We start from the raw sequence: 263,858 nt of genomic DNA, 5'->3' as shown, positions 1-263,858 counted from the left end.
GGGGCCGAGAGAGAGCAGGAAGGGGTGAGGAGCAAACACAGCAGCACTGTGCAGGCCCATGGTGTCGACACCATCCTCTCTGATCCCTTCCCTGCGCTCTCACTGTGGCATCCTCGCCGCCATAAACCACTGCACTCACAAGAGAAAAGCCTCCCCTCCCACTGACTGGAAGGGTTATAAGCCTTCCCTGCTCTCAATGCTTTCCCTGTGCTCAGGCCTCAGTGCTCTGCCCAGCCTGGCAGCAGGAGTGGTCACACAGAGCACACCCAGCAGCAGAACCCACCCTCCAGCTCCACATCCCTCTGGGAGCAGCACAGCTCCACGCCAGCACAGAATGAAATGAAGGCTGATCAATCCTGTCCCTCACGTTGACAGAAAGATAATTTGCTGCCCTTATCTCTCTGCGCTGTCTTAGAGCAGGCGTGGGTTTGTTTACCCTCCAACCAAATGGGTGTAAATTGACATTTGTGGACTGGCACTTCACCTTGCCGCAGCTCGGGTATGCAGGAGGCATAAGGTGTTAAACAGAACTAAAAATGCCTATTTGCCTACTTCCCACAGATAAACAGCAAGACAAGTGGAGAGCCAGTACAGAGGGCTCTGCAGCTGTAATCTCCACCACCTCACAGAAGCGCTAGTGAAGTCACCTCTTGTTTCCTTGCACTTCACATCTCATCCCTCCTCAGGCATCTCTGCAGCTGCTGCAATAGCCTACATGGCACTAGTGCTGTAAAGAGAATCCCAGCTCCTTGCACTAAAGCAGAGGCGCTTTGCCTTGCCTCAAGGCAGGCACAACTCCCCCAGGATCCCTACAAAGATGCACCACCCTACACAGTGCTCAGCACACCTCTCCCTCCTGCTACACAAACACACTGTTGCACGTGCAGCAGGTTCTCTCTGCTCATTAAGGTACCTGGAAGCGTGGTCAGGAGAGGTGATATGACCCAAAGATGGATGCTGTAGCAGTACGCAGCAGGCTGTGTGCTGACGGGGCTTTATTTGGATGTCTGTTAACAAGTGAACGTGGTGGGATGATGCAGGGATCAGGCACAGACAGTTTGAGAGAGGTTCGGGTGGGTTTAGGTGTTTGTTTGCCCAAGGGTTTGGATTCAAGTCCTCTTCTTTTTCCAGGAGCTCACCCACCATGTAACGTCGAGATGAAAAGCACATTATCCTGGTCCTGGAGTTTATAATCCAGCTCACCCTGCAGGCCAAGAAAAAAAATGAGAAATGGTTTAAATGTCACTTCCAAATAGTAGCTGCAAAGAGAAAACAGCTCATAAAAAGATGGTGAGTGTTAAGGGAGAGCTGAGAGGGATGGAGCAATGTTTCCATCTTAAAGGAAGCAAAGGTGAGAGAGATCAGAGGAGGAACTGACATTCATTATCCCAGGAACACGCCGCTTTCTGGACCACAGAAACAGGTGGTTGCCTGAGGCAGGAAAATAGTTAGGGGCTGTTTGTTGTCTGAGACAGCGGGCTGAAAGGGAGAAGTGTTAACCAGCTCCTTTTTGGGGAGGGATGTCTCCAGGGCTGCCTTCACCTGCTGAGAACTGACTCACAGTCTGGAGACTGCTGGGGGCTGCAAAACCGCCTGGTGCTCTCTGGGCTGCAACCCCACATATGGGCCAGAGACCACGGAGCAGCTCTCTTCAGACCTGTGCTGGCCGATGAGACTCAGCAGGCTGGATTGAGGCTGCAGGCTTCCCAACAGCCACAGTGGTACAACACAGAGTAAGATCCCTGTTTGCCCCCATTCCCTCTCAAATATGAGATGCTTCGCTTGGGGCAAGAATCAGAAATAGCCTCTCTGAGAGCAACCACGTAACAGACAGCAATGTTTTCAATGAAGAAAGTCAAAGAGAGGGAGTACAGACCATTAGTTCCCAGTCCGCGTCGTTGATGAGCACCAAAATTCCCGGCCTCCTGCAGAACACAGAAATAATTAGGATACAGGGCTGCTAAAAGCTTCACAAATAGTTAAGAATGAGGGATGCTAAAGCATAGATCACACACTGACTGCCTGTAAAGCCAAAGAGAAAAAGGAATCCTAGCATGGGGGTAGAAACAGGTACAGTCTGTGCCCTTTCTAGATCAAATAAAGGGGAGGCAGGAGTAATCCCAGTGCTCATTTGAATCAAAATGCACCATTCCTGAGGATGCTCCAGGATGACTCCATTTCCGAGTGAGGTAGAAAAGCCAGGTAATTAAACCCACGCAAAGAGCAGAGCGCAGAGAGCTCAATGCAAAAGCAGGGAAAGCTATTCTGGTGTCACTATCCAAGGCAAGTAAACACCTGAGATCCACTCAGAGCCCCTGATTACAGTCAAAGGGATTCCCCCTCTTTGATCTTCAGTGTCCTGCAATTGTCTCTCCTGTTACCAGGGGACCTGGCACACGCTTCAGCTCACAAAGATCCATGACGAATGTTAAGCACCCCCAGCGCCACCCGGCCGTCAGGGCTGGCTCTTGCATGGCTCACTCTGCTCCATTTCTCTGGACTTCTTTTCTTCCCCCCCTCCACGAGGCTGGCCCCATTTTGACAATAAAAATACATTTCCCAGCAGAAATATTTGTTGGCGCTTCTCCGAGTGACTGCTTCGGTCCCAGCAATGTCAGCAGGGAACGGACAGACCTGCTAACATGCCTGGAATTGAGGATACAAGAGCTATGCTGCTCCAGGTGACAACACAGAGGAATTATAGGTGGTCCTGCTTTATGTTTAAGGCTTAAGGATTCGGGGGTGAGGGCTGTAAAGGAAAGACATGCTCTGCAGGGAGCAGTGGGACGTACAGTTTGGAGCTGCTTCCAAACCAAGGGGATTCCCTCCCAGTATCACATTCGCATGCCCCATGTTTTCATGGATGTTTTAACTTCATGAAACCAACAGGAAAAACGTATTCCAAATGGTAGGCATCAACAGGGAGACAGACACGAGGAGGAGTCACACAGCTGTACTTACACAGATTCCCCTTGCATAAATAATTCCGGCTTCTCTTTCAGCAGATTCTGTTTGATCCACTTTAGCAGGTTTCTGATATCCCCTGAAAGGGAAAAGGACAGTGATTTACAGCTGGCTCCCAGGCAGTGCCGCAACAAAGTGAACGTTTATCCACAAAAGAGAAGGGGGGGGGGAACACACAGGAGCTGCACACCTCCAACCACAGGAGGAGGTAACAGAGCTGCCCCTTACCAGCACGTAGCACACAACCCTCACCCAGGCAGCTCATGTGTGCCCAACAAATTGATACTTAACCATGTGTGGGTTTAATGAGATTATAAAACTCCAAAGAAATACACCTAAGCAGCTAAAAGCTCAGGGCAGACACTACAGGTACCAGCACCAGCAGAACGTGAGTCTGGGGCGTGAGCACACATCCAGCCCTGTGTTACACACACACTGACCATGACTACTGTGGTTTGGAGACCTGTCCTGCTGCCCAGCACTGCCCTGCTGTCACACCGTGCTCCCTGTGCCATCCCTTGCCCTCCCCAGCAGCTCCTTCCCCTCTTATGGCTTCCTTATTAAAGCTCAGCCTTTATCTTTCCATTTCAGTAGGTGACAGGGAGGATTTGTCTTCATGTAAGAGGAGGAGGAGACACTGCTGGCGGGTTTTTATAGTATCAATTTTACTTTGTGAGGCAAAAACAATTTCTTTAGCGATAGCATCAGTTAATTTCCTATTGGAGAGGTAAGAAGTGATGGTGGGGGGGCACAATCCGTTACAGGGTTTACAGAAGCTGACAAATTGCAACGTGGAGTTCTCTCCTGCATTCTCCTCTGTATTCCACCATTCCATAAACCACTCCATCATTCTGAATCCACAACCAGTTATTCTCCTGGGATCTCCTTTAAGCAGCCCTTGGAAAGCCCCAGAAGAGCTCTGTTTGTTTTAGAGGTGTGAGGAAGCCCTCTGAAGGCACAATGCCCCAGTGAGGGCTGCAGCTGCTGTGGGCAGCATGGGTCCCCACATCTCCCTGCTGTGTGTCCCCCACCTTCAGCAAAAACAAACACTCGTAGCAGCTCGACTCAGTCTGTGACATGCAATGGGATCTGATGGCACTGTGGGTACTTTGCAGAGCTGGGGTTCTTCCAAATAACGTTACCCCTGCAGCAGATGGAGACCTTTATTCCCAGAGAAAAAGGGAGATGGATCCTCCATGTCCCGCTCCATCCCCCCATCTCGGGTCCCCACTTCATACACTGGTCCCAGTGAGGGGCTGAGGGGAGCAATGGGGATTGCTGTTGTGCACAACTGCAGCAGAAAGAGTTGTGTGGGACTGGATTGCCCCGTAATGATACGCAGCTAGGAGCACAAAATAGACCATTTTCTGCTGCTTTGATATCTCCAGACACTGGAGACAGGAGCGCACTCAAAGACACACTGTGCCAGTCAGAATGAGAGCTAACCGTGTCTCTCGTGCCCTGAAAAATGCTGCTGCAACACCAAGCCCTCAGGATCCCACACCCAGCCGGTCCTGCTCTCCATCACTGAGCTTTGAAAGCTGGAGCAGAAGGAAGATGGAGAGGAGCCTTCAGGAGGAGGGGGGGGGGGGGGGGCACAAAGGGAACACCGGTCCCTCCATCGCACTGCCTGCAAGCTGATTCATATTTATGCACTTGCAGCAGGTCACACAACAATGAGCTGTGCCATGCACCATTCTCTCCTTGCATGGAATAAGCAGCCCTTTCCTCTGGGACCTTTTGGGAGAGATCGTTTAAACAGAAGCACGCTGCACCAGCTGGATAAAAGGCAGCCACCTCGGAGCAGCCTGGGCGGAGGGGCTGATTTATGGGGGGCTGCACTGGAAGGCTCCCTCACCCCTTCTCCTTCCATAATAAACGTTATTTTCAGCCCCACCTGAGCCTATGTTCATTTACTCCTCCCCAGCAGTCACGTACATGCAGACTGGAGGGAAAAACACACACCCTGGCCATGCATGGAGCTTCCCTGCTCCAGGCAGCAATGGAAATTAAGGCCCCTTCTCTACAGCCAACCTTAAGACATAATACTTTCAGCTGCTTTCTCAGCACTGATTTCAGCCCCCCCCCCCCTCCACCTTCACGTCTTTATATTCTGTGCACTGATATTACTTGAACAAATCAATTATCGAGGATGAAAAATGACCACAGCCACACCAGAACCATCTCCCACAAGTCAGATATTGAAAAGGAACAAAATTGCTTCCATTGCAAGTGGGCCAGGGAGGAGCCATCTCACAGCTCAATGCCTTGAATAGAAGTCTTGATCAGCAGCACAGGATCCTACACGGTATCATGATGGAAATAATAAGAGGTAAATTACAGCACAACTGCTTCTCTCTTTCATGTGACGTATGCAGCGTTCCTAAGACATTTTCTTTCCATACTGGTCCAGCCCTGGCTCCCAGCTTGTTGGGCTGAGGATCTGCTATGCAAACAGCACGTCCTGCACAAAGGATGTAGAAGGAGTTAAAAAAGAAATTACCCTGACCTGGGTAAGCAGCACATCAGTCAACATTTATACTCCTGCTGGGGCTGCAAGTGCCCCCTCCACAGCACAGAGGCACTGGCTATTTGCAGAAGCACAGCTGCACTGTGTGTGCTGCCACGTGGCTGCAGATGCAACCACATTTGAGGCTGAGAGAGGCTCAGGTGAGAGCTGTGAGGACACAGCATTCTGCTCCTGACCCACCAGTTCAAGCCCAGCTCATCATGGCAATGATGGATACCTTGTTATTACCGCTGCATTGTCAATGAAATCCTTTTGGCTGCCTGCTCTGTTCCATTCACACCAAAACCACACTCAAGTTACCATGAACTGTCCTTGCCATTGGCAGAGTGGGAGGTTGAAATACTCCCAAACTGCAAAGGAGGGACTGAAGCACACGGTGGGAAATCCCTCCCTCATTTGTATCCTGAGACAGCTCCGCACTGTGCTCGCACTACATCAAACCTCTCCAAATTCTCAGGGAAAATCATCTAAAGTTAATTTAAAAAAAAAGGAGAAAGAAAGAAAAACTGACAAACATTTGAGAAAATTGCTCAGTTCAAGTGCACGGATGGGAGCTCAAAGCCACAACACGTGCATAAAACAAATCACCCAGCGAAACACACAGCTCAGGAAAATCAAGAGTGTGTGTGCAGTGACACAAAGTCATTGGCTCCTCACACAGGGTGCAGGGACTGCAGTGAGCCTGCAGGCACGGACCCATCACGGCGGCTCACCAGCAGCCCAGCTGCATTACAAACACTGCTGGTTGTGGTAGAGAAGCTCACAGCCTGCCCCGTCCTCCTGCATGTCCCTCTGAGGCCCCTCTGCGTTATCCCAGCTGTTCACTGACAACGAATGTGCTGAGCTTCTTCTGCAAGAGGAACGCGTTTGGGACTCCATTTTAGTGCTGCGTGAAACAAGAGCACAGCTTTACTTGCACCCTCAAAAACAGGGCTGAAATCCACAGATCTCCCAGGGCTCTATAAAACCTCCTTGGCCTGATGGGTGAGATCTCAGCAGAGAGAGCACCCACCGTGTGCAGAGAAAACAGGTGACTGGAATAAGGAACGCTGAGCTGGTGTTATGCTATGGGAACCTCACTCTGAACACACGAATACACAGAAACACAGAAGGATTCTGCACAGCTGGTATTAGTTGACACAAACAGATTCACTCACACACACACACAGTGCTCAGACACTTCCATGTCCCCCTGCTTTATAACCCACATCCAAACCAGCACACAGCAGCACCTGAAGGGCATCCAGAGGGTGTGACCGTCCCTGTGTCTGGCCCTGCTAACAGAGCTGGGAGCTTATTTCAGAGACAGAGGAACCACTAATGGGTGAACCATGGAAAATTCCCTTCTGGTCTGTAATAAAGAAGATATATGCGGCACTGGTCACTAAGGGGTCAGTGCTGCAGGAGCACGGCGCTTTCCTGGGCTGCCTCATGGACACCTCCCCATGGGGTACCGTTTCTTTGACCCAGAATAAGATCATTTATCATACTGACCATGGCTGAGCTCCAATTTGCTGAGGTCACTAACTCGGGATGAGCGCCGCTCCACCCACATTCTCCGCCACTGGCCTGTAACCATGACAAAGCCCCTTCCCTGCCGCTCCTCTGCCATTATTCCCCCTGCCTGCACAGAAATGGATGGAAAGACAAGCTGCATTCCCCTTCCCCTGCCCAAGCAGTTTGCTTCCTCAACAGCCACCCTGCTCCCCACTCACACCCTTCAGGTGAATGCCTTCCATGTGCTTTTGAATCTTACAGCACTTTAAGGGAGATGCTACAAAACCTCACCTGAGGGATCCTCCAGCCTCCCATCTGAAATGCAAATCGCCCACTGAAGCAGATGATGGCGTGCCATAAGCTGCAGAAGACCTGGAACAGCTTAAGAGAAATGGAGTCACAGCAAAAGGGCTGCTCACTGTGCAGAGCAAGGAGAGCAACATCCATTTTCTCTGATAAGCTCAGATCCTGCCATGTAGTGATTTAAGTACTATGGAAAAAATGAGGGGGTAACTACAGCCAGACACAGGAGAATCCCAATTGTTCCTCTCATCTGTCCTCATCTGCTACCAGAAACATCAAGCTCTTGCTTCTCTAATTGTGCTGCAATGTCCTTTTCTCACTTCTCAGATAGGAGAGAAACCCCCAGCAGAGGTCTTCTCCACCCTGGAGTGTCCAGACAACAGGCAGGGATCACAGGGCTCTTCCTCTGCCCTGTTGCTAGCACAGGACTCGGATCTCACCATCCTTGTGCAGCTCTCAGCACTCTGGTTGTATCACAACTCCCACAAGCTGCAGAGCTGCTTGGGATCTTCTGCTCCCAGCGGGCTGCTGGGAAGAGAACACAAATTCATGGGATCCCCAGCCCAGCATTCTTCCCCATCCATCAGCTCCCAGCACCAGAAAGCAGCTCCGAGCTGATCCTCAGGGTAAACCTAATCCCTCCACATTTCCAAAGTCAGAGTATCTAATCCCGTAACACCCCATGCTATTGTCATTTCAGACTCCCAAATAAATGCCAGCGCACCAAACTGTCTCTTTTCATTAGGATCACAGATCACAAGTGCTGGTCCACAGTCTTGCCTCTCGTGCAGAATTGTCAAAGGAAGGAAGCAGGAAAGCCTGAGACTGCTGCATGGGCAGCAAAGAGCGAGATTAGGAAACACAGGCATTAAAAACAGCAGGTTAACAGCTCCTGTGATTTCATCCCTCTACCAGTGCAGAATTATTGGTCACAAAAGGCCACCTCGAGCTTTGCCCACTCTGATTTTGAGACACTTGAGCAGTGCAGTCCTGCTACCAAACCCCATGGAGACTGTGCCACGGTCCAACAGCTCCTGCAGTCAGAAACCTTCCTGCTGCACCAAACTGCCATTGCTTCACCCCTATCGATCCGTGCTGGTTGATACTGCATCACCCTGGCGATAATCTGTCCATCCCTATAATAAAGGACATACCCCACCTCATCGCTTTTCTGTTCATTTATCCTGCTTAACCTTGAATGTTGCTGGTTAATATTTTTTTTTTAGAGTTGCCCTGGAAGACAATTCAGAGGATGCATTGCTAACTGCAGGCACAACGCTCAGCCGGAACCCATCAAACTGAAATCTCTCCTCCCTCACATTTTCCTGCCTTGTGGGTTTTGAGTACGTGCAAAGAAGGAAAACCCTCTCAGTACCACCCGAGGCTACAGGAGCTCATGTGAGACCCCAGGAGGAGGCCCTGCAGGAGCTGCAGAGGGATTCCCCACAGCCTGGCAGAGGGAATCCCCAGGGCTGGGCTCTCCTGGCACTGCCAGCTGGAGAGGAAGGCTCCTGGAAGCAGCTCCTTATTCCCTTCCAGCCTTGCTGGTGGTTACTGGACACTACGTTGGATGAGTCAGTGTCACAGCTCAGTGACCGCCGTGATTTTATTCCTCTGCATACAGAAATTAAGCAGAGTACCAGCTTTTGCCTCTCACTTTCAGGCTCAAAACCCGCTCGGCTATTATCACTTTCATACAGGGCAAGCACCATTAAACCGATTCCTGCCCACCCAGCCCAGCCACCCCCACAGATACTCCAAGCCTCACAGTCTTACTTGAAAGGGGAAAAGAAAGGGCCAGTGAGATGATCAGGGTGGAAGAGAGGGGGGGTAAGATTTACAAGTGAATGGAGGTAAGAATGGAGCAGTTTGTGGGATAAAGGGGCTGCAGAGGGAGCTTTACAGATGTGCAGAGGGACGGCGGCTCATTGTTTAATTAAGCAGAAAGTGGCTCTTTTGAAAAGCAATTTTGCACAGGAGCTCTGAGCTCAGCAAACAACTCCTGCGAGTGAGGGCAGGAGGAGAAAGGAACAGCTGGCCCAGAGCCGTGTGAACCGCATGCTAAGCGGTTTAAAGGGCCCGGATCCTCCTCCCAGCCCTGCTCCGCTGCCACCCTGTGAACAGTGCTGTCAGCACCGCAAATCCCACCGAGAGAAAAGAGGGAGCAGAGGAGGGGGGGGGCTGGCACAGAAAGGTTATCCTACTAGGTGCCTGCACTGCAATACAGCGGCTGGGAAGGAGGGTAGAAAAGCCAGGCTTTGTTATCACAGGGATTTGGTCACACACAAGAGCTGGTTTCTTGGTGCCTGGGAAGCTCCTTCCACAATGAGCCCTGGGATGAGCTGATCCTGCAGCGTGGCCTCCTGGGAGAGCAATGGAGCTGCTCCTGCATGGCTGCCATCACCCCCCTTCCCTGCCCCAGGGACAGCCACCTGAAGCCCCAGCAAGGAGCAGCAGGCAGAGATGCTTCATCTCACTGGGCTCCTGGCACTCTGTCTGCTGGAAAGAGCAGCCAGGCTCCAAGCTGAGTCAGTGCAGGCTGAGATCCCAGCCACCAGCTCACCTTCTCCCTGTCCCAGTGGATAATTACCTGTCTAAGAATGGCAAGCAAGGAGGGGAACAACCCCACACCTGGTGAGACCTGCAAGTAGTACAGCGAGGTTAGAAAGGAGCTGGCTGCAGGAGATCGATGGATTTCCATCACCCTGCATTACCAAAACCACTTTTACAGCGTATTTCGAACAAGACTTAAAACATTGGGAATGAAAACCGGAGCAATAAATGCATCCCAGAGTTAGTATAACCCTAACTAACTCTACACACTACCCAGTAACAGTGCCGGGCAATACAGACAACTGACACCAACCCCCCCCTCCTGATTTCACAACCTTTTGGCATAGCACCCACCAACTCTGAGCACACGCCGTATGTTTAAGCCTGTAACACAGGTCTGATCTCTCGGGATCCCTGGGCTCTTTCTGAGCAGATGAATGCTTCCAGCTTCCCAGCAGCACTCCACGCTGTGCAGAACAAGGCCCCTGGAAAGCAAAGCTCTTGAGGAGCAAATCATGCTATGGGGATTTTAACATAAGCAGCACTTGGCAGATTATTTTAATTTTCTCTCTAAAAAAAAAATAAAAAAAATAAAAAAAGATCTGATTAGCAACAAGCATTTTTTCCCCTGGGGTTTTGGTAAGGGGAAACCACAAACAATTACCAAAACACGCTGATTAAAAATCTATCCTTCCAGACTTGTACGTGCCAAAACACAGTGAACTCTGGATTAGCCCAGAAGAGGCAAGTGATCACAGCTGAACCAGGTACCACTACCCCCAAAACACGAGTCCTGGCACCAAAACCACAGGAGAACTCAGAACTGGGAGGCTGGGAACCTGCAGCACAACAGAGACATTGCAAACAATCCCAAGCCCCAGCACAGGGCACAGCAGAAAGCTTTTGTAAGCTCTGTTCATCAGCGTGACACTGCGGATCTAAACCTGAAATCACTACAAGGGTTAAGTGATGCCAGCTACTTCCTACCCTCCCAACAGCATCCACGCAGTTCGCATGGCCACAGACAAACCCACCACTGTGAGTCCCAGTGAGATGGAGGAAGGAGCTCCGACATCGCTCGCAGAGCAGTCATACAATGATCTATTTGATTACTGAAGCACTTGGTTAAATTACTGTGGCCTGTTTCAGGAGGGAGCTGCCAAATACATTTTCAGATTTTAATTTAGGGTTTCTCTCTTTTATGCTCCATTGTCTCTAATAGCCTCTTAGATGCTTGAAAATAAAGTTGATTTCCCTGCCAATTTAATACTCTCTCCATGTGACAAATACCGTTATTCCCCCAGCTGCTTTCTCCCCCACACACTGTTTTTATACAGAATAAGCCAACAGGGCACTAATGTCTTTAGATCCTTTAACAGCATTATCAATGAGATCATCAGAATAGCCAGCAACATGGGACAAGATTCCTGTTTAACTTGAGGTCCTCTCTGCAGCAGCTCCAAAAGATTACACAGCCCTGCATTAAGCGTGGCTGATGGAAATCTGTCCTCCCATACAGATAAAACACACCTTTTTCAGTTCCTGCTTGGCAGCAACTTCAACATGCAGGCCAAGGCAGCTCCGCTTTGGAAATAAAGAACTGCTGTTTTACTGACGTTGTAAGGATACAAAAAGCCCCTTGGATAATAAAAATAGGTCCTGCCACATGGCTAGACCCCTGGTGGCTTGCTCTTGTCCCACTTGCAGCTTTCTTCCTCCTGCCTTTCCTAATCCCTCCAGGAGCCCATCTTCAGGCATCAGAAAAGGACAAACAAAGAGTTAACTGGCTTTGAAACCCACCTATTTGCCAGGAGAAAGGAAACGACCACATCATCATTTGTTGAAGTAATTATTATTATCATTAATAGAATGCTGCCCGTGTCAACTACAGAGCATTTCCCTCCCCCCACATAAATACTGGCAGAAATTTCTTTATACAGTTTTCCACCTCTCCTCGTCTATGGGATATATATAAAGATGCCTAAACAAATTAAAACACGTCCCAGAGAGAGCTGCTCTGCATAAAAGGAGGGCAAAGGCAAAAATAACTCAGAAGGAAAGAAAGAGTGGGATAGAAAGGGCAAAATGGCCAAAAATAAGCCTGGCAGCTAATGAAATCAGTTCAAATGGGGCTTTGAGTGCAGGTCTTCAAGCAGTATTCATACTACAACCCTTTCCCCAGAGTAATAAGTGATGAACACAAAAGGAAAGGTAAGCAATAGGACACAGCATAGTGCTGAGCTGTTTCTCTAACCATTATAAATGTGGCTGCACAAGGGCAGCAGGGAACACACTATATATATCTTTATTTACACAGAGACAGTTGAATTAAACTTTCTTTCTGTGAATGAGGAAAACAAACGGTGCTAGGAACAGTACACAACTGCAAGAATTGACCAAATTCCCCATTCAATTCTGCTGATTTCTCACTTTTACAAGATAATTCTCATCCAGAGTATTATGATAGGTGTCTTCAGTGACCCCTTACTGTCAGGCTTTAAACCCACATTTGCATCCTCATGCTAAGTGTAAATACTGCAACAGCATAAGCTTCACAATTCAGTGTCTGCTCCTGAGCTGCTGCAATGCACAACCAGACTCACAACTGAAACCACCTTGCCATCTAATACACATGAAAACAGCAAACTACAAGCACTACCACATGGGCCCACCGTCCATTCTGCCTCCTGTTACAGGGACAGCAGCATCTGGAAAACAAGGCAGCGTGAAAAGCCAGAAGCTAAAACATCTTAGATGAATCTGGAATGAATCACTGAAGATCGTGAGTTTGAATCATGAGACCGAGCCAGATCTTCAGGGAAAGTTTAATCCCAAAGGATAAATCCAGCTCTTAGTGAAGACTGTAGAAGCTTTCCCAGCAGCTTCAAGTGGGAGTGGATTAGGCCACACACAACTATACCGCTGACAGCCATCGAGCTGGAAGAATTGCTTCCTTGGTATCAATTTCCCCCTTCCCCTGGCAGGAATAAACACCCCACGTAATAACCCCTTCTTCTTGAGTGTCTGATCACCATCTGAATACCTCTGACACAGTTGATGTCAGTGGGTATCCTAAAATTACACAACAGTGAAGAAAACAATACTCTAGCCCCCATGTTTATAAACCAACCAAGGGAGTGTTCTGGCAGCTCTCTACCACCTTCTGTTTAAGGAACTTAACAGTGCTGGAACTTAATGCTGAACTCTCTTGTGATACAAGAAATTGTCACTACTCCTTCAGTAGCAACAGGGGAAAGTTAAGCGACATGACTAAACTCACAGTACCAATCAGCATCAGATCACGTTCCTGGATTCACAGTCCCTGTCACTACCCACAAGATAGCACACTATCAGTGCTCCATTACATCTGAATTACACATATTTATGTCCAAGTACTTCCACGGATTTGCAATTACAGGAATAGCAAGAAAATGTCAGGCCTGAATGTTCACAGTACACAGACAGTGGTATTATGCATTCACGAGATATTAACAATTAACATTCCCTCATGCTTTATATCTATTCAGTTTACAATCCCACCCTCAAATGGCATAAAGCATTGCTATCTAGCTGAAAATATTCTAAGCAAACCTGCAGGAATTTATGTTGTGACTGCAGTAAGCACACACATAAGGAGAAATACTTAGAGGACATAGAAAATGTTCAGATCACTTCTGTTGGAGGACTAGACACCATCTACCAAGCCATCCAACCAACAGCATGGCTGAAAGTGCTCTCAAAACACATTGGTACTTGTAAACTAACAGAACTGTCATAAAACCAGCTTTGTTTTGCAAATGATTTTCAATTGTTGTCATTCTTTCAAGATTCAGATACTCACAAGGCTCTGGCTGAGAAGGCAAGGTCACCTGATGCTTTTTCACACCATCGAACAAGAGTTCTGCACCACCTCTGAAATAAAAAGAACGAATGACTGAGTTTCTGTTCTACTGTCAAAAGGAAGACAGCACAAAAAGGGAATTTTAAGTAAATGCCACGATACAGAAAACAAATCACAGAATCATAAATGACAGAAACTGATTTAGTATAGGATTCTCTTTGCCTTTTTTCCACTCACAAACCACAAGTCACCATCTCCTACTGTCATCACACACAAGAGATGCAGTCACAGGCCAGGACCCCATGGTGCACCAGCACAGCAGGACAGGATGGCTGCCACCCCACAGAGCTCAGAACGTTGTGCAGTGCCTAACAATGCCTTGCCCATCAACTATCAGCACTGCTCCAATTCAAACAGTACTAGAGATGCCACACGACACCACTCTTCTCTACCACCTTTCAGCCAGAAGCCTCACAGGGTTTCACAGAATGTGAAAAATAGTAATAATCTCATGGAATAAATATCTCCCTGGTTTCCATTTGTAAGCAGAGAGAGGAAGTGACTCATACGAGGTTACACAGCAAGTGAGACAGGGCCAGGAATCCTCCAGCCCCAGCAACCCCTGCCTGACACAGCCACAGCACAGAGCCCTCTCCTGAGGGCCTTAACTGGGAGAAACAAGCAGCAATGGTTACATGTGAATGTAGAAATCTTCCTCCACTGAACAACACAACCCCCTTATCTGACACATGGAGCTTACTGGCAGCCCTACAGAACAAAGCAAAGGTCTCTGCAGCCACAGCTTTTTAAGAGTGATGAACTGTGAACAAAACACTGTAAGATAAGGAGATGGGCAAGTATAGGAGCTGCCCTCACACCTGAAAAAGTGGGATTTAAATTCAGTGCAGACACCCATCTCATTCTACTCTTAAAAAAGATTTTGGATGTGCAATGTAATGAGCCTCAGCACGTTCCTCGTCAATGTCCACTCTGTGGGGAAAGAAAAAGGAACAACTCTGAATGCCCTGAGCTTTATAAATATAAATAGGTTTTGAGGCAGCAGGCCAAACTCGAGTCTTAGAAATTATAAACCATTATGTGAGCAGAAACATGAGGAAACTGGGGTGCTACTGTGCAAAATGTGACACAGAAACCAACAGCATCAGCTCTTGATTCCAGACTGAACAGGGTGGCCAAAGTATGGGCTGTTCAGAAATTACATCTCAAAGCTCATCTGCTACAGGAGAACGGTCAACCCGTTCAGAAAGAACATCACAAAACACTAATCTCACTGTGGCTTTTCTTTTCTCTTATGAGATTACACTCTGGAAACCTTTCAAGGTGCCTCACATCTTCTGAAAGCTGCCTCAATAAAGGGAAATACCTTGAACAAGTAACCCACACCTGAATATCAACAAAGCTACATCCCCGTGTTACAGAGTTCCTTTAAATCCAATATCTAAAAATGCCACGCTAGGTTTTCTTGGCTCTGCCATAGAGGAGCACAACAGAACCCTTGTTGTGCCCTCAGCAGCATCACTTATATGCAGAAACCCTCCTAAAGAGCACTCTGTTGGTGTTCTCCCACCAGCTCACAAAAAATAGTTATCTGAAATTTGAAGCAGCGATTATGAACATGAGCTGAGACTCGCGCAGAAGAACAAGTCACAGTAATGATATGAAAAACATTTTTTCATGTCACGAAAACAAGGTCACGCTTTGTTACAGCGGGAAAATGTAGATTGCAAGATAAGGTCCTTCTGTAATGCGCTCGCTGGAAGAGAACTCAGCTGCAATTCGTACATAGAGAGCTCATTTATGCATTTCCAAGGGAAGCAAAAACGCATCTCACTCTTCTGGGAAAATTAGGAGAGTTGCTGCAGCTGGAAGCGGGAAAGACTGAGGAAAGGATTCTTAAGGAGGGAGGCATTGAAAGGGTTACGACATGTCTGTGTTTGTGAGAGGGTGGGAAAAGCCCCATAAATAGCGGCCTTGTAGGTTTGCTAAAAGAAGGCTTTAACGAATAGCAAAGTATCCTCACAAACGCTCACACTGTGCCCCACTGCACTCCAAGCTCCGGGCACAGCGTTGGCATCACACAGACCATGAGAGGAGGAGGGTGCTGTGCTGAGCCTGGAGCCAAGGGCTGGGGCGGAGCACACAGCACAAACACACACACACAAAGAACAGCTGGAAAGCAAGCGGAAAGCTTTATTAATGTATTTAATAACCACCAACTGTATCGTCTAAGGGAGGAGGAAACAGCCCGGCCCTGTGTCTCACACCGCGGCCTGCTCCCTGCCGGCACGGCGAGCAGCGGCACCGGGCTGCCACGAGCCTGCAATGGGGCTCGGTCACAGCTCCCACAAGGCCTCAGGTTCAGCCGCAGCCTCACACCGCGGCCTGCTCTCGGTGCAGGAGCCCGGCCCGGCCCTGCCCTCCGCCCAGCCCTGTCCCGAGCTCCCGCCGCCGCCCTCGCTCACCCAAACTCCACCTGCAGCGACACGGGGGCCGCCATCTTGGCGGCGGCGGGAAGGGAAGGCGCGCCCAGGCCGCGCCGGAAGTACCGCAGAGAGCTTCCGGCCGCGCCGCGTTACCGTGACAACGGCTGGGCCGGGCCTGCGGCCTAGTGGCCATCAGCCTGCGAGACAGCCTGAACTACCGGGATCTCCAGTATAAGCTTTATAAAAACACCCAGAACGAAACCCAAAACACACATTGTGCATTAAATTCACGTCTTGCCATTCACAGAGTTGTTCTTTGAAAGTGCTTTAGCAACGAGCTGCATCAGCAGCTTCTCAATAGCAAAGTCAGCCTGGCCTTCACCTCCTGCCCTGCAGCTGATGGGTGTTGCTGTGGGGATGCAGACATGGCTGGTCAGGCTGACACTGCTCTGACACCACTCACACACTGCTGTGTATCAGCAAGAAGCTGCTCAGCGTCCCCTCATTGCACCGCAGCATTAATAGCACGGTGCACATCTGTCACTCGTTTGTTCCTTCCTCCCATCCCCAGAGGGATAAAGCAGCCTGTGCACAGGCAGACATAGTGGTGGTGACAGCTGGGCTGTGCTGCAGCACCGGCTCATCACAGAATCACAGAATGACCCGGGTTGGAAGGGACCTCAAGAATCATGTAGTTCCAACCCCCTGCCTGGCAGGGCCACCAAACATACACCTTTACTACATCAGGTTGCCCAGGGCCCCGTCCAACCTGGCCTTGAACACCTCCAAGGACGGGGCATCCACAACCTCCCTGGGCAGCCTGTTCCAGGGCCTAACCACTCTCCTAGTGAAGAACTTCCCCCTAACATCCAACCTAAATCTTCCCTCTTTTAACTTAAAACCATTTCCCCGTGTCCTGCTATTGTCAGCCCTTTCCAAGAGTTTACTCCCCTCCTGGGAGTAAGTTCCCTTCAGGTATTGAAAGGCTGCAATGAGGTCACCCCGCAACCTTCTCTTCTCCAGGCTGAACAAGCCCAACTCCCTCAGCCTGTCCTCATAGGGGAGGTGCTCCAGCCCCCTGATCATCTTCCTGTCCCTCCTCTGGACCCTTAACAAAATCTCCATGTCTTTTTTGTACTGAGGGCTCCACACCTGGACACAGTACTCCAGATGGGGCCTCACAAGAGCCGAGTAGAGAGGGACGATCACCTCCCTATCCCTGCTGACCACCCCTCTCCTGATGGAGCCCAGGATCCCATTTGCTTTCCAGGCTGCCAGAGCGCACTGCTGGCTCATGTTGAGTCTTTCAACATTGCTCCTTCCTCTGCAGCGTGGAGCACACGAAGCACTGGGTGGAATTGCAGCCCCTTCACCCTCCCTCCTCCAACCCTCCTCTCAGCGGAAGGTTCGGCTTTAAAATATACATGTGCACGCGCACACAGAAAGAAATGTCATATAGATGCATATACATTATGCATTATATGTAACGGGCGTAAATTGCCGCAGACAGATTGCTCTACGTTTATGCTAACAGGGGTCAAGGCACGCCTAACCCTGAGAGCAGAAGGTGGTGGTGTTTGGAGCTGCCTTTTGTTCTGGGAGATGAGCTGGGCCCCAGCAAAGACTCTGCAGTTCCCAGCACGACGGGTGCTGCTGCCATGGCTGGGGGTTACGCTATGGCAGAGGCCTGTGGTCTCCCTCCAATTCCAATTGGATTTTAGATATCTCTAAACTAAATCCCGAGGCCTCCAAGTATCTCAGAGATACGGCTCAGGATGTTGAACTGATTGTATGGGAAACAGGCAGAGGAAAGAGACGGCTTAGACAGAATTTGTATACCCTTCAGAAGTGACTGAAGCACTGTTTACAAAAGATCTGGTAATCTGGGCTCCAGATCAGTGTTTGTAGTTCGGGTTTTCTATGAGCTATTCTTCCTGCTTCCAGGAATAATTTGCGAGGGCAAATAATAGCAGAAGTGGCTCCTGGAAACCTTGATTCCTGAGCAATAAAACACAACAAAACATTACAGATTTAGTGTTAGTGCTTCCTCATAAAGGCAAAAGAAATTAAAAGAGGGAGAAAGAGATAGAGAGAGAGTGAAGAGTAATCATAAATAGCAATTTAGCTTGTTCAAGCATTGGAAGCTGGTTACTGTTAACAGTTACCCTGGAAGTACAGTCAGCAAGCACATGAGCTATTGGGGACATCTTTATGGACGATGTGTGCTTGGGAAGAGGAGCAATTCCCATCTCTGTGCCAGTGCTGAGATCAGAGCATCACAAATTTACTGGCATATGCTCAGGGAGGTGAGAAGAAAGCGTGTAATCTCCTTGAGAAAACGTAATGCTGATGTTGTTAGTTCTGAAGTGCTGTAAGCATTGATGGGATTTGATAATCGAGTACATAAAGAAGGAACAAATAAAGTCAAGGTCCCTGCCTTGCGTTCAGTTTGCTGTAACACACCGTCCTCTTGTTGGATGTGTCACAGACTTAAGTGAAACCTGTTTTTCACTCAGTATTTCACACCCGGTCACTGCGATGCTTCCCCAGCAGTGCAGGGCTCAGAGTTACCCCTTTAACTACACCCAACAAAAGGACAGGCTGGAAATTCAGCCTCACATTAAAGATGGTTTGATGTCTCTTGTCCCAGCCCTTGGTTTATTGGTTTGCTTGCTTGTTTTCTCCCTCCAGTGCAGAAGGGGCATCCCTCCATTGAAGCAGGAAACGGTTTAGGTTGCCAACACGTTTTACATGGAAACATACGTTATGAATAGGGCAGGGCCCGGTGCTACGAGGAAACATTTTATCAGCCAGCCCCAAACTGACGATTCAATTATTTTTCAATAAAACATCAGGGGAATGCACCAACAGCTGCTCGCATCCTTCCACACAGCAAGTCAAACTGCAAGGGGAACAATGGATGGTGAAACGGGAGCCATCTCCGAGGCGGTAACAATGGGTTTCCCCGCTTAGGGCTTTGTTTGATTTCCAGTCTCAGTTTTGAACTCCCTCCGTGCGGGGGTAGGATGGGGCGAGGGGGAAGCGGGCAGAGGGGAAGGAGGGTCAGGGGGAGTTAAAGCCTTTTGCAGCCTTTCTCTACCATTCATGTGGTAATTGGGTGTCAAGCAGAGATCAGTAAGATGGAGCCCGGCCTCTGTGCCCGGGTTAAACTGCAGTAGAAAGAAAGCGGGAGCTGAACCGATGGAGGCCTGAATGTCATTAGGGCGGAGGAAGCGGCTCTCCCCCAGGAGCCCTTCTGCCGGGTGCGGGCCGCGGGGCCGCTTCCCTTTCAGGGCGCCCCTGAGAGCGGGCAGACAAAGCGGGAGGGCGGCCGAACAATGGCGCACCCCCGTCTCCACCTTCAATAGGGAGCTCTAAACAGGCGTTTAACCTTCAGAATAGCTGAAAGCGATACTCCAAGCTGAGAACACGGCTCGCCCGCCGCCGTTAGCCTCTTCCTGCGGCCGGGGGCGAGGAGGGAGGCTCACATCACCATTGCCTGTGTCGGTGTGGCACCCATGGTGCTCATCCCAGCACCACAGGGAGACACGAGGATGGAGCAGGACAGATCCTGCTTCACAAGACAAGGATCTGGGCAGTGGTGCCAATGCACAAAGGGGAAGACCCCCATCTTCACAGTCCCCCTTATCTGCTGTGCCTGGTGCCACCAGGTCCGTGCTGACAGACCCGAACTGTCCCAGCACTTGGCCTTGCACCATTTGTGCCCATAGCAGATGCTTTCCACTGTCTGAGGAAAGGAGGGGTCAAGCCCCGGGTTATTTTGGAAACCCCAGTGAAATGAGACAGAGAGAAGCACCTGTGCCTTCCGCACTCCTCACACTGTGTGCCATGGGCAATTGGTTCCTCAGCAGCTACCAGGCTCCCTGTGAGCCCTTCCTGCACAAGGCAGGGACATGGTCGGCCACTCCGTGCCCCCAGACACAGCACTGAGCTCCCTGCAGGCCACCATTCCCTTGGGCTGCCCGTGACACGGAGGAGGCAAAGGCACTGCCAGCCTCAGGCCTGCTCACACACTGGAACTACTCAGGGGATTCACATATTTACATTTCTAAAGGGTGTACACCACAGGATAGGTCCAGAATGTTTCTTAAAGGCAAAGCTGTGCGGCTGGTGCTGGAAGGAGCAGGCAGCGTTGTCTGTAAGGGCTTCAGCACATGAAGAGCGGTAGAGGAGGCTGGGAGCATTGCAGCTTTAAAGCTGCTCACAGGCTGCAAGCAGCAGAAAGTAACTGGAGGCGGAATGGTCCTGAGCAGCTTGCAGAGCCTCCACACAGACCCTGAGCTGGACTGAGAACTGGAAAGAGATGCTGATCAAAATTACAGCCATGTTTTTCTTAATATTGCCCCTGTCTGGAGTGACAGATGTGCAAGAGTTGGTCATCTCCATGGTGAAAAGCACATTTGGTTTGTAAAGCTCTTTGGCTTTGCTTAAATTAATTGGCTAATAAGAACCCAGGGAGGGATTTTAATGCTTTTCCTCACCTCATGGAAACAGCTTTTTAATATTATTTTTTAAAAATAAAAGATAATAATACCTCATACTTCCTACGTAGTACTTTTATCTACATGCAGCTGTTGAGGCAGACTTAGCTCATTGATTGAGACAAGTCTCACAGGCTGCCTCTAATCATAGAGGATTCAATTAGCTCCTTCCTTAAAGAAGGCAAAAAGAAATTTAGAACAACCAATCAATCAATCAATCAGACTCAGATGAGGCACTGGCTGTCCCTTCCTCTCCAAGCTCTGCTGGAAGCATTTTGTCCCAGCACTGATCCAGGACTCAGTAGAGCACATGGAGTGGCAGCTCCAGTGGAACTCATCTCGGTTTCATTTCTCCTCCCTGCTCCAGCCAGCCTCCAATCCTTCTGCCAATACAGACTAACTTTTACTTGTGAATACCTGCCATAATTCTATCAGCTTCCAGTGTTGTTTGCACCTGCACTGAACATACAGTTTCTCTGAATGCAGTTGGCTTGTTTGAATCATAACTTGCTCTCAGAGACAGAGAAATGCAGCACTGCAACTTCCCCATGCCTTTTCTGGGAGCAGCTTGGCATGCACAGCAGCACGGCTGTTTCTTCCAGGGAGAAAAGTGCTTCCCATCTCTTCCCATACCACTTCAAACCATCTATTTCCAGACAACAGCCCCCAGGACTGCCTTCAGGGAGGCCAGACTCTCACTTGATCTCTGTAACAGAGCGCCCATCACACCAGGCTGCTGTTCAGCAGTGGTCCAGAGACTTGTGGTAGCCTTGGAGCAGCTGCAGTTTCCTCCAGGCAGAGCCTGGGGCACCGTGGATACCTACTGGATTCACGTCCAACACAATCATAGCTATCCAAAGCTTCTTTTCCATGCCAAGCAAAATCAGATCAGTCCCCACTTTGGTTAACTCATCCTCAGTGCCAGTGCCCTCCCCCTCCCAGTGGCTGCAAGCCCCAGGCTGAGCAGCCCCCTGACACGAGGTGTTTGCTGTTCCCAGCCTGCCCTCCACTGGCAGACTGAGAGAGGAACAGCGTCCAAAAATGAGACCTGAGCACATGCTGAGCAGATGGGCATCATCCCACTCCTGTCCCATACAACAGCCACCAACAGACCCTTCAATATTACCTCTCCCCCCAGAGCAGGATGGAGAAGGTCCAAGGATGGTTCTGGCAGCAAATGAAGGGAGATTACTAGAAAAAAAACCCGCAAGCTGAGATGGGAGATTAAGCATGGCAAAAGTTAAGGAGAAAAGCAGAGAGAGGGGAGGAGGATGGACATTTTAGGGTAAACAAGAAAAGATCCAGGACAAGCTGGGATGCCAATACAGAATAGATGGCTGGGAGAAAAGGGGATCAGGTAGAGAGGGATGGGGAGGGTCTTACCAACTGGTGGTATTCATACAAGCATCCACACAGCTGCAAAGGGCCCAGTGCTCCCTGCCCCGAGATGAGGTGAAGCACACACAGAGAGGTTGTGCTCTGCAGTGGCAGCTCCCAGTTCCCAAACCATCACCGTTCCCTCTTCCCAAACACTGCAGGACCACACAAGCAAGAAGTAGGAAACTCCAGCATAGCCCGTACTCGTATTTAATTGTGAGGACAGGACAGACCGGGGCAGGCAGGTATGGTGGTGTGGAAGCACAGCTAGAAGAGCAGACACACCCTGCCTTCACAAGAGACAGAAGTCATTTGAAGGATTAACCCTGCTGAAAGCATAAAAACAAACCATTAAAAAAAAAAAAAAGAAGAAGAATTAATCCCAAACCAGAGTTTTCTCTGGAACAGATGTTTCTGCTTGGTCTCCAAAGACTGGAATCAGACATTGCTGCTAAGGCTGCTTCACATCAGACACAATGCAGAGGATTCACATAGCGCAAGTCAAGTGTTTAACATGGACGTTTCAGTTCGGAGGCCCAGCTCCTGCAGCAGAGATGGGGAGGGCTCTTTTGCAGGAAGGGGCACAGAGCACATGAGATCAGGCTGTCACGGAGACAACTCTCTGCAGGATTTTCTCCCTTCCAGGCAAGTTGCCTCCCATATTCAGGACACAGACATCACAGCAGGAAAGTTCCTAGAGTTGCTCTGTGATCCCAAGGTGCTGAGTATGCTTAAGCAAAAGCAAACCAAGCCCTTCATTGCCACTTTCCCACCTATTTTATACAGGAAAGAAGGTGCACAAAACAAGGCTGCATCCATGAAAGGTGGAAGTAAGAGACCCAGAAAATCGTCCACAAGATAGCAGGGTTCACTCCTGTCCTTCACCATGGAGCAAGGCCACAAGGACATACGTGGCTGCACCCGTGTTGGAAGAGGAGAATCAGTCCCAGACGGTCATCTCATCTCCCTGTGAGAGAAAAGGGCTCTCCAAGAGAGGACAGGTCTAGGATATCCCCCCACCTACTGCACAAACCCGGGACACATTCAAAAGTACAGACAATAAATTAAGATTGGGGAAGGAAAAAAAAAAAAAAGTCAGCGTGTATAATATATGTATATATATGTATATAATGTGCGTGTGATTGTGAAAAATAGAAACGTCAACTTCAGGAGAGAGCAAGGCATAGTAGAATCACATCCCTATCCCTCTCCTGAGCCCAGCTCTACCCTGCTTCCCTGATTCACAGCCCAAACATGACACCAATGGGCCACGCAGGGGTAGGGGCTGCACCTGGCACCCAGCTTCCCTCTGCCAGTGCCAGGAAGGAGCTGGCTGCGTGGTGGAGGAGTGGGGAAAAGAGCCCAGCAATGGTCCCTTCATGGGCTTCAAAACAAAGGATTGCTGAGGGCAGGAAAAGGGAGGGAAAGACAGGAAAAGCAAAATGGAATGGTAGGGGCACCCCACCCCTCCCAAACTGGCCAGGGCCCTGCCCCTCATGTGGCATGGGACCATCACCACTGTACCAAGTAAAAAATAAAGCCATAATGAGTTTATGCTTTGGTATGTAACCATCTCCCTCCCCTGATCCCCGCTGCATTCCCCCAACCCATGATCTGTAAAACTTGTCAAACAAAAATCTTTAGTGTGCCTTTATACCACTCCTCGAACCCTTCCTTCCCCAGTGCCTGCCCTGCCCTTCTTCCCCCAGCATGATGTGGGGAGCTGCCTTGCTGGAGCCCCACTGTTACAGCTTCTGCTGTCCTGACTGGATCCTGTCAAACGCCTCCTGGTCCAAGGGCAGGTAGCGGCCTTGCCTGCAGTCCAAGAAGTACAACTTGTCCTTCACCAGCGTGGGGTCAAAGCCCTGCTTACGCAGCTCCATCTTCTGGAATTTGTAGGTGCCTGGCACATGGGGAAAGAAAAGGGAGCAAGGGGCTGTTGGCTGCATGCACTTCACCTCCGCCCTGCTGTGTGGCAACATGTTTTGTTGCCAAACCATGGGGCTCCGCGCAGTGCAGAGAGGCATCTCAGCATCAGCTGCCATCCTGAGCCTTGCACTCCCATGTCTCCAAACCACCAGAGGAGCTGGTAGGACCAAGGGCTCATGGGGCAGACGTACTCAATCCCAACACTGACCCCACTGCAGATCAGCCCCTGTACCCACACACACCCTGTGCAGCAGGGAGCACAGTGCCCTTCCCCACAACTCCCCCAGCTCCATCCCCTGTGACAGCACAGATGGTGGCTCACTTGTCTTGGAGACCTCGTGCAGGAACCGCAGGAAGACAGGCTGTGCATACAGCGGCAGGGCCTTTTTCAGCTGGCTGGCAAAGCTCTCCAGGTCACAGGAGTTCTCTGGGTCGGCGATGGCTGCCATTCCTGCCTTTCCTTCAATGCCTGAGAGGTAGAAAAGAAGGGAGAGTCCTTGGGCACGCTGTCCTTGCAGCACCACTTCTGTTTGCCCCACATCACTGAAACCTATGGCACATTCCTGCTTTGTACAGAACACCAAATGCCCAGCTGTGTCACTGCCTGTGTCACCACCCTGCAGCCACAGCTACCAGTGACCCCCTACGGTCACGGCCATCTCCTCCCAGAGGAGGCACTTGCAGCCTATCCCAGGACTCAGGGTCCTTCCAAACCAGCCAGAACCAGGCCAAACCTCTGCCCAAGGAAGGGAACCCTTTGGCTCCTGCTAGTCACACCCCCAGTCTCTTCCCAGCTCAAAAGGAGCCTCTGTCCAGCCTCCTGTGAAAGGACGCCATCTGGACAAGCAAGAAATACCACCAAGTACCACAGCCTGTCACTGTCCTCCCCTCCCTTCTCTGTTACCTGGGATCTCCACCCCATACACAACCACGTCTGTCAGGTTGAGGATGCGGCTCAGTGTCCCCTCCACCTCAGTAGTGGAGACATTCTCTCCCTTCCAGCGGAACGTGTCTCCGGTGCGGTCCCGAAAGTACATGTAGCCGTATTTGTCCATCACCAGGACGTCCCCTACAGGAATGTGACAGATTTGCAAAAACAATGAGGTGTGAGATGAGCTAAGTGCTTCCCCACAGCATCTCAGGACAGTGCCACCAGCCTAGGACATCCCTGAGCCCACATAAGTACCCCTCTCCTCTCAGCAGAGGAAAAGGCCCTGCTCACCTACCTGTGAGATAGGCAGCATCCCCTTTTGCAAGCACATCCCTGGCGATCTTCTTGCTCGTGGCTGACTGATTCAGGTAGCCATCGAAGTGCTGCAGGGGGTTGCTCCTGACAATGCGGCCCACCAGCTGCCCCGGCTCCCCTGCAGGGAGAGGAGAAGGAGTGAATGGAGAGAAGTGACCACTCATACCCAAGAAAAAAGAGTGTTTAACAGGGTTGGTTTGGTTTAACAAAGCAAGAGCTCAAACCTAACTAAATCACCATGAAGTGCATGACAAAAGATGCACACAAGGCTGAGGAGATGCATCCCTGTGGTTGCCCTCACCTGGTTTGCAGCGGATGCAGACACCATCTGGCCCCCGGATCAGCTCCATGGTGTCTTCATCCACCTTCACCAAGCCAATGGGGTACACCCCTGGCAAGATCCTGCTGTTGAAGCCACAGGACCCAACCTAGGATAGAAGGCACTCAGAGCCACGTGTAGCAGGAACATCTCTCCTGCCCCAAGCTGGCACCACAAAAGCACAGTCAAAACCCTGCAGATGGATCTTAAAGCATGCCAAGCTTCTTGGAACGAGGAACCTGCAGCAAATGGCCCTGCTGGGTTTCAACCCCTGCCAGGCCAGCAGGCACCCCCTGGGGCATGGGGAGGGTGGCAGAGCCTTACGTTATTGTCGAAGTTCCCCAGGCTGCAGTTGCACTCAGTGGCCCCGTAGAATTCAGCCACCTGGGCGATGCCAAAGCGGGCCATGAACTCTCTCCAGATGGAAGCCCGCAGCCCATTGCCCAGCGCCATGCGCACCCGGTGCTGCCGCTCCACCTCCTGGTAGGGCTGGTTCAGCAGGTAGCGGCAGATCTCCCCGATGTACTGCACAATCTAGCAGGGGCAAAGAGAAAGGACACGTTAGGACCCTCCACCACAGCCTGGGATATTTAAGGTGCTCTTTGGGGCGGGCAGAAATGGAACAACGTGCATGGAGTCCCCTAAAGAGGACGTGGTATTATCCAGGGGTCCCATGCCCACCCATCTCTGGCAAACTCACTCCTCAGTTTATAAAACCTATCTAAGATGTGGCTAATGATGGAGCATGGGAAACACGGAATGACGGCTGGAGGTGGGAAGGATACAGCTCCACCACTTTGGAAGATATTTCGGGACAGACAGGCAGAACGAGTCCATGTCTTTCCTTCTTGCAGCAGCCGGGATCACCCTAATCAACACATGGGCATGTGGCCTCACCGTACAGTTGTACTTCACGCAGTCCTCCCAGAAGTGCGAGGCTGAGAACTTCTTGCGGATGACGACAGTCATGCCCTGCAGCAAGCACTGCCCGATCCCCACGATGTTCCCTGCAGAGGCAGCCAGGAAAATCCTCAGTACCCAGAGATCCCACCTGGCCAGAATGAGGCGGGGGCCACACACTGCACTCAGCAGGTGGGTGTTCATCTGGTCAAAGCCCCCAAGGCCCCATGGCAATGTGACAGAGGCATGTGGGGCAGTGCACTGCACCTAGACATCCCACCACGCCTCAATCAGCAGGGTGGGCACTGCTTCCACTTCCTCAGCCCTATTCTCATGAGGCAGCAATACAATGCAGCTATTCCAAAGCCAGACCAAAGGCCGGGATAGTCCTCCCCACACACAGTCCCCACTCCAGAAGTCAGCCAGATCAATTCCTGGTTCCCAGATAAAGAGGTCACACGCTGCCAGCAGCAGCCAGCTCCTCTTTGACACAAAGATCACTGCTGCACCAACCCCCAGCCTGAGCTCTGGGCTTGGCAGAGAGGAAGCAAAGTCCAGGCAAGCAAAGTCCCAAGGGCACACGTTACCTGCAGCATGGTAAAGTGGAAGGCAGTCGTACACAACATCGTCGGGTCTCATGCGAAAACCGTAAAAGACCAAGCTGGCCATGCGGAAATACCTTGGGTGGGGGAACCAAGGGCATGTCAGAAGCAGGGCCAGGGGCTTAGTGCCCTCTTCCTCCCCCAGAGCTCCTGCCCAATGCCTTACCTGCAGTTCACCACAATAGCAGCCTTGGGCATTCCCGTAGTACCAGAGGTATAGATATAGAAGAGTTTATCTGGGGAGGAATGAGGAGACAAGGTCACATTGCACCTGATTCAGGACAGCTGGCTGAAGCAGAAGGTGGGGACAAGTCAAAGTGAACTCTGCTCATGTCAAAACAAATTTTGTTATATGATCAAAACATGCTGGGTTCACCCCATGCCTGTTTGAACACATAGAGGGTACATGGCACTGCACCACATGCAGCCAGGCTTCAGCCCCTCTTCAAACACTCCAGGCTCTGCTGCTGAAGTCTGCCCTGAGCATCCTGAGCAGACATTCTTGTCAGTGTTATGACCAGATAATCCACAGAACCACCAGCATGAGTTTGGCTCCCAAAAGCTGAGCACATACCGAGAAAGCCCTTGTCAGGGGGATCTGGCTGGTGTCGAGGAGCTGTCTGCAGGAGGGGATCCAGGTGCTTTGCACCAGAAAGTGCAGACTCAAGGTTTCCTTCTCCTGACCAGAAGAGATGGACAGACTTCTCCATGGAGGACTGCACCTCCTTCATAGCTGAGAAAGTAAAGAGTAGAGGTGGAGAAAGAGCACCAGGTGAGCACAGCACAGTGATTCCCTATCTTTGAGGCAGCCTCAGGAAGACAATGCCCCAGGTAGCTGTACCCTCACTGTGCTCAGTGGAATCCCAAAAGGCCTGACAACCCTCCCAGGCAGATGTTGCTGCTATGTCAAACAGCTGGGACTACAGCCCAGGCCTCATCAGAGACTTGAAGATCCTGTTCTCCACTTCTTCCCAGCCAAAACCTTGTGGTGCTGAGAGGTCTTTCGACATCATCAGCCACAGGGGCGTAGGCTGAAATATGAAGTCAGGTGCTGCAATATTGTGGTAAACAGTGTGGAGAGCAAGGGAGGCTTGTGCCTCCCATCAGGGCAGGCCTGGCACAGCACAGGGCTTGTAGTGCACAGACATGAGAGGAACCTCTAGCACAAGGAAGGATCCTCATATCCACGTGGTCCTCACAGAGAGCACTGAACCCACCCACCTCTGCCTACTAACAGAAAGAAACCCAGATCCAGTTCCTCAATAATTCATCTGCACACACTCTTTGAGACCCTGCTCTATTCCCTGCAGGAAAGGAACACTGAATCCACAGACCCCCCCCTTTGCTCAGAGCCTAAAAGCCCCCTGAAACATCGGCCTGCGCCTCACCTTCCATCATTTCCACTCCAAAAACCACAGCCTTGGAGTTGGAGATGGTGATGCAGTGCAGCAAAGCCTCCATGCGTAGGTTGGAATTCACCAGGGCCGTCTCCACCCCGATCTTGGCCAAACCGAGCCACAGCCCCACGTACTGATTACGGGACTCCATGAACAGAGCCACCACGTCACCGGAGCGGAAGCCTTGGCCATGGAAGAAATTGGCCACTTGGTTGGAGTACTCATCCAGCTGCCGGAAGGTCCAGCTCTCTCCTGTGCCTTGGAAGATCAGTGCTGTTTTCTCTGGATACTTGCTCGCAGTTCTCTGGAAGATCTTGGCGATTGTGTTCTTCTCTCTCACGTGCCTCCACACCTGCCACTTCACCCGCAGCAGGACCAGCCCCGTGCTGCCAAAACAAAGGGAACAAGAGGCAAGCTGCTCAGTGACCCCTGCAAAACCATTTCCTCCAGCAAAGACAGCACGGCACAGAGACCTTGCAAGGAACTGAAATAGCCCAGTGCTGCTCCAGGTGTTACTTTAGATGAGCAGCAGCTCTGGGTGCTTCCCTGAAAAGCATGGATATAGGCAGAGCCCTCCTGCAAAGGTACTTATGGCCACGAGGGCAGGGAGAGATGTTTTGGAAGGCTGCAGACGGGGATGTCCTCACTTTAAAGGAGCACCCTGAAGCCTCAGGTGCTCTCCAACACCACATACACTGTCCCACATGCAGATCTTTGCCAGGAGCTGGCACAGCCTGGTACCAGCTCACAGACACCCCTACCCAGGCAGCTGGTGCTACGCCAGCAGTTTTAGGGACAGAATAAAGTACAAGGACAATCAGAAGACTTCAGAGCTCAGCTGAAATCTATATTTCCTGGGAAAACTTTGCCCCAGAGTTTGGAGCCTTCAGGGCACAGCAGAAGATGATCTTCTTCCAGCTGGGCCAGCTGCCAGCAGAGGGCTGTGCTCACACACCCCAGTGCATAGTTGAGCCACCCCAAACAGGACACCTACGTGACATCCCTTCGTATCGTCTTGATGAATATGAGGAAGAAATCCCATCCCCCTGATCCCAGGTAGAAGATGAAGAGAGCAGGGATGGCCTGGACCCAGGACAGCTCCAGGCTGACCCTGAAGAACAGCAGCAGGGCTGCGAAGGCAGCCAGACGCAGCATCTTGGCCTGTGGAGAGAGAGAAAGCACAAACATCAACCTACGCACACTGAGCAATAAGAGACACATGAGCAGGGGATGCATTAGCAGCTCCCAGTTCCATGGATGAAGCCCAGAGTCACCTCCTGGCAGCGAGGACGTAACCCAGCAGGCTGATGTTAACACACCCTGCCCATGGGCTCCAGTTAAGCCACTGGCACAGCCTGGCACTGCACAGAGCCCACCCAAAGCCTGGCTGTTCCTCTCTGCAGATCCATGGCCAGCCAGGGACATGGACACATCCCTTTAGGGTTAGATGTAGGATGAGATCACCTCACACCCATAGCACCAACGTGTGTCCAGGACAGATGTTGGGCTGCAGAGCTCAGCCTGACACTGCTCCAATGGGAAGAGGAAACTCCATTTTCTGAGCTTTGCCTGTGTTTGTAACCCCGTGTCAGAGAGCAGCTTCCTGGCCTGGTGCACGGCCGGGCGGGTGATGGCCATGAGGCACAACAAGGGCCGTCCCAGCTGCTGGGTGCATTCAGTCCCCAAACCCTGTGATGGGCTTTGTGATTTCTGACTCGAATGCTCCCAGCTGCAGCTCCAGGACTCACAGGTCACCATGATTTAGCAAAGGCTTTTCTCAAGCAGAGGATAGACAGTGCCATGACCTCAGCACAGAGCCGGCTCCTGGATAACACCGGTCCTTCCTGGCATGGCCTCAGAGGAATGACACGTTGGCACAATTCCCCCTTTCCCTTTTGCAGATGATTCCCTGCTCTGAGACTGGTAGTGCTGGGAGCCACACTGCCAGACACAGCGCTGCCCACGTCAGATGGCACCAAGCACATCACCCAGCGCCCTGCACCCAGGGTATGGCCCAGGATACCAGGATGGCCCCATGTCCACAACACGGGATGTCCCACCGCTCTGACCCACACATCCCACTCCTGCCTCCTCCCGAGCAGCTCAGCGTCTCCCAGCACAGCCCCAGTGTCTCCCAGCAGGGCAGGACCCCTGTGTATTTATCCCCCCGAGAACCTCTGTGCAGCTTACAAAGGGAAACCATCCAACCTCGGACCTCAGTTACACCTCCAGCACCGGACAGAAGCGATGGGGCGGATGGGGGGGACACTCCGCGTGGGCAGCGGGACGTTCCACCGCCCGCAGCGATGCAGGCAGGTCCGGGCAGGCGTCCGCCATCCGCTGCCATCTCCGGGCTGACAGCACAGCCGGGGCCGGGGCTGAACCCGGAGGGCACGGTACCACCGGGCCGCCGCCCAACCGAGCGCTGCCCCACGGCCGCCCCACGCGGCACGGAGCCGGGCTCACGCCGGGCGGCTCCTCGCGGGGGCGGCCGGGCGGCACAGCGCTGTGCAGTGCAGGCCGCACGGCGGGCACGCGATCGGCGGGGGGGGGGCACCGCGCATCCGCCGCCCAGCACGGAGCTCCAGCCCGGAGCCCCGCGGCTCCACCCGGCTCCGGGACCGTCCTGCCCGCCGCCTCCTCCCGCTGCCGCAGTCCGCGCCTCGCCCTGCCCGTAACCGGCCCCGCCGCTCCGTGTGCCGGAGCCGCGCCGCCTCCACGGGGCGCATCGGGAAGCGGCCAAACCCCCCGCCGAGCCCCGCACCCGCCCCGGGAGCCCCCCGAGCCGCATGGGGAGGCCGCGCAGAGGGGCCGCGCGTCGCTCTTACCGGGCTCCAGCGCGTTGCAGTGCGGCCCGACCACCTGCACCGCCACCGGGAGCGGGGCCGGCAGCTCAGAGCGGGGAGCTGGGCCCGCCCGCCGCTGCGGCACGGGGCGGGGCGGGGCGGGGCGGGGCGGAGCGCGACGTGCGGCCCGTCGGGAGCTGTAGTACCACACGGCGCCGCCTCCGCGCCCCGAGGCTCCAGCAGCGCTGCGGGGCGGGAGCTCCGAGGAACCGCGGCCGCTGCTCCGCTCCACGATCCGCTCCACGATCCGCTCCCAGCCCCGCTCCCAACTCCGCTCCCGGTGCGCGGGGCGGGGCGATGAGCGACGGGAAGAGGCGGCGAAGGCGCCGGGGCTGTCCGACGGCTCTGTGGCGCAATGGATAGCGCATTGGACTTCTAGCGCGGTGTGACGGGAGTCATTCAAAGGTTGTGGGTTCGAGTCCCACCAGAGTCGCATTTTGCCCGAGGGCGCGGAGCGGCCGCCGGTTCCCGCAGGGCGCACGGAGCGGAACCGGCACCGCACGGCGGGGGAACGAGACCGCAATAGCGGGGAGATCCGTGTTTTGAGGGCGGGCGGAACGGAGCGGGGATGGGCCGGAACGGCACGGAGCGGGGGGGGGGAGGGAGGGAGGGGGAGGAGAGCATCTCCTGTTTTGGAACGCCATAATCTCCTCCTGGTCCCGATGCGGCCCCGCAGCACGGCGGCATTTCTGGCATAGAAACGGCCCATCGTCACCCTCTGAAATAACCCAGCCCGCAGTGATGTGGCAGCTGCCCGACCTCCCGCATCCGGACACGGACACGTCACGTCCCGTGGGCCGGAACCATCCCCGCACGGTGACACAGCTCCGTGTCCCCGCTCGGGGCGGCTCAGCACAGCGATGGGGCGGCACAACGTGACGGCTCGTGGAATCACGGACACGAAAAGCTCCGAGTTCTCACGTCACATCTCCCCACCAGACGGGGAGGGAGGAGGGAGAACGAGCCGCAGCTCCAACGCAGGTTTTATTGAGCAAGAAGGAATTTCAACAGCGAACCGCCCCGCACGCAACCACCTGCCTCGTGGCTCCGCCCCGGTTCTGCAAGCAGAACCTTCAACCCACACTGCGAGCAGCGCCCGGTGCGGGGCAGCCTCCAGCCCTGATCCCATCACTGTCAGAGGGAGACGGCTCCTATCGCAAACCTCACAAGGATATTTTGGACTGTGAGGACCTCAGGGCAGCCTGGGATCTTCAGACTGAGCAGCCGGCCCTGGGCACGGCAGCAGGGCAGTCCATCCCCCTGCATGCCGTGAGTCTGCTGTGTCTGCTCAACCCAGCTCAACCCAGCTGCAAAAGCACGGCAGGACTTGGCCACGTCTCCACCCGCTGGCACGCAGCAGCAGGGGTCACACTGTCAGGGCACGGGGGGGTCTCTCCCAACAGGGGGCTGCCAGTTCTTGACAGGGGAAAACAGCACCAGGTCGGTACCAGCAGAGCCACATTGTGCTCCTGCAGCACGAGGAGATGGAGCAGGGCAGGGAACGGCTGCCAACGGGGGATGCCCCCATTCCTCGCTCACACACGGACAGCAGGAGGAGGGAAGATGCCAATCTCCTCCCGCAGGGATTCCACGCTCTGCTCCCAGCGCTGCTCATAATACACACACAGGACACAGCTGGCGTTGCTCCCGCTCCGGATGGCCCATGGAAGCAGCTCAGTGACCAGAACCTGCAGCTTTCTGCAACAAAGGGCACAGAAAACAATGGTTTTCATTTCCACATTTGGTTTTCTATTTCTTCCTGCAAGTCCCTGTTCTGGGCAGATGCAAACCCTACACCCCTGCACCCTTCCAGCACTCCTGCTTATCTCACAGGGAAAACTGAGGCATAGGACGGGACTCTGTGTGGGAAGGTTACACCCAAGAGCAGAGCTCAGGCCAACATGGATCTTTATCAGCCAGCACGTGTGCCTACCTTGCATTGAGACGAACGGGGCCAAACGCTGCTCCCAGCACACACATGGGCAGCCCCGTCTGGACAGCTTCGAACCATTTCACCACGACCTCACCTGGCAGCAAGCAGAGCACAGTGAGCAAGCACAGGGCACGGCCCCACATCGGGACAGGAGCCCTGTGTTATCCCCCAGAAAGGCTGCGCTCCTGGAGATCTTTAGTGATGCAACTGCTAAATGAGGATTTCCCTGGGTATCTTTCCCCATCTCCCAGCATGGAAAAGCCCATTTTCAGCCACATCTGAGCCAGAACCTTCCAAGGGACCAGAAATGCTGCTTCCTGCTGGCTCACCAGGAAGGCTCAGCTTGTGACTTGGAGTCAGATATAAAATGAGGGGAAAGGACACAGGGAGGCACACATAAGGAACAACCAGGAAACCCTTGACAGAGCTTGTGTAACACCACATTGTGATCTAACCCAGCAGACAATGAACACACACAGATGACAGAGGACAGTGGTGCAGGGACAGGGATGCTGCCAGCCTCCCCATGCACCTCTCTGGGCTGGGGATCAGGGATTCTAATGGGCCAAAAACCATCCCTGGGCAGCATGAAACGTGGCAGCTCACCCAGCATGTTGGTGGGCATGCCCAGCAGGGTGTGCATCAGGTCGTGCACTTCTCGGTACCGCTGGATCACATACGCCAGTTCTTCATCATCCACAAACTTGGCTGGCATGCGGGTGTCCGGAGAAACCTTCTGCAAGGGCAGAGAGCTGCAGGTCAGCCAGAACTCAAAGCTTCTGATCTCAATCTTTAACACACAGCAATGCAGAGCTCACCATCAGTGTATCTCTCAGCCCCTAATGCTGTGGGTATCATTTACACACATCAAACACACGGGCTGCACAGCACCAAGGACGCATAACCCACACCCAGCATCACATCCCAACCTCTCAGCTCCCACCAACTCCTTTCATTTCCTCCAGGTGCCCTATGGGCTTCTCCACAGCCACAACCTCCCTCTAAATCTCATCTGTGCTCCTGGCACAGACACCAACCCCAGTGAGATCCCAGGCTCACATTGTCCTCCAAGAAGCGGACGTATTCACGGCCCAATGTGCCATCTGGCAGCCCCCGCAGCCGGGCCATGTCCAGTGTGGAAAGGTGGATGCGAGGCCGCTCCCTGGAACAGAAAGCACTGAGCATCATGTGGGACCCACACACTGGGGGTGCTGGGCAGATGGAGACCTGGACAGCCCTCCCTGCCCTTCCCAGCGCAGCCCCTACATGACACAGAAGACACAGAAGCAAAAGCCATCAAGTCTTATCTCACAGCGCAGGGAGATGCTGTGGGTGGTGGAATGAAAACCTGGAGGTGCCTATGGAGAAGACAAAGCAGTGGGGGTGGAGTCCCCAAGGGAGGAGATGCTGCAAGGGATGAAACAGAAAACACAGCATCTACATGAAGAGAGACAGCACCTGCCAGTGGCAGCAGAGCAGAACAGACTGTGATGCTGAAACAGCCCAGGGGCTCCGTGCTGCTGCCCTGGGACCTGCTGCAGGGCTCTGCTGTGAGCTGAGTACAGAGCAAAACCCACAGCTGGGAGGCTCAGAGCTGACAGATCCTGAGCTCCTCACAGGGCAGCAGTGTGGGGGTCTCCTTTACAGGGCTCAGGGAATACACCCGGATCAATGGGGTGGATGGATGGGGTCTGACAGAGGGGCAGAGGTGGAGGGCTGGGGCTGGGTATGGGGAACGCACTGGAGGATGCGGTAACCTTCGGGGTCATTCCTCATCCTGTCTCGCAGCTTGGGCAGGGCAAGGCAGCCCGTGGTCTCACCGAGGACTGCCACCATGTCTGAAAGAGAGACTGCACAGTGATACAGCAGCACCATCCCTGCACTCCTGCATTTGTGATGCCTGGACACATTTTGTTGATGGGAGGAGAGGGGACCCCGAGTGCTGCAGGGGGTCACAGAACCATCCAGGTTGGAACAGCCCTCTCAGACCCCCAGGTCCAAGCCCGGCCCACCTGCCATGCCCACCCACAGCCCCACCATTCCTAACAGCTCCATGGATGGTGACCCCAGCTGTGCAGCACCGCTCCTTCTGAGCAGCAATGCTCCCTTATATCCAACCTGAGCCCCCGCAGCACAACACGGGGCCGTCACCTCTCATCCCACCGCTGTTCCCCATGAGCAGAGCCCGACCCCAGCTCACCGCAGCTCCTTGCATGGACTGCAGGGAGCGGTGAGGTCTCGGATCCATCCCACCTCCCCTATCCCCACGCACCGTGCCTATAGGGATCCCACAGCGCGGCGCACGCCGAGCCGGCCGCCAGCAGCGCTTTCTGCATCGTGCTGGTGGGGATGTGCCCGGGGTACAGCGGGACGCGTCCCACCGGCTGCTCTTCCTCCTCCTCCTCCTCATCCTCAGCGCGGGGCACAGCGCGGCCCAGCCCGGCTCTGCCTGCGGGGAGCGGCGGTGGCAGAGCTCAGAGTCACGGCGCTCGGGACGAGTGGGTTCCCATAGCGGGGTTCCCTTACCCGGGTTCCCTTACCCGGGTTCCATTACCGAGGTTCCCTTACCCGCAGCGCCCCGCACCGCCCGCAGCAGCGCAGCCCGCCCCGCCGCCCCCCGCAGCATGGCGCAGCCCCGGAAGCGGCGTGGCGGGGCCGTGCGGGGCGGGGCGGGATGGCGGCGGTTCCTGCGGGGCTGTTCGCCGTGTACAAAGCGCCGGGGGTGGCGTGGAACAGCGTGCGGGATGCGGTGGAGACGCGGCTGCTGCGCGGTGAGCGGAGCTCAGGACCCCCCCAATGCCCCATACACACACACGGCTCGGTCTCGGTCTGTGCTTATTCTCCCGTTCCTTGCAGAGCTCAACGCGGCCCCAGCGCGGCCCCCGCGGAGCCGCATCCGTTTCCTGCCCGCTGCGAGCGCGGGGCCGCCGGGGCTGGTGGCCGTGAAGGTGCCGGTGTTGGCCGAGCACCGCCTGGGTGAGTGAGCACCGGGGGGTGCGGGAGAACAGGGAGAACCGGGAGGGTCCGTGCTAATCTCCGTGTCTGTCCGCAGTTCGAGGGCCCCGCTTCACGCAGCTGAAGATCGGAGCCGGGCACCGGCTGGACGTGAAGGCATCGGGGGTGTTCGGTGCGAGCGGGGCGTTGGGTGGGATGGGCCTTAACGCGGCCCCGCCGTACCGGCAACACGCGGCTCCCGGCTGCGGAGCATCGTGACCGGCACGGCTCTAAGGGCCGCCCCGCATCCTGCATTGCAGTGCTCGGCGTTGGACATGGGAACAAGCTGCTCAGCCACCTGCACAACTGCCACCTGAGCAAGGTACGTGCCACGGGAACCCAGAGCGACCTGGGACGGGATCTGAGTGTCGGTGCCACCCCGGGGCTGGTCCGGAGGGTCGGGTCGGCGGTGGGCCGGGCTGATGGCTGGACTCAGTTGTTCTGAGCCTCCCTTTGATGGATGACACCCTCTGCTTCTCTTGGAGGTTTACACGGTGAGGGGGCAGTTTGGTAAAGCCACCGAGGACTTCTCAGACACTGGGAAGCTGATAGAGAAGACAACGTTTGGTAAGAAACGGAATCGATGTGTTTAAGGGGGAAATAAACCCTCAACAGAGCACTAAGCAAACAGTGCTCCAGCTGAACAGCAAGGCCAGGTGAAATGCACAACCAAAGGCAATGCTCCAAATGCTTCCTGGCCTCTCTTTATGCACGTACCACATTAAGGTGCCTTGATCCCTAGCCCTAACCACTGCTGACACCAATGGCACCACTCAGGCTGCTGTCCTCCCAGTCTCCAGATGGATTTTGAGGCTTTGTTTCTACCTTGTGATATTTGCAGATCATATCACGAGGGAGAAGCTGGAACGGATCCTCGCCGTCATCCAAGGAACAAACCACAAGGCCTTGCTGATGTACGTATGTACGTGGCTGTGTTTGCCATTACAGCTTGTAAAGGTTTGAGCACTACCCCAGAGCAGACAGAAGTCACTTGGAGTGCTGTGTGTGCCAGTGACACTGTGCAGTGTCCTTATGTATCCTGACACCTCCAGCTCCAATAGGACCTGCTGAACCAACACTGATACCTTATGGATGTGGCCAAGCATCTCCTTCCCCACCTGCTACACTGCTGCAAACAGCACAGCATTCAGATGTGTGCAGAAACTTAATGCACGGGCAGTTCTGAGAGTAACAAATGCAGCTCTGCTTTAGTTGGGACTGTATTTTAAATCCCATTGGAGAGAAGCACTCAGTGTCTGCTCTGCTCCTTGTCTCCTTTTTCAGGCATTCTAACATCGATATGAAGACACAGGAGGCCTATGAGCTGGCTGTGAAGGGGTTGATTCGGCCCATGGGAAAAAGCCCCCCAATAATCACTGCAATCCGGTGTCTTCAGTTTGCACTGCCTGAATTCCAGCTGGGTAGGACTGGGGCAGAACGGACTGGGGGGGGTCTGCTATATGTATAATAAGTTGGTAACATTCATTTCCCTGTTAGCCTGGTCTGGTGGTTGGTGACCCTGCACACAGCAGCGGGTCGGAACCAGATGGTCATTGTGGTCCTTTTCAACCCAGTCCATTCTGTGATTCAGCTGAACTGCTTCTTTCAGCATTAACATGATGGATACAAAGTCTGAGCCGTCCCATTGCTTTGCCCGTTCTAAAGGGATCTCTCTGACCTTCCAGAAATCCACTGCTTGCACGAGACCCAGCAGTACCTCCGCAAAGTGGTCCACGAGATTGGGCTGGAGCTGAAATCATCTGCAGTGTGCACACAGGTGCGGAGAACACGCGACGGCGTCTTCACGTTGGATGATGCTCTCCTGAGGACGCAGTGGAACCTGCGGAGCATCCAGAATGCGATTCTGAGCTGTCAGCTGAGAGTGAAAACTGAGTTAGAGAAAACAATGGGCCATTGGGATGGGAGCGTTCTGCAGGAGATGGATGCTGAGATGGCTCACACTGCTGACAGCTGATGTGTGCTCCAGGGGGAACATCACAGCCCATCTCTGCACTGTAACACCGCCCTGTGCTGACAGAATGATGGGCAGCAGAAGGAACGAGGTTAATTGCAGCTCACCTCCACCGTTTCTTCGAGACGACTTTAATCAGAGAGGCGATTTTTCATTGACAGGCTGTATCTTTCTGGTTTTTTAAAGCATTTTAAGGAGTTCATTAACAGGAGTTAGCTGGGCCAAAATCCCTGCTGGCTTCAGGATCCTCAGGTTGCAATGGGATGCAGAAACCCCATCCCAAATTGTTCAGCAGCAGGAAACACAAGCAGCATCCTACAAAGCTGTGTTCCCTTCATTACATGGGTCTACTTGCTCCTTGCAACCAGCAGCACATCTCCCCTGCTGCACAGGTTTTTATTTTCCCTGTTCCCCTAACAAGAATAGGGCCTTTGCTTTAACTCTGCTTTCAGAGCCAGGAATGAGACTAAAAGAGGGCTGCAAGGAGGGAAAGGCAGCAGGGAAATGGCTGTCAGAGTGGAAAGAGGGACTGACAGAAAGATGCTAACAACACAAGGAATAAAACTGAGCGACCTGAAGGGAAAGACAAGTACACCAGCCCTTTAATTAAGAAAAAGCTTTGTTTTTGCTGAAGGATCAGGGGTGCTCACATGGGCTGTGTATCCTGCCCTCTGGTATTGCCTCTCTGTGGAGGTTTCTGTTCTGTAACTCCACTTGTTACCCATCAGATCATTGTATGCGGATTAGACTTAACAGAAATAAGCTTCCTAAATTTAAATTAAAAATGGTGCTGTTGTAACACGCAATGTTTTCCTGCTATATACCCAGCCTGAGACTTGTTTAATTCTAGATATTCATATACTCTAGAAAGCAACAGTAATTAATGGTTCTGTTCTTCTTGGGCAAGGACAAGCACAGTTTATTTTCCAGTCTGCCCTTAAAGTACAAGGAGTGCAGACAGCAGCCAAGGCAGCAGTGGGGCACAGCAGCCACCACACAGCACTGCTCTGTGCCCACTGCAGAGCCTCACCAGGGGCACTTTGCTGTCGGCTGCCTGGTTTGTGTGCATCCATCCTTTGTGGACAACATGAGATGAGGACACCATCCCCAACAGCTGCCTTGTGCTAAGTGAAGCAGAAACCAGCACTGGTTTAAGCAGGCTGAAGGTCTGTGTGACTGCATTAATGCCAGTGCTTCTACAAGGAGGGGTGGGGGGAAGGAAACACAAACCTCTCAGTCCTTAAACAACCTTCTATAATAACCTTCTATAACATGGGCAGTGGGTTGTGCTTCATCCCACGTGCCCTACAGCTTGTACACAGTGCTGGAATTTCTGTACGTGCTTCCCAATGAAAAACATTCCCAGTCACCTTGTCACTGTGTTCTCAGCAATGGCTTTTCTGAGCACTTTCTGATAGCCAGGCACTGTGAAGAGAGGTTAATTTCTTCCAAATTTAGAAATACGATGGATAGACTGTAATACAGGCCTGACTGAAAGCAAAGGGGGAAAAACTGCTTGGTAGGAAGGTCTGGTAAGTGGAAACGGACAAGGCACGGAGCTTGAGTGAAGCAGGAACAACAGATGTGGTCAGAGCACTTTATCAGTTGGCACAAAGCAGCCAAACTCGGGTTGTACAGCCAACCTCAGTCCGGAGAGGTGACATGGAAACACTCCTGCTCTCATTGTAACTCTGTGCTTAGGACTCTGCATTTACAATCAGGTAAATGTAATCCAGTGCTGCCACGCTGTCCCCATTAAGAGTCCTCAGCAAACACCTGGAAGTTGTCTCAGAATGGAACATAGTTGAAGGATTTGTTCCCAAGTTCACTTTGTGAGTCAGACGCTCTCGAGGTGAATTACTGAGGGATGCAATGGCTGCTTTAATTCAGGTCAGACAGTTCAACACAATGCTCCGATTACTAAAGAAACAATACAAACCCTCTGGATGTTAAAGCAGTTAAGTACAAAATGGCTCAAACTCCTCCAGATCCAATCAGAACCAAACCACCATCACAACTTCAGCCTTCAGTCCTCTCTTCTCCTGATGGCTTTCCTGAGACAGCAGCTGTCCCATTGCTATTGTATACAGGTGTGCCCTGATTTCCTCCATCCACTCAGAGGCTGCTCCACCTGCAGGTTAACATACCCAGATTGAGCCTGGATGCTGCAGGGAAGCAAAGGCTCATTGGGAAGAGCTTTAGCATCAACCTTGGTTTACAGCCGTTCCAATTACAAAACAACAATTACAAATAGGGTTTCTGAGGTAGCAGAGCAAACTGAAAGCACCCCAAGTCCACAGCCCCAACATCCCCCTCCCACAAACAGGAATGAGCTGATATCATCCACAACTTGCACATCCCAAAACTGCTGAGAAACGTGGCTGCTAATGAAACCTCTTGAAATTCAGCATAGAAGCCATTTCTGTTGGCTCTAAATGGGCACGACACCCAAACACAACAGCCCTGCAGCAGTCAGGTCTGCAGGTCACAGCAGTCTATGGGTCCCATGTTAATCATTGAGCTCCAGGTCGTACTCAGGGTACAGCTGCTTCGTAGTAACCCCTCGGATAACAGCTAGAAAAGAAAGAAATTCCATTGCTTTCATTAAGAAGAGAACAAATAGGTCAGGAAAGACTTGTGCCTTCCTCCCAGTAGACTGTATGTATCCCACAGAACCACCCACAGCCAAGGAACCAAAGATTTCCAGCTGTGCCCCCACTTGGTTTTGTTAAGGAAGCTGAACACTGAGGATTCTTTGAAACAAGCTTTGCCTTTAAGGCATCAATATCTCTTTATATAACAAGATTTGCTTCACCAAGAGCTTCTTCAATAGTTTTCTTACCCAGTTTGCCCAGCAGCATCTGCCCAGCATCTTTAATTTCATTATACTCATGGAGCAGAGAGATGTGCTTCTCCAATTCCTCCACATTGTACCCTCTGTAACAAAGCCACACAACAAAACCACTGCGGAACAAAGCAATATCTGAGGTGTGCAGAGCCAGCCTGGTCAAACCCATCATTGTTTAGAGCAATGATTTTGGGTTGGATAGCAGGAAAAACGCCTTTCTCAGAGTGGTGGGGCATTGTACAGCACAGGGATGGAGGAGCCCCTATCACTGCAGGTGTTCTAGAGCCATGGGGACGTGGAACAGAGGGACGTGGAATAGAGGGATGTGGAATAGAGGGACGTGGAATAGAGGGACGTGGAATAGAGGGACGTGGAATAGAGGGACGTGGAATAGAGGGACGTGGAATAGAGGGACGTGGAATAGAGGGACGTGGCAGTGGGCACAGGGTGGGGATCAGAGCTCTTTATCAGCCTTCATGTCTCTATGATTAACCCCCACCACCTCATTCAAACCAAGTGTCCATGGCCTCACACAGACCAAGGGAAACGCTCATCCAGGCAGCTGGGCAGCGGCCTCAGCTTGAGATCTCAGCTTATATACATCAGCAGCTCTGTTAGCACAACGTGTGCTGCCATCAGCTATAGAAACACACCCGTTACTTCCCAATGTACATCAGCAGGGGAGCTCAGAGCCTGACCAACACAGCACTGGGGAAACAACGGGGAAGGAGCTCCCTGCTGCCGTGCATGGATCCCATAACCCTTAGGATGGCCGCGGTACCGGGGCTGTACCGGGACAATAACGGGGCCGTAACGGGGCTGTAACGGGGCCGTACTCGGACAGCAGCTCCGCGATCTCCCGGTCCAGAGCTCGCTCCTTCTCTTTCAGTTCTTCGATACTATCGCACGATGCTCCGCCCGTTGTGCGGGATGGGGCCGGGCGCTGCGGGGACACGGCGCGTCATGGCGGTTATTGAACGGCACCGAGAGGAGCCGGGGGAACGGGACGGGATGGGACGGGATGGGCGGCTCACCGGGGATCTGAAACCGGCACCACCGCTCCGCCGGGAACCGCCGAGAGCCCTGAAACAGCGCGGGGAGCCCCGAGTCAGCACATAGAACCGAACCGAACAGAACCGACCCGTTCCGCTCCTACCTGCGCTGCGGGGGCGGCGCGTTGCGCCCCGAACCGGGACCGCTCTGCTCCGCCAGGGCCGCGGCCTGCACCGGCAGCACGGCACGATGGGAACCGGAACGCGGGGCTGCGATCATCCGCCGTGGGCGGGCACTGAGCGGGGCGGGACCGGCCGCCATTCACGGCCCAGACCGGGCGGAGGGGCCCGGCCGAGCCCAGGCCGCGGGGTGGGGCGGGTGTCGGGGCGGAGCTCTGCCCGAGCACAGCGCCGCTCCACCCGGCGGCTGACGTGGCCCGGGAGCGGGGCGGACATGGCGGACGGCAGCAGGCAGAGCAAGTTGGCGGCGGCCAAGAAGAAGGTGAGGGCGGGGGGTTGTGCTGGGCCGTGTTGTGCTGTGTGGGGCCGTGCTGTGCTATGTGGGGCCGTGTTGTGCTGTGTGGGGCCGTGTTGTGCTATGTGGGGCCGTGTTGTGCTGTGTGGGGCCGTGTTGTGCTGTGTGGGGCCGTGTTGTGCTGTGTGGGGCCGTGTTGTGCTGTGTGGGGCCGTGTTGTGCTGTGTGGGGCCGTGTTGTGCTGTGTGGGGCCGTGTTGTGCTATGTGGGGCCGTGTTGTGCTATGTGGGGCCGTGTTGTGCTATGTGGGGCCGTGTTGTGCTGTGTGGGGCCGTGTTGTGCTATGTGGGGCCGTGTTGTGCCGTGTTGTGCCGTGCCCGTAGCGTTGCGGTGAGGCCCGGCCCGGTCCCGCAGCTCCTTGTCGCCCCGGTGGGGCCGGGCCTGTGTTGCTGCACTGCTGCGTTCTGTGTGTGCCGCTCTTTCCCGTTCGGGTTTCCTCTCCATCTCCCTCTTTTCTTCTCCTTTTTCCCTCCTTTCTTTTCCCCTTTCTCTTCCCTTTTTACCTTCTCACAGCTCGGCCCGCTCCGTCCCATCGCGATGCCCTCCCGTGTCAAAGTCAAACGAATGGGAAAGTGCCCCGGAGCAGCTCGGGCTCCATTTTGAAATCCTGCCGAGGATCCTTTTCGTTCCGGTGCTTTTCACCTTGACGTTTAAGCTCAGCCCCGCGTTCCATGGGCGCTCACAGCCCCGAGCTGCGGCCATTTGTGCTGCTCTGAGCTTCTCCTGGGCACAACGGCCTCCAATTGAGCATCCATCGCAGTGTGCTCATCCCCGCAGTGCTGGCAGTTTAGGGGGAAGTTCTTCACTAGGAGAGTGGTGAGGCCCTGGAACAGGCTGCCCAGGGAGGTTGTGGATGCCCCGTCCTTGGAGGTGTTCAAGGCCAGGTTGGACGGGGCCCTGGGCAACCTGATCTAGTAAATGTGTATGTTTGGTGGCCCTGCCAGGCAGGGGGTTGGAACTACATGATCCTTGAGGTCCCTTCCAACCCGGGTCATTCTGTGATTCTGTGCCTGTATCAGTGTGTTACCTGCAGGGCTGTCGTTCTCCTAAAGCTCTTTCAACATTCTTGTTCCATCTTATTATCAGACTCCACTTTTCCAGTTTGCATCCCATGTTATCGTTCTTTTTCCCTCGTTGCTGTTGGTTACAGATTTACAAACGTTGCTTCTTGCAGCATCAAGTTGTTTCCTGGGCACTTCCTTAGTTGGACAGCACTGACAGCTCTCGGTCTGTCACAAACCCATCACTCTCATTCTCCCTTTTGGAGCCTTTGAACTATTTTTAACGTATATCCATCTTTAAGGCCGGTTTCTCTTGTCCTTACAGCTCAGCTGACTCCTTACCCACTGGTTATGTTGTCATTTTCTTGTTGCCATTCCCTTCACAGAGGACATCTTCCATTTGGACTTCACATTAATCTTTTCTTTCCCCGCAGCTGAAGGAGTATCAGCAGAAGAACAGCCCTGGAGCGACTGCGGGAGCCAAGAAGAAACGAAAGAGTAAAGAAGGAAGTCGGCCTGAGACTCCCACAAACGACGGCCGACAGTCTCCAGAGAACGTGAGCGTCCCCCCCTTCCTCCCACGTATCCCCTCTGCCTCCAGCTTTGGTTTCCCAAACAGCACAACTGCAGCTGGGGGAGGGTTAAACAGTGTAATGTGAGCGGCTGAGGAGCCCCTGTTAGCAGCCTGTGAGTCAGGGTGTGTGCTGGAGCAGTGCTGGAGCGTTCAGAGCTGTAACGCAACCCTGGATGCACCCCGAGCTGCCTCTCCTCGGGGGCTGGGCGATGCCCGTTTCTTTGGCTGCCTTTGATGGACGTTTTTCTCTCTGTCCTTTTCTGAGCCGTTTCTCTTTTCCACTTCTCTTTCGCCTCCTTTAGATTCAGAACATTCTGAAGGTGCTGGTGTCAGACCTTAACCGCTCCAATGGGGTAGCCATACCCTCATTGGACAGAAGGAAGGTGAGGCAGTGCTCCGTGTCCCTCTCACTGACTCGCTGTCCCCTCTGCATGCTTAACTTATGTTTTACACTGTGAATTCAGATGGAGCCTTGTTCTGGCATGTCTGCTGTTTTTATTAACACGGGGCTGTTTGTTAACATGCGTTTCCATCGCTTGTAAGTGCTTGTTTCCTCCTGTTTTCTGTCAAAAAATGCAAATATGTCACCCATGTCCAGTGCACGTCCCTCAGACAGCCGAGCTGGAAGGCAGAAAGGAGCAAACAGAGTTTGGGGTGAGGCAGTAAACCAAGTTAACTGCTGAGAGACGCTGTGTTAGGGAGGAGTAGTGCTTTATTCATGTGTATTTCTCCTGGTCTGTGTTGTTTTATTCACTTCAGTGCTGTGCTCCTGAAGGGCGAGTTTCTGCTCATGCCTGCCCTGAGCAAGCCTTTAGTTATTCCAGCCGCCCCATTTTATGACAGGTGATGAAACCTGCACAGGTGATGTACAGTCTGGCAAGTACCACAGTTCTAAATGTGCTTAGGCAGGAAGTCGGGTATTTCAAGTACTGCATTTACAGGCTTGAGTGTCTTCCCTCACTCCTGGGGGAGGAAGGGCAGGAAGGAGTCTGCTGAGCAATGGAAGTGTGTTCAGGTGCTAACTGTGCTGACAGGAGGACTCCTGTGAGCTCTTCATTATTTCATATATATTTATTATAAACAAACCTTATTTCATTACTTACTTCAAAACTGTTCACTGTGGAGGCAGAAGGAAGGCATCCTTCTGGTCGTCTCATTGACTTTTGCATCTTGAAGTGTTAAGTGAAAAGAATGTTCCAATCAGAACAAATGCAGGCCGTGTTTTTGAGATGTCCATGCGATGTTCCAAGTTTATGAGAGCTTGGACAAACAGAGGCCAAGTAACCTGTACGTGAAAGAAGCAAGGGAGTTCCTGACTTTCCTTGGAGCCCCTAAAATGTGTCATTCCTTGAGAGCACACATGTCTGTCCTCCAGAAAAACAATGGAGGCAGTTCCATTCGTTCCCCTCTGCAGTTTTCCAGCTCATTACTCTCATTAAATCCATCTTCTCTACTGCTGTAACCCCGTGGCTGCTTGATTCATGAATGAAGTAAAGCAGGTAAATAGGGAATGCCCAGAGAGTTCTTATTTCACGCAGACTGCCAAGAATGAAGTGACTGAAATAAAAGGGAGCTCTTTCAGATGGGTTTGCAGAGAGCTGCAGTGCATTGCTGGGGTGCTGGCTGCAGGAGGACTATTGTTTGCTTTGTAATGTCATGAAATGATGGTTTATCAGAGGTATAAAACTACTTGCCATAAACCAGCAGAACGCTGCTCTGGGTTTGTATGGCTCACTGCATTGCTGGACAGGATGGCTGGAATTGTCCATTTCAGCATGGCTTGGTGGAGGTGTTGTCAGCTGTTACTTATCCTCCCACGAATGCCGGATGAGAGCCTTCATCACTGTCCAGGAATAGTTTTTAGCCCTTTTCTATTTGGATTCCTGTAGCTGTGGGATTCCTGGCTTTGCCAGGGCTGTGGGCACCTGTTTCCAGCCGGGCTCATTTTGGCCTGTTCCCAAATGTCCTGTTCATAAACATCTGGTTCATAGCTTGCTGTTGGAGTTTGACTAACCTGGTTGTCGAGCAATCATTCGCCTGTTCTTCCCCACCTTAATTTGCACCCCAGTGATCAGTGTTTTCCCCAGCCATGCGAAGGGCAGTGCTGTACACAGCAGTGATGCCATCTGCCTTTGCCCCTTGCTCACTTCTTGACAAATCCTTTGTAGAAAATCCACAGTGTGAGCTTAGAATAGGGAGATGCTGTCACCTCTCATTAGAGAAATGATTGTGATGATAGGACGGTTCTTCAGACTGGATCTAGCAGGACATAGGGCTGGGATGACTCTTGGCTATGGGTTCATGCAGTCACCCGTTTGCTCTGGGGAGGACATAGATTCACTTCCACGTGTTTCTCCATTTGTTCACCTGTTTCTCGCAGGCCTGTCGCAAGGTGATGTGTCCGTGTGTGTTTCCTTCGTTTTGCACGTAGGCTGTAATTCCTGTGGTGTGTTTTGTGACAGGCGTACTTTGACAGTGATGTTGCCACTCGTAATGCTGACCAGCTTGCTGCCGATGTCCCCGTGCTATCTAACAGCAACAGCCTGCCTAGCTGTGCTTCTGTCCTGCCTGCTCCTGGGAGCACGCAGCTGACACAGGTTTGTGAGTCATCATCAATATCTCCACACTGATTAGCCATCTTTGTCTGAGAAGGGCAATCCCCATAACTAGCTCACATTGTCTCCTGTTAAATATACCACGTTCTCCACTCTCCATCTAATCGTCATCTGTTTGAGAGTGGAGGATGCTAGCATGCCCTGCTGCTTCTAAAGCTCCGATTCTCTTTCCCTTCTCCCCTATTTAATTAGCAGAAAGCACCCTTAATAATACAGAAGGTCTGCAGCTAGCTGGAGCAATCTGCAATTCCTTTCACTGCTTAAAGATTCCATTGAAGTTTTTCCAGCAATGCACAGCTGATTATGCTGATAAATGGTAGCAGCAAATACAAAGCCAGTAACATTTAAGCCTCTTAATCCCAAGAAACCTGGGCACTCGGTGCTCAGAAATTATGGGCAAGCTGGGAAATGAGCTGGTTTCTGAAGTAGATCTCTCTTTGGGAAGCAGTAATTACAGGTGCTGTGGAACCCGAGCCCAGATGCAGTCAGGCCTTAGGACACATTCACAAACATGATTCCCAGCTTTTCTTACAGGCTTGTAAACTTTTGTTTTAATCTGCAGATTCATGAAGCTGAGGATCGTAAAAACGCTTTGGATGAGAACAGGTGAGTGTTTGAGTTTGCAGCAGGAGCCCAAAGTGTCCAACAAATAAAAGCTTCAGTGCTCCCCGCTGCTTTACTGACTGGATCAGTTCTCTTGGAGGAATGTTCACTGTGAGGTCTGTCTTTGTTCCCAGGTCTCTGTCATCAACAGAAAGCCTCCGCCAGCTGTCTGAGCAACTCAATGGCCTGGTTTCTCAGGTACAGCCTCATTTTGGTCCATCTGTCTTAATAATTTTTGGGGGGGTCTGATGAGGATCTTTAAGCAGCCAGCTTAAGAAAACACTCTTCGGTGTCAGAGATGCCTGTGGTCATCCTATTAAACAATGAGACATTGAAGCATTGAGAAGCTGAACTCCCAGCTTTAGGAATGTTAAAATTCCAGCAGTAGGAAGAAGAGCAGAGTGGGTGAACGAACAGCATGTATTCATGGCAAGATGTACTCTTCATTTAGTGGCAAAGAATCTGAAGTCAATCTGCATAATTCAGCTTGCCACAGGGGCAGCCTGCATCTATCCTTAGCCAGGGAAGTGTTTTTTCTGTGGCTGTCTGAGGTACTTGGAAGTGAAATGTGCTATAAGAAGCATTCTGATAGTTCTTACTTGATAGTGATTTATTGCCTGGGGGAATAAAACTGACTGACTTGACTATTTTTCTTCTAGTCTACGTCGTATGTGAATGGGGAAAGTGGTGTTTCTTCCACTAATATTAAGGAAATGGAAGTAAGTTGTCCTGAGCCTACGATTTTCTTATTTTCCAGTCTAAGTCATTCGTTGGGACTGTGCTAATGAGACCTGACTGAACACACAGTTCACGTACACTGTTGTCCACTGTTGCCTTCTGCTGCACTCAGGTAGTTGTGATCAGCAGGAGCGGGTATTTCCAATATAGCTGAGCTATTTCTGGGGGGCTGGGGATCGTTTGGCCTCAGTGCAGCTCTTAGTTTTGATTCACTTTGATGTCAAAAAATGCCACAGCAGAAAGTACAAAGAAGTTAATGTCCCAGCTGCTCTTGTTGGATCTGTAGATTGATTTGGGAAATCTGATTTAATTAAAGTGTGATAATGATTTATTTTTCTGTCCTTTTTAATTATTGCTTTTTTTTTCCTCCCCTCCTCCTTTTCTACCCCTTCCTTCTTCTCCTGCCTGCATGTGCCCATCAGACACGTTACCAGGAGCTGGCAGTAGCCCTAGATTCCAGCAATCTAACTAACAAACAGCTCATTACAAAGATAGAGGAATTGGTAAGAAACGATCCAACCAACCAGTTTGATATTGTCTCTGCTGCTCCTCCATGCTCTCTGGGTGTCTGCAAGGTTACGGGTTCACTTATACCACAAGGAAGGCTGCTTTCATGGCACTCTGAGTGGAACAAAATGGGCTGTATGGGACATTTGTTAGGAAGATCAAAGTCTCAGGTCACTGATGGATGCATTGGCTCATCTGAGAACAAGAAGCACAGTTCTGCTGTTTCTCCTTAAATGTGCTCTGTCTCTCTCATTGTGTTTTCTCTGGATGATCAGCATCCTGATAAAGCAACTATTTCTGGGCCTGCTCTGAATCTCTGAAATACAGAATTCTGGCAGCAGTGTGAAAACCTATTTGTGCAGGTGGTGATGCTGTCCTAAATGTATTAGCACAGTGGGAGCAGTAGGTCTGAGAGAGAGCCCAGGGCTGTTTTCTGATCGTACCCTCAGCTTCTCTTGGCACTATGAATGAACTGCTTTGTCCTGTGGCTTGCATGGATTCCCGCTGCTGCTTTTCAGCCTTCAGCTTTAACACTGCAAGAAACGTAGCTAAGTGGACTCGTTTTGGTCTGAAAAGAGCCTTTCTTGGTTTGAAATCCTTTTCCCCATTTTGTTCCTCTCACACCACTCTTTTTTCCAAAGTCCACCATTTCCCAATGCACCCCACAACCCCTTCTGTGTTATTTTTGGTTCTGAGTTCTTTGGGTTCCGTTCTGTTCCTGGTTGTCTTTTAACTGGGTAGCTGGTAGTGGGGGCAGTGCCTGCCCAGGACTCCTTGCTTGCCTGCTTTCTGACAGGCACATGAAATGCTGTCTGGAATTACACAGGGCCTTTGCTGCATTTGCAGTCTTGTTTTCTTTGTTCTGGTTGTATTCTGTGCTGGCGTTTGTTAGACTCAAAACCTCAAATTCATCAGCTTCCCAGCTGCAGTCGTGTTTCAAAACGAGCTTGAAACTGAAGTAGTAAAAATGGGCTAATGTCCATCCTTTGGAAAGGGGGAATACGCCATCCATGTAGCTTAGATGTGGGGCATCTGTGAGAAATTGCCACGAGGACAACAGCACCAAGTAGCAGATGCTCCACTGCACCCACATCTTCACACAGTTTGTGTGTCAGCCCAGTGCACAGCTGACAGTTCTGGTCTATTTCTCCCACTACGTTAATGTGCGCTGTGTGCAGTCAGTACTTCAAAATACTTCACCCACAAGACTGAAATTGACCAGGACTGGATGGTGCCCTTTCTCTACATTTGGCTTCAGCTCTTTCATAGCAGCTTTTGCAGGAGCCTGCCAGCATAAGTGAACTTCTGCATGATTTAAAAGCCAGTTGCCACATAGGATATCAGTTGAAGGTCTCAGCTGAAGCACAACACTGCTGCTGTGGCATTGGGTTTTTAAAATGCATTTTTGGTCATTATCTCAATGCATCAGGGCTCTGATTAACGTCATAGATGTGGGGTGAAAGCATAAGTGAAGTTGGTGGATGCTCAGATAGATACAGGGGTTTTTTAGTGGTGTTTGTGAATAACTGCAGTCAGGTACTGAGCAATGGAAATCACGTCTGGCATATTCATGAAGGAAGCCCCAAATCTATTATTCTAATAGATAAGGCAGTCTCCCTAGTCTCTTACATAAAAAGATAATGGGAGCTGTTTGCATTAATTGGGCGTATATCCTACTTCAGTGAAGTGAAAATATGCTTCAGCACAGTGAGAATATATCCTTCTAATACCGATGCATCCATTTTCTTCTGTAGAAGCAGCAGAACCAAGAAGCAGTGAATCAGCTGGAGAAGGTAAAGTGTGTCCTATTTTTGGATAGAGATAGAAATAGCTATGTTCTTCTGGAGAAAGCACAGCGGGCTGTGGCACCAGCCCATGTGATGTTGTCTTATAGAACTGTGGGATCATTTAGGTTGGGAAAGACTGTTAAAATCATCAAGTAAAGTCCTACCATCTGCTCAGCACTGCCAAGCCCACCACTAAACAATGCCCTTAAGCATCACATCCACATATCTAATACATCAGTCCAGGATGGTGACTGCATCACTTCCCTGGAGATCATCCTAGATTCGGTTCTGTTTGTAGCATAGGGTTGAGTATTTTGACTTCATGGGCAAGACCTGGCAGATAACTTGCTTGTTTTGATGAAAGCTAAGATTTCAATGTTCAGGTATTGGAAGGTTTCAGTGGAAGCAGCTGATTACAGCTCATGGCCTTGTCAGTAGTTTGCATTCCAAACACTGCCAGCACAAGGAACCTACTGTTGCCCATTCTAGGAGGGATAACCAATGAAGTAGTTAAAGAAATGGAAGACTGAATAGACTAAAAAGGCTGTTTAAAATGATGATATTGGTTACATGCTGGAAGTATTACCAAGGAATCACTGCTTTTGTTTGTTGACATAAAACACGAGGGGTTACCATTTTGTGCTGAACAGGCATCATTTGTTTCTACAGGAAAAGAAGGAGTTTGAACAGAAGTTTTCTAAAGAGCAAGCAGCACTGAGAGAACAGCTACAGGTAAGGCAGAGCTTTCACTACACCAATAGGACGTGGCTGCTGTCCTTTTCTGGATCCCTGAGCACTCTGTCTTTATCTTGGAAGCCAACATCCTTTCAGGAGAACAAGGAGAGCCAGTTAGCGAGATTGTACTTAAATGCAAGAGCTCTTTGTCTCCCTGAATTATCCCCTTGTGGCAGCAGGGATGTTGTGGCGAGCAAAGATTTCCTGCACTGAGCTCCTTTTCCTTTCTGCAAGGTTCATATCCAGACGATTGGAATCCTGGTTTCTGAGAAATCCGAGTTGCAGACAGCCCTTGGACATACACAACAAGCTGCACGGCAGAAATCAGGTAATTGAATTGCAGCACACCAGCTTGAGCTGTTGGTTTAACCATGGGTTTCAAGTCAGAGGCATGATGGCTGCTGGCTGCCAGCTCACAGCACTCATTGGTTCCTTAATGAGCAATACTTGGCATCGTCACCACTTCTGTCATCGTAGCTGCCCCTAGATTGGAGCATGGTAATCCCATGGTAGTTGAGGTTCTTTTGTGCATCACTGAAGCCCTGTCAGCCCTGCTTGGGCCTGGTGACTACCCCAGACTGTTCTTTTCTCACTTTCTTCAGATTCTTTTAAAACTTAGTTCCCTTTCATCGCCTTTCCTCCCACGCAGCTGTCACATTAACGTAGGTTTTACCCAGGCCTTTCATTCTCAACTAAATTTGAGCAATTTGCCCTCCTAGAAAAGCAAAAATGAACGTAGTGCCTATTGCTCTGCAAAGGACATTTCATCATCTCCCTCTAAAACCAAGAAAGGTAGTTGCTGACAGAGAGCTTTGCTGTCCAGGGTTGCTGGTGAATCACCCATTATGCCAGGAGTGGAAGCAGGTCTACCAATTTACAGAGCTCTGTGCTGTTTTAAGAGCTTGTTGATGAAGCAGAAAGTGCTGTTTAGCCTGTTCCAATAATCCCTTTGTGGTTTAGTCTCAACTGACTCTGCTCTGACTCGCTTAGGAGAAGCTGAAGACCTTGCTGCTCGTTTACAGTCATCTCGCCAGAGGGTATCAGAGCTAGAACGCACTTTGTCCTCCATCTCTATGCAGCAAAAACAGTCAGAGAAGGTAAGAGCCACCTCTATGCTTAATGAGCAGCTTTGCTTTTGGCTAGTTGCTTGTCACTATGCTACTGTGAAGTCTGTAGTCCCTGCTTAGAGAAGAGGCTGAAATTAACCTTGTTAATTGTTAATTAACCTGGTAAAGCCCTGTATTCTCATCAAGGCAAACTTTTCATTCAGATTTCTGTGACCACTAATCATATGGCCCAAGCTGTCTTCAGATTTGGCACCTTTCTTTATGAGTCTTGCCAGCATCTCTGACACCTCCTCCCAGGAGGGTCTCCATCAAACAGGCATTTTGCTATTGACACTCATCCAGAAGTTTGCAGAAATGACCTCACCATCAGTTAGTAGCATCATGTTCAGAAAGACTGAGCAGGTGAATTCCTGGCAAAGCCATCCTTGGTCTGATGGTGTAATGAGCTGCAGCACCAGCCAAATGTAGTGACAGGTGAGGTTCTAAACAAACCTTTTCTGGGGGTTTTGCTCAAGTTGTGACCTATTCTGCATTAGCTGATCTGTTAAAGGTAAAATTAAGTAATCTTTGAACATTTTATTTGTATGGCTGAAGTCTGTAATTGAATCAAACATTTGTTTTTTTTCTCCAGCATAATAAAGAGCTGGTGAAGGAGCGGGACAACCTGAAACTAGAACTGTACAAACAGAGGTAAGCCTGTTTTGTGTATTACTACAGAGTAATGCTGTACTTCTCAGTAGAACCACAAAGCTTAAGAACGGGCTTTGACCATGGTTAGTGAGGCCAGATATTCAATGTAAAAATAATAATTAAATCAAAACAAACAAAAGATGAGGTGTGTAATACAGCAGTGGAACACAGTACCCAGGGAGGCTGCGGGGCCTCCATCCTTGGAGTGTTCACAACAGCTGCACAGAGCTGTGGGTAACAAGGTCTGGTGGTAGCATAGTCCCACTTGAGAGGGAGGCTGGACAAGACCTGCAGAGGTTTCTTCCAGTCAACATTTCCGTGACTCCAGCTGCTGTGTTTGTTTCAGCAAAGGTAGTGAGGAAATAAAGCAGCAGAACTCAGAGCTGTCAGAGAAACTCCGCTCCCTGGTTTCTGAGAACTCGGCCATGAAGTTGGATGTGGAAGATTTACATAAGAAACTGGAAATGGCTGAACTGATGATTCAGCAGGTAATCACACCAGTGGGATGTGGGAGTAGATCACCCTGATCATATTAAGATTTGTTGCCTGAGCACTGGGGGCAAGACTGTATTATTGGCCTTAAAGGCAGGCGCAACATCCCATCCTCTTAGGAAAAGGTTTACCTTGTGGTCTCTGAGGAGCAGAAAGGCTGTGATCTTAAGGACTTGGAGGAGATTGAAAGGCATTGTGATATCAGTCTGCTAAAGGGATGTTACACAGTTTGAGAAGGTGGCTGAACATACAGGGGTGCAAACACACAGTGACTTCTCTTGACTATTGTGGTTACCCAGCTGTTGTTCAGTGTCACTGAGAAACAAGTCGAGGAGAGGTGCTTGCACCCATCCTATCAAAAGGTGAACTGGACAATGACAATTTGAAGGGTAAAGTTAAACCAAGAACTGCAGACTCTTGAAATGCAAAGTTTCTGAACCAAATGATTTGACTAAAGCCCATTTTCTTAATTAAAAACCAGTAAACATAAAATGGAAGCAAGGGGCTGCCCAGTTCAGCTTGTTTTACAGGGCTAAAAGCTAAGCTTTTTGATTTTAGATGCCACTTTTCTTTCAATCAACTTTACAATGAGTCGAAGCATTTTAAAGAACTGTGGATGGTTATAACATGGATCAAATGGCAGGTTGAAATCAGGGAGAGGTTAGGCAGGAATGGAATATTAACATCTTGCCAAAACCTTTTGATTTCTGTGGGCAGTTCTCAAATCAGTCGGGGAATGTGGATGCAAACCAGCAGTTACAGATGGCCCTGGAAGAGAGGGCGAGCCTGGAAACCCAGATTGCTCAGGTAAGTTGTTAATACGTTAAGTGCATTGATGATCCAAATCTGTAAAGAAACTCATGTGGCAGAAGAATACAGCCTGAGCTTTCCCAGGCTTTATCCCTTAAGTAGTCAGCCATCCTTTAATTGATTCAGTTGGTGCAGTTTTCCTTGTTTTGTTTTTACCAGCTTTCAGAGTCACTTCAACAGCTCCAGGCAGAACGAGATCAGTATGTAGAGAAGCTGAAGGAAGAGGGGAGCATTTGGCAGCAGCGAGTCCAGCAGCTCTCTGAGCAGGTAACCTCATAGGCAGTGCCACAGCTACTTCCAATGAACACAGGCCTAAGTGCACCATGAGCATTGCTTTAATTGAGCTTGTATGGCCTTGCAGGTCCGCACAATGGCAGAGGAGAAGGAGAAGCATGTGGCCCAAATTCAAGAGCTGGAAAGCAACATTACAGAGCTGCTGAGCAAATCAGGTAGGACTTCCAAAGTGGGGCTTCATACTGCAGAGTATGACAGGTTAACTGTCTTCCACTGTGCAAGTACTTGGATGTGTACAAGTAGGTCTGATGCTCTCAAATCATAAAGAGCTGAAGGACTGGTAGCCCTATGAAACCTTTAGTTCTAGCAGACAGCAGGAGAGCTACTTCCAGTAATTGACCAGCAAATGGTCAATGTCTTTAGTTATCTGCCTGGCTGTACTGTTAGGCCCATGAGATTGGGCAGGCAGGATTCTTGCTGGGGCTGAGAGATGGAGTCAGCAGCATGCAGCAGGACACTGTGTGGTTTTGGGGTGGTTTGCTCCTTTGCTCCTCTCAATGCCCCATTCCTCTGGATACTGCAGCTGCTGATACTTTCTGGGTCACCGAGTCCTGCAGGTTGGGGTATGTTCTGCATAGCTCTGTGCGCTACCCAAGTGATTCAGCCCTCTGACTGATCTGCTTTTGATTCCCTTTCCTCAGCAGTGAAACCCATGGATGTTGAGCCATCTTTACCAGCAGGACCTACAGCAGCTGAGCTGAGTCTGCAGGAAGAGATCCAGCGGCTACAGCACGAGAAGGAGGAACTGCATGGACAATACCAGGCCCAGGTCCGTGACAACGAGCAGCTGAGCCGCCTCAACCAGGAGCAGGAGGAGCGGCTGCTGGAGCTTGAGAAGACAGTACAGCGCTACAATGAAGAGTCTGTGGACAGACAGCAGATCCTGGAGAGCATGCAGAGTGACAAGGCCACCATCAGCAGGGCACTGAGCCAGAATCGGGAGCTGAAGGAGCAGCTGGCTGAGCTGCAGAATGGGTTTGTCAAATTGGTACGTCTCTTTGATGGATCTGAAATTCCTGAAGCTGAATTCTTACTCTTGCTTCTTTCAATGTACCAGTTTCCCCTTTGGGGTCCTGGCACATAACACACGATCTGGTCACTGGGTTGTTTTTTTTTTTCTCAGGTCTTTCTGAACTTGTCTTCTTGGTTTTGAAGATCTGTTGCTTTATTTGGGGTGTTCATGTCACCCATCTGCTTTGGATCTGACAGGCTGTGTGATGTGCCAGGCCTCTTCTTGGCACTGTCCCAGCACTGATCCCCCCCACTGCTCTTCTCCCATCTCCTCAGCCTTTTAAAAAGTCAATTACTGCCCTTATTTACAGCTCAGAACAACACAAGGGATGGTATCCCACTGTATCAGGAATTAATGTGGTTTACTGATTTAGCTTATGTGAGCAAATACTTATGGTGATTGGGGCAGTTTCCTTCTATGATGCTTTTGATTCTTGCAGACAAATGAAAACATGGAGGTTACAAGTGCCCTGCAGTCAGAGCAACACGTAAAGAAGGAGCTGGCTAAGAAGATTGGGCAGCTGCAGGAGAACCTGGGGGAGCTCAAAGAGACGGTAAGCAACAGCAGAGGGACAGCAGGGCAGGTGTGCAACAGTTTGTGCACAGGAGAGCTGGCAACTTACCAAACTTTGATGGAAAGATGGAAATTGGTATTGTTAATGATCAAGCTGGGAGCCCTCCCGTGTCACCTGCTGTCTGATGCGGGGGACCAGCATGTGGGGACAGATGGTGGCTGCCGGCCTCGGTGGTGGCTTTGGGGCAGCATTGACAGTTTGGATGGTGCCACACGAGTTGTCATCTTTTTCTGGCAGAAATGATTTGATCTGATGGTTGTTTCATGTGTTGTATCATGTGTTGTTAGCTGGAACTGAAAACACAGGAGGCTCGGGCTCTGCAGGAGCAGCGGGATCAGTTCTATGGCCACTTACAGCAGTACACTGTGGCATACCAGCAACTGGCTGCTGAGAAGGAGGAGCTGCAAAAGCAATACTTGCTTCAGACACAGCTAATGGACAGGCTGCAGCATGAGGAAGTTCAGGGGAAGGTGACAGTGGAAATGCACCTGAAGGAACTGCAGCAGACGAAGGTAATAAAAGAGGGGCAAGTGGAAAGACTGGAGGCAAAATGCTTAATTGCACCACATCCTGTGCAATAGAGGTGAATTAGAGACAAGTGATAATTGTGGCTATTTGTGTGCTTGTTTCTGTGGTGCTGTTGCTAGTGACTGTTTTCAGTTTGGTTTGTGCGGGTTTCGGTGAGGAGCTTTTCTCACTGACGTTCTGCTTCTGACTTGCAGGAAAGTCTGGAAGTTGTAGCAAAAGAAAACAAAGAGCTGCAGGCCCAGATCAGTCAGTTAGCAGCAGAGCTGGATGGCAGGATGCTGCACAGACTAGAAGGTGCGTAGCTGCAGCTGCCCTCCAGGGACGGGAGGTGGAACTGGGCTCTGAGGGGTATTTTCACCTCATTGTTCACCTCCCTTCCTTTCCAGGAGATGGAATTGAAAGTGAAGTGATGGCTGAAGAAGTGAAAAACCCTTCGTTTGTGATCCCAGAGAAGTTTGAAAGCCATGAAGAAATGGTGGGTCTCAATGGGTAGAAAAGCCTTTGTTCTCAGTTGTGAACAAATGTCTAGGAGAGGAGGCAGATTGAATTGCAGAGGTTCTGCAGTGTGTATTAAGTTGTTTACCAGCTGTGCTCCCCGCAGTTGAGGCACAGAGAACTGCTACAGTCCCCTTCACACAGCAGCAAAAGAACCAAGAGGATTTCTACAGTATGGTTGAAAAACAAGCTGGAAGTCCAGCAATGGTTAATTACAAAGACAAGCCAGCTGGCAGAGTGGCTCTAACTATTGTGATGATTGATGTTCTCCTCACTTTGGAAGGCAATTAGGAAGTGGTGTTGAACGTCACTAATTTGTTTTTGTAAGCGGAAAATACTGTGATCAAACAGTGGGAATTCAGGTTTCACCTGCAGAGAAGAAACGGTTTGTGCTACTTGACAAGACACGCAGTAGTTGCTGCCTGGGTTGGTCTGACGGGTTTCCTATCCATAAGTAAAATGGGGTTAATTTCTGTTATTCCCCTTACCATGAGATGCACAATTGATCACACTTCACACAGGACAATCACTAACGTGAGTCCTTTGCAATTCACTTCAGGTGACTTTCTTGACGTCTGCCATGTCCCAAGTGGAGAAGGAACGAGAAGAGATGAGGCAACAGTTGGCTGCTCAGAAGCAGCAGTGCAGAAACCTCCTGCAGCAAATAGCAGCTCTTCGGCAGGAGCAGCAGCGTAACATCACACTGAGTGAAGGTAAATCTTGGGTACAGTGTGAGTATGGAGATGTGCCCCAACCTGGCCCTGACCTCTGTGAAACAGTCCTATGGGTTTTGTGAACGAATCATGCTTAAGCAGGCACTGTCAACTACAAATGTCCTTTCCAGATTCCACTATGGGTAGTGTTCCAGTAGAGGTTCATGAGGCTTTAAAAACTGCCATGGAGAAACTACAGGTAAGCAAAGGGTCTCCTCTTTCTGCCCCTCTGCCTCACTTAGCTCAATTTGCACCCAGTGCCAGACTCTTGAATCACACACGTGTTGCAGGGGAATAAGTAGCAGCTGTTCCATGATAATAACCTAATTCCTAAGAAGTGGCTTTCCTCATGACTTGTCTCATCATAGCTGAGCTTCCCCTGCCCTGCCCAAAGACTGTAAGGGCCTAATGCCCATTCCTGGTCTCTTCCTAAAGAAGTAGATGAAAAATAGACAGACTTCACCGTGCTGAGACGAAGCAGATCTCTCCAAGATCTGCAGACTAAGTGTGACCACAGTTGTGCTGGCCCAGCAATGAGAAGGCACTTTGTTCCCTCAGTCCTTCTGCTTCCCAATATGCAGAGATGCTTTGCTCTGCCTTCTGTAGCTCTGTTCCTTTTTACTGCCAAATCAGAGTAGTTGTAAAGGCAGCACAATTTGTTCCCTGGGCTCAGACAGCTGTGAATGGAGGGTGCTGTCTTTAACACGGGTATTCCCATATGTGAGCAGCTGAGGTGACTCACACCAATTTTTGTGTCCAGGCCCGTTTCACAGATCTGATACAGGAGAAAGCTGATCTGAAGGAACGGCTGGAAGAGCTGGAACATCGCTGCATACAGCTGTCTGGGGAAACAGACACCATTGGTACGTTTATACAACACAACACAAACCTGGGCTTTGGGATCTGAGTCTGCCACATGCCGAATGGTTCAAGTCTTGCTACCTAGCTATGCTAGGCTTCCAATCCACAGCTGGATCTTCAGGCAGCATAGGTTTATGCTCACAGTATGGCTTGTACATCAATCTCACTTATTCCTTATGCTTCTCTTGTGTTCCAGGGGAATATATAGCATTATACCAGAGTCAAAGGGCTATCCTTAAACAGCGGCACCAGGAGAAAGAGGAGTACATCAGCAGGCTGGCTCAGGATAAGGAGGAGATGAAGGCAAGGAATCTCTTCTGTAGTACTACAGACACAGCATACACTTATAGGCAGGCCTGGGGGATACCTGCACAATGTAAACCTTCCTTTGTTGTTCTTGAGCTGGCTTTAATTTTGAAGTTTTAACAGTGGCAAAACAGCAAGCTGGATATGCACGCTGCTTAAGTTTTCCTTTGCTTTGGTGCAGGTAAAATTACTGGAACTGCAGGATTTAGTGATGCGTCTGGTCAAGGAAAGAAATGAATGGTACAGCAAGTATGTAGCAGCTGCTCAAAACCCAGAGCTGTTAGCAAGCCAGAATGAAAACGCACTGCCAGTGGAGAGGCGCATTGAACTGAACGCTACAGATGGAGAAGGTAAGCTGGAGGCAGAACAAGTTATATCAAATGGAATAACCCAAAGTCTCTGTGTGTGGATGGGAGGAGTTACCTGCCTGTCTTCTGTGTTCCTCACAGGGTTACGAGAAGTGAATTTAGCAGACGAAGCAGAGCAAGACGCTGCTGCTCTTCATCAATCCAGTTTCTACCCTATTGACACTAAAGCTGCTCAGCCAAGCCAAGAGGACCCTACAGCAAAGCAAATAATGCAGCTCCTCAGAGAAATCCAGAACCCTCAGGAGAGGTCGGGCTCCTTGCTGGAAAACCCCTGCATTCCATTCTTCTATCGTGCTGATGAGAATGACGAGGTCAAAATCATGGTGGTTTAAGTAGCACCAATTCTTATTTACGGAGATTTTCTATGAGCCTGCAAGGACTAAACTGACTTGTACGTGCCCATACTGCTGCTCAGCACCCTTGGTCAGAACAGTGATCTGCTGTAAAGATGGCAGGAAAGAGGGATTGCATCAGATGGAACTCAGCATCATTCCTGCTCTTCCCTCTGTTACTTGGTGTGCTTGGAGCACAGCTGAGTGGTGTTGGCTCTTCAGCTGGGCCTGGTGCAGGTTGGGGGGAAGGGACTCTGTGACTTATGGCAAATTCCTCGAGCCCTTGTCCTGTACCCCCGACCCCTCATCCATCAGTCACGACTGTAACCTGCCAACTTCCTTCTGAGGCTCCCAAAGTCACTAACTTAACTCTGGTAACAAACTCTTGGGATGGTTGGTTTTGTTTCGCACCGCGCATCTTAAAACTTCCTACTTTCTTCCTCTTGCAAACCAGCCTTGAACAGCCACAAGGTGCAGGCTTCTGGTTAGTTATGCAGCACACAGAGCTTCATTCAGCGCTAGGGGCCGGGCTGAGGGCTGCCTTCAGAGTCTTCTTGGTTACTTGACAAAGCTTTATGTGATTAGCAGGAGCTGGGGGTGGAAACGTAACTGCACTTTGAAGGATGATGTGTTTCACTTGTGTGTGTCCGAAGGTTTTATTTATTTAAGAAAATGGGAGAAATAAGTAAAAGGAAACCACTTAATAAACGTGCTTTGTTTTGAATTCCTGAACTCCAGGTTATCTATTGCTTAAATGCCTTCTCCCATTTTGGTAAGAAACACATTAAACGGGTGGAATCCAGCATCCTTTTCTCCCTGCTCATACTGCTGGCACACAGCAACAGAACAGGACCCAACAAAGCCTCCAAGCTGGGAGCCTCGCTAAGGAGAAAACGTGTGCAGAGCTCCTGAAGTGGCTGCATTGTGGCTCCCTTCGGTGTACAGACTTCAGGTGATACCCACAGCTAAAGGCTCAGGCACAAAATGCCTCTTGTAAATACAGCTGCAGCCTCAGCACAGAGCTCTGGGCAGAACCAGCTCTGAGTGCAGCAGCCATGCAATCCATGCAATCCCACAGCACAACCCTGGGCTCAGGGTGGTGGAAGCTGAGAGCTGCAACTGCATGAATGCAGAATCTATTCTTGCATTTATCAACCACAACAAAGGAAAAAGAAACCAAACCAAACCTAGGAAAAAAACCCTATTTCTCAGTGTCCAGGTGGCTGAGCTTTAGAGCAATACTTTCTATTTTAATGCCAAAAGTAGACTGAAGCTTTTAAAATGGTTCGTTTTGTTCTCCCCATCCCCAAAAAGAAAAGCGCGTATGGAACCATTAGTGCTTCCCTGTGAACCCACCCGAGGAATGTGGAGTTGCTTTTCTTTGAACTCTTCATCTGAATGTCTCCTGTGCTGTCTGTGAATGGCACAACACGAGCGCTGTACATACGGGACCTGTATAAAATGCTGTACATTGCTGGAGGGAAGGCTGGCCTGCAGGCTGGAGCTGCTGTAATCTGTATCATACCTAGAAGGGGCGGGGTGCGACTTAAATAGATGGTTATAAGAGGAATAAATATTTATTGGGTGCTCTGCTCTGTGAAGGAGACCATTGAACAGCTCTGCGGGCTGGTGCAGAGGCGACTTAATGCTGTTACAAATACGCTTCCTGAATAAACTCATTCAGATGGGGACGGGCTGGATGTGTTCTGTTCACATCTCCTTCAAATCTGGCAAAGAAACACAACCAAACTCTTCCCTATTCAAAACAAACAACAAACAGGCACAGCTCTACAAACTGCTGCCCTTTCCACATCGCTTTCATGAATGTTTCCTTGTAGCCACAGCTCTGCCAGGCCTGAGATTTCTCTCCAGGCTTTTAGCTTCAACCATCAACATGTTCAATGGGCTGCAGGCAGTGGGGTCTGCCTTCCTGCCTGGCCCAGGGAGCTGCTGTTCCCACTGTAACATCAACCAGCAGATAACAGGGTTCTGCTGTGCAGTGCAAGTAACTCTGCTTACCTTAACTACAGTTTCAGCGGACAATGTTCTTAAAGAACAAGCCTGTGTGTCACACCAGGGGTAGAGAGAAGCAATAGGACAGAGCAGGGCAAAGACAGGAACAGGAGCACCAGGATGTGGGCTGCTCCCCCAACCCCCACCACAATTAGGAGCTCAGGGGAGACGTGGCTCCAAGCCTTAGCAGGGAGCTCCCACCCACCCCACGGCAGCAGCAGTGGGCTGCATTCACAGCCAGGCCCAAAGCACAGCTCCTGCCAGGGAAACCACAGCTCTTTGGCCATTTGCTGCATCCCACAGACAGGCCTATGTGCAAACACCACTGTAAGGACCGAGGACGTGGTGTGCAGGACTCCCACCTTCTGTGTTGTCACCGATGCACCTCACTGCACATTCCTTTGCCTTCACCTCTGCACCCGCCGAGCTGCCACCAACGCCTGGCTGCTGCTGCACATCCATGCCTCTGTTCCTACCATGCATGCAGAGCTTTCTAAGCTTTATAGGACAAAAAGACTTGGTTATAATCAAAGAGGTTGGAAATCACCCAGAGAAAGAGCAAGAAAAAGAGCAAGAGAAAGAGAGATGGTTTTATTCTAGTTGTAGAGTCCGTTATACAGAAACGATAGTTTATTTCATCCAGTTAAACAAGAGAGACAATAGATCACGGACTGCAGCACAGCTACCACCAGCACCGAGACGTTCACCCACAGCTCTGGGGTAACACAGGAACCCAACTGCACACAGCAGAACACTGAACAGTCGGCTCAAGAACTCAACACTGGGGTTCAATTCACTTCTCGGGGTGTGTGTATACATATACGTACGTAGATCGATATTCTTTCCCTACTTAAGCGTTTCCTAATATCCACATGGAAGCACAAAACGGCTTTAAACACCTGGACATATATAGATTTTCCATCTTTATATATATATATATTTATAGATATTTATAACAGTAAAGATATGTTTCTCGTTACTACAATTTAAACTCCTCGAAGCAGCTGGGAATCAAAAAACAGCTTCACTACAGTCACAGCCCATAGGTGAGTGTGTGTGTCACAAATACAAACAGAGCAAACCACGGGTGAGAGCTGAGTCAGAACACTCCGGGACAGAACAGCTATAGAGCAGGCAAAGAGTCTCGGAGGGAGCAGCACTACATGTCAAATGGTGGCTTGGGGCTCTCCGGGCGGGAGGGACTGGCCTTACCCGGCCGGCTGGAAATAAAACAGGAAAAGGGGAAAGGAAAGGAGAAGGAGGGAGGGGGGAGAAGCAGTAAAACAGTGGTTAAAATACAGAAAGGAAACGGCATCAGAACAATAAGAGGAGCCACAAGTGAAAGACAACCCGCACTGCAAAAGGAGAATCTCAATGGCAATCAGCTGCTGGCGGAGACACGACAGCCCAGATGCACGGGGTGGGATATTTTTAATGCTCAAGTCTCTTATTTTTCTTTGTAGGATTTTTAACAGACGTAACATGAAGAGCAGAAATGGAGCCTTAAGGGATGAGGTGTGATAAGCAACGGTTACAAGTTCCCCAAACACGTACCATCCACATGCAAGAAAAGGCTACGGAAGAAGTCACCACAAGTGCCCGAAACACACAGAAAAGATGTGCTTATCCAAAGCAGAAATAGCTTCAACAGAACGTCACGCAGCAAACTCCCTGAAAACGTTGGGTTGTCCATTTGCACGGAGGGGAGCAGCAGCAGCAGCAGCCATTCCCCGTCCTCGCTGGGTTGGGGTTGAGCCCAACATGATGGAGCACAGTACAACAGGAGCAGGGCTGCACCCACAGCATCCCCTGTGCCCCCCATCGAGCTCCCCCTCCTCAGCTCCCTGCCTTGCCTTGATAGAAGGTAGATTGCACTGTTCCCAACATGAGTTTTTGCACCTTGGAAGTCAAACTAACACACAGGACATTGAATCTGTTCCTAAGAGGGTCACGTTTTGACAGCGTTTTTGCTTCTAAGTCACACTTGTATCTTCTTAACTACAAGGAGGTGGCTACGGCTCAGTCCTAGGTGGTGCTACAGCTAGTGATGCAGGCAGGACACTGATCCAGGCCAGACAGGTGGATGAGAACAGGACGGACAGCCAACGTGTGGGCTTAGGGACGTCCCTGTGGCTGATCTCTCCAAGCAGCCTGTGTTTCTGGGATCCGTGCCACTGAATGAAGGCTGCGCTACGCTCACAAAGCAATACGGGGACGCACGAGTGGAGACGAAGAGCTGGATCGCTAGGCTAGTGCTGTACCACACACCGGGAGGGGGTGAGGGGAGGCAGGTGTGGGATGGATGAGGAGTGACTGTGGCTGTGGAAGGGAGGTGGGATGGGGAAGCCGCCAGCACGGCGCTCGTCGCCAGCTGTCTGCAGCCTCGAGTTATAAATCTAAGAGGGACGGTTCAGCCGGTCGGATTATGGTGGGTCGAGTAGGTGAGGCAGGGCCCCTTCTGCTGGGAGAAAGCAGAAAACAAAGAAAAAAACAAACAAACAAGAGAACACACACCGTGGTTAGCACAGCAATCGCAGTCACAATCAAACATGCTTCTCCACCCTGCCTGAGCCAGCAAGAGCAAAAAGCCGAGGCACAAAGCACCAGAAGGGCACAGCTCCATCAGGAGATGTGAGTCTGCACAGGGCCCGGCCCTGGTTTCTGCACAGCATGGATCAGCACTGGGCAATGTGCTGGACAAACAGCTTTGCTGTCTTTGTTCATCAAATGCAGACTGTGCCAGCGGGGATGCTGCCTCTGGAATGAGAGTTGAGAAGCATGGCCAACAGAGAGCTCCTGTACCAAGCACATGACATCACACAGCATGGATGGGCCCTGAGATGTGCTGCCAAAGGGCTGGACCACCACCCCCTGCCCCTGGGGATATGACAGCCTGAGCCCCCCGCTGCCATACAGGACACTGAGCTGCTTTCCTTCTTGGGTGCAGCAAATGCAACTGCATTAAGGCTTCAGCCACTGCTATTGCTCCAGCTAATTGCTGATACTTTAGTCAGGTCTATGGGCAGCAATTTAAGCACTGAGAGGACAAGTTCATGTTCAAGGATCTCCTTCATGTCAGGGACTGGGGGGACAATGGGGAGCAGCACAAAGTACAGGGCAACCCCTCTGCTCTCACCATCCACTTCAGTGCTCCCTGCAGTGCCAGTGTGGTGATGATGTAACATTGATAATTAAATTGTTCAGTACCAACCCAGAGTGGTTTTAAGATCCAAACTGCCTGGAATGCAGAGAGCAAACCAAACAGGATGGGGGAAAATAAAGAGGAAACATCTGCACTGATCAAACAGAACCAGGTGTCACTAAATTAATGCCTGAACACTTCCACACTGACAAGCTTTAATTTAGATTACAGGGAATCAATTGAGCGCTGGAAATGTTGGTGCTCCCAATACAGGAGGAGCTCGGGAGAGAGGCAGAGGAGGAGATCTGCACTGCTCTGCTGACGTAGTGGAGATGTGCTGACAGCAAACCTATAATCACACTGGTACCAGAAGAGCCACCATCCTATGAACTGGGGCATGCTGCCTCACCCCTGCGAATGAATCAGAGCAATGCTATGGCCCTGTTTAATAAACCTCACCAGTTCATTGCTCTGTACGGATTCAGCCTAGATCTCAAAACAATTAAAATCTCCTAATTTTTTTCACTTTCTGAAATACCTGCAGGGTGTTTTGCACACAAGGAGTTTGGTCCGGTTGCTCTGACCTCTGTGGGTTCATTAAAAAGGACCCTTGAAGCCATGGGACACAGTGTGCTGCCAAGGGAAGCCACCAGACCCCATGAAAACAAACAGGGCTGAAAGGAGCATCAGCATTACTCAGGTAGACACACTGTCTTCTATGATCCTATCTGCCTTGTAAAGAGAGGTTGAGAACTATTTCCTAGGACAGAACAGTTTTCTCTCTGTAACCAACGCTCTTTCAGTTGGTCTCTATGTTGCTAGTCAAGCCCTCTTACAACATTAAAGAGCCAATCTCTTCGGCTCCACTCCTCTCACAGACCTTTCACTTCTATCACAGAGAAAGGGGGAAGGAGCCCCAAACAGCCACTCCTGCCCAGTTCTTCCCCTTTGGCTCCTTGCTAGTTGGGGCTAGTGGTTTGTAGGGGGAAAAAATGACAGAATTTGCTAGATCTCCCTCTTCAAACTCCAAATTGCACCACTGAGGGGACAAGGAAGAACCGGCCCTTGAATGTAGGGCAGCACAATGGACATGAGCCTGGCCCAAGAGCCTGCTACGTTACTGAGCAAGTACAATGCTGCAAAATGCAGGGAGAGACAGGAGAGGGAAGCAGGCAGGAACCCAGGCAGAGTTCTGGGGAGAATACAAGTCACAAAACCCTTCCTCTTGCAAGGGCACAGGAGGAAAGGCGGAATGAACAGAGGTAGAAGAGTAACAAGAGGTAGAGGGTCAAGTGCAGAACGAACAAAGGGAGTCTGCTACTAATTGTGATCATGGGACAGGAGGATAACGGGGAACATTCAGTGTCAGTTATCCTATGCCCAGACAGGGAAGTCCTGCTGTTAATGACCCAAACACCTCCTGTCTTCCAAAAGCACACTGAGGAAGGGAGCACTTCTCCAGTGAGACATTAAAACGTAAGCAGAGGAGTCTGAACTGACAGCTCCCCAGGTTCTGCACCTCTATCCTGACAGAGCTGACAAACAGGATCAAAACAGAATTCATTCGGTTCATCTCCCACTCAGCGTGGATTTAAGCCAAATGAAAGACACACCGTTTAGACCATGTTGCCAGAGCTCATTCCCACATCCCATCTCCTCTACCCGAGGACAGAGAAAGGATCCTCCAGTAACCACAAGTCAGGTACCGGGGCCTTCCCAGCTCCGCAGCTCAAGCAGCCGCTCCATCTCTGATCAGCCAGCTCCTCTGTTCTAGACTCCTCCCTTCATGAGATCCTGGCAGACGTGATTCACTGGACAAGGGACTCTGACTAACACAAGGACGAGGCAGCAGAGGTAAACTGCAGAGCAAAGTGATGGAGGATGGGGACACAGTGACTCATGCATCGCAGGGAGAGTGCAAAACGTACCGTGGCTGCCAGTCCTCAGGGGTCACTGATAGTGATTCTGAAAGACAACATGAAATCAACATGGCAGTTCAGACAGTTCAAGGCAGAGGCCAAACAGACTGTCAGGAAGGTGGAACAGACAGACATGCGCTTGCACAGAGCCACATTCGCATGCCCCCCCCTCCCAGAACACCACACGAGTGTGCACTGCTGGGTAGGGCTGCACTCGGCCATGCAGGAGCTCACATCCACTCACAGCCTCATCTTCACACACACCCCAAACCCTGCCGTGCACAGGGCTGTGTGCAGAGCCATTCATCTGCCCACACACCACCAGCTGCTGCTCATCCTCCCACCCAGCTGGATACACAGAAATCTACTGGCACATTCAGACTGAGACCCCCAGGCACACTCACACCTGCTCAGCCAGGTCCCAGCACCAGCTGCCTGGGCACAGGTGGGGTGACCTGGCTCTCACTGAGGGCTCATATCTCCTGACCATCTCCTGACCGTGTATTAAGTGTCAGAGCTGAACAGAGAGCTCAGGAGAGCTGGAGGTGTCATGGTGCACTGAGCACTGCCCAGAAAACAAAGACATTTAAAAGGTCACTAATCATGAGATCATTGCTTCGATCTCCTGAATAACACATGTCTAAAAACACAGAAGTTATGCTTGAAGTGATGCTCATTGCTTGCATCATTTCTCCTTAGGCTTACCAAAAAGCAGAGAACCCATCACTGCTTTCAACACGTATTTCTCCCTTGATCTTGCCTAAACTCTTTCACCTACAGTTTTTGTCAAACTGTTTTAAACTGAAGAAGCTCAGTACCCAGAAGAGCATCTGGACAGTTTCCTTTTCCAGACACACTCATCCTAAACAACCCCAGTGGGCATCCAGCCCAAATGCAGCCCTTCACTGCACAGACAGGACCTGGCATTACCTGCAGCTCCCAATGGTATGTGTTTGGTATCGTGGACTTCTGCAACAGACTGAATAAATGCATGTACAGAGGCATGGTGGAAAATCAGCCTTAATTGTACTTAATTACATGCAGAAGAACCTTCCTATGAAAGAAAATAGACCACGTGGTGTTTGTATGTGAAAGCACGTGTCTATGCAATTACATACACAAGAAAAGTATAGCAACGTTTGCCTTTAAGTTCATCATCCACAACATCAGATGTGCCCACAGAGGTACAAGCACACAGCTCAACTTCCATATAGGTACCACATGCACATAGCATACACACAGCCACCACCACGCACCTCCAGCTCTCCCAGAGCACAGCACACTCATGCCACCTACACGAGCTCTTTTCACACACACCAAGTAGTGGAGCCCAGTTAGCAAGGAAAAAGATGGGTATTAAAAAAGCAGCAGTGGAGATGGCATTCGTTCACCCATGGCAGAAGGACCCGAGTCCAAGTGCTAGCAGGGAACATTCTTATTCTATATACAGGAGAAGAAGAGAAAGAGTCCCTTGTCATTGGAAATTCTCCGTTCATCAGTGAACTCAAATGACAAGCTGGTATCAGGATCCGGAGGAGTCTATGAACGACTGGAAGAATCAGAGAGGGGGGATCAGAGAATGAGCATGAGAACTTCTTCACAACGTCAGGAACTAACTTCCTCAACTCCAGATCGGGGCAGTCTGTAGCATGCAACCCAGCCCTCCTTCTACACCAAGGGGTTGCTAAGCATGAAACACTTTCTTCTGCCACTCCTGTGCAGTTCCCCACGTTCCCCTCAACCCTTTCTATTTCACACATGAGGCAGAAAAGCCATTAGAGGTAAGCTATGATAGATTTCATTAAAAAAAAAGAGGCCAATTCATTCCAGCCATTTGGGGGATCCTATCATGACCGGGTATATAGAATAGTTTTCATGAGTGAAGAAATGAAATTGTGAAAGTAGAAAGATGGAGACGGAACAAAACATAAATATACTACAAACAAACCCACAAACCAGAAGTACATGGAGAAGCAGGGTCACAAAGAAGCAAGAGCTAAAAGTACACAGCAAAAAGCATGCGGACATCTACAGGTGCCACCTGCAGGACCACAGTCCCTGGGGCAGTATTGAGGCATGAGTGAGCAGGTTATGGAGGGCATGTGCTGTAAACTGGGGCTGAGGCATCAAGAAAGTAAAACTATTTGCACACACCCTTGTCAGGAACAGATTTATCTCTTTGGATTCATCCACTTCTGGGCTGGATGCAGCCTGAGGATATCACCCCTCCAAACAGGCAGTGCCAAGTAAGAGCTGGGGCACTGCCACCCAAGGGAAATGTACCCACAGGGGTATCACTGAGAGGGCTTATCTTCATTCTTTATGCTGCAACTGTTTTCTCTTCCTCACAGGGAGATCAAGTATCAGCCACACACATTCTTGGTCCCAAATTGCTTCCCTAGTCTTGTTCAGGACCAAGCGCATTGCCACCTAAGGGATGACCCTGATCACTACATGGAAGGGTGTATGAAGTGACTGAACAGGACAGGAGTTACATTTCCTAATGGGAAAGCAAAGCTGCGTCATCTGAGCCCTTCAGGCTGGAAAACATTCAAGTTGACTGCAGAAACAACAAAAACATCTACAAAAAGTGCTTCCCTGCCAGTGCTATCGCAATATTCACCTCACAAAAAAGCATCTCAGTGTCCTTGATGAAGGTCCTCTCTAGCTTCACCTTGAAAAAAAACTCTGCCAGGAGAAGAGCAACTACAGGCTTTGGGCAATTCTATAGAGGGGAACTGCCTTCAAAGGTATGCTGTCAGCCTAGCCCTGTGATTTTCTGGTGACCACCTACTACTTGCAAGCAGAAGAATTATGATTGCTTTATTAAAGCTCTTGGGTACCAGGTCCTCTTCCCCCAGTCTGTGCATGGAGTTGGGTTCAGAGAGGAGGCCACTGTACCATCTGTATGGTACCTGGGTGGCCAATGATGCTCCTGCCTACGGATCAAATTCAGACAGCCCAAGGCTGAACCCAAACCAAGCATTCCACCTGCCTGGATCTGCACTTCAGGACTTACCTGGGGACACCAGGAGGAGCACGATTAGGTCGAGAAGGAACCTGAGGTGGGGGCCCAAAGGGATCAGGAGAGGCACCCGGCCTGGAGGGCACAGGGGGGGCACCACCCAGCGCCGACCCACCAGCAGGAGGTGGCCCAGGAGCTGGACCTCGAGAGCCAGGCCTGGCGGGGGGCACAGCGGGAGCTCTCCTTTGCGGCGTGGGGCTGGACGTAGGAGACCTGACAAACAAACAGAGACATTCAACTGCAACGACAGGCCTGGGATTCCTCCCCATCACTACTGATGGCACCATATGCTGCCTTTAGTGTTCCTTCTTTAGTTCCGTATCACTCTAAGCACAACTCTTGGCTTTCAAGAGCTGCGTCAGGTTTCAGGTTATCCTCAAAGCTACTTCAGGCCCCATCTAACCTAAGAATATCTAAGAGTCTGCTTCCACACCTTCTGTAAAGATGCAGCTTTCAAGGCAGAGAAGCCTCCCCACACAAATACCCACAACTCTCCATCCACAGGCAGAAGAGGGGCAGAGAATCCCCTCTGTCTCAGTGGGAGGCCCCAGCTAGCCCCAAGAGGCATCGGGCAGGTCTGCGGGGCTCTCCCCCTGAGCCTCTGGTACCTGCGTCCAGACGGTACGCTCTGCACCTGCAGCCAAGAGTCGTCCACCGGTGGGGGCATTGGGGTGCTGATAGTGCTGGTGTTGATGTCCCCGATGATGTTGAGGGCCTCTTTCAGGGCATGGTACATGCGCAGCATTTCATCACGCCGCTGAGCCTGCTCTGCTGATTCCTCCATCAGCGTATTCTGGTCGCCGCAGGAGTACAGGTTTGCCAGCAGCTCTGAATGAATGAAGTCCTTTGTCTACCAAAGAGAAGAACAGAGGGAATCAGCTGCCAGCATCTGCTAGAACGCTCCATCCCACCCCAAACCTCCTTTCAAGCTGCCTTCAGGTTTCTGCCCCCTCCCTGTTTCTCCCCATCTCTACCAGTCAGGGTGATAAGTACATTGTTTATCATGAGGTGCATGATTGTCTTCGGCATGAGGTCTCTGATGGTTTTGTTGACAATTGCCATGTAGGAATCCACCAGATTCCTGATCGTTTCCACTTGTCTCTCCAGCTGAGGATCCATGGAGTGCATGAAACTGTCTGATCCATTCTCCTCCGCTTCACTGGCCTGCAGGGAAAGGCAGAAGCAGAACAGTTCTTCAAACACCATACAAAATTACCTCTTCCATAACAGTTCAGTAAAGAAAAGGGGGAGAACATGCAGGAAGAGCATGCAAGGAAACTGTTTTTTGAGCTGTGACCGTCGATGCACAGCACAGCTTGTAAACCTTTCTCTAGAGCTGAAAAACTTTAACACTAAAGATGCTCGTTTAGTAGGAATCAGCCCCATGGAAGGTGAAAGGCATCAACTCCCAACCAATGTCCACAGGCCACGACTCCAGTGAATACCCAAAGCTGTATTTTTGACTTCTAGCATTCACAGCCTCATGGGAGGTTCTTCATTTGAGCTGTGCTTCGCACACCCAGATTCATTTCAGACCTGAGAATCACTCACCATAAATTAAGGCTCTCCTACACACTCTATCCTTATCATTATACAAACAAGAAAACAGATACGGGGAGGTGAGATGACTGCAAGCAGGAAGAATAACCTAGAAAACCTTCCAGAACATCAACTGAAAATCCTCTTCTCCTGCACAAAGCAGGAGATACTTGTCCCGTCTGCCAGGAGCAGGTTTGTCTGACAGCAGGCAATTGCCAATGCTCAGCCATTGGAGATCAATCTCAAAGCAACAGGCCAATGTTTATTACAAAGAAACCTGATTTTAAGGAAAAAGCTTTTCTTTAAACCATCCCAGTGACAGATTTGCAGTATTGCAGGAAATTGCTGATCTGCTTTTGCTTTGGGGAACAAAAGATACCAGAAAGAGCAAATTCCTTTGTCTATCTGAGCTTTCCCAAGGAAGATCTCGCATAATGAAGTAATGGAAGGCCTTAGTGAGAAACATAAGCTAAAGGAAGTGGAAATGAAGCAGGACAACTCAAAAAAAGAAGTGTCAAAAGAACAAAAATAGATTTCCAACAAGATCCAGAAATCATATTAAAAAAGGATAAATAAAAAGGGGAAAAAAATTAGGAAAACTCAGATCAAGAACAGAAACAAACAGCAGCATCCAACAGGAGGTAGAAAGAGGGGAGAAACAAATGTCTCCTGGAAAACAGTGACCAAAGGAAAAAAGAGCTAAAATACAGTGGGAGCCCCAGGAGGCAACACAGGGAGGGTCAGACTTACTTTGTCCTTGTCCTGGCAGGTCAGTTTGAGCACACGTGAAAAAAAATCAAAACAAAAAAAGGGACAAAAATGAAAAAAGATTTTTAGCTGGTCTTAGAATTGGGAGAAGATGTTAAAATAGCACCGAGCAGACAGAAAACCAATCCCACTAACAGTGTATTAATACCTAAGTGACTCTGGAAGAGTAACCATGTTATTGCTTAGCTAAACTAGAAACCAGAATGGGATGCTCTGCAAAGGAAACTGTGTTATGAGCAATAAAGGGCAATTAACACTTACCTACAGTGGTTACTCATTACCCCCTACATTAGGTTTTGAGACAGTAAAACTAGAGACCAGTGCTCCTTTGTCACGCCACTCCAATTGCACACCAATAGGTGGCACATGTCCTTTATGAATATATGTCCTAGAGCCCCAGCCTGGTTCAGAGCCAATCTGAAGTGGCTCAAATACCACATCAGATTGTCAGGAAGCACATTTTGACAGAAACACAGCCTACCTTCAAGTGTAACAGGAAAGATGGATGCAAGACGTTTATTAGGAGCAGCAGATACAAACAGATAAGCAATTATCACATTTTAAATGGGAGAACTATTTATAGCCGCTTCCTCTCACACAGTAACAGGAAAACAGGAAAAACTTGGAACAGGAACTTATAGAACAGTTCTCTAAAACACTTATAAAGCAGAGTAGAATGCTGACGAGGTTAAGGGAAGAGGAACAGGGAAGCTGGGAAGCTCCTTACAATACTGTACAGTAAATGATACCAAGCAGCAATGGTGCCTGGGCACAGCAGACACACCACATAGCAGTCATGCAGTCAAAGACCCTTAATACTGGGGATTTATTGCCCACAGAACATAAGAGCTGAGAGGGTTTGTCAAGGCAGCCTTTGCCTGCTTCACCTCCCTTCGAGGATGCCACTTATATCCCCCAAGCTTCCTTCAAAGAAGCACCAGAACAGCAAAAAACCCCTTAGATTTGCTCCCGATGTGGCTGTAACTTACCCCAACACGTTCTGGGTAGACGCCTGCACGAAGGAAGGAAGCCTTCCAGCTATCCACCTCCTCCTGGGTCTCACAGGCCAGCTCCAGCTGTCGGTAGTCCTTGTAAACATTCCTGAGCAGACAAACATTTCACTCATACCCATTGCAAAACAGCCAGCTGCACATATCTGACAAATATATCAAATGACCGGGGGATCTTCTCATCACTCTAAGGCAGATACACTTCGCTCCCTGCTCACACCCTCACGATGTCTTTGCAGGAGGAGAAAGTAAACCCTTTTATGAGCAGGTTTGAGTCCCCATCAGTTGCACCTTCAAGCCTCCAGCTCTACACTAACAGCTGGGATGGCAACAGGGACTGAAAGATTACCTCCTTAATTCTGCTTACTGTTGGACTTCTCCAGTCAACCTGTGTCCCCCTTTCTGCTATGAATGTCCCTATTCACGCACCAAGAACTACCATGTTTGATAATAAATTTGTACTCCACCTTCTCTTTAAGAGTTCTCCATCCCTCCCAACAATTATCCTTATAGGACAGCTATCTGAGGCAGATGCAGACCTCTCAAAGCACTCATCTCTAATCCTCTTCACTAAGATTGTATAAATCCCACCCCTAGCTTCAACAGCTTGGTGCACTGAAGTGTGAACATACCTCTGTTCAGTGTTGAAGAGAGCAAAGATGTGCTTGCTGGACATGAACCCCTTCTCAACGTCTCGCAGTTTCAGGTTGTCCACTGGCAGCATGTACTTCTTCTCCTTCTCCTGAAAAGCAAACCGACAACAAGTCAGTCACTGCTCCAGTAAAGGCTCTGCTCAGTTAGGATGGAGGAGTCTGTCAGCAATGCAGCCCTCATGGCAACAGAGGCACTGGTAGGCACTCCCAACCCAGGCTGGGCACAGCACTTGAGCCTTCCTGCTCCATAGACTTCAATTCACCTCTTTAAGCTGATTTTCATTTCATTTTGTCATTCTAAAAGGATTCACAGTAACCAATAGTATTTTATTTAAGGACAACATGCATCAAAAGATCAAGAGCAGGTTTGGTTACAATGCAGGATACTGTAGGACTACTTGAACACATCCTAGGTTGAAAAGAAGTCAAATAATTGTACTCAATGAAAATTGCATGCTCTAAATAATCAGAAGCTCAAATAGTATATGGGCACTTTGCTACTTGGTGACTGTCAGAAGCCACAGCCTAAAGTTCCAGTGACCCCATTAACACCACCTGCAACCTCGCAAGCACTGTTCCTATGAGGTATTTCCAGCTAAAAGCAGAACAAGGCAACCACCAAACAAACCCAACAGCTTTGGTGCCAGGTACCATTCTTTTAAGAAAGAAACTCAATCTTAGCTTCTGAACTAAGCATCAAAGCTAAGTTAGAAAATATTATCCCTGCTTAGTTTCAAATCTGGTTCTACAGCAAATCAGCAGATGTGAATTTGGTTTAAGGTCCCCATTTTGAACCTTTTCCAGTTGGATATTATACACCAAAATAACAAGAGAGGGAGCCATCACACTGGTCTCCAAGAGGCAGAACGCAGCTATTAGAAGACCAGACAAAAAGAGGATGCTTGCATATGCAAGAATCCAAGTGTGACTGCTTTCCTGTGAGCATCTGTGTCAGCAGACCTTCATTAACTAGAAAAAAAAATTACTTTTATGCAAAACGAGAGCAAAAAGCAAGAAGGTCAGTGAGCAGAGATCCCAGACATCTACACAGAGGAGAGGGGCAGGGCAGAGCAGCAGATTAGGATGACAGAGCTGCTGAGCTCAATCACTCATGGGAGAGCAAGACCAGCCCAATGTTTCAGTTAAATCAGCTCAAGTTTAAGGACACCAGGCATTACACAGCTTAACGAAGTCCCAGGGATCAAACTACATCAGCTAACTGCTAGATTTATACAACAGCAATATCCTTAGAAGAAGTGGCACCCAGAAAATAGAAGCTTGAGAAGCTGCCCAACCCTGCAGTTTGATACGGGGCTTTAAAGCAAGAAAGCTCTCCCAAGCAAGTCCCCCTGGAATACAGAACGTCGCCAGGCTAGACTGTAGATAGGCAAGCATTTCTGTGATGAGACGTGTCAACCAGGCGCTGCTCTCAGCCACACAGACCACTCTGAGCTCTGTAAGCCACAAACAGCTTCCAGCTTTCTTGCTGCTTTCAGTTACGACTGCACTGGGTCAGGCTGAACCAGTAACCCAGAAGTGAGGTACACTAACTCCCCAGGCAAGGCAGCCCATCCATATATCACTAGAGAGCCCCAGAGGGAGTAAAATCCTAATGTGAAAGTTGTCTGAGAAAAATCATTCTGTGGTGTCAGAACTGCAGCGTTCCATGGAAATTCAGCAATAAGGTCATTCTTTGAGGATGAAAGTCAGTAAGGGAATCCCATGTCCCAGATATGGAAACACGTGCTCTCTCAGCCAGAGTTTCTACTTTCACCTCTTCTATGCTCTTGTATAAATGCTGCCAAGTGATCAAGACTGTACTATCTCTGCGTGCTGCTCTTTCCATACAGCAAAGACCCACATATAACTGCCTGCCAGCAGAAAATCACAGCCCTCAGGCTCCAAGACAGAAAAAAACCCAATCAAACTGGAGGTCACTGCTGCAAGGCAGCAACCCCCCAACCCACATATGCTGCACACAGTAACGAGCCCCTGCTGCTCTCCATCTCCCCACACCTCCCCTAAGTTCCCCCCTTAAGCCTTTCCAGCTTCTCAGTTTTCAGCCCAGCCTGTTTTATATCAACACTCTGACTTCATTTCCTGAATGTAGAGACAGGAAAGTGTGGAACGAGCTGCCAAAGGCTGAGCCTCTCAAAACTTTGGCTGAGCCCTTTGCCCATATGTTAGTAATCCAGCAGTATGTGCTACGGCTGAATAGCATCCTGGCCAAGAGGGGAAAAGGGCTTCTCTCTCACTTTCAAGAACTGCAGAGGGGGAGAGAAAAAGCCAGAGCATATTGAAGTGGGAAAGGCAGTTTGAGAAACACAGCGTTGGAAGCCCCCAGTTTGATCCCAGGAGGATCGTAAGATCTTCCCTCATCTGTAGGGAAAAAAAGGATCAAACTCCCTTTCAGCAGCATAACATCAGTTCTGTAAGAAGTGCCCGTGGTCTGCAAATGAGCCTGTAGAGCCATGAGGCCAAGGAGAGGTAGTGAAGGGGCAGGAGCACTCAGACTGACCACACAAGAAGGACTGAGGATGCTCTGTGTTGGCTACGGAATGCTGCAGACATGGAGCTGAACTTCCCCTAACCTGTCTGCTGTGCCTAATCAAGTTACACCATTTGCAGGGAGATAACAGCAAACTACTTACAGTGGCAAAGAACACGGCTCAGGATTACCCCCTCACCCCCAGCATGGAGCAGATACAGCCACACACAGACGCAGCTCTGCACTTCACATCTACCAACACAGAAGTGCACACTGTTAGGAGGCAGTTCAGAGGACATCTGCCATTCCCACTTGTGGGCACAAGCCACAGCAACGGGCTGGGAGAGGAACGCTGCAGTTGCAACCTGATGATCTCACACAACTCCCTATTGCAGCCCACTTCAGTTTTAGCCAGAGGCAGAGATGGTTTATACAATCATCTGAGTATCTGTTGCTATCCTGTCGGTTATAACCTCCAAGAAATCCACAGAACTCAGCGGGCAGCAAGCCAGCCTGACTCAAAGCACTTCCTCCATTCAGCTGCGCTGTCCCAGCAGCAAGTTACGTTCTCCTGCTCTTAAATACATGTGAAGTAATGCTGGCAGATGCATGTGTGGGCTCCCCTAAGGTTGGAAATTGGCACTCGCAGTCCAAGAAAATAATTGGCAGAATTATGAGGTCTCTGAGTTTACGTTCAGAGTGCAAGAAGTAATTAAAGGTTTCCCTGTAGCTGTTACAACAAGCACCTCCTCTTGCAGGGAGATGAGGGTCCGTGGGGATGGGGAAGGAGCACTGCTGTGCTTTGATTTGTGGCCATGTGTGAGGAGGAGCAATTCATCTTCCTCAAACCTCTTAATCTCCCTTCTCATAAAAGGCAAAGCTTCATATTGGGTAAACAAAAGACGGAGTAAACAAAGCTGGCTGGGATTGCACTGAAATCCTTTGTAACGCTTTGGGATCTCCTCAGTAATTCTCAAATGGAAAAACACATCAGAACTGAGAGTAAACCTCCTGCATGGATACCTGCACAGTGTGCAACTGTGAGGAAGGAGCCTGTGAAAACCAGACTGGATTCTTTGAAAGCAAGTTGAGTGTTTCAAACCAAACCCCTTCTCCAGGTGAGATGCTGCCAAGTACTCACATCTCATTTTCACAACGAAAAGCTGCAGCTCCTCCAGGAAGCCCCAGTGACCCCTTACACACATCTCCATCATTTCTGGAGAGCAAAGCCCACCTGCATCACTCTTTGACCCTCAGAGCTTAATTTTTACTAACATAAATTACTGGACACTGATGACCACTCCAAGCTTGAAGCAGCTGTAATGGCTTGTTTACAGAGAAAAGCTACATTGGTTTAACTTAAACAACACATCCTAAGATTTTAAGCTGATTTAGTTCAAAAGCTCTGCAGACGCCGGGGCCTGGACTCATGTGATTAATCACCATCATTACTGCTGGCTTAGTAAGCACAGCAATGGCAATCAGCTGCACACCCGTTTCTCACCTGCTCACAAGTACAGTAAGATCACAGCTGAGCTCACATGCAGATTTAAGCATGCAGCTTAATGCATGGTGCACCCTTAGGAAGCCATAATTGCTTGCGTTAGAAAACATACCCATAGTGAGCAGCTTAAGAACCAGTGGGGTTGTAACACCCCAAAACCCCACTGTGACCAAGTCACAGCAGTGCTGTCAGCCTCTCTAAGGGTGAGCATGGAGTTCTGAGCACCGGGCAGAGCTGGACCATCCTCGGTGTTGAGTTGGTTGGATCAGGCAGAGCACGACACATGCGCAAAGCATCGCACACCTCCAGGAAAAGGAGAGGCTTGGCTACATGCTTAGGGCCAAAGTGAGAGCTGTGGGTATTCGTATTTATAGCCGCAAATCATAAGCGTCCATCAGCGTGCACAAGAAGAGAAGGCGACGCTGGAAGGGAGACACGCGGCAAAAACAAAGACCTCTTTATGCCTGCGGCACCGGGGAGAGAGGGAGCAAACCACATGGGTTAGGGAACATCTGGAATCACTACATGGGAGCCAAGCGGCGCAGAAAGCAACGGCATTCCTCAAGTTTCCATGCGAGGTAGGGAACCTTCCTTTCCCCCGCGCAACCCTACGCTCCAGCCCGCTCACTTCCTGCCAACCTCCGGCCTTCCCAGCAGCCAGCAAGCTCCTCCCTCGAGTCTAGTTAGCTCTCCACTGCCACGTCAATTGAGGCAGAAGGACAGAAGGGAAGCAAGAAGGGAGGGAGCAAAAACCAGAAGAGGGAGGGAGGCTCTGCAATGCCAGAGATGGTGGGGGGAGAAAGAGACGGGATGTGGATTGCTCCTGCAGTAGCCGGAGGCGAGCTCACAGGCAACTGGCCAAGGTGGGTCAAAGGACCCTTTGGAGGACTTGGAAGCAAAGGAAGGGTTGAGCTCTACTCCACACTGCAGGCAAAGGGCCGATCTACGGACAAGCTGGGCAGGAGGAGCTGAGGGTGCTTGGGGCCTGGGAAGCCTCCCACCCAGCTCCACCAGCTGTTGTGCCAGAGCTATCAAGGCGATGAGGGCTTGAATGAAGCAACAAGTTCTGCACACCCAGGCGACAGCCAAAACTTCACATTTCCTCTTCGAACTGCAGTAATTGATGTATATTTTTTTCTCTTCTCTATAGGAAGGTGCAGCATGTCCCAGGTGGAAACCAGGTACCAGCCTTCAGACACCAGCACAGGAAGGAGCTTGGAGACACAATCCAAACTGGAAGCATGCAGGGAACGAGGCTGCCAAAAGGAGGATGTCTCTTCCATCAGGACTTGGACCTTCCTTCACCCCATCTCTGCCCCCAAAACCCCATCCCAAAGGCAGGGAGGGGAAGGACTAATGAGCTGCTGAGAGCCGGAGAGCAGATCACAGAGGCTCCACTCCGTCTGCCCAGTGTTCAGACTACCTGTTCAGGACTACGAGATTGTACAGTAGTCTGCACATTGGTTAGGCTGTGCTGGGATACACCACACACTGCCAGTGCTGCACAGGGACGGCAACACCTGCACGGCAGAGGGACATGCTTGGTGAGGGTGGGCTGCGGGGGCAGCTGCATGCAGAGCTCACCCATCCCTCAGCCTGGGAGGATAACAACACCCTTTGAAGCCACGCTCGATTACTTTCACCTGCCTGCTTACCAGCCTGCTCACATGCTTCTTACTCTTTCTCCACTTCTCTCTTCGTCTCCTTCTCAGCCATCCATCCTTTCTTTCAGCTTTGCGTATTTGTCCCAGGGATGGCTGTGCTGATGATGGCTTGTTTCACGTGCTAAGCTTTGCCATAAAGTGCAGAGAGAAACAGAAGGGCCTGGTGGAGCTACAGCTGTACTGCACTTTGCTACCTGACAAGGCATGATGGTGCACAGAAGGGTGAATGGAGAGAGGGGAATTCATATCTTAAAGAATGCTGATCATTGAAAAACAAAGAAAAAAAACCCAAAGGATTGAAAGGTGGAGGTTTGAATGCTCTGGAAGTTGTGTTTGCTTTGATATTTGTCTGGAAAATAAAAGAGAAACAGTGAGTGAAAGTATAAATGAGGACTGAGTAAGAGAAAAGTGTTTATCCAGGAGAAAACTCTTCTTTTGAAGACAATAAGTGAATGAAAGAGCTCCACAGATGATGTAAAGATGTTTCACAGAGCAGCTGAGAGCGCTGTGAAAGCAGCGGAGGAAAAAAAACCTCCAAGCAGATCTGCTTGTTAAACAAAATGGTTGCAAACACCAGGATGCAGCTGGACCAGAGGCACCACCTCAGCACCAGTTTGTGGGGATGGGAGCAAAGAAAAGATCCCTACCAGGTTAACCAGGGCATCAAGGACACAGACTGGTGGGGCAGAGGTGGGGGCTGCATGCGTGTGTTGCAGGGGAACAACTTCACTATTGATCAATGTATTTATTATTATTTTTAAGTGAAATTGGATACAAGACACTAAAAAGTGCAGGATAAGCAGCCAATGATGGTCATAAAGGTCATTTTCTTCCCAGAACAGGAGAGTACCTTTGTACTCCAACCAACAGAAAGGCACCGAGAGCCCAAGCACAAGTGATGCAGGAGGAACCAACACTATGCATAAAGAATCTGAAGCATCCTCATACATGTACCTGAAGCCACCAGGAACTCTGCACCCACCCCTCCTGTAACACAGGAATCAAAAGGCAGTGGCAGTGCATGCACACAGCAAGTAAGGCCACGTTCCTCCCGTGAGGTCACCTATGATGCAGATCCCACACTCTCAGTGGGTGATTTACCTGAGGACAGAAGGTCCATTTGAATCACACATACACACAAATTGACAGTGGAATGGCAGATCTCTCTGTCTACACATGCACACCTGTGGATGCTGACAGGGCAGGGAGTGCAGGGGTCCCTCCAGCAGGCAGCAAGCTTTACCAACAGCAACGCAGGGCTCAGTGCATCCTGCCTGCCAGCTCCCCAGCACCACGTGCTCTGGTCCAGCCCACAGTCCCTTCTGCATCCAGAGGGAAAGATGTGCAGAGAAACAGACACTAAGGATTTCACAGAAGATTCAAGCAGTGCTATTTGAATCAAGTCCCTGTTGCACGTCTGCTACAACACTTACTGAGCAGCCAGACAGCACGCTGCAGCACTGCTCCAGCTCTGGAGACTCTGGGGCTTCCCTGAGCAGAGAAATGATGCTCTATATTGCCAGCAGCCAGGGCAGGCTCCTCCCTGCCTCTCCTTCCCACGCTGGCCTGCAGCCCCCAGCCTGCAGGAGGTGCAGGTAACCCTGGGGGTCACTGGATCTGGGGGAGGCCAGCTGTCTGTGGGCATCTGCCTTCCTGAGAGGAGACAGGAAGAAAAACAGAGAGCTCAGGAGCGCGCACACACACACACAAATGCTTTGGCAGTATGGCAGAGTGGGGAGCCAACTTTCCACCCCCGCCTGGCCCCTCTCTCCTTCCCCTCCCATTCCCCAACACACTCCTTCAAGGCCCCTCCAAAGCATCAGCAGCCATCTCCCCGCTAACACGCAACGCTGGGCCCTTTAAGACATTTTAAGTTTCAATTCCTTTCTTCAGAGGCAGAGGAAAAACAAACCAGCTTTGCGGAAAGACTGGTATTTCACTAATGGGGTCCAGATGTCTCCATTCCTCAGACTCCAGTCCTGGCTCACAAAATAGGGCAGGGAGAGGCCACGTCCCCACTCCCCCCAGCTCCCTGCTAGCCAGACCTTCCCCCTGACCCCACCATACCATGTCACCCCTCGCCTTCCCAGTCCACCTCCCACAGCTCCTCCACCAGCAGGACAGAGCCAGTTCCCTCCTGGTTTCCTCCAGCCAGCAGAGCACAGGGGAACAGGGACCACAGGGCTGGGCAAAACCTCCCCCCTCCTCCCAGAGCTGAAGAAAGATCACTGTGTGCAGCCTCTAAAAGCACATGATGGTATTTTAGGAACCACAGAGGACATGAGTCCTCAATCTGTATGGGAGGAGAGATCCGGGATGGGCACACAGAGAGCACTGCAGCCAGCCCTGCAGGACTGAGGTTTGGGGTGGGATTTCCCATGCTTGGGGTGCTCTGAGCTGCCCCCAGAATACACCAACTCACAGTTCCACTCAGCTGTGGAGCCAGGTGGACGTTGCTTCACATCTCCCCCTCAGCCGGAGATCAAGGAGCTGAACCTGGGGAGGAATCAAAAGCATGCTTCCCCTTCCCCTCTGCTCCCACTCAGAGCACAAAGGCTCCTTTCTCAGGAGCTGCTCAGATCTCGTCAGCACTGGCTCTCCTGTGTTTATAAAGGGACCCAGGCTGGCAGGGAATTGCTTTAATTAGGCGGCCCTACATCTTACCATGGGGAAGGGAAACGGTTCAGACCTCCAGTTGCTACTGACCCCCAAGGCTGCACTCCCCCAGGAGGGGGAGAGGTCCAACCCCCATCCCATGCAACTGGAATCCATTAACAGTTTATGCTGCAGTCCTCCCTCCCACTCCCCAGGGGAAAAAACAAGGAGTTCTGGTCATCTCCACAATGCAGATGGAGCAGCTGGCTTTGATTAAACTTCTTGATGTTTATAACCACTCCATCAGCGTATGTAACCTGGAGGAAAGCAAAGCCTCCCCAAGCAGCTCTGAATATAAAGGTCAGGGGTCTCAAAGCAGAGATGCATTGATTTAGCAAAGACATTTAAATGCCTGATTCTTCAAGTATGAAATCGCTGCCTGCTCACGCACAGCAGTGCTAGCGCAGTCTCCATGCAGTAGGTGATATTTAGAGGCTGATTCATCACTGCATTTGTCATCATTTTCACCTGCTGAGAATGAAACGAACCCACTGATATAAACTAGAAAAGAACAAAGCTACAGCTCCCAGGCACATTACTACATGCCCCAAAACACCTGAGTGACAAAGAGAACCACAGCAAAGGACAGAGCAGTTTTGGGGATCAGGAGTCCTGATCACCTCAATGCATAACAGCAGCAAATGGGGCACTTCTCATCCCCCAGCACATTGACTGGGGCTGTCCCTTGGGATCACATCCTCACCAAAACCAACCAGTTAGTTTTCCTCTCTCCAAAGTAATAACCAGAGAACACAACAGTTATCTTGGATTTGCATGAGAAGAAACACACTTAATGATATTTTCACCTGGGACAATTCTGTCTGCTGACACCAGTTTCTACTGAAGTGGAAAGACATCAATACCATAGCACCACAACTCTGAAGGCCCAAGTGCATTTTATCCACAGTCAGAAGGAGGCAGAATCTGAGCTGCCCCTCAGCTGCAATACTCAGAGTCACAGCGTTTTCAAGTTGCAGAGTTGATGTAGCTACTCACCTCGTCGTCCTTATACCAGGAGAGGTTCTCTGCTGTCAGGACAAACCAGTACTCCTTGGAGCCACCCTTCATGATCCCGATGTTGTTGATGGTAAGCCAGCCCTTTCGGATGACCTATGAGGTTGGAAGCAGGAAGTGTTAACAAGGGTCCTGAAGGTTTTAGGTGACAGAGGATAAAGCAGAGGGTACCCCTACACACAGAATCACATGGAAAGGCAAGGAACACCGTGCTCTCTGCTGCTGCCAGAAGAGCCCCCCATTCAACTAGCCAGTGAAAACCTTAGCCTCAAAGGGGCTAGGAATAAAAAGGATGCAGGAAGGAACCTGGCAGTGCCTTATACACTCTGTCAAGAGGAAAGAGACACAGGAAGAACTGCATAGAGTGCCTTGTGAGAGGGCACAGCCTACAGAAGCATCAGGTCACAGCAACACACCCAGAAAAATACATGCCCAGAGAAAAACCAAGAGAGCAGCACACCTTTGGGCACACCACAGGTGGGGAGTGCTTCACCCAGCACAGGGGTGGGGGAAACAGTTCAAGAGAAAGAGATGGGCAAGCAACTCTGATATAACTGAGCTTTGTGACAAGGAGACATTAAGTATGTGAGAACAAAATGGTGCATCTGGAATTAGTACCCTGGACTTCAGCATACCCGTGGATTTGAGTAATCATATTAACAGAGTAATACAAGTTCCTATAGGTTCGCTTGTAGAGCAGCCAGGCAGTTACTCTCTATGGAACTCCAATTCATCATCTGCTGTTTTAGAGCCTTACACACCAATAAGCAAATGCAAGTATGCATCAGCTTAAAGGCATTAACTTCTGTGCCTTGTTGGACCCTTAACAGCCAGATACATCTGTGTGCAATGTGTGTTTACCTCAATGAACAGTTTGCTTGTTGAATGTGACCCAGCAATGAAAAAAAAAAAGCATGCAGCTGCACTGTATCAGCTGCACTGTGTGCACAGCCCACCACAGAGCTGTGCAATCCTTCAACCTGCATCTCTAAAGGTGAATGTGAGAGTACTGGATCTTCACCTCACTGCCGCTGTTAGAACTGGAGATGGTCCTATTCTCTCAACGGACGGGAGAGGGCAGTGAAACAGAACCCCTGGATGGCGGCTTTTCATCTCCACCCACTTGCAGATGTACCAGCAGCTCCAAGATTTTCCTTAGCACACTGCACCTTTATACCTCGTTTCTGCTTTACCTGGGCCTACTGCCAGCTGCACTCCTCTCCCCTTTCAGCAGCAGAGGAAATAATTTTCCTATACACTGTTCTCACCTTCCCAGATGCAACATTGATGTTCATTAGCACACCCTACTGAGCGGCCTTCTACTCACCAGGATCTCATCCTGCAAAGGGGAACCATAGCAACAGCAGCAGAGCAGAGAGCAGGAGAGGAGCAAAGAGAGGAGAAATTATTACTAGGAAAGCTGGAGCAGGAGAAGAGAGGCTCAAAAAATGAAAATAAATCGGAACCTGCTGCCAAAACTCATATCCCAGGCAAAAAGAAAAGCAATCCCCATCCCAAAACAAAGCCTGCCAAAAGGAAAAGCCCAGGGATTTCACAGGTTGGTGCAGAGCTCGCCCTCTGTGCTCTGGTACAGTCAGCTCTCCAGCAAGGTGCACTGCAGAGCATCAGGCTCGGTACAGCAGCACTCAGATCCCACAAAGCAGATGTTGGCCAGTCCATCCTGCCTGCCAGCAGCACTGAAACAGCCTGCATGTATGTGTGCAGGAAAAGGTGATCAAACACATTTGAAGGAAGTGGATATTAGGAGTGAAGGTTTTTTAAAAGACAACCAAATGAAAGCTTTTGTTTCTCCCTGTGATGCTACCTCTATAGCATCTTCTAGTCTAGAGAGCCTTGTCATTACCCCAGGCAAAAGTAGAAGTTGTCATTAGCTTCCCCACATGGAATCCCTACAGCTCCTGAAGGAATAAGTGGACTCCACTCCTCCCTTGTGCTTTCTCCCAGTGAGCACATTCTCACACAGCCAGTGCAGCTATAGCTATACATCACCCTGTCTCCCAGTGCAAAGGGCTGAAGTATTTCCACTGAAGGTTTCCACAAGAGAGAACATGAACTCTCTTGAAATACCTTTGCAGAAAGTAATGGCCACTGATGGGAAAGATAACTAGGATTCACAAGTCTGTCTTGTAGCAGACCTAGAAATAATTGGACTGGAAATGGAAGTTCAGCTTATTAAGTTGCTCTAATATGAACTCATCCACAGGACCCCAAGCTTTTGTATGCCCTGACGTCAGCAGAAGAGCTGGCACAGCTCGTGGAGGGGCTGAAAACTCAGGGAGGTATTCAACACTGATAGTGATTTCTGTCAGAAAATCAACACCAGCCAGCAGGCAGTGAGCTTACTTAGTACTGTACCCCTTCTGACTGTATGAGACTAGATGTTGATTATCAAATACCCATTTACCTCTAAGACACTTCCCCTCTGTTGTTGCTACACACTTGGCTCTTTACAACTGTACCGAGCCTCAAAATTCTCCTCCAGATGTAAACAGAACTTGGTAAGGATAAAAGAAAAACAAAAAGCCACAACTTAGTGAACTGCTGCATCCAGCCCAGCATTGTCCACCTGGTAGCATCCAGGTAACAAACATGTCCTTCTTGCAGCAGTGAAGGAGATGGAAACTTGGCCTACCTGGTTGCCAGCTGCCTTCTTCTTGCTCATCTGGCTGCTCCTCTGCTGAGCACTGCAAACAACAGTGGAGACATTCAAAACTCCTCATGCTCTTCTGGATCACCTGCAGTCTGCTCCCACCACACAGCTGTTACAGAGAGTTCACCACAGGCTTCCAAGCCTTAATAACCCAATCCATCTCCACCTGCTCACTCAGCCTTGATCTACTCCTCAATCCCACCTGAACCACATTTGGGCCACTAACCCTGCACAGCTTGACACAACCTTAATTCCCTAACTCACCCTTCTACTTCACAAGCAACCCTAATTATCCTCCCCAGACATGGGATATGGAGTCGTTGAAAAGGGAAGCAATACTGAGAGTCAAGCCATACTTCATGACCACAACATCTGCACCAGGGTCTCTGCAACCATTTACTGGAACAGCTACAGGACAAAGCCACAGGAAGCACATTAAGAGAAGAAAAGACAATAGGGTAATAGTGCTTACTTGGCAAAGCCAATGAAATCCTCATGGTTTGTGTTCATGTAAGCCAGCTCAATGTCTATTAGAAGCATAACCTGCCAAACAGAGGCACAGACAGAGCAAGACATTAGTGACTGATACCACTAGTAACCAGGAGCAGACAGAGCCTTGGGCACAGCTCATCCCATCAGCCCCGTGCTGCCAGTTGCCCATGGCTCAGAGCCCTCTAACCCAGGATGTCCCCCACCCCATGTCATCATCTTCCCTCTTACACGCTCCTGGTCACCCACCTGATCTTTGGTCCTGCCTTCCCTCTCACGGATGTGAGTTGTCACAATCCTCTCCATCTCCTCACGCAGATGAGGGTACTGGCTGAGCTGCAGGAGAGAGAAAACACGTGCACAAGGGAAAGGGAGGTATAAAGGCAGCGGGGGGCACAGCCCCCTGCACGTAGGCATGCACACATACACCCTGCAATCAGTTTGTTCTATTGTTTAAAGGGGAGTTCTGAAAAGCTGGACTTGCAGACAGATTTTCCAAGTTTCTGAAGGTCTGCTGAAGGCAAATTTAATTAATGGAATAAATCCTCCTCTCTCCTACAGCAACTTCTAAGTGAGACCTACACCAAAGCTACCATATCTGACTCTTTTCAGATGTGAACACACCAGTTCACATTTGTAGATACTTTTCTCATTAAGCAAATTAAAACAATTGTTTTGGGTGTTCAGCGTCTCATTGCCTACAGAGGTGAAAGGCCTGCTGCTACAAACAGCTAAATTCTATGGGATGTCTCCCCGGGGACAGAACTGGATCTCAGTGCCCATTTGCTGGGGTATTAAATGAAAGCACTTCTCCATCAGCATCTGCAAGTAGAGACAGAAGGTCTGGCAGACTGCAAGGAAGGCTGTGCTCTGCTCTGGGCATCCAGGTGCTGCTCTCCACCTTTGCTGGGCAGGACTCAGGTCTATAATCACATCATACCCACAACATTCTATTTCTTTCTACATTACTGAGAAGGGAATTAATTCCTGAGTACACTTTACTGACTGCATTTAGAGAGAAGCATCCAAAGACCACACATGAGAAACCCTCCACAATGAACACCCTTAAAGCACCCAGTACCTGCATTTCTAACAACCAGCCACAAAGTCTCAAAACCTTTCAGCACCCTTGCAAACCAAGTGAGCTGCAATAGCTTGGAATTGGATTTGAGAACTAGCTTTGAGAACTAGCTTTGAGACTGCCTATTGCCAAGCGTGGAGCTTGTTTTGAACACCAACAGCTCTGCAGAGGCAGGAAAAAAAAGCAAGAGGCAGCGTTAGTTCCCCAGCACCACTTTGTCTTGAAAGTGCAAACTGGGTGTTCTCCATGGTCTTTATGGTTCAGGCAGCTGGTTGCTTCATAGATACACACAAGCAAAGCTTCCTGTTTCCTTGGGGGAAAGGAGGGTTGGCAAAGGATAAATAGGAAAGTTATGTCAAACAGAAAAACAGGAAGTTGGAAAATCTCTAAGCAAGTCTCAGCTTTTTTGCTTCAAATAAAGAAAAAAAAAAATAGTCAAACAAAACACACATGGACCCTCTCCCTGCCACCCCCACCCCCCACCATTCCAAAGGCAGACAAAGAAAACACATTATGGTTTATTCAGAACCCAGGTCATCCAACAACATTAATGTGCAAAAAGAAATTGAGAGCCATTAGTCCCCATGCAGCAGCAGATTCTACTCCCAAGCATGCGTAGGAAAAGCAAAGGCAGGCAAAGAAAAGAGACACGGACAAGCCACGAGATATCACAGCCACCAGGGAACATGCAGTAGGGCATAGAGGGACAAGGAGTTATCAGCAGTATGAACAGCACCCAGAAATGCCATGACTCTGAAAGACAGGAGAGCAGGGACCCTTTGAGGGGCTAAGTCTGTCAGCCTGGGATCACATCACAGTTCAAGCAGGTTTTCAATTCTGTTTCAGCTGGATTTTCCTGTCCGATTAAATACAAACTCACAGCCCTCTTTGAAAACCATTTTGTCCCAATATTTCTTAGCTCCTCTCTCTGCACGTTCCAGCAGTCCATGCCAGCACACTGAAGATCGACCTTCAGGCCTTCCCTGCATCTGTAAGATGCTGCGGTGCAGTCTGGCACAGAAGTTCCTGCTTTTGGAACAACACTGGCTAGGGATGCTGCCCTCTCAAAACTAAGGCTCTGTGTGCTTGTACTGTACCAGCTTTCTTTTGATTTTGGAGCTGCTCTCCGTTTAGCCAACTAGAAGCAGCTCAGGATCAGATCAGGTAGAGAATGCCTGTTAATGGCAACCTGTGCTTCAGCCCTCAGCTCTAATAACCCACTGGCTGCAAATCTCTCTTCAGACAGGAAAGCTGTGCTTCCATCGCACTCAAGGAACAGATGGGTTTGCCTACGTTCGTTAGTACTCTCGTATTATTCCATCTATGCAGCCTTATTAACCACACACAAAGATTTCTTCACCGTCTGGGGTGAAACGAAATAATTGCGACAGCACACAAACAACAGCACACAATAGTTCAGAACAGCAACAAACCAAGGCTACAGGACCGCTCAGCTAATTCAAAAGGTGTTAGCCCAAGCTGCCTTCCTTCCACGAAGCCTTGCAGGGCTTGGTTCAAAGGTTTGGCCTTGACGTCTGAAAGGCAGCAGCAATCCACACCGCAGTGGGCTGAGTGTTACCTTACAATTAGCATCAGTCCTGAAGTAGCCTTTTCCAGATGCCTCCCCTAATAGGGCATGCTCTCATCCAGGTGAAGCAGCTAGGGCTATAACATGCAAGATAAACACTGCGAATCAGTTAATGCCCCTGGGCAGTTACTAGCCTTTGTGTGAAGCCATCAGAATGCACCTGACACTGATTGCTAACCACTAGGGTCTATGGCAGTTTCAGAGAACTAGCTTTCTACCCTCTTTCAGAGTGAGCAGTGGGCAAGATAGAGGCAAGACAGCCTTCTTACCAGATGTAGACATCTGTATTTACATATTAGCAAAGCCTTCCTTTTGTGTCATCCCCCCCCCCAATATTACTATCACTAGATATAGTAACTCAAGCAGTTATTTCTCTTAGAGTCACTCATCCCTAACATTCACCTCTCTGGCCTCTCAGGCTAAATTCCATCACAGCCCTTAGCATCCTACAACACTAATGATACGACCCAACAACACAGCTGGGATTCTACAGGTGGTGTTCTCATGATTCTTCTCCCTGCAGCACCTACAGGAGCCATCTTCTGTCAGATACAGATAATAGTGCCAAACAAATCAAAGCCTTCAAATAAAACCCATAAGGAAAACAGGCTGGAATGGAGCTGCTCTGCCTGGTCACAGCTGTTTGGCAACAGCAGCAGCCTTCAAGAAATACAGCGGGCAGAGCTCAGGGCACAAAGGTGTCTCCTTAATGGAGATGAGCTCCATATTCCTAAGCACAACCAGGCCTCATCAGCTTAGCTCCCGCACCAAAAGAGCTCATATCACTTATCTTCCCTTCCTTCCCAATTCGAGGCTGTATGGTTGGAGAGTCTGCAAGAAAAGGTCTGCAATTTTCAAGGCTTAAAATAACCAGCAAAACAGCCCTTGCAACTCAGTTCCCAGAATATGCTACTGCTGTGCCAGACATGTTTCTGGCCCCTCGCTCGTAAATTTCACACAAATTAATTGCCACATCTGTCCTGATTTTCAGGAGGCACGTGGTGCCCCCTCCTGGACAAAGCTGGCCTGGGAAGCAGACCCACTGCTGCCCCAGCCCTATGCAACCTGCACCTGACACCTATGGCAGCTCCAAACTGCCCCTTAAGGCCTCACCTCTAATGCTCTGCAGTGCAGAAGTGTCCACACTATCTCAACTGAGCACAGTCCATGGAGTGAGGTACCAGCAGGAGGAATGCTGTAATGGGAGCCATGCATGGAAAAGCTTTTCTCCACCAAGTCTCTTGGGTCAGTATCCTGTTTACTCTGTGCATCTCATGGAGATTCAAGCTTTAATCGACTGCTGCTTTGTACACAGTGCTCTGTAGGCAAGGTGAGGCCTAATGAAACTCATGCTGTGGGGGACATAAGTTCATTCCCTCTGGTTTCTTTCCCTTCTGCGTGGAATTATTAGGGAGGGGGTTCTAGCAAAAACAAGTAAGGAGTTCCAGATACGCAGGGACTGGCACAGTAAAGGGCTTGCTCCACACTGAGCTGAACACCACTGAAACACAGAGAGGAAAAGGGCACAGAACAGAGTAACCACCTGGGTCCCAGCCCACGTCTCAGCCAAAGAGCCCATCAGCTAAAGCCCACTGCTCCTGATCCACTGCTTCAAACCTGCACTGACGCCTGCAGATAGCTGCTCTCCTTCAGAGCATCTTCACACCCCTTCTCTCTCCCTGGGTTTGCCAATGGTCCCGTGTTGTGTGCAGAGAAACTGGCACAAATGTGTGCGGGAAGGGGGTGGGCATTGACCTTTCTTGGCATATTTTTTGTGTTTCTTTACCTTTTCGCTACACTTTCTGATGGTGGATGTGAGCTCACTCACTACCATATCCACACACTTCAGACTCGGCTCCTTCAACTTCTGCACCTGCTTTTTCACTATGGCTTCAAAAGCGAGGTCAGGCGTGAAGAGACCCGTTCTGCATGGCAGGGGCAGGGTGGGAGGAAGCAACGAGGAAGAAGAGAGCGAAGCAGAGAAAGAGCAGAGGAGGAAGGAAAGAGAAGGAAGGAAAAGGGAAAAGAGAGAAAACAAGGCAAAATGAGAAGTGAGATTTTGGTTCACTCCATTAGCTTACTGAACCAGGTGAGCATTGCTATGGGGCCTGTTCACTGCCAAGTATCAGGAGAGTCTACAGGCAAATGGATGTGTCAGAGGGAAGGAGGTGGAGCAGCTGGGCTGGTGAAATGGTGAGCTGTGAAGAGCAAGATGAACACATGGCAACCCCTGGGGATCAATGATCTCTTCCTGAAGAAAAGCTTATTCAGATTTTAAGGCATGGCTGCTTGCCACAATGAGCCACTGACTCTTTCCTACAGGCTCACCGTGCTTCATTTCCCCTCGTCTCAGGCATTCCCCTCTACCTCACATTGTGATTATCCCTTCCATGCTTTTCTTATTCCAGGCCAGCACCGGAGCTAAGCTAAGACTCAAAGGTTTGTCACTTGCATCTTGTGCTGGCAGGAGGACTGAATGGAATGGATATGTCTCAGATTCAGATACAACACTCCATTTACAGAGCACCTTTTGCCTTACTCGCCTTTGGGACAACCAATAACTCCTCAGAAAGACCAGATGTAGCCAATGCTTAGGAAATACAAACAAGCTACAGGGCATCCACAGCTGTACAAAGCATGTCCTGCACCAGCCAACCTGTGGCACCAGGCCCAGTGCAGGCTGAGCTTTATATGGAGGTATTCCATTCCTCTGAAGTGCTCTGTATCCTCAGGGGCTCCACTGTGGCAGAGCAGAAAGACCACAGAAACTGCAGTTACAAAAAGACAGGTTTATCTTGAAACTGTTACTAAGATGTTTTTCCAATGCATCTTTAACCTTTATAGCTCCTACCAGGGTGCTCCCTGTGACACAGTCTCAGCTGGTTTTAGCACAGCATAACAGAGCTCTGAGTGCTTTCAGGGGGATGAGGTGCCTTTGACACAGGAATGGGATCCTGCTATGCCAAAGGTGCAGTTCCTAGTCAAACCTGGGGTGCTTACAGCTGACAATTCAGAGCTGATTATAAACACTACTCCACTTAAAATCAGTTATGTACCTCTTTGTAGTCCTATAGATAACACCTGCAAAACCCCGAGCAGCACCACTCTATGATAATGCATTTCAACACCCTATAGGGCCAACAGTAATCTGCCCTTTAAGCAACAAAGAGGTTTAAAGTACACCACAGGACTCAGCTTCACCCCGCAGCCTCTCAAGGTGCCATAGCAGCTCATTTAGAGCAAAGCAAAGGTTCTCCTGGAGCTCCATTCACACCCTTAGACCTAGCAGCACTGCTAACCCAGCACTGTGTGCACTGCTCTGCAGGCCAGGCTCATGGGTCCTCACACAAACAAAAACCCACACAATCAAAAGAACATATCAGCGCCTTCACATACCTATGTACCACCTGAACAATGATATTGCTTCCCAAAACAGAAAGCTGTAACCATGACTACTAGCACACACAGCAACCAGCATTGCAGTCAGCCAAATTCTTAGCTGAAGATGCTGAAGTGGAACACTGACCCTCAGCCTTTGCCATTCCCCCTTCACATCCCTGTGGTCTCTTCATCTCCCACCCTGCTGTACCCAACACTGGATGACTGGAGGAACCTACTGCTGTCAGAACAGGTATTCCCTTCACTACTGGCATCATTAGTAAAGAGGAAACAAAGATGATGAAGAAAAGTGGGAAATGTATGAGAAGGGGCAAACACAGACAATGAGTGGGAGATTTTGAACAGTAACTGATGGATGAGGAACAAACCAAGAGAAGTTTCAGAGGGCACCAAAAAGGAGAGCCCTTCTGATCCAGTTAGCAGGCAACTCTGGATACTTGGCAGCCTGAGGGCCTGTGCTTACCTGTCACCAGGCTCTAATGGCAATTTTCTGGGTGCTCCCCACAGTCACACACCCCAAGAAAGAACAGCAGGACAGAAAAAGAAAGCTCCTCCAGCACACTAGAAACCTGAGCAAACTCCCTGCAATCTGCTTTGCTCTTCCAGGCTGTCCTGGGGGGGCAAAGAGCGTGTCTGCATGCCTAAGCCCTTCTACAGGGGCTCCGCATCTCTGCAAGTGATGGCATCTATCACTACTTGGGCACCTCACCCCACCCTTGCAGGGACAAGGTGGCTCCAGACATCCTGCAATGCCCATTTACCTGCACCTGAACAGCCCGTGGCGATTCCAGTCTCCAGTGCCCATGCTCCCATCCTAACTCGGGTGTTTTTTGACCAGCACCCAGCCCTGGCTGAAGCAGCAAGCCATGGCTGAGAGGAATGGCATGTATCTTCCAGTCTTGCTGCTTTTCAACCCCAGCCTCATAAACAAAAGCTTATGCATCCACAGAGCAGAATTAAGGCAGGCTCCTCCCCAAAGGTTCAATGAATACCAATATGAATCCCAAATGATGAAGCCTGGAGCTCCCTTGAAGAGCCCAAAGGTAGATTGGCTTTTCTAACTTAATCCTTCTCAGCCATGTGCTGCTCTTCCAGAACAGGATATGGACCAAGCCAACCAAAAACCAAGCCAAACACCACAGGAACACTTCCCTGTAACCACTGTACCCTCTGAAGTTCAGCCCCACACACCCAGCCAGGAGCACTCTGCCCTGATACTAAAGGCTCATTAGGGATTAACCCTCCTACTTCTAAGAGAGCAGAGAGAACAAAATTTAAATCCCAGTCTCCAGCTTGGAAAAGAAACTCAGTCTAAATTTAAGTCCAAAGTGGCCCCATAAGGAGAAATACCCACGGCTTAAGAAGGAATCAAGAGTCAAGCTAGAGACTGGAGGCACAGAGGGGGCATCCCCAGTATCCCTCTGCTCTAAAGCATTCCAAGGACCAGCCCACCTCCCATGTTTCACAGTGCTTCCCTTTCTGTTTGGCTTGTTGGCTGGATCGTCCCAGGCTGGTACTGCTCAGGTCTAGTCATGCTGAGGAGGTGGTTAGAAACACTGAGTGCCACTGCAGGCAAATCCCTGCCCCGGTCACAATGCTGTGCCGCAGCCAGAGAGAGGGGTGGAAGGTGCCAGCTCCATGCTGCCTCCGGTTACCTTCTTGGTGCACTGTCTAACGGTATTGATTAACTCCGAAATAACCATGTCCACGCATTTCAGGCAAGGCTCTTTAATCTTCTTCACCTGCTTTTTCACAATGGTCTCAAAGGCCATGTCGGGTGTGAAGAGACCGGTTCTAAACACCCAGGGTAGGGGACAAGACAAGGCAGGAAGGGGGGGGAGAAGGGGCAAGGAGAATGTCACGTTACACACGCATCTCAGTGTAGGCACCACCACCACTGAAACCCCGCACACAGGGCTGGGAGCATCACAACCCTCAGACCAGTCCTGGAATCCAGAATAAAAAGGGATGCTTGGCACCTCCCCAGAGGCACATGTAAGGGTAAAATGGATCCCAGTTGGACAACAGGCACCAGTCTCTGGTCACCTTCCCAGGAACGGCACCACTCAGTGACCCCGGACTGTGCTTTCTGGCAGTTAACCTTCACTTAGTGGGGATGAAACTGTATTTGCTGACTGTGCCCTAGGACTCAACCCCTGGGGCTGCTGGAATCCTGGTGATGGGAACCCTAAAGCTCCCTCTGATCTCCAGGGAAGGTGCTCAGGATCAGCAGCTGTTTTGAATGTTGGTAAAAATGGAAGCATAATGTGAAAACCAACGTTTAAAACTCAATTAAGTAGCAGTACAGGCCTGCATCCCTCAGTCCTTTCTTATGTAGAAACAAGGAGGGAGAAAACTAGTAACCACAGCTGCATTACCTTTTAGGCTTCAGCAGTTTTCATATGGGAACAGAAAGCAGCTACTTCATCCCTACTCCCAGATTCAAACCACCAGGGTGTCCAAGGAAGTCCTCTCCCTTATGGCTGACCTACCGTACCTCTGAAGTCTTCAACTCCATTGGGAAGGTCTAGAGGTATTTACAAGACTACGCAGCCAGTGGTCTGCCTAGTGCATGATACGTGCCTGATACCATGGATGTTCTTGATGGCGTAGCTGATCTCCCGTCTCAGCTCCTTCTCATCAAACTCCATCTGCACCAAGAGAGAGTTTTTATCAGAAACAGGCTGATGTTTGCACAACCCCAGCACACCTAACAGCACGCTCTACACAATAGGAGGTCCCATGCCAGTATTATGTGACAGGTGAATGTTAGCCTAGATGTCGGATGTAGAGTCCAGCCATAAAGCTTGTATTGCCAAAGCAGACATCCTGGACAAAAATGAACAGATAAGAATAGCTAAGGGCTTGCATTTACAGGTGCCAACCCTCCCAGCAGCTCCCAAGGAGCTACTTAAAGCAATAAGATTGAAGCACTAGATTGCTTTCCAAAACAAACTGCTTTGTCTCCTGAGGCTTAATGTGAGGTCTTGGCAGCTGTCTGCCAGAAAACACCTCCAAGAGATTTAAAATTCACATACAGAATTACATCATCTAATACAAGGCAGGCTCTTGTATTACACTAACAAGGAATTGTCATATTTAAATGAAAAAGGAAACAGCAAAATGCAGAAGATAGAGAAGAATGTTTTGGTTCTTAATGTTTTCAAACAGGCAATAGAAAGCAAAAGAAATATTAACCAGGGGGGAAAAAAAAAAAAGCAAAGTTATCTCACAAGGACAGGAATTAAGAGAGGAGAGTATTATGGGAAGGTTCCAACAACAGGAAGTAAAAATAAGGTGACAGCATCAAATGTTAAAAGGGAAAATAGATGGTGAAACATGTAAAAAGTAACAAGAAAACAGGTAGGAAAAGGTGAAAGCATACAGAGAAACAGTACCTTCACCAGCTCAAAGGGGAAACGTTCATGGAAGATGCGGTTAATCCTGGCTCCTCCTGACAACTCATAGGTATCAATTTGGTCTCCAGAGCCTTCAATGCGTTTCTCAAAGTCCACAGCAAACTGCTGGACCATCCTAAATGAAGACAGAAAGCAGGAAGTAGCAGACATAGCCAGGCAGGCTTTTCCAGGGAGGGACACGCAGTGAAGGGCACTCACTGAAGCAGAGCTTTGGTCTTGCGAGCTGGGTCGTCAGGGCGAAAGTTCTTATACTCCTCCACCTCCTTCTCAATGGAGAGCAGCTGGCTCTGCAGCTTGTTGCGCAGCCCTGGCAGGGTGTCACGGATGTGGTTGGTCAATTGCTGTGCAGGAAGAAGGTTTAGGATGAAATTGGGAGAAATTTGCTATGACGCTATCCCAGAATAAAGGGCACAGTGGGCAGCAGTTCTCAATTGGTGGTGGTACCTGGTTCAATACTTTCTGCAGGTAGGGGGTTCCCATACGATCAGCCATGTGTCTGTAGGCTGGGTGGGAGAGAAAGAACTTTCTCTCTGCAGCCAGAGCTGCCTGAATGTCCTTCTTGCCATCAATGTCCTTCTGACTTCTATTGACTACACCAATGTAACCTGCAGGGATGGCATTAAAGATCAGGCAGTTACAAGGATGAAAATGTAAGTGGGGCTCAGGTTGAGAAGGAAACTACCCAGGAAACAACACTGCAAATGGGAAATCTTAAGGACAACACATCTGGGACCAAGCAGAAGAGTTTAAAACTGGAATTCCCTGGTATACAGGACAGAAATGCCACTATGCAACTGAGAATTAGCTTTTTGATCACTGCTCCCCCAGTCACTAAGAACACCCTATTTCCATTCAGGACTTCTCTGTTCATGTCCTTAGGACAGGTATTCCACTATGGTTATGTACAGCACATAGCACAGCACAGGAAATGTGATTTCACCTGAAGCACTACAGTAATCCCATCAAATAAGAGACTTGGGGTGCGGGGGGAGAATAGTACAGGAATCCCATTTTTGCAGCTTGCCTATTAAATATAATGAAGAAAGTAAAGATAAGAGCACGGGGTTATGCTCCTTCTAGCACTACCTATCAAGATACAAATACCTAAAAATTACTTTTCCTTAAGCATGACTCATGCCCATTCCCCAGCTTCTCAATTCTGACTTGGAACAGAGCTGGCTTAAGAACACACCATAACAGATGTTCCAGGAACCCTGAAGAAAAGGAATGAGGCAAAGATACCAAATATAGGGAAAATGAAGGAAGATCATGCACAGAGCGTGAGGAAACGTACCTCTGCGAAGAGGAAGTAATTTATTTTCTAATACATCCCTAGCATCAGTTCCTTCATCCATAAGATCCAGCTTAGTGATGACTCCAATAGTACGTTGCCCTTAATAAAAGAACAAGTAAAATATGATCAAGTAAAACAGCTGTGTAATACCTTCCTTTGTTCAGAAAGCTTACAAACTGCCCAGCTTGGCTACAAGGGCTCTTGGGCACAAATGTCACAGTTCCCATAATAGCCAAGAGGTCACAACAGCACCAGGTAACAGAGGTCAGTTCCCAGCTATACCCTGTTCAGACACTCCTGTTTTTTACCACAGAGATGGATTCTAGGGAAGATTTTCCTACTCTTCTCCAGGCAAAACAAAGATGACCAAAGTGAAGGGAGGGAAGCCCTCAACCTCTTCAGAAATAGGGCTCAAATAAAGAAATGTGGAATAATACAATTTCTATTACAGTAGCTATTAATGCCCAAAGCCACCTCTCAGAAGGGCAGATGCTGGTGAAGATACCACTTAAGACAACAGACAGGAGACTAAAACTGCTGAGCTAATCACAGCCTGGAGACTCAGGCTGCTGGTTAGTAATGAAACACACTGAAACAAGAGATTTACCTTGAGGATCCACCTCCTTCGCAACCTTCAGAGCATCAGAATTGGCCAAATCAGAGTTGGCTGGGGATACTGCCAGGATGAGGCAATTCTCTTTGGTGACAAACTGCATAAGCATATCTCGGATCTGGAACTCTATGTCAGGGGGCTGATCCCCCACCGGGACTTTGGTCATGCCTGGTAGATCCACCAGCGTCAGGTTCAGGACTATATACAGGAAACAGGAGACATAAGAAGTGTGCATTAAGGTTGGAATGTTCTGGTCTATATGGAACATTCATAGCTTTAGTGTCTTCAGTGCATTATAGGCATAACAGAAGCATGTAACTCAGAAGCAAATAAAAGTTTTCAATTCCTTTTTGTTAAAGTTGAGCAATAACTAACCGTTATTAGTTGTATTGCCAATGATTCATTTATTTCCCCAGAAAACAGGGAGAGGCTGCAGGTCTTTACAGGAAGGTCCACACTGATGCAATAAAGTCTTTATAGGAAGAAGTTTCTGCACAGACATCAGTCGTTTCTGAGACTAGTTCTGCTTGCAGCCAGATACTTCAAGTGGCAGACAAAGCCCCTCCAGAAATATGGCAAAGACATGCAGTGTGTTCCACCATAACCCAGACATGGGGGGATTCCATTTCATCTTTGTTCTGTATTCATGTTATGGCAGAACAGCAATCTGCCTCATCTATCCCAACTTCAGAGACTGCATTAAGACTCACCATGAGGAGAATAGACTCTGAGGTTAATGGGCACTGGGGAAATCCCTTTGTTGGAGCCAGTAACACGATCCGTTTCAGCTTCAATCTCCAAACGGATCTCCTCAAAATCTGTGAACTTCTTTCCTTTGCAGTGCAGGAACTCTCCATACTCTGTTTACACAGAAGCAGAGAGTCAGAAACAGTCACACAAGTGAGAAAAACTCACAGCCAGAAGTTTAATAAAGTGTCCTGGATTGAAAAGAAACACAGGTTTTTCTCTCTAGATCCTACATGGTTGGCAAAGAAATTACTGCAGCCACAGTTGCAGCAACATCTGAGAGAATCTATAAGACCAAGACCTTCCCAATCCAGCTCTGGTCGCAGAGCCTGCATCCTCACTCATGTTCATTCAAGAAATATAACCCAAGACTTTCCCTGTTGATATTAAGCAAGCTTAACACACACCTGCAACCTCCATAGATGGTCTGGGAAGTACCTTTGTATTCATGAAAACTTGGGGCAGCTCTGTATTAAAGCAGTGGGGTAAATAGCAGTTGCATGACATGATGAGAACAGGTTCAAGTGAGTCTCAAAGTAGCACAAAACCATTCTGACATGGTTTTGAACTGCTTGGTGGGTTTTTGTGTTTGTTTTGGTGGTTTTGAGTATGATAACCAGTTCAAGAACCCTCCATTTCAAGTGAAAAATCCTCACAAGTCAAGTTGCTTCTTTATGGTAGACCAGAGGACTGTTGTAAACAGGTCAGGTCCACCTGACAAGAGAGGAATACTCTAAAACAGTCATTTGCCAGCTCCTCAATGAGATCTCATGTTTGAAGGGAACAGTAATGAAAGTACTCTGTAAGCAGCAGCCAAAGCAGTGAATAGTCCACAACTCCAGTCACAAAACTCTGCAGGGATTCCATTCCACATCCCAGCATTCCCATACTTGATTTTAAGTGCACTAGAACCATCCCAACCACTTATTTCAGGAGACTGTAAGCAGGTTCCTTTAGTTTTTGGGTTATACCCACTCATAAGAGTCACAGCTGCACAGACAAAGGAAAATCATGATGAGCATATGTATGAAACACTGCTTAACTCAGACAAAATTAGATGCTGAGCAGCGCCACTGATGAAATAAGACCTGTCAGGTCTAGGGTAGGAAGCCAGCAGCACACTGTGGACATGGATTACATACCTGTGCTGGCATTCACCAGCTGCAGGACCAGTGGACGCCTGGTCACAATGCCAGAACCACGAGGCAGAAAGTCCCTGAAATGAAAGAGGAAATTTCAGATGAATGAGCAATCATTTCCTTCCCTATCCACGGCTTTGCTGTTTCTATGAGCACTCGTGGGTCCCAGCAGGGCACTCCAGCCATGGCACTGATAGAATTTAAGGCACAGGAGACCAAGTGTCCTTCCCCAAGGAGGACAGACCATTCTTAGGAAGCCCATGCTCACAGCACACTCCCACTAGTCCTGTCACTTGCAGTTAAATCTTCAGATGAAGTTCCAGGCTCACTACATCTGCTGCTGACCTTACCAGTTTGTGGCTTGGTTTCCAAGCACTCGGCTGTTCACGTGCCTCTTCAGAAGTCACTGTAAACACAATCCATTTGCTTCCCTACCTACTGGAGAAGCACCGCTTCAGAATGTGCTGCCTATGGCATGAATGTATCACCTCTGTTAGAAGCTCTGCCTGTATTGCTTGCACTTTGGTACAATTCTCCCCTTCTGATAGGTGTGACAGTGCAGAATTCGCCAACTCAGTTATAACCATAGTAAAAGAAATCCACCCCCCTTGATGTTCTGACCATGGCCTTGTCCTGAATGGCCTTAATACTGACAATGGAAATGCAGATGAGGAATGAGCTTTTGTGTTTTAACACATCAGCAAGCGGACCTGATTTCAGCTCCTGGTTTCATCATTGATTGCTTATGTAAACCTGCAAGGAAATAGGAAAACGTGTGCATTTCCCTTTTCTTCAGCTCTAAACTGAGAGCTATAAAAGGATGCAGAGTGGTCTCAAGAGAAAGGAGAGCAAAGAGCTTCCTACAACATCTAATGTCTCACAAACATCTCCTGCAGGTTACTAAGCTTACTGCAAAGCAACCTCTGATAAAACTCTACTGCATACTGTAACCCAGCCCCGTTATTTTAGACTTCAGAAACATAAGGAGTTAACTGGGAACTTTCATTTGTTTTTCAAATAAATACAGCTCTATTTTTTCTCCATTCCAGTGGGATTAACCCTGGAATCGTTGAGGTATTGCATCACTCAGGCAGTTTTCTGCTGCCTCAGCTCCATTCCTATGGATGTCTGCGGTCAATATGTGACAAAGTCCTACTCTTGCATCAGTTCTTTTAGCATAAGAACAAATCCAAGCTGCGCTGATTTTATTGTTACTTTACTGTAGGTAACAGAAAGGTACAGTTTATAGTATAACTCACTTTCTAGTGCAATAAGGCACTACCCCAGCTACTGACCTCCAGCTTGCAGCATTACATTCAACCTCACTGTAGGAAAAGCATTTATAAGAATGAGTCCTTTTGGAATTAAGATCCCCCAGTGATGTGCTCCACATCTTCCCAAAACTTTCTGCTTTGGTCCCAATTTCTCTGTGGTCTTTGTCACAGCTCAAAGCAAAGGTGGATGTGAAAACCTCTGCAGCATCCAGATGAGACTGAAACCACTTAATTATGTCAATTGAGCAGCTTCCAGGGTATTGCAAGGAAAAAAAACAAACCAACAAAGTCCTCACAAAAGACACAGCACTAAATATATATATATATATACACATATATAAAGAGGATTACTTACAAGTAATGACTCAATTACAAGTTTGAGTCATTTTTCAATAAGCTTTCCTCTGAACAGTAGGAGAGATACCAGGAGACCCTCCAATAGGACAGTGACCATTAAGCCAACACATTTCTGCTTGTTATTAACCCCATCCTTTGGGATACCAACTGACCATGTTTTTAACTACACATTTTCATTTCATCCCAGAACTGCACGTTGTTTAAGTTCAACCTTTACATAACAATATTATCAATTATCAATGGAGTTTTCTCCCTCAGTTTCTCACCAGGCAGAATTCCATACCACTCAGTTTAGGGAACCTGAGCTTACTTACCTGCAGCATTATACCACTGTAGCCATGTTAATGTTAAAGTAAGTCTGTAAAACCACAGCACCTGGTTGGGTGCCAGGGGAGCACACTGTACAGCAGCCTCGCTTGCCCTCTTGCAGCAGGCATAATAAATTGCTTCTGTAAAGAAACTATAACAGAGCATACGCAGCACAGACAGAGCACCCAGCTCAGGTTTTGAGCCCTTTCAGCAGCCAGGGAAATGGATTTCTCCTGGAAGAGCAGCTCCAAGTGATGAAATGAAGCCAGACTCAGGAGAGGGACACATGGGATAAAGACATGCCAGCTGACAAGAGCTGAAGGGTTAGATAAACTGCCTTGTTCCATTCCAGGAAGGAGACACACAGCAGCAAGGCTTGGGGTGAGGAGGGGAAAGATGGAACACTTCTTGGGAGATAATACACTGCAGAACTGGAATGATGAGGGCAGCAGGGACTTCCCTACCAGAATAAGGCAGCCTCCATCACAACACCAAGAGCAGCCCTGCTACATACACCACTATACAAGATGCTGTGCCGGGAACAGGATGCTCATTAGGCTGCCAGTACCAACTGCTCGTCATTTACTTTGTTTCTTAAGAAGGAAAACTTGCTTTGTTTTCCTGTTTTGTTCTTAACACGCAGGGAAGATGTGACAGCATTTTATTTCATGTGCCTTTAAGCAAGGACATCATCCTGTGCCACTTACCAGTGCTAAGATCCCCCCAGAACGAATAATAGAGCAGCAACCAAAACTGAGGCAGAGATGCTGCATTTAGGAAATAAACACTTAATCTGCTTATCTTCCACTTAGGCACTGGCTCAAAATTCCTCCTTAAGATATTGAGGTATCATTTTAGCTGAGCTCAACAAGCTCCATTCCCCAAACTGACACTTAATGGAAGTCTTCAGACTATTAGTAGCTGTCAGACCAGAAGTTAGCAATACATCTCCTCTCTACACTAGGGCACAAAAAGAAATAGAGATGCAAATCCTGATGGGTCTCAGGCTGAAGAGGTTCAGCCAGACCTGAAAAGGTACTAACTGTTATGTTATGCACTGCTCGTTTCTGAAGCACACACCGTGTATGTTCTCAACTAGCTGCAGAGCTACCCCAGGGCAAACCCAATCACATCATCCCTTACAGTCTTATTTCTATTTTAGTACACAGAGCTGCATTAAAGTACAGATTTGGGCTGAAAACTGCATTAGTAATACAGTAGTCAAAAACTATCTGAGGGACAGAAAGCAATTGAGCAGTTACTTTACAGCAATGCTTGAACCAAATCCAAACACAGAGCTTCTCAAACATGAAGGCAATCTGAATGTCATGTAATAAATATTATGGAGGCAACAAGGTCTGAGGCTTGTGTTTTTTTATCATATAGATCGCCTGGCTTTAATTTAACCCTCCATGAATGAGGTATCTCGGCATCCCACAGAACAAAAAGGTGCTATTAATGACAGGACAAGCAGATATTTACTGACAAGCTCCGAGGTTCATTAGATCACTCACATGGTACAGAGCATCAGAAGTTACAGGTAACACAGATCAAAGATATTGATAAGACACAGGAGAAAAACAAATTGCTTGTGGCATTAAATATAGATTGGGATCAAAGAGAATGGATAAATGATAGATAACAGATGGCAACAACAGAAGTAGTAGTCAATAAAGGAAGCAAGTCCACATTACTGTCCTTTCTTTTACATGGAAGAGGGACCCAATGCTTCTACCACCACTTGCTTTGCCCTCCTGTGGGGAAGCTGGGAAGTAGTGGGCTCAAATACCAACCTAATCCTGATCTAGATACACCAATACAGCACCCGTGCAGTTTGTCTGTCAGTCCTTTGAGATTTGTGGATTAGAACGCACTAGAGAAGGTAAAGCTCCAATTAAGACAAAAACAACCAACAAAGCAGCAGCTTATGAAGACATAACGGGAGCCCAAATAACAAGAGAATGATCAGCATCTGATCATTTAATTTCCATTTGTTTTCTTACTAAACATCTGCAGACAAGGTTATTAAAGGATGCGATTAATCTCCAGTTCGGATTATTAGTTTCAGACAATTAAGACTCACACAGTATCCACATTTTCACATGGCTGTTCCTGGCTTTTAAATCCAGTATTTGTTATTTCCTGTGTTACGGTGGCACTGGGGGATAACAATTCAATCAGAACCTCATTGTACAAAGCACTATGCCAACTCACAGCATGAAATACAGTTCCTATCCCTATGGGTTTCGCTGTCTGGCTACACAAATCACAGACACTTCTGTTCAGGCCCAGCACCAGCTTCATTTCATCCATCAGGTCTTAGAGTTGATCACTTATTCACTGTAATCACACATTAGATCCCATCCTTTTTGGTAAGGTTTGCACTTTCAGGCTCAGAGGTTTAAGCCAGGGATGTGTTCTTTATCTGCCCATCTCTGCAGCACTATTGAAAGTCTAGCCTTAACCTTTAGTGAAAGAAACCAAATCTACAGGCAGTGGATGTAATGCAAATATTCCTTAAGAGCATCACTGATGTTCATCACACAATGGGTACGTATAGAAATAAAGATCTATTGTAAACACACCACATTCTATCATACTGGCGACATTACTATACACAATAATTCATTATTCAAGAAGACAATTGTGAAAAATAAAGGTCATGCAATAGTTCATGTGTCATCACAATACATATATCAGCAGAAGAGAAGGCTTCCCACTGCCTTGCACCTAGAGATACAGCAGTGCAATGGGAGGTTAACACCATTGTGCTGACTTACAGGACTTACAATTGCTTTGAGCAATCCTGGCTTTCCAGCAGCATCCCCACCAATGAGCCACTTCTCCCCACGCAGCAACCCAGGCCAGCAGCCAGGAAGGGCTGAGCAGACCTCTCCATGTTTTGCTGTACACAAGGTGTGCTCCAAGGGACTGTGTGGTCAGCTGGGTAAAACCTGACATACAGCAAGTCAAATCCCTGCCCTCACAGACAAACATAATGGTGGGTTTCGTCTCCCTCCCATCAGGGACTAAGTGACATAAAGACAGAAGATAGGTGGGCTTCCATCTCATCATGGGACACAACTGCCCAGCCATTGATTTAGATATGCAAAGACAACAATCCCCTGTTCAGTGCCATGTTATCACCTTGAGCAGAAGCGTCCCAAAGAACCCACAAACCCAAAACACACCTTCCCTACAGAACAAAGCCACAGGTACTGAAATAGACTGTGCCACTTGGGGGCCTCCGGGAGAACACACGTGCCTTGAGCAGAAGCACCAATTAGGAATGGGTTTCAGCCCTCAGAAGGCATTTATTGAGCCAAACGTGGGCTGAGGGAGCTCAGACAACAAAACAGGAGACAGGCTCTGAACAAATGCTCCCCTGTGTCACTGATATTTCAGCGCTAGTAGCTGGGTTCAGACCTCAGTCTCCTCAAGCAAAAAGAGAAGCACACTGTAATCGTTACAAGAACATTTGCTTTGAAGAGGCTCTCTCCCTTATCACCTCCTGCCCCCCTCCATCCCTCTTCCAAAGGACATCAAACTTTGCTGCTCTGGCTTATCTCTGACTGCACAGAGCAGTTCCCAAGAGTCCACTGCAATTACTGCCTTTTTCATTCATTGCTTTCCACATCTCCTTCCCCTGCATTTCACTCAGCCCCCCTCCAGCCCGACTCCCCTCAGGTCTCCAAAAGCAGCGGGATAAGAATGTTTTTCTGTTGTTGATTTTCATGTGAATCCTTCAGGCTCGTTTCTGTTTTGCTTCATTAGCTTTAGAGAACATCAAGATTTGGAAAGCAGCTGAATGCATTATGTCGAGTCATGGCTGCACCACATCCCCCATACACGAGCTGTGCTCACATCAAGCTACAGAGGAGCATCATGGCAGTACTCCCACAAAGCAGCAGATACCCACAGAAGTCAGTATTCCTACAGCCCAGTTACTCCACTTCCCTTTGATACCCTATGAGCCCACTGAGTGGGCAGCACAGCCGATCCCTGGGCAGTCTGTTGTGTGGCTGAAGTGATCCCAAGGAAACCCACATATGTAGTTTTATGCTGGGGGGGGTCAACTGCAGGTTCCAGCCCTACTTTTCAGATGGGGCTGCGTACTTTAAGATGACCTGGAGCAAAGGTAGAGATGTTGCAACATTCCTCTGATGCATCCATGCAAAAACAAGAGTTAATACATTTGATCAGCTCCCTAGTTCTGCTACAATGGAGTCACCAAGGATTTCTAACACTATAGCCATAGCTCAGCTTATGTAATATATAAGTCCCCATGCATTGGGAGGGGAGACAGAAGCTGAGCAGACAGTGTTTCTGTTGCAGAAGGTCAAGTTGCTTCTTCATTCTACCTGTAGGAGGGGAGAAAGAACACAAAGAAGGGAACACCTTGGGAGGAGATTCAAATACAGACAGACATCACCATGTTGCCAGTTTTCCACTGAGCACCTTCTTCCTACCTAGAAATCTAAGCTTTCCCTCTCACGAGCCATTGCTGGGCAATGCATAGATGGGCAAATACTTTCAGAAGATGGGATTTCAAGCAGCACTTGAAGCCTCTGTCAGAAAGATCAACTTCTCCTTGCAGACACCACAAATAGCTTCCAGCTTTTGCTAGAAATGCACACCTAGACAGTGCAGTAAAGCACAAGCACAGCCCAGCACCTTTGCCATCTTAATTGGAAGAAAATCTGCACAGGATATGCAGTCACAGCTGTGTGTGCTGTAATGCAGGCTTCCTTTCCAGCTATTAGTGACCAAGGTTAGTTCTTTACTACCAAGTGCCACGGAGGGCTGTGACCCGGGGAGTCCTGGCATGCAACTGCAGAGCCTTGTGTTATTCCTGCAGAGGAAGCCCGCAGCGGGAGCAGATTGGATCCACGTGCTTCTGCCTGCTTGTGATCCCAGACTAGATAGATAATCCCTTCATGGGCTGCTGCTCTACAATTGCAGTACAGCGGCCAATCCAATCCGAGAGACAAAACCAGGCCCATGGGGATAATTCCCCTCCTACTTCCCAACAACATGGTGAAATCTACTTGTTTCCATAGAAACAAATCAGTTTTTATGTCCACACGGCTCCCTCCCTGCCATGCATCAGCCCCGAGCTGCTGAGGCTGACAGATTTCATACAAGGGTCTGCAGCCATAGGTCAAGAGCTTGCAGGAGAAACAAGGGGTATTCCTACAGCACACAAAACCCATCTCACCCACATCATCATTTGCCTCAGTTCCTCTCCGCTGGGAGAGAATTAATGAGTAATATCCTTCCCCTCCTCCATTTCAAGGGCTGACTTATCTGCCAGATCCCTCCCTGCCACGCTCCCACAGATGGGTTAGTCCAGAGCATGAGAGGGAACAAAGCACAGATGGGAAAAGGAAGACAGGACACTGCAACACCTCAGGTGCTCTTGTGAACCAATTTCCTCTTTGTATTCCTTACAGGTAGCAGCCGTAAAGGGATTTTCTTGTTCGGAGGCCCTGCTGTTTTACTGAGGATTATTTAGAGAGTGGTACAGCCTATGGTGCAATGACTGGTCTCAAAAAGTCAGTGCCCATTATAGCAAATGCCGCAGTGACTGTCAGCTGCAGCAGACAGAGGGGAAGAGTCCTGAGAGGCTGCAGAACCACAGCACTGCTGCTGTGCAGCTTCCCCTGGGATCCTTTGGGTAATAGAAAATGAAGCCCTGGATCTTGTGTTCCGCCTTGGGATATTCAAGGTGAAGAATAAAGCAGCACTGATTCTACGTGACAGTATCAGGAACTCAAGGGAAAAAGCAGCCCAGCGCATCCGGAGTGGATGTGGCAGCAAGGATTACGCATTCGTGGAAAACCACAGCTTAGATTTCAAGGATGAGAATCCCAGCAGGAAGAAAACAAAGCTCATTTCACCACACGGCTCTGCTTCTTCAGCTCATTTGAAGAGCAAGAAGCCAACCCAGCACCAGCATCCAGGGGAACAGCACCCACTGCGCTGCCTGGGTGCAGAGGACTCCATGGACACAGACGTGCTGTGCTCTCCATCCCAGCAGCTCTAAAGCAGACTTTGTGTGCCTTGATGATTTTTCTCAATCATCATATGGAAGCAAGTTTATCTTTTACTCCCACTGAAGCATACAGATACTGGAAAGAAGTCACAGACAAAATATGCAGCTTCACCTGCAGGGCATCATCTCCAATATCAGCCCTGCAAGTTTCAGACAGCAGCCTTCACAAGGACAGTTCTAGGCATCAAAACCCTATAAATATCAATTCAGCTCAGTCCCAGATGTAGAAAAGAAATCCAGTTTTTCTAGCCACAAAAGGTAAGCCCATGACCCAGCATCTTTGCTTGCCTCCTCAAGCTGCACTGATCTGTCACAATTCTGTAGCAGTGTTGTTTGTGCTAAAGCAGAGCAAATCTACTGACAAATCCTGGCTTTGCCATAGGAGGACAGTGGCAGCCCTTTAAAACATGGCCTGTACAGCTCCTGCAACTTGAGCAGAGAGGAAACAAAGGACAAGCTATACAATAAAACCTCTGGAATAGGAATGATGGACTGATGGGGAAGCACAAACACTACAACACACTAGTGTTAACATGCTCAAACTGATGAGCAACACATTCACCTTCCTATTTCTCCACCACCAGTGTCTTAATCTGTCCCAGCTCTCCAGAGTCCTACAGCAAAGGCTCTCCTGTGCTGGGGAACTCCAACAGTCCATGCAGAAGTAACCAATATTGATACGATATGGAGATTCCTGATATAAAGGGGCTTATCCTCCTTTTTGCCTTTCTCTCCTTTACAAAAGGAAACTGGTGCAATGACAGATCCAAAGACACCACAGGTTCATAGTTAAGTGTCATCTTAGATGTCTTGTCAAAACTCTTTCACCTCTGGCGTCCTGGTATTTGCTGCAAGGAGAACAAATATAGCTCAAGGCACATTCCGTCACTGCAGCATGACACCTCCTCCACTCCCAGACAGTCTCCTCAGAGCCTGAATGCCACAAAAGGTACAGAGAACTGAAAAGGTTCATTGGAAGAGGCAGAAACACTTGGAGCCCACTATTAAGAACCCACAGAAGCTATATGAGGAAGGGGGTGGCATTTCAAGCCCTGCTGTGCCACCATTGTCCAGGTATAGGTGGTAGGTGTTTACAATTGGATTCATGTACCCTGAAGATTTACCTTGCATAGGTAAGAGTATTGTGAGCAGGAAGGCAGGCTGGTTCCCTGCTGGTGGCTGAGGCAGGGAGGGCAGTTCTGCAGGGTAACTGCATCATTCAGCCCCAGCGCATCCTGGCCACGGTGCACAGCCACCCTGCAGGGGGAATTTAAGATGCCAACATATACCTCTGCTGTGTGGTGAAGTACACAGGAACACTGCCAAGCTCCTTGCTACGCACTGCACCTCTGCAGTTTCAGTTATAATTAGGATCACCCTGGCTGGAAACACAGCGCAGAGATGCTGTTTCTTAAGCCCTTGAAGAAAAACAAGCAGACTGTTACCACCGCCAGTACGGAAGCATTAATTTCTACTTTAAAAACCACTGAAGACATCTCCATTTCCAAGCTACACCAAAAACAAAAGTGGGATCGATAGCCCCAAGAAGAAGGAAGCTTTTTGCCTCCTGCCCAGGGGTATCTGCTAGAGACAGCCAGAGGCACAGCATCCCACGGCCCAGGGATTACTGCTTCTCTGGTAAACATCAGACAGTGACTATAAGTGACAAAAAAAAGGGCAGGTTTATATACAGGTACACATCCATGCAGTTTCTAAAGGAGGCTATGTCTTCATGAAGAGCTTTGGAGCAGAAGAGTGCCAAAATTGGTACTGCACTTAAACGGGCACCCTGAACCTATAGTAAAACTAAGGAGTGATGACCTGGACAAACCACCCAGCATCTTCTGATCTTCCCACTCCTTCCCCTCTTCTCCACACAGAAAGGATAAATTGACCTAAGATGAACGTGGAGTGCCAGGAAGTTCACAGGCCTTGCATGACAAATATATTATGTATGAACAGGCACAAATAGAGTAATCCCTAGGAACCCAAATACCAAACCAAAACAGAGAAAGGAAATGCATTGCCTGCCTTCTGATTGCTGTGCTGATGCAGAAGAGATACCCTGAGTTTCAGCACTGGAGCTGCAGCATCAACTCTGCAGCATGACATCCCCAGGGGATGTTCTGCACTTTGGTATATGCTGGTCCCCTCCCTGCCCTGAGCTGTACCACTACTGCAGACCTCACAAGGCCATCTCCACGCTCAGGCAACTCCCAGCTATTCATAGATGAGCTTCTATTAAAAGTAAAAGCACAATCAGCTTAAGAAATATCCAGAGATTACTCTAGAGATCACAGCAGCCAGAAAGAGAGAAAAATCTAATGTGCATTAGAATCAAAGAGCTCCATCCCCACTCAGAGCAGTGTATGTGCAGAGTGAACCACAGGCAAGTCAGTGGAGCCAAAAATCACCATTAAAAGTAGGAGTTAGAGCTCTGTTTTCTGCTAGCTTAATTCTGAGCTAACAGCCCATCAAGGTACACCCCTTCACTGACGGAGAACCATCCCTGTGCTGGTAATCAGGCAGCAAATGAACAGTTATTATAAGGCCCTGCTCATAGAACTTTGTAATTACTCAGATGACAAATTGCTCCCAGAGCTGCAATGGGCTGCTGATTTTTGTCAGAGCCCCAAGCCAGATCCTACCAAAGATACTCTGCCTTTACATGTGTGAGAGTGACAGGAATGCAAAGAAGAGGAGCAAAACAAAGGCTTGTTCAGAGGTTCTGCCTTTAGGTATCTCTTCCTTATGCTAAGAAACTCAGCACAGCCTCCCCCAGCCCTGCTTCTCCAGTCTCAAAAAAGTGCTTTTTCTTAATGATCTCCAGGGTAAGTTGACTCTGCTGTAAAAATGCTTGCAGATGTTGAGCATCAGCTGCACAGCATCTCCGTAGAATTCTGCCTAGCGATGCTTTCAGAGCCTAAATACAACTGAAAAGCTATTCTGAAACATGGCTGCAGTTCACACTGCATTTAATATAGGATTACATCAACACTGCCTGGTTCTTCAGCCAAAATCCACAGCAGCATCACTTTAATATCTGCTCAGCCCTTTCCCAGGTACTGTGCTGGCCACTCTTACACCAAGACAGTTTCACAAACAAAATGACAGTCCAAGCAAAGCCAGGCAGGATCTCCACAATCCTTCTGCTTGCTCAGACACTATTAACTCTTCACCCTTCAACACAGCTGCAACAACACAACCTGGAGCCATAAGAAACAGGAAACGGAGTGTTAAAGGGGACTGCTGAGGCAATAAATTATTAAAATAGTATTTTCACCCCCCGAGACTTGAATTCAATTCCTGTTTCAGTCGAGTGAAGAACTGGTTTTTTTCCAAGCTTCACTCTGCATAATTTTTTAGTTCGTTATGGCCGCAGTACAAGTATTTTAACAGAACTTACAGCTCTGCTATAGCCCAGGGACATCAGCTCTGATTTCCAGAATGGGAAGGCCCACATCTGACAAGGCCTTACAGAATTTGGAATTCTTTAGCTCTATCTCCTGGAGCACTTCAGGAAACAACGTCCTTTTCTTTAAAGGACACCCACAAGCATCCCCAAAATGGATGTTCTCAATACAAAATCCACACTGCTCTTCTGTCAGCTTAACCGCTGTGCCCAGGGCTCTAAGAAAAGCCACACGAGTCATAAGACTTGCAGAAAAGTGGCAGAAGTTGGCACGTTTGCTTCCAGTCAGCAAAACAGTTTGAGAAGCTTGCATAACGCCTGCATCCAATGTGTGCTAGGCTGAACTGCAGGAAGCTGCTGAGCAGGGTCCAAAACACCATCTCACCTCAAAGCATCAAGTCCTTCAAATTGATGTCTGCTCTTTTCATGAACACCCCCAGGACAGTGACTCCACCACCTCCCTGGGCAGCTCCACTGCACAACCATTCTGAGATGCTCCCTCATACCCAGCCCAAACCTCCTGGTGCAACATGAGGCCATCACCTCTCATCCTATCAATATTAAGTGGAAGCAAAGATTGACCCCCCACCTCACCACAACCTCCTTTCAGGGGCTGTACGGAGCAACAAGGTCTCCCCTGACCAAACTCCATCAAGTCACCCAATAATAAGCATAACACATGTTTTAGAAAGACCATAAATATAAAGAGAAACAGAACTTTGGAGCTTTTCAGAACGTGCCTGAGCCACTCCAGACCTGACCAGACCACCCAAGTGTTTAAGGTCACCAGGCCCAAAGCTCTGGGCTCATCTCTCCAGGCCATGATGGGCTCTGCAGAGCCTCAGAGTCTGCTGGCTTCAACTGGCAAAGGAGGTGAGATCCACCCTGCAGATACACAGCTCAACAAGTCCACAGCTCTGTGACCAAAGCACCTCAAAGTCTATATACCCACATGTGATGCTGCCAGCCTGCTTAGTGCAGCACATCAGTGCTTTCTAAGCAATTCCCAATCCTCACACCCAGCAAGCATGCTGCCAGCTTCTGCAGAGCAACCCTCAGCCTCCAAAGATGCCCAGTACCAAACAGCACATGAGGCCGCACACACCACTGCTGCAAGGAAGGCACTGCTCATCATGCACTGCTGCATCACCATCACAGAGGTCCCAATTATTGCTATGAAAAACAGCTTGTCTCTTGTTGTTAACCTTCTCTGGTATCATTTCTAGTATCCATTAACGATATACACACGTGATGTGACCAAGACCAACAGCCTCTAGGAAAGGCACCCACGATCGGCACCCAGACCCCAGCATTGCAGCACAGCTCCGACCTCAGGCCAGCCAGACCCATCTGTCATAACATCAGAAATAATTCAGCTCAAGAGCAATGAGAAATCATGCCACCAGTGGGCCGTCTCCTTACTGTGCATGATTTTCTTCTCCTTGGCAGATTTCATTTTAGCTTTCCTCCCAGCCAGCAGTACTCTGACTCATACGGTTACGGATCTGTGAGTCCAAGGAGGAAAGCATTACACCCAAAACTGTTTTTCTCTTTACTTAGTGACATATTAATAAGGTTTGCTGTGCATATTGCCAGTGGGCTTCTCATCACAGATGCCACCTCAAAAACAACTCTACATTGGGCAATACAGGCTGAGCTCCACATGCTTTGAGGCGACTGCCCACCACCCCTTGTCAATGTCTTGTTTTTGCCACTCAAGTGCATGGTCTGAAACAAAAACTGGAGGATTGGTTCACATGGGTGGAGCCCTCATGGGTTTGCTCCTAATAAATCTGCTCAGTGCATCATAACAAGTTTCACCCCTCTAGCCGGAACACAACAAGAGCTCCATTTCCTTGATTAAATTCTGCTATGTCATCTACTTCTTCAGTTTCCCTACGATAAGGGTTCATCTTAAAGATGCTAAGAAGTCTTCACTCCAGCATTTTCTCTCACTCTCGGATAGTCAGGCTGGAGCCTGAAGCACAAAGAAGCAATGTTGAGTAATTCACACGGCCAGGAAGGGGACCAGCTTCCTGCCTTGGAATAACATTTACAGAAGGTGCCTCAGATACAGCACAGCAGACAGACTCCCACTCCTTCTATTTAAGTACAGTGCAGTTCTGCCTTCACTGGGGAAGGCAGGTTCAAGGCCTTCACTTGGCATCCCCAGCGAGGGATTGATCCGTGGCTACCAAAAACAACCAGCAGCCTTTAAAAACAAAGTTTGTCCACAGCTAAAAAGTTGTAATAACAGTAAGCACATGGAGTGCTGAGAAACAGTAACTGCATCAGCACAGGGGATTGCTTTTAGATTCTCCCCCCTCCCCACTGGTTTTGCTGACCCTTATCAGCTTGATGCCACAGCACAGTGTTTATAAAGCAAGCACGAAAGACAACATTTACCCATCTCAAATCACCAAAGGAATAATATTCAGAACTCCCAACACAAGGATAACTGTGATAACAAGAGAAAACCACTCTAGCACCAAAGCTGTCCTCCCAACCTGTCAGCTCTCAGGTGACAAATTCCTGCCACTTTCACACACCAGCAGGTCCCAGCAAACCCCACCTGGCATGACATGAGCATCACCTTCCAAATCAGGTACAGCTGGTTTCCTCTCTGCTGCATGAACAGTCTGAAAGATGCCATAAGCTTCTCTTTTCCTACAAAATCTAAGGCCTGTGGCAGTTACCAGAAGTCACCACTGTAGAGATACGATCAACAATCAGACAGCAAGGTCTGCAGAGAGCACCCAGCTGCTGCAGGAAGCAGAAAAGATACCAGACCTATATTTGCTTGAACCAACCCCTGCACGACTAACAGAAGCAGTCAGAGGACAAACACAGGCACTGTTGCACCTACAAACTTCAAGATTCAGGCATCCTTTTTTCTTCTGACAGCCACCCATGTTATGTTCTGTTTTAACTTAATTACGCATCTCCTCCTACTGATTCTCCTCCTCCAAGTCTTTGCTAGGAGCCATATAGATTTCTCCAAAGCTAGAATCATTTATCTCATGGTCTCTGTAACACACTACCCATTCTATCACAGCACTCCATGCTTTTATCAGCCTTCTAATTAATGCTGGATGAAAAGAGGTACTTTCTTCACTAAGGACTAAAGGTTGCTGCCATTTGAAGGTCCATTATTTGACCACGATGCATTTCCCTGAAAGCAGAGCCCTACTCCTGGCTCTCACACTGTGCTCTACAGCTCTGAATAAGTCATTTTCTAAGAAATGCCTATGGTTTTAACTTGCAAATAGGCAACAGCATTTGTCCAGCTCGTAGATCATACAATAATTACACATGTCTTGCAATTAGAGTCTCTACCACCACTCTGGCAATGCCAACTTCCTTCCAGGCAATTTACAGCCATAAGCAAATTCAGCATACACCATCAAAGCCTGGTGGGTTGGTATTTGGTTAGGGGTATATAAGATTGCAAGGGAGAAGGATGCTTCTGAGATGAATGCTCAGGTCTGGGATCAAATTAATTTGATGGATTCAATCCTCACAGTGTTGGCGCTGCTTGGATCCCTTCATCAGAAACATGATGGTTTCACCTCCGTTCAAGTCCTTCCACCCACTGTTCCCAGCTCACAGTCACTGCCTTCCCTGCAGCCCCCTTAGGCCATCTGTTCTGCACAAGTCAGAGGTGCCTTGTTCTCCCCACAAGGAGCAATGCAGCAGGAAGGCACCAACACCATAAGCATGGATTCAATGACCCTCCGAGGTCTCTTCCAATGCGAATTATCCCCTGAGCCCATAACCACAGCAGCAGCAAATGCCTAGAGATGACCAGATTAACCTTCCTACCAGTTCTGAGGCCCAGGATAAAGCAGTCTGCAAACAGACGTGTCACCTGGCTGGCTTCTGCACAGCTTCTCTCATCCCTACAGTGATTTTAACACCATCAGCTGCTACAGCAGCCACCATGCTGAGTCCCCGGCAGCAAAAGCACACATAGCTGCCTTGTCGACATCTGGTATTATAAACACAGGCTCTGCATTGTTGGATAATCCATTAGCAGCAGAATAAGTGACACTGAAGGAGTAATTAGCAGCAACTAAGAAGCCTTCGTGTGCAGGAAGAAAAAAAGATATTTGTTTGGGAAGATACATAAGTAAACACCGATTGCAGTCAGCAACACTCCACTGTGCTTTGAGGCTTTGCATGTGTGGGATTCAGCGCTGCTGCAAGATGTCAGCAGCAGCCCTGGGCTGAAGTCCTGCACAGCCAGAGCCTGGGGCTGGCACAGGGACCAGCAGGTTGTCCTGCTGCATGAACACAGCTTGATCATTTGGAATGAGTTTGACAGGTATGGAGGGGAAAGCCAGCCCAGCCCCTCTACTGAACATCTCTACCAAGCACATCATGCAGCACAACTGCATCAGCTGCTGTTTGCATGCAGACCTCCGAGCACTCTGAGCAGCTCATCAGCACCCTAATTCCACGTGCAGTGAGCAGCTGCTGCACCACCATCCCAGCACCAGGCTGGAGATGTGACATATGCCACGGCCACACTAACAATGACATTTGTACACAGCAGGCCACAGTTCCTCCTCACGCCACTAGCACAATGAGGAGCCATGCTTATTCTGTTCTTCCATAGCTGCTGCTTGTGTTTTTCAACCCTACACAAAACAGTAACACGATGCATTACAGGCTCCCAGTGCTATTCTAGAAGGTTTAGGTTTTGCAGCATACACACATATATTCTGTGTAAGATGCCTCACGTTACCAGTCTCTAATCCAGGCAGCATTCAATGCTATCAAATGGAAAAGGACCTCCTCCCTTCGACATGATTTTAATTTCCAGCCTAATTATTTCCCTTATACGCTTTGCTATGGACAGCTTCACACAGCTCCTGCTCTGGGGACCCACCATTACTGCATTCCCTATAAGCCACCATAGCACACTGCTGGAGAGACTGACGGGTCACTGAGGCCACAGGTCCTGCCAGGAATCATCCACAAAATGGAAACCAGGAGCACAATTTCATTCCCTTGCCCTCCAGCAGGCAGACACTCCCCAGCTCCCATTGATCCCAGTGGAGATGACCATGACCCCATTATGTTTTCTCAGCCTCAAAGAAAGGGGCAGCACACCCCAACCACCATCCCTCAACAAACCCTCCTGCAGTCCTGCAGCCATCCAGCACACTGCAGCACTGCCTGCACAGATCCTCTAAAAAGGATTTACGAGGTCAGGCTGCCAGTACTTAGAAAGCATGAAAACAGCAGAGCCAACAGGTGAACCCGCTGTGCTTACATGCTCCAGGAGACCCCTCCTCCCCTTCAGTAAGCTGTGGGGCTGCAAATCTTCCCCTTCATGGGTAGGAATTTGTACTTTTGTCTGGGTTAGTGAACAAAAAGGTGGATCCCGGTGACATGAGGCTCAGTGAAACGCATTCATGCAATGTCCTTCCCTGCAGGACTCCCAGGATCTCTGGGGGATATTGCATAGACTGAAGGATCAGAAAGGATCCCAAATGTTGGATGTGTTTCTGTATCTTAAACAAATCTTGCTCCTGCTGTATCTGGCTCAGAGAAAGCACAATCCTGTGCCTTCAGCCCATGTATGCAGCACTGCTCGAGGCACAGGAACAGAATTTGGGGGGCTTGCAGGTAAACAAACAACTCGTACACACTGCAGACCTCCCTCACAAGCTGTTCTGTATTGTATGTTTAAACAGAAAGAGGAGAATGGTGGGAGAACAGCATCCCACAGCCATTGTCATCAATACAGCTTTCTGATAAAGAAAAGCCCACGCAAGCATTGAGCAGGTATCACAGCAGCTGCTGCTTTCAGGCAAGGCAACAGCAAGCTGCTTACAGCATCACAAAATACCTTGATAGCTAAACCTGCGTATGGCTGAATGCAATTAATTAAGGAGGTCAGCACAGCTGAGGAACAACCCCTCCCCAGGTGTTGTGTGTCGGAGCGGATCACGGCGCTGCCATTGACTCAAGTTGCAGATGATGAATGCGAAGGTCACATGAAGGGAAGGCAGCGGTGCATCGCCTGCCACAAAATGGTAGCAGCGGGGATGCGGGCACGTCCTTCCCGCAGCTCCAGACGCGGCACCCAACGCGGATCACACCGACCCTCAGCCTCACGCACACCCGAGGGGGCACCTGACCGGGGGTGGGGGGATGATTCGGGGCCGTTCCGCTCCGTTATGTAACGGGGGCTCCCTCCAGCCCCGAGCTGCGGCAATGCCGGGGGCTCCGCCGCGGATCCCTCCCCCTGCTCGCCCCGCAGCGCCCCGCACTGCGCGCACCCCGCGGCTCTCGCAATGCACCGCACCGCCCGTGCGCCCAACGGCTCCGCCGCGTGCAGCCGGCAGCTCCGTGCCCTACACCGCACTATACACACACACATCGCTCTCCGTGCCCTACACCGCACTATACACACACACATCGCATCGCTCAAGCACCCGGCGGCTTCTCCCGTGCCGCCCCTCCCGCACACCCCGCGGCTGTGCCGCACGCACCGCCCGCAGCTCCGCTCACAGCCCGCAGCTCTCCCCGCTCCGTTACCTGCCGACGAAATTCTCCAGCACCGAGCTCTTGCCGGCGCTCTGCCCTCCGACCACAGCGATCTGCGGCAGGTCGAGGTTCGCGTTCTGCCCGATGGCGGCGAAGGCGTCCTGCAGCCGGTTGACCAGCGGGATCAGATCTTCCATCCCGCGGTTCCCCATGGTGGCGGCGTGGCTCCTCTCTCCCTCTGACCGCCCGCTTCAGCTCTAACAGCGCCGGGTACCGACCCTCCCCGCCCGGCCGCAGGGCTCCAGCCCGCTCCGCTCCGCTCGACGCCGCCCGGGCTCAGCTCAGCTCTGCTCCGTGCGAGCCGCCGCAGTGGGGCGCTTTAAAGCTGCAGACGCTGCTCTGCACGATGGGAGTTGTAGTTTGTGAGGGGCTGCATCACAGAACTCACAGCGGGGGGATGGAGCACCGAAACCTGCGATAGATTCCAAGCTGTGCAATTCGTGTTAATGTTTTAATTGTTATCTTAATGTGTTTTAATGCAGAAGTTGATGCTGCCCCTTTGTAGAGGTCAAAGCAAAGACCAAAAGGCATCAGGCATTTAAAGAGCGATGTCACCTTCCTCTATGGGTCAGAGCTGGTGTTTAGGGCACTCCATACCACACGGATCTTTAAAGCATTATACAAAGAACCATGAGAAGGAAATTGCTTTGTTCCTAGAAGTTGGCATAACCTGAAGTTTAAGCACATGGTTCAGTTTACTGCTGGTAAACTACCTGACTACACCACTGCAACAGTATCCTGTAATACAATAGCTATGCTAATGAGCCTTGATGACTAATTAGCGTCATCTGAAGCTTCTGTGCTCCTAGGTGCTCTATTTAAAGTCAGACCAGTATTGACTTCCAACTCAGTCATATCCCTGTATGCCTATAGAGCTACATGATTCTCCTCCAACATAGATGCTGTTATCTTAGTATTAGTTATATTTCATTGTTAACCTGTTTGCTTAGAAATCAACGGTCCTATTGCTAGTTTTCCTACTGATCTTACACCTGCCCTATCACTGCTGCTTGCTTTGATTGGGCCTCTGTTGGATGCAGTGGCACCAGGAGCTGGTTGGTAAGGCTGCCTTGTCAGCTCTGAGATTCACCTGCTAGATCCTTCTTCGCTTTTGGAGAACCCTGTTGTACAGTGACAGCAATGAAAAGATGGTAGTAAATACCCAAAAGGTTACTTACAGGAAAAACTCACCCATATGGAAGCCTTCAGTCTGCTGGGAACTGCTGAGGCAACCTCCACCAAGCAGCAGCCTCCAAGAGATGCTGCCTTAGTGGTGGTCAGCCCTTAAATGAGGTCTGGAGGAGGTGGAGTCGAGCTCCATCCCATCCGGGAGCACAGCTCCATTACTGCCACCTGTGCTCCCAGAGCTGACCCCACACTCACCTCAGCTGATTAATCAGAGGTTCAGGCTGTGATTACCAATTTCCCATCCACCTGTTCTTGCTGCCTGCTGACATCAATGCTTATTGCCTCATTAATGCTTATAGGGACTTGACTTTTTTCCTTCCCTTGCACTCATCCCTATGAATCCACACCTGCCTCTAATGCTCCTATTACATTAATGATGTGTGATTGTGACCACTGCAGCTTTTGTGATGCAGTGATATTGCTGGATTTTGCACAGATCTCTTAGCAGAGAGATCAGTGTTATCAATATCATGATAATATTATCAATGTTATTATATATCTCAGTATTAGTGGAACTCTTACAGAGGTTTAAAGAATAAGTTCTTGCATCCTCAGCTTTGCAGTTGCACTCTGGGAGAAATAAGAGTACAGTGTGCGCCTGCAGTGTTACTCCTACAAGAACTCGTTAATATAATGGAGTCTGTTTAAGTGTTTCGGCAGCAGTTGTAGCTATGCAGCTCAGTCAGACCCAAACAGCACTGAAGATAGAGAGGCTCGATTTTCAGCAAGCTCTAGATAACTTACACCTCCCATTGATGGAAATGGGAACTGCAGGCACTTAAAATCCCAGTCCTAAACCTTCCATTTTCTCTCCTGCAAGAGCCGTAGCTGTAAGGATGTTAGGAACACACAGGCCTTTAGATTCTGTTATACCTCCTGCCTATGACTTACACAGCAGCCTGTACAAGCTGTAGGAGACAGACAGCAATGTGGTCATCCATTAGGGAAATACTGAAGAGCAGCAGTGGTTGTGAAAGAAGACAGGATTTTTGTCCTTGCAAAAATAACACAGTCAAATGAGAAAGAGGCAGAACCATGGAATGCAATTAGCTGATAGTTCTCCAAGTCATTTGCAAACTGTTTCTTGGAAGTGCAAGTGTTGCACGGTTTCCATTCTTTCCAGGTAGAAATTTGTTTGGGAAGTGTTTGTAAATAGAGGTGTATGGGAGATTGGTAATCACAGCCTGAACCTCTGATTAATCAGCTGAGGTGAGTGTTGGGTCAGCTCTGGGAGCACAGGTGAGAGTAATTGAGCTGTGCTCCTGGAAGGGGTGGTTGTATCTTCATATTAATTTTAGAGGTATTATATAGGTGCTCAAATGCTATTATAGCGTGATGATGCTGATTATAGCATTATAGCATTGCTGATCTCTTGTACCTGTCTCACAAAGATGGTTTCTCTGGTGTTCTAATTGGTTAGAAAAGCTATCTGAAAGCAAACCAGCTCACAGGGCTGTGATCAGTGCTTTTCCTTTCAGGACATAACGGTGATTATTTTTCTTCCGTTCTGAAGCAGGGAATTTGCTGAACTGGTCTGAGAATGGATTGTGGGCAAGATTTGTCTTCAACACAGCTCCACAGAAGCCAGAATGTATATAAGGAAAGAAGCTGACTGTTATGTAGTCTGTTAGGAAAGAGGCCTGGATATCAATGTGAGTTCAAATGAGCAGCAAAGCTGAGCTCTCTGTGCTTTACACATCTGGTGAGGTGACACAAAATAGCTCCTACCTTTTGAAACCAAGAGAAGCAAATTAGCCCTGGAGTGAAACAGTGGTAAACGTAGTGTATACGTTTCTATCCTTTGGGCCTGCCCTGCTAGTGGAGAAATACTAGGAAGGGTTTCTGAAGCAATAGAAGGATGAGTGGTTACAAATATCCCACTGATCATTTTGCTTTGGATTACTGTGCGCTACTTCTTCTGTATGTGAATGTTACCCTCCTACAGATAAAACAGACATGGAAAACAGAGTAATTCCATTAAGTACTATCAGCCTTGGAGGGCAGGGCTGGTGAAACTTGACCCCGTTATTTATGGTTTCAATGGATAGTCTCCAAAAGGAGGAGGAAAAAAAAAGTACTTCATAGCTCCATATGCTTTTTTCTTTGAGGAGTTTGGTAGGTTTTGAGATACTGAAGTGAGAACGAGCTTATATCCTAGTGAAATGGGTGAGTAATAATACTGCAGGCTTCAGAGGAAATGGTAGGCAACAGATTTTTTTAGTACCTCTCATAGGCACTGGGAAATTGAGATCACTGCTCTTGAAAATGTGAGTGTGCAGCTTCAGCAAGGACTGCACAGCAGTTCTTCATTGGAGTTAAAATTAAAACGTGCAACTGCACAGTCCAGGCATGTTCTGTAAACTGGAACTGGTTCATTACCTGCAGGCCTGATCTGCTCCCTGGAACAAATTCATGTAGCCCAGCAAAAATATGTCTGAATATACAATGCAATCCAGCTCCTAAATGAAAAGCATTCCTATGGTCTGTGCCCTTATCTACCAAGAAATGTCACAACCCCATTTAATCATATAGAAGCATAATGCAGTTGTTGGCTCATCTCTTTATTGTTGAGTACTTTCTGGGTCATTTTCCTGTCTTGACCTTTTAATTCTTATAACTGTCTGATTTTCTGCCACTGTCAACGTTACATACCAAGAATACTTTAAAAAAACCAAACAACCCTTAGGTTATAGAAATATACACAAGCATACACAAAATAAATCAATTAACACCAAGCTACCCAGAGCTGTGGTCATTTCTACAACCCAATGCCTGTCCTTTATGCATCTGGTTAATACAGGGAGATGTCATGTATCTCTAGGATTGTGAAACTGACCATCTTGCCACTGGTAAATGCTGTAGCAGCGTAGTTACAAGAGCAAAAAGGATCAATATGCAAATTCATCTGAAAGACTCAACATGTTTTCTGTTCCATGTATGCATTCTATGTGATGGTACTTGAGCTTCAATGCTTAACAGGAGAGTGTTTCCTCTGTGCATGGGCAGCTTTGACAGTATAAAGGAGCATGACCATGACAGTCACTGATGGATGTGGATGGTCATCTCCAGATTGATGACCGTAGAATCAGGACAGTATGAAAAGGCCCAAAGGAAAAATCAGCACATGTGGTTGTGTTGAAAACTGTTAGTGCTAACTGTACATCACCAGGAGTTGTGTTCAGCTCGCAATACTTTCACCTACCAATCAATCCTGGGGCCCTTTAATGAGTCAAGAGGTCTTTATTGGCTCAGATAATAAGACTATTTATAAAGTAAATTATTTCAGGATGGATTCTCTGGAATGGCAATGAGCGGAAATGCATCTTTACCCTCACTAGGAGTAATATAAGGAATGACAGCCACAATATTTTTTCACACAGAGGCCGTGTGTGTTGGACATGGTTAAAATTAAGTCACTGCTCACAGAAAACAGGTGCTGGAAGGGTGGTTTTGTGACAAACTCTGGTGATAATAAACAAATAAAGCACAGGTGGATGGACCTGCTAATAAAGTCATTTTGGTGTATGGTGCAGAGCAGTGCTACAAAAGTTGCTTGTTTTCTTTCAGATTCTCGTGGCAGCCTCGCCAAGATATGACACAGCAAACAGCCACGGGGCCGCTGGTTGGGGATTTTTAACTCTTGTTTTCAGAGTCACCAGAGATTCCCCCGGACCATTTAAAAAGACAAAAAACCAGCAAACTAACGCGGTTGGAGACCACCTGCTCCCCACACTTCAGCTGGTCAGTAATTATCCCCTCTCCAGCCCCGCACAGATGGTGCCCATCCCCTCCCAGGTCTCCCAAGGGACGGGACCCCCCACTCCTGTGTGCAAGAGACGAGAAATGGGGGTGTTGCGAGTCGGGGCGCTGCGGGAGGAGGCTGCGGGGGTGATGCCCGCCTTGTAGGGGTGATGCCCGCCTTGCAGGGCCGCTCTCCCGGAGCAGGGGGTGCGGCCGGGTCCTGCAGCCCCTCCAGAAGGAGCCGCTGGTGCCCGGGTTGCGGGGCTGGGCCGGTGTCCTCCCGGGGAAGATGGAGGCGGGCGGCCGGGAGCGGTGAGAGCCGCGGGGCGCGATGTGAGTGTGCCGGCGGGCAGGGGAAGGAAGGGGAGGGTGGGAGCGGGTTTTAGGAGGTGGGGTTTGGAAACCTCCGCGGGCTGCCGCTTTGCGATGACCCCGGGGGGAAGGAGGAGGAGGAGGAAAGGGGGGATCGGCTCAGTGAATGAATGGGCGGCGGCGGCGGCTCCCCTGCTCCATGGCTGCTGGGCTGAGCCGCGCCGCTGCCTCCCTCTCCCTGCCGCGTTTTGTGTCAGGCTCGCCCCGCTCGGAGCTCCCCAGCCATGTTCAACCAGCAGCAGTTCCAGCAGCAGCTGCTGCAGCTCCAGCACCTCCTCCAGCAGCAGCACCACCACCACCCCCCGGCGCAGCAGGGAGGCCGGTAAGCGCCGCTACGCGAGGCCGGGGATCGCGGGCCTGTCCCGAGGGAACCGCTCTCCTCCGCCTCCGGCCGAAGCCTGGCTCCGTGCCTGCCCTCCCCAGGCGGGGAAGGCGACAAAGGGAAACGGGGGACTGCAGGCCGGGAAAGGGGGGGATGAAGGCCCGGAGGCGTTGGGGGGGATGAGGGGTTTCGGGCCGAGGGGCGGCGGGCCGGGCCGCGCTGTGGGGAGGCCGCACCGCGGGGTGCTGGGCTGGAGGGGGGGAGTGAGAGCCGTACAGCGAGCATTGAAACAGGGCAGAGCCCAGGGATAAAGGGATGCTCCGAGGCAGAGGCCTCCCTTCACCTCCCCTCCCTCCCTGCTCGCGGGGGGGGGGGGGTCTCTGGATAATGGAGAATGCCTTTTCTCTCAGAAATATACCGTGTTAAACAGGGACGTGCTTCACTATTTTATTTTATTTTTAATTTTTACATCCATATTACACTGATTGAACTTCTGCTTGCTTTATTTTGTATTCCCTTCTATCCTCTCCCCCCCCAATCTCCTGCTCAGGAGACGGGGTCGTTGGATGCTGTACAACTTACCTGTGCTGTGGTACCACAGCTGGGGCTTGAACGGTTAAGGGGGGGAGAATGGTATTTCCATTAAAAAATAAAGAACAAATGGTGTCTGGCAGCAATGAAGAGGCAGATAAGCAGGAGGTCCTAAAAAATATACAAGGGAGAAAGCAGCTGTGTGGGATGGAGCGGTCGTCCCCGATGAGCTGAGATTCATTGAACTCAGAAAAAATGCTCTGAAATGATGTGTTTAATTGCAGTGGCTGGGCCCTGTGAAGCCTTACGCTGTGGAAATTCACAGCAATAGGGTGTGATTTCAAGAGGAAAGCAAATTTTCTGATTTAATAAGTTAGAAAAACGGCTTTGCAAAGCGTGTGGTTTTGAAAATGAGAGAATCTTTCTGTTCTGGAAGTATTAATCTCACTAAATCTTTTTTTTAATCTCTAAAACTAACCATTAACGTGCCATAATGAGGCTGATTGAGAAGTAGCATGTAATTCTCAGGTACCTCTCAATGTAAGATTTTTCCAGCACAAATTTCTTAGCTCTGAGACTGGCACAATGTAACACAGCGAGCGTGAAGATTCGCTGCTGTAAAATCTGTTAAGAGGTTGGGTTGTTATTTTTTTGTTGTTAACACGGTTATTTTGATCCATGTTTGTACCTCTTTGCAGCCCTGACAGATTTAGCTGTGTCAGCAGTCGTTTTTAGAGGAGGCCCTGACCTTGCTATTGCCTGCAGAAGTGATTGCCTGGAGAAAGAAATGCGTGCTGCTTCCCTCAGACTTTTGTCTCCTGTTTGCTCCACCCTCCTTGGGACCAGGGAGTCCTTTTCAGCACGATTCTTCCTCCTGGTGTTTTAAATGCAAAGGCTGTGCTTCATTTTATCGCCCTGTTCTTGCAGTTAGGGGGCACCATTTACAGTTATGACCTGTCTGGCTCCATGTGGGAGGTGTAGGTTTTGGAAAATGTTCTTTAAGCTGCTGAGAACTCCCTGTTTGTCTGAACTTTTGTCGTTATTAAATGTAGCTGCTAATTTAGATGAGTGGTTTTGACCGAAGAGCTGCTGCATAATGCTGTAGAACTGCAGTCAGCTCCTGGGTGTGTATTTTTAATGCTGCTTGACAGGCTCTATGTGGGTTTGGTGCTGAGGAGGTCTCTCTGACCGCACATTTCTTGATAGACAATCTGTCAGCTCTGGAAATTCCAGGAGAGTGAAAGAAAGAGGATACAGTGTTGGTGTACGGTATCTTGTCATGCATGTATATGAGCATTTCGACTCTCTGCTGCTCTGTTGTATACTTGTCAAGTGCCTGAAAATTAGGTGTACGGTTTTGATTGGATTCTTATGAGTAATACCCTCTTTTCCAGTGGTTTGCCACCGCCGCCACCACCGCAACAGCAACAGATGCTGAGCTTACGGGCAACAAACCAACCATCCCTACTCAATGCCAATCCTATGCTTCAGCGGGCCTTACTCATGCAACAGATGCAAGGTACTGTCGTTATGGGAGACGCTTACTGCAGTTATTTAATCATTCTTCATGGCTTGAAACCACAGTGTGGCTGTTTCTTCCTTAACCATTGCAGTCCTTGCATTTGGCGTTTTTGTTTGTTGTCTTTTTCCCCTTCAAATCTGTACATATTACACATTATGGAAGTTCTTCACTTGGTGAAAATCCCACGTTCCTAAATGTTCACAATTGAGGATAGCACTAGAAGCTACCAGGTTAATAATTAATGCTAAATACATGCATTGGAAAATGATTTTCTCATAGAATTGGTGGAAAGAGCATTTTTCATCAATATATGAAGGAAAATAGTTGTTTTTTCCCCCTAAATCAGCTTATTTCATTAGGAAGACTTAATTTATTTCATCATTTGTTATGTGTATGCTAACATTGTTTGCAGAAATAGGTGCTTGTCTTTGTCTAATCTTGTTGGAGTGCAGATAAATAAAGGATATTGTGGTGAAAAGTGATTTAGGTTTCAATTGTGTGCAATTTTGATCCCCTGAACTGACTGCCATTTGTATGGACTGTAGTATCACCGCTTTGCTATCATTATATTTCCAAAAGTCGATTTTTTTGGTACATTTTCCAAACAAATTTATGAAGGTGCCTTAATAATAGCATTGCTAACATAAAGATAGGAACATACAAACAGAGCTTTTTCCCTAATATCTTTAACTGGCAGCTGTTTTCAGCACAGAAGATCAGTACCTGGGATGGTTTTCAAGTTCCTACTTTAGATGAATGCCTTGAATGTTTGTCTTATGTATGAATTGTGCCCATATGTGTAGACAATAGATTTATTCTGCATATTGTTCTCTTGCCCATTTAATAGAGGGCTCCATAGTGACTCCAGTGGCTCTCTGTAGATCTCTGTCAGGTTGTAGGGAAACTTACAGTAATAAAAAACAAATCATACTGTGAATGTATATCCAGATTGAAGTGCATGTCTGTGGCAGAGGAAAAGAAGTTTGATGAAGAGCCAGTCATTCTCCTTTCAAATACATTGGTGTTTGCATTGCCTGGCCTCTTCTCTAAAGCAAAATCTCTTACTGAGAAGTTGTATTTAAATAGGATGCCAAAGGCCTGAGGCAAATTAGGTATGAAAACAGGAGAAGGCTTATTAATGAGTGCTCAGCAGCACTTGGATTTGGTGTTGTTCCTCTCTCTTTTCAACTCTACACACTGAGTTGAGTTCTGACTTGTCTTTCAGTGACTGCACCAGCTGTGGGTAGTGTGTAGTACAGATGTGGTGCTCAGTGTGGTCCTTCTTAGAGATCTGATTTTTTTTGTCCTTTCAGGTTTGGGTTACCGTGTAAGAATATTTGATGCTGTAGTAGTTCTGAACCTGGGAGACATTGGGATGAATAATTCATTGTACGTGGCTTCAGCAGTAGGAATAGGGAAAAATAAATACTTCACTTGAAATATGCATATAGTTCTTTAAAGGATGTAAAGCAAGAGCAGGAGCTGAATTCTTGCCTTATTGTCTTTTTAAATGCCTCTATGTATTTTTACAGTAAGAGATCATTTATGCTAAGCAGTAAGAGATTAGATTAGTTCTGAAGGCAAACGTGAGGAAATGCTTCCTGTTGTGTTCCAGGCTTTCAGCAGTGTAGCTTGACTTCAGATTTTGTCTGCCTCTATCCAAACTTCCCTGGCTTGTTTTAACAGCTGCTAAACAGCCAGAGTGTGCAGTAATTTAAGCGAGAAGGAAAAAGCTGCAGTGTAAGTCCAGGTTCTCAGAATGGTGGGCAGATTCTGAGGGTGCAGCTGAGACATCTGTGCACTTCCATTCCCTCACCCCTGAAATGGGGTTAGCAAGGACCACCTTTGTTAGGAACTCTTGAGACTCAGTAGTCTGTGGATGCTGAGAAGCACTGTTCAGAAAGCAGAGCATTATAATTGGAAATGGCAGCTTCTCAAGTGTCTGCGTTCAGGTTGACACATTGAGCTTGTATGATAACTGGATGGCGGAGAAGACTGTGAAATCTCCTGTTTGAAAAGTCTGGTGTTGTTTTCAATGAGATGCTGTTGCTGGCCCATGTTAAATAGCAGCCACGCCATGGTGTGAGCTGTCAGCTGCACAAACGTGGGATGAATTTCCCTTTTTTACTGAGAAATTCTGTAAAACCATACCTTGCTTTGATGCAAACATAAGTACTAGTGTGCTCAGATCAGATAATTGCTCTAATGATCCTAGCCTGCAGGGACGATTATAATTACATGGCTCAATGTATAGTAATAGTTGCTATCACATCAACTTGTTCAATGGAGACTAAAAAGGGTAAAGCACAGAGCAGTCATACTGCACCCAGGGAAAGACACTGTCTTGTGCGGATGAGCCCTTCCCTTCTCCCTGCTGTGTATGTGGGGGTAAGATTTTCTCTCTCTCTCTTGCGTGCTGCAGGGTGCTGATGTGCTGTGTTTGCATTTGTAGGAAACCTGCGTGGATTTAACATGACAGCCCCAGCACTGCAGCAGTTTTTCCCTCAGGCTACGAGGCATTCCCTCCTGGGGCCACCACCTGTTGGGGTCTCATTAAAGCCCACTCGTATGGGCTTCCCCAACCTTCCCTTCCAGCGGCAGAACCGGATGTTTCGCAAGGTGGGCTCAAAACTTCAGACCATTTTGGAGTTCAGTGCTCCTTTAGCACTTAGAGCAGTTGACTGAACTGTAGATAAAACTGTCAAAAAGATGAGCTGGATAAGATAGACTTCCACAGTTGGGCTGTGCCTTCTCCTGAGACACTCTGCCTGTTGCAGGACTTCCAGAGGCTCCCTGACAGGAAGCGGGAGCTGGATGCGGGTTCTTCATCTCACATGCATGGTGATGAATTTAGAGGGGAACTGCGAGCAGGGTCGGAGCAGAACAACTCCCTGCTCACAGGTAAGAGTGAGCCTATAGTGAAACAAATGCTTCTAGATGATAAACTCCTCTTGGCTATTCCTGCAGCAAAGACCAGACACAGCTGTAGTCTTACCCTTCTCTCTAACTGCAAATACCAAAATTAGCTGTCACAGCTTTTGGTGCTTTTAAAATATCCAGGTAAAAAGTGTACTTGTATTATAAGCCTGCTGTGTATCCCTTGCATGGAAGGCTCTTCAAAGGCACCCTGACAATGAGCTTCTTTTAAGATGATGGAAGAAAAATAAACTGGTTTGAAATTCAAGTTTCCACGTGGCCTTGAACATGATGAACTGAATGTCTCACAGACTAAACACCTGAGACAGAACCAGTTGCAATCAGCACGGATTTCTTACTGGACCACACCTCTTACGATCACAGCTGCAATAAAATTCAAATCTCTTGGGTCATTATTAATTTCTTTTGTTATTCAACCTTATCACTGTGGTTTTCAAATTTAGAATAAGCAAGTGTGTGTTATTATTCGTTCTATAATAGCTTTATGGGCATTGGCCATTCATGTAGGGGACATGCTTAAGGTGGCATGGTCAGCTTTACTAAGGAAATCTTCTGTGTTCCTGCAGAGCCAAGAACTCCAGCAGAATCTGTACTGAACACTGAGCCTGCAGCAAAAAGACTGAAGAGGTATTTATTGAATGTGGTATTGAAATAGTTACCGGCTTTAGCATTATTGTCTAATTTTATTTTCCTGCAATTAGCGCAGTACTGTACTGGTCTGATGTCTGGCATCTAGGAGGTATTTCAAAGGGTTGTGAACAGCTCAGGAAATCTGTTGATGCTAACTGAGATCCAGGGTGTTTGTAGGGGGTTCTGTTGTAGGTGACACAAGGATAGGAATGAAAAAGAAAAGATACGTGTTATGCAAGTATGCAACCAAGTCACGCTTGCTCCTGTGTTCTCTTGCCAGAATTATTGTAGGAAGCAGAGAGAGCTTTAACATTCTGAGCTATTTCTCTTAATTTTCTTGCCTAAGTGCCATAAGGGGAAATGAGCAGCCAGGTATCAGCAGAGAGGAAAGGCCTTGTGCTAGGTTATGGCAGGTGTAAGAGAACATAGGGGTTTTTTTTTTTGAGGAATGGGAAAGGGAAGGGAATCAATATCCCTTCTGCAAAGATTCTCTTGCCAGTACCCCTGTCTGTTGGGTAAAAATAAATAAGGGCAATCCTATTATCTGCAAGGGCTTCTTTGCAGGCCTGTCTTGGCACCCCCTGCATTCCAAAGGGTGCAGGAAGAAGCAGACAAGGCTGTATTGCCATCTAGTGGGAAGGCATGTAACAGAGCTCATGCCATCTGTACAGTGCTGTCCTTCTTCCAGAGCTGTCACTGTTAGCTATTGCAGGGGGAGAACAGGAAGGAGTGAATAAAGATTTCTGGAGGCACTGAATTGAGAATTCTCCGACATATGTTAATGACTATGAGTCAGGGCTCCTGGGTCCTCTTATCTTCCCTGTTAACAATTCACCGCGTGGTTCTGGACACGTTTCTTCACCTCTCTGGTTTCCCATCTGTAGATTAGAGATTAATGGTTAGCTTCAGGGAGAACGTTCCAAGATCACTTTGATGTTCCGATATTACTTTCATCGTGTAAAACATTAAAGAGTGATAAATATTATGTGAGCAGAGACCATTGTGAATTATGGACTGTGAACTAGCAAGAGAGTGCATAAATTCAGTTTAGGCTAAGTCAAATGCTTTTTGAGCATATGTTTTGTTAATCTGTTTGCTAAAGTTAATTACATTAATATTTAGTAGGTAACAATCAAAGTCCTGTTACATACAATAAAAAAAGTATCACGTCTGAGGAATGACAGATCTCAGTGCAGCAAACCTGCTATTGGGAACATCCTTTCCAAAGCAGTAGCTGAGGAGTGCCAGATTTGATTTATGTCTTATGGCTGCTATTTGGTTGGAATATTTGACTCCTTAGCTTTGTTTGAAGTGTTTGTTTACTGTTAATGAACAGGTGATGGGTCTCTGAGAAACACAGTTTACTGTTCTAATGTTGCCTTTCACAGATGAGGATAGGTCTGCCCCACTTCGTGCCACACTTTTATTTCTTGTTTCATCATTCCATTTTCCATTGGCCAGGAATACCAGCCTCCTCCTTCACTTCAGGTTTTTTCCCACTTCTGCTTTTTCTCCTATGTGCCATCTGTATGCCTGGAACAGCATCCTCATTCTGGTGTGGAAAGCACTTATCTTCAAATCCTCCTTGAACACCCAGTTCTTCTAGCATGGCCTGACAAGTATCCATATAACACCATTTCCTTCTCAGCTCCTGCTTGCAATGGCTTTTGCTCCTTTGATTGCTCCCTAGACTTTCAGTTTAAACTGCAAACCCTTGCCCTGGAGTGCTGGCACCATCTGTTTGTGGTATAGCATTGAGCCTGTTGGCAGTACTTGACAAATAATGTTAATGCCAACCATTCTTGTTTTCTTCATGCTTGCACTGCCCAAACTGCTGCATATTTATAGCTGTGTAACCCAGTTACATTATCACTTATCAATCTGATAAATTATGTGATACTTTTGATCACAGGATTCAGTACCTGCACGGTCTGGATTCTTGTCTGTGCAGAATGTGTTGCTCCCTGCTGGCAGAAGGATGCCGGCAGGTGGGATATTGGGCTGGCCTGAAAGAGAAGGCATTCAAACCATGGTGAAAGTATTATCTTTATGGGAAAAAATAGAGGATAGAAAAAGATGTTGTAAAGTACATTCTGTGCCCTCTGCAACTCAGCTTACTTTTTTTTTCTCAGCGATCTCCTCAGGATCTTTTTTCTCCTTAGCAGATCAGTAGCACCAATGCAAACAAAGCAAAATTGTTTGATGTGTGTCTCATAGAGCTCCACTTCCCCCGAAAGCAGAGCTGTAGGGAATCTGGAATTAAACACTATTGAAACAATTAGAACAGGCAGTTATGATGAAATCCCAGAGAAATATAATGGAGAAACTGTTCAGTTCTGACAGGTTCAGTTCTGTCATCACCTCATGCACAAGAGCAACCTGGAGTGATGTCCAGGTACTGCAGATTCCCTGCAGGTTGCCAGTCAGGAAAGGAATGAGCTCTCAGAGCTCTTACTAAGAATATAGCCTGTATGAGCTTACTTCCCTGCAGTTCTCACATGGAAGAGGGCAGTGATTCAGAGAATCAGTTCTAACTTTCTTGTCCTGATTTCTTGGCTGCTGCTTCTGAATCTGTCCTAGAATGCCATTCTCCATTGTTTTCATTCATTTCTGCTGAATCTCTGCCTGCAATACACATCCAGTAGATTTCTGATTTGGGGGATTTAGTGGAGAGTGTGATAGCCTAGATTCCAGCCTATGCCTTTGTCTTTTGAATCTCTTGGTCTTATAACATTACAAATAAGGTTGTTTTCTTGATATCTTTTAAGTGTGACTGAAGAGTCTGCATTAGAGAATGCAGCAGGCAGCAAGGAAGAGTTGAGCACCCATGTCCAAGCTGATGGTGAGTTCCTGGGCACCATGATTTGTATTTTTAGGACACTCCCTGCCTGAGCTGCATTTAACATTCAGCACCTCCAGATCCTGTGAGTCTTCAGAAATGTCCTCCCCCACATAAAGGGTGGGGAAAGGAGGAGAAGATGTAGGAACCAGATCCAAACATAGTCCCCTAAAAGCTGTTGCTGTTGCCTAGCAAATGCAAATGATAAGAAGAGTTTCCCCTTTAATGGAGTGTATTTGGAAACAGGTCTGTAAGCTGGGCTTATGGCCAGCAGCATTGTGAGGAAAGCTCCCTGACTTCATTCACCTGCTGCTTTGTTCTTTGCTTTTTCTTTTTTTTTTTCTCTTGTGGCTATTTTGATTAAAGGCAGCTGAAAAGACTCTCTGTCCCTAGGTACAAATAATGTAAAGCAGTACGCAGCTGAAAGTCTCTCTAAAGAGAGGAAATTCTCTGAGGAACCAAAGGCTCCTGAGGTGAGTAGATGCTGTTCCATGCAGGCTGGGGTGGTACAGAACATAAAACCTCCCACTCCATCACAGAGATGCCCGTTGCCACTGGGAACCAGATGGCACCCACGTCTGGAGCTCTGTCTCCTGCTGTAAGCTGTTGTCCCTGGCAATGAGGCATAATATGTCTGCAATCATTGTGCAGTCTGCTCTGACTTGCTGCTTCTGTACCTCACCTACTGCTGCCTGTTTGTGAACACTGGGGTCTGCTAAGACTTCAGTACTTGGATGGAAAGATTAATTGAAAGAACCATTAAAAATATCTATACTAAAGGGACATAGCTAAAAATACACCTTTTGTTGCTGAAGAATAGATGTGAAAAAAATGGGGTGATGGTAGTAGATGTGCATCTGCTATGAAACTTGCCATTGCAGCAGACATGAGCAGGTAATGGGAGTCTATGCTTCTGAAAGGCAGCCTGGCAAAAGTGAGAGATGGGTGAAGCTCACAACATGAGAGTCTTTTACGTGAAACACCTGGCCCTTGTGCTACATGTTAAACCAGATCTTTTGTTGTTTAAATCTGCAAAAAAAGATAAAGTTTAACCCATTGCATGAATCAGACTCACAACTTCCTTTGCTGGAGACATTTGTGGTCATGTGATTAATTGTGTCATCCTGCCCTTGTATGAATTTCTTCCTCTGTCAGATGTGATTCTGAGCTTCCTTTTGTTCTGTGGGGAAGCCTGAGCTGATGGTGTCCCTTACCAAGGAACCAAACAATGTTTGTCTTCACTAAGTGGGTCGTACACTGTACTGAGGCTGAAGAAACAACCATTAGTACTGCTAGGCCTGGTATTATGACACAGGGATTTGTGATCTTGCAGTGCTGGGAGAAGAAGCATACTGTGAGAGTCTTATCAGTCTCCTGTGGATTCTAGCTTAAGTGCACTTTCTTTAGAGGTGGAGAGCTTAGGGCACATCTAAAATGCAAGTGTTTTAGTGTCTTCAACTGAGAGTTTTGACTTAATATTGACTCCTTCTTTTGGCAGGTGTTGAGCTCTGGAGGTTCACTGAAAGTGACTATCCAGCAGAGCAGCGAGAGCAGAGCTATCAGTACAACGGCTCTGAAACCAGGGCAGTGGACCTGCGAGATGGGCACAGCTGATCCCAGCCCTGAATCAGCCCTTAAATTCTACTGTTACATCTGCAAGACCAACTGCTGCAATCAGCAGGTATAAATCCAAAGGTCTGACTGGGATGAATGAAGGAGAAGTGAATTGGATGGCCAGCTGGGGAGGTGCATCGCAGGATTTGTAAGCCAGAGGAGCATAAGAAAAATAATGATAAGTGTGCAGATAAAGCAAACTCCTTTTGAGGAGCTGGCAAGCAACCTGCTAGAGAACAAGTGTGGGTGGATCCCCAGGCAGCCGTGGTCTTAAGCTTTTATACCATTTCATTGTTATACCGCATTTAAGAGAATGGAAAGTGTAGCTCATGCCTATTATTATTCTGTATTTTGAATATTTTTAAATGGATCTTTCTCTTAACCTTTTCTTAGAATTTCCAAGCCCACATGGCTGGAATTCAGCACCAGCAGCGACTTGGGGAGATTCAGCACATGAGCAATGTTTGTTTTGTTTCACTACTGCCTATGGTGAAGGAGCAGAAGTTGCTGGCGGAGAAAGATGGGTGAGCGTTGGTTGATGTAGCAAACACAATCTCAGCAAGGTTCTACATTAGTTCCAAAATTCCTCAGTGCACCAGGGTGCCCCTGTGCTCCAGGGTAACGTACAAAACCCGTCTTGTTTCAGAGACCTTAGCCTGTTTCTGGCATCTTCCTTCTTGATAAAGGATAGTACTGTCTACTTTGACCTGGCATATAGTTCTTAATGCAGTAGATCAAATTGGAGAGTTGTTTTAACTGATGCCTTTCTGTCTGTGTGGGCTATATTCCCTAGGTAAGGGGCTGGAAAACAGAAAATATAAATCCAAGCATATAAAGTTGGTGATATTGAGGAAAATAATGCTGAACCAAATTACACATTGCAGTGTTCTATGGGGAATGTAAAAAGTTATGACTTACAGATGTTTCTGTTGTCACTTCAGAGAGAGCCAGCAGCGGTGGTGTAACACCTGTCAGATACACTTCACGGGGGATCTGATCAAACATCGCAGGACCCAAGAACACAAGGTAATAACCATAGCACAGATTTTTCCTTTGCACTGACATTTTCACAGATAGGAGCCCTTTCTCCAGAAAATGAGACTCTTTTTTTTGTGGTTTGCCTGTTTTAGACACAGTCCTGTGACTGACTGTTTTACCCAAGATTAAGCTGTATTTCGTCAGAGTGGTGCCTCTTGTGACTGGCTGGTCTTCTCCTCTCTCTCTCTTTAGCTGGCCAAACGCTCACTTCGTCCTTTCTGCACTGTCTGCAGCCGCCATTTCAAGACCCCTCGCAAGTTTGTGGAGCATATGAAGTCCCCTGAGCATAAACAGAAAGCCAAAGAGGTAATGCTGCCTGAGTAGAGAGCCACCCAGCGCTGGAGGCAGCTACACTGCAGATCAAGTTAGCTTTCAGCTTCCCTGGCTATTGCGGGAATAAAGGGAAGGCATGCAGTTCTCCAAACCCAGTTTGTTGAAGAAGTTGTGTGAAAAAGAGAAAGGAAGTGGATGTGTCTGCAAGCAAGTGCCTCTCTTTGCAGTCCCATCTACTCATCAGATGTGGTCTGTTCAGAGCCTGGGGTCTTCTGTGCTTAGATGGAGAGTGCCGAGTTGATTTGTTCTTTCTTTTCTGTACCTGACAGGTGAGACTGGGAGAGAAAGAATTGGGCAGCCCTGAAGATTCAGAGGAGTTGATCACAGTGGATGCTGTTGGCTGTTTTGAAGACGATGAAGAGGAGGAAGAGGAGGAGGAAGAAGAGGAGGGAACTGGTGAGGGGGAAGACCTTGATGTAGTGCTGGTAGAAAATGAGGATTCTGCTGCCAAGCAGGTATGCCTTGCAAATGAGGACTTATCTATCTGAGAATCTGCTGTGGGCTCGTGTGACTTTGGTTGTTCTTGTTTGCTTGAGCTCAGGGTTTAGAGTCTAGTGCCACCCTGCAGCAGGAGGGTGAGGGCCCCGGAGTTCCAGGGCACAGGACAGTGCAAAAGAGAATCAAACACTACCTGTGGATGCAGAAGGGTATTTCTGTTGTGCTGTACAGCTCCTACTGATGCCTTCAAACATTACCTTGTTGTTGAGGAGCATAAGTGGTGTTTTTTTCAAGGGAACAAATTTCTATCAAAGACGACATAGTCTCTTTGAATAGCCCAGCAGCAGCTTGGTCTCATGGCAAACATATGTGTGGAGGTTTAACTTGATAAATACAGTTTTCCCAGTAAAGAGCTGTTACCAAGAGGAGGTACACGGCTAAACTACTTCAGGCTCAGAATGTAAGGGATGTTTTTAACCCTTGCCATGAAGTGGTGTCTGACATTGGGTGTCTGGCCCTAGCCAGATGTTATGCAGCTCCACTTCTGGTATATGAATCCTCTGTTTTGCTTCAGAGTTTACCAGAACAATGGAAGGGAATTGACATATCTATGTTAGGCACTAATGCTCTTTTGGTTTCCAGACTGGGCTGAAGGAAGTGTCTTTGGAGGATTACAAAGGAAGTGAGAAGTATTGTCCAGATACAGCCTATGGTAAGCAAACACAGAAGCACTAAGGCCCACCGAATGTTCTCCGGCTGCGTGCCATGAGAGAGGATGGTCCCTATCTGCTGCTGTTACAAATTCTTTGGTTATGTTGCTTCAGCTTCTGCATCAGACTGTTGCAGGTCACTGCTGTGTGGAGAAGGGGCCAAGTTACTCTAAGCTGATGATAAGGGATGTGGTGGATGTTTGTCAGCTGCTTTTCCCTTTGAGGAAGAAGTGGTGTGAGCGAGATATCTTACCAAGGCAGGGAGCAGAGCAAATGGGATAGGAGTACTGAAGAAACTAGGTAAAAGATGAGGGATACTCTGGAAAAATGGAGCCTGAAAGCATTTGGAGAGGACACTTTCCAGCAGAAATACAGCCTATATGGAGATACTGAACAGTACTGACGGCATCGAGCTCTCTGCTAGAGCCCAAACTGTGCGTGTTTCATCTGCTTTGGAACCCCCACATTCTACTTAGTGGTTATTCAGACACGTTGCTGGGCTGGGGGCAGCATTGCCTCCAGATGGCTCCCTCTTGTCCCCACCTTGTAAGTGATTCTGACTTCAAACCTCCAACGGCCACTTGTATTGTGCAGAGGGCAGCTCTGTGGAGGCCATTTTGTGCCCGAGGAGAGTGCTGTTTACACCAATCTCCCATATCGCTGTAACCTTCCACTGTCGTGTGGCAGATGGAATAATGATTCATGCTGTGAATGTTCTCTGCGTGTTCCTCTTGCGCGCCTGCTGTCTTCTGCTTGGTTTGATCCCATTGCATTAGATCACATGTTCTCTGTAGTTTTCCATTGTATTCCTTTCTTTTTTCCCCCCTTAATGCTATGTGTAGTTCCTTTGCTCTGGCAGCCACATTTCTCTCTGAATATCAAGCGCACAGCCATCCCATGGTAAGACAAGATATTCAGCAAGTCGTCTTGCAAACCCCTCATTAACAGAAGCAAAGCTTTCCAATTTCCTTTCTTCTTCCCTCCTTCCTTTGTTTAATTTCCCTTTTAACATACTTTCATTATTTTGAGTTCCATTCAATGTGATCTGTGATTTCCCTTCCCCTCCCGTTTCACAGGCCTGGATTTTCTGGTCCCCGTCGCAGGTTACCTCTGCAGGCTGTGTCACAAATTCTACCATAGCGACTCTGCTGCCCGGCTCGCACACTGCAAGTCCCTGATGCATTTTGAGAACTTTCAGGTTAGACCCTTTGGCGATTGCATGGCCTGGCATTTGTTACTACCCCTGTGCGTGTCTCTTCAGTGAATCCACCACGTTAGTTGTCTCGTCTTCAGTTCATTTCCATCACCCTTGGTGTCCGTTGTGTCACAGCTTTCTCCTGATGTGCTCCGTGCTTGTCTCCTGTCACCCCTTTAGATCTAAAACCAGCCCAGTCCTGCTTCCCAGCTACTGCTACTGTCATCTTGTTGCCCGTTTCTGGTTGGAAGTCTTCCTCAGAGTGTCTGATCTGTTTGCTGAACCTGTAGAGTCCGTTGTTCAGTCTAAGCCTCTTCTTTTCCCTGTTAGACAGATTGCAGGTGGGTTAAAATGGGGAAAGAGTAAAACACAAAGAAACTATTCTTTTAAAGAGAGCTGGTGCCTGTGCATCTTTCCATGCAGTACAACCATGAGTGCAGGAAAAGCTCCTTTAGCCAAAATTTCGGGTGTGATTCATCCATGAAGGAGCCTGGTAAAATCAGATATTCACCTTAGAAATCTGGAACTGTAACAGCACAGTGCTCTGAGATATGGAAGCTACGAGCTGAAAGAGCCCATTTGGTCCCCAGGGTCAGCCTGCAACATGAGGTCTGTCATTCTGTCTGCAGTGCTTTCCTAGAAACTCGTCAACATAAATCTCTACCAGCTGATGCTGTTCTTTTGCTTGACTGGTTTCACCCGAAGAAGCAGCATTGCCGTTTATTGCTTCATATCAGGAAGCTTTCCCTGCTGGGCTGTCTTGGAAGGTTGGAATGTCCGTTGTTCTGTCCTTGTTGGTTTGTGAGTGGCCTGGATTGGTACCTTGAGGTGGGTGTGCAGGACTTGCACTGGCTCTGCCCTCTCCTTTGCTTAGCACTGCCCATGTAGGACAGCAGTGCTCCCTCACCCTGGAAAGAGGGGAGGCTCCCATGCTGACTTTACCTGCCAGCTCACAAAACCTGTTTCCTGATCGTTGATGTATCCAGCTACTGTTGCATCTTAGAGTTTTCCTGCTATTCTTTCAGACAGGTTGTTCCCAATCAATCACTGTGTCCTTCAGCAAGGGTTGGGGTTGCTGCAGAAGCCAACACTTAGAGCTGTGGATTTGGAATGGCAAATAGCAGGAGAAGCAGCTGTTCTTTGAGGGTTGCTCATCCTCTCCCACAGCTAGTCATTTCTGGAATGAAGGAATTGGCCTTGCAGCTTTCCTGGCTTATTTTAGATCAGCACGGAGTGAAGCTGCAGCAGCAGTGACTGTACCTTCTTTCTGGCCCATTTAAAAGCTAAAATCAGATACTCTTCAAATGGACACTGGTGTGACTTAGAGGAATTATTTATGGCTGAAGTCCAACCTGAAATGTCTGCAGGCTGACAGCTGTGCTGCTGGGCTGCGTCACAATCTGAGTGAAATCATTTCCAGTTTCAGAGTATTCTGTGGTATCAGAGTAGGTTCACAGAGGATCTCAAAGCAGAGAACTGTCTGCTGGTGATGAGGCAGTTTGCAGCTTCACTCTGGAAACAACCTGGCACGATTGTGCCTGGTTAAATTTGGGTACAGCGTTATGACTTGACTCACTAACTTTGCTCCAGTGCATTACAATATTACACATATCCCACCATCTGAGAGCAGGGAAAGAACAAGCCTAGACAGTGGTGAAAGTCAGTGTACTTAAAATAATCCTGTTGAATTGTGAGGTCTGATGGTAGAGCCAGAACGAGGTGCAGAAGGATGAAAGGGAGTTGATGGCAAAGGGAGCTGCTGTGGAGAGGAGCTTTGTATCGTGTTACTTCATATTGCATCTGGGACTTGAAAGAGCAGCCTCCTGCTGCATGTCGGCTGCACAGCATCACTGTTATCCTGAAATCCGGTCTTGAAAATGGCCAGTAGCCATTTTAACCTCCTTACAGACCTCTACTGGTTTAGCATGGTAGCTAATGTAAATGAGTCATTTTACTGAGCGTGTGCCAAGCTTTATTCTGGAGATAACCTTATTTCCTTGTAAGATGAGGATACTTGAGATCTTAGGATTCCTGTGAGCAGCTTTGCATGGTTTATATCAGCAGAATGGAAAATCTTAAGCTTTCAACTGAAGTCTTGCTGTGGCTGTTAAACATTAAACCATTCCTCTCTAGGTGAGGGCAGGGCATAGCCTGGTGTACCCAGAGTGCGTGTACAGCGTTAGGTCCTGGCAGCAGCAGGAGCACGAGCTGTCACTTGTGCTGTTGTATCTACAAAGTCCTGACTGAGATCAGCAGTTAACAGACGTGACTTTTGTCTCAGGAGCCACAGGTGTGCCATGCGCTCACTCAGCACTGAGTAATTACATCTTTAATATCACTGCTTTTTCTCACAGGAGCTGACCTTTCCCTGCTTGAAAGCCTCTGCAGCCAGGCCAGGAGAGCGGCTCAGTCAGGTTGTGCCCTTGCAGAGTCTGTCACTCACGTTGGTTTTGTGCAGGATTTCCTGGACCAGCTGCTGCTCGCTGCAGTGACACGATGTGGCTGGACTTGTCTCTCACGTTGGTTTGTTTGTGTTTGCAGAGGTACAAGGTGGCAAGGCATCGTGCCGCAGCTGCCTGTCCCGAGGCTCCCTTGCATTCCCAGAGCTCCAGCTCCCAATTGCTGGATGATCAGGAACAGCCTCCTGCTCCATCAGAAGATAGCGGCAAGAAGATGAATGTCAACCATGGGATAGACAAGGAGGGTACAGAGCTGTCAGCACTGCAAGAACAAGCTTTGAGGTCTCCAGAGGGTAAGGGCAAGCTGGCCACCTCTGTGGCAGAGAGCAAAAGCCTGGCCAGCGTGACTGATGTGTGTGGAATCGTGGCTGTAGAAGAAAGCCTCCAGGAGAGCAAATCCACTGCTGAAGAGAGCAGCGCTGCGGGGGAGTTGTTGGGACATGCTGTGTATGAGGAGGAGGAGGAAGCCAATGCAGCCAGGCAAGGGGAAGGCACAGACTACTGCCAGGATCCAGGGAGCGGAGGGGAGCTGGGACAGAAAGAGGCATCACACGGAGGCCAGGAGGCAGCAGCAGAGCCCTCCTCCCTTGCCAAAGGTGAGACCGCCAGTCTGACCTCTGCTGCGTGCAGACGCTCTTCTAGGCGCAAACCCAGATAGAGTGGCCTTAAAGGGAGAGCCCTTCACACACGATATTTGCTGGAAATGTTTATTTTCGGAGTCTTTTAATAGAGCAAAAACCTTCAACTTTACCGCTGTTTTTATTTTAAGAATAAAACAAGCCTGGCTTTAGCGTGTCTAATATGGGAATGGTGTTGGTTATTACTTGTATAGTTTGGATACTGCAGTTATGTGGAAAGTCTGCTTTGATTGCTGAACTCGGAAGAAGAATGTAATGTGGTTATTTTTCCTTTCCATGGGGGATTTGGGTCATGAAGTAGATGGATGCAGACTTTTTTCCCATTTTCTTCCACTAATTATACCCGTAGTTCCTCTCTGCTTCCTTCCAAGGCAGAGAAGTTGATTTCTTGGGAGACTGTGCCCAGTTCTGCTCTTCAGAATGGTTTTCTTTCAAGGATGCACACTCTTGGACCAGTGCTGTGTCCTAAGTTAGGCAAGAACGTGCATCTTAGTCATTTGTTAATACTATGAGGCTTCATACAGTCTATTCTCATAGTGGAGACTCAGGAACAAATTTTGTTTGAATTGATTTTAATAAAACAGATTCCTTGTAACTTCAATTTTCACAAAAACTCCTTTAACTCTACAGAGGTTAGAATAGTTCAGACTTGCTTCACAGTGGTGGCACCAGGCCGTCCTGACGAGTTCACTAAGTTTCAAACCAGAATGCTCGTGATTACTCCTGTTAAAATATACAGGGAGGGCTCTGCTCTCATCCTGTGGCAGGCAGAGCACCATAGTCACCAGCTCTATAAGGAAAACCAGGCTGCTCTGCCTCTCTGAGCCTTGAGTCCTTAATCGCAGCTCAAGGAATTAGAATTAGAAGCCACCCAAGTCAAAAACATCACCTTGGTAGCTCATCTTATCTGCCTGGAAGGGAACAGGGAAGTCCAGTGATGTGGGGCTACCTGTCAGTTCTTGCAGTGAATGTGAATAATGGGGAAGCTGTAGTTTCAAGTCAGGAGATGATCTGTGCTTTCCCCCCATAACTCTGTGTCTGTGACCAGAGTTGCCAGAGAAAGCCTGGGGGCAGGACAGCCCCTGCCTGGTGTGCTGTGTGAGGGAAGGGGCTGGAGCTGTAGCATTCCCCAGCTGGAATCAGTACAAAACACCATGATCATTTTTCTACTTTGTGAAGAGAGCTTCCCTGCAAACAACCTGTACAGCCTCAGGCTTTGTGCACCCAGCTCCAACCATGTTACATGGCCACGCTTCTGTTAATGCTGGAAGCAAAAAGAGCCGAGTTTCCTACACTCATCTGTGTGCACTTATCACACAGCTAAGGGAAAGAAAACATGGAGGTGAATGGCTGGGTGCTACCACAGGAAGGATTACATAATGGGCAGGAGGTAACTCTTCAATTTTCAATAAACCAGTGACCAGTAATTGCCCCCTTTGCAATCGAGTCTATGGCCAGGGCACTACACAGGAGGTTGTGGGCCCTGCATGTCAGCTCCCTCGCTGTGCTGCTCGCTCTGCTGCTGGAACTCCAGGCGGGTCTGGCGGTTGGATTCCAGCAGCTCCTGCAGGCAGGCGTGGAGGTGGTCGTTCTTCTCCTCCAGGTGATCCAAGCAGGAGCTGATCTGGTCCAGCATGGAGTTTATTGCTGCGTATTCTAAAAGCAAGAGAGATAAGAGGTTGTTCAATGCAAGTATGTTGTCACTGAAGGTCATGGATGCTCTTACAGAAAATGCCCACAGCATTTGGGCTGTCTCTAACCTGCCACCACGTGGGTAAAGTAAAATGCAATGGAACGCTGCAGGTATTGAGTTCACTTGTCAAATGAGACCAATGGGAAGCTGGAGAACTGGTAACAAGATCTAAGGCAGGTTACCTGGGGGCAGTGTGCTCATTTGGGGCAGTCTGACAGCCTGTGATCTCATATGGAAATAGCTGACCATGGGCTGATCACCAGTGTGCAGCGATCCACTATCAACAAGACCAAATTGCAAGGACAAGGCAGCTCTCAGCAGTTAGAGCTACCTTAGGGATCAACGTTCCTGATGAGGCTGCAGGCATTATGGCCAAGCATTTACATCCTGTGAATTACGTGTGTAAGGCTCCCAGGCCGGGATGTGACTCACTAAGGCCTGGCTGGGTTCAGCCTGCCAACACAGCACAGAAGGGAGCTGGGAAGCACCGAGTCCATCCAGTGTTTTTGTGCACCATTAAGACTTTGGGTAATGCAAGTTAAATCCAAACTAATTCAAAGTAATCCTGATAGCTGCCTTCCTACTTGATGCTTTATTTAAAGAATCTGTTTCAAGTGTTTGCTTCGGTACAACGGCGCATTTCACAGCGATGTGACCAGCACCGTCCATCAGCCACAGAATCACAGAATGACCCGGGTTGGAAGGGACCTCAAGGATCATGTAGTTCCAACCCCCTGCCTGGCAGGGCCACCAAACATACACCTTTACTAGATCAGGTTGCCCAGGGCCCCGTCCAACCTGGTCTTGAACACCAAGACCGCGCTACTGCATCATCATCTGCAACATCAGCCGTGCTACAGCTGTGAGACGCTTTGTGTCGCTCCAAGCAATGCTCACACAATCAGCTCAGCTCAGAGATGCCCACAGTGCAGCTCGCAGCCACAGCCAGCTGCACAACGGATCACCGCGTGGCACTGAGCAGCCACCGCAGCCTCGAGGGCCTCGCTTGGCTTTGCTGGGCCTCCCACAGCCCCGCTAAGGGACCCGCCCGGGCTGTGCAGGGGGTCCCGGTGAGCACAGCGCGCTGCCCGCACGCACCTTCCTCCCCGAAGCCGTCCCCGTCCTCATCGCCGCCGTCCCGCCCGGCGGGGCCCAGCACCACGTGCGGATCCCCGTTGGGCCCCGACATGGCCGCCACCCCCGTTGGCCCGTTCTATCACTGCAGCGCTGCCAACACCCAGCCGGGCCGTGTATCTGCAGCCCCGCTCAGCCCGGCCGCCATGTTGTGGCCGCCATGTTGGGGCGTGTAGCCGTGTGCCCGCCCCGCCTCACTCCCGCGCTCCTCCCGCCCCTACCCTCACTCAAGATGGCGGCTGCCGGCCGTGCCTGCAGGCTCACCGCGCTGCTGCCGCCCTGGCGGTTACGAGCCCCGTGCCGTTCGTTGTGCAGCGCGGCTCGGGGCGCTGCTGCCGGCGGTGGCCGGTTGCTGCTGGGCGCCGCCTTCGCGCTGGGCGGCGGAGCCGGGCTGTGCATGGCGGCACGGCAGCGCCTGAGGCAGCACGAGGCCGCGGAGGTAACGAGGAGCCGGGACCGGGGGAAGAAGGGGCGGCTGGGGAGGAGCGGGGCGGGCTGTGCCGTGTCCGAGCTGCTCACGGCTGTTGGTGGCACGTTTTCGATCGGGAAACCGCTTAAAATGGTGTGAAAGGAACCCTCGGCTTGTTCCCCTGGAGGAGCAGTGAGAAATGCCTGTCAGAAAGACGGAGCTTGCAGGGGGTGCAGTGTGGCCTGTCAGGGTTGCTGCTGCTGGGGGCCGCGCAGCCAAATGCATCGCAAAGAAGGAGCAAACCGAGGAGTCTGCGATGTTTTATAATGTCTGACCCACCGCTAGCACCTGATAAGTTTGTACTTTTTAGAAGGAAACAAAAGCTTTTGGTTTTTTTTCCTTCCCCAGCTGCCTGCAGGGAACCTGCAGCTCACCCTCTACCAATATAAGACGTGTCCTTTCTGCAGTAAGGTCCGAGCTTTTCTGGATTATCACGGGCTGCCCTATGAAATTGTGGAAGTGAACCCGATAATGAGGAAAGAGATCAAATTCTCTGCCTACAGGAAGGTGCCCATCCTGCTGGCTGATGCTGGCAGCCCTCTGGTAAGTTACCGTGGGGCTGGGGCCTGGCTGCAGCTCTCTTAGAGCTCTCTTAAGGGCTGGCTGCCACTGCACGCAGGGGGAAAGATGAGGAAATTCCTTTTCAGTATCACCAATGTCTGAAATGTTGTTTGAATTCTGTTTTTCAGCAGTTGAATGACTCTTCGGTGATCATCAGCGCAATAAAGACCTATCTCATTTCCAAGTAAGGAAACAAAATGATGCAAGAAGAATTGAATGTGACCGGCCCTTTGAATCTCACCTGTGAGATTTTCTTTGTATAAAAACTGCCCAGGCTTGTGCTGGGCTTAGCCCCAGAACTCAGCTGAAGTTTAGCCATAATGTCCAGAGTGCAATCAGATTTCTCTGGCTGTGGCCTGTCCTTTGGATCCACTTGAGAAACGTAGGAAGTTTCATGCCTGCAAAAACACCCTGACACAGACAAGATAAACTTCTTACAGCTGTTTGAGAGCAGCTGTTCCAAAGTGTTTGCAAAACTTAGTTCAGATACAATTTGAACCACGTGCACTTAGACTAATATGTTTTAAAGTCTCTGTCTGTCAATGTGTTCTTTGCTCTCGCCCAGTTTTGTAGCAGTCTGATCAGGTGCTGACCATATTTCTGTCCACAGGAAGAACAGCCTAGAAGAAATTGTGTCCTTTTATCCTCCCATGAAAACTGTGACTGAGCAAGGCAAGGAGGTACTTGAATATGGGAATAAATACTGGCTCATGCTGGATGAGAAGGAGACGAAGCGAGTCTATCCTGTCAAAGAAGTGAGAGTGTAAGTGCTCAAGTTTGTGGGTCCTTCAGGTAGTGTCAAGCCTGCTCCAGGTATCCTCATGGCAGTGTGTGTATTAAATCCTATGGGTGCTGACAACACATGCCACGCTCCCTCAGTATCTAAAACCTGGGTAGTTAGTGTGTCCTTATGTGTTGTACATCATTTGAAACAATGCAGCTGGGTGACCTAGTTCCCCCTGCTGTGGTCATACCAGCCTTCTGTTGCCTCCAGTTTCTCTCTTGGCCTCTATGTCACCAAGGGATGCCATGGAAAACAAGTTTCTGTAGGGTGTACTTGCTGCTTTAGTTCTCAGGGGAAGGAAAAGCTAGTGCTCTATCTTCAGTCTTAATTACAGATGGAGATTGGAGGAGCCTTGCTGAAGATAATGCTCCTGAGTGCATTTCAGAGAGGTCACCAAAGCACGTGTTTAGGTAGGGGTTTTGACACAGTTGTAAAACCTCTGGCTAATGTCACTGTGATTCTCTGTGCCTCCTCTAACCCTGCTTTCCGTACCTCACTCACTGACATGTCTCTTTTAATACCTGCAGGGAAGAAATGCAGTGGAGAAAATGGGCAGATGATTGGCTCGTTCACCTCATCTCCCCCAATGTTTATCGCACCCCCAAAGAAGCCTTGGCATCTTTTGATTACATTGTCCGTGAGGGGAAGTTTGGCACTTTTGAAGGTTTTATTGCCAAGTACCTGGGGGCCATTGCCATGTTCTTCGTTAGCAAGAGACTGAAGAAAAGGTTGGTACCACTGAGCACAGTTGTAACTCCCTAATGGCCATAGCTATGAATTCCAGAGCTTAAAGAGCTGAACCTCAGTTTGAAACCAAACTATGTAATGCAGTGTAACAGCTCTGTTTCTCTAGCTGGACATACTGAACTCATCAGCTCTTTACTCGTTAGCTGTCTCCTTCACCTTAAAATACCTTCCTGATTTCCCCAGCAAAGACCAGCCCAAAAGATTAGAGATGATGAAGGGTTGATGAACCAAAGCTGTGTTTTCAGTTTAGTTCTTTTCTTTCTTTAGGCATCACCTCCGAGATGATGTCCGGGAGGATTTGTACGAAGCAGTTGATAAGTGGGTAAAAGCCATTGGCAAAAATAGATTGTTCATGGGTGGAAGCCAGCCAAACCTTGCTGACTTGGTAAGCAGTTAATAAGTGGTTAATTCCTGTTTCTGTGGTTACATATATTGCAAATTACCCTGTTGTTCATCCTTGTGGTGAATATGAACATAGGGAAGGTGATTTACATGAGCTACAGGCACGTAGAACGTTTTAGCAAAAGCAGGGCAGTGTTTGCTGTTTTCCTTCAGCAAAATGCTCTCTACAAAGAGCCTGCAGTGCCCATCTGCAGGGCAGTGATACAGGCTGTGTGGAACCATGAGATGAACAGTTTGCAAACCAGAATGACCGCTGTGGATAGTGATTGCTGCACCTGCACGGGCTGCGTTACACTTGGTGCTGAGGAGGTGCTCCTTGTGGGCAGCATTGAGGAGCAGAGTGTGATTCCTACCCTGGAATGGAGGGGAAATATTTTCCACCAGGGATTGATACTGAGCTGGCTTAAATTCAGCTCCATAATTGCATTTAGATTCTGTCCTTTTCTTAACTATTTCCTTGAAGTAGCAGTTTGTGTTCATGCAACCTTTTTGCCCATTCAATCTTCCTTACTAACCGGAGCTGTGGAGCAGGCTGTAGGCAGGTACAGAGCCTCGCTTTCTGGGCTCTCATTGATAGCCTGAGCCTTTCTCCACCATTGCCTTTCTCAGTGCTGTTCTGATCTTTGTCCTCTGTCACAGGCAGTGTACGGGGTGCTCCGGGTCATGGAGGGGCTGGAAGCCTTTGACGACATGATGGTTCACACCAAGATCCAGCCTTGGTACCAGCGCATGGAGGAAGCCATTCAGAGAGCTGCAGCCTGATGCCACCTGCAGCCTCCTTCCTGAGATACTTGCATGGGGGAAAATCCTTAAGAAGGAATAGTGTTTTATCTTCTAACGAGTTGAATGGACTGATCACAGCTCTGGAACTGATGTGCGGGCACAGACTGTGCTGTTCAGAGCCCTGAGCTGCGGGCAGAGGGATCCTGCAGTGTGTGAGTGAGATGTGAGAAGGATGGGGCAGGACAGGAGGAGTTTGGGGCACTGCTGGGAGGAAGCAGCTCGGGCTGAAGAAGCACTGAGCAGACTATAGGTGAGAGCCGTGCTCAGAGCACAGCACTGTAAGGCAGGCTGCTTGCTTGGCTATAGCGAGTGTAACAGCTGCATCTGGTCCGATCATTCTCAGCAGCTCTTGCTTCGGGCTCTTCCTCCATTCATCCACCCGTCTGTTTTGCTGACTGAGACATTGATGCTGGACTTTAAAGACGAGTTCTTCTGTAATAGAATCAGGGGGTGAATCCCCGGTGCTGGGAGAGGCCCCTTCAGCCCTTCCTTTGCTGGGCCGTGGGCTGTGGGCGCTGTGCTCTGGTGTCCGCTGTGTGAGGATAAAGGCTTCTGTGACGCTGTGCGCGACTCGTCGCTGTGGAGACGGGGCGGGGCGGCGGGGCGCGGGGCGGCGGGGCGCGGGGCGGCGAGCGGCGGCCGAGGCCGGTTTGAACCGCCCAATGGGGGAAGTGCGGGCGGCGGGGCGGCGGGTCCGGAAGTGCGGCTGCATCTCGTGCCCGTGGTGCCCACACGGCAGCGGGGCGCCCCGCCGCAGCGCCGCCGCCAGCGAGGAACATCTGAAGCGGCCACGGTCATGGAACGCGCTGGGCAGCTCGCGGTGAGGAGCAGGGGGAGCAGGGGGCGGACGGGCCGTCGGAACGCGGCGGGGAGCGGCCCAGGGGAGCGCGGCCCTGGTGCCCTGAGCGCGGGGCCGGGAGGGCTCACGGGGCCGGTTCGCTGCGCGCTGCCTCTCGGTGACGATTCTCGCTTCCTGTTCCGAGCTGACGTAACGGTCCCTTGAAATGAACCATCACCCCGAGCTGTAGCCCTGCCTTGTCCCGCGGGTTGTGGCCGCTCCTGTGCTGCCCGTGGAGCCCAGCGGCAGTTACACGTTGGCAGCGCTGTGTTCAATTGTAGGAGGGCTGTGGTGCTCCTGCCCAGCTGCTCAGGCCGCTGTTTCCCCACCCGGTGAAGCTGTGGCCAAGGCTTCGTGCTGAGCTGTTTCCTTGCCCGGTGCCTGTTATGCTGTGATCAGAACCTGACGTTCTTCATATCGATGTGCCCATGTTGGTTTCACCCCGAGCAGTGTATTACACCCTGTCAAATCAATCACGAGCTGTGGAGACTCATCTGAATTCTGTTCTAGCAGCGGTACGGAACAAAATGACACTTTAAGTAACTCTTGTACCGTATCCCCTTGTGCAGCACATTCTGAGGCAGTGTTTCCATAAGGTCAGCAGTGAAGCCCTTCGTGCTGCAGCTCCAATAGCTCCATATACCCATTGGGCACAGCTGTCCCCACTCGTTTCTCCCGGTCGCATCAGTAGGAGGCAGCAGCTCACACTGCTCTCAGTTCAGCTCTGTGGATGGGGCTGGTTGGCCAGCAGTGTGTTTGTGTTTGCTGGGCTGTGCAGCACCAAGGACTCGTGTTGCAGGCTTTTCTGTTGCAGGCACTTATCAGAGGAAGCAACAGCACGTTGACTTTTGTTACTTGGGTTCATACATCTGATATATTTGAGTCTGTGTGTTGTTGCCTTTGTTTGAAAGGAAGCAAACATTGTGAGATCGGCACTGTTCCCCACCAGTTGGTCCCGATGGTCCTTGTGGGTCCCCCTTCCAACTTGGGACGTTCTGTGATTGTGTTGTTTCTGCATCAGGTTTTCTTCATCCATCAACAATGAAATGACATCAGTATCTGCACAGAGCACAGTGTCAAGAGGATCTAAAAGCCTTAAAATAACCGTAAGTAATTATACCTGGGCTGACAGAACTCTGCTGTTGCACTGAAGAATCCTTACCTCAAGGGAAGATTCACACCTACACTGATTTCTTTAACCTTGTGTCTCTGGGCTTTTCTGTGCTGGGCAATTAGTGTGTGAATTTGTACCCGTGTGCATCACAGAGGGAAAATCTGAACAAGGATCCAAAGGCTTTTAAGCATTGGTTTGACTTCCAGAATTTGTAGTTAAGCACATGTGAGAGAACTTCCAGGTTCAGAGTTCCAGGGTGGAATGAGCTGTTTGTTTCCTGTTGGTTTTTCTAATCCGAGCTGTTAAATTAATGCTCTTTTCCTCTATGAGATTTCTATCCAGACTCTGGTGTTGGTTACTGAGATCCTTGATTTGCTCAACTGTTCTGATGCTTTGAACACCAGTGACTCTATTGGTTCAACTGCGTTTGTTCTTTAATGGCCACAAAAAATGTTAGTAGCAGAGAAATGATTTGTGTTAATAGCTTTACAGCATAATGGCATGCACTTCAGAATGGCAGATGCTATTGAAAGACAGCACATGCTTCAATCAAAACTGGCCACTGTTGCTCTCTGGCACAGAGGGAAATGTTGTTATTTCCAGTTTCCTTATTCACAGGTTTCCTTTCATTGTATTGCCCTTTCCCGTCTGTGGGAGAAGAGCCATGAAGAACCGTTCCTCATCTCCCCCTTTGCACGTCCATGTGGATGAAAACACCCCTGTCCATGTCCATATTAAAAAGGGTCAGAAATCCACACCTGCAAAATGCCAGGTAGGAGTGTGCAGCTGGGTGTTTGTGAGGGCTGCAGGGAGGAGGCAGTGCTGGCAGCACCACAGAGTCATTGAGGTCTGTTTTACCATAGCATTAGAACTGAGACCTGTTGCCTTTTTTGCTGTGTGTAACCAGTGGTGAATTTTCAGTGATGTGTTTTCTGTGTTTAAGCTGATTTCATTATGCTATAGAATATATGGCTTGTTTTCATGTTTACTTCACTGACTGGGGCTGGATTCGATCATCTCTAAGAATCCCTTCCAGCCCCTACAATTCCGTGACTATGAGAACTGTTGCTTTCAGTGTGATGTAGCTTGGGGGATTTTTTCCTCCTATGTCCTAGATTTGTATTCTCATACTGTTATTTCTTCAGCTTCATCCCTGTATTTGAAGGAAGGGGTTTGGGGTAAGGAAGGAACTGAATGTTCCACATTCTGTCTTGATTGTATTCAAATTAACGTGTTTGGAAGAAGAGGGGCTGGATTCAAACCATCTTCTGGCATTAAATACCTTGTCAATCTGCAGAGCTACACAGGATCTCTTCATACCCTTGTCCACAGTAGACAGAAGGCAATACTGAAGCTGGGTTGTAGCTGTCTTGTATCTCTTTGAAGTTGGATGTTTGTGTAAAGTTTTTCTCTACAAATAATGGAAGTTGCTGGCTCATTCTTATATCTGCAGACATACTGTTATAAATTCTCCACTAACTTTCTCTTTGATGCTAATGGCAAATCTGGGTCTGACAGTGAAGTCGCTGCCTGCTGTTAATTAATTCCCTGTAGGGTACTTTAGAATGGCTTTTCTTCCTCATCAGATATTCAAGCTGTGTAAACACACTTTGACTTTTCATCGTTCAGAGCACCTCAAATTTAAGACAACTAAATGTGGATATAGTTTTGAGTCTAAAACAAGGAAAACACCTCAGGGGCTTTTCATAACCAATCACACTGTATGATTCTTTTTCCTTTGGTAGGAAGGAGACTTCCTGCCCCATACCCTGTCCCCAAACCTTCCTGCTGGCTGAGTAAGGCTTTCATCACATCCACCTTGTGGCTACTTCAGTCATACAACAGTCTTTACATGATAAGCAGCAAGAATACATTGTGCAATGACGTTTCCTTCTGCCTAGCATGAGCCTCCTCTGCTGGCTCACCTGGTCTGCTGTATAACACTGATTTTTTTTGTGTGCAAATGATCTTCCATTTCTTTTTGCAGCAATAAAAATTGTCAGTAGTTTTTAACAGGTTTTAATGATTGCTCTTATTTTCTCTGTTTCTTCTTTAGCAAAAGCACAAACATAAAATGAAAGGGAATACTGTGAACGTGCGCCGAGCAGTCCAGGTGAAAACAAAGGCCCCCTGGGTGCCCCCAGGAAAAACATCAGTCCTTGATTCCACCTGCAAATGGGAGGTAAAGCTGCTTCTGCTCCCTCAGGCCAAGCTTTAGCTGAGGTTGAGGAGAGTGGTTGTGTAGTTTGAGGCAGGAGGGAGCTGGGCTGATAGGAAAGAAAGGCACTGCCACTTGCAATCCATTTTGAGTGTTTCTTGTACATCTTTTTCATTTTTAAATATAGCAAAGTAGGAAATTCATTAACAGCTGATGTCCATTTCATGTGTCTCCATCTCTAGAGTGCAAACTTACAATGCTGTGTTTAGAACTGATATGGTCTGACCTTGACTTTTGTGTTCAGTTCTGGGCTTTACGCTTTAAAAAGGATTTCGAGATATTTGGGTGCTCCCAGAGCAGCAAAGCTGATGGGCTGAGAGTCACAAGAAGCAGCTAAAAGGGCACTGCCTGTGTTAAATCATCTGTCCCACTTCACAGCTGCAACAACTGCATAGTGTTTGTACTGTTTTCTTCCTGCATGGTCATCAGCTTCAGCTTTTCCATTCCTGGCTCTTCCAGGATGAGAATTTGAGTTTCTCTTTTTTTTCCTGTTTTATTCTTTCAGCACTTTTGAACTTTCCCACATGGAAATAAAAAAGCTGTTTATGTTTTGTTTTTCCTGCCTACTCTTGTTGCAATGATGTGATGTGGTCTCTAGTTTTGGTGGTCGGGTTTAGAACACAATTTATACTTTTCTGTGTGGGGGAAAAAAGAGCTGCCATTTATTGTTCTTTTTCATTAGGGACCAACTCACCGCCTGGAAATTACACCTCCAGATTCAGATAAAATGATACCAGTGTTGCGCCTGAGTGATCTCTCTACAGATGAGGAAGATGCAGTTTGCTGCAAGATGAATGAATACGAAAGGAGGATAGATAGCCTGATGAATGTGGTGGGAACGCTGAAGAATGAGGTGAGGGGACCAAGTAAAGACCTGCTGGTTTTGGTTTTGTAGCTGATTATTTGGTGAGAGGAGATGAGAGCCTTGATGAAGTGGGAAATTGCACAGCCTGCTGCTCGTTGCTTAGAGAAATCAGTCTGAGCTGGTCAGAAAAGGTGACTTTTTCTGCTGCATAAACAAACAAATCTGGTGCACCAATTCAACCTCCATATTCTCTCTTCTTGTGCGTTTTCAGCTGTTTTGTGCTCCCAGCTGCCCAATGGGATGCAGGAGGAGCAGCAGTCAACTTCAGGTTTGTCTTAAATTCTATTTCAATGATCTTTTTCAGGCTAGGTTGCAGAAACAGCAGCAAAAGCAGCAATTGACAAAACGTCTGCTTGAGCAGAAAGAAGAACTGAATGAGGTCACGCAAGAGCTGGTAGAAACAGAACACGAGAACACGCTGCTCAGGCGCAATATTGAACGCATAAGGGAGGAGAAGGATCTGACTATGTAAGAAAGCTCCAGTTCTCCACTGTAATTAGTGGTATTTACAGGACACCTTTTGCTGCTGTGGGTGAGAGAGATCTGTGGTGAGAGAGGGTGAATTTAGGTAGCTTTTATCCTTTATTTAGTGTTGTTTTTTTTCTGTTCTAACCCAAATCACTGTATGTTCATACTGTCTGGTACAGCTGTCAAAGCTTCATGTTTCTCTGATGGCTGAATTTTCATTGCAGGCTTCAGAAGACCTACTTGCAGCATGAGAAGGAGTGCCTGATGTCTAAGCTGAGTGAGGCAGAGAGAGATGGAGCAGCAGCCGCCAAAGAGATTCGTGCCCTGAAAAGTACAATAGAGAGACTCAACGTTGTAGGTGTTGGCTTTTTTGTTCTTGCCTTTGCTGCTCTGTACTGTTCTATGTCTGTCTGATAAGAATATTGCTACAGCTGCTGATCCGAAGAAATGTAAGAGGTTGAGGGATTTAACTTGCTGAAGATGTTTGCTAAATCTCTTTGGAAACTGGGTATTTATTTGCAGCATCCGGTCACCTTCTGTCCATGTAATGCTGACTGTGGCAGTACTGTGCTTTTATCAGCTTCACACTTGAATTCCAGGGTTTGCATGTGAACAATACCCCCCTTTTTTTTTCTACTAGGAGAAGAACATGAGCAGCTCAGACGTCAACACGCTGACGAGACAGAAAGAGCTGCTGCTACAGAAACTGAGCACCTTTGAAGGAACCAATCGTACGCTCCGGGAACTTCTCAGAGAACATCACGAGAGGGAGGTGAGCAGGGCTGAGAGCTTCAGCTTGGATGAATACTGACGGCAGTGCTGTATAATGGACTGAAAATGGAACTTGAGATTGAGAACTCTGTAACTCTTTATCCCAGTGCTGCCTTTGACCATTGTGTCACAAGGGATGGTTTTGTTTCTTCCTACCTACTTCTCTAAAATAAGATTGACTTTTCTGCTGTGGGGTTGTCGCAGCATCCAGGCCTTTGGCATCTTTAAGAAGTACAGACACTGTGTTGTCAACCTGCTCATCCGGAAATTGCTCTTCTTCCTGTATTTTTTATTCCCTTTGAACAAAAGCAGGCCAGTGTTAACCAGTGTTCACTCAGCCACCAGTGAGACAGGAGGAGAGGGCTGAGTTCTTCTGTGTGACTTCTCCCAAGTAATGAGAGAGTTCTAAGAGTTCTTCAGTTGCCATTGTGCTTCTTGTTATTGTCTTTGTATGGGGGAAATGGGGAAGTTTTTGAGATAGGTTTTGATATGTGAAAGACTGAGCAAATTCTGTGCTTGGTATCTTTTGGTAATTGCTACTGCAACAAGGGGAGACCTGTTGATTTCTTCAGTTCCATCTGTAAAAAGAAGGATTTTTAGTTAACAGTATTTCTCGCACATTTATTTTGCAGAAGGATGCTCAGAAGATACTGGACAAGCAAGGTGTGCTGTTGAAAATGTTGGCTGACTCAGATGAAGAGAAGTTGGTACGCAAACCAAAATATCCTCTTCTGCAGGAAGACAGAAAATTGCAAACTCCTTTGTCTGTATTCAGTCATCTGCTAACCTGAATGTGTTTGGTACTTAAAATCTGAGTGGTGCTTGTTTTACAGCAACTTCAGACGAGACTTCAGGAGAAAGAAAGTGAGGTCAACAGTCTTTCTATCCAGATACAGAAAGAAAAGGTACCTTCCTTATTCTGTATTTCAGTTCTTGCTCCACCTTCACAAATAGCCCAAAATATGGGTTTGTACTTGCAGACAGTTACTTGATAAGTAACAATACATATATTGTTTGTGTATATATTTATGAAAATAGGCAGTTACCTATTCCCACACAGCTGTGTGCCCAATATTCTGCTGAGAAAACATCACCAAGTTGAATAGGTGCTATTCTCTCCTTGTTTGGGCCTGTTGTTGAATTACTTTTCTGTTTAAGGCCTGGTGGGTTCCTGGTATCAAATTCCAGTTTGTCCCTCTGTTAAAGAAGGAAAAGGCGAGTGTCATGGATGAGATGTGGAGGATGTTTTTCACTTGAACAAATCTTCCATGCCACTCATTTACATCTGATATAAAATAAACGGTTATTTATTGGTCACCCATTTTGCTGGAAAAGTGGAGCTGTGAGGGTACATATGAGCAAGGTGGAGATGGCAAGAGACAACATCAGATTTCTTCACAAATGGCTACATATTAGAAAGAGCTCCTTCTCACCAGCTTACTGAAGAAACACATGGGTGTCTTGTTTGTATCTTATTTAGGATCAGGCAAGGACTGCAAGTGAGCTCTCAAAATCTTTGGAATCAATGAAAGGCCATTTACAAGCACAGCTACGACAGAAGGAAGCTGAGAACAACCGTCTGACAGTGCAGGTCCAGGTATGTTTTCAGTGCTGCATGTGACTGTGCAAGTGGTTGACAAGAGAATTTCATTTTGTTAAGCTCTACAGCTGCATAGAGTAACAGTGTTAGGTGTAAGTATATCAGTCAATAAAAAGGATGTTCTTGGGCAGATCAGAAGGCTCATAGAGCTGTATTTCCCTTGGTCAAGGTTGAAGTCAGTGTTCTGGAGAGCAGTTTGTGAAGGAGAAAATGAAATAATACAAATAGGAATAAGGACAGGTTGGCTTTGAAGTACCAAGAGGCCATTCGAGTTACAGCCCTTTAAATTAGGGTGAGATTTGCCTCATTTCATTGGAGCTTTAAAGGATGTTTGAGAGTCAACTTTTAGTTCTGGTTTGTGAAATCTTTTGTCTCGAGGTGGAATACTGGAAATAATTTCAGAGTTTTAAGCCATTCTAGAAACCAGAAACAAAAACTCAGAGGACTAATTTTGGCATCTTAAACTAGTTTTTGTCCTACGTTATCATTTTATAATGTGCAGTGAAATAATTTGTGTAGCTAGAGTAGGCTGTAGCTTTTTGTTTACAAGCAGACAAATGCTGGAGTGCATTAGGGTTAAATGTATAGCTTTGCTTTTTCTGTATCCAGGTGGGCATGAATGCCTTTTTCACTCTTAGAATCAGTGCTGGCATGTCTGTTCATGTTAGGGCAGGACTGAGTAGTGCCAATCTTTCTCCAGGGTTTCTAGGAAATGTGTTGCTGCTTTAGGTATGTAGGTATGAGGACATGATTCCCTGTGGTGTGCTTCCTCCCCACACTGCAGAATCTGGAGCACAGTGAAGCTCAGCGTAAGGCAGAGTTGGAACGTGTCAAGGAAGAACTGAAAGAACTAAGGCAGAAGGCAGACCGTGATAAAGATGCCCTGAAGAAAGCCCTCCGTGCACAGAAGGAGCGGGCAGAGCGGTGCGAGGAGTGTGCGGGGCAGTTGGCTGTACAGCTGGCAGAGAAGGTACTGATGAGACACAAGGGGAGACCTCATTTCAGGTCGTGCCTTTAAACCTTTGGCTTCTGGAAGCGGCCCTGGGGGAGAGACTCTGCTTTCAACTAATGAGGTTTATTTTTGTCTCAGTGCCTTGGCCCATTTGTGCTAAGTTTAGAACAGATCCAGTTTTCTCTGCCATCACAAAACCAGCAGGTCTGATTTTTGTGTTGTTTTTTTCCACATTGTTATTCAGAACTGTCTGAGGATTGACAAAAGCCATGAAAATAAGGACTGCTGGTTTTGGCTGAGAATTTCTAATGAAGTGGGTTGTTAATCCACAAACCTATTGAAAACTTACTGAAGGATATCAAGGAAATATTGAAAAGTCAGATAGTCAGAAGGGAACGTGGATTTTATGCTCCTTGATCCTTTCCTTGTTTTGAGAATACCGGACTACTAATTTATACTAATTATACTAATTAGTATATTATAATATACTAATATAATATTATAATATAATATTAGTATATTAGTATAATTAAATTATACTAATTTATTTTCTGTCTTCAAAGAGGATTCTCCTTTCCATGCTGTTATGTTTATTTTCTAACAGCAGCGTTGCTGGAGACCTCTCTGTGAAGAATCAGGAAGAGCAAAAATAATTGCTTTGATGTTTTTAAGTCTTAATGAAGTCTCTGCAGATAGGATGCTTATTCATATCAGCATCTGCATGCTGCCTGGGTATCCCACATCCAGCCCAGTAATGTTTTTTTCATCGTGTTTCCTTTTGACAGGACAGTTACGTTGCAGAAGCACTTTCTACTCTGGAGTCTTGGAGGAGTCGCTACAACAAAGTAGTGAAGGATAAGAGCGACCTTGAAATGGAGATGGTTACAGTGAACAGGTTAGAATAAAATCAGTATGGAGAAACTAACATGGGTGTGAATGAGTTCGTAGTTCAGGGATGATTTAATTGAATACAGTAATTATTTAATTTGAGCTGTCAGTAAACATCCAAGCAAAAGCAGCCCTGTCAATGGGGTAGCAGAGTTTGGAGGGATCAAGAGACAAAAATGTGGCTTCTGCTGCTGACTTGCCGCAGCAAAGGTGGGCTGTAAGGGTTTGCTCAAGCTTAAATCTCTGTGATCCTTTGCCTTTTTTAATGCTTTTAAATAATAAGGGATTTCCTTCTTTTGAGATTGCTGAATAAAAGAGATTAGTTCATGGCACTTTTGACATATAGTAAATAAATGTGTATCACTGCAGTACAGTTGTTGCTGCAGGAAAAAAAATAGGGATGTGAGATGAGAGAAGCATCTTCTGATGGTGTGTGTCTTGGAGGCAATGTGTTTGAGTTCCAGGGGGACGATTCATGTTGGTTTTCAGTGAGTGGAGAAGATAGAGGTAGTTGAACAGAATGTGGTTAATGTGTAAATGTGAATAAAGCAGGAGGATGGCAGGGCAGAGAAAAGCCACGTCTCTGAAGCTAATATGGGATAAGTAGGAGTCTGATTCTTTTATGTCATTGAAGGGTTATTTTTCTTTCTGCATGGCAGCCGTGTTGCAGATTTGCTAGAAGAGCAGGCAACCATGGAGGACAGGATGCGAGAGGACAGAGATGCCTTGATTGATAAATTGCATCAACAAACTACAGAGAACACTTCTTTCAGAGAAGAGAATGAAAGACTGAAGGTCAGTGACTCCAAGCTGAAATGCTGCACAAAGAAGCAGAAATTATAATGAGTTTCTCGGCCTCTGACAATGGAGGTGAATTGCCTTGTTGCTGCTGCTTTGTTTCAAACTAGTTTTACTGTATCCTGAATTTGATGGGGAAAGCTTGCCAGGGAGGTTTTGCTAATTCACACTGTTTATTTGTTTTCCAACCTAGACCATGTTAGACAGCTGGTGTAACAGTTACATTCACACACTCAGCAGGAGATGCTTTTATTTTTTTCCAGGCAAGTTTGGCCCCAATGGAGGAGAAGCTGAACGAAGCGCATCTGGAAGTAGAGCAGCTCAAGAGCTCTGTCAAGAATTATGAAGAGTTGGTTGAAACCTACAAGTCACAGGTGGGCACCTTTCGGATTCCTTCCTCACACAGATGTGCTTTCTCTTGTTACCATTGTGGGTTATTCTGTCCTGTTAACCTTCCCATTGCTCTTGGAGATTCCTGTGGTTTTGATTCTTTTGGCATTCAGACTGTTGTGTGCTTTAGTGCTGAAATGTGGGAGAATTCCCTTCCTCAGTATCTGCTGGTAACTTTATCATTAGGAAGAGCTACGGCAGAGATCTTGATTAATGGAGAGGGGAAAAAGAAAAAACCCAACATAGGCCTGAATTATTTTTCTTTTCCTTGCTCCTTTTCAAAAGATAAAGGAACACAGTGAGATATTTGGATATTTGGGTATTTCGGAACATAAAGTAAAAAGGGTGAATATGTGGCAGGAGAAGCAAAAAGTGAATTTCCATTCCAAGTTTAGCCTGCACTGATAGTCAGGATGGCAAGGAACTTGTTGCTGATTCTTGAGCAGTTTTAGCTACTCCAAATCACAGCATGTGTGTTGAAAACAATATATAACAGGTAAAGTACATTTGTTTTTTGTATGCCCAGGTGTTGGAGACCCGCATGGAAGCAGATGATGTGGCAGCAAAACTGGAGAAGTGTGATAAAGAGAAGGAGGAACTTAAGGATGAAATGAACAAGGAGATCGAACTGGTACTAATTCCTCTAAAGGCTGATATGTCGCATACATTCATTGCCTTGTTTTGATTAGCTTTGTTCATTCAGCAGAAATTACTGAAGATTTAACAACTTCTTGTCTATGTGACGTTCTGTAGGGATCTTTAAATCATGTAGTGCTTTTTTTTGCTGCAGAAATAGTGGCTTAGAACTGTACTGCTGTCTGCCATGGAACAGCTGTCCTTGTAAAATAGCTTCGTGCTTCTAGTAAAACTGAAGGCCAGGATCCGTGGATATCAGATTGTAAAGGGGGTAGAAGACGTTAATTACACTTTAACCTCCAATACTTGACAAATATCCACAATGTCACCATAGTGCAAATGAAGGAAGCTTTCAGAGGAGTTCTGTCTAGACTAAAATGGTTCTAACCATTTGAAAATTGCTTATTGCTTTCATTAGGCTCGCCAGCAGTTCCAGAGCCAGCTTTCTGAGTTGGAAAAGCTGCCTGAGATCCTGAAGATCACAGAGACACAGTTGGCAGAATGTCAGGACCAGCTTCAGAATTATGAGAAGAAGAACATGGACCTGTCTGTCATGATCGCGGATCTTCGTCAGCGGGTAAGGGACTGGCAGAAACCTCTTACAGCGCAGAATCCCTCACCTCCTACAGAGACCTCTCACCCTGAGACCAAGATGAATCGCTGACCGCAGGAAGGTTGGAGCCGCTCCGTCTCTGTTCTTGTCTCTTGTTGAAAAGATTAAACGTGCACTGCAAAATAAAGGTGTGTGCCATGTCTTTGTGTGAGAAGCTAGCAGCGTAGCTACCCGCATTCCTTACTGCTTGGAAGGTTTTGAATCCCATGGTGCAAAACCATCATGGGACCTGAACAGCAGCATGACAACGCTTGCAGATGTCACCGCTCCCTTCTGTTACTTCCATCACCTTGTTGGTTTTCCTTTCTCTGGTCTTCTGTTGATAATGCTGTCCCATCCTTGTTTTCTCACCCTCGTCTCAGGTTGTTTTCCCAGTCCCTGTTTTATGTTCCCAGGAGCACTGTGTAGGTGTTCCAGGACAGCTGTAGACAGGCAGGACATCTACAGTCGTGCCTCAGGATGCAGCAAATAATCCTATAGTCTTGACAGCTTTACTCTCCTTGGCTTGGAGTGGTAAACCTTCCTCGTGTTTAAGTCTGTGGTGTCTCTGTGGGCTCCTGTCAGGTATGTGGCTGTTCTTAATGCGTGTGCTTTGCTGTACTTAGAGGTGTCTGCTCTGCATGCAAGCTTTACCAACCTGGCTTTCCCTTTTGAAGCAGTGAAGAACTTTCTCATACCCAATATGAGAAATATTATAATACCTATCATATTTGTTAGCTGGAAGCTCCAATGAAATGATGTTTTGCGTGCTCAGAGCTTTGCCTTCTATCCAGTGTTTCTTTTCTAGGACTCTCCAGAAATATGAACTGAGCATTTCCTTCCTGGAGAGCAGCGTGTGTTTTATTGAGGGGGTTGGTCGTGTGTGTGCAGTGACTGTTCTGTAAAGTAACTAATGGCTGTGATTTTTAGATTGAGCTCCAGGGGGACAAAATGGAGATGACAAGAGAGAGGTATCTGTCTGCCCAGGAGGAGAAAAAGCAGCTCACCTTGAAGGTGGAGGAGCTAGAAAGGTTAGAAACATGAGGCTCTCTTGTTCCGTTAACTTTTCCTTTCTGTACTCTGTGTTTTTCTTTTCACAGAATTGAAACATCTCCAGTCTTGTTCGAGTGCCCCACAGGTCTCCAGGTTCTGCACATTTACTCGTCTCACAGGGATCTCTAATCAGTAACTGTCCACTAGAGAGGGATTTGTAGGTTCTTGCAGCAAACCTGACAAATGTTGTTAGAAAGGACTGTGCCTGCACAGCAGATAACAGCTGTGGTACCAGCCCGGCTGGACAGTTTTGAGGTTACTGAATATTGGAGGTTTTTATCCATGTTTATCAGTTCTTCTTAGTGACAACATCTGGAGAAAGGTGTGTGTGTGAATCCTCAGTGTCCCTCAGTCTTTGGAGTTCTGATTAGAGAAATGAAGAAGTATTTAATAGGGCACAGGGGCCAGCCAAGACCTGACCAAAACGTAGTCTGAAATGCTCTCCATTTAAAATGAATAGGTTTTCTTGCCTTGTCTTAACCTAGAAAACTAGAAACAACGAGTGCCCAGAACATGGAGTTCCTGCAGGTCATAGCAAAGCGTGAGGAGTCAATCCATCAGTGCCAGCTGCGGTTAGAAGAGAAGACCCGGGAGTGCAGCTCTGTGGCTCGTCAGCTGGAAATGGCCATTGAAGATGCCAAACGACAGGTAAGGGGTTCTTGTTTGTTATGTCCCTGCAACTACCCAGGCTGTAAAGTGGAAACGTTCCCCAGCCTATGACCAAACTATTGAAATAATCACATTTGATGAAATGCAAAAGATGTTTTGGTACTGTTTGGTAGCTCTCAAACCTTTGAGAAATGGAACCCCATGCTATTGTTTGCAACAGAAGTAAGAAAAGCCCTGGGCTGACCTGCTGCTTATGTCCAAGTAAACGTGCAGGGGATTTCGGGCAGTAAGGCAGGGCAGAATCATTCTTCCACAGACACCTCTCCTACAAGGTTGTTTCTCTGTTACGTGCAGGTCGAACAAACTCGAGAACGAGCAACATCCAGAGAGAGGGCAGCCCAGTCCAAGGTGCTGGATTTGGAGACACAGCTGAGTAGGACAAAGACAGAGCTGAGCCAGCTGCGGCGGAACAAAGATGATGTGAGTGATCTGCGAGGAGTGCTGGCTGTGCTGGCAGCAGTTGTCTCTTGTTATTCATTGTCCAGTTGGGATGTTGGGAATGAGCACAACAAATAGTAAAGGCTACAGCAGCACCCATGGCAACGCCATCCACTGCTGTGCTCATCTTTGCTGGCTGCAGGGATTTCTTGGAACAGCTTAAGGAGTGACAGGGTGAGCTGTGCTGTCCTTCATCCTGCGCTCTGTGCTTTGTTACAGGCAGAGCGCCGCTACGAGAGCCGCCTGCAGGACCTGAAGGACCGACTGGAGCAGTCGGAGAGCACAAACCGCAGCATGCAGAACTACGTCCAGTTCCTCAAGTCTTCCTATGCCAACGTGTTTGCTGACAGTGCCTTGCTGGGCTCTCCCAGCCGCTCTCGTTCTTCTCCATGAGGGCAGCGCTTGCTCTGCACCTCTGCTTTGAAGCACAAAATGAGCACTGTGTCAAAGCCATGCGTTGTGTAGAAGATGGGCTGAAAATGGAGAAATTTCAGGGTCACTGAAGGGAGGAGGTGATGGGATGGTGACGGCATGCAGTCTGAGCATGCAGAGCATTAGCAGCGCTGGTCTGGTGCTGGATGGTGATGGAGGTTGGTGTCACTCTGTAAGCTGTGCCCAAAACCAGATGGTTTTGCATACAGTGGTAAAGGCCCTTTCCATCCTCTGAGCTCTGGCTGGTTTCAGCCCTTTCAGCCCAGCAGTGCTTTTAGTTGTGTTCATGTTTGTCAGAGCTGTTTTCCCACACTTCATTATTTTCCTTCCCCCTGTTCTGTGTCCTGGGGTTGATCATGTGCTATTTCTGCTTCTTGTTATTACATGGATGGGATGGTGGAAGCCCACCCACCCCTCAGGGGGGCGAGAAGCTGAAAATGGGGGCTGTGCCGGGGCTTTGTGCTTACAAGAGGTTCTTCTGAAGCACTGCAGTGTTTGCAAACAGTTTTATAGCAGAAATGATGATTTATGTTTGTTTGTTACATTGACTCGTGTTGTACTCAGTGATCTTTGCTTTATTTAGTGTGTTCTCATTTTGCTTTACCCCACACCCCAACCCTGACCCTCCTTGAGCCCAAACAGCCCCAGGACTTGTGCCCAGACCAGCTGAATTCAAAGGGCAGGTTGCAGCTCAACCTCAGCCGGGTCTCACTGTGTGAATTCAGTGTGTGCATGAAGCGCTGATCAGCTGGCAGCCCATTGCACTGATCAGCTGGCAGCCCATTGCACTGATCAGCTGGCAGCCCATTGCACTGATCAGCTGCTGCTCAGTGCCTCCATCAAACCAACCTGTGATGCTCTGTGCCCTGTTCTGCTCCTCCCTGCGGCTGGTTCCTGGTGGGGATTAAAGCCAACGTTGCTTTTGTTTTTAACCCTACTCTATCCTATGGCTGTGCACGGGGGGTGTTGTTTGTCATAAAGCTTTTCTGAGATAATCGTTATTTGAGAACGCGGTTATTTGGTGTGTCACTTTTTAAAAGGAAATCCTAAAGGTGCTATGGAGAAAAAACAATATAATAAATTGTGATTGATGATATGGGAGTGTTTGCTGTCAGTGCGCTGCGCACAAAGGCATCTGGGCTTTGTTTGGAGGGGCTGGAGGAGCAGTGCACGCACACAGCCCTACGAACCGCCCGCCCCGCAACGCCCGCAGCGGCTGTTGGGTGCAAAGCGCGAGGAGCAGCGGCACAACCGACCCGGTAACGGACCCGCTGCTCCTCCCTGCCGGGCTCACGGCTCCTCCCGGCCGCCAGGGGGCGATGGCGGCGCGGCTGGGGAAGCGGAAGTCGCTGTGCGCCCAGCGGGATGACGGCGCGGCCTATGAAGGCTCCGGGTCGGCCATGCAGGGCAGGGATCTGCGATGGGAGACGCTGGAAGCGCTGCGAGCGTCCAGCAAAGGGCGGCTCAAATACTGCCGGCACTCGGACAGGGACGAGGTGGGTGAGGCTGCTGGGGGATGGCGGAGCCCGTCCCGGCCGTGCGTTACCGTTACCTTGCCGATCCGTTCTCCGCAGGACATCTTGGAGGGATGCATCTCCCCTCTGATGCTGACCTCGTACGCCGGGTGGGTCCTGGACAAGATGGCCGGTTCGGCGGCCCAGACAGCGGCACCGCCCGGTTCTGCACCCAAAGGTGCCGCTCCGCGATCAGATCCGGCGGCTGAGAAGAGCTCGGAGTCCGGCTGCGAGGAGGGGCAGGGATCCGCAGCTGCAGCGAGGAGCCAAACCAAGGTAACTCTAATTACTGAGAGCTGCTGATGCGTTTTGTGTTGTGCTCCATTAATGTGCGGGGCAAAGGCTGCTCCGCTCCAGCTCTATGTATCATAACCGGGGTGATAAAGTGGGTACAAAGAGCATCGTTCCCTTTGATGGAAAGGAGGGAGGCTGGCAGGGAGGCTGAGCTGTGGGGCTGTGAGGTTGGTGAAGCCCTGATGAATGTTGGTAGCTCTGTGTTGGAGGGGCAGTCACTGATCCCACCTTGTGCCGGCTCTGCAGGGACACAACGATCCCGCTGTGCTGGAGGTGAATGTCGAAGTCCTTCCCATCCCTCCCGTATCTAAAATGGCGAAAGTTGAAGGCTGCATTCAGATGTATGAGGAGATATACAGGATGAAGGGAAGGGTAAGTAGAAATAAAAGCATGACTGAGCCTAAACCACTGTGTGGGATATTGGTGTAGGACAGCGTCACACAGATCACATCGCTGGCTCTGGGTGGCTTTATGTGTGTTTCCTTGGTGTGAATTGGGCTGCTCCATGGAGGTGCATCCTGCAGGAGAGGCTGCGGCAGCGGCAGGAGCAGCAGGAGCAGATGGTGAGAGCAGCGTACGACATGGCGAGGGAACAGCTGAAACGCTTCGATGAGATGAAGGAGCTGAAGCGGCGTCAGGAGATCCAGGAACTGCGGGAAGTGATGGAGAAGAGGTGAGAGCGACTCCGGTATCCTCGGGATGTTATAATGTTTAATCAAAGGGGGGTTAATGCTTGACAACGCTTGTATTGTACTGTGTGGGGGTGTATATGCGTGTTTGTGTTTCCTTGCTCGTGTCTTTAATGGAGTGCTTTTGCTGTGCCTGTTTTAGTTTGAAGGAAACTCAGGGACAGCAAGAGAAGCTGAAAGAGGAGCATCGGCACAGAGCAAAGGTGTGTGATAGTTCTTATCAGACAGTTTGTAAGTCATTGCTATTCCAGGCTCTGTAGTACTTCTATGGGGGGAAATCAGACCATAACTGGTGTAAAATGGTGGCATTTTTGTGCATCTTCATTTCCTTGAGGCAGGAAGGTCCCCAAAGCTGCCCTTACTGAACTTTGCCTCTTCCTCTCTCCAGATACTGAACCTAAAGCTGCGCGAGGCAGAGCAGCAGAGGCAGCGCCAGGAGGAGCAGGAGCGGCTGCGTAGGGAAGAAGGCCAGGAAAGATTACGTCGCCTTTATTCCATTCAGGAGGAACTGCTGCAGCTGAACCAGCAGATCGATCCCAATTACAAGCACAAGGACTTGCCAAAAATTGACCTTTCTGCATATAGCAATCGAGGCAACCAGATCTGTGGGCTGGTGTCAGAGCTCATCCGAACCACGAGTGAGGTAGGGAGTTGTTCTTCCTTTTGCTTGTCCCTTCTTAAAGCTTCCCACTGTTCTCTTCCAAAGCAGCTTATTCAAACATAGCCCAGCACTTCAAGGCTCTGGGCTCTTTGATGTAGCAGTCTACATATAGCAGAACCAATGGCTGATGCTACGTTGCCTTCTCTGTCTCTTGATAGAGAGGTTTCCCTTCCCAACTGGATGTGGCCAATACCGAACAAGCCCTGAAGGAAATGCGAGGGCTGGTCTCCAACATGCAGCAGGAAATCGCTGCAGCAGTGGAAGAAAAGAAGAGGAGAGATGAGCAGGAAAAGAAACAGAAGCAGGAGGAGTTACTGAAGAAGCAACAGGCAGAAGCTCAGACTCCTGCCCCTGCACAGCCAGCGGGAGGGAAGCAGCAGAAGGACGGTTGGCTGGGCTTTATTTTCTCTCCTTATCCTCCTTTTCTGTTTCTGGTCTATTTTACTGTTTAGCCAGATGTTATTTTGGAATGTTATTCTTGTGACAACACAACTTATCTAACTTTTCCAATTGTTGTTGTTTTTTTTTACATAGCACTTTCAGTTAAGGCAGGGGAAGACACTATGAAACGGTACCAACAGCTTCAAGATGCTGCAGCCCAGTGTGCTGCTGCATTCAGTGCAATGAGCAGCTCCAAAGACAGCGAGGTACGAACAATGATAACACTGCTGAAGGGTGGTTATCTTCCTCTCCTGTAGATAAGAGGGAGCTTTCATTAGCACAGTTTCCAACAGCAGCCTCTGCTCAGTGTGCTGGTTCACACTGTGGTGTCACTGAAGGCGTTTCAGCCTTGGTCAGCCCTCTTGCTCTGTGAAGGTTTTCAGAGTGCTGGTGGGGTTTTTAATTGTTGTTGTTGTTCTTCTGCAGGTCAGGAAGATAAGAATGGAACTGCAGAAAGCTGTTACCATCCCTGTGAGCCAGATCTCGACCATTGCAGGTCAGGAAAACGCTAAGAACCCAACTGTAATGAATGCCTTTAGCTGCCGTGATTTTAGTAGGACACCAAGTATCCACAGTTTCTATGATTACCCCTATGAGAGAGAGCTGCTGTAGGAAGCTCCCAATTCTTTGGAGCACAGCATTGCTCATGGTTTTCAAGTGTGTCAGTTCCTTCAGACACACCTTGTTTCATCACGGTTCAGTTTCTTTAATCACAGCAGTTGGAGGAGCCTCGTTCTTCAGGGCGCAGATCTGTTGATGGGATCTGATTAAGGCTTTTCTGCTTTTTCCTGACCTATCTGTACATCTCTGCTCTATTTACAGGCTCTCAGCTAAGACAGATTTTTGACAAGCTCAATAACTTGCTCTCTGGAAAGCCTGTTCAGAGCGTAGGGGAAACTGTATTGGTGACTCAGCTCCCACAAGGCCTGGATTTTGTTTATTACAAGCTTGCAGAGAAATTTGTGGTGAGGCACTGTTCTCTTTATCGAGCAGATAAATGTAACTGGTGCTTTAGGAAGCTCTTTGGGATGCTGCTGTCCTTCTTTAACTGTTTCTTTCCCCCTTCCAGAAACAAGGAGAAGAAGAGGTTGCTTCTCACCGTGAGTCAGCCTTCCCGATTGCACTGGTGATATCAGGGATCTGGGAAATGCACCCTCGAGTCGGAGAGCTCTTCTTAGCTCACCTGCACAAGGCGTGCCCCTATTCCGTGCCATTCTACCCTGCATACAAGGAGGGGACTTCTATGGAAGAATATCAGAGGTAAATTAATGACTTTAGTTCTTCAGCATCTGCTCTAGAAGGACAAAGAATGCATTCTCCTGAGTGAACTCCACTTCTTCCATCTTTGATTACAAGGCACTGTGCCATGTTGGCAGAGGCTCTGAAGGTTTACTCAGAAGTGTGCAGCCCTGGAGGGTGCTGTGTCCTTTGGAAGTATTTTTAGGGATAATGGATGCTCTTTTGCTTCATCTTCCTTGTCCTCCTCAAATAGCAGATAACAGCCACTGCTTGATATCGGCTGAAATATCCACTGCAGAACCTAAAGATTCTGCACGATATAAACCAGTGGAAAATATTATCCACAATGTAACAATCAGCCTTTGCAATAATTCTTAGTTTTAGAGTATCCCTTATCTCAGCACAGCTGACTTAAAGCTGAGAGCTGCAAAGATTCATGTGAAGCACTGAGTTGTACTAATAATGCAACGTCTCCTATTTAGGACGCTGGGGTATCATGTTCAGGATTCTAAGATGGAAGAGGAAGATCATTTTCTTAAGCGGATGTCAGGACTGATTCGTCTGTACGCTGCTCTCATTCAGCTCCGCTGGCCTTATGGGAACAAACAAGGGGTATGGATGTGTAACAGCACAGTCAGAACTTTGCTACACCTTTACTTTCGCAGTGTTTTCATCACTATGTATCACAGTATGTAAGGCTGTTGTAAAATAACTCTATGAAAGAGAATGGAAGTTAAAAGCAATGTCTTTTTCTAATAGCGTTTTGCATGTTGTGTAGCATTAACTTGTTTTACTGCTTTACAGGCACATCCTCATGGGCTGAACTATGGGTGGTGCTGGCTCGCTCAGATGCTGAACATGGAACCTCTGGTGGTGGTGACAGCCACGCTGCTCTATGATTTCCTGGAGGTCAGTGATGTCGCAGTGTGAGCCCATGTAGCAGCTGATTCTTTCTCATTGATATCAAACAAGGTGATGGAAGGTGTCACGCTGATCTGAGGCCCAGGTCTGCAATGTGATCTTTGTGTGTTTCCATACCGCAGGTGTGTGGCAATGCTCTGATGAAACAATACCACGTTCAGTTCTGGAAGCTGTTGTTGCTGATGCAAGAAGACTACATCCCACGGTACGATGGTTGTGTTCGGATGGGAAATAGTCCCGCTCTTCACCTTTGAGTGCTTGCTTTTAAGAGACTCTTCCACCTTTTCCCATCTCTGACATTCGCTCTCTATCTGCTTGTAAATCAAACTCAGCTGAGTCGGTTTTGAGACACGCTGTTATTCCTGCAGGATTGAAGCAATTACCAACGTTGGACAGAAGGCCTCTTTAACGCGTTTCAAGCAATTCCTGGAGGTAAAACAGCATTTTTCAGTTCTCAAATCATTTTCTTTCCTTTGCTCTGTTCAATATGTGCATCATTCCAATAATGAAGCTGGTGCTGCCAGCAGCACACTTGATAGTCCAGCCTTGTAACTACGGTGTAACCTGGCTGTTGGTCACTGAATTCTCTTAATGATAACTGTGATGTCCGGCATCTCGCTTCCTTCTTACCTCAGGTGTGTTTTTCTCAGTGTTGATATATTCTGATGTAATGGATATTCAGTGAAGGCTGGTGGCAGTGATAGGAGGCGGACAGGTTGGGGAGGGTTGTGCTGAGTCATTTCTAACAGCTGAATTTCAGCAGCAGCTCGCTTGCTTTTGCTGTTGCCCTGATTAGCTGTGTGAGGAAGGAGGTGTCTGGAGCTGCTCTTTGTGCAGCTTTGTGTTTTGCACAGGTTATTTTAGAGGAAGCCTGCAGAACTGTTAAATGCTGCATTTTGTTCTGTGAATTTTGTCTTAAACCGAAGCTATCGCGTTTTAATACACCACAGTTTGCACTTTCATTTCAAACAAACTTCTGTACACTTCATTAACAATACAAGGGATGGCAAACTGAGAGATCTATTTCTTATTCCTTTCCTCACTTTGTTTCGTTGTCTTTTCTCCACCAGGAAAGCCTCCAGAAGAAGGACATCCCGTTACCAAAGGGCTTCCTGCAGCCTTCCTTTTGGAGGTCCTGAATTGCTGCACTCTTCATCCTCCCTGGATATCAATGCTGGCAGAGCTGCTTCTTAAGTGCACGCGTTGGACTGTGATGGACAGGGAGTTCACATTCCATCCATTGGTTTCAGTTTAATAAGAAGTTTATGTTGGACAGAACAGAGTCTCGTTTGATTTGTTGGAAGTGATGGAAGCTGTTCTTTGTGTTTTTATAAGCTTTTGTATAGTAAATTATGGACCACCGAGGATTTTTCCTTTTTTAGAAGTGCAGAAGATGCTTTAAATGCAGCATTTCTGGTTACTAATAGACTTCAGAATTGAAACATTTGCTTGGTGCTGTTCTGTTCACAAAATGAAAATACCTCAAAGCCGTAAGGAGTCTTAACAAGCAATCAATCATGGAAACACTGGGGAGACTTTAAGTTTTATTATTTATTGCATCTCGCTTTTATGATTTGTTTTCAGCTCTGGTGATGCATTTGCATTTTGTTTCTTAGAAACGACATCTTGAGATGGTTGGTGAAAGGTATTTGGCCAATCAGCCTTGACATTTATCTCTGTTGAATGTAACGTTGCTCCAAGTGCTCTTGGTTTAAGAGAGGTTGTAAAAGCTGTGTGTGAATGTAACTCAGTGAGTTCCTGGAGCTACAGAAATGCCTGTTGTCCGCTGAGTGAATGGAAATTAATAGTTATTTTATTAAAAAAAGCAGTGGAAAGATGCATTCCTCGCAGCACTTTGTCCAATGTTCTGCCATCACTTTAGGGGGAGGTGGCACATTGAGTTCCTGCAGTGCTCTGTATCACATCTTACAAGCGCCTTTTAATGTCAGCATATTCATTCCGACTTCATGCTGTTTTTATCAAGTACTGTAATACTTTTATACCAGCGGTGGATTATTCTGAGAATAATTCATTTTTAAATGTCTGTTTGCTATTAAAATATGTATTAACTTTCTCTTTCGTGCTAATCTGAGGCAGCTCATGTCTTTTCTATAGGTGTTGGAGGGAGATGGCAGTAAACCCAATGGCTTCCTTCAGGGTGGATGTGGGTGATGAGGGTGGTAGGAGGTGTCTTTGGTGTGCACTGCTGCTCTTGAACTATTTTGGTGGTTTCCAAGATGAGAAAATCAGCTTCAGAGTTCAGGAAGGCGCTGCATGGTTTTGCACAGGACAACTGCCAATTAAAAGTGTTATTTTTATCAGATAGCTTTTTGATATTCATGAAGGCTTTCAGAATTAGAAGCTGTAAAAAGTGGAGCTGAGTGCTGTACGTTGATGTGAAATGGTTGGGGTTTTTAATGCACAGATCTGAAGTTTTTTTGATAAAAGGTTATAATGAATTATGGTGCACTTGGGCCTTTTTTAAGTACTGAACTTGGACTTGAAAATTGGTAATAAATCCTGTTTGTATTCGGTCTTTGTAAACTGATGCTGGAATTAATTTGGTTAGTGTTACTGGTGGCTGTTGAGTATGATGCAAATCTCCCCCAGTTTCCTTGTATCACATACCAGAGCTGCATCTGAATCGGTACTCTTGAAAATGCTCAAGTCTTTGGTTTCTGTGATAGAACAAGGGGGAATGGTTTGAAACTGAGACAGGGCAGGTTTAGGTTGGATCTTAGGAGGAAGTTTTTCCCCCAGAGGGTGGTGACGCACTGGAACAGGTTGCCCAAGGAGGCTGTGGATGCCCCATCCCTGCAGGCACTCAAAGCCAGGCTGGATGTGGCTCTGGTGGCTGGTGACCCAGTGCAGGTAAGGTCTTGTGCTCACACCAAAATGCTGTTTTCATACACACATTTGAGTCCCAAATGCCAGCATCTCATGTGCAGGCGCTGTGTGTTCAGGACCAGATGCACTAAGATTGCTGTGAGTCACTCTAATCTTCCTTAGAGACAATGGTTCCATGCAGTCGTACGGCTTCTGATGCAACAGTGTTTTTTTCCTTTAAGCACTTAAATAGAAGTGTTATTAACTCACACATCACCGAATCCCCCTCAGTGCTTTGATCTGATGGCGTTCTGCCTATCAAAACCTGAGAGCCTCGGCCAAGCCTTTCTCATGTGTCTATTCCAAACATCTTATTCATCCTAAGGGCTCGTTTTCCTTTGGATTTATGCCTTTAAAAATAGATGGTTTGTGCCAGGTGAGGAGCCTGAGCTGTGGGGAGCCTTGTCAGCTTTTGACACCAGAACGGCAGCCTCCATGGTTCAGACCTTTAATAACGCAGAACTGCTGAGGCTGCTTCGACTTTTATTGATTTTAACAGTGAAATCTGCAGCGGATCTTCAGCCCCTCAGCAGCTCTGCGCCTCAGGAGCAGAAGATGGCCCCGGCGGGGGCTGAGGAGGCAGCAGAGACCCCCATCTCCGCCGTGCTGTGTTGGTATTGTAAATAATTAACGCTGCTGCCCCATTTTGGTTTGTTGGGTTTTTTGTCGTTGGTTTTTCTTTTGTTAATTAATATTATTTTAAGGTTCACTGAAGGGCCACAGAGCGAGTCACCGCCTCCCGCCCGCACCCCGCCCTTTCACTCAGGCATCCCGCCACGCCCTTCGGCTCTTTCCGGAGCCACTCGGCACTTTCCGGAACACTTCGGCTCTGTCCGCATGCGCTCTCTGTCCCTTCTGCTGCTCTCGGGTGGGTGGGGCCCTCCCTTCCCCCGCCGATTTTTTCCGAACCCCTTCGGCACTTTCCGCCACTCGGGAGCCCGTTCTGCGGCGCTGACGTCATCTCCTGTCGCAGTATAAAAGGCGGCGCCGGCGGCGCGCGGTGTCCGTAGCGGAGGGGCGGCGGGCGCGGTGGAGGCGGACTGCGTGAGGAGCCGGTGAGGCGGCGGGCTGAGGCGGGCGGGCGGCTTCCTCCGCTTCACTTGGAGCGAGCAGAGCCCGCTCCAGCGCTGTGGGGACAGGGGTGCGCTCCCCTCAGCCGCGGGGAGGCCTCTGAGCGCTGTCCCTGTAGGGATCTCAGCGCGTTCCGTGCACGGAGGGGGGAGAAGGGGGGATAAAGGATAAAGGGCGAGCAGGGAGCCGCGAGATCCGACCGGGAGGGCTCGGCCGAGGGCAGGAATTCCATTCAGAGCCCCGGGGAGGGGAGGGGAGGGGACGGGCGGTGACAGGCGGCCCCGCCGGCAGCAATGGCTTCCACAGCGCCCGCCAAGGTCAGCGGCTGAGGGGAGCGAGGGGCGGCAGCTCAATGCGGGCACTGCGGCACCACAGGGCCCGATCCTCGTCTGGCAGCCTCTTTGTGTTAAAAAAAGGGGAAAAAACAACAACCAGAAATACAGTTGTTGGTTTTTTTTTCCCCTTCTGTTAAGGTTTCAGTGGTTGGTGCCTCGGTAGGTGAGATCTGTACACGAAGGGCTGAACGGAGCTGTGTGCAATCCACTGCAGCTCCCTGCTGGGTGTGGGGATGGATGATGGATGGATGGATGGATGGATGGATGGATGGATGGATGGAGGGATGGATGGCAGTGTGTGTGCCCTGCCATCCGCACTGCACTGTGTGTGTGGGCTCTGAGCTGCAGTTGTCTGGAGATGGCAAATGAACGCATCAGGGAAGGGAAAAAACAACAACAAACCCCAACCTGCCTGAAATGCTTCTGTATCTATCTGGCAAAGAAAACATCGTATCTGTTTTCTTCTGGCATTGTGCTTGGAGCCAAGTGCCAGAAGATTCCAAAGGCTGGGTTCCATGGATGGCCTTGCTCACAGGCTCCATTCTTTAATATACATTTCTATTTCCAAAGCTATGGTTAAATTGCCATGTACGACTCATTCCCATTGCCTTGAAATGCACCTAACGATGGGTTGTGGTTGTTTGTGCTGAACTGGTTATAAATAATGAACAAAAGGTTGGAAATAGGGCGCGCTGTGCTGCATTGCGTGCAGGGTCTGAGTGCAGCAGTGCAAGTGCTGGCAGCAAAGGAGCAGGTTCCCTTGTTTGCATTGAATTGTTTATTTCTGTCACTGCTTGGGGGTGGGAGAAACTCCATCTGAATGCACTGGGATGAAACTGCATCTGTAAGATCACATCTAGGGGTGATGCTTCCTTGAGGTCCATGGTGAATGGAGTTGGACAGATGTATGTGTAATATCAAAGTAACAATCATAACAAGGATATCAGAAGGTGAGGGCTGTCTCTTTAAGCTGTCTTTTTAAGCCATCTTTGCATGTTTTTCTCCTGCACAGGAGGAGGAAGGCAGGAGGAGCCGTGCATCTCCTAAGGCAGGGTGGTACCTCGCTGTGAAATCCCTGTTTCTCAACTATTACACACGTAGCTCATCCTGGTAACTCAATGCAAATAGCTCAGTGTCACTGTCGGCTTGTTTTTATCCACATCATGTATTTATGGCACGCAGTTGTGTGCTTCAGAAATACATTGCTTTCTGATGTGAAATGGATCGCTCCCCTTGCGTTGGAAGAAATGACACCAATTCCTCCCTTTTCTCTCCTGCGTGTTCATGTAGTGTGGGAGTCTGTTTGTTCCATTTGGCCCTGGAGTGTAGGCAGCAGAAGAATGGGGTGGAGCAGACTGCAGATGCTGCTGGTGGGGATTGCCAAGCATAGCCCGGCGATATTGCTGATCAAACGGGTGGCAGGCTGCCTTCCCTGCTGACACCGATCCGTGCTCAGCTATGCAGATGCCATGGGAGATATGCAGTGGCTTCAGCGAGCACAAAGACAGCAAACTGCGCTTGTCTGTGGGCTGCTCCAGGGACTGCAGTGTGTACTCATAGGGAAAATAGAGCTGGGAGCAGCAGGGCAGCTTTCAGCTGGAAATGTATTGGATTAGATATACTTAACAGCTACATAATGAGCCATCTCAAGAAGTATCTCCTGCTGCAACTGTTGGTGTTTTCATTTTCCAACTGTGGCAATTGGAATGAAATATCTTTGGAGTTATTTGAGACCTCGTTGTGTTTGTGCCTTGAAATTAAGCCACCCCATTTGATTACTGTGTCACAAGGAGCGTCATTTGCCAAGTCCAGAGAACTTCCTTTAGTGTCTGTTTTGACCTTCAGATTATGGCAGGGCTTGGTTTGTCTCAGTTAACCAGAAAGGTTAGCACTGACCGCATTAACTCTTCCTGCTGGTGATGGTAACCTGTTTGCATGGGGGTTCTGCTGCCTTGTGGAACACTGAACTGCTGTGTGTGGCACAGAACCAAGGGGGAAGCGTGTGATGTGTGCTGTGATGGGGTTTGTGTTTTAGAAGACAAGAACAAAGCCATGTCCTTGCACTCATAGTGAGCTGAATGTTATCTCGCTCTCCCCCTCCCTTTTAGACTCTGCATTCCTCCATCATGTTGTCATCGTTTCGTAAAGTCAAAGTCCAGGTATTGCTACGTAATGCATGTGCTGCTGTCGCCATACTTGCCTGCCTTTATTGCAGTGACCTGTCTGTAACAAAACCCCATTGGTTTGAGAGTTTGTATGACATAGCAAATGCTTTATTTGTACTTCTCTGTTCATTCTCATCTGGCTTTCCCTTAATACTTTGAGTTTCCTAATTTCTACGATGCATGATGTGTGAACACCTTGTAGTTCAGTATAATTGGCTGTTGCTGTGGATTAATTTTCCAAGAGCTCCTTGTTTTAGAGGATTCTTGTGCGATGTCTCTTTAGCCGTCTGGAAATCAATGATGGATTTACATCACAGCACATTGTACGTTTAAAGTCAGTTCTGGTTCCTATTAGATCCACTCACACAGACGTACAGCCCACGCATTGCGCTCTCACTGTCCGTCTGTGCTGTTTGCAGTTTGGAGATGGTAAAACGGGGGCCAAACTGACACAGCAGCCAGGTTCTATCTGGAAATGAGTCAGGTGAATGTCTGTGCTGGGATTAGCATTATAATGAAGAACTGACAGGAACGGAGCATGCTGGGGGAGTTATGTAACATCCCATTACCTGTCGCCCTGCGGTTCTGCAGTGCGGTTGGGGTGCTGTGCTGTGTTGGAGCAGTGCTGCACTGACACCAAAAGCAGAGCAACCCAGTTCTGCATCAAGGCACCAAATTCAGAGCAGCAGTTCAGCCCTGTTCTGCAGCTTCACTGGTTTGGCTGCAGAATGAGAAAGTTAACATGCCTATAAATGAGCAGGTCTTTAATTGCCGTGCAGGTTTTGAAACATGGGTGGCTGTACACAAGCCCTCATCAGCCCGTGTTGGTGCATTTGCAGCCTGCCTTAGTTCAAACACAAAGTAGACCTTTTTTCTGTGTCCCTGCAATGCAAACTTAATGTGTCCCCAGAGTTAGGACGTTCCCTGTGCTGCAGTTGGTCTGTGTGATCCTACAGCCCTGCATGGCAGCTCCAGCACATGTTGGGCTTCATGCTGCAGCACCTGGCTTGGCTGTGCAGTCCTTGGCTGACCCACGTTGGTAGCCAGGAGCATTGGGGTTCTGCTGCATTCTGCCTTTGGCACTTCTCTATTTTCTAGATTTAAATTAATAGCAAGCTAAATGACTGAGCATTAATTATCCCTCGTTTGCATTTAAGATCTGCAGCATGGTGTGTATGATGGACACCTTACTTCTAGGTGCACCCACTGCGCCATAGCCCTGGCAGCAGCAGGCAGGGTGATTCCTTTCTATGAGTAAAGCCACGGGGTGATTGGATCCCATGGAAGCAGTGATGGTGTCCCCATGGCTTGGGGCTGCATCGCCAAGTGAGACACAGCACAGAACCTTGCAGTGCTGCTGCTGGGGTCACCAGTGCTGGGTGCATGATCTCTATATAGTGATATCTGATTGCTTTTCAAGTACGGTGGTTTTTGTCTTTCAACTTTGTGTAGCTGTTTGGAAAAAGCTGCCAAAATCTGCTGTGCAGCGCTCAGTGTAGTTTGCATTGGAGTTTTTCAATCCCTGAAACCACATTTAGGTCAGGAAAACGCTGACCTCTGCCCTGCCAGCATTGCTGTCATTCCTGCTGAGCCCACCTCGCTGCCTCCCCCACCCCAGCACTATTGCTGATATGCAATGCTGATGATGCTCAGTGTGCAGAACGGGGCAAGCTGGCCATTTTGGCCTGTAGGAGGAGAGCAATGACTTCACTTGTTCTTGTTTGGTTGGTTTTTTTTTGCTCTTAAATCTGCTTTATTATTTATTTATTTATTTTTGAGTACCACTGCAGCAGTGCGGCGTGACGGAGCATTTTGGGCTGCCCTTTAGCTAACCATGAGCCAATCAGTGACTTTCCAAGTGCAGTCTCACAGCACACGGACAGAACGGCGGATACTCTCAGGGGAGCAAGGCCTGATTCAGAGCCACGTCCTGCAGCATGAGGAGCACACTGCACCCCCAGCGTGGCCTCCCGCAGCCTGTCTCTATGCAGCTTATCAGCCTGTGCAGGCACTGCAGGGTGGGGCTGCAGGCTGGGGGGGGGTCAGCTGGCTGCGGGGTGAGCTGTGCTTCTCATAGAGCTTCTGTTCATCCCATCTGCTGTCGGGCGTGCAGAGGTGTGCTGGAGGGGAGGCCTCTGCATGGTTTGAGTTGGGAGAATCTTAAGAATCGTCTGGTTCCAGCTCCTGCTGTGGGCACAGCCCCCACTGCCCAGGGCCCCATTATGGCCTTGGGCACCTCTGCCAGGACCTCAGTGCCCTCAGAGTGAACAATTTCTTCCAAACACCTAACCCTACACTTCTTTAGCTTAAAGTCATTACTGCTTGTCCTGTCACTGCACCCTCCCTTCCCACATTCCCTGCACTATAAGGTTTCCCTGGAGCCTTTTCTTCTCTGGGCTGAAATGCAGATGGTGCACTGAACCAAAAAGCCTTGGAACCATCTCACTCGGTCCCTTGGCACTGAGGGGTGGTGTTCTGCAGCATCCATGACTTCAGAGCACAGAGTTCCCCAGCAACTGCTGATCGTGTTCTGGCACCATCTCGCCTTGCTGACGTCAGCTATCTGCTGCAGGAAAGAACAGTCTATTATTGCTAGAGCAAAGCACTTCTTTTACAATGGACTAGCTCGACTTGCTGTAGTTATAAAGGGAGCCTTTCTTTTGATGGATCCCAGCAAAAAGAGGAGCCAGATTGCATAACTGGTGTGCTGAGAGGCAAACCAGCCACTGGCCTAAATTGCATTGGGGCTTCTTTTATTTTAATGAAGATTAATTTAGTGATCTAACTAGCTTCAGCAATTTAATATTTTAATTATTTAATAGAATAACAATTTAAAGTAATTTGAGGTCATTTGGGCTGCGGAGGTTACTGATATATAAGCTGACAGTTGGTCTGGCATTGTATGTGTGGTGTTCTGAAACATAATGAGGGTTCTGTTTTGTCCTGGTGATGCCCTTATCCACAAGGAGTGGTCCATTGGGGTTAGGCTGACTGCCCCTTTGTTATTGCTGAATTCAGTTTCAAAATGGAAAACGGAAACAAGAAAGAGTTGTTGGAGTTGCTACACAATGTAGCAGCTCGGGGAAGGAAGTTACTGCTAAAAACTTCCTCTGATTTTTCTGGCTTGCTTCCTAGAGGGGAAAGACAGTCTGAAGCAGCCCTTCATACAGCTGTCTTCTGCAAGAGATGACCCATAGCTGGCCTCCAGCTATATTTGGGGTTTGATCTTTTAAAGCTCAGATATACCAATCCAGTGGAGCTTTTGGTCCCCCTGCAGTGACCCCCAAGCTTCATTGCTGCCATTCAGCCTCCACAGCCCATTTGTTCCACACCCCTCTTAACAGCAGAACAGCCACACCTGGAAGAGAGAGCAGAGCTGAGCTTTCCTTCCTTCCTTCCTTGAACTGCTGCATTGCAGCTGAGTTCAGAGTTTGCCAGGTAACAGCTGCTGTGACACAGCAGTGCTGGGCAGGGGGCTCTGCCCCACTGCAAGTGCCTGGAATGCACACAGCAAACACAGCCATGCAGATACTGTTCCAAATTGGTGAGTTTCTCATGTCATTATGCAAGATATGCATCTAGTTAAAGCATGCAGCTATAGCTAGTGCCTAAAGAACTTAATTTTGTATTTAACAGCATATTTCAGAGGTTGCCTGTGTCTTTCCATGCAGTTTTACACTTTCTCTTCCACTTCTTATTTTGTAGGATTGATGGGAGGTAGGTTTAGTTTGATGCTTACAGCATTTATAATTAAAGCATTAACCAAGCTGTACATGTGAACACTTGTACATCCAGACATTAATTGCATAATTGCTCAAGCACTGATTGTTTGTTGCAACAGCTGCTTGATACGCATAGCAAGTTGTCAAAAGAGCATGTAAGTACCCAAACTCTTTGACAGTAATGGTACTTCTTCATTTGTGTCACACTTCTATTGTAATGCACGGGTTCCTTACTGAAAATCACTGCTTTCTGAAAGCTTAGGAACTGAGAAGTAAAGGTGATTGCAAATACAAAATACTCCTTCAATTCCTTCAAATTACAACATCAGATCTGTGAAACGGAGCCTGAGCCTCTGGGTTGGCTTTTGCAGATGTGTGTAAGGCATGGCAGGGTGGGTTTATGGCTGTTTATTGAGAGAGCAGGGTGGCTGTGTCACACACACACACTCGTGTGTATCAACATATGCATGTATAATCCCTGTGTATGTGTCTGTATGCATATAGATGTACTTATGTGGGTTAGTTAGCTGTTCTGTGAGGAACAGTGTTAAACATCATTACTGAAGCTTATCTCTATTCGGTATTTTAACTAAATAAAGTTTTCATGTTGTCCAGGAAAGATCTGATGTTTATATATCTACACGTGGACATATGTATGTATACACACATATATGCATAAGTGCACACTGACATGTTCCTGAAGCACCCTTTTACAATCTATTCCATGCTTGCATGGTGAGATGTGGGTAGCATGGCCTTTGTACTGCTGGGCAGGCAGTGGCAGCCATAGCTTTCCAAGACAAGCAGATGTTTAATGCTGTTGTAAATTCTCTTTCCCTGTGATTTCCTGCTATGTGTCTCTATTTATTTATGTTCAGTATACATATCTACTTACTGTAAGTAAACCACATGTGAGTTTTAAAGAAGAAATACACCCCAATGACCAGCAAACAAAAAAAAACAGGTTCTTCCTTCATGGATCTCTTCATACCTTTGTTTTATAATGCAAACCAAACATTAACTGAGTGTTTTTTGGCTTTCAGAAAATGGATCCAAGTGGGGTAAAAGTGTTGGAAACAGCAGAAGATATCCAGGAACGGCGTCAGCAGGTTCTGGACCGTTACCACAGGTTCAAGGAGCTGTCTTCTCTGAGGCGCCAAAAACTCGAAGATTCCTATCGGTTCCAGTTCTTCCAGCGTGATGCAGATGAGCTTGAGAAATGGATCCAAGAGAAACTCCAGATAGCGTCTGATGAAAACTACAAAGACCCGAGCAATTTACAGGCAAGTCCTGCTGCTATCTTGTGGCGTTGTACTGTTAATATTATGACATACCATGTCAATAGGAGCAGACAGAACAAATGCATTAGTGTAACTTGATCTGAGAGCAATAAACAGAAGTTGGATGCAAGTACATGCACCCTTGCAAAGTACTCGCCAAGAACACTGAGTCTTTGACACAATTGGGATGTTTCTAATAGCAGATTATATGCTAAATCAATATAGAAAAAGTTATTGTAGTGTAGTGTAAAACCAGCTTGGATTAATCCTAGAATGTGTTGAGTGCTTCAGCTCTGTGAATAAACACTGTAAGAGGATATCTGAAGAAAACCAACTTGTGTGGGAGATGAATTTTCAGATGTTAGAACTCTCAGATGCACGAGAGCAAACACAGCAGTGACATACCTATAGTATTGCATCTACTCACAAAACGTGATACAACTGTGACTTCAACTATGCTATTGTCTGGTTTGCTTTCAGTACAAAATAGCAAACAGTGAGTGAAAAATCCTGATGCTGGGGTATGTGGAGGAGAGCTGTGCATTGAATTTCAACCATGTTCTTTGATGTTTTGCTTGTAGGGGAAGCTGCAGAAGCACCAGGCCTTTGAAGCTGAAGTACAGGCCAATTCAGGGGCTATTGTTAAGCTGGATGAGACTGGAAATCAGATGATCAATGAAGGCCATTTTGCATCTGAAACAATAAGAGTGAGTTTGAAAACGTTTTTCCTCTTACAGACTTTTTGTTGAGCAGTTTTCGTAGGTTGCGTGCATAACTCTGTATTCTAGAACATGTTTTACAATTCTGCAAACACTGAGTGAAATCACAAGATAATTTGCGTTTGGAGCCTTTTAGATGTTAAGCACCAAGCTCATAGTGAGTGCACCATTGCTTCATAAGTGAACTTTCTGCCCATGGAGTCCAGGAACTTGGCCTGGAAAGTCTCCAGTAATTCCAATATGTGTTGAAAGTCACAATGCAGATGATGAATGATTCTTAATGACTCTTCTCAAAAAAGGCACAGCATCAAGAAGCAGCCAATTCACAAGACCAAATGTTTGGGATATTAACCACTGCATTTGTTTGCTTAGATAGAACATTATAACTTGCTGGTTGAGTGATGTTGAATAATAATGTTTCTTGGCTGTGCTGCTCTGTGTAAATTCTCACTTGTGTTATGCTTGGAGTGATAACTTGCTTTTTAATGGTTCAGTCTTTCACGCCGTACAGGACTGCACAGCGCCCAATAGTAACAGCCACCCAAGTTGGGTCCCACATACGAGTAGGTGAAACTCCTGGCTGTGCAGTGCAACTTCTTTTTGCCATGTTTTCTGTCTTCCTTGCCTGACATTTGCATTATCCTTTGGGGCAACACTTAAAAATCGTGCAGTGTGAGCTTTCTCTTCCCTTGAAACCTACCTAACTGAACTTTCTAAAAGGATTAAATAAGTATCCACCCATGCTGGATGTTCAAAAGCTTCTCTAGCATGACTTTCAAGTTTCACATCTAGATGAGCAAAGCCTTATAGGTGATGGGTGGAGCAGATACTTTCCTGTTTTGCAAGTTGTGTGCCTGTGTGGGAGTGTGGTTTTCTTTTTATTGTCTGTAAAATTTACAGTTGCTCCCAAATGTTTTGGAAGGCTGAATGCAGCCACAGAGACTCAACATTAAGGCCAATAACTGCTCCTAGTATTTAAGTATTGCAATATGTAACAGTGTTGGCTAAGTCTATTATCTGACTGCTGCTAGGACAAACGGTGAAAATACTGTGGAGTGGCACAAATTTGACTTGAAACAAAACATGTGTTCACAAATATAAATATATGCCAAAATGAGAACAAGATTTACACGTTAGGAGTTGACTTCATTTTAAAAGTTGGGAACATCAGTGATTTGTTGGGGTTTTTTGGGTCTGACTTCACACTACTGTAGAATTTAGACCCAGTTATATCTCAAAATGCTTACTTCACATCTATGAATATAACTGTATAATGGTTTCAGTAATTAATAGTAAGTGCTTAAATATTCAGTTCGGTAATTTCTAATTTTATGTTGTTATTTTATATCTATTAAACTAATTACTGGAGGTGAAGATTTGATAAGGTACTTTTGCTCTCTGTCTAGTAAGATTTAGGAGCATGACACCCTGGAAAAAGCCTCATCCTAAGGACAGGAAGGGAACACATTTGTTCTTGTCTGATATGGGATTTTAATATCAGCATCCTGTTGTTCTAGACTCGTTTGCAGGAGCTGCACCGACTATGGGAGTTACTACTGGAAAAAATGAGAGAGAAGGGAGTGAAGCTGTTGCAGGCACAGAAGCTGGTGCAGTTCTTACGGGAGTGTGAAGATGTCATGGACTGGATCAATGACAAGGTACATTATTACCTATGTTTGCTGTGTTCTTCTTGGGAAACTGGATTAATGTGTGTGGAAATTTCCATCTTTGGATAGCAGCTGGAGTTCAGGTAGCCCAAGAGAACTTCTGAAGGCATTTCATTTTATTGGTATGTTTTATTTAGGCTATTTGTGTTGTGTGAGCAGTAGGTACACAAACCACTGTTCTTCCTTTGGCAGCCACAAAAAATGGGAACTAGAGTAAGGTGAAGGCTGCATGTTGGACAGCATAGCTAAATTTAACCAGCATTAGGTTCTGCTCTAGGAAGAACTTTGTATTTTTTTGTAGAAATCAAATTCAGGTTTCTTATAAGGGAAATCTACAACATGTAAAAGCAAATTTTTGTTACAAATGTTCCAAACGATTTGTTATGAAAAGTGGCCAGCCTAACCAGCAAGCCATGTGTACCTAATTACTTATGTAATTACTTAAGATTGCAGTATCTGCAGGTGCACATTGTAAGGCTGCTTGCTGCAAGAGAACTGTTGGCTTTGAATTCTTTGAACTCTGAGGAAAGAGACCACAAACCACAATCTCAAGAAAAGCCACAAAATGATCATCTGGGTTTTCGTAATGATAGCTTTTGGTTTTGTGTCACTGCGGGTTTGAACCCTAAACCCTGCATAACCATTACAGAGTATGGTAGGGCACTTTGCATAAATAAGTCTCATATCAGAAGACTACAACAAAATCCATAAGTAACTGAAAAAGATAAATTTCAGATGCTGCGTGGCCAGTTATTTTGTTGTTACAAAATCATGTTTTTTCCATATATATTTTGTGTCAGTGTTTTTGATGGCTGCAGCGTTGGTCAGCACCCACAGAACTATGAGCCTATGATAACGGAACTGATTTAATGATTTGAGAATTGAAGAAAAGCAAGGATGAAAAAAATAGTACTCGTAGTGACCTAGGATGTTTTCTGTAATTATGGAGAGCTGTTGGGTGGGAGAGATTCATGTTTTGTGAAGTAAGAAAGTTTGTAGTTTAAAATCTGATTAGCCCAGTTTGCTTCCTGGATTCTGGTAGTGATTTCTCGTAGGTTATACTGAAATATGTATGTATTTTAATTGTGCTAGGAAGCAATAGTGACCTCAGAAGAGCTTGGACAAGACTTAGAGCACGTTGAGGTTTTGCAGAAGAAATTTGAAGAGTTCCAAACAGACCTGGCAGCTCATGAGGAAAGAGTGAATGAAGTGAACCAGTTCGCTGGCAAACTTATCCAGGTAAATGTTTATGTGTGTTGAATATCTCTCCTGGCTGGTGTGATATAGCAGCAACCTTTTGTCTACAATATTCCCTACCAACTCCTGCAGTTTGGTAGGAAATTTGTATTGTTTACTGCACATGTCCTGGCAATTTGAATGGCTGGAGACAGGGCAGGATGTATTGTGTTCTAGATTTTAGTATTTGGTTTACAGGCCTCTTCCTGTTGACTAAATAGCTCATAGAGAGACTACTGCATGAGTATTCAATGTTTACACAGTGACACTTTAGGAAAACTACTGAACTGAGAGATCATTTGGAAAGTACAGCGATTATAAATTGATTTCTTGGAAAACTGTTTTTTTCAAGGTTTTGTCAATTGTTAGAATGGAACATCTGAAAATTGCGTTTTTTCCTTTGCTTACTAGGAACAGCACCCTGAGGAGGAACTTATAAAGTCCAAACAGGATGAAGTAAATGCAAGCTGGCAGCGTCTTAAGGGGCTTGCCCAACAGAGGCAAGGAAAACTCTTTGGGGCAGCTGAAGTTCAACGCTTCAACAGGTATGATCGTGGCTGGATCTGCTGAAATGATGTCATATCTGTGTATAAAAGTCTGATGATTCTTTAGCTACATACAGTATTGTGAGAAGGGCTACCACTCTCTGGTTTTCTTTTATTTTTCCTCACCGAGAGACTTGTTCAAAGGGAATTCTGAAACAGTCTTCTAAGTTTTCAACACCTGGAAAGTTCTGTTCATTATTTTGCATAGCAGTTCTCTTTAGTCTGAGAGCTTCCCCCTGTTCTGTCCTACATGAGCCTTTAAAGAGGTTGTTTTAGTTTGTTGTTGCTGGCTAATGTCAGTCCAGTTGTTCAGGGCAGGAAGGGGGGGTGGTGTCTTTGAGCAGTGTCCTTCTATCTTATCTGCTGCTTGTTATTTTGAGGTTTGCTGTAACTAAATTGGAGAGGGGCCTAGGGTAGAAAACTGACTGGTAGTGCTATAATTCATCATTTGCATTTGGTGACACCATCTGAAGAATGTCCTGCCAACACACTTGAATGCTTTTGGGAATTAAAAAAAAAAATGTATATGTATATTTTCAGGTGCTTTTGGTTTATTAGTTTTTTATTGTCATCAGCTGTGGTGTTTGTATACAAGTTTGCATTGCAGGTATGCCGGTAATAAGTGAAAGTGTCCTGCTTTCTTCCCCTTTCCCTAAAAGATTTACTACTTTCAATTTGTGCTTTGTTTTGAAGGGATGTGGATGAAACTATCAGCTGGATTAAAGAGAAAGGGCAGTTGATGGCCTCAGATGACTTTGGCAGAGACTTGGCCAGCGTGCAAGCTTTACTGCGTAAGCACGAAGGCCTGGAAAGAGATCTTGCAGCTTTGGAGGATAAGGTACTCATCTGAGATGCATTTTACCTACTGTTTAAACTGGGTAACCTGTTTTTAAAAAGGTTAGAAGCTTATTCACTGTTTGTGACTCTCTGGGTTTAGGTTAAGGCACTTTGTGCAGAAGCTGACCGTTTGCAGCAGTCTCACCCAATAAATGCTTCTCAAATTCAAGTGAAACGGGAGGAACTGATTGCCAACTGGGAGCAGATCCGAACTCTGGCAGCAGAGAGACATGCTCGCCTTAATGACTCTTACAGGTAGGAGCACTGTCTTGCTAGAATGGCCTTTTTTCCTTTGTTCCATATTCAAATTTGACATAAGACTGAAATGGAAGAAAGGGAGGCTGTTCCTAAAAGGATGATACTGATGTTTTCAGTAGTAGACTTAGTCACCAGATGATACTTCACATCAGCTTCTTTTAAAAAGAACAGTTTATATAAATACTTTAAAGTTCTTTGTCATTCTCTGAATGCACATCAGTTATGAAGACACCCTGAGTTTTTAGGGCATGTTCACTTTTTATTACATCAGAGATGTCTGCATTCTGAAGTGCTATCCGACTTTGTTTTTTAATATGCATATTATAAATCTGTTCACTGTCGAGCCTTTGTGATTTTGTTGTTAAGTTATGGTGTATTGTTGGGCGTGCTGTCCTAAACTAAAAGAAATATTACACTCATCTGTGACAGTTGCCTTATTTCTGTGGGATTTGTTTTCATCCATTCTTGTTTCTGTATCAGCTTGGTTCTCTATGAAAACTAGACAATTAGATCACTGTTAAGAAACCATGCGAATAAGATACTTAGCCTAATGTGGTGGTTAGTTTGTCCTTTCTGTTATTGTGTTTCTACTGTTTGTTCCCTCACAGTCTGTGTGTCTTCACCACCATAAATCTTGCACCAAGTAGTCATTCTTATTTTGCCTTCACTGTTATATTCTCTTTAGTTAACATCAAATTTAAAAGGGAAACAGAAACTGATGGTTTTTCCTGATAAGTGTTAAACACGTGCCAAAGGCAATAACTGTAAAAACATGCTGAAAGTCATCTGAGAATTTATTTGTTCTAAGGCTGAGGCATGTGCAGCTGAAACTTTCTGTCAGTTCTTCCCCCTACACACTGGTTTGACTGTGACAGAAGCATTCCCCTGGGCTGTCTTGAAACGCTTGAGAACTATCTTTTGGTTTCTGCTGTCTTCAACATATAGACTTGTTGCTAATGTTCCTTTTACTACCTAAGTCACATGAAAAACATGCGTTGGAGGAACACTGAAAGGTTTCTACTTCTTAAACTTAGTGTTTTCCTAATTTTAAAAGACTCTTTCAGATAGAAAACTTAATTATTTAATATTCTGTTTGCATTGTGGTATTTTATTGCCTTGTTTTTTTCCAAGGAACTGCTTTCATGTCTGTAACTTTTATCTTTGGTTTAAGGACTGCGAAAATATGCAAGCAAATGATTCCCAAACATTTTTTCTCTTGTTTTCATAAGGTTGCAGCGCTTCCTTGCAGATTTCCGGGATCTCACTAGCTGGGTAACTGAGATGAAGGCTCTGATAAATGCTGACGAGCTTGCCAATGATGTGGCTGGAGCAGAAGCCCTTCTAGACAGACATCAGGAGCATAAGGTATAATGGCGAGCCAAATCCAGTCAGCAGCTCTTTAAGACTGAAGTGTGTGTCTGACACACTCTCTGAGTCAGGGCTGCTAATACCATATCGGTAGCATCCTGTGGTTGTACCACACGGTTCACCGTTTTCCTTATCTGCAATATAAGGTGATGCACACTTGATTCTAGTTTTCTTGTTTGGCATGATGTATCTAAATACCTGAATGATAAACTTCAAACTCTCCAGGCTGTTGCGTTTATTTATTTTCAGTAGTAGTACTTTGGCACTATATTGTAAGCTATATTGTGGAAAATAACTTTTTCACTTCCATTTCATAGGGAGAAATTGATGCTCACGAGGATAGCTTCAAATCTGCTGATGAGTCCGGACAGGCTTTGCTTGCAGCTGGGCACTATGCTTCTGATGAGGTTAAAGAAAAGGTAAGTTGGGCAACTTGAGAGCAAGAACTCCAATAAAAATTGTGGCTTTTTTTTTCCTCTGTGTCCCTTACTTTAGAAGTTAATTTCTTCTGAAGATTTTAAGCTACAAAGTATCTTTTTTATAGGTTACAGAGCTTTTGAGACTGACAGTTTCTGTTCAATCCATCTTGATTTTACATTGGGAAGTAAACGAGCCAGTCTGTTAAATACATTTCCTCTTCCCAATCCTTTAGCTGACTATCCTCTCAGATGAAAGATCTGCCTTGCTAGAACTATGGGAGCTTCGCAGGCAACAGTATGAACAGTGCATGGATCTGCAGCTTTTCTACAGAGATACTGAACAAGTTGACAACTGGATGAGCAAACAAGAAGTGAGTGCATGTATTTGAACTCTCCAGTTTGTTATTCATTAATGCCTAGTCTTCTGTAGGTACAACCCATTTTTAGTTACCAGTGGCAGTGACTGCTGCTTTCTTGTGTTGAAACTGTGAGCTGGGACAAGTTGGACTCGTGTTGCTTTTATGTTTGTATACCTCTTGTGAAATAGTTTGAAAAAGAAGCTAAGAATAATTATTTGGAATCTTTGGCTGCTAGAGGTGTATAGGGAACACCGTCCCAGTAATTATCATCCTTCCTTTCCAGTCATATGGTAGGAAACATCACTAAGCATGCTTAGGTTGTTTTTTAGAGAAGCTGAGGGTGCAGACATAAAAATCCACTGATGTTTGTTGCCTTGCTTTAGGCTTTTCTGCTGAATGAAGACCTTGGTGATTCTCTGGATAGTGTGGAGGCTCTTCTAAAGAAGCATGAAGATTTTGAGAAATCCCTGAGTGCTCAGGAGGAGAAAATCACAGTAAGACATTTATATTGGGTGATCACTAAAGAAGCAAGAAATAATTTATTGATTGGAGGGGCAATGTTGGTGGGGGACTGACAGAGAAGAGTGCGGTTTGATAAATGGTCATCCATACACATGTAGAAGGATGGTATAGACTAAAAGGATTTAAACAGTAGATGTCTTAATGACTGTTAGTTTTAATGCAATGAGCTTTTGAGATATAATTTACCGTGTAGACTTGCACAAACAGTTTTTGTTGCAGAAAATAAATGGAAAATCTTTTCACTTCAGGCATTGGATGAGTTTGCTACTAAATTGATTCAGAATAACCATTATGCCATGGATGACGTTGCTACGCGCAGAGATGCTGTAAGTATTTAATACAGATGTTTTCTGCTTTATTATTATAAATAGTATGACTACGATATGGGATAAATCACTGGAGCTTCCAGTGCATACAGTAGACATTCTTATAAACTGAAGAACTTAAAAATCTTTACTTAAATGTTTTCTTTTTATTTTTTTTCAGCTACTGAGCCGCCGAAATGCTCTTCATGAAAGAGCCATGTACCGCCGTGCTCAGCTGGCAGACTCGTTCCATCTCCAGCAGTTTTTCAGAGACTCTGATGAGCTAAAGAGTTGGGTTAATGAAAAAATGAAAACTGCTACTGATGAGGCTTACAAGGTAAAAACAAAAATCAGTGTTAGAGTATTTTTAAGGCAATGCCAAGCTTAATGTAATCAGTATAATGTTATGAAGCAGGATCAGGCAGATCTTGCTGATGTAGGCAGTATTAACAGCAACAGGAAGAACTGCAATTTCTCTGTGTCCCCGCATGCTGTAATCAATCCAATAGCTTAAATGTTGTGAATTCAAAGGTGTATTTGTGGCACCAATTCCTCTTGTGGCATATTGGCACGTATGTAAGTGTTGTTGAATTTAAAAATTTCTCCTGATATCTGTAGATGCTACTTCTGGACTGAAAGTTTGTTTTTTCTTTCTTTATCTGCAGGATCCATCCAACTTGCAAGGTAAAGTTCAGAAGCATCAGGCTTTTGAAGCAGAGCTTTCTGCTAATCAGAGTCGTATTGATGCACTGGAGAAAGCTGGCCAGAAGCTGATTGATGTCAATCACTATGCATCTGATGAGGTGGCAGCTCGCATGAATGAAGTCATCAGCTTGTGGAAGAAACTTCTGGAAGCCACTGAGCTCAAAGGTAAGATCTGCTCATAAGAATCTAAACAATGCTTTTTGTAGCAGCATTAGCTGGGAAAATACAAGGAAGTGAGTTAAATGAAGTAAAAAATTTAAATCATCCTCAAATCACTCTATCTTACTCAGGTATAAAACTGCGTGAAGCCAATCAACAGCAGCAATTTAATCGCAATGTAGAAGACATTGAGCTGTGGCTGTATGAAGTAGAGGGTCACTTGGCTTCTGATGATTATGGAAAAGATCTTACGAGTGTTCAGAATCTTCAGAAGAAGCATGCCCTGCTAGAGGCAGACGTTGCTGCCCATCAGGTGAGGGGAATAATTTTTCTTCCTGCCCTTTGAGTTGTGCTTACTTGAAAATAATCACTCCAGAAACTTAATCAGATGACAGTAAGAATCTGTATTTTCATGTTTTGTATGTTTGGATTTCACAGCTTGTTGATCAGAAGTCTAAATTGAAATAGTTCATTTAGAGTGGCACACCTGTAGAGCAAATGAAACTGCACAACTCTTTTGTCTTTATGAATTTGACAGATTAAATATAATTCATGTAATCTGCTGAATATAATCAAGGATAGAATTTTAATCAGTAATTATTGCTGCACTGACAGTGTGCAGCTGAGTTTCTTTTTGTCTACCACAATGTAACTTACTTGCTAAAACTTGAAAATACTCTTTAAACGTTCACTTCATCAAGCAGAAAGCCTGAAATCTTGTGAAGGCTGTGACATAAAACTGTTACTAAATTAATTTTAGGATCGGATAGATGGCATTACCATCCAGGCACGCCAGTTCCAAGATGCTGGGCACTTTGATGCTGACAATATCAAGAAGAAACAAGAAGCTTTAGTAGCTCGTTATGAAGCTCTAAAGGATCCTATGGTAGCTCGCAAGCAGAAACTTGCAGATTCTCTTCGCCTGCAGCAGCTTTTCCGTGACATCGAGGATGAAGAGACCTGGATTAGGGAGAAGGAACCTATTGCAGCCTCAACAAACCGAGGTTGGTCCACTCTGATATCTGCAGGATTTAGGTGTCATAATTGCTGTGGCTTATTTTTTTAATAGAAAGTTCTCTTAAAAAAAAAAAAATATATATATATATATATAATGTTTACTGCAGTTATAATTGCCTGCATTTACGTGTTTACCCGTGGTTCTTTAATTGTTCTGCTACGGTAATTCAGCAGTTTCATTGGGTAACTCAATTTTCTGCAGTGCTGTGTGGTGGTACTTAGCTTTTCTGACGTTTGTTGCAGCTTCCTTGCCATTTTTAAGTTTGAGTCATCAGACATAAGCCAGTTATAACTGTCTTGCATTTTTCAGGGAAGGACTTAATTGGTGTCCAGAATCTGCTAAAGAAGCACCAGGCTTTGCAGGCAGAAATTGCAGGCCATGAACCTCGCATTAAAGCAGTCACACAGAAAGGAAATGCGATGGTGGAAGAAGGTATGTCTCAATATTTCTTAATTTTCTGTCTTTCAGAAATACAGGAGTCTTTGTGCAGGACTTTGTTCTCTAGCCCTGTACCGTTAAAGATTACAGACTGATTTATCTGAGAACTAGACAGGTACCTGCAAGCAGGATGAGCTGCTAGTCATTCTTTCACTTGGAAATAAAAATAGATTCCTTGATGGGAACCTGTCACCATATTCACAGATCTTCACCTGATCTTGGCAGACGCATATATTCAAATATTCCTAGAGCAGTTTAATTGACAGGTACCATCTGTCTGAACCAAAGGATAAACTAAATTATGCTTGCCTAATTGCAGTCAGAGTAGGCTACGTTGGTGATTTTTTTTTTTCAAGGAGTACAGCTGACCATTTAGTCTGTGTTATTTATGTCTCTAAGTCCTTCCGTCTCCTCTTTTTGCTTTGTAGGACATTTTGCTGCTGAAGATGTGAAGATCAAATTGAATGAACTGAACCAAAAATGGGAGACTCTGAAAGCCAAGGCATCTCAACGGCGACAGGATCTGGAGGATTCTCTGCAAGCTCAGCAGTATTTTGCTGATGCTAATGAGGCAGAATCATGGATGAGGGAAAAGGAGCCCATTGTAGGCAGCACAGACTATGGAAAGGATGAAGACTCTGCTGAGGTATTTGACACTGTATAAACAGAGTGAAGACTTTATTCAGTAGCAGAGGAAATAAGGAGCTCTGCTACTTTGGGGATTCTTATAAAAAAGGGTGGAAGATTTTTGCATCAATCTCAATTTTGACTTCGAATCAAAGTACAATGGCTGTTTTTCCTGTATATAAGCTATTATTGTGTGTGTCATTTTGCTATTCAGGGTCTTCTCTGTACTATAGGGAATTTGTATGGCATACTAAGGTAAATATCAGTAAACTCTTGCCTGTTGCAGTGCTGTATTTCAGTAGGAGTTTAGCTTTGACTACTTGATCAGTTTTGAAGTATTTTCTAATGCAGAAGTTGCTATACAAGTATATTTCTGTGGCCAGATACTGCTGACTGATGTTTTGCTGAAATTAACTGCAGTTTAAAGGTATTCTTTCAAACTTACCTCTATTTCTGGAGTAATACTTGGTACTCCTTCCTGGTAAGAAGAAAAGAATGATTCTGAAATAAGGTAGAGCAAAAGGATTAGAAGCATTTAGACAGCTACGAGGCCTATTATTAAATAGATGTAGCTATTCTCTTGAGAGTCAGAGGTCTGGCAGCTCTGAAGAACCCACGTTCCCTGTGTATGGAGCCCAAGAATATGTTTTAAGCAAAATAGCATTTGTAAAAATGGCTCGGTGTACATGTTGTTTGTATTTGATTTCAGGCTCTCCTGAAGAAGCATGAAGCTTTGATGTCTGATCTTTCTGCTTACGGCAGTAGCATACAGGCATTAAGGGAACAGGCCCAGTCCTGCAGGGTAAGGAAGGATGCTAATCATGTTGCTGAAATTCTTGGGTCAGCAGAAGTTAAAGGCTCAGCTTAATAGCAGCTGTTGCTTTTGAAAACTTACTGCAGACTGCACTTAACTAATTATTATTTTTTTTTAATTAGAAAATTATCTCTTTTTATAATTGTAACTAACTGCTATGTTACATTGGAAGAAAACAGAACGATGTGATTGTTTCCAATGTTTGAGCCCAGAGACTGCCTAAAATAACTCCATCTGTGCTATATTTATTTCAACAGGAGTCACTTCAGAGCATTTACAGTACCTTTAAGGCTGAAGTATTTTTCAGGATCGCTACTTTGGTTGTAATAACCGTGCAAAAGTTTCTGCATCTGTGTTCATTTTCCTTTCATTCCTTCTTTGTTAGCAACAAGTCGCTCCCACTGATGATGAGACTGGAAAAGAGCTTGTGCTGGCACTCTATGATTACCAAGAGAAGAGTCCTCGGGAGGTGACTATGAAAAAAGGAGATATTCTAACCCTGCTCAACAGCACCAACAAGGTATGCTGTTGCTTGCCAGTTCGCTGAGCTGCTTGGTTTACTTGGTTTTGTGCGTTGAGTTTTGTTTTTTCTTTTTGTTTTGTTTGTGAATAAGAGTATTCAAACAAGATAAAGCATTTGCACATTCAGTCTATGTTCCCATTTAGCACTTTTGCATTCTTCCTGTTACTCTTGTGACTCCCTTATGGCTGCCAGCTTTTTCTAAGTCATAAACACCATCTGCCACAGGGCATCTGTCTGCAAGAAAACTTATTCCCTTTCTTTTGAAGAATTTTTGACCAAACACAAGGGGAGAATTGAAAGCAAAACCTGGATGTTTACAAGAGATGGTTTGAAATGACCTCCGTAAAAAGGGCAAACTCTTGTTTTCTTGTGTTAAAAGAAACCCCTAACTTTGCCACCATTCAGGTACACAGCTTACTTAATGCTTTGTGGTTGCCTCTCAGTAGTTGCTTTTACTTTTTCACTACAGGACTGGTGGAAGGTTGAAGTTAATGATCGTCAGGGCTTTGTACCAGCTGCCTATGTGAAAAAACTAGATCCTGCCCAGTCTGCATCTCGGGAGAATCTTCTGGAAGAGCAAGGCAGCATAGCATTGCGACAGGAGCAAATTGACAACCAGTAAGATCTAATTAATGAGATTTGACACCAATCCAGTGTTTGCTGGGTTGGCCTTTGTCTCACCTATGCCATAAGTTTAGGTCGATGCCACTTCTGCTAGGGAGTAATTCTCTGGAGCAAAACAGAGGGGCTCCTTTACTAGGAGCACCATATTGGATCACTGTATTCTTATTCCAGATATTCCTGTTGCTTTTTCTGTTTTTTTAACTGTAAAATTCATGACACTTGAGCTCAACTTACTGTCTGACCTGAGTTATTATACATGTCCCTTTTGTTGTTGTACCTAACTACTTAAACTTGTTTGTGAGTTATATCTGTTCTAAGCAGCTCTTGTATTTGTAGTTGTCACTTCTTAATGTGTGATCTGTTTTGAAAAGCTTTCTTAAATTTGGCTGCAAAAGTACAGTACCCTCCCTATAGGGCTGCCTCCTGAGATGCCTCCTTAGGAGCTGCAGCTCTCTTAGTATCAGCTCGTTGGTTTTGTTGGATGTTTTTCCTGAGATGTGGTGCCATTGCATGGGTTAGAACCTACCTCCTTTCTCCTTTAATAAAGACAAACATACATGCCATCGCAAATGCAGAAAACTGCATGACTGCTTGGTAACGACCTCCTGAGGCAAATGGTAGTTGTAGATTAGTTCAGGCAAGGGCTGGCAGTGATAGCTGTGAGCTACCAGCTCTTCTTATCGAGCCACTTGGAAGCCAGAGCTGACAGTTCAATGCACACTCCCATCTGTTTGCATAGTTATTCTGTGAGAATTTCTTTCTGCTCAGTTGTTTTGAGTCACTAGTTATTGTAATAACATACAATAATGAATAGCTTTAGTTCTAGGACTTAAACTGAATTAATAAAGTAACGTATACCAATTAGAGGAAAGGATGGTTCAGGTTTTAATAACGTGTAACTATTCTGTGGGTTTGCCTGCAGCTTTTAAGAGTTATTAGAGATGGCTTAATTGAGAGCAAAGGAGAGTGGGCTAACCTTTGGTTTTAAATCAAATGGCACAATGATTAGGAAATGAGGAGACCTTATAGAGAGAGTTCAACTGTACTGCTGAGGTTCCCTCACACGAATTTCACTCTGGTCTGATTTGCTTCGTTTGCTTCTTAATGACATCTAAATTTCTCCATTTAAATGTGAACTTTTAACCATCTCCTACCACAGACGACCCATGGATGGAGCTGCTGCTTTCGTTATTTTTGTTAATCTAACTAATTTTTTGCATGCATTTGCTGTGCCCCCTCTGTCTGTGCAGGACTCTCATAACTAAGGAAGTCGGCTGTGTATCTCTGCGTATGAAACAGGTCGAAGAACTGTGAGTAGGATTAGCCCTTTCTAAACCATGCTGTCTCCATACTGTCACTGTTCATTCTCTTTGTGTCTTTCTTTCTTTGGGAAAGCTGCTCCAGAGGGACACAAAGGAAGCAATTTCTGCAATGTGTGTTATTTTAGTTTAGATGATTGTGTCGTGATGTGTGTTCATGTGTTGTGTACAGCCAGCCATCCTGCCAGCTGCTTATCTTGGTCACGTCGGCACTGCTAGATTGGTGATGGTGTCATTTTCCATTATACTGATTTTACTTGCCAAGTGAGGGTTCAGTGATATCTAGACTGTTTCTTTAAAAAGCATATGCTGCTTTTACTGAGGTGCAGGTACAATTACTGGTTCATATAAGTAAACTTGGTGTATCTGTTTTATATATAATGTCACATAAATGTCTGGTAGAATCTTGCTCCAGGTCCTCTTATGAGTTTTGCAATTACTCAGTATCTAAAACTGTTCTGAATCAAACATCTGCAGTTGAGTCAGGCCTTAAAAAAAAAAGTGTTTTCCTGCATACAGTAGCTCATGCAAGTCAGACTAGAATGCTGCCTTTTAATACAAAAGGTTCTTGGTTCCTTATATCCAGTATTGAATTCAGGATAGATGGGAAACCACAAAGTCTCAGCTTGTGAAGAGACTTAGAGCTACTTATCAGTTGGATGTACAGGCATTGCAGCCCGGGGTGTCAAGGCTTTCTGGCAGCAGCCCCATTCATCTTGCAGTGTTAGAGGCTTTTCTGAGCACAGGTTCTTTGAAGATGGACAATTTGCATTGCCAGGAATCGAACAGGAAACGTCAGGTTTTGTGCTCTTAAATGAAATGATGCTGTTGTATTTTCACATTAGTCTTATATGATTTAGTTGCTTGTTGAAGCCAATTTAAGCACTTCAGAATAAATGTGAAGTAAAACCTTTAGGGTAAACAAGGGATAATTTCACTGATATCATTGGTAATTCCACAGATATATACAAGCAGCACATGGAAAACAAGTTTAGTGTGTGATTCCTGCACTGCTGCTATAGCCTTGAGCTGTGATTTGGATTTGCCTTTGCCCACTGAAGCATAGCAAGTGGGAGGTCTTACCCTCATAAAGGAGACATGCACAGTTTGGACTTACCTGATCATGAACAACGAAGTCATTCTGTAGAGTAGCAGTGTGTAGATTGCAGGCACTTCCAGCATTTTTGGTGCTGCCTGAACTTGTTTAATGACTGTGACTCTGCTCAGTTCAATCTGACTGCTCCCTCCTTCCTTTTCTGCTTGTTCCAGGTATCATTCCCTTCTCGAGCTGGGAGAAAAACGTAAAGGCATGCTGGAAAAAAGCTGCAAAAAGTTTATGCTTTTCCGTGAGGCTAATGAGCTCCAACAGTGGATCAATGAGAAGGAAGCTGCACTCACTAATGAGGAAGTGGGTGCTGATTTGGAGCAGGTGGAGGTGCTACAGAAGAAATTTGATGATTTTCAGAAGGTATGTTGTAACACTGTGTAATCTGTGTGCTAATTCTTCATATCTGAGCATAGCAGAAAAGCACCAACCAAGTTCAGGAAGAATTCCATTTTATGAAACACATAACCTTCAGTTAAGCTGTATTTGTTATTGTTGTTGAAAGGAAAAATATGTTTTAGTTTTCAGCTTTAGAGCATTTCACAAGATACATAAAAATAGTTATCTGCTTCAAAATACCAACAGGCTTTTGATTATTCTTTTTTTTTCCCCCCTCCGTGTAGAATTTCTTTACTTTGCTTGAGGTGAAGGAATTTCTTTTCACACACATTTGTTCTGTCCACTTTAGTGAGGTGCTGGATACTTAAATGCAACAGTGCATGACTGTAACGGTGGAAAAGGTGGTGACCTGATAGCTCTGTGTATGTTATCACACTTACGGCTTGAAAGTTGGCTAACACAACTTGAGCCAGCCTAATAGTGTAGGTGTGAAGATGACAGCAGTTAATGGATTTGTGGTGGTGTCTTTGTTTTTTTTTGGTTGTTTTTTTTTTCAACGCTAATGGTTGAAACTAAGATGTGTCATCTAATAACATTTAAATGCAAGATCTCCATTTATTTGCGTTGCTGTTTTTTTAACTGGGTTCCCTTCCTGATTGATGGAAAGGTCTCTGTCAGTCTGTTTGGCTGACAGTGTTGTACTATAAGTGCTTCTTAAAACTGGCTTTTTAGATTACTTATCCACAGTAGTATGGATGACAGCTTTTGTTCTCTGTGTTGGTAATGCTGTATACCTGACAGTTCAAACGCGTATTCCATCGCAGATTGTTAATTAACTTGTGTATGGAAAGCTGTGATAGCGTGTTTCTCTAACACATTGACACTTGGCTCCGATAGCTGGGATTTCTCAGCACATTCTTTATTCACTGATAACTCTAAAGGTTGAGTGTGCTAAATTCCTGCTGTTATCAAACTACTTCCTGGCACCCCTGGTGCTCCAACTTGATCCGCATGTTTTGCAGTGTGAATGCTAATGCTGTGGATGTTACTGTTCTCTGCAGGATTTGAAAGCTAACGAGTCACGACTGAAGGACATAAACAAGGTTGCAAACGACCTGGAATCTGAAGGGCTGATGGCAGATGAAGTGCAAGCAGTAGAGCACCAGGTCTGCTTGGTTTTCTGACTTAGTCTAATGCTCTTGAGAAGTAAAATATTTCCTTCCTTTTTTTAGCCTATCCTGCTTGGTGTTTCATTGAAACATTCTGGCTGTTCCTGTTTGTTGTCTGTCTGATCAGAGACATTTAGTGCCTGTTCTGTAGAATGGCCATCACAGGGGTAACCTTTGAAATGTTTCTTTTGAAATAGTGCAAGTTGCACCATCTAGAGCTTTTTTTTCCTTTTTTTATGACCGGAATTTTCTTTAAGGTAATACAAAATGTCAGGGAGATTCCATGCATTAGCTTTGCTTCTTCAATTAAATGCCAGACTCCCATTCCTATTGCACACGCAGGCTGTGAGAGCACTGTTGGCTTCATAATGTGCTGATAACTGTCTGATAGAAGAAGCTGCCTCAGAGCATGTCTTCTGTCCTCCCTTTATTAAAAAAAAAAAAGCAGTTTTTTTTCTTTCTGTAAGAAAATATCTATTTATTTGGTAGGAAATGACCAGACTTTGTTTTTCTTTCCTTTGCAGGAAGTCTATGGAATGATGCCCAGAGTAAGTGTTGATTTCCATGTGGCAGTTTTAACGGTTTGGGATGTAGAAGTTCTGCCATGATTGTAATTGGTTTGTGTCAAGGAACTCATTAATGATTTTGAGTGGATGTAGAAAGATGATCTCACCTTAGATCTGCTCATTTACTGGGTGATGTACTCCACATCACAAATCAGTGCTGAGCAGGATAACCCAAAATGGCACAAAAACGTAGTTGATTTATGCTGTTAAAGATTGAACGTGGAGATGTCTCAGACTTCCTAAACATTTTCTGGTAGTTCCAGATTTTGCTTCATATTTAAAGCCGTTTCTTCACATTTTTAAACAGGATGAAACTGATTCTAAGACGGCCTCTCCTTGGAAGGTGAGTGTTGTTGCTGAACCCACAGAGTGTTAAGCAGGACTTTGCCATCATATACTTACCATCCCGCTCTCTGTCAATACAAACAGGTCATCCTGCACTGCTCTTCATTGCCAGTGGATTCCCAACAGAGAATTTGCTGACATTCTGTTTTTGAGCTGTGCAGGGGAACTGCCTTTTGTTTTGAGTTCATACAATCAAAACAAGTTGTAGTTGTTGTATCAATGTTTTTAGGTACTACCAGAACTATCGATGTCAAACCCTCCCCATCCACTTAGCGTTATGTTTATTTATTGTAATACATCAAATGGAAGGGAATGTTTTTATTCCTGAAAGTCAAAGGCACTACTGCCAATATTCCTTCAGTGAGGAGTACACTGTCTGTATGCAGTATCTTTGCCTTCCACTGTTTACTGATGCACCAAAATATTCTGACTATTTTTACCATTATCCAACATTGTTTTTTGCTGTAATTGATCATTGTTATAAAAGAAGAAAGATGGTGTGTTGGAAGGAATTGCTCAGAATTTTTCTAATTAGCTTTCACCAGTTTTGATGGCTACCCTGTATTCTAGAAATATTTGAATTAATTGCTGATTCAATCAGAAGTGAAACTGTTCAGATAGTTGTTTTCTGTTCCCTGCTTGCATTTTCTAAAGCTGTATCGTATAAAGTCTGTTGTTTTTACTTAGGCCAATTGATTTTATTTTTTTTTTAATAAGGAATTTTCTTTCAGTTTCACTTTGGCTCTGATTGAAGTTGACTTTAATGAAACCTTTCTTTTTATTTCTGCCTTTTCACAGTCTGCACGTATGATGGTACACACGGTGGCAACATTCAACTCCATCAAGGTAACAGTACAACTTTTCCTGCCTTTATGTAAAAGCTGGAAACTATTCTACCTTCCTTTCCATTTCCAGTCTCTGTCTGTCATTAAGTTTTATAAGCCATCTTGAATAAACTTATCAAGGGAATTATATAGCGTTTTATTCTCAAGTTACATCAGTATCTTCTTATATACGTGGAATTAGTTGTTCTTCTATGTCAGTAAAAGCCCTTAAAATTATTCTTGTGATCTAGACTGATTGAATTTCTGCTCCCTCTGGAATTAATCAGAAACAGTAACTTTCACCTTCAGTGAAAGGCCAGTCTCAACTTCTCGTTCGTATGACCATTTGTTAAAAATTGCTTGCATTCTCTAAATAGTACAGGTGTAGTTATTATCAGTAGCTCCAGTGCCATACAAGAATTTCTTTATGCAGAAATATTAATAGAGCTGTGGTTTACAGTATCAGTATGGAGTTTTGTTGTTGTTCCAGGAACTGAATGAACGCTGGAGATCTCTGCAGCAGTTGGCAGAGGAGCGAAGCCAGCTGTTGGGCAGCGCTCATGAAGTCCAGAGGTTCCACAGGTGGGATGTTTATATCATATCTGATCTTCATTCAGTGAAATACTTTGTTTATAAGAGTTCTAAAAGATAGCAGGACACAAGTCATATTTCAGCCCTCAATTTGTTCAGTGGAAGTTGGGCTACCTGTAAAACAAGTTGTTTGTTTTGATCTTTTTTAAATGAGAAGCTGTTAATAGGGAAGCATGGAACTGCTGAGGGTTTGGGAAGTATGAACTGCTGTGCTATTTTGCCAGAGTTCATTTCTGTCTTGCAGTTTAATAAATCCATCAACTACTTGTGCTTCCCTAGAAATGAGAAGGTGTGGTGGGTAACAGAGATCTCAGTGTGGCCTCCATTTTAATTCTCTTTTCGCCTCTCCAATCAGAGATGCTGATGAAACAAAAGAATGGATAGAAGAGAAGAATCAAGCTTTAAATACTGACAACTATGGACATGACTTGGCCAGTGTGCAGGCTCTGCAGCGCAAGCATGAAGGATTTGAGAGAGACTTGGCAGCTCTTGGAGACAAGGTGAGGATGAGAGGGCAAGAAATGCAGAAGCTTTCCTTTTATCTAGCAGAGGTGATTGCTGTATAGGAAGGATTCTTTCTGTCTTCTTTGTGTTTATTTTCCTTCTTTTTATTCTAGGTGAATTCTCTTGGTGAAACTGCCCAGCGTCTGATCCAGTCACATCCAGAAGCAGCTGAAGATCTTCAAGAGAAATGTACTGAGTTGAACCAAGCTTGGAGTAGTCTGGGAAAACGTGCTGACCAACGCAAAGAGAAGCTTGGAGATTCTCATGACCTGCAGCGTTTCCTTAGTGATTTCAGGTGGGGAGTCTATCCCCCTCCTCCCCAGTTTGTCCGCTTTATTACTAGAAGAGTTCATCTAAATCAGTGTTTTGGAGAAATATTTCACGGGAGGGATTTTAAAAGGACTGTTTTTCCTATTCTGGCTTTATTTTGGTGGAGGAAGGGAATAATTTTTATATTAATCTGTGCTCACAGAGACCTTATGTCTTGGATCAATGGAATCCGGGGTCTGGTCTCCTCAGATGAACTTGCAAAAGATGTGACTGGAGCTGAAGCTCTGTTGGAAAGGCATCAGGTATGTGTAAGATAGTAAGCGAGTGTCAAACATCAATAGATGTTTGTTTTTCTGACACATTCCACTTACAGTTCCAAAAATTAGTCACTGCTCTGTCCTTCATGTAATAACAAATCTCTGTACCTTGCAGGAGCACCGTACTGAAATAGATGCACGGGCTGGCACTTTCCAGGCATTTGAACAGTTTGGACAGCAGCTTCTGGCTCGCGGACACTATGCCAGCCCAGAGATTAAGGAGAAACTGGATATTCTAGAACAAGAACGGACAGACCTGGAGAAGGCCTGGGTCCAGCGTAGAATGATGTTAGACCAGTGCTTAGAACTACAGGTACTCTGCTGTGTTTTTAAAAAGAAAGATAATTTCTCCTCTCGTAATACGTGTTCATTCATGGTGATGAGTGATGTTCATGGTCTGTCCTTCTCATGCTTTGGAGTTTTTCCTCCCTAGCTGTTTCATCGGGATTGTGAACAAGCTGAAAACTGGATGGCTGCCCGAGAGGCATTCCTGAATACAGAAGATAAAGGAGACTCCTTGGACAGTGTGGAGGCACTCATCAAGAAACATGAAGATTTCGATAAAGCAATCAATGTCCAGGTGAGGGGCAGAGCTGAATTAAGAGAAAGTATCTTTTCTGATGTGGTTTGTTAACAAAATGAATTATTACTGCATCTGGCTTGTCAAGTTTTATTCTGAATATTCAGCCGTTTGGCTGAATCACATCATCACTTGATGTAGTTTGAAATACCACAGTTCTAACTGATGGCTTTTCTTTTGAACAGGAAGAGAAAATTGCTGTCTTGCAGTCTTTTGCTGACCAACTGATCGCTGCTGATCATTATGCGAAAGGAGTCATTGCTAGCAGGCGCAATGAGGTTCTGGACAGGTCAGTACATTGATTGCCTTGTTAGATGGGATGCAGCTGTAAAGGAGGTGCCATTTGGCGTCACTGTTACTGTCGAGCTGTTCCATGCAATGACTCATGCAGTCCTGCTTTTTCATTCTACGCATGTATTTAATTGCATACAGGTGGCGTCGTCTGAAAGCTCAGATGATTGAGAAGAGATCCAAGCTGGGAGAATCTCAGACCCTCCAACAGTTCAGTCGTGATGTTGATGAAATAGAAGCTTGGATCAGTGAAAAGCTTCAAACTGCAAGTGATGAGTCATATAAGGATCCCACAAACATCCAGGTGAATATGAATCTCAGCTTAGGGATCAAAAAGAGGTATTTAGCTTCACAAAGAATGCTCTGTTTTGAAAGAATGAGTTCAGAGGAATTTGTGTTTAGTGAGGGAGGATAATGCACCGTGTTGGACATGATCTTCCTTTAGCAAAGAGAAAATGGAAATTGCATTATGCATGAAAAGAGGCCCAAAGCAGAAGTTGTTCAGTAATTATTGATGTATGTAATTAATAAGGTATGTGGTATCTGCAGCAGCAGCAGCTATTCTGTTTTTCTCCTAATAGAGTAGTGAAACTAAGTTCTTGGGTCTCATCTCCACCTTATGTCCTAAAATAAGAAGTCTTATTCATTCTTCAGTGTTAAGTACTAATGACAGTTACCTCCTATGTTGAAATGCTGGCTTATGAAGTAGTATGAATGCACTGAACTGCTTCTTCTCTCAATCTATTTTATAGCTTTCCAAACTGCTGGTAAGTAGTTTGGACTAGCCCTGGTATGTGAATTTGTTTTCTTTGTATAGCTTATATGTGAGCACAAGGTCTGGTTGCAGTTTGTTGCTCCATCCATCAGTTCATGCAGTCTCTTTGTTTTCTATTAGTTATTGACCTTCATGCAGGTGCAGCTATCGGTCTTCATGTTATGGATGTGGCTTTTCTATTAATGCATATAAAGCATCATGTATTTCTTTATTTGTTTGCAGGTGTTCTGCATGATCTGTTTAATTCATGGTGCATAAAGGATGTAGGTTAAGTTTTCAGCAACAGATGCTAAAGATGGAGAATTTAATGCAACTGATAGACCCGAAGCATTTACTTCTTGTGGCAGTAGCTGCAAGAGAAGTAGAAGAGAGTAATATAGAAGTAACACTCTGGAAAAAGATGTACCACATAGAAAGCTGTTGGGGTTATATCAAAGGAGAAGACAACGAAGAGAGGGAAGGAACTGGGCTGAAGAAGGGGAGAATAATTGTCTGTTTCTTTAGGCTGTGGTACATTAGATGTCCTTATTTGAAAAACAAACAAACAAACATTTCATATTAAAGCAAATGCTCGTCTTAGATTTGTTGTCAATGTAATTATATGGAGGTACACAATTGGCAGCTCTTAAATTGAGTTTAACTTGTGGGTAAATACTGCTTTAAAGGATACGTTTTTATAATCTCAGCAGTCAGGATTGGCAGTTTCCAAAATAAAGCAGTTCATGCAGAATTTCTCATGCCAACGCTGTAGTATTTTTCATCTTTTACTTCTAGTCTAACATTTCCTTTCATTCCATTCTCTCAGGGCATTGCATACCCATGTCCAATGCTACTAGCATTTCCAGTTAATACTCGTCAATTCTGTTGTGTCATTTTTGTGCTATTCTCTTTCTGGTGGGCGGATCTATCATGTATATAAGAGAGAGTTCTGAGTATTTCCTCTCACTTTGAGGCTCCTGTTGTTCTCATGGTGCTCTCAACTCAGAAAATTTTTAAAATCAATTTTTCCTAGTTAGATTTATGAGAATTTGTAGTTGTTAATCCTGGATTTTAGTGCATAGTGTGATCGTGTATGACTGACAGGTATCCAAAGGTGTACGTCAGGTTGCAGCAGTGGTTTCTGTTAGCTGCCTATAGGTTAGGGATAGAAATAGTAGCTTCACAAATGTCAGTGGGAATGGAAAGGGTGGTCCATTTTTGTGTTTATGCTTAGTTTGTATAGTTGCTGCTTTTTGGAGGTGATGGCACTGTACAGGAGAGAGCTTTACCCCAGGAACAGTGAAGGTTAGTGCAAGGAATGTCCCTAGCATCTGTAAAATGCAGAAGACGTTGCCTGAGTTATCTACATCAGCTCACTGGAAGTTTTGCTTTGTCAAATCTTGATGCTTACCCAGATTAATGAGAGGGCTCTTACTGAGGGAGAACCTCTTTAGGTCAGATATAGACAACAGCCATACTCTCCTCTCAGCCCATGAGAACAATGTAGGAGCCCTTTGTCCAGTTTCTGACAGTTGTGCTTTCTCTCACATGCAGAGCAAGCACCAGAAGCACCAAGCCTTTGAAGCTGAGCTCCATGCCAACGCAGATCGGATCCGTGGAGTCATTGATATGGGGAACTCTCTGATTGAAAGAGGAGCATGTGCTGGCAGTGAGGATGCTGTGAAGGTAGATACAATAAATGTACTTACAATATCTGCTTGTGCGCAGCTTTGAACTGTTTGTGTAACTGGGCGAGAGAAACAAGCATTAAAGACAAATCTTGTTCTGTGGGAATGCGGTAGAAATAGGAACAGTCATTTTAATTCACTTCTGGGAGAGAGAACCTTTCAGGTCCCATAAGAAGGATGTGAATGTTGAACCAAATTACAGCTCAGCAGCGTTAAATAGTTACTGTGTGGTTTGTATGTGTGGAATCGGCAGCCAAACTCGTGCCTTATTCGTGTTAACATTTCTCAGAACTTGCATTTGTCATTTGTAGCATTTGTCCTCTCCATTTTACAATAGGCACGGCTGGCTGCCCTGGCTGACCAATGGCAGTTCCTGGTCCAGAAGTCAGCAGAGAAGAGTCAGAAACTGAAAGAAGCAAATAAACAGCAGAATTTCAATACCGGCATCAAGGACTTCGATTTCTGGCTTTCAGAGGTAACTGGTTGAGATGGGGATTATTTATTGCAGGGGTTGGGTTAGGGTTAGGGTTTTAAATCCCTTTGCTGTGATTTTTTGGAGTATCGGCCACCTCTGGTTGAGTGTAGATTTCTCTTGAAAATGCAACAATTAGGAAAGGCTCATTCCCTGTTCCCTTTTTCCCCCCCTCTCCCCAGGTGGAAGCTCTATTGGCATCTGAAGACTACGGGAAGGACTTGGCATCAGTTAATAACCTTCTGAAGAAGCACCAGTTACTGGAGGCCGATATATCTGCTCATGAGGTATTGCTTTCTCTTTCAGTTTTGGAATAGAAATCATAGTAATTGGCAAATTCTGCAGGTGCTGCTTCAGTTCTGCAGACATGTACTTGTTGAAACATAATCTCTTAATGAAATTGTGGCTCAGCACAGTAGTCAGATTTCTGTGTTTATGTCAGTATAGAAATCACGATGAGCTCTTATGGACACCTTTTCTCTTCATGTTTCCAGGATCGGCTGAAGGACCTGAACAGCCAGGCTGACAGTTTGATGACCAGCAGTGCTTTCGATACCTCTCAAGTAAAGGATAAACGTGAAACTATCAATGGGCGCTTCCAGAGGATCAAGAGCATGGCAGCTGCCCGCCGCGCCAAGCTGAATGAGTCCCACCGCTTACATCAGTTCTTCCGTGATATGGATGATGAGGAGTCCTGGATCAAGTGCGTATTTTGGAAGTTTGAGGCTCTGACACAAGGTCATTGCACTTCTGTCAGCAGTGTTCAGTTTGTAGTATGGTTTTACAGCACAAATATGTGTCTCTACAAGGAGTCACCTTTGCCTTCTAGTCAAGGAAAACTATACTCAGAATGGCTTCCACTCCAGTTTGGGTGTGGTTTCTTATCTACAGTGCTCTGTGGTCTGACTCCCAGAGGGAAGGGTCTGTGCTGGAAGTTGCACACTTTAGCCTTGAACCAGATAACTGCAGTGTGACTAATCTTGACTTATGACAGAAGAAATTTGGACCTTCCCTTTTCAGTCTGAAGCAATGCTTGTTGTTGCTTTAGCCAATTGTAGTAATGAACCTAATGTCCTTTCCTCATTGGTGTTAGTGCCCTGAAGGAAGTGAACTTCATAGAAATCATTCAGATTAGATTAATTCTGTCATCTTGCTTGTGGAAAATAAAAGACAGTAATTTGTCAACAGCAGGTAAACTTCTTGAAATGTAACTATCTTAGGAAACAGTGCAGATAAACTCTCCTTCATAGAGAAATGATGGACCCTCTGCCTTCCCTTTCTTCTCCCTACCCATTCCCCTTGTCAGGAGCCGGCTGCTGTTTGACAGTAGCTCATACACACACAGACACTTCCGTGTTGTGAAGAGCGTTTCCTTATTGGCAATGATTATTTTTTTCCTTCTGTGAGATTTGATCTGAGTAAGTGATTTTCACATTTTCTATTTCTTCTGGTTTTAGAGAGAAGAAACTGTTGGTGAGCTCAGAGGATTATGGCAGGGACCTGACTGGTGTGCAGAACCTTAGGAAGAAGCATAAGCGCTTGGAAGCAGAATTAGCTGCCCATGAACCCGCTATCCAGGTGAATACCTCTCCCCTCAACAGATTACTCTGTAAAGAGTGCCATTCTTTGCCATTCTTTGCAGCACGTATGAAAGCAAGTAATTAGTTTGTAAGCATGCAAATAGAGTGCATAATAAATTATCATTTGCTCTTAATTGTCTGTTTCTCTGCTTTGCAGGGTGTTTTAGACACTGGCAAGAAGCTTTCGGATGATAACACAATTGGGAAGGAGGAGATACAGCAGAGACTGGCTCAGTTTGTGGACCACTGGAAAGAGTTAAAGCAGCTGGCAGCCGCAAGGTGTGTTATAACATACAATTTAAATAAAGCAGTTACATGGGCTTGTAAGGACCATATGTACTGAATTTCAGGGTGTTAGATATGGTTCATTAATCAGTAGTATCATGTCATAGGTTCTGTGAAACTACGGAAAAGAGTTTGTGATAATGGTTCTCAACAGAAACACGAGGGCTGGGTTTTTTGTTTCTTTCCTTGAAGTTGTGCTGCAATCAGTCTCTTCTTGCACCAGCTGAAAACCAGTGACTTGAAATTAATTAAGTCCACTACCAGTTGTTTTTCTGAATGGAAGCTGTTGGGAGAGAGAGTCCTTTCAGTCCTTCTGTGCTGCAGGTTTTGAGGCCTAGAAGAGAGAAGTGTGAGCGATGTGTGTTCAGGCTCTGTATATTCTTAAGTTTCCAGCTGCTTGTGTATTTGTTTCCATCTTATATCTAAAGCTGTAGAGTAACACTGCAGCTCATTTTACCTTTCTTTACCCATGTAGGGGGCAGCGTCTGGAGGAGTCTCTGGAGTACCAACAGTTTGTAGCAAATGTAGAGGAAGAGGAAGCGTGGATCAATGAGAAAATGACGTTGGTAGCCAGTGAGGATTATGGAGACACACTTGCTGCTATCCAGGTATGGAGGAAGTTGTTGGCTCTTTGGTGGTTTCATTGGCATCATCATTGATGAGAACTTCGTGAACGTTTGCTGTAACTGTTTTATTCAAATATGGAAGATTTTTTTTAATATATTTTTGTTGTATTTGCAGGGCTTGCTGAAAAAGCATGAAGCATTCGAGACTGACTTTACTGTCCACAAAGACAGAGTGAATGATGTTTGTGCTAATGGAGAGGATCTCATTAAAAAGGTGAGCATAAGCTGGTAAAGAAAAGCCTTCAAAAGCTGCCCAGGACGTTTTCATGTCAAAATAGGCTTACTCTGCTCTTGGGACTGGTTTGTCATCTCTTTGAAAAGACTTCTATTCAGTTTTTTGCTGCTGAATAAGCTATTGGTGTTAACCAATTGCAGAGCTGTCTCATGGGCAGTGTTGTACATTGAGAACTAAGTCTTTTGGCTAAAATCCTTGCTCTGTCCCCTGCTTACTGGATGCTGTAGAAGACCTTAAGGTTTTTTTTTTTCCTGGTACGTAGAACAATCACCACGTGGAGAACATTACTGCTAAGATGAAGGGCCTCAAGGGCAAGGTGTCAGACCTGGAGAAAGCCGCAGCTCAGAGGAAAGCCAAATTGGATGAGAACTCTGCCTTCCTCCAGTTCAACTGGAAAGCAGATGTGGTGGAGTCCTGGATAGGTATGTTCTGTGCTGGATCACAGCACGCTGTCACAAAGGAGCTTAAATGCACCTCCATTTCTCAATATCTTCTCTAGCTTCTCACTTTCTATTAGAGTAAATAGGCTTCATACTGCTCATCCCTTTGGGTTTATACCTGGTAGATGCTTGTGGGCTAATTGTTAGACCATAATTTGGAACTGAGGGAGCATATGAGATAGAAATATTTTCATTTTTACTGAATGTGCTTCATTTTCCAGGCGAGAAGGAAAACAGTCTGAAAACAGATGATTATGGCCGCGACCTCTCCTCAGTGCAAACACTGCTCACCAAACAGGTTAGTGCTGATGCTGCATCCACCTGTAAGTGGCCAAGGGATCGGGTCAACACTTCTCTAATACACCATTTTTGTATTCGTATTTCTATCTTTCTTTATCCGTTCTTTTATAATCTTGCATATATTTCTGTGTTAAATATTTCTTTTTTATTGCTTCAGGAAACTTTTGATGCTGGACTTCAGGCTTTCCAGCAGGAGGGAATTGCAAACATCACTGCTCTGAAAGACCAGCTACTGGCAGCCAAACACATCCAGTCAAAGGCCATCGAGGCTCGACACGCTTCCTTGATGAAACGCTGGAATCAGCTACTTGCTAATTCTGCAGCCAGGAAAAAGAAACTCTTGGAGGCTCAGGAGCACTTCAGGAAGGTGAGTCACCAAACCACAGGGCTACTAAAATCTAATTGTCCTCTTTGGAGGGAAAGCAGCACAACACTTGGCACTTAGGCAGCTTTCTTATTTCAGCTAATGATAACGTAGATCCAGAGGACGTAGCGTAAGAATGTTTTATATACTTGCAAGAAATAAGAAATAAAGGCAAACTATCACTTGATCTTATTAACTTTAGTTAATCTCATACAGAATATTTGCATCACAGCATAATGGAACTGAACAACCAGTGTATTTTCTTCCCAAGGTTGAGGATCTCTTCCTGACTTTTGCCAAGAAAGCTTCTGCCTTCAACAGTTGGTTTGAGAATGCTGAGGAGGACCTGACAGATCCTGTGCGCTGCAATTCCCTGGAAGAAATCAAAGCGCTGCGAGAAGCCCACGATGCGTTCCGCTCATCGCTCAGCTCTGCACAAGCCGACTTCAACCAGCTGGCAGAGCTCGATCGCCAGATCAAGAGCTTCCGTGTGGCCTCCAACCCGTACACTTGGTTCACTATGGAGGCTCTTGAAGAAACTTGGAGGAATCTGCAGAAAATTATCAAGGCAAGTTGGAGAGCTGCTTCTCATGGCTTATGGCTTTCTCATACCTTGTGACCTGTTGAGCCTTCCTTGGAATTTGTCCTCCAGATAATCAATGCAAAAGTTTGTCGCAGTACTGAAAGTGGAAATGTCTCCAATTCTGGGAGCCAAGAAAATCATCCATTAGCTTGTGCTGTTGTTCAGGTTTTTCATGACCTTTCACACTCCAAAGTCAAAGCACATGTCCCCCGCATCCTGACTGTAGAGGAAGTTTCACATCCGGGCTATACAGTCAAGTAATGGTTGCTTCAGTTCTAACTCTCAAGGATTTGGTTGGAATGTTCAGTACTGGGCTCTTCAGTAACCTTGGTTGGGTATGGAGGACACTTCTTGAGTCCTCAGTCTTTTGACTTCCAGATTTGTGCTTGAATGCACTGTTGGTTTTGCTTTGTTGTAGGATAAAGCCAATCGTCCTTTTCCCTGTTTGAAACTGTTTCTGTTTGTTCCTCAGGAGCGTGAGTTGGAGCTGCAGAAGGAGCAGAGGAGGCAGGAAGAAAACGACAAGTTACGCCAAGAGTTTGCTCAGCACGCTAATGCCTTCCACCAGTGGATTCAGGAGACCAGGTACAGTTTGTCTTTCCAGGAGCAGCTCCTGGGGAACTGTGCAGCTAATTGTATCCATCTTACGTCTGCTTAGTCCATCTAAGTTGTAAATGTCTCCTGCTGAAAAGCAGCTATTGAGAATTTGGTCATTTTCTGCCCCTGGGATTTGAGGGAAGCCCAATTAGCCACAGGGAGAGGAAGCTCTGGAACAGCAGGTGATAGCAGCGATCCTGCTTCTGAATTCACGTTTCTGTAGTGATTCCAGGTATCCAGGACTTGACTCTCCTCCAGTTATTCCTGACCTGAACTGCAGGGCAGCTGGTGGGGTGGGGAGCAGACAGCTGGGGCAGCCTGCAGGAATTGCTGCTGGCATTTCTGTTCATGCCTCTTGTGCTCACTGGGGCACATTGGGAATCTCACTTGGGCTCCAGGAGAGAAAGAAATTGTGAAAAGAACCCGAGGGCTGCCCTGTGCTGTGAGCACTTGTCTGAGGTGCTGTCTGATAACAGCCGTGTTGGGGGAGAGAGAGCAGATATTAAACATACGCTTTAGAAATAAGAAATCTCAGGGTTGAGAAGTGCAGTGAGCTGGAGAGTGTGTATCTATTAAACAGAGGGGATGGAGCTGTTGCCCAGTTCTGATCTGTGCTGGTTGTGGTTTAGAAGAGGTGAGTTCTATTTTCATTTAATCCTGTGATTCTCTGTCTGTGTGTGTTTACAAATAGCTCTGTACGTGTCTTCATGAAATACTGCCATTTAAATATGATTTAACTTTTTGATGTTTACTTCCCACCCAAATCTGTCCCTCTCTTACTGTCTTGTCTCTGTCCTGCTGCCTGATGTTTGGATCTTCACCTTCCACAGGACTTACCTGCTAGATGGGTCAGTATTGAATTTTATATCGTTCACAATGCGGTGATGTGCTCTGCTCTCTGTGTGATTTCTTCTGTCATTGCGTTGCTTATGAAAGCCACAGCAGAACCCCTTTTATTTGAAAAGAGCAATCTAGCTGAGGTGCACATGAAACGAGTTTGGGGTGGATTACAAAGAAACCAATGAGAACCATAACTGTTTCCCAGTCAAAAGCAGAGGAAGTTATGAATGGGGAAGCACTGGCATCCCGTGGCAGTGCTGAGTTCTGCTCACAGAACCATAGAACAGCTTAGGTTGGAGGGGACCTGGAGGACCATCAGCTCCCCCACCATCAGCTGGGCTGCCAGCTGCTGGGTCAGCTCCTGGGGCAGGTTGCTCACACAAGGAACAGCTCTTGCTCTGAGATGTGGGAGAGAACAGAATGTCCATCTTCACCTGGTGTTTAAACAGTTCTCCAGTATTCAGAGGTTTCAGTTCAGCAGAATGGATTTTCTGTTGTAACTGTTCTCAGCATGGTTAAATCCCCAGAGTATCAACCATTCTGTGTTCTGGGAGGAGGAAGAGGTGTTCCTAGGAAGAGCCTTGGCTGAAATTAGGTATCTTTAAGACTTCATCATACACAGTGTGAACTTATTCACCTGCTGATTGGCCGTGCTGCAGGAGAGCTGCTTACCCTGCTGTGATGTTATTCTTGATGGTAGAAAGCATCCCAGGAGGAGCACAGAGCGCTGCCCAGGTTTGGCAGCTGGGTGCTGCCTGCAGCCTGAGCTCCTGCAGCCCCCATGATGATGCAGGTCGGGGATTTGACAGGAAGAGGAAAGGAAACAACACGGTCTTTAAATGCCTCCAGGCTGCCAAAACCTCCCAGAGTGTGTCTGCCCATTTACATCGCTTCACTATTGGAACAACTGCAACACAATAGAAGCTTTGTAACGAGGCATGGTGTAAAAGGTTAACAAACACTGCATGGGCCTGGCGCTGAGGCTGTGGGCCCTGTGCAAAGGGCTGGGGGGAGCCAGGGGCCTTTCTTACAAAGATAGATGGCTTTTCATAATAAAAGGGTGGAATTCTGTGCAGAGAAATGCTGCTTGTGTGCTCTGTAATGACCACAGTGTCCCCTTCTGCTGTTTCTGCCAGATAAAAAATAGTTTGCCCCATTTTTTTTTGCTGAGCAGTTTAATGGAACCGAGCAGATTTTCCTGGAACAGCTGCTGAATTCTGTGCTCCTTTGTAAACTGGTGTAGTAGAGAGTTCTTGTATCCAAGAAGGAGCTGACAGAAAGGGGCCATTTACTGAAAGCCACCGGGGGCAGAGCTGGAGACCAGCAGCCAAGAGCTTTTGTTCAACAAATTGCCACAAGGCCGCTGGTCTGCGGGGCAGCGGGTCCTTAATGCTGGGTCCTTAATGCTGGGTCCTTAATGCTGGGTCCTTAATGCTGTGTCCTTAATGCTGTGTCCTTAATGCTGCGTGAATGGGTGACGGACACAGACTGAGCTCAGGGAGCCCTGCGCTGCCCTGCCAATGGGGAAAGCAGAGCTCCAAGGAGGCTCCAGGGCAGCAGTGTTGGTGTGGTGCTGGCTGTGTGGGAGAGGGGAGCAAAGGAGAGCGTGGGGTTGGAAAGAACGCCTTTGTAGAAGCTGTAGATGAGCTAACAACAAAATGCATTGTTTTATCCCAGCTTTACACAAAAATAACCCGTTAGTTTCCTGTGTGTGCAACCAGCATCTGGATTGATTCCATAAGTGATGGCTGCTGTTTGCTGCTGGTGCTGCAGTGGCCGTGGCTGGCTGTGTGCTGTCCGCTGTTCTTTCTTCTTCTCCTTTGGAATTTACCTGGTTTCTTTCCTTTGATTAGCATAGCCTACCGTCGTGTCATTCGTGTCTATCAGTATGAAGTTGGGGATGATCTATCTGGAAGGTTTTTTTTCCTCTTTATTTTCTTACCTCACTTTTGGTTTTTAAATGCACTCGTTAATTCCAAGGCTCGCTTTCCTTCCGACTAACTCACGGCTTAGAGATGCTTGGAGGTGTGTTCCCTGCCCGGTTCCCCCCCATGGTTGGCTCCCATCTCCCTGCCCAGGGCTCTGGGTGTGCACTGAGTGTGGCCTTAACCCTGTGCTGGGGATCAGGGTGTTTGTGTGGCTGCAGAGCGATCCAGCACCCGCAGTCCCCTCCTCTAAAGCGTGTGGGATGGGCTTTAGAGGGGCTGCAAAGCTGCGGTTCCTGGCAGGACCCTCCCTAGCAGTCAGTATGGCACACACTGCTGTGTCCACACACAGGTTGGTCAGTGTGGGCTCTCACCATCACTGGGAGGATGGAGGTCCCTGAGTGCTGCAGCTTTAGGGCTGCTGAGGTTCCTGGGGGGGCAGCGACCAGAGACATCCCTTATCTGGTCCCTACAGAGAGATGCTGCTGCCATCCCTGCAGTGGGACCCTGCTGTGTGAGGATGGGGCTGAATGGAGCAGAGCTGCCTCAGTTCCCCCTGGTTGGGATGGGGCAGGAAGGCACCTCTCCATCATCCTACACAGGGGAGCTCCGGGGTTTTCTGACTGTTCTACCATTACTTCCCAAGCAAACCAGCAGTTCTCAGTTCTCTTCCCCCTGTTCTATCCCCGGTAACACACCTCTATAGAGTCCCAGTGCAGCCCATCAGTGAATCCCCCATGGTTGGTGTGTGTGTGTGCTGGGGTGGGACTGCACCAATCTGATCTCATGAGGCCCAGCAAAGCGGGTGCTGTGGATCTGGCATGAAGTGTGACTGCTGGGCGTGTTGCCTTTCAAATGGGGCTAGAAATTAACTGTACAAAAACGAGAATTAAACAAGATGTGACGTGTCCGCCTGAAATAGCGAGTTGGAATAAATGAAACACGAAGCCAGCATTGAAATACCTGCAGATCAATGCTGCTGTGAGCATTTGGAAGGAAGGACTGTTAATTTCAAGCCCCACCTGCCATTGGTTATGGGAGGAGTCCTGTGCCTCACTGTGATTCTGTACATAGGTCCTGTATGGTGGAGGAGTCAGGGACACTGGAATCCCAGCTGGAAGCTACAAAAGTAAGTAATGATTGATCCCCTGTCTGTAAAGCACCTCCCCCATGCAATTATACGGTAAAATCTGAATTGATTTTTATACATTTTGAACGCTGAAGGAACCTTGGTCAGATGTCCTCTTATAAACAGGACATCAAACAACACTCCAACATAGTTTTCCTTTTTTCCCTCCTAATGGGTGTTCACCTAAAGGCTGGTTGTGGTTGTTTTGGCTTTTGCACTCCTTGATTTTCTCCTCCTCTCTCGCTCCTCCCAGCGCAAACACCAGGAGATCCGGGCTATGAGGAGCCAGCTGAAGAAGATCGAGGACCTTGGAGCAGCCATGGAAGAGGCACTTATCCTGGACAACAAATATACGGAGCACAGCACCGTGGGGCTGGCGCAGCAGTGGGACCAGCTGGACCAGCTGGGAATGAGGATGCAGCACAATCTGGAGCAGCAGATCCAAGCTCGGTACTGGCTGCCCTGCATGTAGTGTGTGCTGTGTCCGGCCTGGGGGGAGGTGAACGGCAGCACCTGCTGGCTGCCTGAAAGCAAACCTGAACAACAACGTTTCCTAGCTCTCTTCATGGGGATGAAGTTCACAGGGTTTGGAATGGTTCCTGTTGGCTGTTGGTGCCTTGGAGGAGCTATTCCTCCTCTATCTATTCCTTCGAGCTGTGATGACACGATGTGTTGTCTGCTCATTCATCCTCAGCTGACGCAGGCTGCTGGTTTGGGGCAGATGGGCCCCATGGCAGTTCTGCAGTTTAGGAACTGTTCAATAACTTTGTTTCTTCCCTTTCAGAAACACAACCGGAGTCACAGAGGAGGCCCTGAAGGAGTTCAGCATGATGTTCAAGTGAGTTGCAGGGGAAATCTGCCAGTGGGTCACTGGGGAGATATTGCTGGCACGTGGATGGCCCCCGTCCACAGCATTCTGTGGCTGTTCTGTTTGTAGCTCCTTTATTGCCTGCCCAGCTCTGCTCTGAGCTGCTCTGATCTCTGCCAGATGGCAAAGCCTCCACACACACCCACTGCTGGCCGGGTGCACCGCAGCCATGGGAGCTTTCCATGGGCATGGTCACTTGTGGGCACAGTTGTGTAGGAACTGAGTGAGTTTTGGCTGGGAACGCAGCCCTTCTTTGGTGTTCTTTAAGCAAAGGATTTATGTTTATATTGGTAGGTAGGAAATGTCCATTAATTCAACTGTCCGTAAGGTTCTCATTTTCAGCCCGCTGTGTCACTTTGGATGAGATACTCAGCAATTAAACACTGAGGAATGTGGGGTTTGGTTTCGTGTTTTTCAGGCACTTTGACAAGGACAAATCTGGACGTCTTAATCACCAGGAGTTTAAGTCTTGCTTGCGCTCCCTTGGCTACGACCTGCCCATGGTTGAGGAAGGAGAGCCTGACCCTGAATTTGAGTCTATTCTTGACACCGTTGATCCCAACAGGTACGTGCATCATTCTCTATAGCCAGCTATTCTATCAGTGCCTTTCTGGGGCTCAGCTGGAAAGCCTCCTAGTGGCCGAGAGCTTGGCTTTCCCAGGGCTGCTTTCACAGCAGTTCATGTGAAGAAATCTCTCACAGAGGTAAGAATGACGTTCATCAATGTACTCTGCTCCGATGGTTGGTGCTGATGCAGCCTCCTGCGATGATGTTTTTAGTGCTCCCAGAAGAGTCACAGCCCTTCTTTCTCTCAGGAGGAAGCGCGCTGTTATGAAGGCAGAGCAGTGCTCACGTGCTGATGTTTCATTGGCAGGGATGGCCACGTCTCGCTGCAGGAATACATGGCGTTCATGATCAGCAGGGAAACAGAGAACGTGAAATCCAGCGAGGAGATTGAGAGCGCTTTCCGTGCCCTCAGCTCCGAGGGGAAGCCTTATGTGACCAAGGAGGAGCTGTACCAGGTAAGTGCCACTTGTGGCCTCTTGGAAGGAACACAGGGAGGCGTTTTGTTCATAGGTTGTTAACAAAAGCAGCACTGATGACTCGGGAGCTCACGTCGCTCTGGTTGAGCCAGTTCTGAACCTGCAGGCATAACCCCTGCAGCAAAGGAAGGAATCCTAGTAACAGCTCTGCCCATCTGCTTTCTTGGCCCTGCAGAGGTTTAACTTCACTGCCAGAGCAGTTACTCGAGTAAAGCGAGAGCTCCTCCACGGCCCAGGACGGGCTGCAGTCACTGTTTCTCTCCTCAGAAATTCATGCTTTCCTATAATCATGTGGGAGACTGGAGGGGGGTGTTTTGAGGTGATTTGAAGGAGAAATTTGAGTCTGTGCTTAAACACCGAGACCACCACCTCCCTCCCACTGCCACCACAGCCAGTTTTTCCTGTCTGAAGCAGTTGGCAGGAAAAGAAAGAGGCTGCTCTCCTTCCTCATAGTTGTTACCTGTTCAGTCTAACCTGCGTTAGGAGGCTGCAGGTCAGACCTCCCAGCCTTGAGCCAAGCAGAGTGCAAACAAACAGCTCCTTCCTGCAGTTCTGCTGCTGCTCCGTGCTCCACCTGCAGCCCCAGAGCGACCATCCCCAGCTCCGTGTCTTTATCTTTCAGAACCTGACCCGGGAACAAGCCGACTACTGCATTTCTCACATGAAGCCCTACATGGATGGCAAGGGCAGAGAACTTCCTTCTGCCTATGACTACATTGAATTCACACGTTCACTCTTTGTGAACTGATCCAAAACACTGGTACCAAAAGATACAAAGAACATGCTCACGTTTGCTGACTATAAGCTCTGCATGTGTCTCTCTTTGTGCTCTACAATAATCAATGTTACTTTATGATGTAACCTTAAGCCGCTTAGCTTAAAACTCTTAGGGAAGACAAACATATTGCAGTGTGCTTCAATAAAAGTTACTGGTTGAACCACATCTTGTGTTTAATGGTGAAACGCAGCTCTGGCACATGGATGAAACTCCACTGTAGTCAGTCGGGTGTTCAGTGGGCTCAGTGAGCAGCTTTCCCCACTCAGAGCCCTCAGGAGCTGTGTGCAGTTGCTGTGCTGCTCTCAGTCTGTGAGCTCACTCACCAGCTGCTCCAGGTGATTCATTTCCCTGGGCCGCTGCTCGGTGAAGTCAGAACTCAGCTGCCAGACTCTGACTGTCCCAGCAGCATCCCCTGCTGCCAGGAGCTGAGTTTGCTTGGTGTTGAATTCTAAGCAGTACACAGGGCATTCATCCACAGCCTGCCTTATGGACACTGCAGGCTTCTGGGAGCTCTTCTCCAAGTCAAACAGGTGCACATCTCCTATAAAACAGAAACACTTCTTATAGTAACAGACTTGATGTGCACAGCGTTACCTGCTCAGTCTGGCACTTTGCAGTGCTCTGTGTTTGGATGGGGTGCGGGCTGTGATGGGTTGGGTGCCATCGCTGTAAGACAGCACACGTTAATTCTGCTGCCACCTGAAGGCAGCTGGCAGGATTCTGTGTCATCTCCATTCCTGTCACTAAACGTGTTTGGGAAGTTTTGGCTCTAGAAGTAAATGTCAAAGGCCAGGAAGCTGGAGGAGAGTTTTAGCCTCGGTAACTGCTGTGTTACATCCCTGCGAGCTGTTGGAGCTGTAGCCTGAAAGGTAGGACTGACAATAACTGCTACTGACAGCACTTTGCTTGAGTTCAGAATGACTCCGTTGCACTAATTGCTGGGTACAAGCAGTGGTTATTGCTCCCTGCTTGTGGGAAACGATGATCAGAACTGACTGGTATTAATTAATAGCCAGCTCTAAATCTTAATTTTCAGTCTGAGAACAGGCAGCTCCCGTTACTTGCCTTCCCCAGAAGCCACTGCAAAGACCAGAGGTCGGACGGGAGACCAGCGAACACAGAAGAGGTATTTTGTAGACAGCTGAAGAGAAATGAGGGGCTGTGTCTGCAACATGGAGCTCAGGTGAACGCGTCCGTCAGTCCCACAGCTCAGAAAGAGATTCCTGGGTAGAGGGGGGTGCAAGAAACATCGTTATGGGCTGCAGTGCTGAAGGTACAGAGCAAAGCTCACTCAAGGAGCGCAGTCCTGCACGCTGCTCCTGCTCTGTCAGTATCTGGCTATTTCCTATAGCAGCAGTTTCCACGCTGTACTCCGGGATGTGGTCTGTAGACACACAGCTTTGTCGGTGCTCTCAATTAGGGTTAATGAGGGCTCACGCTGCCCGCTGAGTACGATGGGTTGTGTGGGCCAGAGATGCCTGAGAACTGCTGATCTGGAGACGGGCATTGTTAGTGCTGTTTGTCTCATGCAAACCCAGGCAGTGTGATGGAGAGATGGGCTCCGTGGGCAGGGGGTGGAATTCAGGCTGCTGCCAGTGAGATGCGATGGGCAGCACTGCTTCACTAAGTAACTACTTTCAGCTGTTTCCCCCCTCGATCTCCAATTGCTTATATTCCTCTGGGATGACCCAAGGAAGCTGCTCACGTTCTACACAGCCTGGAGTGCAAACGCTGTTTTGTTTTACTCGTGTTCTGACCACGTGCAGCTTCACCACAGCCAATGGGCAGTGGTTCTCCTGCAATAGTTAGTCAGGCTCCTGATGCTCATTGAGACTTATTTGGAACTTTTACATGCCCAAAACCCCAGAACTGTGTGAAAAATTCACATTGAGAACTAAGTAACAACTTGTAACTGGTGTGCAGCTGGTGTTTGTGTGCAGCTCTTACCTGTGGAAGGGGGAGCAGCTGAGGGAGTACAGCGGCCCACTGTGTGGGGAGAAGGCGAGCTCGGCTGGTGCTCTGAGGGGCACAGAACCTGCAGTGCGGCGGGGAGCTGGGCTGTCTGCTGTGGTGGAGCACTTGAGTGAGTAGCCGCCTTCCACACCAACAATGAACACGTGGGGATCGAAGTGTGAAAAGGAGAACGATGTCACACCCACTGCCACCTCTCCCCACAGGAGCTGGGAGAAAAAGACACGAGATGTAAGTGATGGGGGCCTGCTGCTGTGGGGATGCAGTCAGAGCAGCACCAGGCAGCCCGTCATGGACCAAAGGAGTTGTTCTCCAAACAGCCTGTACCAGCCGTGATGGTCCTGGTACCGCTGAGCCTTCAACCCCTGCAGCATCCACCTACAATGGGAATTATTAGCGCTGTAAGCAAGTTCTCTTCTTGGTCCCAGCAACTTTAGACCATGGCAAAACCTCAGCTGCTGCCAGCCTCCAAAGGAACAATTTACACTATGGGAGGGAGAAGGGATCAGGGGTTACTCTTTATGTTCAAACAGGAGCTTTTCCTGGTCCTCCCCCAGGCCCTGGCCTGCTGTCCAGCCTTTACAGCCCCATCACAGCTGGCACACAAACTCGTGAACTCACCTTCTTCAGCTGAGCGCTGCGAGGGATCTGCTGAGCCACCAGGGCAAAGCCTTCAGCCACGGCCAGCCGCCCATCTCGCTCCTCCCTCCACACCAGGATCTTCCCATCCGTGGATGCGCTCATGAGCTGGATGTGGTTTCCATGCTTGGCATCAGGCAGCCAGTGAACCTGTTGTAAAGGAGCACCCAGTTCAGCACATGGCAGTTCTGGAGGAAAATGGTAAATGAAAGGAGAGCACAACAGCTGGAATGGAGCAGTTTGTCTGAGAGCTTCAGCTGAAGAGCCAACAAGGTAAGAACTGAAGGGATAAAGTCCAGCACTGATAACTCTTCTCCTCCAGCTGTGCCTACTAGGAAAGCTCTCACCTGATAGACTGGATCAGTGTGAGTGTCATCTGTCATCCCTGTCCGCCAGATCAAGGGGTCTTCTGGTTTGCTGGTGTCCCACACCAGCACTTCCCCACTGAACAGACCGCCTGCAAGGACAGAGGTAACAGTGAGATGTGGAAGGTGCACAGGCTGAGCAGCACAGTGAGCGCTTTGTTACCATGACAGAACTAGAGTAACTCTGGTTGCTGTCATGAATGAGCAGAGCGCTGGGACGAGCAGATCTCAAGGAAGAGGAGGGGCAGATGCATCAATAAATCTCGGCTGGAAACAGCCCACCAGCTTCAGAGGACTGGCAGCCACACAAGAGCACCTCCGCTCTGCTTTAGGAGAATACACCTCTGCTGAAGCAGTACACGCTTCCTGCTGGATCTGCCTCTGTCACCTCTCTGAGATCTCCCTCTATTAGAAGGCAGATGCCATTGAAAATTGTATGTATCAGTTTCTAGTTCAGAACCAGCAGCGCACATAGTCCTGGTGAGCACGAGCTCCTTCAGTTGTGCAGCCGCAATAGCATGACTGCTGCAAGAAATCTCAGGCTGAGGTGAGAGAAAAATGATGCAAGCTACAGAACCAGGGGGATGTTTCAAATCAGATCTAACCTACCAGCTATCAGTGAAGGCTGGGAGGGATGGAAGGCCAAGCACATGACAGAACTGGGAGCGTCCACCACAAGGTCGGGGCGCTGCGGATCCAACCTCCTTCTATCCAGATTCCAGGTGCAGACATAGGATTTCTCTGTGCTCCAGTCCCCATCATTCAACCTGATGAAGAGAAAGCTGCACCATGTTGTGCCTGATACACGACGACCCCAGCTCAAGCAGAGCTCTGGTACAACCCAGTCAGCACTGATACATGTGCTGCTTTGTGGCCAGAAGGAAAACTGAAATCAAGGGATTGTGAAGCAATGGAAGTTCTCTGCATGTTGGCACATACACAGAATGTTTCAGTGCACCAACTGAACAAAGTGCCTGCCAGGAAATCCCATATATGATTCCCTATTACCGGGTCTGTTAACTATCCAAATGCTGGGAACAGCCTAAAGTGCACCTACAGAAAGTTCCTATGAATATCTGGGAATGAAAACCCAGTTAGACCAAATCGCTGCTGATTTGCAAACAGGCAGATCTGCAAAGCAGGTTTCCTCAAACAAGGACCTGAAGAACCGGGGTCTGAACTACCTGAAGCTGTGAAACTCCTTATTAACGGAGGTGGCAGAGGCTAAAAGTTTAAGACAGACTGTGTATGTTCACAGGAGGGAATTCTGTGTAACCACAGACATAGAAAGCGTGTTCTAATCTGGAAATAGCTGTGAACTGGGACGTACAGGTTGGCCCGGTTTTACTTCTCCCTGTACATTCACTGCACTTTTTGCTGGGGCTTTTAATCCAAGGAAACCACAGCAGAAAGAAAACTGAGTAAGAGCAACAAAAAGGCAGAGTTCTTTTAACAGAACTAAGGTACATTTCTGTGTAGTTCATCATTGCAAAGAAAGTGAATATACGTAAAACTGAAGTCACACGAACATCAGGTGTGCTCCCAAAGCCAGGCAGATACTCACCGGCCGTATGAGCAGGCTACGACAGATCCTGTTGCATTCCATGAGACACCAGTAACCTGCAGGTGTTGATGCTGAGCCTCCGGGTATGACAGTGTATGCAAACACAGCACCTAGGAGAGATTAAATTCAAGCACTGAAGGAATCGTTTCTGAAGACAAAGACCTGAGATCTGTGCATGGCCTGGGTGCAAACACTTGGTCTCACTGCAGGTTTCCCCTCTGTCAATGGATCTTATAGGCGTATGTGAAAAAAGAAGGTGAATTCTTACTGGAATAAAAGAATTATTTTGGTGGGATCCCACCAAACCAATTGCCTCTTCTTTATTGCCTCCCTTGGACTGCACAGCCCAGGGGCTGCAGGATGAGCTGGGTTTTATCACAGCCCTCCAGCAGCAGCCCAGCGCTCACTGAGCTTCACAAGAAACGGTTTGGAAATGATTGTACCAACGTGTACTGACAAGATACAGCCTGCTCCTGCTCCATACACCAAACAAATATAACCTAAAGAGCTGCCAAATCGCTGGCTTCAGCTGCTCGCTCTGAAGGGGCTCCTGGAAGCTGAGGACACAGGAGCACCCCCAGCAGCTTCCTGCTCATAGAGCTGCTGCAACACAGCTGCCAGCAGGAAGAACTGCTTTAGTGGGCAGGAGCGAGGCACAGGCAGAGGGGAGAGCTGCAGGAAATCCACCAAACCCTGCTAATTCCTAGCAATTAGAATCTGGTGAGGGTAGTCACAGCGGTAAGGAACAGAACTAAAGAGTCACAGCCACCGTGCGCAGCTGTCCCAGGTGATGATAAGGATCCGAGTGCTGCCAGCTTACTGTTGTGTTCTGATCCGTCCAGTTCACGTCAAAGCCATCGAAGGCGCGACTTGTCACGTTCTTGTTCAGTTCTTTGATAACAACCCCCTCCACTCTGCGGAGGAACGCCAGCACAGCGCCCTCATCATCCACACGGGTTCCTTGCTGGATGTCTGGCACAGCGCTGCCATCCACCTGCACAGCCACATCTCTGCTGCTCCGGGACTGCACCGCAGACTCCGCCGTTACAACTTCCACAGTCTGGCAGCTTTTCTGGTAAAAGAAGACAATTTCTGTGAGCCGAACAGACCCAGAGCAACACGAGGAGCCTTCACCCCTGTCACGGCACCACAGGGGTATGTGGTAAAGGCTGAGCGATGGGCTGGGGGGGCTGAGCAGTGCCAGGCAGAGTGTGTAGTGCAGTGCAATGCAGTACTAAGCACTGAGCAGTGCAGTGCATTGAGCTGTGCAGTACTAAGCACTGAGCAGTGCAGTGCATTGAGCTGTGCAGTACTAAGCACTGATCTGCCCCGAGCACGGCCCGGCCCGTTCGCAGAGCGGCCCCTCTGGTGATGTCCCTCAGCGCGAGGCGGGAAGGAGCCGCCACCACAGCCCAGCACAGCGCCCAGCCGGCCCGGCCAGGCCCGTCCCGGCGGTATAAAAGCACGGCGCATGGCCGGGGCCGCCTCCATCCCTCACGGCCTCCATCCCATCCCTCACCGCCTCGCATCGCGCGTTCCGGGCGCTCCTCCACAGCGACTGCACCGCGGCGCCGGGCACCGTCTGGTCCACAAACATGGCGGCGCCGGCGGGGGGGGGTCGTGGCCACCAGAGCTGCCGCTCCGCGCCCGCCCGTTGCCACGGAAACAGAGAGGCGCTGCGGGATGACGACACGACGCGCGCGGTGAGTGAGCTGCGAGGCCGCCATGTTGGGGACGGGAGGGAACGGAACTTCCATCTAACAAAGGCTCGTACCACAGCGACGCACCGCTCCACAGAGCTGGCAGCCCCGGCCCCGGTTCTGTTCCATTAATTACTCACTACTGGTTACTCAGCACCCAGCTTGGGTTGGCTGAAGCCTGTGGGTACTTGTTTGTATTGCTTCTGAATGCAGCACAGATGCTAAATGGGCTTAATGCTGGTGTTTCTTGCTTGGTATCCAGGTACAGGCAATACCTGATGGGTTACTGCCATGCAATTGCTTTAGAACTGGGCCTTGAGGTCATTTGCTTTAGAGTGAGGCTGTTTGCTCTGCTGATTGGACATCAGTGAGGCCCTGAGCTTTGCATTAAATGGGGATATTCCTGGGGAAATATAATCGGGACTTAGAAATGTGAAGGCAAGAAGGCAAATAAGCAGGTATGGCCCAACAGGGAACGACTGGAATGCCCTGAGTTATTTAAAAGGATGCTCTTTTGGGTTGTAAGTTACACCATGCTGAAAATGTCTGGCAGAAGGAAAAACAGGACCCAGGTCCCTAAATCAGAGCGTTGTTTGAAATGTATCTGATTAATGCTGTGTGGGTGCATTGCTATGTGCAGATCTTAGCTCTTTTTTGTTAGAAATCTGATTTGAAAACCAGGTGTTCAGACATTCACTGAGGGAAGGTCAGCCCAGCTGAGCTGCATTCAGAGCACAGCACCTGCATTCAGAGTCCAGCAGCTTCACAGGGCTCAGGTCCTTGTGTGGATTCCAAGTGTGTACCCTCCGGCTGTGAGTCCATTGCTGGTTCATTCATACAGAGCTCGTACATTTTTCTCCAACTTCTGACCTCGTTTTTCCCCCTCCCCCTGCCCAATTTCCCTCTGCAAATTCGATCCCATTTGCTTTGAAAAATCATACTTGAAATTTTGGCAGAAAATATGTTGGCTTGTTTCTGAAGTTCTGTTGCACATACATGCATGATATGTTACAAAAATAATCCATCCCCATTAGTCACAGATCTGTTAGGGTTTGTAGAATTAGCATGGGGGGGAGGGGGCCCTTTTAAACCTTGTTATAGGTAGGATCTCTTGCACGGTATAGGTATTGCATATCCCATAGCTATTTCCACATCGATAATAAGAGACTTTAGTCCAACAAATGGGAAGGAGCATAGGGAAAGCTGGCTTTGTTGCAGCAAGCTGCCACTACAGGAGTGTGAAGACTCCATGCTGGCAGATTGTGAATGGTGAGGAAGAACTGGAACAGGGCCATGAGCCACGGAATGTCAAAAGGATCCATTAAAGGCTCGGGATCCCAATTTCTGGCTGTCATGGTGCTCTGAGCACAACGGCAGCTGGGAGCCTCTGCTTTGGACACAGGCAAGATAGGGTTAGTGATGTGACTGGCAGCAGCTCTCTCCTTGTAGGCACAGCATCCCCTTCTTCCTGCTGAGCTGATATCAGCACGCTCACCATCTAATCTCAGAAATAAACGTACAATCTGGCATCCCACCTTTAAAAGGTTGCTGACCCGTTGCAGTGCTGACAGCATGGAGGAAAACACTGAGATCTGTTAAATTAATTCCGTATTCATCATATGTGACTAAATATTATTTATCTGTTCTGTGTATTAATTTATCAATTCATACTGTGTTTATAGTATCTCAAACAGCTGTTCAAATTGGAATTGCATGTGTAAAGCACCCAACTGTCTTGAAAAGCACTGCAGGTAGGTATTATTTGTCTGAGGAGGATCGGCTCTCCCTTGCAGATAAGCTGCTTCTAAAAGGCCATTCTGAGATAGATAGTTACATTCTACTAAGTCCTATCAAATGTAAAGCAAGCACAAGCTGTGTGATAGTTCTTGACTGCTCTTCAGAAGGCGAGTCAGTTCCATACCTTCACTCCAAACACACCTCCATGTTAGATGCCGTTCTGTCAGACTGCCCCTCTGCTGCCATCTGTTACAGGGCAATAGAATTGGGTTAGTGGTAAGAAGGTTCAGCTTCTGCTGTATCACCAACATCCCACACATAGCAAGGAGCCCAAAGGGTCCTAGAGCATGTTGTACAAACACAGATAAGTCCAAGCAATTCTGGACTGCAGAAAATCTCCTCAAAAGTACAGAAATACACAGAGATTGAGCAGGCTGTTGTGTGCAGTTTGCCACGTCGCCATTCAGTGTTTCTACTGCTGCAACAAATGCAAAGTGATCTCTAATGAGCAGGTTTCTTATCTTCTCTAAGAGATCTTCTTTATATCCTTTAGGAGACTGAATGGTACGGGGATGTAATGGAATGAACTACAGACGTAGATGGTTTGTTGAACGTTTTGTTAGTGTTCATGTAGGGTTCTGATCCTGGTCTAACTTAAAGAAAAAAGCAAGAAGATGACAAAGCAGAGCCCCAAAAGGCATGAATGTGGCTCTCTGCGGAAAAGCGTGAAAACAATGGTACCCATTACATGCTGGGTTTGGAACTCCGTGCAGCATAAGCCTATTGAAATATATATTTGTAAGCGGGAGTGGTGGGGAGGGAGGGTGCATCGGAATGAGGCCTGGAGCTGAAATGCTGTCGTAAGGGCAGTAGGAGGAGAGAAAAGGCTCTAAACTGGCTGCTGTCCTCATATTTAAAAAGGTCCGGAAACATCTTCGTGCCAAATGTCACACCTTTGGATCCTGTTTTTCTTTTGTCTTTAGTTTTCCATTTAAGCAATTCAAACTATTCCTATTTATGTTACCGATCTATCAAAACTGTGTTATCTAAAGGCTTTTTGATTTTGCTCTACTCTATCCTGACAAACTCCTGCTCATTCAGCCTTTATATATTGTACTTTTAATAACCAATACGACTGCATCAGTACTGAAAAAAAAAAAAAAGGAAAAAAAAAAAGAATCCCACACAACAGATTTCTCAGCATCACCAAGGCCTGAGAGAACTTGCTGCAGTGACAGGAGGCAATTTATAAGGAATTAACTCTGACAGTCACTTTATACAGCTGATTTTCAAAGATCTGGGCACCAAAGAAGTGTTAATGAGGGTACTGAGGCTTCATAATTAATTATATTAGCATCTCTTTGTTGCTCTTTAGAACAGTAGTGCCTGGTTGACATTTCAATGGGAATCTGGTGGTATTCTTTGTTATTATTATCCAGGAGTACAGTTATACCTTAGCTCCCAGAGGGCAACGTTGCATGTAAATGCCTCTGTGAATTGCGAGAGTCTTTGGATCTCAGTAAAAGCCCTTGAAGGAGACCCTGCTGGATACTGAATGGATGTCAGTAAAATTTCTCTACTCTGGAGTCTCTCTTCAGATAGGGATTCTCCTCCCCTTTCATTTCCCCCTTCCCCCTTCCTTTCCACTGTGCCGCTCCTTCTCACAAGGCTTAAGAACGGCACTTTCTGAATCTTTAGTTCCAAACCTTTAAAGGAAGGAATACTGACCTGAACGAAACAGTGAACAGAGAATAGAACGGGCCTCAGAAAATAGGGAATATTTTTCACACGCTTGAGTTTTCATTGCAATAAAACCAGCACTGCCAGAAGGAATCCCAGAAGTGGTGAGTCAGATAATAGATGTACGGCTGTGGTGGGAGGGAAATGGTCTCTACTTTGTTTTACACCCTCCTCAGCTTTCTTTGTAAAGGCAGATGAAATGATTTTCCAGTCGTGCCACTGCAAAAGCAAACATAGAGTTGAAAGGTTGTTTCCTTTGTGTGTTTTCGAGAGTCATTAGTTTTGAATCCAAAGGGGAAGGATGACTTTTTGGCCATGATGTCAAATTCTACACTGAAAACTTCCACTGTACCACCTGAAGTTCTCTTCTTTAGTCCATCGATTGCCCACTTGCTTGTGTTAATTTAAACAGAACTAACAATAGTGTGTTTTTTTCACACCAGCAGCCTTGCCGTGCTTGACAGACACATCTTCTAAGTCAGTGGGATCGATGCAACCTGTTCCTCACCCTTTCCCCATTCATTCCTGTCGTTATGTGACCTTGTCTCTCGTGGCATCTTCTTTGAGCATCTGCAGCAGGGAACAGATCAGGGTCTGAGTTAAAAATAAATGTTTTTTTTCTGAGGATTATTTTTTAATTGAAATCAGGTTCCCAATTCAGTTTAACATGAGGCTGCACAAGAAACAGCACTGGCACAATCCAAGGCCAGCACGATGGGGAAGAGAGGAGGAATGTAGTGGGGGGGGGAATGTATAAGCAGGACCTTCTAGTAGAAAAATGAATTAAACAACGTCCTCAAAGACTTCAGATCCTTCCAAGCCAAAGCCACCTCTTTGCTTTGTGCTCAGACAGCACCTTGTGCAAAGGGACAGCAGTCTCAGAGCTCTTGGGACTCTCAGAGCCATTGTAATACCAACAAATAATGAGCGTTCCTACAGACTGACACAATTAACCAAATTCCACTTGCAGATCTTCATTGTTGGCAACTCGAGCAGCATTTTATGTAGCTGAAGCTGAAGCTTAGCTCTGTTCCTATGTTCTGTCTCTGGCTCTAATGAGGGATAGCTGGATAACTCCAGCATTTAGTCAATCAATACAAGAATTACTTTTCTCACAGAGTTTTTATATTTAGGTAGGTTTTTTTATGAGCTTTGACATTCTCAGATGAAAAGAATAATGTGCACAATGTATTGTTATAGCAAAAACCGTATATGGCATCTCTAGGTATTTTCTTCCTTTTTGTTTCACCTATTCTGTCAGTGCACTCGTACAGAACGCTCAGGATGTGTTGTGAATGTCTGAATAACACCAACCTGAGATGGAAGGATCGCAAATAACATATTCACTCTTCACTGTACATTGAAAATTGGCCATAAAGTATTGGAAAGCAAATGTTTGTGGATTCTGTTTGTGGAAGAGGTGTGTGAATCTGAACTTCCCCATAAGTGGAGAAGCGAGAGGTGATTCTCTGAAGGGAAACTACAGGAGAACCAAGTATGGTTTTGTGAGTCCTCAGCATTGCTGCATCCCTTCTGCTTAGATATCCTAAACCTTTGATTCAGCTTTCATACAAGTTTAATGGTTGGCAACCCTGCCCACATCAGGGAGTTGGACTAGATGATCTTTGAGGTTTCCTTCCAACCCACACCATTCTATTATTTGAGTACTTTTGATCCAGATCTACTGTGTCTATTTAGGACTCTATCTAGGAATGGATCTTGTGCCCCAGCTACAAGGAAATTAGACTTCCTCTGGACAGAGCAGAAAGCAAAGGCAAATAGCTCCTTCCTCTGTTTATTATTTCAGGGCCTTCTACACTAAAGCATGGCTGGCACAGCTATTCCAAGTAACTCCTAGTATTAATATTGCAGCATTTCAGTCTGAAAGTCCTTATTAATGACTGACTGTTCTACCTAGGAATACCTCCTCTGAGTGGTCACTTTGTCCAACAGCTTCTGTTCAAAGCTTTCATTACACAGGAGTGTGTGTAGTAGAAGAGCCCTAAACACAAATATCAAACTGTCTGGAAGAGGTATTAATTAATGATCAGATTATCAGAGACTCTTCATTTCACACTTCCTAATGTAACTTTAAGAGAATCTTCCAATAAGCGTTTTCCCCTTACCTTCTGGAAGGAACAGATCATTTCAGCTCCCTGTATTGCTCACAGCTCTTCACCTCATGTGAAAGAAAGGAACAAAACATTCATAAGCACTCACAGATCTGAAGAGCTCTACATCTCATGTTCACAAGTGTCTCAGGTTTCATTGACTTCAAATGTTGATTTATATTGACGTTGTTTTTATATATACATATATTTTGGCTGCCTTTTTGTCTCTAGTGTCTCGGAATGAGAAAAAGTGTTACATGACCATCCAGCTCTTCCTAGATTACAGGCGAGCACTGCGTTAAGTTAAAAGCATTGGTACATGAAAGAGTGACTACATCTAATGGGAATGTGGCCAAAAATTAAGGGAATAAAAAAACCCCAACAGAATCATCGGATTTATTCAATTATGTGACATTACTCACTGTGTTGTCTGTGCTACTGAAGCACCATCCTGCTTCAAAGGCAGCATTTAATCCAGCTGTATTTTCATCTGAGGGCTCTGACTGCAACAACTGCGAGGACACGTGGAAGATTCTTCCATCATTATCTAAGCACTCGGTGCTAATGTGAGCGCAGGCTGGGAAGGTCTGTGGCTAGTGGAGATGAATAAACAGTTGGAGGGGAGGTATTTGACTGTTTAATATATGTGCCAAACTGTCTTTCCAGGGTCATGGAGACTCGGCAGTTCCTGGGGGCTGTCAAACTGATTACACGCAGCAAACCAGCCGGTGTGCCTCTGCCTGCTGCTTAGAGTAAGCACTGATATGTCAGTCAGACTTTACTATCAAGTACGAGCTTATGTGCGTTTCAGATGTCGTTCAGCCTTCAACTCGTTGCTGTATTCAGTCATTTAAAGCTTTCATACACTCTTAAAAAAAAAAAGTTGCCTTGCACTGCTGGGGGGATCTTTGTTCTGAATACAGAGCGTGAACATGCAGGGCTTCAGTGGCAGAGCAGGCTCCCAGTGTAGATGTACAGCTGTAAAGTGTTTGGTGGTAACATGATCCTTGTTTTCTATTTCTATACCATAATTTCTGTGAGATTCTTCTGGATGGAGGGCTATAAACATGTTAAGTTGCTATTAATCACGCTGACTGGCATGATTTTATGTATGCCCATTCTGTATAGCTGGAATACTTAGCTGGAAATTTATCCTCCATTTTTTTCACACATCATTACATTGTATTTGTGAGGATTTAGCACATTTTCTGGCTTCATTTGCCAAATCAAGGGTCCGTGTTTAATAGGTACAGCTGATGTTACAAAAACCAGGCACGATTACCAGTTATGTCTCTGTCTGATAGTAACGTATCTATCTAAAGAAAGAAATACTGGGAGATCAGAACTCCTGCATCAAAGAGGAGACTGTCTTTCTGAATAGGCCCTGTTTATTCCATTCTTGATAACGACAAGCAACTACCACTGCAGACTATGTAAACTGTAAGGCTATCAATCACTATCAGGTGCTGCCAGCACCCCCCAGACGTTCATCTATACACAGAGGAAAACAAACATGAGTTTTCTTCACTTATCTGGGAGCCACTGCCACCCTGCAGGCTGTGAAGATCTCACTCCTTTATGTGACAACACGGGAGGACTCGTGCACTCAGCTGGGAAGACAGCACAGAGAGTCTTGCAACTTCAACCATAGAACCTGAAGTTCAGAGAAGAGCAGGAACACAAACTGTAACACCAATGGAAAAAAGCTGCTTGTGATACAGGCAGCAGAGCTACTTGGACGGGGTCATTTAGGAAAAAGTGTTACTTTTCTATTATATTTGATGTAATATATACATCTATAGGAGAAGGGGAGGGAAGGAGGACACCGTATCCTCCATATCTCGTGTTTCACCCTATCAAGGACCGAAACTGCCTTAGGTGTTAATTATAGATAATGAGAAACATTAGATAGCAGTGAAGGGAAGTGACTGAATATTTATCAACTACAAAACAAGTTCTTCTAAGTGGGCTGTTTGTTTCTAGTGTTATCATGAAATTAAGCATAGTCTTATGTCTGAACATCATATCTAACTTCTGGAAAACCTCCTGTAACAGATAACTCAAGTAACAAGGCTTTCTATCACCTAGATTCCATTTTCCTTCCTTTCTAATGAAACTACATGGGCTTTAGGATCCCTACCGAGAGGAGCAGTTTCAGACTGGGTTGAGAATTGTGCTGCTTGCTTTTTCACAAGTACTTGAGTCATGTTCCTCCTGAGCACACATGTTGACAATGCAGCAAGAACAAACAGCAAATCAATTCAGCAGCAACAGCCACTGGGTGCTCTGCTCCCATCCTTCCTTCTCAACAACTGCTCTAACTCAGCGGCTTCGTTTTATTTCATTACGTCTCTATAAAGCAATGAAGAGAGAGCAGGGAAGGCATCGTTCTGTGAGCTGCTGTCAAACTGTTTGAGCCCAGCCCCAGAAGGATGGAAGCACCTGTTGGTGGGAGACCTGTTATGAATTATACCCAAAAGTCAGACTGCAGCTGAACTGAAAGTGAAGTTCTCCTTTGAAAAGCAGAATAGACAGGCTGTAAAAACAACCGGTCAGCTTGGGTGAAAGGGTATGTATACATCATTGGAACTGACAGATCATGCTTCAGCAATACAGGCTGCTTGATGTGTGGAAGAAGTAGGAGGGAGTAAGCACGTGTCCCTCTGATCGTCACAGAACTGGCTTTCAGTTACACAGCCTACGTTTTCAAACTGTGGACCCTGAAAGACCAATCTAGAACAGAATAGTATGTTACAAGTGATAAAAGGGGGGGAAAGGCAAACATACATTGTTGCATAGAGAAGAGATTAAATGAAAACAGAAGAAAGAAAATCATGCTGCACACCTGAGCTTACCTTTACCTTGTCTGAATGTGAAACATCCATATTAATCAATCCTGGGAGACATGGATAGAGCACGAGAGCAGCTTTGTTGCTGTGCTGGGCATCAGGAAGGCCTTGAGAGCACCCTCTGGAGAAGTCGTCGATCATCTTGCATTAAGCTGTGATGCTTTGTTGCTTTGTCTGGCACAGATGGCAGCTCCCCTCCTGTCTGCATAGGGAAGCACAGTGCAAACTGTGGTTGTGCCACAGTTGTGGGTGACAGTGGGAGCAGACAGAGCTGGCAGGAAGTGACAGCGAGGAACACAAAGGAGAAAACCTTGGGGTTTGGAAGCAACAGCTGTGAGTGGGAACTGGGATTATAGGGGGACTCTGAGGAGGCAGGAGCTGATCCAGGCCTCGTTGGCTGAGCACACTGGAAGGGCAACTGGAGGAGGTGGCAAAGGAAGGGAAAGGGAGGCAGGGAGAATGTGAGAATGTGGTGTGACTGGAAAGCAAACCACAAAGGGCAAGTTCCTGCTTCATCAAAGCTGTGTCTGTTTCTTAGCTTGATCTGCATCATAATATTCATTTGCTAGCGATAAGCTGCATTTTTGGTAGAAAAGAGGAGCTCAGCTGTTACTTCAAGAGCAAAACGGGGCTCCGTGTAGCTGTGAGGCTGCTCTGAGCTCTTCCACAACAGGTGGAAAGGGACACAAAGGGTTATTTAAAGGCCGCTTCCCTGCTTGCAGCGGCAGGTGTGCTGGCAGGCGCTGGGGCTCAGTGACCTTCTGGGGCTGCGCTCCCACTGCAATGGAGTGGGCTGGATGTGACTGACAGGGCCCGTGTGTCCTCGGGACGGAACGTCTGAGCTGCTCTGAGTCATGTTCCAGCTACAGGCACAGGGGCAGCGGCCGCCATGTGTGAGCGCCATCCGTCCTGCAGTGCAGGAGGGGCCGGGCCAGCAGGGCCAGCTCAATGTATTGAGGCTGCTCGGGGAACCGCGTGTGACACCACGGCTCGCACACCGGCACACGGAGCTCACACAGCGCCTCGGGACGCGGATCCAACCGCCACACACGGCGCCTCACACGGGGCGGAGCTGAGGAGAGCCGGGCTGAGGGGACAGACACGGCCGGGCTGAGGAGACGCGCTTCGATCGCGGCGCTCACGGTGAAGGCGCGCGGCCACGTGCGCCGGGTGACGGCAGCGGCGGCGCGCACGCATGCGCAGCCCGCCCCCGGCCGCTCCTCACACACACACACACACACACACACCTGATCGCGCCGCCGCCCTTGTCGCCCCCCAATATCCGCCTCCCTCCCTCTCCCCCTCCTCCTCCTCCCGCTCAGTGTCTCCGCTCCGACCCCGCCTCAGCCGATCGCGCTGCGCCCAATGTCCGCCCGGCGTGCGGCGCTCAGCGGGGCGGGGCCGGGGCGGGGCCTGTGTGCGGCTGCGCCCTGTGCCGCCCGCGGCGGGAGGCGGGCTCTGCGCATGCGCGCGGCGGCGCGCTCGTCCTCTGTCTGGGAGCGGAGCGTACCGCGCATGCGCCTTTCGCCGCCCGCCGCACAGCGCCCGGCAGGGGCCTCGGTGCGCATGCGCCATGCGGCCTACGTCCCCCCCGTGCCCCGGAGGGGGGGGTTGCTGCGCATGCGCCCCGCGCCGCCCGCCCCTCGGCAGCAGCAGCAGGAGGCGATTGTGGCTGCGGGCAGCGCGAGGCGTTGCGAGCAACGCTGCGCCCCCTGTGAAACGGGAGCGCCAGGACCGGGCGGAGGAGGCGGCGGCGGAGGAGGAGGAGGGCGGCACAGCGGCAGCAGCGGCAGCACAGCGGCAGCACAGCGGCAGCAGGAGGAGTCTGCGCGCGGCCCCCCCTCCCTCAGCCCCGCTACAGCCCCCTCCCTCCCTGCGCGCTCCGCTCCGCACCATCACCATGTCGGCGCCGGCGGCCAAAGTCAGTAAGAAGGAGCTCAACTCCAACCACGATGGGGCCGACGAGACCTCAGGTGAGGCCGCGCCGGGGGCGGGCGGGGAATGGCGGCTCCGGCTCGTACCGCGCCGCACCGACCGCCATTTTCCCCAGCACACGGGCCGCGGCCGGGCCGGAGGCGGGAAGAGCGCGGGGCCGGCCGGGCGGATGTGCAGGCCCCGGCGGCGGCAGGAGGCGGCAGAGGAGCCATGTTAGCGCCCTTTTGTCTCCGCTCCCGGCCCGGCCTCCTTCCCCACGGGCGCAGGCGGGGCCGGCCGGGGGGCGCTGCGGCCTCGGCGGAGCGGCGGGACCCCCCCGCCCCCCCCTCCCTTTGCGGCTCTCCCCTCCCTCCCGTAGCACCATCCGCGGCTCCTCATTGTGCTCCGCCGCCATGATGCTCGGCGGCCTCCCGCTCTCGGCGCCGCCGCCGCCGCGTGGTGCCGCTCCGCCGCGCGGGGATGGAGCGGCGGGGCCACGCGGTTGCGGGTCGAGCGAACCGCCCGCGCCGACCCACGTGCGGCGGCTCCGCGCTGCTGCAGCTCCCCGCCGCGGGTTGGTTTCCTCCGTTCTCCGCCGCCGGTGTTAGGGCGCAGCGCTCCGCTTCCTCCCGTCCCGCCGCACGCTGCGCTCACACACGTGCTGTGCTCCCCGCGGCCTGTTCTTGCTGAGCCGGGCGGGAGGCGCTCAACGCAACGCGCCGGCCCCTGCCCGCAGCCGGTCATTCATCACCGGGTGCGATGGGGGAACGGGCGGCACTGAACAGAGCTGGTGTCCGAGGGGACGGAGCGATGAGAAATGAGCCGACCGAGCGTGACCTCGGAGCCGTGTCCTCGTGACTCGCCCATCGCTGTGCTGTGTGGTTTTTAGAAGGCACAGCGCTCCTACTTGGGCTATTTCCAGCGATATTTCGGTCTCTTCCGAATTACTGAATGCACGTTCCTTGAAATCCATTGCTCTTAGGCTTGCAGCTCCTTAGTGAAATTGTTAGTATTCTCTCCTGGTTCACTTACTCCACTGATTCCTAAAAGCACATTGAGGAATTAGAGCTGTGATTTTTGGAGGTGAACTCGTAAGGAGTCCCATTTGTGGGCACTTGTTGGCACTGCAGCCATAGCTCACCATAAAGTAGGTGAAACTGAAAGGCCTGGTAGTGCTCAAGGCACCAGGTAGGAATCGCTGTGTTTGTGCAGTCGGTCACTGGAAAAGATTCCCCAGGTTCAAGAATTGAGGGATTTTGATGCATTTTCATTTATTTTTCAGAAAAAGAGCAACAGGAAGCAATTGAACACATTGATGAAGTACAGAATGAAATAGACAGGTAAACACTACAAAGCTTTCGTTTTTCTTTAGCAGAAAGTGATTTCAAAGACTAAAAACATTGCATGAAGTGCTTGGCAGTGGTTCCCAGTCCCTTCAGATTCCCCCATGGTTCTAGTGTGTTCTGACCTGACCAGGTGTAACAGTTATTGCTGTATGACCAACATGTGGAAGTACCTCCATTTCTTGGTTACCAGTTTTTCACTGGTAATACACAACTTGAGTCTGTATTTCTAAATCCACTGTGATAGTTTAGAGCCTTATTACTTGCTGCTTGTTTACGCGTGTGCCGTTTTGCAGAAGTATTCTCATACTTTTAAGCAGTGAGATTGAAAAGATACTGTTACTGTAAGTAGTTTTATCCTGCAGTTGTGTGTTTGTAGCTAGAAAACTTCACTGAAATCTTAGTTTAACTTCCCCAGGCATTGGGGGGCTCTGTCACTATTTGGGTCCCATCTGCATGCACACCATCCTGCCAAGAGTGCAGGTGATTAGTGAGGCTTGGGCTGTGTGGAACAGTTGTGGTTTCAGGGCTCTGTCTTTTATGAAGCCAATTAAGTGTTCTGCCTTAAGACTCTGCTGATGTGGGGTTGCTTTGCTATAGTCCTGCTTACCTGCCCTGAAATTATACATGGCAGGTGATGGTGTTATGCAGCACACATCAACAGGTGTCTTGCCTATGAAACATGTAAGGCATCAAATACTACTTTGTGTTGTATAAATAAAGGTCTGCCTCTCATGCAGTGCTTCAAAGCATAAAATGTGCTTAGAATGCTTGATTAAGATGTGTGTGATTGCTTATGGCAGTGTGTTTCTTACCAGGTTTGAGCCTCTGTTTTATGTTTGAGCTCCTGACTACTCTAATTAAGCCCGTTCAGTTTGCTGCTAACTACTGGTGATGCATCTTTAAGTTTTCTCTTGTAAGGTTAGCTTGGCTCTTTGTATTACAGACTGAATGAACAAGCCAGTGAGGAAATCTTGAAAGTAGAACAGAAATACAACAAACTCCGCCAACCATTCTTCCAGAAGAGGTCAGAATTGATCGCCAAAATCCCAAATTTCTGGGTAACAACATTTGTCAACCACCCGCAAGGTATATTGCTCGTAGCCCTCTGTTTCCATACATTCAATGCTTCCTTGTAATGTGAGGCTCTTGTAGTTCTGAGTGTTTTCTAGCAGTTCATGCACTTACACAGAAGCCTGCTTCATATGCAAACACTTCCTTTTGTCACAGGACATGTTTTATACGCTTTTTGGCTCTTGCATTTGTTGACCAAAGGAACATGTTGGTCACTAGAATTCCGTGGCAATTTTCTTCCTGTATTTTAAATGACCAGTTTCATACTTTCCTCAAATGATCGGCCCCTTTAAAGAAAATACAGCTGCTAATAGTCTGTTCTCTGGCTTCTGAATCAAAAAATGGGCCACAACAAGTTGGCTCAAACGTGTTGCTTTTCAGATTGTATGCAGTGTAAATTTCCTTTATTTCATGTCCATGACATACATTTAATAGCTTTGTTAACCTGGTATTCCTAATTCTACCTTAGTATCTGCACTGCTGGGAGAAGAAGATGAAGAGGCACTGCATTATTTGACCAGAGTTGAGGTGACAGAATTTGAAGACATCAAATCAGGTTACAGAATAGATTTTGTAAGTACTTGGAATCTTCCTTTGCTTGTTACTTTTTGAGTGTAGTTGTGGATGGGGTTGTAGTTGGTAACTTAATCTATTCAGTTGTCTATTTAGTCCCAGATTTGACTTGGCACGATATGATCACGATCTGGGAGTTGTAATTCTTTGCTTTCAACCCTGCAGTATTTTGATGAGAATCCATACTTCGAAAATAAAGTTCTCTCCAAAGAGTTCCACCTGAATGAAAGCGGAGACCCATCTTCAAAATCAACTGAGATCAAATGGAAATCTGGAAAGGTGCGTATCTGTGTCTGGGAGAGGAATTGCTGCTGTGATACCATCATTTGCATTTGTGTTCCTTTGACTTCCTTTCAGAACTGCAGCTGTCTCTTCCTCTTTTCATCCCTTTCCCTCTTTTCTATGACATGTAGTTCATGCTTTGCAACACTTGCTTGGAGATACGTAGGTAACTCTCCATCCTGTACAGTAGCTTGACTGAGCTGTTGTACAGAAATTACAGTTTTAATATGAAGTAGCTGAATGGTCTTTAAGATACACCATAGCATTGATGTGAACTTTGGTATAGTTCTTCATTTAAATAATATCAGCCTATAAATGTTAGGATTCTATCAAGAAAACAGACATTGGAAGTTTTGAGTTACCTTATAACCCAAGAAAGAACGGGTTAAATCCAAGATAGTTGCATTTTTTTCAAACTTAGGAATCAGGTTGTTGCAAACTTAGGAAGCTTCTGGGCTGATGTACTGGATGGATGTTCTTGTGACCATACGTTTCAGTGGTGTGTGCATTTTTATTTGCTTACCACAAAGAATGTCCTGAAGGCTTCAAAGCAGAGCGTGTTAGGATAAGAACACCAAGCAGGTCTGCATCTCAGTGTTAAGTTAGACAGCTTTGAAGTGTGGAGACTGAACTTAAACTGTGTGTTTATGTGGTAGTTGTAGCATTGAGCTGCAATCACAGCAACTCTAGAGCACTATTAAGCTATTTTAAGTTTGGTATTTCAGTAAACACTTGTTTACTTCCCATGACAGGGAGGCATAAAGGAAGTGCACGTTCTCGTGTATCTGCAGTGTGTCAGTGGAAGTCATTAGAAGAAGCGAGTAGTCTTGCTGCTGAGTGGTACCTTTTGCTATGAATCCCGATGGTTCCAAACGTTTATTTCAAGATTTTTTCCCTGAAAGATTGATTGAATGACATATTTAGGTTGTTTAGACAAGCATGTTTCTACCTGGTGCTCATGTTTTTACTTTTTTGGGGGGGGAAGAAGGGAGGGGAACACACACAAAAGTGTAAAAATGTATTTAGAGAACTTCTTAAATTTGTTTTCAGGATCTGACAAAACGTTCAAGCCAGACACAGAACAAAGCCAGTAGGAAGAGGCAGCATGAAGAGCCAGAAAGTTTCTTTACCTGGTTCACTGACCACTCTGATGCAGGTGCAGATGAACTAGGGGAGGTCATCAAGGATGACATCTGGCCAAATCCATTACAGTACTACTTGGTAAGGATAGTGCTGTGCTGTACTTCAATACCCGCAGAAGCGCTGTGCGGGTAAAAGTGAATTTGATCATTGTAGTTATTGTATGTGTCTTAAAGGTTCCTGATATGGATGATGAAGAAGGGGAGGGAGAGGAAGATGATGATGATGATGAAGAGGAAGAAGGATTGGAGGATATTGATGAAGAAGGAGATGAAGATGAGGGAGAAGAAGATGAAGATGATGATGAGGGAGAGGAAGGAGAGGTGAGCGCTCAGCTTTTACCTGTTCCCTCTCTTTGATCTATGGAAATCAAATCAGTTCAAAAGAGGGACTTGTGAGAATATTGAGCCATTGATATAAAGGTAGTTTTCTGTACAGACACTGACAAAGTTTTAGGAGAGAAGCAGGACTATTACTGCTTTCACTTACAGTATTTCAGTGTTGTGGTAAGTACGGTTGTGTATCTGAGTGTGCAATAAACTAGTTTGAGTGAACCTGCAAGGAAAGCGCTCTGGATGAATTAGATATTAGTATCTGCTCTAGCTTAATCAAATCATTAATTAGCGAGCATTACAGCAAAACTTTACTTGTAAATAGCTTTTGTTGATGCATCCAGTTCTGTAACTCTCTTGCCTGTTGGTTCATTTTGGCTTATTGGCATCTTAGCTGAGGCTCTTGGTTGAGTTGAGGAATTAAGTTTTGCTTAGAGCGAGTGGGGTTCTGGAGACAGCACTCAGGGTGTTGGGAAGTTGAAACTGACTGCTTGATTCTGGCAGGAGGAACATTGTGAGTACCAGGCACTGTATGCTGAGTAATGGGCAGCAACTTAGAACATTAGAGTCTGAAAGTTGCAGAATTTTGCTCTTCTGATTTGAAAAGGAAACACCAAAGAAGAAATAATTCACTTTCTAACTAATGAATGTGAGTGATTGTGAGTCACGGTAACTTCTTCAGAACTGTTCTTTCAGTGGGAAGCAGCACTTTTCAGTGCTGCCTGACTTCTGTGTAGATACGTAACTCACAAGTGTCACTGTTAGTGAAGAGGGACAGATAATCACACAAGTGCTATGAGTAATGCTGCAGGACTGTGGGCTCTAGGGTAGCAAAACATTGTGGTTACTGCATTTGAAAGTTCATGCTATCTGGAGTTTAGAGATCAGATTTTTTTAATTGTTGTTTATCTTTCAACAGGAGGATGAAGGAGAAGATGACTAATTGAACACTGATGGATTCCAAATTCCCTTTTTACCTTTTTAATTTTTCTCCAGTCCCTGGGAGCAAGTTGCTGTCTTTTTTTTCTTGTGCTCAGTCTCCTTGTTCTCTTGAGGTCTCTTTTTCTCTCCTCTACACCATGGTTCACAATTTAATTTGGGGAAAATACCTTGAGCAGAATGCAGTGGAGAAGAATCTACCGGTTTCTGTTTCAAGTTCATTTTTATCCCTTTCTGTCTCAAAACAAAAAAACTGTTTATGGAATCAACACACCATATTCTGTGGGAAAAAAGAAAACCTTCTGCTCCCTTCACTCTGCTGGAAGCTGAAGAGTGCTAGGCCCCTGTGTAGTAGTGCATAGAATCTAGCTTTTTTCCTTCTTTCTCTGTATATTGGGCTCAGAGATTACACTGTGTCTCTATGTGAATATGGACAGTTAGCATTTACCAACATGTATCTGTCTACTTTCTCTTGTTTAAAAAAAAAAAGAAAAAGCTAAAAAAAAAAATAAAAATAAAAAAATGGGGTTATAGAAGGTCAGCCTGGGGTGGGTTTCGGATGTGTGGGTGGGGTAAGTGGGCATTTTGACAACATGGCTTCTTCTCCTTTGGCATGTTTAATTGTGATGTTTAACAAACATCCTTGCAGTTTAAGATGACACTTTTAAAATAAAATCTTCTCCTAATGATGACTTTGAGCCCTGCCACTTGATGGAGAATCAGCAGAACCTGTAGGATCTTATTTGGAATTGACATTCTCTATTGTAATTTTGTTCTTGTTTATTTTTAAATTCTTTTTTTTTTGTTTGTTTTGGTTTCTTTTTTTTTTTGTTGTTGTTGTTTTGTTTTTTTGGGGTTGGTTTTTTTTTGGTTTTTTTTTTTGGGTTTTTTTGTTTTGTTTCACTGGAAAGGAAAGAAAGATGCTCAGTTTTAAACGTTAAAGTGTACAAGTTGCTTTGTTACAATAAAACTAAATGTGTACACAAAGGGACTGGTTGGTCTTCACTGAAAGAAACAGTTGTAATATTCTGTTTTGGACCTGCACGTAGTTTCGTGGCATTTTTGGGGGCGTTTGGTCAGTGTTTCTGTAGTGCAATGCAACCCTGTGGTTCCGTGGACTGATAAGCAGTTCGTTTAGGTTCCGTTATGGCAGTACTTGGGAAATGCTCCATCTGGCAGCTACTGCTGTGCACTCTGTTTTGTGAATTATGTGGCAGCCATAAGCTGAGGCTGTAGTGCGGATGTATGTCTTGTGTGAAGATCAAGTGTATGTTCACGTTCTGCAAAACAAAGAAGCACTTGACTCGGCTGTTCTAGTAGGAACTTGGAGTGATGTACCTCCAGTAGATGGGTTTGCATGAGAAGACCGTGCAAACTCAGAGTAAAAAGATGGGATGTGCTCTAGGAAGATTTGTTGTGGTTCTGGATATTCGGTTGAGGTGAAAATAAATAGTGCAAGGAAACTCTTTGGGTGATTTCAGTTAGCAAGATTCCTTGGAGCTTTTGTACAAAGAAGCTGCTGCTTACTGCTTTCTCCTTGGTAGCAGCATGTAAATATGCTTTAGAGACACTTCCCCCCCAACATGTTAAGAGATTGTGTTTGAATGGCTTGTAATGATTTCACATAGAGGTTGTTGGTATTTCACAAAGTGTAATGAAAGTTGTTTTAACATGCTGTGCTTTTGAAATATTTAAAGGATTGTATTAGCTAATCTGAAATTCAAACAGCTAGATCTCTTTGGATGTGTAGAGGAGACTGTCTTCTGGGAAGACTTGCTCTTATATTCTCTGATTCCTTTTCCTCACAGAATTTGCTGTAATCAAATTCTGCTTTTTTTTTTTTTTTCTTTTTAATGCTAAAGAATACGTGTAGCAGAGCAAGATTCATCTCTGCTTGAGACATGCCCAGATAACATAGGAAAGGGGAGAGCATTCTATAAGCGTTGGGTCCATCTCGGATTCAGTCTGGTTACCGGAGGCAACACAACATCCCGTCTGCATGCGATCAGTGCAAAACAAGACCATCTACCTTATTCCATCTCAACAAAAGCTTCTGCTCAGGTCTTGCTGCTTGCGAAGCAAATGAAAATGTTCACTTGTCAAGTTTTGTTTTGCAATCTAGAGTGAAAACAAATGAAAATTAAGAAGGCTGTACTTCGTTAGATTCCTTTTTGCTGTAAGATAGAAGTCCAGCGCCTGTTGTGGTGACGGGTTGATGTGCTATTATTACTTGCCCTGATGCCTCACAAATGTTAATTTTTATGTCATCCTAATTGATTGTAGATCTTCAAGGGAAGAATCTAGCTAGTCTTCATTTAATGCTTTGTGGAGGAAAAAAACACAACTGTGCCGTTGTTGCTAATGTGTCTGTTACTATCAGAAAACCTCCAAGAACTGTTCTGAAAAGTCAAAATGCCATGAGCAGGAAATGGGAAGTGGATATTCAAATGCTTCTTTCAAGGTTTCCTTATCCATTTACACGTGGATTTTACAGGATGACAAAACATTCTTGCTGCTGTTCTGATGCTGGTTTTCCTGTGAAACAGAAGGGTTTGCTGCTGGCAACAGCTGAAGAGTAAAGTGATGTACTGAAAAAGTAAACCATATTGAAGTGTAATCTTAAATACTGTTTTCTAACTATAGAAGTGAATAGGGATTAACACCAACACTGAAGAAATACTGCAGGTGGGCATCGTGCACTCTGACTGTTGGCGTGATGTCTAATTTGACTGAATATAAGTAACGGGTGCCCATTTTTACTTGATTTAATCTGTATGCATTCAAAAAAATAAGCATTTAGAGGTAATGTCCACCTTGGATAGGAATGGGAGATTAATTTCTATGAAGCATCTGTATCTCTTGTTAATTCTCCAGTGCTGCTTGAGCTCCTCACATGCAGTTGATCCTACTGAGTGAAACTTGTCACAGGTGGAAGCTGAATTTAGGCTTTTATGGCTTGAATTTCCAGGGTTAAAATGTGAAATTGGTGGCAATTTAAAGTTACTGTACTTAAATGACTTAAACGACTTGAAGGTTATTTTAAGCTTGAAATTTAATTGCTATAAAATGGAATCTTTTGTCTGTAATTTCTAGTGCCAAACGAAAGCAAATGTGTGTAAATAGTCAGGTTTTTTAACATGTATGCTTATCCATAGTTGTCAATACAGGCTTTGTCCCTGTAAAGACAAGCGTTATCTGAATCGATTTCTCAGTCCTTCATGCCATTTGTTTGAACCTGTAAGCTTCTCTTCTGTACCACTTCAAAACAGGTGCATATTGGTAGCACTTTGTTTTATCTGATGCTGTTCCTGAATTTTGAAGCCATGTCTTATATTTTTTTCCTTTTCTTTCCAAAAGAAAACCTGAAATCACTTCTGATGTACCTTCAAGCTATCCTTCTATTGGAAGGAATTAAAGTACCTTGAACTGTAACTTGATGTTACCATTTCTAAGAGTCTTCTTCAAAAGAATCAGCTATTAGTCCCAATCTGTTGTTGGGTGGAGGTTGTATGCTCACTAATATGGACTGCAGGTGCCCAGTGTGGGAAAGGTGTGGAAACAAGCGACCCTTGAACAAGAAGTTTGCTTTAGTAGGGGAGCAAATCTTTGCTTAATCTCTTGCTCTCCTTCTCCTCAATTAAAATAGAATTTTCTAAGGCTTTTCTTTTGATCCCACATCTGAGTGACTGTGCTGCTCCATACACAGGGATTGTCCACCGCACCTATGAAACTCCAAAGCCAACTAATTCATCTTTTCCCTTCCTAGTATTCCCACTGAATGAAGAGTCTAATTAAAATCATTCCTTAAATGCTAAACAGAGCCTGGCCCACGTTACAAATAGCAAGCGGGTTCCAGAAGGGTTTATATTAATCTAATACACTGGCTTTATTAACAACAGGAGCACCTTCAAAGGCTTTATGGAAGTCTAAGGTTTCATTAATTCAACTTGATTAAGCTACATTTAAATTCTACATTTTCTGGTGATTTCCTTATACTAATTATTCACATGTAGACTATTTACAAAGGGCTTATTGTAAGAAAAAAACGGCTCTAATTAAATAAAAGGAAAGCATTCTGTTTATTAGCCTATTTCTAAGTATGTATGCGGGAATACAACCAACTCAGGATGACTCCAGGGCTGAAGAAACACATTAGTGCAAAATTAATACACGGTGCTGCTGAGGAGGGACCTGAGGGGAGGTTTGTGCCACCTGAAGGCAGTGATGGAGCATCTCGCTCGATGGGAAGCCTATGATACACCAATCAAACCTATGATACACCAATCAAACCTATGATACACCAATCAAACCTATGATACACCAATCGAGCCTATGATACACCGCATGTCAGCTCTGCGTGGCACTGAGGCAGCACTGGCAGTTCTGTGGTGATGCCGATGGATTCGGGTTGCTTTTGTCCCAGATATTCAGCGCTGTCTCCGTCCTGCCCTGCAGAGGGGCATCTCTACAGAGCAAAAGTTGGCCGCAGACAGATGGGCATCGTCCCCTTTCCAGGGCAGCATCATCCCTAGAGAGCTGTAGATTGCCCTACATGCGAACTAGAAACTAGAACCAGCACAACCAACAGCGCCCGGTTTCAGCCCGATGTCCCGAACTGAGCACGGCCCGAGCTGAGCTCTGTCCCGGTGTCCCCTTAACGCCGATTTACCACAGAATCCCAGTGCCGGTACCCGCTGTGGGTTGGAGTTACCTCGGTCTCCTCAGCATCCGACGGCCGCGCCGCTCCTTCCCGCCGCCATCCCGGCCGTTCCCTCAGGGCGGCGGCGAAGCGCCGAGCTCAGCCCGGGACTTGGAGGACGATCTGCGCTCCCTGGGGGCCGCCCGCAGGGAGTTCCCGGCTCCGGGCCCCGCGAGAGGGCGCTGACGGGGCCGTGCTGCTTCCCGGGAAGGCTGAAGTTTGAAAAAGTGCCGGTTGTTGACGGCGCCGCACGGAGCGATGGCGGCGGGGACCCCACAGGTGAGCGGGGCGGAGGGCGGGGCGAGACTGAGGCGGGGGGCACCGAGGCGTCCCTCGGTCCTGGGGGCTCTCTGGGAGTCTCCCCATCTTCTCGTCTGCGATACTTCGTTCCATGCTCCGCCGGAAGCCCAGAGCCGCGGGAGGGGGCGATGGGCTCAAAGGATCGAGGCTCAATCCCTGGGACCGCGCCCCGTGCGCTGAGAGAGGCGGCGGTTGAGGGGAGCGAGTACACAGAGCCCGGCTCAACTCAGGGAACCGGGGTCCTCCTCGGCACGGGAGGGGCTGTGTGAGGAGACGGGCTGTGTGAGGAGATGATGGGCTGTGCGAGGAGATGATGGGCTGTTCAGCTCCCCGCTGAGATCACTGCTTTCTGGGGTAAGCTCCCCGACACGGCGGGTACAAACTCCTCCTTGAGGCGTTTCGAGCCGAATCTGGGCAAGAAGTGATGGAGAAACGGCACAAAGAGCTCTCGGTGCCATTGCTGCGGGTGTGCCCCATCCTGCAGCCGCACGGACTCTCATCTTGCCAAAAATCTCATCGTTCAGTGTTGGAAACAGGAGCAGCCCCAGGCAGGGCTGCAAGAGCTTTTTTCCAAACCTAACGGTGCCCTTTACTTGTAAAGAGTGAATGTGGTTAATGTGAGTCTGCCTGATGTGGGCCTCGGCACAAAGCTGCTGTGAAAGAAGGGATTTAAAATGCTCCAATGAACACATGTGGTCTGTAGTGGGGATGCTCTCATCACTACGTGCTCCTTACATCAGACTTATCAGTCTCAGCCTGTGGTGTGGCTCTGAAGGGTGGCTCTGTGCTGGGCTTTGTGCAGGTGGAGCTGATGGCTGGGCTGGGTGGTAGCCCAGGGGCTGCAATCCAAAGGGCTCAGGGCAGTTTGGGCTCTGCTGAGATCTTAGGAAGCAGTCTGGATGCTTCAGCACAGCCCGAGTGCAGCTGAAGCCCTGGGTGTGTTCTAGCAGCCAAAAGTACCAAAAGTGAGCTAATTTCAGCTAGCTGGGGGTATTTCTGTGCAAGCTGTGAATGTGGATTGTGCTGTTGGCATGTGCTAAGGGCTGACCTCTGGGCAGCCAGGAACAGCTGCACGTGGGCTGTGGCAGCATCCCGACACCCCACCGACATTCCTCAGTCAGAATGCAAAGTGCACCAACACAAAAGCAAATGCAGCTTTCTTAACCTCAGTAATACAATGTTCTACGTTCCTGGAGAGAACTGTAGCTATGTTAAGACATCCCTGCTCTATACAGGGGTAGTAGGGCCCAGTAAAACACCATGCTTACATTCTAACTGTATTTAGAAAGTGAATGTGGAGCATTCTGTCCAGCTTCTGACAGAGTGACTTGAAGGGAAACTGAGCTGACTGCTGCCCAGACTGCTCCTGTTCTCTGAATCAGTATCCAGGTTTCTGGACTCAATACCCCTTGTCAGCATTACTCCTGCTTCAGCCACTCATTCTATTGCTCTGGGCAGATGGAGAGGATGTGGATCGCTTACCTCAGTTTGCATAGTTTGGATAGAAAATAAATCTATCTGCTTTTTTTGATTATTTTTTTTTCTTATTTATTTATTTTAAACGAATCTGAAGCAGCAAACTAATTTCAGTCACTTTTTACAAAGTGGATAAAGAGCTTTTTGATTTTCCAGCTGTGGAGCTGGTAGAGGCTGCCTGTGACTCAGGAACTCCATGATTCAAGTTCTTCCTCGCAGAACCCTGGATGTTTTTCAAAGCTCTGGCTTTAGTTCCTGGCTTTATTAATTGGGCGAGAACTTCCTGGACTCAGGATGTTAATCTGAACCTTTTTGTTTTGCTACCAATCTGAACAATTCCTATTATGGCTATAGCGGATCCCTCACAGACCCAACTTGGTTTTAGGCCAAATTTAAAATAGATTTGTTTTTCCTTTTGGTTTTTTAAATTATTTTGCTGTTGGGATGAACTTGTACTGCAAACTGATTGGGGATGTTGGTTTGGGTCTTTGAGATGCCTAACAAAATATACAAAGAGTGTGATTAGATAATTATGTGTTCCTGTGTGAGCTTGAAGTGCACTAATGTATGTGAGTAATGCAAAACCAGCGTGGTTTATTGTTGGGAATGTGGTCAGCCAATTAAAGAATTTAAAAGCAAGTCAGGATTCCTGAGTTCTGTCTTTAGTGTGGTTATGTGGAATGGAGTTGGTTGGTGGAGTTTGGCTGTGCAACCATGTCTTTCCCATTTAAGCGGGGAACTGATCATGCTACGTTGTTAAGATATTAAGTGCTCTTAATGCTGTAAAGCCACCCCTTGAGTGGAAGGGAGAAGTGCAGCCTCTTGTTTTGATCTGTTTCTGTAGGTGTTGGGCAGCAGCCTTCTGGATAAAGTTTTAAGAGCTCCTGTTTGAATTCAGTGCTTTGGTGAATGAGATAGACTTTAGATGCTTCTGCCTATAGTGGGCAGGTTCAAGGTCTGTATACAGAACATCTCTGTCCAGAGCTGCTGCTGAGGCATATCTCAGCAGAACAAGGTGTATTGAAAACGGTACAAAGTCCAGAGCAAGTGTGGTGGCTGTGAAATGCAATGTGTTAAGTGGTCTTGTTGCTTATAAACCACAGGTAGAGCAGAGATTGAGGCAGCAGGCTGCTTCCCCTTTCAGACACAGCTGAAAGTTAAGCTTATTCTTTGCTCGTTTGTAAGCAGCTGCTATAGGGGTTATGTCTTTCTTCTTGGGGGTAACAGCTTTGAGCTGATGCATGGTTGTGACATTCTGTAACATCTCTAACAGGTTAGTTGGTGTGTGTCTTTGGACACGTCATCTGCATTTACTGTATGCTACTAATAAAAGGTGATCAGGGTGAAGGCAAACTTAGTTTTTAAGTCATCCTTAAAAAGAAGGTTAAACTGTTATTTCTGAAATCCTCTTGCTTGATTGCAGGGCAGCTGTCTCTTGCAGCTGGGCAATGGTGTGAACTTAATGGATCCGAGCTTCCAGCAAAAGCTGGAGGGTGAGAAGGAAGTACTTCGTCGTGCTATACAGAAAGAACTGAAAATTAAAGAGGGAGCAGAAAACCTGCGTAAAGCAACAACAGACAGAAAAAATCTTGCTCATATAGAGCATGTGCTGAAATCCTCCAACCGCAAACTAGAACAACTCCATTGGGAACTTCAGGAGCTCAATGCGAGGATTGTAGTAACTGACAAAGAGGACAATAAGACAGGTATGTCATGGGTCAGAGTTGACAGGAAAATCTTGTGGTGCTCCAATGCTAGTGGGGATTTTACCTGTTAGTATTCAGCTGATGAAATAATCTGTGCAGTGAAAGGTTGGGAATGGAGGCAACTGAGGTGAAAGGAGTCAGGCAACATGAGAGATTAGTGTAGAGGGAAGAATGCTGGACATGAACAACATTCAGGAGCAGGTTGTAGGTGAAACTGAAGGGATCTGAATAGAGTTTCTAGGCAGTTGAACATTTAAGTACCTTATGGGATGTGAATGAGTATATTATTGAAAGAGTGTTTGGTAGGAGTGGTTCACTGATAAAAAGAAACACTTAAAACCTAAGCTTCATTTGAAACAATATTTTGCTGAGTTTTGTAGAGAACAGAGACCTTTTTATGTGTTATTTTGTAGCTTAACCTTCTTTTGTGGAATCATTTTGAACCATAGAGTGACATGACCCAAGAAAAGGTGACTAATTATGCTTATGACATAGTCTGTACAGATGGATCTTTATCTCCTGACCCCTGTCTCTGGGAAAGAAACCCAGATCCCATGGCAAGGAAGGTTGAAGCTCTGAAAAAGCAGCTGCACGTTGAAATGAAAGTCAAGCAAGGAGCTGAGAATATGATCCAGATGTATTCAAGTGCAACATCCAAGGTAAGCAGGAATAAACAACAATTTGGGAATATCAATTCCTGGAATTTATATATATACATAAGTCCATATACAAACTCTCTCTGGTGATTGGTGTGTGAAATAAATTCATCTGTGAAGCATGCTTGACTGAATCCTAGCTCTGCGTTTTGGTGCTCAGCATAGTGACAGCAGATTATGATACTGCATGAGACAACCAATCATATGAAAGTAACATGTTGCAACAAGTTCAATGCATAGTAAGTTAAAAAGTATAGGTATTGTTCATTGAGTTGGTGTGATGTTTTGATATCACTAGGTGATTTAGGACGGAGCTCAGCATGTGATATCCCATTATTTGAGAGAAATTTTCAGTGCTTTAATAGTTTACGTGATTGTTTATGTGATCCTTATTGCAGGTAGCATCTCACACCTTAACTGAATCCATCACCATAATCTATTTTTAATGATCACGGTCCTTTCTCTGCACATGCTTTTGGTTTGGCAGGAGCGGAAGCTGCTGGCTACAGCTAAGCAGATGCTTCAGGATAGTAAGACGAAGATTGAAATTATCCGCATGCACATTGTGAAGGTATCTCAGTCAGCAGGAGGGATGGAAGATGCAATGGATCCTGCAGGTAGGGTGTGTTAAATAAAAGATGTGGCCATCCGTGCCTTAAGATCCAGAATAGTCTGTTTTGATCCTCGCTGTATTTTATCTCCCAAATACTCAGTGAGGCTGGGAACCACCATCAGTGCTGTGGAGCTGCGCATTGAGGAGCTGAGGCATCGTCTGCGCATTGAAGCTGCTGTAGCTGAAGGGGCAAAAAATGTGCTGAAGATCTTAGGAGGGAGTCGGGTACAAGATCGCAAATTTTTGGCTGAGGTAAGCACTTCTTCAGGTCTCCTTAAAGAGCAGTTTCATGCCTCAACACCAGTGATTTAGCCTGAATGAGCAGAAATAACCATAACTTATGAATTTGGCAAATTCTTGTTGTGAGGACAGACTGGGATCACTTTCTCTTCTAGGGGTAATATTCCTTGCTTTGGTGAAACTTCTTAGAAATGTCAGAAGTGACACTGATGGGGCAGTCAGGATCTGTGAGAAAATATTCCCTTGGGTCTTTTGTTACTAAGATGTTATCAGCTCTTTTTTAAGACCAACACTTTTTGTTCATAAAGGAATAATAGTACCTGAACTGGAGCTGTTCCTTTGAAACCTTCAGCCTGCTTTCTGTTCTACTTCATATTGCTAGGCTCAGGGTCGTTTGCAAGAGTCATCTCAGAAGATTGACCTGTTGCGCTTGTCCCTGGAACGTCAGCTTAGTGGGCTTTCTCCAGATCACCCAAAAAGAGCACTCATCAAGCAGGAATTAGTAAATACCTCTTCCCTGGGAGCTCAGCATGGCGTTATCCAACCCACTTCAGTCATCAAACCTACAGCCCTTACAGGTGTGTAAATCTTGCATGGCGTGTTGTTGTGGAGAAGATGAAATTAAAAATGAGTTGCATTTCTTCTAATTATTGTAATGCCTTTTGTTACATGGACATTTGATCTTCTGTGAATGAGCCTTATTTCATCTAGGCTACTAAAAGCTTTCTGATCATATAAGTTAGTAGTTGTATTAAATAATTGTATTAAATATCTCTCATCTATTAAATAGGCATTTGGACTTGTTGATCTCTGTATGTTCCTTCCAACTGGGCTGTTCTATATTGTTATTCCTGCCTGGGGTAGATCTAAGCTATATTAGCCAAAGAATAATGAATCTGAGAAATTCTTGGACCTGTATGAGGACAGATTAACTGGAATTAACTGTTGTCTTTTATGGAATAACATTCTTTTCTCTCCTAAAATTCTTCAGGAACGTTGGAAGTGAGGCTGATGGGATGTCAGGATCTATTGGAAAATGTTCCAGGCCGTTCCCGAATGGCTGGTTCTTCTCCTATCTGCGGCAGCCCAAGCGAATTGAAGTCCTTTTCCCTGACGAGAGTTGGCCTGGGTATCCATGGCCGCAGTGTTGCAGGAAAGTACCTGCGTAATGAAGAGCTATGTAGTGAGTATGAGGATCCTTGCACTTGGGGGCAAGGGGCTTCTCTTCTGAGTCCTACATTAGCCTAGTACAAGGCTGCAAAGCTGAGAGAGAGCGTGAGTCACATCATACCTAATCCTCCTAACTATCTCCTGGAAATTATATTTGGTTGGGATAGTCACCTTCAGCTTGAAAGACTTATCTTTAGTTTTATAGCAATGTAAAATGCTATAATCCACATTTTCTCCTTTGTCCAGATGAAGTCCTTGCTGTGCTTAAAGTTGACAATAAAGTTGTTGGCCAAACAAACTGGGGACCAGTAAATAACCAGGCATGGGACCAGAGCTTTATCATTGAGCTAGACAGGGTAAGATGACTTAAGATTTCCTGCGTTGTGTTTGTTTTCCTATTTCACCTTACGCAATTTGTTCATTTAGTTGCATTTCCATTTGATTCAACTCTGTATTGGCACTGTCCCCATGTCCTTTTATGTACCAGTTATCTTAGTCTTCCCCTCAAGGCAGTGCATCTCTGGCAGAAATTCAGCCTGAACAACATCTGTTGTCCTTTGCTCTGTATCTAAGCAGTTTTATTTCATCTTACCAGCAAAACAACTCTAAGAAAGATTCCCGAAATGTGGAGCTAAGACAGCTATCTCCAAAAGGTTTTGTAGGTGGAAAGATCTGAGAATGTCAGAGGCATACGGGGAGCAGAAGGATGAAGAAGTTTCTTATGCATACAGTCTAGTTGACCGAATTTAACAGCAACATGTGTGTGGCATATCCAGATCATGGTGCAGTATGTAACTCTTCTGCTTTTTTGTCTCCGTCACCCATTCCTTGTAGTCTCGTGAGCTCGAAATTTCAATTTATTGGAGAGACTGGAGAGAACTGTGTGCAGTGAAGTTTTTACGTTTGGATGATTTCCTTGATAATGAACGCCATGGGATGTGCCTCTTGCTTGAGCCCCAGGGAATGCTTTTTGCAGAGGTAAAAACGTCAACTTTGTTTCTTTTTTAGAGAAATCTGTCTGTTCAGGGTGCCTGCCCTGACAGCAGTTGTTCAATCCAGTATACAAGGAACAGAAGGAGCAGTAATCCAGAAGGGTAGAGTGGCACCTAAAATATAATCACATATAATATCACATTACTCCTTATTCATATAAGACGTACCCTGAAGTGACACTTCAGCTACTCCTCTGTAATTGTGTGTGTACACTGTGAAAACCATTGTTTTTTCATTTGCTTACTTTATGAGTCATTGGTGACACTTTAATTAGACATAGGGTTTAATGGTCAGGTTTGAATTACACAGGCTATAGAATCAGAGTCCAGAATTCCCTCTGGCTATATTTTATTTTACCATCTTTCTGAGGTTAGTAATAAAGAGTTAAATGCAATCCATGAATAGATCATCCAGATAATCCTTTATGTGCTACACTACTGTCTTGTTTGTGTTGTGATGAGAGATCCCATGGTTAACTTTCCAAGAGCAGGATCTTGACCTTACATACCAAAATTTACCTCCTGTCCTTTGTATTCAGTGGTTGACTTTTTGTTTTTAATTTAATTTTTGTGCCATGGACTGCTACTTTTTTTTTTTTTTTTTTTTTTTTCCTTCACCTTACAAATGGCTGCATCATAAAGCAGCTTTTTATGTGTAGCTTTATGAGTTAGATTAATATTATTTAGGATATGAATTGGTCTCATGTTTTGGGTTTTTTCTTCATTTCAGGACATAGAAAATTCCAACCACGGTTGAAATAACAGATGTTTAGACAGTGAAGTTAGAATAACATGATCTGGAATCTGTGGGAGTGACTCCTAGTTTACAAAAAAGATATGAATGGAGAATTTGATGAGAGAGCATGTGTACAAGTTTGCTTTTGCACTATAAATGCACTATTTTGAAAAATCCCCTTTGCTTCTCTGACAGGTGATGTTCTGTAATCCTGTCATTGAGAGAAAGCCAAAGCTGCAGCGACAGAAACGTATTTTCCCCAAACAGAAAGGTAACTGACTGTCTGGGGTGGGTGGGTGAGGGCAGGAGTTTGCACAAGTAGTCTGCCATGCACTCCTATCTCATTAAATTTGTGAGACGCATTAAAATGCTTGTTAATTACTGTGTGCAAGTAGGTGGATTTTATTATTGTGTTATAGTGTTCAGTCGCAAAAAAACACAGGCTGTCTGGTTGCAGCGTAGCGTATAATGTGATGTTTTTGCAGTGTTTCTATTCACAGTTAACAGTGTTAGGAAGATACAATTACTACTATTTAACAGGCTTCTTAGCAAGATCTAGGGCTTGTGCTGTACTGATTTGCCCAGCAGTGCTGTCACTGATGAAAGAACAGGTGTTGGGAAACATGCTGGAAAAATCTAAACTGTAGAAGACTGTAGCATGAACAGGCTACTGGTTATCAAGGCTTTGGAGCTGGCATGTCAGACTGGAAGCTTTCTGTTAACAGGCTGAATGATTAAAATACAGTGTACAAATAAAAGAAAACTTGGCTTTGAAGTAAGATAATTAAAAATATATAGTTTATGAAGCTTCTGTTTGAGGATTGCTATGATGTTATATGGATTATTTCATCATCGTGATTAGACTTCATTCCCTAGAAGAAGGTTCATTCTCTCTTGGGTGCATTACTTTTTCTGAGTAAGCCCTCAGGTGTTTGGATGATAGTGGTAGTTTAACAGCTCATCAGACTGTAATCCATATGTTGGAATCTCAGCGATATTTTGACCATGACTCCTCCAGGGAAAGAATTTCTCCGAGCTCCTCAAATGAACATCAGTGTTGCTGCTTGGGGTCGCCTGATGATGAGCTTCCTCCCTCCATGCAGTTCCATTAGCACTCTGAGCCCCTCACTTCATGATTCCATGCATGAAGACTTCTCTCCAGTTCCCATACAAAATCATGTTAACTCAATAAGCAAGCTGAGTGGGTAAGTCATGTTCTGAGTATTGCTTTATGACAGTCTGGAATGGGCATAGAATACACCTTAAAATTTTAGTGCACCTTGCTGAGGTGGAAGAATATATTGATATGAAAATTGGATCTGTAGAACTTAATTCAGGATTTTAAGTAAAGCTGGTGCTGCCTGAAATGAAGTGGGCTTGGTGGGTTGTTCAGTGTTCTGTGGTTCCTTCTGATTTATTGTTGGCAGCTGAACCAGTTTCCAAAATTGCTGTCCTAATAAGCAGTGTGCTCCAGCACAGGGGAATTTCAGTGACTTTGTCTTCCTCTGCAGTGAGAACTGTGGTATAGAAGTGGTCATAAGTAAGCACTATGATGCAGAAAACAGTAAAAAACAGTTGCACGAGTCTAATCATCAGCAACTTCATAGATAGTTTTCCTTTATTTAGAAGAGCATATTTCTTGTCGATGCTTCACAGACTTGGTCCTCTTGTCCACTGTATTGGACTGAAATAAACTTTGCTTAGATGTTAAAGGTGATATAGCTGTGTTTCCATACAGTGCTCTGCTCTAAGGCAATCTCTTATTTATTTTTCCTCTTACGAATGCAGTGACTTTCCTGTGGCAAAGCTCACATATCATGATGAAGCACCACCCAAGCCTCCACGTCTTTTTCTGATGGCCAAGTCCAAAGAACCAACACCATCTCCTGCAGATTCTCCGGTAATCTGGGCCAATAAGGAGACTTTTATTTGTTGGTTGATATTCATTTGAGATTCAGTTCTAATTTGCTTTATTACTGGACAAATTAGCTGTACTTCAGACAGTTGCCTCCTCATCAGCTGAGCTGACTGGCCTCCAAGGTTTCAGAGCCCAGTAAGCTATTCTGGCATGGAGTCTTCACAAGTCTTGCAGCTCTTTTTTAGTTTTATACTACTTTTCTTGCAAAATGTGAGGTAGGTCAGCATTAGGAATTCAGGACAGAAGTACAAAACAGATAACTGTATGAATAAAAAGTAGAGTTCAACAGGCTTTTAGGATCAGATGAAAATATTTGTCCTTAGAGGAATTGGGCAGAAGGGAAGAAAAACTCTCATTTTCTGAGAAAAAGGAGCAGGAAGATTGTTCTGAGTGATATAATTCCTAATGACTTGTGTTCGACCATGTCTAATCCATTTCTTCTTTGCCTTTCACAATAGAGGAGACTGCATTGTCTAATCACTGTAGCTCTTCTAGGTACTTGAACTGTCTTTTTTTTCTTAGAGTTTTTAAAGTGTACGTGGTAGTAGTTTTGTGTAACCACAGGCAACCTTTGTTGATGCTACTTTCCTCCAAGCAGAAGTGATGACCAACTTCAAATACTTGTCATACTCTATTGTATGTATCAAATTTGGATGAAGGTGTCTACGCCTGATTAGGTGATTCCAGAGAATAACATATTGCAACCTTCTCTCTGTTCCTTAGTGTCTGAAGAGGCTGCATGTTGAGGAGAAGACTGGCAGCCCTGCTTTAACAGAATTTGCAATCCAGGCATCTCCAAGGTAACAGTGGGCAGCACGAGATGTGTTGGGTCACAGATTACAGAAACACAGGGTTGAAATTTTTGAGCATAGAGTACAAAAATTCTACTTAAAATATGCTTTGGTTTCTCAGCAGCAGATTCTTAGTGCTGTGAGTGGGCAATACTATGAAAAGTCTGCTCTGAACTTTATTTCTCCAAGCGTCTGCTACACCTTACTTACTCATTAAATCCCATTACTTAGCCTATTAATAAACTTTACAATGTAATAACTGATGTTAGTAGGAACTGAAATCACTTAACTGTCTTCCAGGGCTTCCTTGTGTTTAAAGTTTTATAGTATAGTGCATTTAGACACGCCAAAGTAGAATTGTAAGAAATGTATTTCAGAAAAACATTTGGCACCCCTTTCACTCATTTGTTTTCATCGATATGCAAGATAAAATGTCTTTCATTACGTAGGGAGGAGGCACAAAACAGGAAGTTGTTTATAGTCTGTGGCAGTTAAGTAAGTATCTTGTATACTGAAAAAGATGCACAGTAGTATATATACCAAAAACAAGTAAAAAATTGCTATTGTTGAACAAATGCTGACCAAAAAAGTACAAATAAGGTCTAAGTAGAACTTGAAGTTCAGATCTTAGAATATTCTGATAACTTCATAGTCACTTTTGAGGGGTCCCGTCTTCAGAATGCTGGAGTCGGGGTGCATTCAGACAGTTACCTGCCTTCTCTATGAGAAAGCTTAGGAGGGAGTTGGGTCCTTCATGAATGCCTTCTAAGCCCTTCATTCCACTCTCTGGAGGAGTATAAAGCATCTGCTTCCTTTTAGAGGTGATTCTGGTGTAAAGCTTTTGAGGGGTGGGTGTTTTGTTTTTTAAATGATTTCCAAGCAATTCTGTGATCTGAGTTTCCTTGGTAACACCTTGTAGCTGATGTAATGTTCTGTAAAATCTCTTTATTCAGACATGTGTTGGTTTTTTGTTTTGTTTTTAAATTTTATTTTATTTCCCCAGCAACATCTCATGTCTGTTGTCTCCATTTGTTTCATTTCCAATTCTTGTCTGAGAACTCCTCTTCATATTATTCCCTTGTCCTCCTGGCACTTGATATACATGTTCGTGGCTGGTTATCACAGTTGCTGATGTGCCTGCTGAAAGGAGTGTTGGCAAATCTGAATTTTACACCCCAAGGATGGGGAATGCAAGAGAACTAATTCTGTTATGGGATGTAACTGGGAGAGCAAGCCTTGGAGAGACAGTTACTGCTCTTGTTGCCTGTACAGATGGAAAGCAGAGGCTGCTACCACTGGGAGCTGTTTTCTTACCTCATAGTTACCTGATTCTTTCTTCAGTAGCAGAACAGCAGACCTACCTTCTCAGGATTTCAGCCTAGGTAGCATGTGTTCACCTTGCCTTTTGCTGTACTGAGCTTCTTCCTCTAACACACATACCTACTCATTTGCATTCTGTTTCTGCACCTTTTGTATATTGTCTCAACAAATCTTGTTTGTTTGTCTTCAGGAAAGGGGTGGTTCATCTTGAGGATTTTCACTGCATCGCCATGCTGGGACGTGGCCACTTTGGGAAGGTAGTATAGAAGTGCTCTCTCTGCAGAGGGCAGTAGGGCTGCTGTTGTGAAGGTGGGCCTCTGCCTCAGAGTCTGAATAGAAATGTTGCAGAGATTTGTTGTACTGTAGATATACAAAGCAAAACCACAAGCAGCTTGTGGTTGTGGGGAAGGCTCTTGATAACAGAAGAGTTCTTGATAACAGCCCTAATCAAGGGCTGTTGATAGCAGCCAAAACTCCTGAAGATTTATGGCTTCAAAACATGGAGGAAGCCCTACAGGAAGTGCCAGACCATCTAGTAGAGGACAATATTACCATTCTTTTCATTGTCACTGTGATCGTTGGTGGAATAGTGTGATTCCCACAAAGTGTGCGTACAGGTGCTTGCTGTAAGAGGTGCTTTTAAAACACACAACCAGCTGCAATACTGCCATTTCTGAAAAGACATAACTTACAGTGTTGTCATTCTGAACTGCAGCAGCTCAAGCTGTAGAGTAAAAGAGCTCCATTTTTAGAGCTGCTTGAGCCTGGTTTTAAGAATGGCTGTCTGAAGTGGATGGAAATAGTTTTTGTCAATGGGAGCTGAAGTAATCGAACAAGGAAATAACAGATTTGTTTGGAGTACAGCATTTCTGTTGTCTTTCAGGTACTGCTGGCCCAATACAAAGCAACTGGGAAGCTGTATGCTATCAAAGCCTTGAAGAAAAAGGATATCATTAGGAGAGATGAAATTGATAGGTGAGCTTTGTGGTACAATTGCCAATGATATATTATCACACCTGCGGTGCATAGGTATGACGTGTTCTACTAGTTTTAGTGCTGTTAATGTTAAGGGTGACCTTAAGGCCAGGGCAACTAAAATCAGGAATAAGGGAACTTACAACAGTTCTATTATCTAGCTTCTGGTGCAATCAGACACCTGAAGAACAATCTAAAATTCAAGGTTTGGAAGCATGTAAGATGAATATTGTAATTGACCACACTTTTTATTTCCATATCATAAAAGGCAAAGATTTTCATCTTCTTTCTGTCTTTCTTGAAACCGTTTTTTCTGCCAAATTTTAACACTGTCATTTTAATTCTTTGAATCCTGGCAGCTTGAACTGTGAGAAGAGAATATTTGAGGTGGTCAATTCTTCTGATCATCCATTCCTTGTGAACATGTTTGCGTGTTTCCAAACACCTCATCATGCTTGTTTTGTGATGGAATACACCCCGGGAGGTGATCTCATGATGCGCATACATGAAGATGTTTTTCCAGAGCGCACAGCACAGTGAGTTACAATTAGTCTAGTTTCCAGGCATTGAAAGTGTTTAACTTGATTTTCATATATCTTTCCCGATATCTGTTCCTCTTTACTAGGTTTTACACAGCCTGTGTAGTCTTGGGACTCCAGTTTCTGCATGAGAAGAAAATTATTTATAGGTAATGCAGTGAAAAATCAAATACAGGACAGTTTAGCAACTTGAAACTTTATTCTGTCCTGTAGCTACATCTTTGGAGCTAACTATCTTGTTGAGGTCTCTAGTCTTTCTGTTTGTCTTTATTTTTCCCATGTTCTGTTGCTGTCAGCGTGTTCATCCTCTGTAACATGTCAGTATGTTCTGGTGGCACGTGTACCTTAGTGCTATCCTTGTTAATTTGAACAGCTCAATAATTTGTCATGCTGTTGTGGGATATTCTTTTCAGAAAAAATAATCCCCACCCAGCTCTAAGCTGCTTTTTGAGGCTTTTATTAAGAGGAAAACAACAGTGAGTTGAGGGGAATCTTCCAAATAGTATCTAGTTTAAACTGAATGTAGACTGATTGTACATATTTATTCTTTTTATTAGCATCTAGTTTCTGCCTCATGTGAAAGAGTCTGTTGGATGGCAGTCCTCAGACTTCATCCATCACTTTCTTTGCTCCCTTCTTTGTGTGCAGGGACCTGAAATTGGATAATCTGCTTTTAGATGCTGAAGGATTTGTGAAGATTGCAGATTTTGGGCTGTGTAAGGAAGGTGAGTTCCTTTGATGAAGCCAATTTAAACCACCAGAACAAAGTTTAGGGTCTGGGCCTTAGTAAGGTGTTCACAAGTAGGAGTACCAGGTATGTAACTTCAACTCCACTTAAAATAAATATGTATTAATCTCCACTTAAAATAATTAAATGTCACCTGTCTGGCCATGATGAACTTGGAAAGAGTACTCTTTGCTCCTCAGGAACCTTATGAAGGAGTTTACAATGTACTTCTCTGCTGGAATAAGCAAGGATATGTAGGATTCTACAAGATATGTACTTAAGTAAATAAACAGTAGAATCTGTGGGTTTTCTTGATTGAGTTGCTTATGTAAGCATTGTCTGAGTTGTTATTCAGAGTTGCTGGGGACCTAAGGTATCATACTTTCTCATTAGTAATTGCAAGCACTGATGAGAGCCCTTGCACAGTTAACAACAATGAATTATCAAGAGGTAATCTATTGCTTTCAGAAGATGAGGCTGCGTGAGATTTATTTAGAAGCTTGTGCTGGCTTTGACATGAGTGTTCTTGTCCTACAGGAATAGGTTTTGGAGACCGCACAAACACCTTCTGCGGTACTCCTGAGTTTCTGGCTCCAGAAGTCCTCACAGACATCTCATACACTCGGGCAGTAGACTGGTGGGGACTGGGTGTACTCATTTATGAGATGCTTGTTGGTGAGGTAAGACCACACATCTCTTAGAAAATCTCATGGAACAGTCTTGGGCAGAGCAGCACCTGATCATCTGAGATAAAATTTTGATGAAAGTAGCCAACTATTTATTAGTTATTAATAATACTGTACTATTTAGATCATTTTTCTTGTGCTTGCCAAATAGTAACTGATCTGTACAACTCCGTGCTATTCTTGTTCCTATACATTAGCAAGGAATGGGTGCCACGTATGTTAAATTAAAAATTGTCACAATTGCAGTCACCATTTCCTGGAGATGATGAGGAAGAAGTCTTTGATAGCATTGTCAATGATGAAGTCCAGTATCCACGATTCCTGTCATCAGAGGCACTTTCTATAATCCGTAAGGTAATGGGTTAACACTTAAAATTCATGTTTTTCCTTCTCTTTACCTAAATGCTATTCTTCAGCTTAAGAGTGACTAAGGAAGCGTCTGCTGCTGCACACTCTGAAACAGCAAAGTGTTGCTTTAAAGACAGAAGTATTGAGTCATTCACTGAAGGTGGCTTGAGTCAGTTTTTTGAGTGTAATCTGGTAGTTAAGATGCACAATTAAGATGAGATGCACACAGTTTGTAGTGGGAATGTTACTGATGTTGGTAAGTTGTTAACAAGGAGCAATGTCTGAGCTATTACTAGCAGTTTGACTGCTGAAGAGAAGGTGAATGAGAAGATACTGAGGAGCTGATTCATCTCTTTCCGTTTTTATCTCCAGAATGTTGGTTTTGTCCATCTTTGTTCCAGTTTTTTAATTCTGTACTGATCTTTCCTGCAGCTTCTTCGAAAGTGTCCAGAGCGTAGGCTAGGAGCAGGGCAAAAAGATGCAGAAGAGATTAAAATCCAGCCCTTTTTTAAGGTAGGAATACACTTTTTCCCTCCTTCTTAGCTCTTGTGTTTGAGATGAGAGTGGTTTGCTTTTTCTGTTGGTGCTGAGGCAGATTTCCATTATTTATCAGTGAGATCTTAGTGGCAGCTTCTGTTGCATCTTATTGCTCTATTCAGGCATTAACGTTTCAATTCATGTTGGCACTGGCACCCCTGAGTGTGTTTTCTGGGCTCTGTAAGCTTCCAGGGCCAGCTTGTTATTCCAGATTGTGCTGCTTCTATGTACCAATATACATTTCTTTTAAGCCATCACCAAATACACTGTTATAAATTAAACTGCAGCAGTCAAAGATGTGGTTTAGTGATGACAGATAGTGCTGTCCAGTCTAGTTGTGGCACCTATATTTGCAGAATATACAATAATCCTAAGAGAAGCTGAGGTTAAAGACACACTTGCTTCGGGTCAGTGGTGTATGTTTGCTCTAGGCAAGGGTGTTACACTCCTCCAGGTGATGCTGACTCTCTATACTACCCGGCCTGCACCAGAAAGGTTTTTTTCCCTTCGTTCTAACTTCTCATTTCATAAATAATGTCAGCCTGTCCTGTTCACTTCCTTCTCGTACAGGAAATGGATTGGGATGCTTTGTATGCCAGGACTCTGAAGCCCCCTTTTGTGCCCACTCTAAAAGATCCAACGGACATTAGCAACTTTGATGAAGAGTTTACATCACAGAAGCCAATTCTGACTCCTCCAGAGGAGGTTGCTGTCCTAACCCGTAAGGAGCAGGCTGTCTTCAAGGACTTTGACTTTGTCTCCAAACACCTTTTGTATGCTTGATTCCTGTGCTTAAGAAACATGAACAAACAGATTGTTACCATCTCAGAGGGCATAGAGAGGACTTGGCATGGGCGATGGAAAAGTCAATAAGCTCCATAGAACGGGTAGTGCTGAAGCGCCCTGCAAGCTGAGTTACTCTGCTGTGTTTTTTTCAGCCTTGCTTGCTGGAGGAATACTGGATATGAATTACCTTTGAGAAGTTCAGTTTTGACTGGATGTGTCTTCTGCTGCCATTGAATATGTATAGTAATTTGGAATGTAATCTGGTTTTAACTAAATCAAGTCATCTCTGCCTCCCAGGTTGCTCTTTACAAAAAGCCAAAGGAATGCAGCTCTTTTAGGTTACATAATACCAGGGAGAAAGGCCGATTCTCACCCATTTTCTAGAAGAGATATGCAGTGCTCCTTCTTTGTAATGATTTTATACCAGTTCCCACTTGTGTATGCCAGAGAAGGAATGGATTTTAACACAACTGAGGTAATGATGTTTGAGTTTGGTAATGACCCAAGTGATGTATTTTAAGTAAATCTTAGTGATTGTTTTTAGTAATTATCAAAAAGCCACAATTTTGCACATGCTTTCTTTTCCTTTATTTTTGAAAATAAAGATACTATTCTTTATAATGAAATCTCAGCTTTTCATCTCCTTGGTGTTAGGTGAATGTTTCAGATCAGTGCTGCCCATATTAAACTCCATAGGCGGGATTTTATTTTTCTCTGTAACAATCATGGCAGTATTTTTTTTTGCTCCTTCCTTCCATCTCAAGTTGTCTGTACATATTGCACGGTATGATCAGCTGTCACAACCAAACGACTGCAGTCAAGTCTTGTCTGCAGTTGTTATCAATCTGTATCTCCTGTATCTTTTTTGGAATGGTTAAATATTGACAGTGTTAGTGCTGGAAAATCAGGAAGTTTAAGCTGATCTAATTTGCCTAGCAACATATTTTGTAATTAAACTTGGTTAGATGCATTTTCTTCTCTTTAATTCATAATGTTAGCTTGTTGGGTAAAAAAGGAAAGCTTGTACAGAAATGAAGCATTCCACTGAAGGCAAATAGAGACACAAAGCTCTTGTTCTTTCAGCAACAGTAGATAAAAGTCAAACTAATACAATGGCACTATTTTTGGAGGTAAGGATAAGAAGCAGCTTGTGAGTTGCCTGGGTTAAATGCTTCAGAATTCAGAGACATTGAAGAGCTTTAGTAAGAGCATATGTTTGTACAAAACAAATAATTCACTCTGAACCTTGTTTTCCTATTTTCAGAGCTAAGTATAACTGCTGCTGAAAGCTCCAGCATATAAATGTACTTTCAACCTTCTGCTCTGCAGAAGCAGGATACACATCTTCCTCTCCCAGCTGACTGTAATGGTTGGCTTGTTTATGGCCCTGCAGTTGTTTTGTGATTTTCCTTTGTCTTTTTTTAAGGTAAGGACCTTTTTTTAGAGTGTTAAGCACAGCAGGTTGTTAGTTCAGGTGAAACCTAGAAGTTGGGTTTCAGAAAGAAAGGCAAAAAGAAACAAACAAGGTGTATGTAATTGTTTAATACTTTTATAGTAAAAATACCATAAACTACCATTCCAGTGCACGTACAAGAGAATTACCAAAGAGCACAACGCTGTGTTTTGAACTGTATTACCTGCTGGCATATTTTTGAGGGATAGCTAAAGAAAAAGTAATTGTTAAGGAGGAAATGAGCCATCCTGCAGCAGGCACCACGCTGACACAACTGCAGGGTCCTTCCTGGACTGTGCATCATTATTATGAAGACAGTTCTTAACATTCTGATATCCCTCTGGCAGGAGTTCCTTCTCTGAACACACGAGCCTGGATGCAGGTTACAGACTCTGGATTTAGTCAAAAAAGAAGTCTGTGTTTTCAATCTGCTTTTAGACTATCATGTTGTGTTAGTGACTCTATACTGTCCTTTCCTGAGTGCTCATTCACTTTAAAGCCCTGAGTGCGTTCTGCCAGCTTGCCAGATGTATTCCTGAGCTGCTGTTAATTTCCGAGTCACAGCAATTAAGGCACAATAACTAAGTTGTTGGATGTGCTTTGCTTTTTTTTGTTTTTAAAGCAGAAAAGGGTCAGCACTAAGATTCACACCACAGGCTTTTCTACTTTAAACTGTTGATCCTAACTTCCTTATGGAAACTTGAACTATGACCTTCTATTACAATGGAAAACAAGTAAAGCTGCTGCCATCCCAGAATGCTATCAGCACCCCAACCCCATAGAAACAAATAGGACCTAGAACCTTTCCTTTACAAGATTCCATTCCAGTGACACTTTGTATTATTTCATTACTGATATGCTGAGGTAGTAGCATTACCACTGGTGTTATTTGAGCTAGGCAAGAAGTGCTCACCTCTGTCACAGGCTCTTTTCCCACTAGATACAGTAAAGGTGAAGGGTGTGAGGGTTATTTGCAGAAGTACCTGTAGGCAAACATTGCTCTTCTGTCCAAAGTGTCTGACATCACTCGTTGCTGAATTAATTCAAAATACTCTATGATTTTTTGACAGCACCATCAACTTAAAGGAGAAACAACCTGTTAGGATGCTATCAGGGCATTATAAGGTACAAGGTAATGATGTTGACTGAATTTGGTGTCTTACAGCTGTTTCTCATACGCATTAATGCTATGAAATCTCAAGGCATGCAGTTTAGGCATGCAGACAAAATGAAATTTGCTTTTGACTGTACAAATACTTACTCAAATATTTCTCTTATGTATCCAACATTACTGACAAAAGGCACTGTGGTTCTCACAGCAAGAGCTATGCTGAAGAAAGGCCACGGGGATTCTTGCATATCTTCAGGTGTGGATGCAAGTTAACACAAGGAAGGGGATTCAAAGAGATACCTCTCCTTGGTCAAGACATCAGCACTTCTGATCCCCTCGGAACCAGTGTCTCCCCTTTAACAGTGTTACTCATATATAAAAAGTAGCCCTGATGATCCTTCTTGAGAGGTGATTTGCCTTTATGGATGAGCAGGTTATGTTATGGAACATGTTGCATAGCCCGTGATGTATTACAGTTCCATGCAAGGTGAGCAAAACGTTGTCCAACAACCTGCAGATGTCTTTTGGCATTTTACTAATCAGGTACCACTGACTAGACAGGTTCATTGTTCCTGTGAAAATAGATTTTCTCCCATGCAGTGAGATGGCACGAACAGAAGAACCTCCAGAGATTGCGAATTACTCCTTGGTCAAAGGGATTCTCCAGCTCTGAGTGTCGCAGGTAGGAGATGCGGTGGTATGACATGAACTCCCAGGTGGTGGTGTTGCATGAGATCAGATAGAGGTGTGAAATAAGCAGCAGCAAGACAACAATGGTGAATACAACTATCAGGAGGAAGGATACAAGGAGGAAAATGTTGTGCCGCAGCCACTCCCAGGACTGTTTAAAGTAAAGGCCTGACCTTTAAAGAGAAATAAAGTCAAGGTTAAACATGGAAAACTAGTTATATAAACCTAGGGTCACATTTAATTTGATCCATAACTGGTGAGATTCTGATCATCATGTACTGCAGGTAATTTTATATATTGTAAGTTCTTAAGAGACTGCAACAGCAGTGCCTTAGGTTCTAAGAAGTTCAAAGGACACTGGTTCACCAGACAGCTTCAAGAATGCAGTCATCTTCAGCTGACACCTCTCCTGAACAGGTCCATAGAGAAACCCAGTTGGAGTTTCCAAAACGCTCAAAGTATTGTATTGCAATAACTGAAGCAAAATTAGTTGCTTGTCTACTGTTAATTCTATTCATTTAACCTCTAAACAAAGATGAGCGGTGAAACCTAAGTTATCAGATTCTGCTCAGCTACTGATCAGCTGTGTTGCTCCTCAGCAGATCAGAATGCTCAGACAAGCTGATCTTCAGGATACAAATCAGGGTGAAGGTACAAAGCCAATCCAGTCAGTGCTATGTTCTGCACAAACCCCTTAAGGGGGATCTCCAGGAGCATCAGGACTCCTAAGTTCAGTGGTCAAAGTGCTGCTTCCAGGCCTTACCAAGCAACGTGTCCTCCCCACAGCAGAACTATGAGCTGTACACTAAGGTAGACTATGAAGAGAGGGTGATTCTTCTCTCCTACACAATTCTCAATCCAGGGGCAGTGATGGTCATAGCGCCGAACACAATGCTGGCACAGCTGGCAGTGCTTGGCTCTCATTGGTTGCTGCAAAGCAAAACCAAAACAGTAGCATTAACCTGGTCTTGTTAAACTTTCTGCTTGGTAAAAGCATTATGCAAACAGATCCGCTTCCCAAAAGCACTCTGTTCTGAGATAACAGAACAATATCAGCATGGCTGAGACAAGTGAAGGGGGATCAAGATTCCCTTAGTACAGATCCCAGTGAGTGAGATCCAAATTAAATGACTCTCCCACACTGTATTTTGTTATCTACCTGTATATAGGAAGTTGAGCATGCAAAGGAGGGAGCAAGGACTGAGCAGAAAAGCAAGGCCATAAACGACAGTTGTACAAAGAAGTTGCCAAAAATGCAAGCTTGACAATCAGTCGTCCCATTCTCTGCTACCACTGATGCCTACCTTCACCATGCAGTAGCCACAACGCCGCATCTTAACACTGCTTGAAACCTGGGGTATCATCGTGCGTTGTTCTTCACTTTTCTCTGCCTATAAAGAAAAAAATGGAGTGACAAAAGATGTATCATGTGTGGCTGCCTGAAGTATGGCAGCTATCAGCCTGCTTGGCAAGACTGAGCTATCTGGATCCTTCTACTTGATGGTTCTGTAGTGCTGGTTATCTCTGTCATTAGGAAAATTAAACAATTCTTAGCAAAGCACAGAAGCTGCTACATTAATAGAGCGGTGTGAAATTCCACTGCAGATACTGAGGGTACGTGCAGAGCCAACAGGCCACTGTAACCATAGAAGAACTCTTGTGTAGAGGAGGAAATAATTGCAGACAAGATTCCACGCAGATCCCAACTACAATTCAGGACATAAATATACACTGTTAGACTTCACTTCCAAACACAATCACGATGTCTTTGCAGTACAGAAAGTGCTGTTTACTCATAATGCAGCCAACGTCAACATTAACAACAGGAGATTAAAACTGGCCGTGCTTTGTGTCCAAGAACGAGTCAGAGCCTTGCAGCCAACGGACTGCACACATTTTCCTTGTGCCAAGCATAAGATAAACCATTTCAAGCTGTTCTTATATAGCAAAGACAAAAAGCCCACGGCTCGCATAAACCAGCGCATCTTCCATTCCCGAAGCGATGTACCTTTGCTTCCTCTTCAGCCCTAACGAAGCCCGGGTCCATGAGGGACACCTTGAAATACAGCAGGACGGAGCACCCGAGCAGCGCTACGAACAGCGTTGGCTGCAGCACGGCTCCACGCTCCGCTTCCTTCTGTAGGTCTGAAAGATAGTTCCGTGATATAGAGACCGCGGTGGTTCCTGGTACAGCCTGACCGCCCCAGGGCCATGCCGGGCAGGCCGTGTTACAGCACCACGGACCCGGCCGGGCGCTGCGAGGGCTCGGCCTCACCTGTGCGGTGCAGGAACAGCCCCAGCGTTAAGACCCCGCTGAGGGCGGTGTGTGCGGTTCTCACCCACATCCCGCCGGCTCCCATGGCGCCGTATGCCCGGAAGGAGCGGCGCTGGAAGGCGGGGTGCGGCCCGCCCGCCTGGGCCCTCCCCTCAGCGCGGCCCCGGGCTGCTCCCTGCGGTTCTTCCGTTAGCGCTCAGGCGCAGCCCGTGTCCCTTCGCACCGCGCTGCCCTACGCGGCCCCTCAGCCCTATTTCCCCGGGTACTGCAGCCCTGCGGTGACACGCAGCTGTTAGAGCTGAGAACAAGGCTGCTAAATGTACACAGCGATGCTTGGGGGCCGTACAGGTGTGTTGGGGGGTTCTGCGTTGTGTCTGGGAGGTCCCGGGCTCCCCTGGAAGCTGTGTGAGGAAATACCGCACCTACAGAACGGCCTGATCCGAGCTCAGCCATCTGCAGGCTGCACATTGCGCCCTGCCTTTGGTCGTTTAGATGCACACCGTGTGTCTGCTCTGAGGAGATGGAG

General features: G+C 47.0%; 18 protein-coding genes, 2 long non-coding RNA genes and 1 other non-coding gene across 127 annotated transcripts; 11 read left to right on the top strand and 10 right to left on the bottom strand.

The window, feature by feature from the left end:
• Positions 1–978: 978 nt before the first annotated feature.
• URM1 (ubiquitin related modifier 1) lies at positions 979–16,926 on the bottom strand. Of its 8 annotated transcripts, none has more exons than XM_015879366.3 (6): positions 16,183–16,926; positions 13,689–13,759; positions 7,283–7,372; positions 2,962–3,043; positions 1,877–1,925; positions 979–1,204 (listed from the first exon to the last, which is right to left on the bottom strand). In XM_015879366.3, the coding sequence occupies exons 1-6, from the start codon at positions 16,323–16,325 to the stop codon at positions 1,136–1,138; spliced, it is 504 nt and encodes a 167-aa protein (XP_015734852.2). In that variant the 5' UTR covers positions 16,326–16,926; the 3' UTR covers positions 979–1,135. The 8 variants fall into 8 exon arrangements, with proteins under 8 accessions (XP_015734852.2, XP_015734854.2, XP_015734853.1 ...); XM_015879368.3 differs by having other exon boundaries at positions 16,172–16,238; XM_015879367.3 differs by lacking the exon at positions 7,283–7,372.
• A 5,279-nt stretch (positions 16,927–22,205) lies between these two features.
• SLC27A4 (solute carrier family 27 member 4) lies at positions 22,206–31,335 on the bottom strand. The gene is made up of 13 exons (XM_015879127.3): positions 31,233–31,335; positions 29,399–29,565; positions 28,396–28,790; positions 27,582–27,740; positions 27,174–27,243; positions 26,993–27,084; positions 26,403–26,512; positions 25,830–26,039; positions 25,488–25,614; positions 25,167–25,304; positions 24,845–25,009; positions 24,263–24,409; positions 22,206–23,914 (listed from the first exon to the last, which is right to left on the bottom strand). Exons 2-13 carry the CDS (start codon positions 29,557–29,559, stop codon positions 23,757–23,759), a joined length of 1,932 nt encoding a protein of 643 aa, XP_015734613.2. The 5' UTR covers positions 29,560–29,565; positions 31,233–31,335; the 3' UTR covers positions 22,206–23,756.
• Positions 31,336–31,591: 256 nt separating this feature from the next.
• On the top strand, positions 31,592–31,683 carry TRNAR-UCU (transfer RNA arginine (anticodon UCU)). The gene is given in 2 exon segments: positions 31,592–31,628; positions 31,648–31,683. It is a non-coding gene; the product is annotated as a tRNA-Arg (tRNA).
• A 538-nt stretch (positions 31,684–32,221) lies between these two features.
• COQ4 (coenzyme Q4) lies at positions 32,222–35,882 on the bottom strand. Of its 4 annotated transcripts, none has more exons than XM_015879129.2 (7): positions 35,752–35,882; positions 35,456–35,632; positions 34,925–35,021; positions 34,243–34,345; positions 33,790–33,919; positions 33,184–33,277; positions 32,222–32,948 (listed from the first exon to the last, which is right to left on the bottom strand). In XM_015879129.2, the coding sequence occupies exons 1-7, from the start codon at positions 35,807–35,809 to the stop codon at positions 32,786–32,788; spliced, it is 822 nt and encodes a 273-aa protein (XP_015734615.1). In that variant the 5' UTR covers positions 35,810–35,882; the 3' UTR covers positions 32,222–32,785. The 4 variants fall into 4 exon arrangements, with proteins under 4 accessions (XP_015734615.1, XP_085377569.1, XP_085377567.1 ...); XM_085521443.1 differs by having other exon boundaries at positions 35,738–35,855; XM_085521441.1 differs by having other exon boundaries at positions 35,724–35,845.
• TRUB2 (TruB pseudouridine synthase family member 2) lies at positions 35,850–38,955 on the top strand. Its single transcript, XM_015879128.3, has 8 exons — positions 35,850–35,954; positions 36,040–36,159; positions 36,236–36,310; positions 36,438–36,499; positions 36,663–36,744; positions 37,019–37,091; positions 37,462–37,598; positions 37,863–38,955. The coding sequence occupies exons 1-8, from the start codon at positions 35,858–35,860 to the stop codon at positions 38,150–38,152; spliced, it is 936 nt and encodes a 311-aa protein (XP_015734614.1). The 5' UTR covers positions 35,850–35,857; the 3' UTR covers positions 38,153–38,955.
• A 1,051-nt stretch (positions 38,956–40,006) lies between these two features.
• On the bottom strand, positions 40,007–42,366 carry SWI5 (SWI5 homologous recombination repair protein). 3 transcript variants are annotated; one of them, XM_085521448.1, is made up of 5 exons: positions 42,154–42,366; positions 42,032–42,080; positions 41,790–41,940; positions 40,992–41,086; positions 40,007–40,723 (listed from the first exon to the last, which is right to left on the bottom strand). In XM_085521448.1, exons 1-5 carry the CDS (start codon positions 42,309–42,311, stop codon positions 40,622–40,624), a joined length of 555 nt encoding a protein of 184 aa, XP_085377574.1. In that variant the 5' UTR covers positions 42,312–42,366; the 3' UTR covers positions 40,007–40,621. The 3 variants fall into 3 exon arrangements, with proteins under 3 accessions (XP_085377574.1, XP_085377575.1, XP_085377576.1); XM_085521449.1 differs by having other exon boundaries at positions 41,834–41,940; XM_085521450.1 differs by lacking the exons at positions 41,790–41,940; positions 42,032–42,080.
• Positions 42,367–42,411: 45 nt separating this feature from the next.
• GOLGA2 (golgin A2) lies at positions 42,412–60,350 on the top strand. Of its 14 annotated transcripts, none has more exons than XR_014936292.1 (28): positions 42,412–42,491; positions 43,960–44,082; positions 44,402–44,482; positions 46,562–46,696; positions 47,277–47,320; positions 47,452–47,515; positions 47,977–48,036; positions 48,478–48,558; positions 50,317–50,355; positions 51,019–51,081; positions 51,319–51,412; positions 52,075–52,181; positions 52,783–52,841; positions 53,188–53,329; positions 54,051–54,140; positions 54,303–54,410; positions 54,505–54,592; positions 55,079–55,425; positions 55,889–56,002; positions 56,311–56,535; positions 56,746–56,845; positions 56,938–57,026; positions 57,606–57,759; positions 57,891–57,958; positions 58,520–58,622; positions 58,817–58,996; positions 59,108–59,276; positions 59,376–60,350. XR_014936292.1 is itself a non-coding variant. In XM_015879106.3 (28 exons), exons 1-28 carry the CDS (start codon positions 42,444–42,446, stop codon positions 59,624–59,626), a joined length of 3,150 nt encoding a protein of 1,049 aa, XP_015734592.3. In that variant the 5' UTR covers positions 42,412–42,443; the 3' UTR covers positions 59,627–60,350. The 14 variants fall into 14 exon arrangements, 13 of the variants coding, with proteins under 13 accessions (XP_015734592.3, XP_015734599.3, XP_085377518.1 ...); XM_015879106.3 differs by having other exon boundaries at positions 55,082–55,425; positions 58,817–58,923; XM_015879113.3 differs by having other exon boundaries at positions 58,817–58,923.
• Positions 60,351–61,188: 838 nt separating this feature from the next.
• On the bottom strand, positions 61,189–117,719 carry DNM1 (dynamin 1). 30 transcript variants are annotated; one of them, XM_015879123.3, is made up of 23 exons: positions 117,417–117,719; positions 99,464–99,537; positions 98,285–98,434; positions 97,569–97,772; positions 96,962–97,060; positions 96,112–96,272; positions 95,866–96,008; positions 95,647–95,782; positions 94,832–94,899; positions 93,904–94,042; positions 86,430–86,516; positions 86,164–86,234; positions 85,674–85,725; positions 84,348–84,359; positions 83,003–83,116; positions 73,675–73,784; positions 73,022–73,133; positions 72,015–72,026; positions 70,719–70,889; positions 70,334–70,575; positions 69,720–69,938; positions 66,710–66,746; positions 62,212–64,097 (listed from the first exon to the last, which is right to left on the bottom strand). In XM_015879123.3, exons 1-22 carry the CDS (start codon positions 117,575–117,577, stop codon positions 66,725–66,727), a joined length of 2,559 nt encoding a protein of 852 aa, XP_015734609.1. In that variant the 5' UTR covers positions 117,578–117,719; the 3' UTR covers positions 62,212–64,097; positions 66,710–66,724. The 30 variants fall into 30 exon arrangements, 21 of the variants coding, with proteins under 21 accessions (XP_085377524.1, XP_085377525.1, XP_085377527.1 ...); XM_015879125.3 differs by having other exon boundaries at positions 62,212–62,859; XM_015879124.3 differs by lacking the exon at positions 93,904–94,042 and adding an exon at positions 90,636–90,774.
• Positions 78,363–79,738, top strand: LOC107321796 (uncharacterized). Its single transcript, XR_001558684.3, has 2 exons — positions 78,363–78,550; positions 78,838–79,738. It is a non-coding gene; the product is annotated as an uncharacterized LOC107321796 (long non-coding RNA).
• Positions 117,720–122,628: 4,909 nt separating the features above from the next.
• Positions 122,629–140,094, top strand: CIZ1 (CDKN1A interacting zinc finger protein 1). 6 transcript variants are annotated; one of them, XM_015879169.3, is made up of 16 exons: positions 122,629–122,666; positions 122,924–123,048; positions 124,974–125,098; positions 127,554–127,720; positions 127,879–128,002; positions 128,605–128,665; positions 131,437–131,510; positions 131,901–131,980; positions 133,006–133,188; positions 133,515–133,645; positions 134,063–134,147; positions 134,352–134,465; positions 134,762–134,947; positions 135,573–135,642; positions 136,717–136,838; positions 139,377–140,094. In XM_015879169.3, exons 2-16 carry the CDS (start codon positions 122,951–122,953, stop codon positions 139,950–139,952), a joined length of 2,196 nt encoding a protein of 731 aa, XP_015734655.2. In that variant the 5' UTR covers positions 122,629–122,666; positions 122,924–122,950; the 3' UTR covers positions 139,953–140,094. The 6 variants fall into 6 exon arrangements, with proteins under 6 accessions (XP_015734655.2, XP_015734654.2, XP_085377546.1 ...); XM_015879168.3 differs by having other exon boundaries at positions 122,629–122,687; XM_085521420.1 differs by lacking the exon at positions 136,717–136,838.
• BBLN (bublin coiled coil protein) lies at positions 139,988–142,931 on the bottom strand. Its single transcript, XM_085521456.1, has 2 exons — positions 142,724–142,931; positions 139,988–141,588 (listed from the first exon to the last, which is right to left on the bottom strand). The coding sequence occupies exons 1-2, from the start codon at positions 142,812–142,814 to the stop codon at positions 141,395–141,397; spliced, it is 285 nt and encodes a 94-aa protein (XP_085377582.1). The 5' UTR covers positions 142,815–142,931; the 3' UTR covers positions 139,988–141,394.
• Positions 142,932–142,984: 53 nt separating this feature from the next.
• PTGES2 (prostaglandin E synthase 2) lies at positions 142,985–147,068 on the top strand. Of its 2 annotated transcripts, XR_014936313.1 has the most exons (8): positions 142,985–143,198; positions 143,577–143,771; positions 143,918–143,973; positions 144,400–144,552; positions 144,908–144,983; positions 145,101–145,301; positions 145,588–145,705; positions 146,362–147,068. XR_014936313.1 is itself a non-coding variant. In XM_085521440.1 (7 exons), exons 1-7 carry the CDS (start codon positions 142,992–142,994, stop codon positions 146,482–146,484), a joined length of 1,053 nt encoding a protein of 350 aa, XP_085377566.1. In that variant the 5' UTR covers positions 142,985–142,991; the 3' UTR covers positions 146,485–147,068. The 2 variants fall into 2 exon arrangements, 1 of the variants encoding a protein (XP_085377566.1); XM_085521440.1 differs by lacking the exon at positions 144,908–144,983.
• Positions 147,069–147,151: 83 nt separating this feature from the next.
• On the top strand, positions 147,152–162,323 carry ODF2 (outer dense fiber of sperm tails 2). Of its 11 annotated transcripts, none has more exons than XR_014936300.1 (21): positions 147,221–147,325; positions 148,365–148,449; positions 149,076–149,229; positions 150,514–150,639; positions 151,358–151,528; positions 151,845–152,008; positions 152,233–152,362; positions 152,649–152,780; positions 153,412–153,486; positions 153,613–153,684; positions 154,260–154,376; positions 155,164–155,349; positions 156,117–156,226; positions 156,879–157,014; positions 157,281–157,391; positions 157,934–158,038; positions 158,462–158,784; positions 159,566–159,666; positions 160,174–160,336; positions 160,652–160,777; positions 161,015–162,323. XR_014936300.1 is itself a non-coding variant. In XM_015879166.2 (21 exons), the coding sequence occupies exons 3-21, from the start codon at positions 149,122–149,124 to the stop codon at positions 161,186–161,188; spliced, it is 2,466 nt and encodes an 821-aa protein (XP_015734652.2). In that variant the 5' UTR covers positions 147,221–147,325; positions 148,365–148,449; positions 149,076–149,121; the 3' UTR covers positions 161,189–162,323. The 11 variants fall into 11 exon arrangements, 6 of the variants coding, with proteins under 6 accessions (XP_015734651.2, XP_085377537.1, XP_015734652.2 ...); XM_015879166.2 differs by having other exon boundaries at positions 158,462–158,620; XM_085521409.1 differs by lacking the exon at positions 147,221–147,325 and adding an exon at positions 147,415–147,858 and having other exon boundaries at positions 158,462–158,620.
• Positions 162,324–162,591: 268 nt separating this feature from the next.
• Positions 162,592–169,073, top strand: GLE1 (GLE1 RNA export mediator). Of its 2 annotated transcripts, none has more exons than XR_014936303.1 (16): positions 162,592–162,723; positions 162,802–163,017; positions 163,282–163,407; positions 163,560–163,708; positions 163,867–163,927; positions 164,113–164,367; positions 164,544–164,772; positions 164,920–165,032; positions 165,253–165,322; positions 165,649–165,791; positions 165,896–166,086; positions 166,548–166,677; positions 166,870–166,974; positions 167,109–167,191; positions 167,319–167,418; positions 168,057–169,073. XR_014936303.1 is itself a non-coding variant. In XM_015879167.3 (16 exons), exons 1-16 carry the CDS (start codon positions 162,628–162,630, stop codon positions 168,123–168,125), a joined length of 2,100 nt encoding a protein of 699 aa, XP_015734653.2. In that variant the 5' UTR covers positions 162,592–162,627; the 3' UTR covers positions 168,126–169,073. The 2 variants fall into 2 exon arrangements, 1 of the variants encoding a protein (XP_015734653.2); XM_015879167.3 differs by having other exon boundaries at positions 167,355–167,418.
• A 1,801-nt stretch (positions 169,074–170,874) lies between these two features.
• SPTAN1 (spectrin alpha, non-erythrocytic 1) lies at positions 170,875–214,480 on the top strand. Of its 31 annotated transcripts, XM_085521357.1 has the most exons (61): positions 170,875–170,927; positions 172,291–172,388; positions 173,387–173,437; positions 178,209–178,448; positions 179,027–179,152; positions 179,659–179,727; positions 180,682–180,822; positions 181,924–182,070; positions 182,479–182,612; positions 183,306–183,450; positions 183,550–183,704; positions 184,937–185,072; positions 185,393–185,494; positions 185,728–185,865; positions 186,237–186,347; positions 186,624–186,701; positions 186,862–187,017; positions 187,346–187,550; positions 187,676–187,857; positions 188,305–188,548; positions 188,872–188,994; positions 189,429–189,646; positions 190,337–190,429; positions 190,827–190,961; positions 191,434–191,582; positions 192,839–192,898; positions 194,177–194,375; positions 195,413–195,517; positions 196,045–196,068; positions 196,394–196,429; positions 197,230–197,277; positions 197,746–197,837; positions 198,202–198,346; positions 198,464–198,645; positions 198,823–198,922; positions 199,053–199,250; positions 199,371–199,517; positions 199,703–199,806; positions 199,950–200,112; positions 200,561–200,575; positions 202,117–202,248; positions 202,588–202,725; positions 202,905–203,009; positions 203,217–203,425; positions 204,180–204,300; positions 204,460–204,581; positions 205,063–205,195; positions 205,329–205,427; positions 205,711–205,870; positions 206,110–206,186; positions 206,346–206,555; positions 206,824–207,120; positions 207,608–207,720; positions 208,563–208,580; positions 210,426–210,488; positions 211,572–211,626; positions 211,880–212,076; positions 212,411–212,464; positions 212,913–213,059; positions 213,369–213,516; positions 214,139–214,480. In XM_085521357.1, exons 3-61 carry the CDS (start codon positions 173,405–173,407, stop codon positions 214,283–214,285), a joined length of 7,623 nt encoding a protein of 2,540 aa, XP_085377483.1. In that variant the 5' UTR covers positions 170,875–170,927; positions 172,291–172,388; positions 173,387–173,404; the 3' UTR covers positions 214,286–214,480. The 31 variants fall into 31 exon arrangements, with proteins under 31 accessions (XP_085377483.1, XP_085377485.1, XP_085377482.1 ...); XM_085521359.1 differs by lacking the exon at positions 172,291–172,388 and having other exon boundaries at positions 214,160–214,480; XM_085521356.1 differs by lacking the exon at positions 172,291–172,388.
• On the bottom strand, positions 214,464–224,670 carry DYNC2I2 (dynein 2 intermediate chain 2). Of its 2 annotated transcripts, none has more exons than XM_085521431.1 (9): positions 224,540–224,670; positions 219,675–219,926; positions 218,855–218,964; positions 217,900–218,057; positions 217,273–217,382; positions 216,908–217,075; positions 216,263–216,495; positions 215,381–215,538; positions 214,464–214,856 (listed from the first exon to the last, which is right to left on the bottom strand). In XM_085521431.1, exons 1-9 carry the CDS (start codon positions 224,552–224,554, stop codon positions 214,618–214,620), a joined length of 1,443 nt encoding a protein of 480 aa, XP_085377557.1. In that variant the 5' UTR covers positions 224,555–224,670; the 3' UTR covers positions 214,464–214,617. The 2 variants fall into 2 exon arrangements, with proteins under 2 accessions (XP_085377557.1, XP_015734429.3); XM_015878943.3 differs by lacking the exon at positions 224,540–224,670 and adding an exon at positions 220,374–220,460.
• A 464-nt stretch (positions 224,671–225,134) lies between these two features.
• On the bottom strand, positions 225,135–230,893 carry LOC146757460 (uncharacterized). Of its 4 annotated transcripts, XM_085521445.1 has the most exons (6): positions 230,239–230,893; positions 228,998–229,193; positions 227,671–227,796; positions 226,565–226,735; positions 226,158–226,204; positions 225,135–225,345 (listed from the first exon to the last, which is right to left on the bottom strand). In XM_085521445.1, the coding sequence occupies exons 1-2, from the start codon at positions 230,891–230,893 to the stop codon at positions 229,129–229,131; spliced, it is 720 nt and encodes a 239-aa protein (XP_085377571.1). In that variant the 3' UTR covers positions 225,135–225,345; positions 226,158–226,204; positions 226,565–226,735; positions 227,671–227,796; positions 228,998–229,128. The 4 variants fall into 4 exon arrangements, with proteins under 4 accessions (XP_085377571.1, XP_085377572.1, XP_085377573.1 ...); XM_085521446.1 differs by lacking the exons at positions 225,135–225,345; positions 226,158–226,204 and having other exon boundaries at positions 226,523–226,729; XM_085521447.1 differs by lacking the exons at positions 225,135–225,345; positions 226,158–226,204; positions 226,565–226,735 and having other exon boundaries at positions 227,513–227,796; positions 229,004–229,193; positions 230,007–230,893.
• On the top strand, positions 230,630–237,575 carry SET (SET nuclear proto-oncogene). Its single transcript, XM_015878928.3, has 8 exons — positions 230,630–230,964; positions 232,188–232,245; positions 233,195–233,337; positions 233,792–233,895; positions 234,061–234,174; positions 235,228–235,398; positions 235,494–235,640; positions 236,569–237,575. Exons 1-8 carry the CDS (start codon positions 230,892–230,894, stop codon positions 236,590–236,592), a joined length of 834 nt encoding a protein of 277 aa, XP_015734414.1. The 5' UTR covers positions 230,630–230,891; the 3' UTR covers positions 236,593–237,575.
• A 3,068-nt stretch (positions 237,576–240,643) lies between these two features.
• Positions 240,644–241,434, bottom strand: LOC107321736 (uncharacterized). Its single transcript, XR_014936320.1, has 3 exons — positions 241,300–241,434; positions 240,899–241,116; positions 240,644–240,858 (listed from the first exon to the last, which is right to left on the bottom strand). It is a non-coding gene; the product is annotated as an uncharacterized LOC107321736 (long non-coding RNA).
• A 53-nt stretch (positions 241,435–241,487) lies between these two features.
• Positions 241,488–258,429, top strand: PKN3 (protein kinase N3). Of its 2 annotated transcripts, none has more exons than XM_015878913.2 (22): positions 241,488–241,566; positions 244,487–244,769; positions 245,265–245,428; positions 245,913–246,042; positions 246,139–246,290; positions 246,661–246,856; positions 247,270–247,461; positions 247,695–247,804; positions 248,283–248,426; positions 249,372–249,447; positions 250,195–250,381; positions 250,965–251,076; positions 251,818–251,894; positions 253,396–253,462; positions 254,089–254,180; positions 254,540–254,716; positions 254,806–254,868; positions 255,368–255,444; positions 255,984–256,126; positions 256,379–256,486; positions 256,913–256,993; positions 257,588–258,429. In XM_015878913.2, exons 1-22 carry the CDS (start codon positions 241,546–241,548, stop codon positions 257,798–257,800), a joined length of 2,865 nt encoding a protein of 954 aa, XP_015734399.2. In that variant the 5' UTR covers positions 241,488–241,545; the 3' UTR covers positions 257,801–258,429. The 2 variants fall into 2 exon arrangements, with proteins under 2 accessions (XP_015734399.2, XP_015734400.2); XM_015878914.3 differs by having other exon boundaries at positions 241,488–241,941.
• Positions 258,430–259,330: 901 nt separating this feature from the next.
• On the bottom strand, positions 259,331–263,440 carry ZDHHC12 (zDHHC palmitoyltransferase 12). Its single transcript, XM_015878929.3, has 5 exons — positions 263,333–263,440; positions 263,066–263,202; positions 262,362–262,448; positions 261,821–261,987; positions 259,331–261,230 (listed from the first exon to the last, which is right to left on the bottom strand). The coding sequence occupies exons 1-5, from the start codon at positions 263,415–263,417 to the stop codon at positions 260,921–260,923; spliced, it is 786 nt and encodes a 261-aa protein (XP_015734415.2). The 5' UTR covers positions 263,418–263,440; the 3' UTR covers positions 259,331–260,920.
• Positions 263,441–263,858: the final 418 nt, after the last annotated feature.

The sequence above is a fragment of the Coturnix japonica genome, chromosome 21 (assembly GCF_054131305.1).
Source record: "Coturnix japonica strain WE chromosome 21, WE-NBRP24, whole genome shotgun sequence".
In the NCBI taxonomy this organism is placed as follows: domain Eukaryota; kingdom Metazoa; phylum Chordata; class Aves; order Galliformes; family Phasianidae; genus Coturnix; species Coturnix japonica.
Note: the sequence above shows the minus strand (reverse complement) of the source record. Positions and strands in the feature narration are given on the sequence as shown.

Excerpts from the sequence above, each read along its gene's own strand:
- ODF2 (XM_015879165.3), top strand. The coding sequence starts at position 147,168 with ATGGGGGAAGTGCGGGCGGCGGGGCGGCGGGTCCGGAAGTGCGGCTGC. Across the intron at positions 152,009-152,232 it reads GAGGAGAAGGATCTGACTAT|GCTTCAGAAGACCTACTTGC; the intron begins GTAAGAAAGCTC and ends TTTTCATTGCAG. Across the intron at positions 152,363-152,648 it reads CAATAGAGAGACTCAACGTT|GAGAAGAACATGAGCAGCTC; the intron begins GTAGGTGTTGGC and ends TTTTTCTACTAG.
- DNM1 (XM_085521398.1), bottom strand. The coding sequence starts at position 117,577 with ATGGGGAACCGCGGGATGGAAGATCTGATCCCGCTGGTCAACCGGCTG. Across the intron at positions 97,773-98,284 it reads CAGAGTCTATTCTCCTCATG|TCCTGAACCTGACGCTGGTG; the intron begins GTGAGTCTTAAT and ends TCCTGTATATAG. Across the intron at positions 97,061-97,568 it reads GAAGGAGGTGGATCCTCAAG|GGCAACGTACTATTGGAGTC; the intron begins GTAAATCTCTTG and ends TCTTTTATTAAG.
- COQ4 (XM_015879129.2), bottom strand. The coding sequence starts at position 35,809 with ATGCTGCGGGGGGCGGCGGGGCGGGCTGCGCTGCTGCGGGCGGTGCGG. Across the intron at positions 33,920-34,242 it reads TCCGCTTCTTGGAGGACAAT|AAGGTTTCTCCGGACACCCG; the intron begins GTGAGCCTGGGA and ends CTGCCCTTGCAG. Across the intron at positions 33,278-33,789 it reads CATGCCCACCAACATGCTGG|GTGAGGTCGTGGTGAAATGG; the intron begins GTGAGCTGCCAC and ends GCTTGCTGCCAG.
- BBLN (XM_085521456.1), bottom strand. The coding sequence starts at position 142,814 with ATGTCGGGGCCCAACGGGGATCCGCACGTGGTGCTGGGCCCCGCCGGG. Across the intron at positions 141,589-142,723 it reads GGACGGCTTCGGGGAGGAAG|AATACGCAGCAATAAACTCC; the intron begins GTGCGTGCGGGC and ends TCTTGCTTTTAG.
- SLC27A4 (XM_015879127.3), bottom strand. The coding sequence starts at position 29,559 with ATGCTGCGTCTGGCTGCCTTCGCAGCCCTGCTGCTGTTCTTCAGGGTC. Across the intron at positions 27,741-28,395 it reads TGGAGTGGAAATGATGGAAG|CTATGAAGGAGGTGCAGTCC; the intron begins GTGAGGCGCAGG and ends TTACTTTCTCAG. Across the intron at positions 24,410-24,844 it reads GTATGGGGTGGAGATCCCAG|GCATTGAAGGAAAGGCAGGA; the intron begins GTAACAGAGAAG and ends TCTACCTCTCAG.
- DYNC2I2 (XM_015878943.3), bottom strand. The coding sequence starts at position 220,451 with ATGTTTGTGGACCAGACGGTGCCCGGCGCCGCGGTGCAGTCGCTGTGG. Across the intron at positions 218,965-219,674 it reads GGACGGATCAGAACACAACA|GTGCTGTGTTTGCATACACT; the intron begins GTAAGCTGGCAG and ends AATCTCTCCTAG. Across the intron at positions 217,383-217,899 it reads CCAGCCTTCACTGATAGCTG|GCGGTCTGTTCAGTGGGGAA; the intron begins GTAGGTTAGATC and ends CTGTCCTTGCAG.
- LOC146757460 (XM_085521445.1), bottom strand. The coding sequence starts at position 230,893 with ATGGTGATGGTGCGGAGCGGAGCGCGCAGGGAGGGAGGGGGCTGTAGC. Across the intron at positions 229,194-230,238 it reads AAGGGCGGCGGCGCGATCAG|ACAGGAGGGGAGCTGCCATC; the intron begins GTGTGTGTGTGT and ends TTCCCTATGCAG.
- GOLGA2 (XM_015879113.3), top strand. The coding sequence starts at position 42,444 with ATGGCGGACGGCAGCAGGCAGAGCAAGTTGGCGGCGGCCAAGAAGAAG. Across the intron at positions 44,083-44,401 it reads GCCGACAGTCTCCAGAGAAC|ATTCAGAACATTCTGAAGGT; the intron begins GTGAGCGTCCCC and ends CGCCTCCTTTAG. Across the intron at positions 56,003-56,310 it reads TGGGGGAGCTCAAAGAGACG|CTGGAACTGAAAACACAGGA; the intron begins GTAAGCAACAGC and ends ATGTGTTGTTAG.
- SET (XM_015878928.3), top strand. The coding sequence starts at position 230,892 with ATGTCGGCGCCGGCGGCCAAAGTCAGTAAGAAGGAGCTCAACTCCAAC. Across the intron at positions 233,338-233,791 it reads ATTTGTCAACCACCCGCAAG|TATCTGCACTGCTGGGAGAA; the intron begins GTATATTGCTCG and ends ATTCTACCTTAG. Across the intron at positions 235,641-236,568 it reads ATGAGGGAGAGGAAGGAGAG|GAGGATGAAGGAGAAGATGA; the intron begins GTGAGCGCTCAG and ends ATCTTTCAACAG.
- TRUB2 (XM_015879128.3), top strand. The coding sequence starts at position 35,858 with ATGGCGGCGGTTCCTGCGGGGCTGTTCGCCGTGTACAAAGCGCCGGGG. Across the intron at positions 36,311-36,437 it reads GAAGGCATCGGGGGTGTTCG|TGCTCGGCGTTGGACATGGG; the intron begins GTGCGAGCGGGG and ends CCTGCATTGCAG. Across the intron at positions 36,500-36,662 it reads ACAACTGCCACCTGAGCAAG|GTTTACACGGTGAGGGGGCA; the intron begins GTACGTGCCACG and ends CTTCTCTTGGAG.
- CIZ1 (XM_015879169.3), top strand. The coding sequence starts at position 122,951 with ATGTTCAACCAGCAGCAGTTCCAGCAGCAGCTGCTGCAGCTCCAGCAC. Across the intron at positions 134,948-135,572 it reads AGGATTCTGCTGCCAAGCAG|ACTGGGCTGAAGGAAGTGTC; the intron begins GTATGCCTTGCA and ends TTTGGTTTCCAG. Across the intron at positions 135,643-136,716 it reads TTGTCCAGATACAGCCTATG|GCCTGGATTTTCTGGTCCCC; the intron begins GTAAGCAAACAC and ends CCCGTTTCACAG.
- URM1 (XM_015879366.3), bottom strand. The coding sequence starts at position 16,325 with ATGGCCACTAGGCCGCAGGCCCGGCCCAGCCGTTGTCACGGTAACGCG. Across the intron at positions 3,044-7,282 it reads GAGGCTGGAGGATCCCTCAG|GGGATATCAGAAACCTGCTA; the intron begins GTGAGGTTTTGT and ends TTTCCCTTTCAG. Across the intron at positions 1,926-2,961 it reads TTTATGCAAGGGGAATCTGT|GAGGCCGGGAATTTTGGTGC; the intron begins GTAAGTACAGCT and ends TGTGTTCTGCAG.
- SPTAN1 (XM_085521356.1), top strand. The coding sequence starts at position 173,405 with ATGTTGTCATCGTTTCGTAAAGTCAAAGTCCAG. Across the intron at positions 187,858-188,304 it reads CAGACGTTGCTGCCCATCAG|GATCGGATAGATGGCATTAC; the intron begins GTGAGGGGAATA and ends AATTAATTTTAG. Across the intron at positions 197,838-198,201 it reads GAAGTCCAGAGGTTCCACAG|AGATGCTGATGAAACAAAAG; the intron begins GTGGGATGTTTA and ends CTCTCCAATCAG.
- PTGES2 (XM_085521440.1), top strand. The coding sequence starts at position 142,992 with ATGGCGGCTGCCGGCCGTGCCTGCAGGCTCACCGCGCTGCTGCCGCCC. Across the intron at positions 144,553-145,100 it reads CCTGTCAAAGAAGTGAGAGT|GGAAGAAATGCAGTGGAGAA; the intron begins GTAAGTGCTCAA and ends TAATACCTGCAG. Across the intron at positions 145,706-146,361 it reads AGCCAAACCTTGCTGACTTG|GCAGTGTACGGGGTGCTCCG; the intron begins GTAAGCAGTTAA and ends CCTCTGTCACAG.
- PKN3 (XM_015878913.2), top strand. The coding sequence starts at position 241,546 with ATGGCGGCGGGGACCCCACAG. Across the intron at positions 246,857-247,269 it reads CAAACCTACAGCCCTTACAG|GAACGTTGGAAGTGAGGCTG; the intron begins GTGTGTAAATCT and ends AAAATTCTTCAG. Across the intron at positions 255,445-255,983 it reads TTTTGGGCTGTGTAAGGAAG|GAATAGGTTTTGGAGACCGC; the intron begins GTGAGTTCCTTT and ends CTTGTCCTACAG.
- ZDHHC12 (XM_015878929.3), bottom strand. The coding sequence starts at position 263,417 with ATGGGAGCCGGCGGGATGTGGGTGAGAACCGCACACACCGCCCTCAGC. Across the intron at positions 261,988-262,361 it reads GTGGCTACTGCATGGTGAAG|CAACCAATGAGAGCCAAGCA; the intron begins GTAGGCATCAGT and ends TTTGCTTTGCAG. Across the intron at positions 261,231-261,820 it reads TGGGGAGGACACGTTGCTTG|GTCAGGCCTTTACTTTAAAC; the intron begins GTAAGGCCTGGA and ends TTCTCTTTAAAG.
- SWI5 (XM_085521448.1), bottom strand. The coding sequence starts at position 42,311 with ATGGCGGCCGGTCCCGCCCCGCTCAGTGCCCGCCCACGGCGGATGATC. Across the intron at positions 41,941-42,031 it reads GTGCCGGTTTCAGATCCCCG|CGCCCGGCCCCATCCCGCAC; the intron begins GTGAGCCGCCCA and ends GTGTCCCCGCAG. Across the intron at positions 40,724-40,991 it reads GATGCTGCTGGGCAAACTGG|CTGTTATCCGAGGGGTTACT; the intron begins GTAAGAAAACTA and ends TTTCTTTTCTAG.
- GLE1 (XM_015879167.3), top strand. The coding sequence starts at position 162,628 with ATGCAGGGCAGGGATCTGCGATGGGAGACGCTGGAAGCGCTGCGAGCG. Across the intron at positions 165,033-165,252 it reads GCAGCTCCAAAGACAGCGAG|GTCAGGAAGATAAGAATGGA; the intron begins GTACGAACAATG and ends GTTCTTCTGCAG. Across the intron at positions 165,792-165,895 it reads AGCTTGCAGAGAAATTTGTG|AAACAAGGAGAAGAAGAGGT; the intron begins GTGAGGCACTGT and ends TCCCCCTTCCAG.